At 42.0% G+C, this 250601-nt stretch overlaps 1 protein-coding gene and 1 long non-coding RNA gene across 5 annotated transcripts in view; both read right to left on the reverse strand.

Annotated features, from left to right (window-relative positions):
- LOC134758785 (uncharacterized) overlaps positions 1-4490 on the reverse strand; it is a 9649-nt gene extending 5159 nt beyond the window's left edge. The window contains exons 1-2 of the long non-coding RNA XR_010134403.1: positions 4455-4490; positions 3972-4015 (exon numbers count right to left, since the gene is read on the reverse strand). This is a non-coding gene — a long non-coding RNA (uncharacterized lncRNA). The remainder of the gene's footprint in view (positions 1-3971; positions 4016-4454) is intronic.
- A 115497-nt stretch (positions 4491-119987) lies between these two features.
- On the reverse strand, positions 119988-224445 carry CNKSR3 (CNKSR family member 3). 4 transcript variants are annotated; one of them, XM_019029777.4, is made up of 13 exons: positions 223856-224445; positions 164398-164561; positions 156389-156591; positions 155589-155676; positions 147878-147919; positions 144864-144983; positions 142490-142549; positions 137271-137339; positions 136862-137008; positions 128964-129088; positions 125623-125831; positions 125032-125121; positions 119988-121342 (listed from the first exon to the last, which is right to left on the reverse strand). In XM_019029777.4, exons 1-13 carry the CDS (start codon positions 223905-223907, stop codon positions 121044-121046), a joined length of 1668 nt encoding a protein of 555 aa, XP_018885322.2. In that variant the 5' UTR covers positions 223908-224445; the 3' UTR covers positions 119988-121043. The 4 variants fall into 4 exon arrangements, with proteins under 4 accessions (XP_018885322.2, XP_030868050.2, XP_055247052.1 ...); XM_031012190.3 differs by lacking the exon at positions 223856-224445 and adding an exon at positions 223662-223845; XM_055391077.2 differs by lacking the exon at positions 223856-224445 and adding an exon at positions 192177-192830.
- Between the last annotated feature and the right edge of the window lie 26156 nt (positions 224446-250601).

Raw genomic sequence — 250601 nt, forward strand, 5'->3', positions numbered from 1 at the left:
TTGGGAGGCCGAGGCGGGTAGATCACAAGGTCAGGAGATCATGACCATCCTGGCTGACATGGTGAAACCCCATCTCTACAAAAAAAAATACAAAAAATTAGCCAGGTGCGGTGGTGGGCCCCTGTAGTCCCAGCTACTCAAGAGGCTGAGGCAGGAGAATGGTGTGAACCTGGGAGGTGGAGCTTGCAGTGAGCCGAGATAGCGCCACTGCACTCCAGCCTGGGTGACAGAGTGAGACTCCATCTCAAAAAAAATTAAAATAAAATAAATTTTTAAAAAGATGTACACTTGAATATGTCTTGTGAAATTTCAGAATTTCAAAGTATACAGAGAATTCTAAAAGTTTCTCTAAAGAAACAAGAACATTGTTAGATTTCTCATGCAAATTGAGCTGCTGAAGGACATGGGGGCAATATCTTTGAAGTTCTGAGTGAAAATAAATTTGTACATAAAGTTCTGTATCCAACCAAACATACAATCAAGTGTAAGCGCAAAATAAACACATTTTAGACATGTTTGTTTATTCCTTATGTGCCCTACGTGAAAACATTGCTTGGTAAAATAATAAACTGACAAAGACATTTAAAAAGAAAAACATGAGATAGAAGAAGGAAAAGAACATGAGATTAAGATTCAGGGAAAGACGAGCATATAATTAAAAAAAGATGTACACATAAAATACAATCTACTGAAACTGTGCAAGTATAGTTTCCTATTTCTAGCTTGATATCCCTTGAATTGATTTTGCAATCAATCCTCACACATTTGCAGTTACATTTAATTTCAAGTAATGATTTTGTTGGGGAAAAAAGAAAGTACCATTAATATAATTCCTTCTTCATAATCCTTTTTCACTTATTCTCTCCTAAAGTCAGAAAGTAAAAAATGTGAAGTTAATTTTAAAATATTAAAATAACTCAATTACCTGGTAGAACAGAAGGAATTGTAAGTGTGACTGATTTAGAAAGGAAGGGTGTTGTATAGAGATACTGGATGTGATAACTTTGCAGCACATACCATCAGACAAGAAATTGTTAGTGTGCTCTATGTCTAGTTCTCCTCTTCTCCCTCGGCCCCCAGGAAGACCTCCCAGGCCCATGCAGTTAGGAGAGGCCGTGTGAGTTTTTCTGACCAATGGGGACTGGGCAGAGGTGATGTCATCACTTTGTGTCTGGAGAAGAGTATGAGTGCCCCACACCCTCGTTCTGTGTCATGACCAACTCTGAAGCCACCTATTGACACGGTGGTGTTGCAGGATGGTGGAGCTTTCATTAGCCTGAATCCCTGAGTGACTTTGTGGAGTAGAGGATCTCTCCCCTCCTGATGACCAGCACTGAACATACAGTGTGGGTAAGAAATCAGAGTTACAGCCAGGCACAGTGGCTCACATCTATAATTCCAGCACTTTAGGAGGCTGAGGCGGGTGGACCACAAGGTCAGGAGATCGAGACCATCCTGGCCAACATGGTGAAACCCCGTCTCTACTAAAAATATAAAAATTAGCCAGGTTTGGTGGTGTGCACCTGTAGTCCCAGCTACTCGGGAGACTGAGGCAAAATAATCTCTTGAACCCAGGAGGCAGAGGTTGCAGTGAGCCGAGATCACGCCACTGCACTCCAGCCTGGGTGATAGAGTGAGACTCTGACTCAAAAAAAAAGAAATCAGAGAATCAGAGTTACTCGAGAGTTAATTTCAGCATAACACCGTCTAGTCTAATAAGAGCTCCTGTGCCTCATTAAGTATTAACAAAAGTCTTTTCTATATTTCTTCAAGCTCTATTTAAGTTTTTTCTGTGTAAACTAACATATACCCAAGATAGGTAGTTGCCTTTTTTAACAATTTGGCTGGAAGGTAATTTTATTAGGAAAGACATTGATATCTCTACTGAGGATAATAAACTCAGGGAAAATGAAAATGGCAACAGGAAACCTTTCACTTGCTGAGAAAACTTGTTCTTTTCTTTTCCCTTTTCCTCACTGTCTACATATAATAAATGCAGAAAATTTTCTGAGGAAATGCCCTATTAATTGTGGAAATAATCTCGAAAGATTTAGAGATTTTCAGTTAGTACCTCATCATTCTTGAAATTGGATTCTATTTTTTAGAAAGCTATACCCATATTTTTGAGCTAAAATTTAAAAAAAGCAAAAATATTATTAACCAGGAAAACAATAGCTCAAATGTTAACCTGCCCTCTCAATAATCTGAAAAACAGATTCTGTTTTCAAGGAATAATCCCCATATAAGTATTCTTTCAGCCAGTTCCTTTTTTGTAATCTAGTTGTCCACATTCTTGTTCACATTGTTATATTTTGCACACATATGCACAAAAATTATGAGCCTTCAAGAAGAAAATATATGTGGTCATCTATTTCTTCACTGCCAGCACACAAGTTTTTAACACAGAGTTTATTTTAAAATAAGGCAAGAAACCCTTGGAGTCTGAGTTGTTTCTTTATTAGAGGTGTGAGACCTGGCCCCACACATTTCTGTTCTGGAAAAAGTCCATTGACACCTTGAATCACTTGGTAACATAAATCAAAATTAAGCAGTTCTTAGAACATAAGTTTCATAGGCCATAGCAAGTAAAAAATAGTAAGAAAAATATAACCTGATGTTCAAATGCATTCACATAAAACTTCACAATATTTACTGCCCAGCAGGAATATGTCAAAATAATTAGACAAGCATTCTGTGCTTAAGAAATCTATGGAGAGCTCAAAATAATTATGGGGCCAAAAATGTAGGCACATGTGAATGAAAACTAAATATGAACTGTTTGCTCCCACTACACACCCTTGAACTAAGAACTATGTCTGTCACACACCACGGCCTGTCTGGGGGTGGGGGGTGGCAAGGGGAGAGAGAGCATTAGGACAAATACCTAATGCATGTGGGGCTTAAAACCTAGATGACGGGTTGATAGATGCAGCAAACCACCATGGAACATGTATACCTATGTAACAAACCTGCACGTTCTGCACACGTATCCCAGAACTTAAAGTAAAATAAAAACTTTTTAAAAAGAACTATGTCTATAACATATTAGAGTGACTAGATAAACAAGATTCCTTTAGTATTGCTTAATGACAGGAGTAAAAGACGAAAATTGTTAACATGCTTTTGCATCAAGATGGAGGCAACATAATGAGACCCCATCTTTACAAAAAATTTTAAAAATTAGCTGGGCATGGTGGCATACTTGGGAGGCTGAGGTGAGAGAATCACCTGAGCCTGGGAGGTCAAGGCTGCAGTGAGCCACGATCATGCCACTACACTCCAGTCTGGGGGACAAAGTGAGACACTGTCTCAACAACAAACAAACAAGAGTTAAACCAAATAAAAGATGTATACCTCAGTGAGGAGCTAAGACATATAATTCTTTTAAAATCATTTTATAATAGAAAATCAGAGTAATAATGAGAAGAATTACACAGGTATTCAACTCTAGTCTTTCCTAGATCATTAGGAATAAACTTATAAACTTTAGAGGTGGGGACATCTTCAGATTGTTTTACTCTTCTACTATAATTATTAAATATAAATATTTAATTGTTATTATTAGTAAATTTAAATCAGTAAGTACTCCATTTCTAGAGCATTCAGTTTATACTTGGGCATCTAAACACGCAATTGCTTGTAAAATAGACTCTTCACATAATTAGAGTTATAAAGTACTTTGATAGTCATGGTATATTCCTTACTCTTAGAGAGTCAAAAAAAAAAAATCAACCCATAAATAAATAAATAAATAAATTACTTAATTCTCCCACTGAAAAATAATCTTCGGAGGAACAAAGATAGTAATGATATCAACTTCCCTCTGCATAAATCCTAGACTAGGGATAAACATACCTAGGCTAAACTAATTTGATTCACAAACTAGAATAACAAAGTGAAACTCAGGCCTTTCAAGTCATAAATATCACTAAAGAGAAAGAATTCGTTGCAAAGAATTTTCAATTACATACCAAAAAGTTATGAATTTTCTTGGTCCAGTTCTGTTGCCTTTGACCTTTATGGAAAAAAATAAAAAGGGAGAGAGAGGAAAAAAAAGTGAGTCATGAGATTTCTGCCTGGACTCAATCACGTGGGTTAAAATCAGAATCCCACCACATCAACCCCAAGAATAAGCAACGGAACAGTAAGTTGGTCATCGTGATAATGTTAGGGTAGACAGCTAGGCAAACACAAACAGTTCAGGAAAGTCCCACCACCACCACCACCCAGGAATGTCAGGCAATGTTAAACCACCAGGTGATGGTCAGGTAGTTGTTAAACTGGCTCTCTAAAATAATAATTGGTGGCAGCTGGTGCCAGGGACAGGCAGTCTCCCATTAGATAGGAAACACTTGAAGCTGGTGATCAGCAGCTTCCTGATAAGATCTCAGGAGATGGCGAATGGGCCCAAGTGTGTGTACTAAAGGGCAAAATGGCAGAGTTTAGCATATGACCTCCCTCTGGGAACACTCGACTGGTAAGGGAAAAATGCCTCAAGCGAGCATGCATGCAACTTCAGCAAACACACTGAGCATGCTCCCCTCCCAACGGCTGGCAGGCCATTGCGCATGCGGAAAGCCCGCCCCAAGGGAAGAATCAGGGTAGGAGAGACAGAAACCCCTGTACCATGCCGATGTATAAAACCCCAAGTCAAAGATCAAACAGGGTACTTGGATCTCTCAAGTTGTCCGCTTGGCACTTTTCCAAGTGTACTTTACTTCCTTTTGTTCTTGCTCTAAAACTTTTTAATAAGCTCTCACTCCTCAAAAACTTGCCTCAGTCTCTCACTCTAAGTCATGCCCCTCAATGGAATTCTTTCCTTCGAGGAGGCAAGAATCAAGTTGGTGCAGACCTGCACAGATTCACCTCTGCTAACAATAACTTCCCACTGTCTCTCTCAAAATACGAAAACAAAAGTTTTCTCTCATAGAAAAGAACATCTGGGTAGCAAATTATCAAAAAATCACTAAACTGAGATCCTCAACATTGAATTTTTTCTAAAGAGGACAGTAAAAATAATGTTCTATCCTTTTGAACACACCCCATGATACATTTTTACTTCACTTTTAAATACCACGAAAGATGTGCACATAGATTGAGAACTTCTATCTATTTTCCTGGAATTTTTCCAGTGGGAATATATTGCTTTTTTTTTTTTTTTTTTTTTTTTTTTGAGACAGAGTCTCACTCTGTGGCCCAGGCTGGAATGCAGTGGCACACAATCTCAGCTCACTGCAACCTCCGCCTCCCAGGTTCAAGTGATTCTCCTGCCCCAGCCTCCTGAGTAGCTGGGATTACAGGCACCCGCCACCACGCCTGGCTAATTTTTGTATTTTTAGTAGAGACAGGGTTTCGCCATGTTGGTCAGGCTGGTCTTGAACTCCTGACCTCGTGATCCACCCGTCTCGGCCTCCCAAAGTGCTGGGATTACAGGCATGAGCCACCGCACCCAGCCCAGTGGGAATATATTTCAAATTAGTAACAATAATTCTATTCATTGCCTAAAAGCATACATTTATAAAAACACAGATTTTTCTTTTTTAAAATCTATATATTTGCATCTCACAGAAAAATAAAATTGTAGGAAAACATGTTCTGCAAAGGACATATTTCAAGATCTGTATTTTAATAACTCAATCTACTTGAGTACTTGGACTTTTTTCTTTTTAAATTTTTTTTCCAAAATTTTATTTTGAAAATGTTTAAAACTATAGAAAGCTTGTAGGAATAGGTAGCAATGAACACCTAGATGGCCTTCACCTTGATTCCCAAATTATGACACTTTTCCACATTTGCTTTATCTCTCTGCATATCTAAATATTTTGCTGAACCATTTGAGTCACTTGTAGACATAAAGATGGTTCACCCCTATATACTTCAGCATGTACCTCCTAAGAGCAATGATCCCACTATAGTTATTAATAATGATCACACTCAGGAAAGGTTTTTTTTTTTTTTTTGAGATGGAGTCTCGCACTCTCGTCCAGGCTGGAGGGCAGTGCACAATCTCGGCTCACTGCAAGCTCCGCCTCGTGGGTTCACGCCATTCTCCTGCCTCAGCCTCCCGAGTAGCTGGGACTACAGGTGCCCACCACCACGCCTGGCTAATTTTTGTGTTTTTAGTAGAGATGGGGTTTCACCGTGTTAGCCAGGGTGGTCTGGATCTCCTGACCTCGTGATCCACCCGCCTCAGCCTCCCAAAGTGCTGGGATTACAGGCTTGAGCCATCGCGCCCGGCCACACTCAGGAAATTTTAAATTGACAAAATGCAATCACTATACAGTCCAAATGTTCCAATTGTATCACTGATGTCTGTTTCAGTGTGGAAGATTTGTTATATTTTATTTTAAATCCTGGATTTAATCAGGGATCACCAAGGCATGTCTACAGTCTCCTTTTACCTTTCAGGACATGTTTTTGTAGAGTCCAGGCCAGTTGCTTTGCCTAACACCCCTCAATTTGGATTTGACTGATTGTTCCTTCACAACTAAGTTAAACATTTTTGGCAGAGGTACTCACAGGTTGGAATGCTTTCCTTCTTTGTATACATTAGGAAAACCACATAACAGGTTGGATTAATATTTTCTTTCAATCACTTAGTAACACTTAGTGATTGCCTCCTATAAAGTAAATTTAGTGTCACAGTTTGCAATTTACAAAATGCTTTGATATGGATTAATTTATGAAATTTGCACTACAATCGCCTGAGGTAGGTTTTTTATTTTGGTCATCTTTCCTCTTTCGAATAGAATTTTATCCAAGTTCATACAACCAGCAAGTCTAGCTCAGTGGCCAAAATTTAAGTATAGAATTACCGTAAAAATCACCGTAGAGTAAGAAACTCTATTTTCAGGTCAAATAAATCTAGATCCCTTTTTCTCTTTTGTAACCTGTACTCCCTGCTGTCCAAACTCTTTGCCTTACAGTTCTTATTTTGTTGTGTTAAACTACAAGGTAGTGAGGTATCATGATTTACCTAAACATTTTTTCAACCATAATTATTTCAAATTATAAGAGTTCAACCAGAAACAGTGGAAAAAATGGGTATTAACTTAAAAGTGGACGATATGTTAAAATAAATGAGTATTAGCTGTATTGACTAAGCTAACACTCAAAGTGATTGGCTTTTCTTCATGTTTTTGCCTTTGCTTTGGTGCAACTAATGATATACCAGTTCTTTCTTTCTCCCCAGAACAAGATCTTATGTCACTTCCTCCTACATTCCAAAGCAATGAAAACAGTATTTCCTGAAGGAGTCATCTGTATGTTTACAAAAACTTTCCAGCATATTAAATTAGGTAGTTTTTCTTATTTACTTTTTGCCTTGGGGGACTCACAATCGCAGTGCTGTTTAGTTTAGAATGAAGTCAAGAAAAGTTTGGGAATCGGTGTATGTAACTTGAGTCACAACCTATAACATGAATCTCTAAATAGACATTCCAGCCAGAAAGAGAAACAAACAGGTTTCCCAACCTATAGGTCAAGGGTACTGAAGCCGGCAAAAGCCAGACAAGGTTTAGAGTGATACTGAAATCTAAAAAGCAATACCACCCAAGTCCAGGTCAGCACAACTGCAGATGCTTATCTGGGTGGCATCAGACTCAGATGTACCATCTCAATCACTTTCAGTACAGAAAGATCTTCAAGAAAATAGGGTGCAATCGTCCACTGACAAAAACCACTTTACTAAGCCTCAAGCTAAGATAACAGATCAAGATCCATTTACTGCTTCATCCATGCACCATTTCTCTAACACTCAGTGATCTGAATATCTCACTTCAAAGCAAAAGAGCAATTAGAGCCATTTAAAATGTCTGAATAATGAGTGTGATATTATTGTTACTGTCCAGTGTTCAATTTCATAAAGAAGCAGGAACAGACTCCTGAAAAATACCCGGAGAAAAAAATGAACTATCTTTCCCACTTCCACAGAGCTCTTCGAGCATTACATGACTTTCTTTTGAATTGGCATATTATGCACCCCCTAAAAGAAAACTCTACACTTTAATCCCAAGAAAAGCATTATTCTTATTCTTCATTTGAATTATTTTTTAGGCCAAATACAGTAAAGGAAGTTGCACTGATGATTGTGCTTAAATATATAAATTGTGGCAAGACAGGGAGCAGCAAGAAATGTTTCAACTGTGAAGTCTTTAATAGAACATGTATCATTCATTTTTCCCCACTAATCCTCAACAGACTCCTATTATCTTCAGATAATAAGACAGGCTGCCTGCCATTAATTTAATCACTGTAATTTCCTAAGAAATAAAGACTGATGTCTATTGAAAATTATTCCAATTATGTCTTTGAACATGAGTTCAAAACTGGTAAAATTACCACTTTCAATAATATATTAACCTCCTAATTGTTATTAGTTATTCTCACAATCCTCTTAAAGCAAAGAATGACATTGGGGCCCAATTCTTTTATTCAACTTTGAGACACAATTATTTTTAAAACTTTGCTCAAGTTCAACCCACTTCAGGTGTAATCTAACCCTTTAAAATACATCCTAAGAAGCAATTTATCTGCTTAAAAACAAAAACTGGGCCGAATCCTTTTTATTGTATCATGTAAAATCAAACTATGTAACCACTTGAAAATAAGTAGAAGTAGGTAAAAGTAAGGAAATCTCACAGAAACACCAATGATAAAAGTACTGGAGGCTGGATGCAATAGGTTATGCCTGTAATCCCAGCACTTTAGGAGGTCAAGGCTGGAGGATTGTTTGACCCCAATGAGACAGCCAAGTATAAAGGGGTTTCCCGAGAACCTTCGACCGGCCTGTGCACAGGGAGGTGTGTGCACTGGGGTGCAGCCATGAATTTCACACCATTTGCAGAGCGGAGGATTCTGGCTTCCCCTGTTCTGGGGTGGTAACTGGGAATTCAACCTATGAGGCAGGAAGCCTACCAGCAGAACTCTCACTTTGCTGAGAGTCCCTGTTTCTCTTTTTATTTCCTTTTTGCCCAATAAACCCTGCCCTTCTCACCCTTCAAAGTGTCTGTGAGCCTAATCTTTCATGGTTGTGTGACAAGAACCTGGCTTTTAGCTGAACTAAGGAGAAAGTCCTACACCACCAGGAGTTCAAGATCACCCTGGACAACAGAGTGAAACCCCATCTCTTTTAAAAAATAAAATATAAAAATTATTTTTTAAAAAAAGTACTTGGCCGGGCGTGGTAACTCATGCCTGTAATCCCAGCACTTTGGTAGGCCGAGGCGGGCACATCATGAGGTCAGGAGATGGAGACCAGCCTGGCTAATACATTGGCCAGGTGTGGTGGCAGATCCCTGTAGTCCCAGCTACTCAGGAAGCTGAGGCAGGAGAATGGCGTGAACCCAGGAGGCGGAGCTTGCAGTGAGCTGAGATCACGCCACTGCACTCCAGCCTGGGCAACAGAGCGAGACTCCGTCTCAAAATAAAAATTAAAAAAAGTACTAATAGCCAACATTTATTAAGCTCTGATTATTTAATTTGTACAGTCATGTGCTAGATGCTGCTCATGCATTAAATATTCATTTTCACAGCAACCCCGTGAAGGTGGTGCTGTTCTTACAAATGAAGACCACTGCCCTGGCATCTGCCGCTGTGGCTGCTGTCGACTGCTCTGTTGGCAGCTGCCACTCCATTGCTCATGGGTAGCTTCCATGCTGCCCCCAACCTCCTCTGGACACCCCCATCTCACCGCACCCCGCCACCAACACACACACACCTCTTTCTGCTCATTACTTTGACGAGGACTTTCCATAGTGGCACACACTTTGCTGTGAGCATTGGTGGCACACACTTTGCTGTGAGCATTGCTCGGGGAACAGAGGGCACAGGGGGTCTACGTCAGCGACGACTGCACAAGGATCTGCTGCCTCTTCCCACACTGCTAGACTTCTTGGCTCATCTTGGCTTTTGCCAGCAGCCCCATGGCTCTCCCTCCAGTCCAGCCTTTTGTGGATCTGAGTCCATCAGCTAAGTCTGTACATGTCTAAGCTAAAACTGCAGAGAAGTTTAGCCTCTCTTCCCCAGGGCTTTGGGACTCTTGCAATACTCCCAGTCATGCCTCTGTCCTGAACTGTCTGGAGCTCTCTGACAGCCAGGAGGTGACTGCCAGTCACATGTGCACACGCACACACACACACTCTTAGCAGTTGGCTGGCTGCCACCTAATGTAGCAGGTCATGTTAGCACACTGTCTTCCCTGACACTGTTCAAAATATTAGTCCCAAATTATTAGCTATATGAAGGAGCTGACAGCTACTACTCTCAAACTTCTCAGTGTTCTGAGTCTAAATATGCTGTGGGCTCTGTGCATACATTTCATGAGGATAAAGGAAGCACAGGGAGATAGTGAAGAAAGGAACCAAACAGGAATGAAGGGAAAGGAGCCCTTTTGGGCAAGCAGATTCCAAGGGGTGCTCTTGTTGGGCTTTGACCACCCAGAGGGCACCAAGAGGACAGGAACACCAGAGGCAGGGGAAGAGCTGCTATAAGAAGAGGATGTAAAGAAGACAAGGGAGTGTGAAACACAAAAGTCACTTCTCGGATCCACTGTTGCCTTCTCTGCTTCTCCTAGAGGCCAGCGCCACATCTTTTCACCTGTTTAGCTCACCCTCAACTCCACCGCACGCCCTAGAAACTCCCAGCCTAGAGATTCATTTTTGGCAACTACCGACACCCAGGAAAAACTCTGTCTGTATCTCTCCTTGACCAAAACGTATGTACCACCTAAAATGTTGTTAAAACGAATATCGGCCGGGTGTGGTGGCTCACGCCTGTAATCCCAGCACTTTGGGAGGCCGAGGAGGGCAGATCACGAGGTCCGGAGATCGAGACCATCCTGGCTAACACAGTGAAACCCCATCTCTACTAAAAATACAAAAAATTAGCCAGGCATGGTGGTGGGCGCCTGTAGTCCCAACTACTCGGGAGGCTGAGGCAGGAGAATGGCTGAACCCAGGAGGCAGAGCTTGCAGTGAGCGGAGATCACCCCACTGCACTCCAGCCTGGGCGACAGAGAGAGACTCCATCTCAAAAAAAAAAAAAGAAAAAAAAAGAGTATCATCCTCAACGGTTTTGGATAAAAACAGAAAAAGAACATTAAAGTGAGAAAGGCTGACAGGGCCCCAGCCACAGAGGAAGTCAGGAGGATTGGATGCAGAAGGGTTGGATGCAGATCCTAAATGTGCGATATAAGATGACGCTGCTCTCTCTGCTTCCCTACTGGTCCAAAGTCATTACATTTCTTTTTTTCTTTTCTTTTCTCTCTCTCTCTTTTTTTTAAATAGGGTCTCACTCTGTCACCCAGCCTGGCATGATCATGGCTCGCTACAGTTGCAACCTCCCCAGGCTCAGGTGATCCTCCTGCCTCAGCCTCCTGAGTAGCTGGGACTGCAGACACACACCACCACACCTAGCTAATGTTTGTATTTTTTGAAAAGACGGGGTTTCACCATGTTGCCTGGACTGGTCTTGCACTCCTGGGCTCATGCAATCCACCCACCTCAGCCTCCCAAAGTGCTGGGATTACAGATGTGAGCCACCGCGCCCAGCCCAAAGTCATTACCTTTCTAGGTGTTTGGTCCTTCTGGCTTGTAGCAGGTTCCTGACTCAGCACCCCTACCATGAGCATATTTTAAACCCCAGGTTGACGTGCAGGTCTGGCAATGCTATTGGGCAGCCTACATTCAGGGCTCATGGTCACCATGTCCTCACTCTGATTGTGGCTCTGCCAATAACTACAGCATCTATTCCACTTTTTAGAAAACTATGTTGCTTTGACATTTACAAATACATATTTGCATTGTTGTAAGCTTAAAAATGCAAAAGAAAAAGTTAATAGAGGAAAACAAAAATCACCATCATCCCCAGGTCCACAGGTACCCACTGTGAATTCACTGTGTATTTCCTGTCCACTTTCTTCTATTCATTTTGAAAATTTGTAACATAACAAGGGTCATTCTGTACATACAGTTTTGTGTCTGCAAGGCCTAGTCTTAGAGCTCTGCATGGACGGGGATGACAGCTTATATTTTGGCTGCTTGAGAAGTCACATTTAGATCTTTGCATCACAGTAGAGGCCCTGACATTCCACTAACTTTATCAGGCATGGATGAGATTTTGGACAGCACTCTAATGAGCCGCAGTGCTCTGAAGAGCATTCTTTTCTTATCTCAGCTGTTGAGCGTGAGGTCCCAGGGTGCAGAATAATGTGAAAGTCCACATGAACATTTTCAGTGTTTGAAAACCAGCATATAAAGCACAGAAGTGCTTCTAAGAACAAGGTCAGGAACACTTTTGAGGCTCAATGGGTAGGGTTATCCAAAATAGTTTATTTCATCGTTTAGCATTTCTATGTTCTTTTAAATAAAAGCTACATAAATGGCAGAATGCAAAGATTGTTTCAACTAAAAATTCACTGTTAGTTAAAAAAAAATGTCAGATTCAGGATCCTCTGGCCCAATTTCAGAGAACTATAAAAACTTTTTCTAAGAAAACATTTTGAGAACACGTTACAAAATATATTGTAATAAGCTTTCAGTTACACACCATTTTGATTTAACAATTTCCCAAGTGGTCCCCAAAATGTCTTTGCAGAGTTGGTTCCTAGAGAACCTCTTAATCATAACTTAACTAAATGTAAGTCAGCAGTTTCACTTTGACTTTGCAAACATTTCATGAGTTATTATAGTCAATTATATAATCTCGAATCAAGAGGGCATTGTTATTTGTTCATTGAAGAAACAGACTGTGCCCTGCTAATTCAACTGAAAAATGACTCAAACCCAAAGAAAGCAAAGAAAATGGAGAGCACTCTTCCTTTAAAGAGAGAAGAATGGTTAAGAGTCTCTTCTTTCAACAGAGAATGAGTAACTCTTACATAGGTTACCAACATTATGGGCTGGGCGCAGTGGCTCACGCCTGTAATCCCAGCACTTTGGGAGGCTGAGGCGGATGGATCACCTGAGGTCAGGAGTTTGAGACCAGCCTGATCAACATGGTGAAACCCCGTCTCTACTAAAATACAAAATTAGCCAGGCATGGTGGTGCATGCCTGTAATCCCAACTACTTGGGAAGCTGAGGCAGGAGAATTGCTTGAACCCAGGAGGCGGAGGTTGCAGTAAGCTGAGATAGCCCCATTGCACTCCGACCTGGGCAACAAGAGCGAAACTCCATCTCAAAAAAAAAAAAAAAAAAAAAAAGATTACCAATATTAGCATTGTGCACATGCATACACACATAATCTAAGGAAGAAGAATGCCAATGTTCCTCTTTATCCCAGGATGTAAACCCAAAGAGTTTAGGAAATACTGCTATTTCTTTCACAAATCAGTTGTGAATCATTCATGCCTTAAAATCCTGTTGTCAGTGGTTAGCATCCTAAAGCCCCTCTCGGTCCTCCCATGAGTGCTTTATTAAGCTGGGATAAAGCTACTCCATGCCCAACAATAAGCAAGGCTCTGTGCAGCTGAGAGAAGAGACCAGAGGACAATTGCTGAGAGCCTAGGGGAGGTGGGCGGGTCCACACTTAGCAGTTTCACTTGGGCTGCAGGGCATACTTTCATTCAAAGAAAGAGTCTTTCATGGAATCAACGCAAATGCCCATCAATGACAGACTGGATAAAGAAAATGTGGCACATATATATCATGGAATACTATGCAGTCATAAAAAGGAATGAGATCATGTCCTTTGCAGGGACATAGATGAAGCTGGAAACCATTATCCTTAGCAAACACTGCATGCTCTCACTTATAAGTGGGAGCTGAACGATGAGAAAACGTGGACACATGAAGGGGCACAACACACACTGACTGGGGCTTCTAGGGGAGGTGGGGGTACTGAGAACATCGGGAAAAATAGCTAATGCATGCTGGGCTTAATACCTAGGTGATGGGCTGATAGGTGCAGCAAACCACTGTGGCACACATTTACCTATGTAACAAACCTGCACATCCTGCACATGTATCCTGGAACTTAAAATGAAATAAAATAAAAAATTAAAGATGGATTGATGGATGGATAGAGGAATGGATAAAAGGACAGATAAGCAATAAAGCAAATACCACAAAATGTTTAAAAAAAGAAAAGAAAAAAGAAAGTAGTCTATGACTTAAAAAAAAAAAACTTGGAAAACTGTGAATCTATACTCTTCAATTTTGCAAAAATTTAGCAATTCTGTGCCCGAATCATGTATAACATTCATCAGTTGGCATATTACTTTAAAAATGAAACCCCGAAGTGAATGAAGACTTCACCTCACCACTCATTTTCCAAGCCCCATGCATGGAGGAAGCATTTCTCCCATGACTGCGAACGGTGTTTTGTCTTCCCTCCCAAAAGGAAAGAACAATTACTTTACAACTTCATGAAAGCTGAAATGCAGGCAGACCTCTTTGTGGGTAAAGTCCAAAGCCGATGCAATTTTAGGTTAAACATAGAGTATTATTACTTATTCTGATTCTTCAACTGAGCCTCTGAAAATATTTATTTTCTATTTGTTTAAATGTAGGTATTGAGAGACATGGCTTCCTTTTTTCTTTCCTTCTTAAACAAATGATCAGATGTGGTGGCTCATGCCTGTAATCTCAGAATTTTGGGAAGCTGAGGCAGGAGGATCGCTTCAGGCCAAGAGTTCCAGACCTGCCTGGGCAACATATGATGACCCACATCTCTACAGAAAAATGTAAAAATTAGCCGGGCATGGTAGCGTGCACTGTAGTACTTAGCTACTTGAGAGGCTGAGGTGGGAGGATCCCTTGAGTTTGGGAGTTTAAGGATACATTGAACTATGATGACAACAGCGCACTCCAGCCTGGGTGACACAGTAAGACCCTGTGTCTAAAAACAAAAAAAAAAACACTAACGATATCAATAACAGCAACAAAAAAAGAAGCAAAGTAGATTTTTCCCCCTACCCCCAAAAAAACATAAAGTCCAACACATAAACACCATATTCCCCATGGGCTTTGAAGAAGCAGACATTTTATGCCCCTTAGCAAATTACTCTTGGATGAAATTGGCAGCACTCTACTTCTTTAGGTAAGTAAATAAAGATTGTTATATTTGAAAACAATAGCTTTTATTGTTATGAACTAGGAGTGGCTTTAATGGAGAAGTTGCCCTGTTACTTGACCACTGAAAAGGAAGAGCTACAGACCAGCTATTCTAAACCCAAAGTAATTATTTTGTTAGACTTAGCTCCACATTTAAGTGGCTTATAATCAATAAATCTATAAAACAAGTTAACTCGACCACTTACTAAAACATATTTTACAGTCAATTATCTTGGCACATACACCCAAAAGTTATATTAATCACACTTAAAATATTACATATATGCTGTATTTAAATTTTAGAGTTGAAATCAACATGTAGTCACACCTGTTTAGATTTTCCAGGTTAAAATCATTGTTGTCGTAGTCTATGGTCTACATGTGTATCCCTGATCCCTCACATTATAGTTTGGACTCAGCTGAGATATGAGGAAGGAATGATGAGGGAAGGGACCAGCATTCTTACGTGGATCGTCATCTCCTGGGGCCATGCACTGGTAGGATCTAGAGGTTTGTGATGTTCCCAAACGGTCATGAAACTCTTGGGCACAAGGGTTGAGGCTATCTGATCCAGGCACCCCTTAAACCTTGAAATATTAGCATGGTGTTTTGATAAATGTGTCTGTGCGTGTACCGTTCTCCAGGCTACGAAAGCACTTGTTTAATCTGCAGCATAGAACAGGCTGCATTCCTATTTAATGCTAGGAACACTTAAATCCAACTGGCTGGTTCTCAATCCATGTCAAAGGCTCAGTTACAATAAACAGTATTTATATAATATTCTTAAAGGTACATCTATTACTCTATATCCCAGAGTTACTTATTGAGTCCTGGGACTTCGGGGGATCATGATCACTGAAATTGTGTGGATAATTTAACGTGATATGTGCATTTACAGCTTTCATCATAGTCTCAAATTGAACCAGGACATATAAAAAGTAAGAATCACTAATCTACATTTTAAGATTAAGTATCTCAAAGGAGGTAGTACTAATAAGTAAAAATAAATAATACCTTATACTCTCAAAAGGTTAAAAAAATACTAAATATTTTAAATCTAGATTCTAATTGAGGGTTTGAAGGCATTTGGAACGGAATAAACAGCATGGTGCCTGAGATTTACGATTTGTTGGTTAAGACATCTATTTGAGCGCTCATGGAGTTTTGCTGATTTGCTGATTCCTTGTTGTGTGCTGGATGTGTGAGTTTATAGATAGACAACTTCCAAATAAATGAGATTCAACTACACTTCATTTTCTGTGGAAACCATCCAGAGAGTTCTCATTGCTCACATTTGTGGATCTATATACCAATGCAAAGAAATGTTTATTCCAGTCTTTATCTGACAGCTAGCTTCTGTTATTGAGTTAAATCTCCTGAATCCAGTAACAGAAACATTTATAGACCTTGACTCCACAAACCACTAGGTTCTGCTGTCAGAAATCTCTGAGTCACCCTCACTTCGAGAGGCAGCAAAACCAAATTTTCCCACTTCCTCTTTCTTGTGTGCTTTATTTGTCTCATTTAGTTGTAACCACATGATATGGTGGGAGGAGTCTGGACACATATGGAAATCCTGCTTCTGCCTCCCACTAGCTGTAGGACTTTGGATAAACTATTATTCTCTCCAAGTCCCAGCTTTTTCTTTTCTTCTCTTTAGGGGGGGAGGGGGGTTTTGCTGTGTCTCCCAGGATGGAGTGCAGTGGCATGAGCTCAGCTCACTGTAGCCTCAACATCCCAGACTCAACTGATCCTCTCACCTCAGCCCCCCAAGTAGCTGGGACTATAGACATATGCCACCATGCCTGGCTAATGTTTATATTTTTTGTGGAGACAGGGCTTCACCATGTTGCCCAGGCTGGTCTCGAACTCCTGAGCTTGAGCGATCCCCCAGCCTCGGCCTCCCAAAGTGCTGGGATTATAGGCGTGGGCCACTGTGCCTGGCCCAAGTCTCAGATTTTTCATCTGAAAAGTGACTATAACTTAGGACCCAGGGTGCTTGTAAGGATTAAGTGACATAATTTTCATGAATTACCCAGTTGTCATCAGGCACTTAGTAGATGCTTAATAATTACTTATTTCTTATCCTTTCCCATCTTCCTTTATTTTGTGTATTGACTCTGCAACACCCAAATATACGGATCACTATTACTACTTATCATCTTTAGTGAGGCAGTGTTGACCAGCAACCCAACAGCTTTAGTAAATCTTCCTAAGTTCCCATCAGATTTTGAACGCAACTATATTATATCTATGATAGCACTTTTTTTTTTTTTTTTGACAGAGTCTCGCTCTGTCACCCAGGCTGGAGTGCAATGGCACAATCTCAGCTCACTGCAGCCTCCGCCTCCCAGATTCAAGCTATTCTCCTGCCTCAGCCTCCTGAGTAGCTGGGATTACAGGTGCATACCACCACGCCCAGGTAATCTTTGTATTTTTAGTAGAGACGGGGTTTCACCATGTTGGCCAGGCTGGTCTCAAACTCCTGACCTTGTGATCCGCCCACCTCGGCCTCCCAAAGTGCCGGGATTACAGGCATGAGCCACTGCGCCTGGCCTATGATAGCACTTTTCACTTTGTCATTTGATTACTGGTGTACATATCCATCAGCTCTCAGAACACGAGAGGGTTGTTTTCTGCAAAACCTCTCCAATTTTAACGACATAATACAGGAGGGGGAGAGACAAGAATGGCTCATTCACCCTTCTCCTTTTTATCATTTGTTTTGAAGAGAAATAACACAAAAAGAGAATGATTCTCATACATTCTTCTGTAACAACTGTTGCCCTACTCTAAAATGTACTCCTGGCTGGGCACAGTGGCTCATGCCTGTAATTCCAGCACTTTGAGAGACCAAGGCAGGAGGATTGCTTGAGTCCAGGAGTTCGAGACTAGCCTGGACAACAAAGTGAGACCTTCTCTCTGCAAAAAAATTAAAAAATTAACGAGGCATGTTGGTGCACCTGTGGCCCTAATTACATGCGAGGCTGAGTCAGGACAATTGCTTGAGCCCGGGAGGTCAAGGCTGCAGTGAGCCATGATTGTGCCACTGCACTCCAGCCTGAGCAAGAGAGCAAGACGTTGTCTCAAATAAAAAAAATAAAATGCACTCCTTAACCAGGCAAGGTGGCATGCATCTGTGGTCCCAGCACTCAGGAGGCTAAGGCAAGAGGATCTGGGCCCAGGAGTTCAAGAGCAGCCTGGTGCAACATAAGAAGATCCCACTTTTGTAAAAAAATTAAAATTTAGCCTGGTGTGGTGGGGCATACCGGTAGTCCCAGCTACTTGGAAGACTGAGGTGGAAGGATCACTTGAGCCCAGAAGTTTGAGGCTGCAGTGAGCCATGATTGTGCCACTGCACTCCAGCCTGGGTGACAGAGCAAGACCCTGTCTCAAAAAAATTTTTTTAATTAAAAAATAATAATAAATAAATAAAACATACTTTTAAAATACATCAATAAGCAGCTTCACCAGGATAGAACAAAAGTCTGCTCTTCCTTAAAGAGTACAGTATTCGTGCCAATTTTTTCAGACTTTATTCATGTTGAGAATACTTCCTGAAATCACTCTCTTTTTCAATTTTGTGTGATGCAATTTAATAGACAGATAAACTTAGCATGAATTATTACAGGAAGGGTTGGCATCTCATTCATCTGTGTTCCCAACTCATAGCCCATTACTTAGGACACTAGTAAACATTGAATAAATGAATAAAAGAAGACATCACCATTTATATATTCTGAATGAAGGTTTGCTTGTATGAGTTGATTCTGGATCTGATATGTAAGTATTTGGATTAGAAGCCAGAGATCCTGAAAAGCAAGAGGCCAATATGACCAAATCCATAGACAGTCAGTTACCTATTGAAGGCTCTCTGCTGACCTAATAACACCACGCTCAGTTCATACCTGGGAAATTTCCCACCTGTATCTCCAGTTTGGAAAAAGAAAAAAAAAATCATCATCTGCATTTCTAGACCAAGTCAACCTGATTTTTAACATAAGAAAAGGCCGGGCGTGGTGGCTCACGCCTGTAATCCCAGCACTTTGGGAGGCCGAGGTGGGCAGATCACCTGAGGTTGGGAGCTCAAGACCAGCCTGACCAACATGGAGAAACCTCATCTCTACTAAAAATACAAAAGTTAGCTGGGTGTAGTGGCGCATGCCTGTAATCCCAGCTACTCGGGAGGCTGAGGCAGGAGAATCGCTTGAGCCCAGGAGGCGGAGGTTGCAGTGGGCTGAGATTTTGCCACTGCACTTCAGCCTGGGCAACAAGAGCGAAACTCTGTCTCAAAAAAAAAAGAAAAGAAAAGAAAGAAAGAAAATATGTGAGAAGGCTGGTGCCTCCTTGCTGTTACTCAGCCCCCTCCAACTCAGAGTTTACCCAGTCAGGTGTCTGTCTTGGGACAAAAAACCAGCAGGAGGTCAATAGGCTGGTGCATGTCATCTGCTTTTAAGTGATTTGAGCTCCCTTTCTCCTTCCCCTGCTGTTCCCACCCCATCAGTAATTCTACCATGCATTCTTCTCTGTGCATTTGTCTATTTCCACAGCAATCTTTCAGGCCCTCCTATGCTCATTCTTCTGCCTGTATCTCTGTCTTCTGCCTCCTGCTGTACCTATCTATCCTACATACACAAGCATATACTGCCAGAATAATCTTTCACAAAAATCACATCTCACTGGTTTAAAAACTAAAATCACTAATAGTTCTCCATCCCGGGCTTTCCTTTTCAACCACTGAAATTACCCCCAGTGTGATGGTTAATATTGTGTGTCAACTGGATTGGATTGAAGGATGCAAAGTATTGTTCCTGGGTGTGACTGTCAGGGAGATCAACTTTGAGTCAGTGGACTGGGAGAGGCAGACCCACCTTCAATACGGATGGGCACCATCCAATCAGCTGCCAGTGGAGCTGGAATAAAGCAGGCAGAAGAAGGTGGGAGAAATGGGCTTGCTGAGGTTTCTGGCCTCCATCTTTCTCCCATGCTGGATGCTTCCAGCCCTCAAATATCAGACTCCAAGTTCTTCAGCTCTTGGACCTTTGGACTTACACCAGTGGTTTACCAAGGGCTCTTGGGCCTTTGGCCACTGTCTAAGGGCCGCACTGTCGGCTTCCCTACTTTTGAGGTTTTGGGACTTGGACTGACTTCCTTGCTCCTCAGCTTGCAGAGGGCCTATTGTGGGACTTCACCTTGTGATCATGTGAGTCAATTCTCCTTAAAAAACTCCCTTTCATATAGACATATATCTTATTAGCTCTGTCTTCTAGAGAACCCTAATACATCCAGCTTCCTTCTCCTGCCTGCCCACCCCGCCATCTAACACTGGAAGTCGCCCCACGTCACTTACATTAACCTCATCAGTGCTTGGCTTCTCATAATTTACTAACATTTCAGCAGATCTATCCAGAACCCCCTACCTTGTCTTCTCACTCAAGCTTGCTTCCTTTAATTCTTTAAAAATGTAAACTTTCAGAGACAGAATGACCTCGAGTTAGAGTCTAACAGTGCAGCACAATCCTTTCATTTCTTTTTTTTTTTTTTAGTTTGACTTGTTTGCTTTATTTTGTTTTAATTTATTTTTATTGATTTATTTTGTAGAGACAGGGTCTCTCTATGTTGCCCAGCTGGCCTCGAACTCCTGCGTTCAAGGCATCCTCCTGCCTCAGTCTCAAAGTGTTGGGATTACAGGCATGAGCCACTGTGCCCAGCCGATTAATAGTCAAGAAACTAAGACCCAGAGATGGCTCTTGACACCCTGCTGTGAGAAAGCTCTCAGGGTCAATGCACCCTTACCCTATGGGCCCCCTAGGAAAGAGCACACACAGCCAGGGCAGAGGACAGGGAGGATGGATACTGTGCAGCGCCTACCAGCAGCCAGGCTCTGTCCCAGTGCCTTCGTAGGTTTCTTGTGGTTCTCATGAGCCCAGTTGATGACTCTGAAACTCAAAAAGTTAAGGAACTTGCTCAAAGTCAGACATCTAGCCAATGCCCAGACCCAGCTCTTGGACTGAATCTCATTTTTTTTGTATATCTCACTTCCCTTAACCTGCACCTGCTATAACATTCACATTTGTATTCATGCCCCTCTGTGCAGTTTGCTGTGTGTGAGTGGTTGTATCAGTTTGCCAGGCAGCCATCACAAAATACCGCAGACTGGGTGGCTTCCACAACAGACATTCATCCGCTCACAGTTCTGAGGCCAGAGTCTGAGATCAAGGTGCCACAGGTCTGGTTTTAGGGCCCATGCTAATGACCTCATTTTAACTTAATTACTTTTCTAAAGGCCCTGCCTATCTCCAAATACAATCTGATACGGTTTGGCTCTGTGTCCCCACCCAAATCTCATCTTGTAGCTCCCATAATTCCCATGCGTTGTGGGAGGGACCCGGTGGGACATGATTGAATCATGGGGTGGGGTCTTTCCTGTGCTGTTCTCATGATAGTGAATGGGTCTCATGAGATCTGATAGTTTTTAAAATGGGGGTTTCTCTGCACAAGCTCTCTCTTTGCCTGCCGCCATCCATGTAAGGCGTGACTTGCTCCTCCTTGCCTTCCGCCATGGTTGTGAGGCTTCCCCAACCACATGCAACTGTGAGTCCTCCATTAAACCACTTTCCTTTGTAAATTGACCAGTCTCGGGTATGTTTTTATCAGTAGTGTGAAAACGGACTAATACACAGTCACATTCTGATGTACTGGGATACAGCATATGAATAGGGGTAGGAGGTGTGGAGAGACACAGTTTAAGCCTATAACCGTGGTCCAGAACTGTCTTTTACTTCTGTTTTCCTTAATCCCATACCCGCCAAGTAGTCTCTTTCACCAATTATAATAAAATCACACAAATACTAGATAATTTATTTAGATTTTGACTTTTTCACAGATCTGCATTTAATGTGAGAAGCATCTAGATGTACATTCACCATCTTTCTTGCTAACTATACCCTACTCTTTGCTTCAAACACTAATCAAAAACAGAGTGAGTAAAAATGAATGTGTGCTCACAGCACTGAGTGCCTCCTCTGTGTACTGTTAGACGACTGAGCTGCCCTTTCCAACTTGGCATCCTCACATCCGCCCACTGACAAATAGTCACAACCAGCAAGCAAACAGAAAACTTCCCAGGAGGCTCTCACCACTGAAAAGAAGAAAGGTAAGGGGTGGCTTGAACGTTGCCCCTTTAAATAAAAACAGTTCTCCAGCAGTCTCAGCAATTTTTAGGGGGAGAGGGATGTAAACAGACAGTAGTAAAGAGTGGAAAGAAACTAGAACAGGGTGAAAGGGGCCAAAAGATATGATTAATTTACTTATGTCCTTTCTGTGATCTAAGCTGGCGTGCAGTGGTGCAATCATGGCTGGCTGCAGCCTCAAGCTCCCAGGCTCAAGCGATCCTCAAACCCCAGCTTTCCAAGTAGCTGGGATTATTGGTGCGTGCCACCATGCCCTGCTAATTTTTGTATTTTTTTGTAGAGATGTTTTGTTTTTTTTCGCCATGTTGACCAGGTTAGTCTCCAACTCCTGAGCTCAGGTGATCTACCTGTCTCAGCCTCCCAAACTACTGGGATTACAGGCATGAGCCACCACACCTGGCCCTTTCTGAAATATTTTAATGAGGGCTCCACATTTAAAATTATACCATCCAATTTATCTTTTTACAAAACTTATCCAGAAGCCAACCTTCTTTCCCAAGGCAATAGAGGTTTAACAGAGAACAAAGTATTCTTTATGTTAATTTCAGACATCCTGAGAATAAACATCATTCTTTCAGCAAAGCCTATCTTTGCTGTTTAATTGAAATCAATGGTATTGACTAATAAAACTAGCCATTACTTTGTGTGGCTTTTAGGGGAGTTTAACCTGAAACTGGGGATAAAACTAATTAATTTGTGTTGAAGGACTGTAAAAGAATCACGAATACACAACCACTATTACAGTACAAAAGGAGTTAATATGCATTTGTAATTTCTAGATTCTTCATAAAATGATAATACTTTAGAATGTTCTCTTTGTTGTCAATTTTACAGGATAATACTATTTTTCAATTTAAATTAGATGTGATAAGGTGTGACATCTGCAACTCAGGAACACAAGGACCGTCTGCTAAAAATGGTTTGCAGTTCTCATTTTAAAAGCGTAAACATCTACATTTGGTTTTTTTGTTTTTTTAGAAAGGAACTTCTTGCAAATATGTTAAGTCATCTTAGATGAGGACAGTTTTGTAAAGAGACATGGAGAAGGTCAATATTTGCTAAAATAAGTTGTCTCTTTTAAATAATGTGATTTCTAAAAAAGAAGGGAAACTCACTTTTATTAAGTATCATGTACTCACTCTCTCCAGCTCTCACAGATAACTTTCCCTGAGCTGTCTGAGTCAAACTACCCATTACGTGGTCTCAGAACGCCAATAACCGCTCATTCACAGCCTTTATCAATATCACAAATTTGGATATATTTGTATGGTTAGGATGAATATCTGTCCCCCCACTCTATGGTGGCAGGGCTCACCATCTGATGCCAGCACACTACCTGAAGCACAACAGGAGCTCACAACATGTGTTTAATGACACCCAACCGATGGAAGAAACCAGCAGTTATTCTACCTTCACATCCCCAATACATCCTGCTGTCTCTTATTCAGCCATCTCACCGTTCTTCACAGAGCTGTTAGATACCATCCTTATATACCTGTTACCCTTCTCTTCCTATTGAAGACCAATCCCTTCATTATGCTGGGGAGGTGCTGTCCTCCTTGTTCTTGGAGAAGGCATATTTACTGTCTCTTCTCTGTCCTGTATTTTTTTTTCATCTGTCCTGTATCTTTAGACAATTCCTCTCTACTTTCCTCTTTGATCCACAATCTTTGTGAAATTCTACCCACCTTAAAATAAAATTCTTTCCACTAAAGCTATTTAGTCACTCTGCTTTGCTTTTCTTTTTTTTCTTTTAGATGGAGTCTTGCTCTGTCGCCCAGGCTGGGGTGCAATGGTGAGATCTTGGCTCACTGCAACCTCCGCCTCCCCGGTTCAAGCAATTCTCCTGGGTCAGCCTCCCAAGTAGCTGGGATTACAGGTGCACGCCACCACGCCTGGCTAATTTTTGTATTTTTAGTAGAGACAGGGTTTCACCATGTTGGCCAGGCTGGTCTCGAACTCCTGACCTCAAGTGATCCACCCACCTCGGCCTCCCAAAGTGCTAGGATCACAGGCGTGAGCCACCACACCTGGCCGTCGCTGTGCATTTTTAAACTTTCCCTTTAGTCAACCTTTGCAAAAGAAGTCTGTTCCTACTGCTCCAATTCTTACCACACAGTCAGCTCTCCAAGACCTAATAATACAAGTGGAGCTCAACCTCAGCTGAATCAAGATGCCCACATCAAAACTGCCAGGCATTTCTCAAAAGAGGACATATGATTGGCAAATAGATGCATGAAAAAATGCTGAACATCACTAACCATCAGGGAAATGCAAATTAAAACCACAATGATATCACCTCATACCTGTTAGAATGGCTATTTTCTTTCTATTTTTTTGAAAACTAGAGGAAGGGGAGGAGGTCTGGGATGTTGGCAAGGATGCAGAGAAAAGAGAACCCTTGCACACTGTTGGTGGGAATGTAAATTAGTACAGCCATTTTGGAAAATAGTATGGAGGTTCCACAAAAACTAAAAATAAAATTACCATATGATCTAGCAATCCGTATTCTGGGTGTATATCCAAAGAAATTGAAATTAGTATGTCAAAGAGATATCTGTACTCCCATGTTTATTTCAGCATTATTCACAATAGTTAAGATACGGAATCAAAATGTGGTATGTATATACACATGGAATACTATACAGCCCTAAAAAAGAAGGAGAGTCTGTAATTTGCAACTGGATGGAATTGAAGGACATTATGCTAAATGAAAGAAGCCAGGCATATAAATACAAATACTATATGATCTCACTTCTATGTGGAATCTAAAAAGTTAATCTCATAGAAAAAGAGAGTAGAAAGGGGATTACTAGGGGCTGGGGATGGTGGGGGAAGGGGTGGGGAAAGGGAAGATGGTGATCAAAGAGTACAGAGTTTTAGTTAGACTGGAGGAATAAGTGTTGGTGTTATATTGCACTGCATGGTGAACACAGTTAATAATAATGTATTGTATATTGCAGAATTGTTAAAAGAATTTATTTTTAAAGTCCTCACTCCAAACAAATGATGTTGGAAGGGAACAAATATGCTAATTATCTTGATTGAATCTTTCTACAATGTATACATAAATCAAAACAACACATTGTAACCCATAAATATGCACAATTATTATTTGTCAATTAAAAATAAATTAATAAAAAATAAGAAAGAGAAACTGCCAGGCATTTTGTTCTTGCTGAGTTCAAGGAGTGCTTTTCAATCTCTCTCTTACTAACCTCCCTGCAGCACAGGATCCCATCCTAATACTCTTTTTCTCTTGGCTTTCAGTACTCCACTTTCTGCCAGTCTTCTTTCATCTCTTCTCAAGCTCCTTGCAACCCCTTGCCTCTTTTAATCCCTTAAATATCAGTGTTCCTTAGGATCTTATTCATGTTCTTTTTACATTCTCTTACTACCTTTTGTTGAATTATCGCCAATGCTAATGGCAACCAAATTCATATTTCAAGCTAGACCTCTTGAGCTCCAGAGCTATACTTCCAATTGACCACTGGCCATCCCCCCTCCATGAACCACAATTTCCTAAATATGTTTTTTAAAAACAGTGCTCATTATGTTTCCTCAAACACTTATTTTTAAATAACCCAATTTTTTAAATGGGCAAAGAATCAGAATAGATAGTTCCCAAAAGAAGACATACAAATGGCCAACAAGTGTATGAAAAAAATTTTCAATATCACTAATCATTACAAAAATACAAATTAAAACCGTAGTGAGAGATCACCTCACCCCTGTTAGAATGGCTATTTTCAAAAAAAGATGAAAGTTAACAAGTGTTGGTGAAGATGCGTAGAAAAGGGAACTCTTGTGTGTAGTCAGTCAATGGGAAGGAAAACTAGTACAGCCAATATGGAAAACAGTATGGAAATTTCTCAAAAAATTAAAAATACAACTACGATATGGGCCAGCAATCTCTTTAGCTTTTGGATAAATCCTGGATATTTATCCAAAAGAAATGAAATCAGTATATTAAAGAGATGTCTGTGCCCCACGTTCATAGCAGCACTATTCACAATAGCCAAGATATGCAATCAATCTTTGTCCATCAACAGATGAACAGATAAAGAAAATGTGATCTATATGCACAATAGAATACACTTAAAAATACTTTTAAAAAGAAGGCAATCCTGTTATTTGCAATAACACAGATGAACCTGGAGGACATTTTGTTACACGAAATAAGCCAGTCACAAAAAGATAAGTACTGTATGATCTCATTTATATGTGGAACCTGAGAAAGCCAAACCTAGAGAAACAGGGAGTATAATGGTGGTTGTCAGGGGCTGGTGTAGAGGGAAGGATTGGAGAGATGTTGGTCAAAGTATCAAACCTTTTTTTTTTGAGACAAAGTCTTGCTCTGTCGCCAGGGCTGGAGTGCAGTGTCGCGATCTCGGCTCACTGTAACCTCCACCTCCTGGGTTCAAGTGATTCTTCTACCTCAGCCTCCTGAGTAACTGGGACTACAGGCACGCACCACCACACCCGGCTAATTTTTTGTATTTTTAGTAGAGATGGGGTTTCACCATGTTGGCCAGGCTGGTCTTGAACTCCTGACCTCATGATCCGCCCCCCCCCCTCCTCCCCAGCCTCCCAAAGTGCTGGGATGACAGGTGTGAGCCACCACACCTGGCCAGAATCAAAACTTTTATTTGGACAGGAGGAATAAGTTCAAGAGAGCTATTGTACAACATGGTGACCACAGTTAATAACAATGAATTGTATACTTGAAAATTTCCAAGAGAGATTTTGAGTATTCTCATGACCAAAAAAACTATGTGAGGTAACACATATGTTAATGAGCTTGATTTCGCTATGCCACAATGTACACATATTTCAAAACACCATATTGTAAACCATAAATATGTACAATTTTATTTGTCAATTTAAGATGAATAAATAAAAAATTTTTTAGAACTTTTTCTTGGACAGGGCACAGTGGCTCACACCTAACACTTTCAGAGGGTAAGGTGGGAAGATCGCTTGAGCCCAGGAAGGGAAGGTTGCAGTGAGCCGAAATCAACCCCACTGCACTGCAGGCTGTGAGGCCCTGTCTCAAAAAAAAAAAAAAAAAAAATCATGGCCGGGCACAGTGGCTCATGCCTGTAATCCCAGCATTTTGGGAGACTGTGGAGGGCAGATCACCTGAGGTCAGGAGTTTGAGACCAGCCTGGCCAACATGGTGAAACCCCATCTCTTCTAAAAATACAAAAATTAGCCAAGCGTAGTGGTGGGTGCCTGTAATCTTAGCTACTCAGGAGGCTGAGGCAGAAGAATCACTTGAACCCAGGAGGTGGAGGTTGCAGTGAGCTGAGATCACGCCACTCCACTCCATCTTGGGCAAGAGAGCAAGACTCTGTCTCAAAAAAAAAAAAAAGAAAAAAAATTAATGTCACACAGATTTCTTAGAGAGTTTAAACAATAGATAGGTGGTATTTCAATTTAACACTAAAACAAAATGTTTTAAGAGACTACAAAAGTCTATCCTACTGGATATTGGAAACGTTTTTCTTTACTACTTTTCTATACTAATGACTTTATTAAAGAAAGATGTTTTGGTTAAGCCTAATCTCTTCAACTCAATCACTGTTCTAGTTATTAAGGCTTTACTGTACAGTTATATAGGCAAGTAAACTCCAAAATGGTGTAGAATTGTATGTATGCTTTAATATAAAAGAGATGTAAAACACCAAGAAGCCAGAAATTCATCTTCTGGTTCTTTTTTTGTTTTGTTTTTTGTTTTTCTGAGACAGGGTCTCGCTCTGTCACCCAGGCTGGAGTGCAGTGGCATGATCTCAGCTCACTGCAGCCTCAAACTACAGGACTCAAGCAATCCTCCCTTCTCAGCCTCCCAAGTAGCTGAGACCACAGGTGTGTGCCACCACACCTGGCTAATTTTTTTTTTTAATTTCTTGTACAGATGGGATCCCACTGTGTTGGCCAGGCTGGTCTCAAACTCCTGGCCTCAAGCAATCTTCCCATCTTGGCCCCCCAAAATGCTGGGATTACAGGTGTGAGCCACCATACCCAGACATCTTCTGGTTCTGTTTTTGCCTCTGCCATTTACCTTGGTGCTTTCTCTGGCATCAAAAAGGGAGTTAACACAGGTCTTGGCTAATAATCATACCACTTACATTTTTGTACATTTATAATTATAGAGTGCTTTTAATCTCATTTCATTTTGATCACAAAAAAACAAGTCTTTGGAGGATTATCAGCTCATCTTAGATAAGAAACTGAGAACAGAGTCGGGGGAAATGCCCAATATAAATGCCAATAGAAGAATCAAATTGGCCACTATGGCTCTGTGCCCAGTAATTCTTGCAAAAGAAGGCCAAGCATATTGGAAAGATTAATGACATAATCATTTGTATATAAGTTTGAGCCCATAATTAAAAATAGAAAAAAAATGCAAACATACCTATGTTTATATTACCAACAAAGATACTAAGAAAAAACTAGTGAAAATCAGATCTATCTACCTAGGAAACTTTTGTTTTCTTCTTACTTTTTAAAACTTGCCCTTCCTCTTGTGTTTCTCTTTCTACCTTAGTATCCTAAGAATTCCTTTGCCTCATCTAACATGAAAAGAAAACTCAGAACAGTATTAATTACTGTTTCTAATTGAATTCTCGTATCTATTGATCATCTCCCCAATTGATCTCAAGTTTTCACATGAAAAACCAAACACTCTAAATAGCTCTTAGTTTTGTAAAAGACAAAATTGAGATAAGATAAAAACCACAAAAGAACAAGTTTTTGAAAATGTTTTTTATCCCTAAAAATCTCAGGGATAAGCACTCATAGAAAGAGGTTCCTTTCCATTCAGGGCCCCATCTACTTTGTAAAGATGCCTTCACTAGTGTGATTACTTTTTTTTTTTTTTTTTTTTAGACAGTGTCTCTGTCACCCAGGCTGGAATGCAGTGACACAATCTCAGCTCACTGCAACCTCCGCCTCCCAGGTTCAAGCGATTCTCCTGCCTTAGCCTCCCGAGTAGCTGAGATTACAGGCATGTGCTACCACGACCAGCTAACTTTTTTGTATTTTTAGTAGAGACAGGATTTCACCATGTTGGCCAGGCTAATCTCGAACTCCTGACCTCAAATGATCTGCCCGCCTTGGCTTCCAAAAGTGCTGGGATTACAGGCGTGAGCCACCATGCCTAGCCCACTAGTGTGATTACTTGATTAACATGTGTCTCTCCATTAGACTAAAAGTCCTGGGAGAACATGGACAGTGAATATTTTTGCTCACTCTTGTACCTAAGCACTTAATCATCTTGGTGCTCAGTAAATATTTGTAGGGCCAGAGCATTTCTATGAACATGACATTTCTACAGGGAAAAACAGGGTCCGTGAAGGTAAAGAGTGGGAGCCCTTAGAAACTGAACAGCTTTCTCTAATAACAGCTGTTTCATTGACATAAATAAGCTGAGTTACAAGTAGCCCAGATCCCCAGTATGGAGTTCAGTGTCAAGATCCTTATTTTGAACATAGTTATAAGGCATAAGGCAAGAACCAGAGTCAGAGGCTCTAAGTCAATTTCCTTTGTGGTAAGGATCACAGATGGGAATAGGCCAGTATCCACCATTAATGACAACTAAGTCCCGGATTTTATCTTAGTCCTGTGGATCTACACCAAGCTTGGGAGCTGATAGTCACACTAGCATCCCTGTATTTGGCCCTGAGATACCAATCCCCCATCTGTCTTCAAATAGGGAAAACAGAGTCAAATTTGAAGTTTTAAATATTGATGGGAAATTGATGAAAATCTAAGTACAGAAATCTAGAATCAAAATTAAAATGTGCAATTTTTTTGGGGGGGAGTGGACAGTCTCACTCTGTCACCCAGGCTGGAGTGCAGTGGCCTAATCTCAGCTCACTGCAATCTCAGCTCACTGCAATCTCAGCTCACTGCAATCTCCACCTCCCAGGTTCAAGTTATTCTTGTGCCTCAGCCTCCCAAGTAGCTGCGAGTACAGGAATGAACCACCAGGCCTGGCTAATTTTGGTATTTTCAGTAGAGACAGTTTCACCATGTTGGCCAGGCTAGTCTTGAACTCCTGGCCTCAAGCAATCTGCCTGCCTCAGCCTCCCAAAGTGGTGGAATTATAGGCAACAGCCACTGCTCCCAGCCAACATGTGCAAATTCTTAACCCTCACTTTAAGTAACACTCTGTAAAACTGGGTTGCCATTATTGGCCCTCTCCTTCACTCATAGGCAAGCACAGTTTTTTAGACGTATGCTATTGTACACTTAATAAACTATAGCACAGCATAACTTTGATATGCACTGGGTAACCAAAAAAATTAAGGTGACTCACTTTATTGTGATACTTACTTTATTGCTGTGGTCTGGAACCAAATCTGCAATATCTCTGAGTTATGCCTAGATACACAAGGTATACTATTCTGTATTAAAAAAAAGAAGGAAACCCTGTCATTTGCAACAACATGAATAAACCTGGAGAACATTATGTTACATGAAATAAGCCAGACACAGAAAAACCAATACCGGATACTCTCACTTACATGTGGATTCTAAAGAGGTTGAAGTCATAGATGCAAAGAATAGGATGGTGGTTAGTTACCAAGGGTTAGGGGAAGAGGAGATGTTGGTCAAACTATATAAAAGTTCAATGAGACAGGAGAAATAAACTCAAGAGAGCTATTGTACAACATGGTAAGTACAGTTAATAACGATGTATTGTATTCCTGAAAATCACTAAAAGTGTAAATTTTAAGTGTTCTCACAACAAAAAATGAGTACGTAAGATTAGCCATGTTATTTAGTTCAATTTAGCCATTCTACAATATATACGAATTTTAAAACAACATGTACCTAGTAAGTAGATACAATTTTCTCAATTAAAATTAATTAGTTAATTGGAATAATAATAATACTGCTGGAAAAACTGGATAGCCATATGAAAAAAAAATTAACTTCAATTACTACCTCATAGACCTAAACTTGACAGCTGAAACTATAAAGCTTCCAGAAGAAAATATAAAGTAATATTTTTGTGATCTTGGGGTAGGCAAAGATTTCTTACTCAGGATATGGAAAGCAATAAACATAAAGGAAAAAAATTCTAATCACAAGTGATGTTAATAAAATAAGGAAGCCACAAGCTGGGAGAAAATATTCATCAAACATATGTTTGTCAAAGAATCTGTACCTAGAATACATAAAGAATTCCTCCAACTCGATAATAAAATGACAAGTAGACCAATTAAAAATGAGCAAATGGGCCAGGCACGGTGGCTCACACTTGTAATCCCAGCACTTTGGGAGGCCGAGGTGGGTGGATCACGAGGTCAGGAGTTCGAGACCAGCCTGGCCAACACAGTGAAACCCCGTCTCTACTAAAAATACAAAAAATTAGCTGGGCATGGTGGCAGGCTCCTGTAATCCCAGCTACTCAGGAGGCTAAGGCAGAAGAATCATTTGAACCTGGGAGGCGGAGGTTGCAGTGAGCCAAGATTGCACCACTGCACTCCAACCTGGGCGACAGTGAGAGACTCCATCTCAAAAAAAAAAAAAAAAAAAAAAAAAAGCAAATGACCCAGACACTTAACAAAAAAAATGTAAAAATGGCCAAAAAATACATAAAACAGTGCTCAACATAGTGAATCATTAGGAAAATGCCATAAAACCACAATGAGATACCACTACACGCCCACTATAATGGCAAAAGTCAGAAAGATGTTGGTCTCATACAAAGATGAGAATGTAAAAAGCTACAACCGGTTTTTTTAAAATGTTTGGTGCTTTCTTATAAACATAATATGTTCTGTGACCACCAGGTCTGCCCTTTAGTACTTATTCAAGAGAAAGAAAAACATATATCCACGCAAAGATTTGTCTATGAATATTCATAGCTAGTTTGCTTATAATTCAGGTTGGAAACAACCCAACTGTCCATCAATAGGAACAGATAAACAAATTGTAATATATTCATAAGACAGAATATATAGTAATAAACATAAACAAAATACTACTGATAATTTACCCAAGAGCATAGATTAATCTCACACACATTATGCTGAACAAAAGAAGTCAGATATGTAAAAGTACAAGCCACATGATAACTTTGCTATGAAGTTCTGGAACAGGCAAGACTAACCTTTGGAGAAAGAAATCTGAACAGTGGTTGCCCTGGTGAGAGTGGGGGGTGGGGGGATTGACCTTAATGGAGCAAGACGGGAAAAATTCTGGTTTTTGGTAATAGTTTGAGTTCCATGAACATACGCATTTGTCAAAACTCATGGAGCTGCAGCACTAATGACCTGTGCCTTTCACTACATGAAGACCAAGACCCAATAAAATAATTTAGGTCACAGAAGGTAATTAGAGAATATTATTTCCAGGGAATTAAAATTTAACTTGAAAACAAATGAAGGAATAATGTAGGGTAGGATTCATTTCACTCTTGCCCTTCAGAAGGATAAGCCCCAGATTGGGACCGAGATGGAAGGCACAAATCTGCTTTCATTTCCACCTTACTAGAATCACGATGTGCTTCTGGTTTTAACAATATGTATTTTCTTGGCCGGGTATGGTGGCTCATGCCTCTAGTCTCAGCACTTTGGGAGGCCAAGGTGGGTAGATTGCTTGAGCCCAGGAGAGGCTGCAGTGAGCCGAGATTACACCACTGCGCTCCAGCCTGGCTGACAGAGTGAGACCCTGTCTCAAAAAAAAAAAAAAAAAAAAGAAGAAAACAATACATATTTTCTATACAACATGCACCCAATGTCAATAATTATTTTTTTCCCTCATTCCATCCATAAACAAAAGCTAATTTCATCATCTGGAACCTTCAGAAGATACGATCTGTTTCAGCACTGGCCACGTTAGCCAACCTATGTGTGTCTGTCTCAAACATGATGTCAACAAGGGGAACTTTCAAGGATAAATGTGAATGTTTGTAATTTTTGCTTTATGTGCTGACTTTAGAACCTAATTGAAGATAAGCTATGATTCCATAGTAATTTTGCCTATGCAGCAGGGTGATAACTAATATCTTAGATTTCAATGTATAACTAAATTCCTGTCATATTATTCTTAGTACTCTGGCTATAATTGAACATACCAATTGTGCGTGAATGAAGTATATTAAAATTCATTCTGCTCTTTTCCCTTCCCTCCCCTTACCCAAAAACATGAACTGTTTATAAAATTTTCAGTCTTTTCATTTGGTTTTACTTATCTGGACTCATAAGCCATGCGTGGTAAATTTCAGACCTATAATTTGTGGCTTCCTGCTTCCAAGATCACTCCAGAATAGTTCTCATGTGACTGTTTTTCTAGTTAAATATTTACACATATACATGGAGTACACAGGCAGTTCATATTTGACATGATTTATCAGCATCTACATCTGTTTCTCATTATAACATGGCAGAAAAATGTGCCTACTAAACATTTTTTAAATATATTTGTTCAAAACATTGTTTCTACTCCTAAGATGTTTTCCACATAAAGAAAACAGAAGATGATCCCCCGCCCCCAGGCCCTTTTTAATTCCCTTTCTGTGGTTCAGGTTTCTCTCTTGCTATCAATCATTGCTTTCCAAGCCTAACCAAAGCATGTGTCATGTCTTATTTTTATCAGTGTGTGAGAAGCACAAAATTAAATTGAGACGCGAAGGGGGGAAACATCTTATTTAAATTTAAAAAGCCTTCAAAAGCAGCAACTGGCTCCGGGTGTGATACTTCAAGATTAGCAAGATCGTGTTTGAATGCACTCCCTGCCCATATAAACAAGCCTGAAGTCTGTTCCACGCTCCCAATACACGGCTCAGGCATGGGCTTTTCTTTTGGAAAAAGAGAAAATTCTTGGCTTTCAAGAGGTCTCTTAATCATCACTGTATCCCCAAAATTTTAAATCACAACATAAATATCTGTTCTAACTCTCCGCCATCTATTTAAGGAGGCTAATCATATTTTAGACATGAGCATTTTTTCCAAAGATATAAAACATAAATTATGAAAATATTCCCTTCCGAGCACTAATTTAGAATAAATTGCTATTGTCTAACTTTTATTCTGTTGTTTTCAGTTTCAATGTGCAAAACTGTTTCCTCATTTTTATTCAAAAGTTATTATCTAAGTAATAAAAAAAGTGAAAAAGAATGAAAACAAAACCCAAAAACTCCTGAATTATAAATCCTAGAAGCTGACCATATAGTTCATAACTACCAAGGAAGCAAAAATAAAAGGAATAATCATTTTCAACTATTTCAAGACTTATTTTTCCAATTTGTATCTAATTCAAAACCTTGCCTTTTTCTTTTCTCTTTCCTGCTCATCTTTTGGCCACTTCACACCTCATTTCACTCTAGAGAAAAAGAGATTGGAGAAAATAAAAAGAGATGAGACTCAATGAGTGCAACTGGCCTCAACCGCCCTGAGGAAAAGCTTTGTTTTCAAGAAGCCTAGAAAAACTGGCTCTAATACCGATTTTAGTGCATCTGAGAATTTAAATAAACCTTAATATTCTTAATTCCTGTCACTGATTAAAAAGGGTGGTAGTCAATTTTTAGACATTTTGGTTTATGGAATAATAAGAAAAGTTGTTTAAAGCTGGCTGTCACACTATGTATCCAGAGAACCACTTCCTAGGATAGGAAGGATTGAACGTACCAATTGTGCGTGAATGAAGTATATTAAATTTCCCAAACAAAACTGTGTATACATGGCCGAGCACTGTGGTACGAGCCTGTGATTCCAGCTACTTGGGAGACTAATGTGGGAGGATCACTTGAGCCCATGGGCTCTAGATCAGCCTGGGCAACATAGCAAGATCTCACCTTTAAAAAATTGTGTATATAATTTTATCTATAGACATATAGAGAGAGACACTCACACATATACATGTGTATATATGTATATGTATATTCATGAATTCTTTTTTGTTGTTGTTGCGACAGGATCTTGCTCCGTTGCCCAGGCTGGAGCACAGTGGTACAATTATGGCTCACTAGCCTTGACCTCCTGGGCTCAAGCAATCCTCCCACCTCAGCCTCCTGACTAGCTGGGATTATAGGCGCGCACCACCACACCAGGCTAATTTTTGTATTTTTTGTAGCGACGGGGTTTCTCTGTGTTGCCCAGGCTAGTTTCGAACTTCTGGGCTCAAGCAATCCTCCCATCTCAACCTCCCAAAGTGCTGGGATTACAGGGGTTAGCCACCATGCCCAGCCTATATGTATATACATGAATAAATGTTACCTTTGAACAATATTACCTTTGAATAGTAATTCTGATGCTTCAAATATCTATGCTAATTTTAGAAGGTAAGTAATTATAATATTTGTATAAATAAAACCTACAGATGATGCAAAATAGTTTTTACTCATGAACTTATATACTAGATAAACATTTCAGGAAAGAGGGTGATACGTATATTTATAAATTTCCTTCTCAACCTTTGAAGAAGTAAAATATAAAAAGCATCCAAAAGACCCAGGTCAGGCGTGGTGGCTCACATCTGTAATCCCAGCACTTTGGGAGCCAGAGGCAGGCAGATCACCTGAGGTCAGGGGTTCAAGACTAGCCTGGCCAAAATGGTGAAACCCCGTCTTTACTAAAAATACAAAAAAGTTAGCCGGGTGTGGTGGCACGAGCCTGTAGTTCCAGCTACTTGGGAGGCTGAGGCAGGAGAATTGCTTGAACCTGGGAGGCAGACGCTGCAGTGAGCCAAGATCGCGCCATTGCATTTCAGCCTGGGTGACAGAGAGAGACTCTTTCAAAAAAAAAAAAAAAACAAGGAACCTTACAAAACCTTTTAGAAGGTAGAGGAGGAGATAATTCTCAAGTCTTTTCATGAGGACAATGGAACCCCGATACCAAAACCTAACCTGAACATTTTAAGAAAAGAAAATTGTAGACCAGGATCTCTCATGAACATGGATGCAAAAGCTGTTACCAAAATATTTGCAAATTGAACTCAACAATAAATAAAAAGGACAACGACTGTGTGGTTACCCAAGCTTAACATTTGAAATTCAATCAATATATATCATCATATTAAAATAATAAAGGGGAAAACCATATGATTACCTTAATAGATGCCGAAAGTGCATACACCAAACTTCGAAAACATTTACGATTAAAAACTAAACAAAAAACAAAAAACCTTCAGGCATGCAAGAAATAGAAGGGAACTTCATCTGATGAAAAGGCCACCTACAGGCTGGGCAAGGTGTCTCACACCTGTAATCCCAGCATTTTGGGAGGCTGAGGCAGGAGAATCACTTCAGGCCAGGAGCCGAAGACCAGCCTGGGCAAAATGGTGAGGCCCTGCCTCTACAAAAAGTTTAAAAATTTTAAACACACACACACACACACACACACACACACACACACACACACCCCTATGTTTGGGAAAAATGCAAATGATGTGCCATCACATACTTCTGCTATCATCGTACTGGCAGTATTAACCAATGTAATAAAATAAGAAAAAATAAAAGACTTAAAGACCTGGAAAAGAAGAGGTAAAACTGCCTCCTAAAGAAAATGTTGGCCAGGCGTGTTGGCTCACAGCCATAATCCCAGCACTTTGGGAGGCCAAGGGAGGCAGATCAATGAGGCCAGGAGTTCAAGACCAGCCTGGCCAACATGGTGAAACTCCCTCTCTACTAAAAATACAAAAATTAGCTGGGCATGGTGGTGCATGTCTGTAATTCCAGCTACTCAGGAGGCTGAGGCATGAGAATCACTTGAGCCGGGGAGGTGGAGGTTGCAGTGAGCCGAGATTACACCACTGCACTCTAGTCTGGACGAGAGAATGAGACTTCGTCTCAAAAAAAAAAAAAATTATCTCGAAAGAAATGAGGAACCTATACTTTAAACGCAATTTTTAAATGTAGAAATTGTAATACATGAACTATACTTGAAATCTCATTCAAACAAATACACAACAAAAACAAAACAAATATATGAAACAGTTAGAGGAATTTGAACATTATTAAATATTATTGGAGAATTTCATTAATCTTTTTTGATGTGACAAGTGCTTTTAAACAAGAGATTCCAGCAGGTGTTGTCAGCTCTGCATCCCATGCCCTTGGTTCTGAACCATTGCCTTAGATACCCTGCCCAGTTTCCAACTCCCAGCATCTGAGTCCCTTTGCCTGAGGCCGTCACTAGCCCCAGATCTCCACGTGCACGAGGGACTAGAAGTGCTGAGGAATCCACACAGCTGTCCCCTCCATTCTCGCCCCTAGCGCCCCTCAACCAATGACTGTTGGGGGTTAATAAATACATATTCCAGTTCCCTTGCTCCTTGGGGACAGGGAACATGTATTCTCTATGGCCTCCAGGAATTCTGCAGCAGGATTAAGCTAAAGTTGGTGGTGACAAGCTTTTTGATGTTCCCCCTATTGATTTGTTTCCCTTCCCTCTCTCATTCTGCCAAACATTTCTTTGGTATTTACAAATAAACGTTTATTTAGTATTTACAAATAAATATTTATTTAGTATTTAGAAATAAACATTTATTTGGTATTTACAAATAAATATTTATTTGATATTTACACATAAATATTTGCATTACTATCTTTGTCTCAGGGTCTGCTTCTGGAGTAACCCAAACTAAAACAGATACATGAAGAAATATCTCAAAATGACATGATGTCTGATTCCTTCAAAATAATATGCAGAGCCTGGGTGCAGTGGCTCACACCTGTAATCCCAACACTTTGGGAGGCCGAGGTGGGCAGATCACCTGAGGTCAGGAGTTCAAGACCAGCCTGGCCAACATGGTGAAACCCTGTCTCTACTAAAAATACAAAAATTAGCAGGGCATGGTGGCAGACGCCTGTAATCCCAACTGCTCGGGAGTCTGAGGCAAGAGAATCGTTTGAATCTGGGAGGTAGAGGTTGCAGTGAGCCAAGATCGTGCCATTGCACTCCAGCCTGGATGACAAAAGCAAAACTCCATCTTAAAAATACATATATACACAGAGGGAAGGTACAGAAGAAACAAGACTGATCACATTGAAAGTTTTGAAGCTAAGTGATGGGTACAGTGGGACCTCATTTTATTATTTTGTCTACTTTGATAAGTTTGAAATTTTTCATAACAAAGTTAATTTTTTAAAATAAATGCATAAATACACTGAAAGTCAGAATGTGAAACAGACAACATTTCAAACCAGCAGAGGCATGTGGCTTATCCAACTGGCTAGCCATCTGGAACACATCTAATAAAGCTACATTTTATCAAAATAAATTGCAAGTGAATCAAATATTTGGATATATAAAATAAAATCATGGCCAGTTACAGTGGCTCATGCCTGTAATCCTAGCACTTTGGGTGCCCAAGTTGGGAGGAACACTTGAGTTCAGGAGTTTGAGACCAGCCCGGGCAAGATGGCAAGACCCCATCTCTATTTGAAAAATAATAATAAAATAAATACATAAATAATAAAAAGAAAATCATAAAACTATTCCAGATAAATGTAGGATAATTTATTCCTTTTTGGATCTGAGAAGGCTTTTCTACACAATATACAAGACCAGGTGCAGTGGCTCACACCTGTAATCCCAATATTTTGGGAGGCCGAGGCGGGCAGATCACCTGAGGTCAGGAGTTTGAGACCAGCCTGGCCAACATGGTGAAACCCTGTCTTTACTAAAAATACAAAAATTAGCTGGTCATGGTGGCAGGCGCCTGTAATCCCAACTACTTGGGAGACTGAGGCAGGAGAACCGCTTGAACCCAGGAAGTGGAAGTTGCAGTGAGCCGAGATTGCGCTACTGTACTCCAGCCTGGGTGACAGAGAGAGATTCTGTCTCGAAACAAACAAAAAAATACACAAAACCCGAATTCCAAAAAGATTAGCAAATGTGACTACATAAAATACGTTTGAGGGTTTTTTTCAGCATGGAAAAAAAATACCATACAAAGTCAAAAGACAAATGATCAACTGGGAAAAATATTTCAACGCATATGACAATGAGTTCATGTCTTTCATGTATAAAGACCTCTTACAAATCGATTATAAAAGACCATTAAACCAATAGAAAAACAGGCACAAAGCTTAAAGAGGCAGTTCATAGAAAGGAAACACAAATGGCTTATGAACACAGGAAAGATAGTCCACCTCAATCATTTTAAAACAGTAAAATATCAATGAGATAAAATTTTTCATTTATTAGATGGAAATTCTCAAAACATATTCATAAGATGGCTATTAAGTGAAAAAAATCAAAACATAGAACAGTCTGTAAACTATGCCTCCACTAGTGTATAAAAACTATATATTAATATATATGCGTATCCATAGATACACGTAGATAAGTATATGTACATATCTGTATATATGCTTAAATATGCATAGGACATTTTAGAACTACATTGTATAAACTGGTTAGTGATTGCTTCTGGGGAAGAGAACTAAGAGTGGGAGCCCAAAGTCTTAAGTGAGAGTAAACATCACTTCCCACCATGCAATTTTTAATGTTTAAATGTATATCTGTATTGTCTTTCCAATTAAAAAATAACTGGGTAATAAAATAATCTGAATTACTTTATTCCACAAATATTTACTGACTGAGCATCTACTTTCTGCCAATCACTACTTAAGGGCTGGGAATAGAGGTGGGGGTGACCAACATGAAACTCTGTCCTCACAGCTCTAACATGCTCCTGGGAGGAGAATGATAAAAATCTTTAATCCTGGTCAGTCTAGTAATTTTGACTGCAACTTAATTAATGCTTTCTTTGAGTGTGCTTTTTTGGGGTGTGCTTTTTTACAGTGAATATATTTAGTTTTATATAAAATCACTACTCTAGAAACACATTCTTTAGAACAGAAACAATAATTGCCATCATAATTTGAACAGGCCTTGACAAGTGAGAAGAAATGAGAAGAGGTTTGTTGTTCAAGCCTCCATGCATAGCCACATTATTTAAGAATTTCATTCTTGGCTGGGCACAGTGGCTCACGCTTGTAATCCCAGCATTTTGGGAGGCCGAGGCAGGTGGATCCCTTGAGCTCTGGAGTTCAAGACCAGCCTGGACAACATGGCAAAACCCCATCTCTACAAAAAATACAAATATTAGCCAGGTATGGTGGTGTGTGCCTGTGGTCCCAGCTACTTGGGAAGCTGAGGTGGGAGGCTTGAGCCCAGGAGGCAGAGGCTGCAGTGAGCCAAGATTGCACCACTGCACTCCAGCCTGAGCAATAGAGCCAGACCTTGTCTCAAAAAAAAAAGAAAAGAAAAGAAAAGAAAAAAGCTGTTAACATTGTTTCACATAGTAAAAATACACATTTTGGCAGATGACATAATCCTCTATCTAGAAAACTCCATCACCTCAGCCCAAAACCTTCTTAATCTGATAAGCAACTTCAGCAAAGTCACAGGATACAAAATCAATGTGCAAAAATCACTAGCATTCCTATACATCAACAACAGGCAAACAGCCAAATCATGAATGAATTCCCATTCACAACTGCTGCAAAAAGAATAAAATATCTAGGAATATAGCTAAGGACGGAAGAAAAGGACCTCTTCAAGGAGGCCTAAAACCACTGCTCAAAGAAATCAGAGAGGACACAAAAAAATGGGAAAACATTCCATGCTCTTGAATCGGAAGAATTAATATCATGAGAATGGCCATATTTCTCAAAGTAACTTATGGATTCAATGCTATTCTCATTAAACTACCATTGACATTCTTCACAGAATTAGAAAAAACTATTTTAAAATTCATATGGAACCAAAAAAGAGCCCAAATAGCCAAGACAATCCTGAGCAAAAAGAACAAAGCTGGAGACATTATGTTACCCAACTTCAAACTATACTACAAGGCTACAGTAACCAAAACGGCATGGTACTGGTACAAGAACAGACACACAGACCAATGGAAGAGAAAAGAGATCTCAGAAATAAGACCACACACCTACATCCATCTGATCTTCGACAAACCTGACAAAAACAAGCAATGGAGAAAGAATTCCCTATTCAATAAATGGTGCTGAAATAACTGGCTAGCCATACGCAGAAGACTGAAACTGGACCTCTTCCTTATACCTTATACAAAAATTAACTTAATATAGATTGAAGACTTAAATGTAAAACCCAAAACCATAAAAACCCTAGAAGAAAATCTAGGCAATACCATTCAGGACGTAGTCACAGGCAAAGATTTCATGACAGAAACGCCAAAAGTAATTGCAACAAAAGCAAAACTTGACTAGTGGGATCTATTAAACTAAAGAGCTTCTGCACACCAAAAGAAACTATCATCAGAGTGAATAGAAAATCTACAGAATGAGAGAAAATTTCTGCAATCTCTCCATCTGACAAAGGTCTAATATCCAGAGTCTACAAGGAACTTAAACAAATTTACAAGAAAAAAACAAACAAGCCCATTAAAAAGTAGACAAAGAACATGAACACACACTTCTCAAAGAAGATGTACATGTGGCCAAAAAACATATGGGGAAAAAAAGCTCAATATCATAGATTATTAGAGACATGCAAATCAAAACCACAATGAGATACCATCTCACGCCAGTCAGAATGGCCATAATTAAAAAGGCAAAAAACAACAGATATTGGCAAAGTTGCTGAGAATAAGGAACACTTTTACACTGTTGGTGGGAATGTAAATTAGTTCAACCATTGTGGAAAACAGTGTAGCGATGCCTCAAAGACCTAGAGGCAGAAATACCATTTGACCCAGCAATCCCATTACTGGGTATGTACCCAAAGGAATAGAAATCATTCTATTATAAAGATACATGCACACGTATGTTCATTGCAGCACTATTCACAGTAGCAAACACATGGAATCAACCTAAATGCCCATCAATGATAGACTGGATAAAGAAAATGTGTTCCATATACACCATGGAATACTATGCACCCATAAGAAGGAAGGAGATCACGTCCTTTGTAGGGATATGGATGGAGTTGGAAGCTGTTATCCTCAGCAAACTAATGCAGAAAGAGACAACCAAATACAACATGTCCTCAGTGAGAGCTGAATGATGAGAACACATGGACACATGGGGGCTAACAACACACACTGGGGCCTGTCCGAGGAGGGTGGTTGGGGGAGGGGGAGCATCAGGAAGACTAGCTAATGGATGCTGGGCTGAATACCTATGTGATGGGTTGATCTGTGCAGTAAACCACCATGGTACACATTTACCTATGTAACAAACCTGCACATCCTATACATGTACCCCCGAACTTAAAAGTTGACAAAAATACACATTTTGGTTAAAGAACAAGTCAAGCTAAATTAGAACAAATTCTAAAGCGTGGCTGATGAACACTAGGCTTGCCCAGTGCTTTGTCAAAAAAGGGATCCTTGGCCAATCAACTGGGAAACACTGCTTATTAAATTTCTCCAAAATAAAAAATTTTCCCCACCTTGGAGATTTACAACGCTTGTTAACATATTAGCAGCCCTAAGAAGTCCTTCAATGGAGGCCAGGCATAGTGGCTCACACCTGTAATCCCAGCAGTTTGGGAGCCTAAGACAGGCAGATCACTTCAGCCCAAGAGTTCAAGACCAGCCTCGGCAACATAGCAAGACCCCAAATCTATTTTCTAAAAAGAAAATTTAAAAAAAAAAATGTTAAGGAAATCCTTCAATGGAGAACTTTTTTTTGCTTAACTTTTGAATCTTTCTCTCTCTTCTCTTTCTCTCCTCTCTCTGCCTCAAGTGTGTCCTTTGACTTCATTTGAGACTCTCTTCAGGCCTAGTGTACTCGTTTCTAAAATGTAAGAGCTCAGAGCAGATGAAGTCAATGGTTCCTATTCTACTTTATCATTCCAGGTTCCCAGTCTCACTTTAGAAAAATTAAGCAATTGAAGCATTCGATGTTATTGCTTTGAAACCCAGCCAAATAAATAATCATCAGCTATTACTGAACTTCAAAGTATTCTGTATGATTGATTAATGTCATATGAAGTGATACTCAAATCACTGGTGCATTTATGAATACCAAGAAAAAAATTTATATCTTTTTTCAAAGCAACTTAGCATAAATCTTAAAAGATGGCAGAAAAAAATAATCGCAGTCAAAAAGGTGTTAGTTCAGACTCTAATGTTTCCAGGAAACAGGAAAAAAAGTTTTTAAATTACATTTTAAAAATCTGCCACGTGCAGTGGCTCATGTCTGTCATCCCAGCCCTTTGGGAGGTCGACGGGGGAGAATCACTTGAGGCCAGGAGTTTGAAACCTGCCTGGGCAACATGGCAAGACCTTGTCTCTAAGAATTTTTTTTTAATCAGCTGAGAGTAATATTTTTAAGTAACTATTCACAAGAACAGCTATGTCAGCCAGGCACAATGGCTTACACTTGTAATATCAACATTTTGGGAGGCTGAGGCAGGAAGATCACTTGAGCTCAGGAGTTTGAGACCAGCCTGGGCAACAAAGTGAGACTCTGCCTCTACAAAAAATAAAAAAATTAGCCAGGTGTGGTGGCACATGCCTGTAGTCCCAGCTACTCAGGAGGCTGAGGTGGGAGGATCACTTGAGCCCAGGAGGCTGCAGTGAACCATGACCGCGCCACTGCCCTCCAGCCTGAGTGACAGAGCCAGACCCTGTTGCAATAAAAAGAAAAAAAAAGAAAGAAAGAGAGAGAAAGAAAGAAAGAAAGAAAGAAAGAAAGAAAGAAAGAAAGAAAGGAAGAAAGAAAGGTCTAAAAACTAAAAAAAAAACAGTTTTGTTATGAATTCCTAGATTCGTCATGCAAAAAAGAAAGTGAAATTTTTTTTTCACCAATTCTCTACTCATTTTCCTCGCAAACAGCTCAGCACTAGCTTAGTGGCAAATTCACATGCTTCCAAAAATTGAGGGAGCAAATTAGAAAAGACTGGATCACCTGACATCAGGAAATGCTCATCTGAGCTCAAATCAGGAGAGTCTTTGTTTTGAATCTTTGTTTTTCTTCAGCAAACTCCAAAGTACTTCCCAGCCCCACTCTGGCCTCCGTGCTGTCAAAACTTCTTACTAGTTTGTAGCTAACCTGAAGCTGCCATCTAAGAAAATACAGCACAACCTACCTCCATCCCAAGGAGCACTCTCTCAGTCTCATGGCAAGAAGAAAGTGAGAAGACTACGTGTGGGCTTAGAACAACTGAAATTCACTATTACCCACCAGATTGCTTCCTTATAAGGATAATCTTCTCGGATAGAGCACAGCAATGACCAACAACAACAAATGCAAAATCCAATTTAAAAAAACAACACATATGGGACAAAAGAGATCCAATTCAGTACACTCCCCCGAAAGAAAATGGGGTAGGAAACAACTTTCCTTTTAACAGAATACCAGCAGGAGCAACGGGACTTCTACAATTATAGCCTCTTTTTTTTTTTTTTTTTTTTTTTTTTTTTTTTTTTTTTTTAGACAGGATCTCTCTCTGTCACCCAGGCTGGAGTGCAGTGGCACAATCATAGGTCACTATATAGCCTCAACCTCCTGGACTCAAGCAATTCTCCCACCTCGGTCCCCCGAGTAGCTGAGAACACAGACATCCAGCTAATTTTTTTTTATGATCGGTAGAGATAAGGTCTTACTATGTTGCCCAGGCTGGTCTAACTCCTGGGATCAAGCGATCCACCCACCTCACCTCCCAAGGTTCTGGGATTACAGCCATGATCTCCATGTCTGGCCAGCCTCTCTTTCAACTAATGCTCTGCCTAAGGAAGTTGTCTTATATGCAAATTTAAAACCAATCCAAGCATTTTCTCTTACAGCACCCCTCACAAGTATGTTCAGCTGTGGAACTGGGCCTTCCTTAGTTCTGATTCTCTCTTGAATTTATCAGGACACCTGACTTCCAATCTTTCAAGAGGCAAAATAGTCTGGCTTAGTGGTTGACACAGCATTTCCTACAGCCTACTGTCAAAGGCAAAACCTTAACAAAGGAATTCTTTCCTTCCATATTTAAAAATGTTGGAGGAGGTAGCTAGGCAGACATGAGCAGGGCAGGAGAGGGCTCCTTCCTACCCCAGGGATGTCAGACAACTGTCAAGTGATAGTCAGGCAGTTGTTAGTCTCTCTAAAATAATAATTCAGGAGGCCGAGGCGGGTGGATCACTTGAGATCAGGAGTTTGAGACCGGGCTGGCCAATGTGGCGAAACCCCGTCTCTACTAAAAATACAAAAATTAACCAGGTATGGTGGCATGTGCCTGAAGTCCCAGCTACTCAGGAGGCTGAAGCAGGAGAATTCCTTGAACCCGGGAAGTGGAGGCTGCAGTAAGCTGAGGGTCACACCGCTGCACTCCAGCTGGGGAGATAGAGTGAGACTCTAAAAATAAATAAATAATTGAGAATTTGAGAGAGAAAGAAAGAAAGAAAGAAAAGAAAAGAAGAAGAAGAAGGGAGAAAGGGAGGAAGGGGAAGGAAAGAGAGAAAGAAAGAGAGAAAGAAAGAAAGAAAGAAAAGAAAGAAAGAAAAGAAAGAAGGAAAGAAAGAGAGAGAGAAAGAGAAAGAGAGAGAGAAAGAGAGAGAGAGAAAGAAAGAGAAAGAAAGAAAGGAGAAGAAAGAAAGAGGAAGGAAGAAAAGAAAGAAAGAAACTAAAAAAAAGAGCAGTTTTATGACTTCAATAAATGGAAGAAATAATAATATAATAATTTGTTGCAGTCAGTACCGAGGAAAGGCAGCATCCCAATAGATAGAAAACACCCGAAGTTGGTGATCAGCAGCTTCCCAATAAGATCCCAGGCATTGGAGAATGGGCTCAAGCATGTGCACTAAGAGGCAAAATGGCAGAGTTTAGCTGGTATATGACCTTCCTTGAGGAACACTTGACTCAACAAAAATCCTCAAATGAGCATTCATACGGCTCTACTAAACACATATGCATGCAGCCCCTCCCAAGTGCTGAAAGGCCACTGTGGGTGAGGACAGCCCACCCCAAGGAAAAAATCAAGGGAGGAGAGACACAAACTCCAGAACCATGACAGTGCAGAAGACCCCCAGTCAAAGGTCTGATAGGGCACTTGGTTTTCTCAAGCTGCTCCCTTGGCCCTCTTCCAAGTTTACATCCTTTCATTACTGCTCTGAAACTTTCTAATAAACTTTCACTCCTGTTCTAAAACTTGCCTCAGTCTCTCTCTCACTCTCCCTTATGCCCCTCAGCCAAATTCCTTCCTCTGAGGAGGCAAGAATCGGTTGCTACAGACAACCGATTTGTTGCTGCTGCTAACAAAAAGTGCAATTCTCACCAATGAAACTCCGCCATAATTTTTATTAAGTCACATGCAGGACAAATGCAACTGAAATATCAGGGATCATGATATTTTTATACTTCTCTCCTTGCACAGCATCTGACCTGTGGATAACTGTTTTTTTGTGTGTGAGTGGTTTTTTTTTTTTTTTACTGTTTTTTTAGAGATAGGGTCATGCTATGTTGCCCAGGCTGGTCTCAAAGTCTGCTAGGATTACAGGCATAAACCACTGTACCCGGCCCATGTTGATAACTTTTTATGATACAAATTCATCTTCTGGTGAAAACCAGTGAATGACAAATACTTACCTGGTAGTTTAAGTCTATATGTGAAGATGCTATGTTTCAAGAATCAAGTTTTATGTGATTTTTGTGTTTAAAAACTTTCAATTAAAAAATCTTGAAAACTGAAGAGATTCTCTCCTTCATCACATAAAACCGGGGATTCCAGCATTTTATACAGGTTCTGCTTGAATTCCTACATCTCCTATGCTAATTAAGAGTGCTCTCTCCCTGTCCCATCTGTGCAGACTTCTAAATCACTAGAGAGATCACCAGGTAGAATGTCAGCACAGCTATCCTCCAAGCCTAAGATTAGCTGTCACTTAGTGAATGAGGCTCAAGAGAGCAATAGAGACTGAGTCAGGCACTCTGTTGTAAAATAGGCACATTACAAGGTCAGAGAAAGCTGTCAGTAAAACTATGTGTGATTGGAAGGGCCTCAAAATGCCTTACAACAGCTTGATACTCATCTGAGCTTGAAGCAGGCCTGATGGAAACACTAAGGGGATCTTGGTCAGAGAGAATCGAAAAACAATTGATCTAACGGAAAACCCAGCATTTTTTACCCCCAATTTGCTCCTGCCTTCTGGAAACTTTAGAAGCTTAGGCTTGTCTCTCATCTTAGGCTCCCAAGATTAACTTCATTTCCTGATGGTCTTCAGGGTGTTACTGGAACTGAAGTCTTGAGTTGGATCTTCAAACAAGCCAATTCGTTTAGATGTTTTTTGTGATGATTAATACTGAGTGTCAACTTGATTGGATTGAAGGATGCAAAATATTGATCCTGGGTGTGTCTGTGAGGGTGTTGCCAAAGGAGATTAACATTTGAGTCAGTGAGCTGGGGAACGCAGATCCACTCTTAATCTGGGTGGGTACCATCCAATCAGCTGCCAGCAAATATAAGCAGGCAGACAAACATGAAAAGGCAAGACTGGCTTAGCCTCCCAGCCTACACCTTTCTCCTATGCTGGATGCTTCCTGCCCCTGAACATCAGATTCCAAGTTTCTTCAGTTTTGGGACTTGAACTGGCTCTCCTAGCTCCTCAGCTTCAGACAGCCTATTGTGGGACCTTGTGATTGTGGGAGTTAATAATAAACTCCCCTTTATATATACATATATATATATATATATATACACACGCACACACATATATACACATATATATGTATACAAGTATACATATATATGTGTATATGTATACAAGTATACATGTATACATATATGTGTATATGTGTGTATATGTATATATGTGTATATATAGTGCATTTGTGTATATATGTGTGTATGTATATATGTGTATGTATATATATGTGTATGTATATGTGTGTATATTTATATATGTGTATATATAGTGCATTTGTGTATATATGTGTGTATGTATATATGTGTATGTATATATATGTGTATGTATATATGTGTATATATGTATGTGCATATATGTATATATATGTGTGTGTGGAAATATATATATATATATTTACCATGACTAACACATTTCTTTAGTCACAGACTGCCCCTCCACCCTAATATCTCATACAACATACAAGGGCTTAACAGAAATGAGTATTAGGAGAGAGAAATAAATAAATAAAGTATATCCACCATCTTCATGTACAACGGATAGCACTTCATTATAGAGAAAGACACAGAAATGAGAAAAGCTGAAACAATCTTCAAAAACACATGGTGTAGTCTTCATTATTGGGCAGCTAACATTTAGAGGTCTAGATCAGGCATTTATCAGCCCACAGTTATGGGGTAGATGGGTCAGATAGTTTGGCAATCCCAGTTCACCCTTAGTTGGAAGCATCTGACTGTCTAACTCATACATCAGTGTTAGTAACTCATAACAATTTAAAGACCTTCTCTTTTCAAACATGTGCTCATTTTAACCCAGATATAACAGCATAAAGAGTCTAACAGTAAAAAGTCTAGGCTGTGAACAGTTATCACTAACAAGATGGACACATTTGGAAAACCACCGAAACTCTTTGGCTCTCAGTTCCCTATCCATAAAGTGGAAGGGTTAGAGTACATGAAGTCAAAATTTCTTCTAGCTAAAGTATGTTTGGTATCTATGACTCTATAAAGAAAGCCTTGGTATAAGGCATCAAAGGCAAGTGAGTAAGGTTCTCCCAACCCACCCAAGTGCAAGGCTAAGGATACATGCCCCATGGGATGACCCAGGCTGGGAGGCACGAAGGAGCAGAAGATCAATAGACTTGAATTCAAACTTTACCTAGATGATAAATCAACAGAGACAACTTATTGATGAAGGTCAGGCAATAGAATGCTCTAGAGTGGGGAAACCTTACATAAGAGACCTCAAGTTCAAGCATCAGCTTAGCCATTGACTAGTAGAATGGCCTTGGACAGCCCACTTAACTCTTCTGAGCCACAGTTTCCCCAATGGGTGTATTACTATCTGCTCCACATATAGACAACTCAGTATTTGTATTGTTGGAGCTCAGAAACTGATACCTCAAAATATGGTCCTTTGATATACTGAACTAAAGAAGCCTCAAGGTCTCTCTGATTTTCCCCCACCTCCCAACCTCACTGTCTCACCCAAAGCATAAGATGAAGCTAAAGTTCCTTTATCTGCCTAAGATCCAGACCCACCAAGAATAATAGTTTTTTTCTTCCCCTCCCTGTAAAACCAAGAATATAACCACACCTAAACAGACCGTGTCACAAGATAATGTCACAGTATTTTGGGAGGCCAGGATGGGAGGATCACTTTAGCCCAGGAGTTTGAGACCAGCCTGGGCAACATAGTGAGACCCTGTCTCTACAAAAATAAAATAAAATAAAAAGATAATGTCTATCTGTCAGATCATTCCAGTTCCAAAGTTAACTATTTACATATTGATCTCTCTTCCCAGATACATTTATTCTCCCTAGTAATCCCCTCAACAGAACTCCTCTTCTCTGTGCCCCATCTTGCCACATAATATGTTTTGCCAGGATGGGACATGAGCTTCTGAACCCCAATGGGGAATGGATAATCACTTTCCTTGTGTACACGTTAATAAAATCTGTATGACTTTTCTCCAGTTAATCTGCCTTTTGTGAGTTGATTTTCCAGTGAACCTTCCAAGGAGAAGTTCCCCTTGGCCCATACAGTATCAATATAAGAAAATGTGCACACAGCAAAGAAAACAATCAACAGAGGGAAGATACAACCTGTTGAAGGCCGAGCACGGTGGCTCATGCCTGTAATCCCAGCACTTTGGGAGGCCAAGGTGAGAGGATTGCTTGAGCCCAGGAGTTGAAGACGAGCCTGGGCAACATAGCAAGACCCTCATCTCAAAAAAATAAATAAGTAAAAGAAAAAGAGAAGATACAGCCTGTTGAATGGGAGAAAATATCAGCAAACTATTTATCCAAGAAGGGACTAATATTCAGATTAACAGGGAACTCACTCAAACAACTTAACAGTAACAAATCAAATAATCTCATTAAAAATGAGCAAAGGACATGAATAGACATTCTCAAAAGACATACAAATGACCAATAGATATATTAAAAAACACACAACATCACTAACTTGCATTGGGGAAATGCAAATCAAAACCACAATGAAAATGAAGGAAAAAACTGCAATGAAATATCATCTCATGCCAGTTAGAATGGCTATTATTTAAAAAACAAAAATAACAGATGCTGGTGAGGAGGTGGAGAAAAGGGAACACATATACTGTTGGTGGAAATGTAAATTAGTATAGCCACTGTGGAAAATAGTATGAAGATTTCTTTAAAAACTAGAAATAGAACTACCATATGCTCCCACATTCCCACTATTAGGTACTTATCCAAAGGAAAAGAAATCAGTATATATAAGGAATACCTGTGCTTGCATGTTTATTGTAGCACTATCCACAATAGCAAAGATATGGAATCAACCTAAGTGTCCATCAATGGACAAATGGATGAAGAAAACGTGGTGTATGTACACAATGGAATATTATTTGGCCATAAAAAAGAATGAAATCATGTCATTTGCAGCAATATGGATGGAACCGAAGGTAATTATGTTAAGTGAAATAAGCCAGGCACAGAAAGACAAATATCACATGTTCTCACTCACATGTGGAAGCTAAAAATGTTGATCTCGTGGAGATAGAGAGTAGAATGATAGATACCAGTGGCTGGGAAGGGTATGTGTGTTGGGAGAATGAAGAAAGATTGGTCAATGGATACAAACATACAAACATACAGTTAGATAGGAGGAAAAGTTCTCTTTTTTTTCTTTTTTTTGAGACCAAGGTCTCACTCTGTTACCCAGGCTGAAGTGCAGTTGCATAATCACAGCCCACTGCAGCCTCGACTTCTCAGTCTCAAGCTATCCTCCTGCCTCAGCCTCCCAGGTAACTGGGACTACAAGCATGTGCCACCATGCACAGCTAAGTGTTTAAAAATTTTTTGTTGAGACGAGGTCCCACTGTGTTGAGGCTGGTCTTGATCTCCTGGGCTCAAGTGATTCTCCCACCTCGGTCTCCCAAAGTGCTGAGACTACAGGCATGACCAATCATGCCTGGTCTAGAAAGAATGAGTCTTATATTCAATAGCAGAGTAGAGTGACTATAGTTAATAACATTGCATTATATATTTCAAAATAGCTGTAAGAGAGGACTTGAAATGTTCCCCCCACATAGAAATGATAAATACTGGAAGTGATGGACACCTTAAGTACCCTGACTTGATCCTCACACATTCTATGCATGTAACAAAACATCATATGTAATCCATAAATATGTATAAATATTGTATATCAATAAAAAAGAAAAAATGTGCACAAACATACTCAATAAATTATAAAACAGCCAGAGCTCAGAAGTTCTATGCGAATAGACATTTGTAATTTAGAAGGAGATTTCCTTCTCAAAATAGAGCAAAAGCAGAAAGAAAAAGGCTAGAAAAAGACTTTTGAGAAAACAGCTTCCTACTTTCCCATTCTTTAGATATAGACACTGAGTGTGAATTTAAGAAACTTCTCTAGTCTTTCCAAGAGAAAGAGGTACTGCCTTTCCATGGAAATGTCTGAATAATAAAAAGGTTGCTAAACCTGAATCTTTGTCACACTTACTCAAAGCCCAAGACCATGCAATGACATTCAGATAAGCAAAAGAATCTCTGAGTCTCTCTTTTATACCAGGAGACAAGACACAAGCTACAGGGTAGGCAAAGAGGCCAGGCCTCAGCAGCTGAATTAGCCACTGTATGTGAGTTATTATGAAAAAAGAGGCACAGCAACGAGGAAAGAGATTTGGCCACAGTCAAATTTCCATTATTTATGGGGTAGAAAGGGGAGCGGGGAGGAACCAGGTTGGCTAGGAAGAAAAGTGTTAAGAAACAAAGCTATTTTCACCTAACGACAAATGTATGAACTCAGTGCTACATAATGTGAGAAGAAAACTAGCTCTGAGCAGTCTAAGCTTTGTGGTGTATGCAAAAGTGATCAGGCCCAGGAAGACTCGAGTAGAGGACTTCAGTGACATATCCATACCACCCTTACCCTGGGGCACTTGTTTAAAGTCACTTTGGACCATGGTTCCTGCCTGTAATCCCAGATAGTAATACGCCCATTGGGGAAACTGTGGCTCAGAAGAGTTAAGTGGCCTGTCCAAAGCCATCCTACTAGTCAATGGCTAAGCTGAGGCTTGAACTTTAGGTCTCTTATGTAAGGTTTCCCCACTCTAGAACATTCTATTGCTTGACTTTCATCAATAAGTTGTCTCTGTTGATTTATCATCTAGGTAAAGTTTGAATTCAAGTCTACTGATCTTCTGCTCCTTCATGCCTCCCAGCCTGGGTCATCCCATGGGGCATGTATTCTTAGCCTTGCACTTGGGTGGGTTGGGAGAACCTTACTCACTTGCCTTTGATGCCTTATAGCTAGGCTTTCTTTATAGAGTCATAGATACCAAACATACTTTAGCTAGAAGAAATTTTGACCTCCTGTACTCTAACCCTGCCACTTTATGGATAGGGAACTGAGAGCCAAAGAGTTTCGGTGATTTTCCAAATGTGTCCATCTTGTTAGTGACAACTGTTCACAGCCTAGACTTTTTACTGTTAGACTCTTTATGCTGTTATATCTGGGTTAAAATGAGCATATGTTTGAAAAGAGAAGGTCTTTAAATTGTTATGAGTTACTAACACTGATGTATGAGTTAGACAGTCAGATGCTTCTAAGGGTGAATTGCGATTGCCAAACTATCTGACCCATCTACCCCATAACTGTGGGCTGATAAACGTCTGATCTAGACCTCTAAATGTTAACTGCCCAATAACGAAAATCCTAGTATTTTCAGAGGCCAAGGTAGAGAATCACTCTAGAACCCAGGAGTTTGAGACTGGCCTGGGCAACATGATGAAAACTTGTCTCCAAAAAACATCCAAAAAATTAGCCAGGCACGGTAAAGCACACCTGTGGTCCCAGCTACTCAGGAGGCTGAGACAGGAGGATTGCTTGAGCCCGGGAGGTGGAGGTTGCAGTGAGCTGAGACTTCAGTGAGCCAAGACTGCAACACTGCACTCCAGCTTGAGTGACACAGCAAGACCCTGCCTCTAAAAAAATAAGAAAAATAAAATCACTTTGTTCCTGCCTAGCTGCCTCACCCGTTATCTTCATGCACAAAAAAACAACATACAGCCCATGAATAGCTTGTTATTTCAATGTAAATTATTGGTAAACAATTTAGGAACTGCCTCTTCTCTTTTCCTTTAAAAACCCACCTGTAACTGCTGTTAATCAGGGTGTATATTCAGGGCAACTTGAATCTGTGCTCCTCGGTGGCCATTCTCAAGATTTAGGTTCAAATAAACTCTATACTTGATCATATTTTCTGAATCTCATTATTTAATTTTGACCAATATAATTACATAAAGGTGTGTTAACCCCTAAATGAGAGAGGAGAAGAGCCTAATCATTTTTTAAAAATTAAATTCAACCAAGTTCATTTGGTTCAATCAACTGTCCATGAATTCTCAAAATAGTGTAAGAACAGCAAGAGTACATTGAGTAATAATTTATTTTATTTACTTACTTTTATCTTTTTTTAATCTTTAATTTTTTTTTTTTTTTTAATTTAGAGATAGCGTCTTGCTATATTCCCCAAGCTGGTCTCAAACTCCAGGCCTCAAGCATTGCTCCCGTCCAAAGTGGTGAGTGGTGGGATTACAGGCATGAGCCATTATGCCTGGCATTTTTTGTTTGTTTGTTTGTTTGTTTTTTGAGAGGTTCTCGCTCTGTTACCCAGACAGTAGTGCAGTGGTGCAATCGCAGCTCACTGCAGTCTCAAACTCCTGGGATCAAGTGATTCTTCCACCTCAGCCTCCCCAGTAGCTGGGACTACAAGCGCACACCACCACCACATCCAGCTAATTTTAAAAAACATTTTTGTAGAGATGGGGTCTCACTATGTAACCCAGGCTCGTCTGGAACACTTGGGCTCAAGCGAGCCACCCCCCTCACCTCCCAAAGTGCTGGGATTAAAGGCATGAGCCGCCGCTCCTGGCCAAGTGATAATTTAATTTCAAGCATGTTCAAGTTGTAAATAATGTCAGTAATGGGAGTGGGGGAAACCTGCTAGCAAGAGGAAACTGAGTGGGGATCCAGAGTTAGATCAAGGCTGGAAAGATGGGTGCTCAACATATTGCAGAGTAGCAGCTGAAGATACTTGAGGCTAGGGAACTTCCCGAAAGAGTCTCTAGAGTGAACCCCGAAAATTTGAGGCGGGTCTCAGTTAATTTAGAAAGTTTATTTTGCCAAGGTTGAGGACGCGCGCCCGTGACACAGCCTTAGGAAGTCTTGACGACATGTGCCCAAGGTGGTCAGGGCACAGCTTGGTTTTATAGATTTTATTTTTTAATTTATTATTATTATTATTATTTTTGAGACGGAGTCTTGCTCTGTCGCCCAGGCTGGAGTGCAGTGGTGTGATCTCGGCTCACTGCAACCTCTGCCTCCCCGGTTCAAGCAATTCTCCTGCCCCAACCTCCCTAGTAGCTGGGATTACAGGCGTGCACCACCAATGCCCAGTTAATTTTTGTCTTTTTAGTAGAGACAGGTTTTGCCATGTTGGCCAGGCTAGTCTCAAACTCCTAAACTCAGGTGATCTGCCCGCCTCAGCCTCCCAAAGTGCTGGGATTACAGGCGTGAGCCACTGCGCCCAGCCAGTTTTATACATTTTAGAGAGACATGAGACATCAATTGAAATATGTAAGAAGGGCCAGGCGCGGTGACTCACGCCTGTAATCCCAGCACTTTGGGAGGCCGAGGTGGGCGGATTACCTGAGGTTGGGAGTCCGAGATCAGCCTGATCAACATGGAGAAACCCTGTCTCTACTAAAAACACAAAATTAGCCAGGCGTGGTGGCGCATACCTGTAATCCCAGCTACTCAAGAGGCTGAGGCAGGAGAATCGCTTGAACCCAGGAGGCAGAGGTTGCGGTGAGCAAAGATCATGCCATTGCACTCAGCCTGGGCAACAAGAGCAAAACTCCGTCTCAAAAAAAAAAAAAAAAAAACCAAATATATATATGTGTGTATATATATATGTGTGTGTGTGTGTATGTACACATATTATATTTATATACCATATATATAAAATGTATACATATGTAAGAAGTACATTGGTTAGGTCCAAAAGGCAGAACAACTTGAAGCAAAGGCAGGAAGGCTCAACGTGGAGAGGGGGCTTCCAGGTCACAGATAGGTGAGAGACAAGCTGTTGCATTCTTCTGAGTTGCTGATCAGCCTTTCCAAAGGAGGCCATCAGATATGCATTTATCACAGTGAGCAAAGGAATAACTTTGAATAGACTGGGAGACAGGTTTGCCCTAAGCAGTTTCCAGCTTGAGTTTTCCTCTTAGCTTAGTGATTTTGGGGGCTCAAGATACTTTCCTTTCACACTAGGGACAGCAACACAGGGTGCCAAGAACTAAATCAAATAAGAGTCCATAGTTAAAAGAAAAAATTCAAGAGAGATGGAGTACAAGTCGCCAGGGTGGAAGAGGCTGAAAGCCCTGGGGCTTGAAGCCTACAGAAGGGATCATTTGGGGATGGAGGTTATGATTGATATTGAAAGGAATGCTGAATCCAGAAAGATTAGCATGAGAAAGATCCTAGATTTGACCAAAATGGAGCCTTTGAGAGGGGTCTGAATAGAGTGCAGTGAACAAAACACGCAGGAAGTTTGCCAGGCTAAATCAGTTCCGGATCCTTTAATAGAGTGTGTGAATTTCCCAGGCTTCCTCCTTTTTCATCTTTCTTCCTCCTTTTGGCTTTTTTTCCTGTGTCCACTGGAAGGTTCAATGCGTAAGGAAAGATAAAACTAATTGTGAAATCTATTAAATGATTAGGGAAGAAATTACTCAAACTCTAAAGTTGGAATGAACCTTTATAGATTGTGTGGATGTGTTTTATCATTACCACCACTCATTCTGAGTTGATTATATTAAACCTTAATAATTTATAATGTCTGTATGCCTTCACCTAAAAAGAAGAGTGTAATGTGTAAGCCTTGAACTGCTGCCTGAGCTTCAGCTGCTACCCACTTGGATTGAAAACGTAAAGGAAAATTTAAGTATCTCAGGACTCCCAAATCCCTTATGTCAAAGAGGTTAAGCATAGAGGTTGAGTCATGCAACATCCTTTTCCAAATGAATAGCCGTTACTGGCATGCATTACCCAGACCCCCATAGAAAGGCAAAAGGCCTCAGGCATCTCCCAAGACTGCTCCCACAGATCATTTGAAGTAAATTCTTTGCTGGCCTCCCATAAGCATGGACATGCCAATTACACTTTAGGTCTGCAGTCTAAGTCTAGCTCCTAACCCTGAAGTCTGTTTGATTCCACACCAATAACGTCATTACAAGCTTATTTTCCCAGGTACAGAACAAAGACAAGATCAATCATACCTCCACTTACCCAAAGACCTCTGCATAATTGAGTCTTCCTTTACTCCCTTTTTTAAATTTTATTATTCACCTTGTCTTATGTAAAATGTAGATTTCTGGCCATTGACTAAAGTCTCACAAGAATGTAACCATTCCTCTTACTACCTACTCGCCCCTCTCCCTACATGCCTTCCCCCTTTTCAGGATGGAGAGCAGTGGCATGATCATAGCTCACTACAGCCTTGACTTTTGCGACTCAAGTGATCCTCCCACCTCAGCCTCCTGAGTAGCTGGGATCACAGGCACGCACCACCACACCTGGCAATTTTTTTCATTTTTTGTAGAAACAGTGGCAGGGTGAGGGGCTGAGGAGGGGGAGGCAGGCAAGGCTGGATTTTGCTGTTACTCAGGCTGGTCTCAAACTCCTGGTCTCAAGTGATCCTCCTGCCTCAGCCTCTGAAAGTACTAGGATTACGGGCATGAGCCACTGCGTCTAGTCTCCTTCCCCGTTTAAGGAAATGTGTAAATACTAAACCTCCTAAATATCTCTTCAGAAAAACAGCTGCAAGGCTGAGTATGGTGGCTCATGCCTGTAATCCCAGCACTTTGGGAGGCTGAGGCCAGTGGATCACTTGAGTCCAGGAGTTTAAGACCAGCCTGGGCATATGGCAAGACCCTGTCTCTACAGAAAATACACAAGAAAACTAGTAAGGCTTGGTCACATGCGCCTGTAGTCCCAGCTACTCAGGAGGCTGAGGCAGGAGGATCACTTGAGCCCAGGAGCTGAAGGCTGCAGTGAGCTGAGATACCACCACTGCACTCCAGCCTCGGCAAAAGAGCCAGACGCTATAAAAGAAAGAGAGAGAGAGAGAGAGAGAAAACAGCCACAGGTGTGTCTGTGGCTCGAGTTTTTCCCAGAAACGCCCTAAAGCTGGCCTAATAAGCCTCGATTCATTGAGCCCCTTCCCTCAGTCACTCATTTCGGTTATCATAATATTTTCTCAAAGCCACTGCATCTTTTTGTTGAGCATTATGTCATGTGCTTCTAGGGCTACAAAAGGGAAATAAGTGAAATAAGAAGAAAAAGAAGAAATTTCCTTTTCCTCCTATTCAATTAGTGGAAAGAAGATGTTGAAAGATTTAACATGGTGCTTTCCCTACAAAACTCAGGAAAGTGCCATTTTATTAGGTGCAATACAAATGTATGAAAACTCTCCCTATCATCAAACTTCCAAAATGCTCCATTTCCCTGGGAAAGCTTTTCCTCCCCAAGTCGCCTCACTTCCCACTATTTCTCCATGTTGATCAGAGAAGTCTCAGTGGCCTCAACTCATCAACCAGCCTTCTTTCCTCCGCCAATCTGACCCAGTTATGCACTCACTCTGTCTCTAAAATTACTCACATTGACCCAGGTGTGCTGTGACTGCTGTAGGTGTTGTTGAGAAATTATTTTAGGCAGATAGAGAGGAAAAGAGGTCCTTGGAAAGTTTTCGTCCCTTTTAAAGCAGCTCCAGAAACGTTTCTTGTCTAACAGGAAACCCCGGCTCTTAGAACTGGGCTGGCAACCTTTGATATGCAAATGAAGGCCATTAGAAACTGGGTCCACCCAACATGGAGATTCCCACATGTCCTCTTGCCCTTGCCCCGTGGTGTGCCTGGCAGCATGGCCGACCTCACATATCCCCACGTGTGTAGAACATCAAGGCGCCCTGCATTTGCATATTAAAAGGCTAAGGTGGGAGGGCCAGTTTTTGTGCAGGCTACGTGAATGACATGCCTAGTCAAACCAATCCCCTGAGCCCTATGCAAATCAGACACCTCCTCCTCTAGCCTCCTCATAAAACTGGCTGGTATCCACCACACTCCGAGTCTCCTCTCTCAGTTTTGGAGCACCTCTCCCTCTGTCTGTGTACAGGGGAGCCGCTTCTTTCTTTCTTCTCCCTTTTCTCTTGCCTATTAAATTCTCTGCTCCTTAAAACCACTCCACGTGTGTCCGTGTCGTTTTATCTAATTCACATGAGTCAAGATCCCTGGTGTTCCTCCACTCATCGGAGCCATATCATGACTACTTCACTGTCCTTTCATGTCCTGGTTTTGTGCTTTTCTTCCATCTGTATATCCAGTAAATCATTATCACCAAAGATACTTACATCCTGTTTTTCAACTGAAAAATCTCATTCACACACATTATTCACACACATTATTATTAGAGACCCCAGTGACTTTGGGGCATGTAAAGATATGAGGCTCCCCGTTTCACAAATGGAGAAACTAAGACATGAAGAAAACAACCCCATGTTCACGGGTTTAGCAACTGGCAGCATAAAGATCTTCCCTCCTGTGGTCCAGGATTCTTCCCGGTATAGGAGTGCTCAATATGCTGGAGCACGAATACCAACTACCATTACAGATGGCGCCAGGGGAGAGCTCTGAGCCTACATTTTCCTACTGACTTTCATGGTCATCCCTCTCTTCTCCCCCAACCTGAAACTTTGCCCTTTTTTTCTCAACAGAACAGAAGTTATTATTCAACTTTTTTCTCCACCATTACAGGCTCCTGGATCATGCTCTCTCTAACTTTTAGCATACTTATTCTCTACACTGTTTACCATGACAATCACATGTCACTTTGGGTCTTTTTTTGTTGTTGTTCTTTTCGGAGATAGGGTTTCACTCTGTCACCCAAGTTGGCGTGCAATGGCACAATCTCCTCTTCCTGGGTTCAAGGGATCCTCCATCCTCAGCCTCCCATGTAGCTGGGACCACAAGTGCACGCCATCACACCCAGCTAATTTTAATACATTTTGTAGAGACAGGGTTTCACCATGTTGCCCAGGCTGGTCTCAAACTCCTGACCACAGGTGATCCACCCGCCTTGGCCTCCCAAAGTGCTGGGATTACAGGCATGAGCCACCGTATCCAGTCAGTTCTTTTGTTTAATGTTTCATGTGTGTGTGTTGTTGTCACTGTAAATTAGTAAGATATTTGTAGTAACTATTATTTTCTAATATTTATTTTATATTCTTCACAATGCCTAATACAGAGAAAATTTACACAAATATTTGCTGAATAGGGATGAATGTCTCAGGGGACTGAACAGAAATTCTAGGCTTAAGACATTATCTTTCTTACAGTCAGAAAACTCAGAAATTTTGTGTGTGTGATGATATTGACAAGCTTAAAATCACATGGCGATCAGAGCCCTACTAGTCTCCAGGACCACGAAGCACCAATATAAAATCGCAAAAAAATACAAGCCAATTAAGAATAATCCACTTTCCAAAAGAGAGCTGCTGCCACCTGCTATGACACCTCCCAAACCATGCCTCAACCACTTTTTGTTCTTTCATTAACTTCTGCTTTCTTTTGTTTTACATGACTGCTCATCATTTTTTGGTTGAAAACGTGTTAGATTTGTCAATTCTTCACAGTATTTAATAATTCTGAATATCTGAGCTTTCCTATGGTCAGTTATCATAAAGAAAGAAATCTCTTCACTTATCCATTCAAAAACTTTGGCTACTGTACCCCATATGGTAAATTATTATATCTAAAATATATAATGTGTTAGGAATATGGTTTTAATATATTAAAATACACTTTTATCTCATTTTTTTGTAACACACACTTTTTTTGTGAGATGGGGTCTCACTCTGTCACCCAGATTAGAGTGTAGTGGTGCTATCTCGGCTCACTGCAAACTCCACCTCCCAGGCTCAAGCAATCTTCCCGCTTCAGCCTCCCAAGTAGCTGAAACCACAGGTATGTGCCACCGCGCCTGGCTAATTTTTTGTATACTTTTTGGTAGAGACAGGGTTTCACCATGTTTCCCAGGCTGGTGTCAAACTCCTGAGCTCATGCCCTCTGCCCACCTCAGTGTCCCAAAGTGCTAGGATTACAGGTGTGAGCCACTGCACCTGGCCTCACATGTACATTATTAAAAAGCAAAAACATTGAAGATTTTACATCAAAATGTTAACTGTAATTATCTCAAGGTTATAGGATCATGAAAAGTATTTATCTTCTCCTTGCTTATCTGTATCATTGGCAATAAAATGCACTCTATATGTACTAAGGAAAAATAATTATTTTAAAAAATTTAAGCTCCAGATATCAAGAAAGTTGATAACACATTTTCCTATGAGGTTGAATTCAAAGTGTTTGCCTAAAGAGATTATTTCTTCCCTCCTTTTTTCTAAATTGGCATATACTAATCTTTTCTTTTATTCAAGAACTTTTTCTGGTTGTATAACAATTAGAAAGAATGGATGGACTATCTGTATTAGTCCATTCTTATGCTGCTATGAAGAAATACCTGAGACTCGGTAATTTATAAAAGAAAGAGGTTTAATTGACTCACAGTTCTGCATGGCCAGGGAGGCCTCAAGAAACTTATAGTCATGGTGGAAGGGGAAGCAAACATGTCCTTCTTCACATGGCAGCATGAGAGAGAAGTGCAGAGCAAAGTGGGGTAAAGCCCCTTATAAAACCATCAGATCTTGTGAGAACTCACTCACTATCATGAGAACAACATGAGGAACCGCCCCCATGGTCTAATCACCTCCCACAAGTTCCCTCCCCCAACACGTGGGGATTACAATTTGGATTACAGTTCAACATAAGATTTGGGTGGCCAGACTGTATCCCTATCCAAGGATATCCTCTCAAAACTCTGCCTTCCTATGTTTTAATCTCTGTTTTCTTCCTCTTTTCCATCTATATTATTAGAAACAAATGCTCCATCACCCTCAACCCCAATTCTCCTCAGCTTTGATCTGGAAGTGTCTTTGGGAATGAGATTTTCCTCAAGGCTCAGGCAAATCTGGGCTGAGCACTCCTAAAATCATTATTCACCCAAACAGGCTTCCTCTGGCCTCTCTGGGGTTGGATTATACACATTCTCAGCTCCAGGAATGGAAAGGTGGACAAGCACAAAGCAACCTTATCCAAAAATAAGAAATTATGTAGCATCCTTTTCCTTATATTATAGTATATTCCCTCAGGACAGCTATATACTGGACGCTCCGGTCAAATAAGCCTAGGCTCAAATTCTGACCCCAGAGTCAAACTGTTGGGGTTGGAACCCTGACTGTACTATTTCTGGGTGACCTTGAGCCAGGTTTGAAGTTCTCTGAACCTGTGTTTTCTCATCAGAGAAAGGGAACTAGTTAATAATAACAGCACTTCCTAGAGCTATTTGATTAAAAAATTAGATAATGAATGTAAAGCCTTTAACACCGTCCCTTGCAGACAGCAAGAGGACAGCACATGTTACCTCCATGTGCCACACAGCCAGTGGGGCTGGGGAAGCCCTGCATGGCCTGTTGGAAAAGCTGCAATTATCAGGTTGGTGCAAAAGTAGTTGCAGGTTTTGCCATTAAAAACTACTTTTTCACCAGCCTATAGAAAGAAGGGGTCCTCTTGGACTCTATTTTCTGCCTTGCTCTAAGGCTCACCTCAGTGGCTCCTACTGCCCAGAAAGTTCCAGGCATTGCCTAGAATATTTCATAGGCCAGGAGCATCCATCCATGGGCAAAAGGCCACCTCCACAATGATAGGAAACGTGAGCTTGTGGGGAGTGGACAGTGGTTTGGTGCTCAATGCCTGAAGTCCATTGAGATTGACAGAGGGATCGCTTGCTAACTTGCTCCCAATGCACAGAAGACAAAGAGGATGCAATGCCCGGTGGAAATTACTACACCCCACGTCTAGGACCCTGTGACTACAGCTAATGCCAACTTGAAAGCAAAGTCACTTCAAGGCAATCAGGAGTCGCTGAGCCTTCATTGCTCAGCCCACTTACTGTGTTTTGGTGACTCGGTGTCCCTCTCCCCGTGCTGGCTTCTCAGCTCAGAATATCTGGGACTCCAGCGTTCCTCTCAAGGCAACTAATTTGTACATAACTTTGGAATGTTTGTGAGTGTTCACAAAATAAAACTGAATAGTACTCGAGTGCCTGGCTCAAACCTTGCTCCACAGTCCCTCCCTCAAGTCCCCATTACCTACGCAAAAGCTGCTCTAGTTGATTAATCAAGTTGAAAATCCAAGTGTGGAAAACTCTGGTAGCTGTGTTCCAGAGTAAAATCCAGCTCTAGCTGGAAAACTGTGAGTGTATTTGACCAAGAGAGTTCAAGTTCAGGCACTTCTCTTTGATAGACTGGCTATAACTGAGTCTAACCAAGAGGCAATACTAATAACCACGATTCCAGGGGAATTTCAAAGGTGATCTTGTCCATTTAATTGCAATGAAATACCTGGCACATTACGTGGAAAATATTAGGTACTCAATAAGTATTTGGTGAATGTTGAATATTCGTAAGTGGGTCCTTATCATATTATATGGTTAGCATTCACAACCACTAGTAAGAACAACTGCTTGACTATTTTTTGTCAGGATGGAAAAAGAGGTTGGGATGTGTGGCTTAACAAGGAACCAGAAAATAAGGTCTTTAATATCATTTGCTTCAGGCTTTTAATTGGTGGAAAGAACAAAGTTGTTACAAATGACTTGCACTCCCAGCGAATAAACAGCAACGTTCCTGCAACAACCATTTAATCTATTAGAATAGCAGAATCTTCAAACATGTTCAAGAAATGGATGAGATTATATATATTCTCATCAGTCCATAAAACTATTACAGATTTATCCAATAGTGTGCTGTAGTCTGAGCTATTCAAACAGAATAATCATAAACAAGTAGCCTAAAACGCATGGTTTTCAGGTTTATAGCCGTTTGCTTAGTTTTTCAAATAATTAAAGGTTTTCTCCTTCAAACATAACTTTGTATAAAGTACAGCTTATCTTTGGATAAACTGTGACACTTTACAAAGAATTATATTCTTTAGGAGTGAATAATGTTAAATTAAGGTTCCTGGGAAATGTTTTGAGTTGGTTTCATCTTGTTTCCTTTCTCAGAGGTTTGTATTATTTTATCTTCTTCTTCTTCTTCTTCTTCTTATTATTATTATTATTATTATTGAGACAGGGTCGCTCTCAGTCACCCTGGAATGAATGCAGTGGTGCGATCATTGCCTACTGCAACCTCAATCTCCCGGGCTCAAGTGATCCTCCTGCCTCCATCTCCTGAGTAGCTGAGACTACAGGCATGCTCTACCACACTTAACTAATTTTATTTTATTTTATTTTATTTATTTATTTTAGTACAGACGAGGTCTTGCTATACGTTGCTTGGGCTGTTCTCAAACTCCTGAGCTCAAGTGATCTTTCCACCTCAGCCTCCCAAAGTGCTGGGTCAAATTCCTGATTTCAAGTGATCCTCACACCTCAGACTCCCAAAGTGCTGGGATTATAGGCATGAGCCACTGTGCTTGGCCTATTTTCCTGTTTTAGACTCAGGTTCAGTCTCTATTAATATATGTACATTTGCCTATAAGTAGTTAAATGTTCTATTCCTCTCTGGCATTACAGATCAGTGCATAAAACTCTGAAGAATGCAGTTTCCTTCACAATAGTCAGGAAGAAAAGAACTTCTATCCTGTCCAAATTTGAAAAAATCTATCCAGTCACAGATTTCTACTGCATAGTTAGAAAAAGATTATATAAAATTAACAAGTCTAAAGAAAATTAAATATGGATCAATTAAAGGAGGAGACAAAAGATATTTTTAGTTTTACATAGATTAAATGTATTAGCTTCCTATAATGATATTTACCTGTTAAAAGAATGTTGTTCTGCTGGGGATAATCATGTAAGAGGAATTAGGGTAATTCAAATTCTGCTGAAAAGGGGATTTAAAAGATTCTTATGTCACAGGGAAACTCAAGAATATGCTTGAAATCCTGGCTATTTATGCTGTCATTAAAGTACTTATGCAGGTACCAGCCTAAATTTACGGATCAAAGTGATCAACAATTACAGATGAACCACTAAAATGATCTAACATCCATTTATTGAGAAGTTTCCACTTGCTGTACACTTAGATTGCAGCCTTAGATTTTACGTTTGGATCAAAGTTCTATCACATTGCATCATTTTCAGAATATTTGAACTTTTATTTCAATACAAACTGAGGTAAATAAATATCCCCCCCAAATAGACGCTGATGTTCCATATCTAACAAGTAACCAAATTGTCATGATAATCTGGGATCACTATCTAGACTCCATTTATGAAAGGAAATCTTTTATAGATTTCACAATAGCCTGATTTTCATTTTGTAAATGTGTCTCATTGTTGAGAGTGTCTTTATTCACTCCCATTCAGTGATGAAGTGACTCTACTGTTTGAGGCCCAATGCCACAAGTTAACTTCATAGAAATGAGTCATGTCCAATTTGGCCCCTAGAAGTGCTTGCCAGCAATACAGATGGGCTTATTACTAGCACGTAAAATTACTTTCATTCTTTACCTCCTGTATTAGCTTCCAAGAAGGGCTCCATTGGTTTATAATATTTTTGTTTTCTTCTAAGTATATACGCTTACTTTCATTTGGCCCACACATCAACGCAGTTGGTTAGTTTTTTTATTTTTTCAGAGACAGAGTCTCACTCTGCTGCCCAGGCTGTACAGCAGTGGCACAATCATAGCTCACTGCAGCTTCAAACTCCTAAGCTCAAGAGATCCTTCTGCCTCAGCCTCCTGAGTAGCTGGGATTACAGGCACACATCACCACACCTGGCCACATTTTTTTGTTTTTGTAGAGATGGGAGCTTGCTTTATTGCCCAGTCGGTCTTCAACTCCTGGCATCAAGCGATCCTCCCAACTCCGCTTCCCGAAGTGCTAGGATTACAGGCATCAACCACCCCACCTGGCCTGGTTTGGTATTTTTATCTCAGCTTTTATAGATGAGAAAACTCAAGCGTGGAGAAGTTAAATGCTTGCTTGTAGCGCAAAACTATTATATACTACAGGCAGGACACTCAAGTCTCCTAGCCTTTTGATCTGCGGTGTTCCCGCTAAAATATTGAGCCTAATAGAAGGCCCCATCAATATGGGTCCAATGATACTCAAAATGGAAATTGAATATTTTAAAATTAGATTGGGTATTGTTATGAAAGAGCAGCATGAGGGATCTTTGTGGTGATGGAACAGTCACATATCTTGACTGTGGTTGTGAACTACCCAGGAATGGTTCTGAGTTCCCCCCAGTCCCCTTTTGTTCCCTGCTGGCTGGAAGCATTTCCTACGTGGTACCACCTGACTGCCTAAGAAGACAATCATGGATGTGCAATCATGTCAAGGCACAGGCAGTTTCCTGGAAAAAAGAACAACTCCTTTCCACTATCTCTTCACTAAGGAATAGAAAAGAATTTCACTTGGGCGATTTTAAAGTAGAGAGCAAATCTGCTCTGCTCAGACTCGCCCTTGGTGTCAAATCACTATTTATATAACAAAACCTTTAACATAAATGAAAACAATGTAATGTGTAGAATGGTAGACCACAGGCTCAGAGACACAAAGGTCTGGGTTTGAATCCCTCTCCCCTGCCTATTGTGGTGGTTTGAGGCAGGGGACTTTACCTCTCTAAGCTTCAATTTCATGGAGATAACAATAGTACTATTTCCCAGAACTGTTTTAAGAAGTGGCTTAAATAGCATAAAAAGGAACAAGATCATGTCCTTTGCAGGGACATGGATGGAGCTGGAAGCCATTATCCTCAGCAAACTAATGCAGGAACAGGAAACCAAATACCGCCTGTTCTCACTTACAAGTGGAAGCTGAACAATGAGAACACATGGACATAGGGAGCGGAACAACACACACTGAGGCCTGTGAGGGCCGGGGGAGAGGGAGAGCATCAGGAAGAATAGCTAATGGATGCTGGGCTTCACACCTAGGTGATGAGTTGACCTATGCAGCAAACCACCATGGTACACATTTACCTATGTAACAAACCTGCATATCCTGCACATGCACACTGGAACTTAAAGTAAAAGTTGAAGAAAAAAAAAAAAAGACATTGTAAATGTAAATGTAACTAAATGTAAATGTAAACTAAAAGGTAAAAATAAAAGTGCAGATCACAGTGTCTAGAACCCAGCAAGTGCTCAGTAATATCATTGGTTTTTTATTCAGCACTCCACGTATGAAATATTCAGAAAATGCTATAGAATCTGTTGGGAATCCTATCTTGCTGCTGTTTCTATTTCAATGCTTAGTGCATGCTGGGTTTTTGTTTCTTCAATTAATTCTTTCATTTCTAACTTGACTTAGTTTTCCTTGACGATCTGGTCATTTTTTTATTGAGACTCCTTTTGAAAGACTCATCCACATTCTAGTAACTTTGGGCTGAGTTTAAGCTGGCTGACTTTTCACCTTTCAGCTGCTTCTATGTCAATCCCTGTGTCAGTCTGGGAGACCTGTCTTTGCTCACATTTGTTCAGCCCTTTGCCTTTTTGTCTGCCGACTATCTCTCCTTTCTAAGACAAGGATTGATTCTAAGACAAAGACAGAAGATTCTTTTCAATGCCTACAAGCCAAAATATTTTATTTTGGTTACGTCCCTGATAAGGGACTCCATGGTGACCTGCTGGCCCTGTGAGACGGCAGGGCCAAGATTCTAACAACAGCAATGATAATTCTTGAATCTACAAAATAATCTGTGACTCTACAGAAACGTTTTTATGACCTCTCCCTATGAGTACCAAGATGACAAACATATGGCAACATTCCCTAAGAAAGGTATTACAATTATACTGGGAGATTTAAATTTAACTTATAATTAATAACTGACAAATTGACTATTGCATTTTTTAGGAAATCATCAAACTCAGGTTTAGACGCAGTTATATGTCATCCAGAGAAAATAACCCATTTTCATGTCATTCTAGGAATTAATCAGACCAGCCAGCCCCAGCGGGACCATGTTTCCTTTTTCTCACTTCAGAGTTGACACATGATTCTGCACCAGCCTTACTCTCAAAGGGGATTTCCCTACAAAGACGAAATAACATAAATTTTAAGTGTCATTTCTCAGACTGCAATGAACCATGAACTTCAGCACACTATCACTAAAACATTGCTTTTGTTGTCCTGTTGGTGGAAGATTTAAGGAGGGTTAAATTGTTGCCCATTTCTTTTCTTTTCTTTTCCTTTTCCTTTTTTTTTTTTTTTTTTTTTTTGAGATGAAGTCTCCCTCATTGCCCAGGCTGGAGTGCAGCTGCGTGATCTCGGCTCACTGCGCCTCCCGGATTCAAGTGATTCTTGTGCCTCAGCCTCTTAAGTAGCTGGGATTACAGGCGCCCGCACCATGCCCAGCTAATTTTTGTATTTTTGGTAGAAACAGGGTTTCGCCATGTTGGCCAGAGTGGTTTGGAAGTCCTGACCTCAGGTGATCCACCCGCCTTGGCCTCCCAAAGTCCTGGGATTACAGGCATGAGCCACTGCACCCGGCCTATTTAGTTTCTTTCCACATTTGTTTTATTTTGAGATTATTAAAATAGTTCAGGTATGTTCCACTAATGAGAAATCTGGGAAGAAAATAGAGTACAAAGTACAAAGAAAGAAAAACCACGAGCTATAAGCCCACTACTCATATATTAACATTTTAACGCATTTCACCCAACTCTTGCTTCTCTGCAGTATTTTTACATAGTTGAAAAAGTTATGTTCCTCCTTTTCTGACTTAGCATTACATCATGAGACTATTTCCATAAATATCATTTTCTTGATGACATTTCTTTATATACCACCATGTGTTCAACCATTCTGATAACTAGGCTTATAATATTTATTTTAAATTAATGATTCTTTTAAAAACTCACTTTCACTTTACAAAATTCAGAAAATGCACAAAGCATAAAGAAGAAAAGAGAAATTAGTGATTAAGTTTTTAAGCGTGGCTCTGGCAACTTGAAAACTGATATCGATAACTGCCATTTAATGCAATCATATTTTTAACCCTCACATAACAACCCAAAAAGTCAATATGTTATAGTCACCACTTTATAGGTTCAGAGGTCATAGAGCTGGTAGGTTCAGAGATATAGATTTTGAACAGATATGTCTGACCCCCCAACTGTGTTTTCTCTTGGCTAAATTATACTGACCTTCCCATGATTACCTCCAACATTACCTCTACTACCATCACCTCCAACCACCATCTCCACCATCTGTACCATCACCTCTACCATCACTTCCTCAACCATCTCCACCATGTCTACCATCACTTCTACCATCTATCACCTCCACCGTCACCTCCAACCACCATCTCCACCACCACCTCCACCACCACCTCCACCATCTCCTCCACAACCACCTCCACCATCTCCTCCACAACCACCTCCACCATCTCCTCCACCACCACCTCCACCATCTCCTCCACCACCACCTCCACCATCTCCTCCACCACCACCTCCACCATCTCCTCCACCACCACCTCCACCATCTCCTCCACCACCACCTCCACCATCTCCTCCACCACCACCTCCACCATCTCCTCCACCACCACCTCCACCATCTCCTCCACCACCACCTCCACCATCTCCTCCACCACCACCTCCACCATCTCCTCCACAACCACCTCCACCATCTCCTCCACAACCACCTCCACCATCTCCTCCACCACCACCTCCACCAACTCCTCCACCACCACCTCCACCAACTCCTCCACCACCACCTCCACCATCTCCTCCACAACCACCTCCACCATCTCCTCCACAACCACCTCCACCATCTCCTCCACCACCACCTCCACCATCTCCTCCACAACCACCTCCACCATCTCTACTGTCACTTCCACCATCACCTCTACCATTCCAATCACCATTTCTGCCATCTCCATTACCACCTCCACCATCGCCTCCACAACCACCTCTACCATCTCCACCGTCACTTCCACCATCACCTCCCCTACAACCACCATTTCCAACACCACCCCCTTTATCTCCACCTCCACCTCCACCACCATGTATTGCCACCCCTTTCACTTTACTGACCTAGGGATTTTTCTGATCCCCGTTCTACACACCCTTTCTTTACTCCACACCTTCATATTCTCCTCTCCTCCTTCACTCTGACCTTTTCTAACATTCACTTTTTAAAGTGCCTGAGTAACAGAGATAAAGCAATGGCTTTCCTACCACATTCATTTTATGAATTATGCCAGTTATTCATTCATTCAACAAATATTTACTGAGAGCAGGCACTGTTCTGAGCACTTGGGAGCACAAGTAACTCCTCCATTTGCAGGATTCTCTTTAAGGCTAAAAAGCTTATTTTTTAGGATTTTTCTTCACACACACACACACACACACACACACACACACACACACCATTTGCCACATTAGACCTACTTGCAAATTGTTAACCTGTACTGCAATTATCAGCTCACACTGCAGAGCCTCCAAGCTGGATGGAAAGCAGAAGTGAGCTGTTCAAAAGGATGCACGAGTCAAAAGGAAAGTCTCAGGCAATAGTGATGAAGTAATTTCTTATCTCTTATTGCCACAGCAAACTACCGCAGGAAAGAACTTCCTATTTCCATACTCTGATGATGTATATTTGCTTAACACAGCTTGCCTGAAATAGTTCATACATGGACCCACTCCAGAAAAGACACTTGATTTATAAAAAGAGGAATGGAAGGAAATTAAAAGGTAAATTAACGAATGAGTTCATCAACACATACACAAACTTACACCCTTTTCTTCCTTGCTTGCATGATGTGAGCAGAAAGAAATGTGTGTTCTTTCCATTTCTGTTTCTTTTCTTTCTTTCCTTTTTTTTTTTTTTTTTTTTGAGATGAACTCTTGCTCTGTCACCCAGGCTGAAGTGCAGTGGCGCAATCTCAGCTCATTGCACCCTCCGCTTCCCGGGTTCAAGCAATTCTCCTGCCTCAGCCTCCCAGGTAGCTGGGATTACAGGTGCATGCTCCCACGCCCAGTTAATTTTTGTATTTTTAGTAGAGACGGGGTTTCATCATGTTGGCCAGGCTGGTCTCGAACTCCTGACCTCAGATGATCCAGCCGCCTTGGGCTCCCAAAGTGCTGGGATTACAAGCTTGAGCCACCGCACCCGGCATTCTATTTTCTATTTTGTTTTCTTTTTTTTTTTTCTTCCTGTAGAGATGAGGTCTCATTATTTTGCCCCCAGGCTGGTCTCAAACTCCTGACCTCAAGTGATCCTCTCGCCGTGGTCACCCAAAGTACTGGGATTACAGGTGTGAGCCATTGTGCCCTGCCCTCGGTTTCAATTTTCTACATAAAATAAATAACTGGATAGAAATTAGACTTTATCAAGGACAGCACTAGGAACACATAGGCCACTCAAGACTAATAGAGCCCACTGCTGTAGTCAAAGATGCTTCAGTGGGTTATAATTCTGACTCCTATAATTAAATACTTTCACATATACCCCAGCAAAGAAAAATCAAGTGCCCCAGACACCCTTACTAAAAGACTGAACCAACAACACCTAGCTTTCATTTTTATACCAGAGATATTTTGTCAAGCCTGAGACCTTTATCAAAGTGTAAAATGTCCCCCAGCTGCCTCCATGCAAAGGAAGCTCCCTTGCAAAGAACACACTTTCTCGAAAGAGGGCGGCCCCAGAGCGCTTCCCCAAATGAACTCCTCAGGACCCAAATACATGCTGAATTGTGCTTTTCTAAATCAAACCTGTGGTCTGCAGTCTAAACACCTATCAAGACAACACCCATTTAAGAAACATAAAAGCAGAGTGAGTACACAACTCTCTCCTCTTTCAAAGCTTTCACAGAATTAAAGAATCTTTAGCACCTGGCTTCCCAGATTACAGAGAGCTGAGTGAATATTACATCCCCAAAGTCACATTTCCTACCTCACTACTCTAAGGAGAGTGCTAGGGTATCCATTGCTTTGCCATCTTGATCTGTCAAGCAGTTACCTCTCATACATCAGCCAAGAAGTGACGTTACTTACATGCAATACAAAGAGAGTAAATCCAAGAGCGGTCTTATTCCTGGATTCAGAAGCCTCATAGTACTCTGAGGCCAAGCTTGAGGATTCTACTCAAAGCAGCCTCAGCTCTGGAAACTCAGTCAACCCAGAACTAACATTCAAAGCTGATCAGAGAGTAAAGCTCTTTCGAAAGAAGAGGAGGAAGTGTCATCTCCACTTCCTCAATCCTATCGTTCTTCCTTCTCATTGTTATGAAACCCTTCCTTGATGCCCATATCCAGGACACAGTACATGTAAGGCAAGCACACCCCATCTGCCTGAGTTCATTGATCACTAAGCACTGCCCAGTGTATTCATTTGCCGAGCACATTGGCAGAACAGTTCATGGTTCTGCTTTCCTGTTTTGGAGGCAAGGATGTTCATTTACAGGCATGGAGGGTGAGATGATCTGCAGAGTCATTCTCAGCATTTTTGGGTGAAATGCCACTTCAACCTCGTTAGGTTCAATCTTCTTTCAGATTTCCCTCTTTCCTCCTTTCCTAATCGTTCATAATGCTCTAATAAACAGAGGGTACAGATACATTTGTAAAAAGTATTTTAGGATAAAAATAAGTCTTAGCCTGCCATCTTTTGCAGTAGACATAGAAGAGTCTCTAACCACAAAACTTTTCTTTCCACATTGGAAAAGGATAATGGCAGGCTGAAAGTCAGAGATATTCCATCTCATTAGAAATTCCTGCCCTCCCAATCTCCCTTTCAACACCAGCTTCTTGTTTCTCTATACCTTCTTGGGAAACGAATACAGCTGGGCGTGGTGGCAGATGCCTGTAATCCCAACCACCCAGGAGGCTGAGGCAGGAGAATTGCTTGAACCTGGGAGGCAGAGGTTGCAGTGAGCCGAGATCGCACCACTGCACTCCAGCCTAGGTGACAGAGCAAGACTCCAACTCAAAATAAATAAATAAATAAATGTGTGTGTGTGTGTGTGTGTGTGTGTGTGTGTGTGTATAATATAGAAACCTAATCCCCAATGTGATTGTATTTAGAGGTGGACCTTTGGGGAGTGATTAGGTCATGAGGACAGTGCCCTCATGAATGGTATTAATTTTCTTATTAAAGAGAACCTGGAGATCTGCCCACCCCTCCACCATATGAGGACATGGCCAGAAGACAGTCACCTAGGAACCAGGAAGCAGGTCCTCACCAGACAATGAATCTGCTGGCGCCTTGATCTTGGATGTCCAGCCTCCAGAACTGTGAGAAATAAATGTCGTTTGTTTGTAAGCCACCCAGGCTACGGTGTTTTGATATAACAGCCTGAACGACTAAGACAAAGATAAAATGTAAACTAAATCTGTGGAGGAGTGAAAAAATGAAAGAAGATGCTGTACATTGAGCAGGAACAAAATGAAGGTTCTCTCAGCGGCTTCTTGTTTGTGTACACTTCTATTTCTGGAAGTGCTGCCTCATCTTCTCCCTATATTGAGTTGTCTTCTAGTTCCCTGCTTTACGTAGAAAAAAAAATGGTACTAGGTGATATTAAAGGAATTTAGTGGTATCAATAGCATGGCCTGGCTTCTCACCAGACATTTAGATGCCACCATTAAAGATATCCTCAAAAGACATGTTATTTACCTTTATGGGGCCAGAATAGAGCCACTTAAATTCTTTGAGCAAAGATCACCTGATTTGTAGAATTAGAATAATCCTCAAAACGGCCGGACTGTCAGTTCAAGATGACGGGCTGACCACAGATTTGCTCCCTCCCTCCCCAAAGACTCCGTTAAAATGAGAAAAGTATAAAAAGTTTATAGGGCCGGGCACGGTGGCTCACACCTGTAATCCCAACACTTTGGGAGCCCCAGGCTGGCAGATCATGAGGTCAGGAGATCGAGACCATCCTGGCTAACATGGTGAAACCTGTCTCTACTAAAAATACAAAAAATTAGCCGGGCCTGGTGGCACGAACCTGTAATCCCAGCTTCTCAGGAGGCTGAGGCAGGAGAATCGTTTGAACCTGGGAGGCGGAGGTTGCAGTGAGCTGAGATCGCGCCACTGCACTCCAGCCTGGGTGACAGAGCGAGATTCCGTCTCAAAAGAAAAAAAAAAGATATAAACCCACAATAACCCAAAAAAAGGAGGAAAAGCATCAGAACTTGGGAGAGCACAACAGATTTCTGGCAGCCTGAAAGCCGATGGAGGAGCAATAACAGATGGAGGCAGGCAGGGGAACCACAATATCTCATTAGTTAGGAGAACACGGCATTGGAGGAAATTGCCCGTGTGCGGTGCTGAATCCCTGAGAGGACCGGAACTCAAGCCAAAAGAAGCTAAGAGAGCTAAATGAGTGATAGAGTGACAGGACTGAAAACAGGAAGAGTAATTCAAAGTCTGTAAGAACTCAGCCCCTCCCATAGCCCTCTTTCAAATCTCTCTGTCCGCCCAGCCTCTGCACAGCAAACACACACAATTCCAACCCCGGGCAGCATACCGAGGATTCGTCTCTACACATAGTGAAATCATGCAGAGAATATAGGCATTGTATGTGGATATGAGCACTCCAGAGTCAGAACTCCACATTCTGGCAATAAGAGCCTCATCTAGCATGTGCTGGATGATGGATGATGTGCTTTTTTTTTTTTTTTTTTTTTTCAGACAGAGTCTTGCTCTGTCACCCAGGCTGGAGTGCAGTGGCATTAGTTATCTCGGCTCACTGCAACCTCCCCCTCCAGGGTTCAAGCGATTCTCCTGCCTCAGCCTCCTGAGGAGCCAGGATTACAGATATGTGCCACCACACCCAGCTATGTTTTGTATTTTTAGTAGAGACAGTGTTTCACCATGCCGGCCAGACTGGTCTCAAACTCCTGACCTCAGGTGATCTGTGCACCTTGGCCTCCCAAAGTGATGGGATTACAGGCATGAGTCACCACGCCTGGCCTAGATATGCTTCTAATCAGTATCCTTAGAGACAGTCCTGAAGATACTGTATCCATTAAAAAGAACAGGATGCTAAGAAAGATAAATAATCTGAAAACAAGAAAGACCCCTTGGATATTGCAAATATAATTGTTAAATAAAGATTTTGATAGGTTGGATGATAAATTCAAGTGAAATTTTCAGGAAATATTATTCAATGACATAGTCAAATAAATAACATAAAGGATCCCCCTGAAGTCCAAGAATATTTAGATTAAAAAGTCTCATTGAGTGCCTAGGATGAAGAATTTCAAGTCACTGCAAAATTTCCAAACTCCAGAAATAAAGAGAAAATCTTAAAATCTCCCAAACACAGAAAATAAGTCACTTTCACAGAAACAAGGAATTAAAGGGCTCCAGATTTCACAGAAGTAGCATTAAGGGTTAGAAGGTCAGCGAGCACAGCCTTCAAAGTTCTGAAGGATTTATATTTCACTCTAGAATTTTGTGTTCATTCATCCAGTGTATTAGTCCATTTTCATACTGCCATAAAGAACTGCCAGAGACTGGGTAATTTATAAAGGAAAGAGGTTTAATTGACTCTTATAAATTAAAGAGGTTTAATTCAGCATGGCTAGGGAGGCCTCAGGAAACTTACAATCACAGTGGAAGGTGAAGGGGAAGCAAGGTGCCTTCTTCACAAGGTGGCAGGAAAGAGAAGTGCTGAGTAATGGGGTAAGAGCCCCTTATAAAACCATCAGATCTCATGAGAACTCACTCTCACAAGAACAGCATGGGGGAAACCACCCCCATGATTCAATTTCCTCTACCTGGTGTCTCCCTTGACACGTGGAGATTATGGGGATTACAATTCAAGACGAGGTTTGGGTGGGGACACAAAGCCTAGCCATATCATTCAGCAAATATTTTTGAGCACTGGTCTAGGCAGTGAGGATGCAGCAGTGAACCAAATAAAGTCCTGCCCTCAGGGAACTTCTTTTCTCATGCTCAGATCAGGATGGTGTGCTCCCTACACAAACAAAGAAAGTAAAATATAATGTGTTAGGTAGAAGTAAGTGCTAAGGAGGAAAAATAAATCAGCAGAGGAAATATATAGAGTCTAAGGAGAGGCTAAAAATTAGATAGGGAGGCCACCGAAGGACTCACAAAGGTGACCTCTGAGTGACAGCCTGGAGGAAATGAAGGCGTGAGCTGTGTAGACAGCTAAGGGAAGAGAGATCAGGCAGACAGAGCCCCAAATGCAAACATCCTGCCACCCCCAGAGCCTCCTGGTGCCGCAGGAACAGCATGGGGGCAGGTGTGGCTGGAACAGAGCAGAGCGGGTCAGAGATGGAGAGGGAAGCCAGGGAATCCATGATTATGGTTAGGTCCTATGGGGATCGTTGTGAGAACTTGGGTTTTTGACTCTGACCAACTAAACCAGGAGCTGACAAACTATTTCTGGAACATGCCAGATAGTAAATATTTTAGATTTCGTGGGCCAGTCTCTGTTCAATTACTCAACCCTGCCATTGTGGTATCAAAGCAGCCATAGATAACATGTAAAAGAGCAGCTGTGCTCTAATAAAACTTTATTTAGGGCCACTAACATTTGAACTGCCTATAATTTTCACGCATCACAAAATCTTCTTCTTTTGATTTTTTTAAGCACCTAAAAATGTAAAAAAACTGTCATAACTTACCAGCTGTGCAAAAATAGGCAGCAAGCCAAAAGTGGCCCATGGAAAGTAGGTTGCTGATCCCTGAACGAAACCATCAATTAGGTGTGAAGGTAGAACATGCCCGTTTTCAGATATATCAGAGCTGACTCAGAAGGATGACTGCCCACAAATCCTTTCTTTTTTTTTTTAATTTTTATTTTTTGAGACAGAGTCTTGCTCTGTTGCCCAGGCTGGAGTGCAGTGGCATGATCTCACCTCACTGCAACCTTTGCCCCCCAGGTTCAGCGATTCTCCTGTCTCAGCCTCCCAAGTAGCTGAGATTACAGGCGCCTGCCATCATGCCTGGCTAATTTTTGTATTTTTAGTAGAGACAGGGTATTACCACGTTAGCCAGGCTGGTCTCGCACTCCCAACCTTTAGTGATCCCCCCATCTCGGCCTCCGAAAGTGCTGGGATTACAGGCATGAGCCACTGCGCCCAGCCTCCACATACCTTCTTAGGAAGTTACTTGATGATGGACCCCAGCAAAATAAGGGAGTAAACTAAAAAATGGAAGTGGTGGAATCCAGGAAACAGAAGACTCCACCTGGGAGCGTTGCAAAGGGAAATCCTTGGATGGGAATCAGGCAGCTGAACCACACAGCAAACATCAGCATGGAGCTCGGTAAGAGAGGAAAAGTTTCCAAAAGCAAAGTATTCAGGGGAAAATGGAATCACAGAGCGTGATACCACCCCTGAAATTATGGAGTAACCAATATGGGCAGCGCAGCCAAAGAAAGAAAAATAGAAAAACAATCAGAAAACATCAAGAAATAACAATAAAAGCAGCAAAGGAACAGAATGGAATTACTCTGTACTGTTCGGCTTGTGAAGCTAATGATAATTTTTATAGTCATAATAATGCAATACTCACAACTGATTTTCAACTTTGAGGATCAAGATCTGGAGAAAACATGTAAAACAAGAAGATACTGTAAGTGGCAGAGTGTGGTAGCTCGCACCCGTAATCCCATCTTTGGGAGGCTGAGGCAAGAGGACTGCTTTAGCGCAGGAGTTCAAGCCAAGAATGGGCAACAAAGGGAGACACTGTCTCTATGTATATTTTAAAGAAAGAAAAAGAGAAAAGATCAAGACAATATAAATGTTAAAGTATGCTGGACTCTGATGGCAGCCACTAGCTACTGAAAATTAAGCTTTAGCTAATTAGAATTAAGTAAAATAAAAATTAAGTAAAATAAAAATTAAGTAAAAAAAAATTCGGTTCCTTGGTTGCACCAGCCACAGTTCCAGTGCTCAGTAGCCACTCGTGTCCAGAAGCTCCCATCTTGCATAGCACAGACATGGAGCATTTCTCTTCATCTGGAAAGCTCCTTTGGAGAGCCCTGGGGGACATGAGAGGTGGAAAGAGAGGTTTGAGAGCCAACTTACAATTTGAGGATTGATTGAGATTCTCCACAAACAAGAAACAAGTGGGACCATATTATTTTAAAAGTTACCCAAGTAACTGACGAGCACTAACCAGGGAGTTAATTATAACACACAAGATCTGTGTGATCAGCTTGGAGTGGAGACAGCTGCAGCAGGAGAAGGCGGCTTTCCTCTTAGTTCCCCCTCCCTGGAGACCCCCGGGATCTCCAATTGTCCCTGTTTAGCAAAAGTTGGTCCATCCTTCAAGGTTTAGCCCTGATGTTACGATGTTACTTCCTCAGTGAAGCGTTCACCATCCCTCAGATTTAGCCCCTCCCTCCTTGTTTTCCCAGCATCCCATGCATGTCTCCAGTGCACACTGTCCTATGTTATTATAATGATGGTGAAGCAGGGCATGCGACATGCATTCTCAAGGTCCCTGTCCTTAGAAGGGCCCTGTGCTTAGTTTAATGCTCTGCAGTCACTCTTTTGAAATGTTGAATAATTTATGAATAAGAGGTCCCCTATTTTCATTTTGAACTGGATCCCACAAATTATGGAGCCATCCTGTTTTTAAGTTTGCCTCTCTAGCTGGACTGTCAGCTCTCTGAGAGCAAGGATGCATCATTTTTGAGATTTGTATCCTCATGATCTAGTACAGGGCCCTCAGTAAAATGACCGTTTTCCCTAACTGATACTTATCTACATTTTTCTTGTGAGGGCTGTAATTTTATACTCCAAGATCCAAGGACATAATCCATCTCTCAGAAAAGCTATGGTTTGTAGGCTATTGGGAGCCTCTCTCACACCATCCCTAAACCATCTCTGACTTTCTCTGATGCCTGAAATGCCATAATTACAGTTTTAGTCTTGCTTTTTAAAGGCATTTCCTTCTGTTGCACCGCCAGTCTCTCTGGGAGAGGTGGCCTTTAAGCTTCACTATTGAACTTTAACGAATATGAATTTGTCAGATCCCTTTAGTTTAGACAGAAACATCCCCATCCCCAAAGCAGACGAATCATTTTAAGTTCACACTTTGAACACATAACACACAGCTGTTACTGATTTGGGATGACGGTGGTAAGACATGTAGACAAATAACTCAAACAGCTTTCTGAGCCTCAGCCACTATAAATCAGCAAAGTGAAAATTTTAATGTTATACATGAAAATATATCAGTATTCAAGATTTTCTTGAAAATTTTATAGTCTCCAACACATGTAATATCATCTCAAATTTACGTCTGAAACATTTTCTCATCTTTCCCACTAATCAGGTATAAAAACCCTGCCCTGCTTTATTTACTCTTGGATGTATCTATGGAACGTGTGCTAAAATCTGGGGGCTTTGCATCTAGGAAAGGAGGAGAGTGTAGACAACCAAGCAGACTAGGAGGGGCAGTGTGTGACAAATGCTGTGTGCCTGATGCTGCGTAGAAGGATCCTGAGAGAGGCCGAGGCGGGTGGATCACGAGGTCAGGAGTTCAAGACCAGCCTGGCCAAGATGGTGAAACCCCATCTCTACTAAAAATACAAAAATTAGCCAGGCGTGTTGGCAGGCAACTGTAATCCCAGCTACTCGGGAGGCTGAGGCAGAGAATTGCTTGAACCTGGGAGGCAGAGGTTGCAGTGAGCCGAGATCGCGCCACTGTTCTCCAGCCTGGGCAAAAGAGCGAGACTCTATCTCAAAAAAAAAAAAAAAAAAAAAAAAGAAGGACCCTGAGAGGTCGGGGATGGAAGAAGAGAATCTGGCAGGCTGTCCTTCATGGAGGACACAGCATAGACCCTGATCTTGAAGCACAGACGAGATACTGACAGGGGGAGAAAGAGCAGGAGATGACAACCGCTAACCTGAATAGAGGCTCAGATCAGCTGGTTGACGATCAGCTCAGTGGTTCTTACTGAGCTGGCACAGCCTCCTAATGGGCATTTTAGAGATTTTGGTGGGATTTTGTTTGTCACAGAGATTGAGAGTTGTTCCCGGCATTTGCAGGGGGTAGGATGGGTGGGTGGTGATGGTGGTAGTGGTGAAGGGTGTTCGATTCCCCTCAAAACAAAGGGCAGTCCTTCATAACAAAGAATTATCCTATGTCCCACATAACTTCTAACATCCGGCCAGATACCTGTATTCAGCTGGCCCTTGAACAACATGGCGGTTAGAAGCACTGATCCCCTGAGTAGTTGAAAATCCACATGTAACTTTTGACTCCCCAAAAACTTAACTGCTAATAGCCTACTGTTTACCAGAAGCCTTATAGATAATGTGAACAGTCAATTAACACATATTCTGTATGTTTCATATATAATACACTGTATTCTTGCAATAAAGTAAACTAGAGAAAAGAAAACATCATTAGAAAATCATAAGACAATGTATTTACTATCCATTACATGGAAATGGATTATCATAACAGTCTTCATCTTCATCATCTTCTCATTGAATAAGCTCAAAAGGAAGAGGAGTTGGTCTTGCTGTCTCAGGGTGGCAGAGGTGGAAGTGCTGAGAAAATGAAAGGGAGACAGGAGAGGAAGGCACACTCAGTGTAACTTTCACAGAAAAAAATCTGCCTCTAACGGGAGCCATACAGTTCAAACCCATATGATTCAAGGGTCAGGTGTAATATGAATAGTATGGAGGTTTAACTGACTCTAGAAACCAAGTCTTTTTGCATCGTTTTACTATATATACATTGTTCCAGGAATGCTACTTTCATAGTTTAAAATGTATCTTGTAAATTTGTTTTGTTTGGCAATTTACAAAGAATTGTTGACCATTTCAGAAATCACATTAGCATGATAGCCCTGATTAGAGTATGAGTCTTGTAACAATCTGCATGATAGTAGTTGTCACATTTGCTGTGATTTGACATGTACATATGAATATGGTTAGTTAAATGTCACCTCAAATGCTAAATTTTTTTTTACTTTTATTTTATTTTATTTTATTTTTTTTGAGATGGAATCTCACTCAGTCTCTGTCGCCCAGGCTGGAGTGCAGTGGCGTGATCTCGGCTCACTGCAAGCTCTGCCTCCCAGGTTCATGCCATTCTCCTGCCTCAGCCTCCCGAGTAGCTGGGACTACAGGCGCCCGCCACCACGCCCAGCTAATTTTTTGTGTTTTTAGTAGAGACAGGATTTCACCGTGTTAGCCAGAATGGTCTCGGTCTCCTGACCTCATGATCCACCCACCTCAGCCTCCCAAAGTGCTGGGATTACAGGCGTGAGCCACCGCGCCTGGCCAATAATTTTTAGAAGTATCACCAATGTTTAGTTGAATATTATCTTAGCCTGAAATCAAAACTTATGCATTATAAATTAGAGTCTGACTATTTCATTTGTTTTCCTAGTGTGGTCATGCCTAAGCATTTATACATTAAAATACTGTAGATATTATTTTATTACTAAATGACTTTTATTTCTCCTATATATATAAATACACACACACACGCACACACACACACACACATATATATATATATTTCTTTTTTTTGAGGCAGAGTTTTGCTCTTGTTGCCCAGGCTGCAGTGCAATGGCGTGGTCTCAGCTCACTGCAACCTCCACCTTTGGGGTTCAAGCAATTCTCCTGCCTCAGCCTCCCAAGTAGCTGGGATTACAGGTGCCCACCACCATGCCCGGCTAATTTTTGTAAATTGGGGGATTCACCATGTTGGCCAGGCTGGTGTTGAACTCCTGACCTCAGGTAATCCATCTGCTTCGGCCTCCCAAAGCGCTGGGATTACAGGCGTGAGCCACTGTGCCCGGCCTGTCCTTGTATTTTATTTAGAGCAGTAAGAGCTAATGGATATAGAATGCATATTATGTGCCAGACACATTCTAAAAGCTGTGCATATTGCTTACCTATCTTCTCAATAACTCTATGAGGCAGGTACTATTGTTACCCCCTTTTCAGAGATGAGAAAAGTAAGGCACAGAGAGGTCACTTGCCTGAGATCCTATGGGTAGTAAATGGCAGAGGCTGGATTCAAACCTGGCCAGGCCGGCTCCAGGCCTCGTGCTTTCAGCCAAATTACTATATCTCACTATATTGTTGTTGTTGTTGTTGTTGTTGTTTGGTTTGTATTTCGGCAGATTATATGATTTATGAATTTTATTTCAAAATAGTAAAGAGGGCTTTTCAACATATATTTGATGATGGAAAGGGAAGCACTGAGAACCACTGGCTGAAAATTGACGCTAACATGAAGGAGCAGGAAGTGAGAATTAAAACGTAAGGGCAGCTGAGGGCTAGGCTGAGACTCACCCGTGTTCAGCTCAGGAGTATGAAAGTGAGTTGCGTAGGATGCCAGCCCCCTTGAAGAAAAAGCATTCTGAACATCACGTATTTTGCTAACATTCTATCATTCCTCTATGCAGAAATATTCTTTTTGTTAAAAGAAACAAGATTCTCAAAGGCAAGGACTTTCTTTTCTTTTAAACTTTAAACCTCCAGGTGCAAAGTATGTATGGCAACGTTATGGCCAAGGAATGTTGTTTGAATTCATTATATTTTCCAAAATTAAAGACTAGAGTACAAATTTTAGTCTTTCCTCCTCTGTGTTCCTCTATGTTTTGCCCCTCATACACTTATTAGGAAAAACAACAGCTCCATTCTGATATCATTGGGTTATTGTATCAGCCTAATGTATCTCTATTCCCAAGAATGCCAAAGTTTAAGAGTCACTTTCTGTTTCAGTAAATGAGATAGTAATTGGAGCAATTTTAGCATGGATTGTTGCATAACATTGACCTGTTGGCTAATAAATCCCAGAGAGTGTGCAATACTGTTGGGTAAGATCCTTGTTTTACCATTTCTGAATCAAGCCTTACTCGGAGATGATCAGAAGACCACCCCCATGTCAGGATGCAATATCCAGACTGTTTTTACCTCCCTTGGTCTTGAGGATATCACTGAGCTAAGATTCTGCTGGTGACGTAAAGACCCAACCAACACCTATGAGCCCTGAGTCAGGCTGTAATTTGTTAGTGAAGCAGCCTTTTGGCCAGCAGGGATCTCATCTGTCACTCATACAGGCTTCTCCTAGTGTATCCCTGTCCAGCAGGGATCTCATCTGTTACTCATACAGGCTTCTCCTAGTGTATCCCTTCTTACAACATGTAGTGCGGTTCTGCTAAGCACTCTCTCCCCAGCATCTACGCTTCCAGACAAGATTGTGCTTGTTGTAGACTGGCACTCCCAGGGAACCATCAGGTGAGTGTGCACATTGACGTGGCCTAAGAAGAGGATCAGCTTCCCTGCACCTTCTAGACCACGAATGCCACAAGCCAGGCACTTCAGGAACCTGCAAAGATGAATCATCCTTTAGGCACGATAAGAAGAGACTTGCACAAACTGGATGATCAAAGAATCGGAAAGAGGTAAATGAAGTAGGTGCTGAAAATATTTTCAAGTACGTATCTGGAATGGGGTTTCCAGTATAGATGATTTGTCAGATTTTCAAGATGTTACTAGCAGCTAGGGTTAGTTTAACAGGAAGTCAAAGTGTTATAGATCAAAGATTCATCAAAAAGTAAAGAGGAATTATTCACAGCTCCTTCAGTTTCTACAGTTCCAGAAATTTACTATATTGTAAATTGAGGTATTTCCATGATTATAATTCCACCTACACTGTAAACTGCTAGAAGTGAGAGTCAGTATCTTGTTCATAAGGTATCTCACAATGCATAGCACATAGTAGGCACTTCATAAATATTATTGAAACGGTAAAGATGGAAGAAGTGAAAAAGATGTAAATGGATATGTATTAATTTCCTATTGCTCTTCCAACAAATTACTGCAAACTTAGTGGCTTCAAACAGGCATCCCCAACCTCTGGGCCACGAACCGGTATTGGTCCATGGCCTGTTAGAACAGGGTGTCACAGCAGGAGGCGAGCAGCGGGTGAGCCAGCGAAGTTTCATCTGTATTTACGGCCGCTTCCCATCGCTGGCATTACCACCTCAGCTCCACCTCCTGTCAGATCAGTGGCGGCATTCGATTCTCATAAGTTCAAGAACCCTATTGTGAACTGCGCATGTGAGGGATCCAGGTTGCACGCTCCTTATGAGAATCTGATGCCTGATGATCTGTCGCTGTCTCCCATCACCCCCAGATGGGACTATCTAGTTGCACGAAAACAAGCTCGTGGCTCCCACTGATTCTACTTTATGGCAAGTTGTATAATTATCTCATTATATATTATAACGTAACAATAATAGAAATAAAGTGCACAATAAATGTAATGCGACTGACCATCCCCAAACCATCTCCTCCACCCTAGTCTGTGGAAAAATAGTCTTCCACGAAATTAGTTGCTGATGCCAAAAAGGTTGGGAACCAATGGCTTAAAACATCACAGATTTATTATTTTACCATTCTGGAAGTCAAAGTCTAAAATGGGCTGGCAAGGCTGTGCTCCTGGAGGTAGCAGGAGAGAATCCATTTCCTTGTTTTTTCCAGTTTCTAGAAGCTACCCGCATTCCATGGCCGATTGCCCCGTATCACTCCAGTCTCTGCTTCCATTGCCTGTCACATCTCCTCCTGTGACCCTGATGTTCCCACCTCCCTCTTACAGGGACCCTTGTGAGTACACTGGACCCACTGGGATAGTCCAGGATAATCTCTCCATCTGCAACATTCCTTTTGCCATGTAAAATAACATCGTCACAGGTTCTAGAATGTGGACATATTCCCAGGGTGGTAGAGGGGGGGCATTATTCGGCCTACAAGCACTCTACCAGGGCAGACTTTCTCCCCTTACCTAATTCTAATAGTTCATAATACTTACCTGCTTGGACAGTCCATGAGTAGCTGGATATCGTCAAGCCCCAGAATGTAAGACAAGATAATGTTTCCAAATCCCTAGCTCAGTTCATATCAATGGAGTCAAAGCAGAGGAGACACTAGATTTTTCCAGATCCTTTACTTTCCTCACAAATAAATCACTAAGATTTATCACCATAACTATCTAATATTTCTCAGACTCCTCTCCTTCTTCCCATCCTGCCACCTCACTTCACCTTCAGGCCTCATTTTTGGCAGAATTGGAATAGCGTTCTGGGTAGTTTCCCCACCTCCAAGTGAATTTCCCCCACCCCTCCCTCCAAGAGGCTGTGCAATCTCTTTAAAAAGCAAATCTATCACTCCCTGGGAGCCAAGCACAGCACCGTCAGAAATATTTGCTGAAACATTTATTGAACAGAATTGGTGATAATAGACACTGATTTGAAAAAAAACGGATCCTATTATCTTTGATCTACTTCAGTTCTCGTTTGTGAGGGACTATTTTGATTGGACTTCACCCACTACCTGTGGGTAGTTTTGTAAGAAAGCTCATTCCTCTGGCAAATTAATTCATGTATAATACACATGAATCATATTTATAATAATAGCTTTCTAAGATTAAAAGGCACATCACAGAGGAAATACATGAACTCCTCAGCCTGGACTAAACCGATCACTGCCACCAAGTGGCAAATGTTATCATTGGAGCCCAGAAGCACAAGGACACGACAGTTTCTTCCATTCATTTGTTCTGTTCCAGCCTCCGATGCATAAGGAACGCTATGGAATGTATCCAAGACCCACATCAGAACAGCAAGGAGCTGAGGTTTAGAGGAGTAATTAACAGGATTTTTATATCTAAGCAGGAAAAATGAAGTAAAAATACTTGTGAGCTTCACCATAGAAATTCGTTATTTTTTCCTTCTTCTTTCCATTTCAACTTTACAAACACAGTGTTGCCTTGTTTATTGACAGTCAAAGGGATATGACATTTGGGAAGGTCATTTTCAAAGTAACTCAAGATGATGTCTTTAAGAACTAAAACATATTTTAAAAATTTAACCACATATAATGGGCATGTATAGATGCCTCCCTGACACAGGAGTTTGAACAAAACGATGTGCTGTCTGTCTTGGCGCAGCCTGAAAGGCCAGTAGCTGCCAAGAAGGATAACTTATTTGGTGTCAGAGTGTAAACTCACCACAGTCCAGGGGCAGGCCCATCCTTGCAGGCACAGAAACTCTATTTTGTCTCTGCCTTGGGATTTTCTGTCCACAGGGATGCCGACTTAGCCTAATCAAGTCACACACAAAAACCAGAAAGCAATGTACATATTTGTTTAAGATAGCAAATATAGCACATCATATATTGACATTAGTTTGACTGCTGTTTTCTGTGTCTGTATCAAGGGTTGGGGTTAGGGATAGAAGTAAAGAGGAGGGGGAATCAGAGATGTCCATGTCAGAGAGAAGTAGGGAGCTGGGTTGCACAATTCATTCTGATGCCATTTCTGCTCTTGTTCTAGTTTATGTGGCTTAGCAATATGCCTCCTTTTTCTGGGTAATTAACATGAGTCTCTGTTCCTTACAAACCAGAGGATGAGCTTAAAAGATTGTTAAACACGTAATTATCTCTAATTCTGCCGAGTATAAACAAATGGCTCTTACGATGTTTCCATCTGTAAAACTGATATGCCGATTCCTGCTTAAGACTTAGAGGTCTTGTTTAAGAAACTCTACATGACTCTGATTCTCATATCCTAATTCCTACTTTACATCAGACACTTCTTCTGACATTTAAAAAGATAGGCTGGAAACTGTCATTCTTGAAGAAATAGCTGTAGAATAGCCTCTCTAAGCTACTTGGGAATACCAGAATACCAGAACAGCCGTTCTTTACAAACTGCTAATATACACCTTATAAAATACTGACCGAACTAATGGTCATAGCATCATAATGGTAACATCATTCATTTTCCCTTTTACACAGGTCCTGCCTATTATCTTTTGTGTCTTTGCTACTCTCTTGTTTGGACTTACTCAGGATTTTTAATTGTTTATAATAATATTGTGGTATATTCAAATTGTAATACTTGCTAAAAATGCAAGTTGTCAATTCCTTTTGAGACACAGCTAGTAATTCAGGAAATTTCAGGAAATTTCTGAAGCACAAAAAGTTCACCTATGACCTTTCGATGATCATGCAATTACAGCCTCAATATGTGCTAAATATGGGTTGTCAAGAAGCCAGGAAATCCAGGTAGCAGCAAAGATTGAAACGAGCTAAAATGTAGCTGCGACTTTTTTTTTTTTTTTGACATGACATCTCTTACTCAAATAAGGGGGAAGATTTTTATAAGTTAATGATAATTGAAATAAAAATTGAGAGTCAGAACCAAACTAGTCAGGTTCATGGTTCATGCAGGCTGCATCAGCCAGACAGCAGAGAAGGAGAAGGCCATACCCCGAAAGGGACTGGAACCTGGAACGCCCCACCCCCTGCACCCCCTACAAGTATGGCCAAAAAAAACACAAAAAACAAAAAACAGAAAAACCCAGGACTTAAAGTAATTTAACTCTCAGTTAACTGTCAGTAATTGCTGAACAGCTGTGGTGGCTCATGCCTGTAATCCAAACACTTTGGAAGGCCGAGGCAAGAGGATCACTTGAGGGCAGGCGTTCAAGACCAGCCTGGGCAACATAGCGAGACCTTGTCTCTACAATAATTTTAAAAATGAGCGAGTCATGGTGGTGAGCACCTGTATTCCCAGCTACTCAGGGGGCTGAGGTGGGAGTATCGCTTGAGCCCAGGAGTTCAAGGCTGCAGTGAACTATGATCATGCCACTGCACTCCAGCCTGGGCGACAGGGCGAGACCCAGTCTTCTTTAATGAAGTCTCACTTAGAAAAGTTCCTCCCACTTAAATGTAAGACCTCAAATTATAAAAATCCTAGAAGAAAACCTAGGAAATATTCTTTTCAATATCAGCCTTGCCAAAGAATTTATATAGTTAAGTCCTCAAAATCGATTACAACAAAAACAAAAATTGCGAAGTGGGACCTAATTAAAATAAAGAGCTTCCGCACAGCAAGAGAAACTATCAAAGGAGTAAACAGACAACCTACAGAATGGTAGAAAGTATTTGCAAACTATGCATCCAACAAAGATCTAACATCCAGAATCTATAAGGAACTTAAATTAACAAGCAAAAAACAAATAACTCCATTAAAAAGTGAGCAAAGAACATGGACACCTCTCAAAAGAAGACATACATGTGGTCAACATAGGAAAAAACACTCACCATCACTAATTGTCAGAGAAATACAAATCAAAACCACAATGAGGCCGGGCACAGTGGCTCATGCCTGTGATCCCAGCACTTTGGGAGGCTGAGGTGGGCGGATCACTTGAGGTCAGGAGTTCGAGACCAGCCTGGCCAACATGGTGAAACCCCATCTCTACTAAAAGTACAAAAATTTAGCCCAGCGTGGTAGCATGCACCTGCAATCCCAGCTACTGGGGAGGCTGAGGCAGGAAAATCACTTGAACCTGGGAGGCAGGGGTTGCAGTTAGCCGAGATCATGCCACTGCACTCCAGCCTGGGCGACAGAGCAAGACCCCGTCTCAAAAACAAAAACAAAACAAAACAAAAACACAATGCGATACCATATCATACCAGTCAGAAATGTCTTTGTTAAAAGCTATTTTGTTAGAAGACAAGAGATGCTGGTGAGGCTGCAGAGAAAGGGGGAAACTTACACACTGTTGGTGGGAATGTCAATTTGTCCAGCCACTGTGAAGAGCAGTTGGGAGATTTCTCAAAGAACTAAGAATTGGCGGCTCTGCCTAGGTAGTAGCCATTCTTTTATTTCTTTACTTCTCTAATAAACTTGCTTACACTTAAAAAAAAAAAAAGAGAGAGAACTAAGAATTGAACTACCGTTTGACAGAAATCCCATTACTGGCTATTTACCCAAATAAAAACAAGTCATCCTACCAAAAGGACACATGCACCCATATGTTCATCACAGCACCATTCACAATGACAAAAACGTGGAATCAACCCAGTGCCCATCAACAGTGGAATGGATTTTTAAAAACCTATGGAATACTATACAGCCTTACAAAAGAACACCATGGAATACTATACAGCCATGAAAAGAACAAAATAATGTCCTTTTGCAGCAACTTAGATGCAGCTGAAGGCCACTGTCCTAAGTGAACTAACATAGAAACAGAAAATCAAATTCTACCTATTTGCCTTTATAAATGGGAGCTAGACACATGAACATAAAGATGGGAACAATAGACACTGGAGAACACAAGAACAGGATGGGGAGAAGGGCAAGGCTGAAAAACTACCTATTGGGTTCTATGGGCTCACTAACCAAGTGACAGGTTCAATCCTACCCCAAATATCAGCATCAGGCAATATACCTTTGTAACAAACCTGTACATGCAACCCCTGATCCTAAAATAAAAGTTGAAAAGAAAAAAAAAAGAGTTCCTCCTTCCTTATCATCAACATCCTCACGATGGGTCAATATAGCCCTGTTTTTTTTGTTGTTGTTTGTTTTGTTTTGTTTTTACATATTTGACTTTTGCTCTAACTTCTGCATTTCAAAGAGAAAAAAATACCAGAGCATGTTTCTGAAGACTCCCTGCTTTCATCCTCAGATACCTCTGGGCTACTCTATTCTGAGGGAAGGAAACAAGTACATGCCTATGCTTACGAAACACACCCAAACACCACCACTGAGTAAGAGGTCAAACTTCTGTTTCCACCAAAGGGTATATGGGTTCCCCAGAGCTGTGCTGTCAACAACAGACGGCCCTCTTGCAGGGTGTAAGCCCCTCTCCTGAATGCCCCAGCATATCCTGCCCCTGGCAGGAGTTTCCAAAGAGAACTTCACAGGCACTGGGAGAAGGAAGACAAAGGCTCTGTTTGAGACACTGAGTCCAAACTAAGATTATAACTAAAAGGCCATGACTGACAGCAAAATGCATTTAGGGATAAATTAACATGAAGTTGAATGTAAATTTAAGATCATATTTGTAAGTTTCACCACCACTTTTGAAATTAAGAGTACAGGTAGGAAGATACTATTGGGATGATTTTTTACCCAGAAAAAGAAAAAGTTTGAAGAGAAATTGTGTCAGAGATTGCATATGTATGTGTGTATGTATGTATGTCTGTGTGTGTATTTATTTATTTGTTTGTTTGTTTGTTTAGAGAGACTGCGGCCTCACTATGTTGCCCAGGCTAGTCTCAAACTCCAGGCCTCAAGTGACTCTCTCACCTCAGCCCCCGCAAAGTGCTGAGAATACAAGCATGAGCCAAACCTCCGGCCACAGATTAATTAATCTAATAAAAAGTTTGTCAATAATGAGGCCAGGCGTGGTGGCTCATGCCTGTAATCCCAGCAGTTTGGATGGCCAAGGCGAGCAGATCACTTGAGGTCAGGGGTTTGAGACCAGCCTGGCCAACCTGGCAAAACCTTGTCACTACTAAAAATACAAAAAATAGCCAGGCATGGTGGTGCACACCTGTAGTCCCAGCTACTCGAGAGGCTGAGGCAGGAGAATCGCTTGAACCCAGGAGACGGAGGTTGCAGCGAGCCAAGATCACACCACTACACTCTAGCCTGAGTGACAGAGCGAGACTCTGTCTCAAAAAACAAACAAAAAAAAAGGTTATCAGTAATGATAGCTTTTTGCAAATAAATTTTAAAATTTATATTAAGAAAATATATAGATGACATTATTGTCTGATTAAGTCATACCTTATTAATTAAGTCATTATCAAAAATTAAGACATTATTGTATGAATAAGTCTTTATCAAAACTTAAGAAACAGAATCCATTTGTATCTTATAGTCATTTATTGGCAGGTCACACTCTGCATAATTCTTTTTTTTGAGATGGAGTTTCGATCTTGTCACCCAGACTGGAGTGCAATGGCGCGATCTCAGCTCACTGCAACCTCCACCTCCCGGGTTCAAGCAATTCTCCTGCCTCAGCCTCCCAAGTAGCTAGGATTATAGGCATGCACCACCACACCCAGCTAATGTTTGTATTTTTAGTAGAGACGGGGTTTCACCGTGTTGGTCAGGCTGGTCTCGAACTCCTGATCCCAGGTGATCCGCCCACCTCAGCTTCCCAACATGCTGGGATTACAGGTGTGAGCCACCACGCCCAGCCTGCATAGTTCTGATATGCATGAATTTCTGTTTCCCGTCCCCCAACACAACATGGTGCAAATTGCATTTACTAAAATATATTAACGGTAATTACATAAAGTATAAATTTGACTGCTAGCTCTTCAGTCCCTAAATCACTATGCAAATAACATGCACATCGTGATCAGTGACCAATTATGTCACTTCTTAGTCTGCTGTTGGTCACCGAACATCTGTTATTCAGTTCACACACAGACAGCGAAGTATATACAAAAATGAGTTAGTAGAAGAGGAAATAAAAATAAAATTTTAAAAAAGAGGGAATTATCTGGTAAAAAAAAATAAAAGTGCAGCAAATAAGTGAAAAGTAATCAGGCTAGCAGTGCCTTTCCAATCAAATGTAAATGGAGTTATGGAAGAAGTAGCCAAGCATGGATATGTGGACACCACTGCTATTCCAGAGACTAGATGTACAGCCCAGGAACTTGGTGAACATGAACTTGGCCACATAAGTGGGGAATGAGTTGTGACACAAAGCATAAAGATGTTCCAGAGGGAGTGACATGGGCAGATAAAAATAATCACATTAAAGAAACTCTCAGAAATATTTCTCATTCAAGCACAAAAGATAAAATGTTGGAAGTTGATTCAAATTTAGGAGTATGACAATTCTCCAAGACATAGAAAAAAACACTGCCGGCCAAGTGCAGTGGCTCACACCTGTAATCTCAGCACTTTGGGAGGCCGAGGCAGGAGGATCGCTTGAGCCCTAGGGGTTTGAGAACAGCCTGGGCCATGTGGCAAAACCCCATCTCTACAAAAAATACAAAAATTAGCCAGGAGAGGTGGCGCATGCCTGTAGTCCCAGGTACTTGGGAGGCTAAGGTGGGAGGATCGCTTGAGCCCAGGAAGTCGTGGCTGCAGTGAGGCATGATGGTGCCAAAACAGATGCTGCTTCATATCGTAAGTTGTATGATTAGAAGAAGACATCACTGTACAAACTAATCTCGATATTTTTTACAGAGAAATAAAACACTGTAATTCTCAGCGTTTCTAACATTTTAAGTTACCTGATACTAAATGAACATTTGTTTTACTATTTTTTATTTCCTGATACATTTATAGATAATAAGAGAGTTTTGACACAAAATTTTTAAAGTCACAGAAGAATCTTAATTTTTCCCATTGATTAAGATTGCTTTGCACGGTTTCGGCTTGTATGGTCATTTTTGTGGCCCTGCACTACTGTGCAAAGTGAGGATTGTTTGTACTCTATTTTATTATTTATTTATTTTATTTTATTTTATTTTAATTTTTTTGAGATGGAGTCTCACTCTGCTGCCCAGGCTGGAGTGCAGTAGCATGATCTCGGCTCACTGCAAGCTCTGCCCCCGGGTTCAAGCAATTCTCCTGCCTCAGCCTCCTGAGTAACTGGGATTACAGGCGCCTGCCACCGCATCCAGCTGGATGCGGGGTTTTAGTAGAGACGGGGTTTCACAATGTCGGCCAGGCTGGTCTCCAACTCCTGACCTCGAGTGATCCATCCGCCTAGGCCTCCCAAAGTACTGGGATTACAGGCGTGAGCCACGGCGCCCAGCTCTATTTTATTATTTATTTATTTAGAGACAGGGTCTCACTCTGCTGCCCAGGCTGGAGTGTCGTGGTACAGTCACAGCTCACTGGAGCCTTGACCTCTTTCACCTGCTGAAAATGAATGCCTCCTTTTTAGCAATCATCATCATTATTTCACATGTAAAAACAACTATTTCAGTAAGCACCCCACAATGATTATCTGCAATTTGAAGACTGATTTCTAAAACTGGGCACTGCCCAAGTAAGTACCTTTTCTCATAGCAAGCTGAATACAGCTGTAGTGTCGCTGCCATTTTCATGCAGGTTTTCAGTCTTAAAATGAGGGATTTTAGGGATTCCACCCTGCCCCTAGTCTAGTCTCACATATTGTACTTGGCTGTTTCATACTTCAGTGGCGAATAGCTCGATGCCTTGCTCTCTCAGAGCCTGGTGTATCCACTTGGTCATTTCCCCTTCCTAGAATGCCTTCCCCACTCCCATTATCTGGTTGTCTAACTCAGAGACCTTTCATGTTTATCTTTATAACTTCAGGCTCTGCCACAGCACTGTCAAACAGTATATGCCAGTAAATTGTTTTGAAGAAATGAATGAATGAATCCTCAAGTCGCACCTCCAACCACACCTGCTCTGAGACTTTCCTGCCTCCGCTAAATGGACCGAGCATTTTCTCCTCTGTAACTTGTACGCCCCTATCTTTGTTCTGATTATCTTTCAAAAACAGGTACTATCTGCCGGGCACGGTGGCTCACGACCGTAATCCCAGCACTTGGGGAGGCAGAGGCAGGCGGATCACGAGGTCAAGAGATAGAGACCATCCTGGCTAACACGGTGAAACCCCGTCTCTACTAAAAATACAAAAAATTAGCTGGGTGTGGTGGCGGGCGCCTGTAGTCCCAGCTACTTGGGAGGCTGAGACAGGAGAATGGCGTGAACCCGGGAGGCGGAGCTTGCAGTGAGCCGAGATCGCGCCATTGCACTCCAGCCTGGGCGACAGAGAGAGACTCTGTCTCAAAAAAAAAAAAAAAAAAAAAAAAGAAGGTACTATTATTGATTGCCCTGCTTTAAAAAAACATCCTCTCCTTGGTCCCCAGTCCCTCAGATAAAGTTCAAACTCCTTAATTGACATTCTTTGTTTATTCTTTCCTTCATTCAGTGAGAATTTATTAACTGTGCATGTTATGAACAAGTTGAGGGCCCTTTTCTCAAAGATTAGCCACATGCATTAGCTGAGAGACACACAAACAGATAATTGTGGTGCAATGCAGGGAATGCAGTGACAGGGATGGAGACAGCATGTTTCCACAGCAAAGCGGAGGGGCCTTATCATTATCCAGAGAGCAAGTGGAAAGGAAAAGTTTTCCCTGAGAAGACCATCACCACTCATCCTAGTCTCACGGATGAGTGAAAATTCATTCATCAAAGGAGAGTGAAATGGAAAGGAAGCAGGCATACTTTCTACAAATAGACTTGGGGCTGGGTGTGGTGGCTCACGCCTGTAATCCCAGCACTCTGGGAGGCCGAGACGGGCAGATCACCTGAGGTCAGGAGTCCAAGACCAGCCTGGCCAACATAGTGAAACCCTATCTCTACTAAAAATACAAAAATTAGCTAGGCATGGTGGTACACACCTGTAGTCCTAGCTACTCGGGAGGCTGAGGCAGGAGAATCGTTTGAACCCGGGAGGTGGAGGTTGCAGTGAGCTGAGATCGTGCCACTGCACTCTAGCTTGGGCAACAGAGGGAGACTTCAACTGAAAAAAAAAAAATATATATATATATATATACACACACACACACACACATATATATACACACACATACACACACATATATATATATATATAATGCTTGGCCAGGTGCAGTGAGTCACACCTATAATTCCAGCACTTTGGAAGGCTGAGGCAGGAGGATGGCTTGAGACCAGGAGTTTGAGACTAGCCTGGGCAACATAGGGAGACCCCCATCTCTACAAATAATTTAAAAATTAGCCGGGCGTGGTGGTGCATGCCTGTGGTCCCAGCTACTTGAGAGGCTAAGGTGGGAGGATTGCCTCAGCCTGAAAGGTCAAGGCTGCAGTGAGCCATGATAGTGTCACTGGCACTCCAACCTGGGCAACATAGTGATATCCTGTCTCAAAAAATAAATAAATAAATATATATATATATAAATTTTTATATAGTAAGTATATAAATACACTTAATAAATTGGGATATTAAATATATCAGGAAATGATACCATAGCAGTATAGCAAGATCTTCATTCCTCCTTAAACTTCTTAAAACTTCATCATGTGGATGTACTGTAGTTTGTTCAAACTGTCCCCTATTGGTGGACATTAATGATATTTCTAGTTCTATTATGTGCTATCATAAATAACACTGCCAGTCGATGGCATTGAGCATATTTGTTGCATTTTATGCTTTTGTCCTTTGCAGCTTTGGGATAAATTCCTAGAACTGCAATTGCCAGGTCAAAAGGTAAATGCAAGGATAATTATGCTAAATATTGATAAATTATTCTCCATAGGAGCTGCATCATTTTGAATTCTCATTATCAATATCTGAGACTGCAAGACAATTTATAGGAAGATTTTTTAAAAAGAAAAGGTGATGCAAAAATTATGATTTCAGAACTATACTCGTTAGTGTTCTATACTCATATAGTGTTCATGAGAAAGAAGAGAGTTAAAAGGTATAAGGCGCCAGGTGCGGCGGTTCACGCTTATAATCCCAGCACTTTGGGAGGCCGAGGAGGGCAAATCAGTTGAGGTCAGGAGTTCGAGACCAGCCTGGCCAACATGGTGAAACCCCGTCTCTACTAAAAATACAAAAATTGGCTGGGCACGGTGGCAGGGGCCTGTAAACCAGTTACTCAGGAGGCTGAGGCAGGAGAATCGCTTGAACCCAGGAGGCGGAGGTTGCAGTGAATCGAGATCACACCACTGCACGCCAGCCAGGGTGACAGAGCAAAACTCTGTCTCAAAAAAAAATTTTTTAATTAAATTTTAAAAAGATATAAGGCATAGAGGAGTTCAGGGTTGTTGAGGTAGAATCATAAAATCCGACTATTTATTTGAATGGAACTAAGTGCAAAAAAATAAACAAGGTTTCTCACTAACCTTTGTCATACAACAGAATGAAGCAAATACACAACTCCTGACAACTGTAAGGAAGTGACAGCCTGACTATCAAGCAGGGGGAGTGGAAGGAAATAAACAGTACATTTCCCATTATTACTAAATCAAGGCTTCTTTGTTCCCGAACTCTAATTTTTCTTTTAAGTAAATCTCCCAACTATAAACTTTGTATGTCTCAGCAGTTTTCAAGACCTTTACCCTCAGTTAGGGAGCCCTATCACACTGGCCCTGTTATGTTCGGGTTCCTCTCCCGACCCTGGAGTTTTATTTTTCCCCAGAAGGGAAGTAGTCAGGGTAGCAAGTAAAGAAAATCACTTTAACGCTGAGCAATTTGAACCAGGCAATTCAACTCCTACATCTGATCCCCCCTGCCCAAACTTTTAAATCTGTCTTCTGGATTCTTTGGAGAAGCTGGTAAGGGAGGCAGACTGTTGTTTTATTTATTTATTCTTCTGTAGTTGATGTAAACCAAAAAAGTTACATGTGGATGCAAAATGTATGTAAGCAATGATGCAGGTACACACGCAATCCCCCCTGCAACTTAAAAAGTAGAAGATTGGCTGGGCATGGTGGCTCACACCTGTAATCCCACCACTTTGGGAGGCCAAGGCGGGTGGATCACTTGAGGTCAGGAGTTCGAGACCAGCCTGGCCAATATGGTGAAACCCCGTCTCTACTAAAAATACAAAAATTAACTGGGTGTGATGGCATCCACCTGTAATCCCAGCTACTTGGGAGGCTGAGGCAGGAGAATCGCTTGAACTCGGGAGGCAGACGTTGCAGTGAGCCAAGACTGTATCACTGCACTGTAGCCTGGGTGACAGAGCAAGATGCTGTCTCAAAAAAAAAAAAAACCAAGAAGTAGAATATTATGCTGTCATTGAAGCTATGTATGTGTTCCTGCTTGATCCCATCCCCTTTCTTCCCTCTAAACCTCTTCCAGCAAATTTATTTGCATTTACAGAGTTAGCTGGATTTGCATCCAACAGATGTATTTGCATTTACAGAGTTAGATGACTACTCTGCAAATAGGGCCACTTTTGCCCCATTGAGTCTTATGTGTGAGTCTCTGTGTTGTCTGAGCAAGGCGCATCATCCCAGAGTTGCAGTAAGAATTTGTCCTCAGGAGCACTGGCTCTTCTGTTCATTTAGGGTGCATCTCTCTCATCTCATGGTTGTTAGTCCTGTATATTCCTAACAAACCCAGCAATGCCTTATAAAATATCTTCACAATGATTTGTCCAAGATTAAGCGGTAGCGTAGCAGGAGAGGGTTCCTCGTGGTATCTAGGAGCCCATCCTGCTCTGAGTGGAAGGCTGCGGTTTCCTAATTCTTGCCTCTGGCCTTAAGAGAGTATCTTTCCTTCTTGCTATATTCTAAGGAAAGATTACAACAAATCCTATTTCAATTCTGCTACCCTTGAAAAGGGTGGCTGGGCACAGTGGCTCATGCCTGTAATCCCAGCACTTTGGGAGGCTGAGGCGGGTGGATCACGAGGTCAGAATATCGAGACCACCTTGGCCAACACGGTGAAAACCCGCCTCTACTAAAAACACACACCCACACAAAAATAGCCAGCGTGGTGGTGTGCGCCTGTAATCCCAGCTACTTAGGAAGCTGAGGCAGGAGAATCACTTGAACCTGGGAGGTGGAGCTTGCAGTGAGCCAAGATCATGCCACTGCACTCCAGCCTGGGCAACAGAGCGAGACTCCCTCTCAAGAAAAGAAAAGGAAGGGAGGGGAAGGGAGGGCAGGGGAGGGGAGGGGAAGGGAGGGCAGAGGAGGGCAGAGGGCAGGGGAGGGCAGGGGAGGGCAGGGGAGGGGAGGGGAGGGAAGGGAAGGTTTGTTAAACCTGGGGTAGATTCAAATAATTGGTAGTGGGTACCTGAAATTCTGCCTTGCCAAACTGAGAATGTTTTTCAGGGCTCTTCTGACCCATTAGCAGTTTCTCCCACGACCAGGCCTGTGGTGAGTGGCAGCGGCAGTTGAAAGTCTGACCCTCTGCATTTTTCAGCTGACCACATATTGCTTGGCACTTTACTCTCAAGAATTGGTCCTTGGTTACCTGGATCTACCCGCAAAGCCTTAGTCATTGATAAGACTGGCTGCAGGCATTTAAAAAGCAAACATCTCTCCCCATTGAATTTCTTATCTCTTCCTTCATTCATTCCTGACCTGCGGTACCTCATGCACTGCTTACAAATCAGTCTTCCCAAATTCAATCTCTTTGAATCAGCTCTGATTTTCTAAATTCTAGCAAAAATGACGCAATGAAGAACTTTATTATCTGAATTTGTGCCTCATATCAGCTCCTATTCTGACTATTTTTGATGACTAATTCTGATTTCTAGTTAATAACCATCACCTGGCATATCAGTTATCTATTGCTGTGTAACAAATCCTCTGAAATTTAACAGAGTGAAAAAGCAACAAACATTTATTTTCATTGAAAAAGCAACAAACATTTATTTTCTCACCCAGTTTCTGTTAGTGAGAAACTGGGGAATGGCTTAGTTGAGTAACTAGGGACCTCATACAAGGTTCAGATGTCAAATGGGGCTGCAGTCAGCCAAAGACCTGACTGGATAGAGGATCCCCTGCCAGGCTGGCTCACTCTGATGGTTGGCAAGTCAGTGCTGGGTGTAGTGCTGCAGTCAGCCAAAGACCTGACTGGATAGAGGATCCCCTGCCACGCTGGCTCACTCTGATGGCTGGCAAGTCAGTGCTGGGTGTAGTGAGAAACCTCAGCTCCCCAGCACGTGGCCCTCTCTAGAGGACAGCTTGAGTATCCTTACAACATGGCGGCTGTGAGAGCAAGGCAGACACCTCAGCATCTTCTAAAACCTTCCTCGAAAGTCACAATATCCTGTCATTTCCACAGTATCCCTGTTGGTGTCACAGGTCATCTCTATTCGATGTGGGAGAATCTACAGAAGAAAATGAACACCAAGTGATGGGGATCACTGGGGTTCCCCCGAAGGCTGACCACCACTCTCAGCAAATATTTTTCATTTGAAAGGGTGCAAAGCCAAATATCCCCAAATCTGAAGCTTGATCGTTTGTAAACTACTCCAAGGCACTGAATAAAGGGCAGGAAGCAAACTTTTACATTTCCTATGCAGAAGAAGATGGATTTCACTTTTTTTTTTTTTTTTTTGGCAAGAAATCTGACAGTTTGGGGGCTGATGGCGTTTTTTGTTTTTGTTGTTTTTGTTTTTGTTTTGTTTTGTTTTTTAAACAGGCAGCCTCCTCAGCTCAGATTAGGCTCTGAGAGACTCCGTAGCATCTTTTTTGAGATTCCAAAAATGAAATTACATTTCATAACTAAAGAGTGAAGAACAACAGCGTGGATAGAAACAATGGGTGGCTGTGGCAGAAAGTTGTTATTCAAAGGCTCTGAAGTTTTCCTCTTGAGAGTCCTTGGGTTTTGTTAATTGTCACAGAATAATAAGCTCCATTCAATGAAGAGTTTTCTTGCCCTTCTACTTCTGACACTAACTGTCATCATAGAATAATGCTAAACTACATTTTGTTTTGTTTTGTTTCACTTTGCCTTCTGGAATGCCTGAAATGATGGCACCCACAGAGTTTCTGGAATTTCTTTATGATCTTCTAACGAGGTAGAGAGCCATAAGTCTAATTATAAAACAATGTTAGCCTTGTTACTGCTAGGTTAGCAACCAGAAACCTGGCAAAGTTCAACAGAGCAGTAGTTTAAAAATATTTATATAAACCTTTGTTTAGTTGCCAAACCCCTGAAGAACAAGTGGATTTTTCCACAAGGTGCATCGACACCATCTAGTAATATTTTCTAAGCCCTCTGTTCCTCATGAATAATCAAATTCAAGATGAATTTATGAGAGAATCTACCAGCAGCATGTGCCAGACATTTTCCCAGGTTTCTGGGAGGGATCAAGAAAGCAAAGATCTTGCCCTCAAGGAATCAGCAGGTCTCTGCTCAGCGTGGAAAACCTTTTAGGCTGAGCAGTGAGTTGTTATATGCATGCCCCTTATGAACTTGAAATAAGACATAAAATTGGCAGGCGCAGTGGATGATGCCTTGTAATCCCAGCACTTTGGGAGGCCGAGGAGGGCGGATCACTTGAGGTCAGGAGTTCGAGACCAGCCTGGGCAACATAGTGAAACCTGTCTCTACTAAAAACACAAAAATTAGCTGGGTATGGTAGCATGTGCCTGTAATCCCAGCTACTCGGGAGGCTGAGACAGGAGAATTGCTTGAACCTGAGAAGCAGAGGTTGCGGTGAGCTGAGATCACGCCACTACACTCCAGACTGGATGACAGAGAGAGACTCTGTCTTCAAAAATAAATAAATAAATAAATAATAAAAATAAATAAAGACATAAAATCCTGTGGAACAGGGACTCAATCACAAGGTCTCTTCCTCACTCTTTCCCTTTTTCCTCCCCTCTCCCCACCCTGGCATTACCTTCCTGGGAGCAGGAATGTTTGTCCTTTCCAATCTTGTCTGTTCAGAGAATAGTTCTAAGTTTTCTCCGAATCCAATCAGCATGCACTGTGAGTCTGCTGAGGCTTCACTCTCAGGTCTTAGACCCTTCCTTTTGCCAGTGTTCCAGTTTTGTGGTATAACAGCAACCTGGAGCAAATCTCAGCCCCTGGTGATTTGCACAGCAGGGTCCTACACTGCAGCACAGCCTGGAGAGCCAGGAGCCACTGTCCTGGTGTCAGGAGAGCCACCACCTTTCTGGGAAAGAAGAGCAGCAGAGCAACGGTTCCTTCTAAATGGGCTCTGCTTCCTACATCCTAGGGCCTTTCTTCTTTTGCTGAGGAAGAAAAGAACATCATCCTACCCCATCCAAACTAAGGACCCACTTGATCATTTTTACCCTATTTAGATGAGGCAACTCCCCAGTGTCTCCTCCCCGCCCCTCAACTCACTCATAATTCTTTGGAAAGAACAAGACACAATACATAAGCTGCTAGATTTATGAAGCAGATCACTTAGTCTATTCCCTCTTGAATGAAATGTCCAGATTTCCTGAAGGCATCTTTCTACACTACGGACTGACAGTCCTAAAACCTCCCATGTAAAAGCAATTTAAAAGCACTATGATCACGCCTGTAATCCCAGCACTTTGGGAGGCCGAGGCGGGCGGATCACGAGGTCAGGAGATCCAGACCATCCTGGCTAACACAGTGAAACCCCGTCTCTACTAAAAAATACAAAAAATTAGCCGGGCGTGGTGGCGGGCGCCTGTAGTCCCAGCTACGCGGGAGGCTGAGGCAGGAGAATGGCGTGAACCCGGGAGGCGGAGCTTGCAGTGAGCCGAGATCGCGCCACTGCACTCCAGCCTGGGCGACAGAGCGAGACTCCGTCTCAAAAAAAAAAAAAAATAAATAAATAAATAAAAGCACTATGAATCCAGGTGTGGTGGCTCACACCTGTATTCCCAACACTAGTTCAAGACCAGCCTGGGCAACATAATGAGACCCCGTCTCTACAAAAATAATAAAATAAAATAGCCAGGTGTGGTGGTGCATGCCTATAGTTCCAGCTGCTCTGAAAGCTGAGGTGGGAGGATTGCTTGAGCCCAGGAGTTTGTGGTTACAGTGAGCTATGATTGTACCACTGCATTTTAGCCTGGGCAACAGAGCAGGTCACTGTCTCAAAAACAAACAAACAAACAAACAAACAAACAAACAAAACCCCCAAAAAACAGCATTATGGATTACATAAATACAAAGATCCACAATTTCCTGGGTCTCTGTATTTCTATTTCTCCCTCCTGTGTCCCTCTTCCCTAGCACAGAGCACACATTTTCTCCACTACCCTTCATCTGTCCATCCCTGGGATCAAAATGACAGTGGACAGCCCACAAGTCCAAAGGCAAGCTTCCGCTGTAGAGCTCTTCTCTTGTAAAATGGAATTAAGTGCAGCTGGGCATGGTGGCTCACACCTGTAATCCCAGCACTTTGGGAGGCTAAGGCAGGTGAATCACGAGGTCAGGAGTTCAAGACCAGCCTGGCCAACATGGTGAAACCCCGTCTCTACTAAAAATACAAAAAATAGCTGGGTGTGATGGTGAATTCCTGTAATCCCAGCTACTGGGGAGGCTGAGGCAGGAGAATGGCTTCAACCCACGAGGCAGAGGTTGCAGTGAGCCGAGATCCTGCCACTGAACTCCAGCCTGGGTGATAGAGCAAGACTGTCTCAAAAATAAAATAAAATAAAACAAAATGGAATTAAGTTATCAAAACTTAACATTCCAAAGGAAAAAAGAAAAAGCCTCCAAATAAACAGGGCAATTATCAAAACATGAAGGGTAAATTACTTCATTCCAGTTGAAAAAGAATTATTGGCCGGGCATGGTGGCTCTCACACCTGTAACCCTAGCACTTTGGGAGGCTGAGGCAGGAGAATCCCTTGAGCCTAGGAGTTCAAGACCAGCCCAGCCCACTGTAATTGTGGCTCACACCAGTAATCCCAGCACCTTGGGAGATCATTTGAGCTCAGGAGTTTGACACCATCCTGGGCCCCTTAGCAAGACCCTGTCTCTACTAAAATTCTAAAAATTAGCTGTGTATGGTGGTGCATGCCTACATTCCTAGCTACTCAGGAGGCTGAGGCAGGAGGACTGCTTGAGCCCAGGAGTTTGAGGCTGCAGTGAGCCGTGATTGCACCACTGCACTCCAGCCTGGGCAACAGAGCAAGACCCTGTCTCTAAAAAACAAACAAACAAACAAACCCAAAGATCATGACTCCTAATGGGGATCCCCTCCCTTCTCCTATTGCTGCGTTCACACTGGGTTCCAGGGACCTCTTCCTCCCCTAACCCGTTCACTCCTCCTTGCTGGTGCTGGGATGCTTCACCAGTCCCTTGTGGAAGCTCCAAATCTATCTATACTTTTGTAAATAACCCCTTCATAACACTCAATGATGACCCTGTTTGAGGGAATCATCTGTTTCCTGCAGGGACCATGACCATACTTTGCATGACTGATTTTTTTAGCCTGCACATCAATGCATCTAGCATTTCACTCTTTTCCAAATGAAAAGGAAACTACAAAAGAAAATAATAAGCTAACCGCAGAGTGCACAATTTTACATAACTAATAAAATGTATTAGGCATTTTGCTGCAAAGAAAATGAAATAAAGATGTTTTATTATGTACATTAGTTAATGAGGCACAGGAAAGGAATGTTAAGAAAAGCAGGAATGTTTATCTAGTTCATGGTCCATGATAACCACAGATTGCTGCATTTGTAGCCACATGAGTCATTCAAAAGTGATATGAACATGCATACATAACAATTCTTCTGCTTTTAATGAAACATAAGAAACTGTCAAGCTTTGGAAATTAGAAACAAACATATTCAATGCTTTTTGAAAAATCAGGCCTTATTTAAAAAGAAAAATGTTCTATCATCAAATGTATTATGCATTTCTTTTTTATCATTTGAAATAATAGCTTATAAATAACATTGGTCCAGAACTAATAAATGAATTTTTACAAGAGCTCTCTCTCCCTCAAATAGGTTTAAATTTGCTTTTCAAAATAAACAGCAAATTTCCTGGATGTAAGGAAGAGAAAGGAGTTTCCAGAATTAAAATCCAATTGCTTTTCTGTTCTATTTTCTTTCTTTTTTTTTTTTCAGTAAGAACACAAGGTGAGATCTACTATCTTAACAAATTGTTCAGTGTACACTGCAGTATTGTTGACTATAGGTGCAATATTGTACCATAAATCTCTCGAGTTTATTCACCTGACTTCACTGAAACTTTATGCCTATTGATTAGTAACTCCCCACTCCCCTCAGCCCCTGGCCACCATCATTTCACTCTTTGGTTCTATGAAGTTGACTATTTTAAATATCCCATATAAATTGAATCCTGCCATATTAGTCTTTCTGTTAATAGTTTATTTCACTTAGCGTAATGTCCTTAAGATTTATCCATGTTGTTGAATAATTGCAGAATTTCCTTCTTTTTAAAAGCTAAATAGTATTCCATTGTATGTATATATACATTTTCTTTATTCATTTCTCTGCCGAAGGACGTTTAGATTGTTTGTGTATCTTGGATATTGTGAATAATGCGGCAATGAACCTGCAAATGCTAATACCTCTTTGGGATCCTGATTTCAATTTTTCTGGATAAATATCCAGAAATAGGGCTGCTAGGTCACATGGCAGTTCTATTTTTACATTTTTTAGGAACACCCATACTGTTTTCCTTAGTGGCTGCACCATTTTGCATTCCCATCAACAGTATGCAAGAGTTCCAATTTGTCCACTTCTTCACCAATATTTGTTGTGTTTTGGTTCTTCAATGATAGCCATCCTGACAGCTGAGAGTTGATATCTCACAGTGGTTTTGATTTGCATTGCCCTGATGATTAGTGATGATGAGCACTTTTATCCTCTGGGAGCCTCCCATTTCCTGTCTCTCATTGATGAGAATTTACCCATGAGAGGTTAATGTCCCTATACTCTCGCAATGTGTCAACTAGCTTCTTTCATTGCTGTTCAAGATGCCAGAGCCCATGCTATTCAGATCCTTGGCCCATTTTTGAAAATTGGTTTTTTTTTTTTTTGCTATTATGAATTCCTTACATATTTTAGATGTCAACCCTTATCACATACATCGCTTGCAAATACTTTCTCCCATTTCATAGGTTTTCTTTTCACTCAGTTGACTGTTGCCTTTGTTGTGCAGAAGCTTTGTGATTTGATGTAACTTTGCTTGTTTATTTTGTTTTTGTTGCCTGTGTTTTGGGGGTCATATCCATGAAATCATTGACAAGACCAATGTCAAAGAGCTTTTCCCCTATATTTTCTTCTAGGAGTTTTACGGTTTCAGATTTTATGTTTAAATCTTTAATCCATTTTGAGTTGGGTTTTGTATGTGATGCAAGATAAAAGTCCAGTTTCCCCCTTTTGCACATGGATATCTGATTTTCTCAATACCATGGGTTGAAGAGACTATCCTTTCCCCATTATGTATTCTTGGCACCATTGTTGAATATCAGTTGACTATGTACATGTGAATCTATTTCTGGACTCTCTATTCTGTTCCATTCACGTATATGTCTATCTGTTGGCCAGTAACATACTGTTTTGATTACTGTAGTTTTGTTATACATTCTGAAATCAAGAAATGTGATGCCTCTATCTTTGTTCTTCTTTCTCAAGATTGATATGGCTATTCATGGTCTTTTGTGGTTTCGTATGGACTGTAGCATTGTTTTGTCCCTGTCTTCAGATGACATCATCTAATATATGGAACACCCTAAGACTCCATTTTTTAAACATGTTAGAACTAATAAATGAATTCAATAAAGTTGCATAATACAAAATCAACATACAAAAATCAGTTGCATTTTTATACATTAACACAGAACTATCTAAAAAGGAAATTAGGGAAACAATCCCATATATAATAGCACCCAAAAGAATAAAATACTTGGGAATAAACTTAACTAAGGAGGTGAAAGACTTGTATACTGAAAACTACAAAATACTGATGAAATAAATTAAAGAAGACACAAACAAATGGAAAGACATTTCACTCCTGGGCTGCAAGACTTAATATTGCTATTCTCCTTTTATAGAAAAATAAACAAACTCAAGTATGCAGAGTTAAGTTAATAATAATCTTTGATTCATTATACATCATCATCAGTCCACACATATCCCTCTTTTATTTTATTTCATTTTGAAAATAATAAAAGGAACACCCCATGTACCCATTATCCTAACCAAGAACTAGAATATTACTCATCAGTCACACATCTCATATGCTTCCCCACATTTTCTCAGCACCACCTACGTCTTAGACCTCAGCCATTTGCCTTGCCTTAGCCCCAGCCTGTGCCTGACCAACTCACCTAGGCTACCAAGTTCCCTTCTAGGCTGATTAGAGTTGGCTATCCCCTTGACTGTCAACTCTGCAGCTGGGCCAACCATACACACCCAGAGTTCCTAGTTCCTCCTGCCCTTTATGGACTCTGACAAAAGGCCACACTGCAGTGCATAGGCTTGGCATCTTGAACAGCAACAAAAGAAGGTAACACATTGTGAAAGTACAGGGACATTAACTTCTCATGGAAAAATTCTCACCATTAGGAGACAGGAAATGGGAGGCTCCCAGAGGATAAATTTCTTCTTCCCTTCCTCTTGTCTATGGACTATACCTTACAGCTTTCCAGAGAAGTTTCACTGAGTGGGACACAATTGCCTAGTGCCCCGTTGTGTCACTGTTTGGCTCATTTTGAAGTGATAGTCAGCAAGGTTGTGCATCATTTTGTGTATTAGTTTGTTGGGGCTGCCATAACAAAGTACCACAGACTGGGTAGCTTAAACAACAGAAATGTGTCTTCTCACAGCTCTGGAGGTGGAAGTCTCATCAAGGTGTCAGCAGCACTGGTTTCTTCTGAGGCTTTTTTTTTTTTGAGATGGAGTCTCACTCTGTTGCCCAGGCTGGAGTGCAGTGGCTCCATCTTGGCTCACTGCAACCTCCACCTCCCGGGTTCAAGCGATTCTCCTGCCTCAGCCTCCCAAGTAGCTGGGATTACAGGCACATGCCACCACACCCGGCTAATTTTTATATTTTTAGTAGAGACAGGGTTTCACCATTCTGGCCAGGCTGGTCTTGAACTCCTGACCTCAAGTGATTTGCCCACCTTGGCCTCCCAAAGTGCTAGGATTACAAGCGGGAGCCATCGCGCCTGGCCTGAGGCCTCTTTCTTTAGTGTGTAGCTGGCCTTCTTCTCCCCGACTTCACATGGTCTTTCCTCCATGTGCATACATATCTGTGTCCACATGTCCTTGACTGAGCCCGCCATAATGACTGCATTTTAACTGGATCACTTTTTTTCTTTTTTTGAGACAGGGTCTCACTCTGTTGCCCAGGCTGGAGTGCAGTGGCACGATCTCGGCTCACTGCAAGCTCCACCTCCTGGGTTCACACCATTCTCCTGTCTCAACTTCCCAAGTAGCTGAGACTACAGGCGCCTGCCACCACACCTGGCTAATTTTTTGTATTTTTAGTAGAGACAGGGTTTCATCGTGTTAGCCAGGATAGTCTCGATCTCCTGACCTCATGATCCGCCTGCCTCGGCCTCCCAAAGTGCTGGGATTACAGGCGTGAGCCACCAGGCCCAGCCTGAATCACTTCTTTAAAGACCGAATCTCCAAATACAGTTACATTCTGAGGTACTGGGGTTAGGACTTCAATATGTGAATTTGGAGAGAACGTAATTTAGTCCATGCCATTTTGTGTAACTTTATGTCTTCTTTTGCTTCCCTTCTCTTTTTTCTCACCTCGCCTTGGGCTTGTATCTTCCAAATAAAACACCAATAGTTTCATCCTTGACACCAGCTCTGTAGAGATCTGGGCTAATGCAACTCTCTGTCACATACCTGTGGCTTCCTTCCTTTCCCACAATCTTGCTGCCTCGTCACAGGTAACCAACATCCTAAACTTGGTCTTTTCACATAAGTGTTGTGTCTAAATTATCTATTTTTCAGTTTTACCTGTTTCTGAATGTTTAAAAAGAATGTAGCTGGGCATGGTGGCTCATGCCTGTAATCCCAGCACTTTGGAAGGCTGAGGCAGGCGGATCATGAGGTCAAGAGACAGAGACCATCCTGGCCAACATGGTGAAACCCCGTCACTACTAAAAATACAAAAATTAGCTTGGTGTGGTGGTGCGCACCTGTAGTCCCAGCTACTCGGGCAGCGGAGGCAGGAGAATCGCTCGAACCTGGGAGGTGGAGGTTGCAGTGAGCCGAGATGGAGCCACTGCACTCCAGCCTGGGCAACAGAGTGAGACTCCATCTCAAAAAAAAAAAAGAGTGTACCATTATATGTTGTCTTCTGATGCTTTTTCCCACTCAGCATTATATTAATAAAATCCATCTCTTTGATATGAATAGCTGTAATTTATTCATTTTTACTTGCTGCGGAATATTCCATGGTAAGAATATACCACATGTAAGCCTTTTTTTGTCAACAGACATGCTGTGTTCTACAAAGGCAGATGGCCAAACAGCACACATAACAGGCGCCCTAGAGACCCTCTGCTGGGGATGCCTTGAGAAAAAGCAGTAGAAGGAGTGCAGGTCCCCTGCTGTCAATTTCATCTGGGGCACTAAACAGACGGCTAAAGGAGCCCACCCTCAGAATCGAAAAGAGGGTCCCTAAACCTTGTGGGGATTGTAAGCTCTATGATGAAGGAGGCACTAGCCTCTCTACTGCCATCATCAGAGGCTGTGTTTGCAGCTAGGCAACACTGCAAACTAGCAGCAGGATTTGCTTCATTAGCATCGATGTTTGGGGAACAAGGAGCCCTTCCCTCCCCTGACGGCAGCAGCAGAATGGGGTCTAAGCCTTGCATTTGATGAGACTTCACTGCCCTAAGTCACGGGTCATTGCCAGTTTCCATGGAGCTCCGCAAGAGCCTGACTTCTTTTCTGGGAAACCAACTTCTAGAACACCTTGACATGTTAGCATTGTCCTCTGAGGTAGTTAGTGGTTTGTTTGTTTGTTTGTTTGTTTGGAGATGGAGTCTCATTCTGTCGCCCAGGCTGGAGTACAGTGGCACAATCTCAGCTCACTGCAACCTCCACCTCCTGGGTTCAAACGATTCTCCCACCTCAGCCTCCCAAGTAGCTGGGATTACAGGTGGCCGCCACCACGCCTGGCTAATTTTTGTATTTTTAGTAGAGATGGGGTTTCACCATGTTGGCCAGTCTGGACTCAAACCCCTGACCTCAAGTGATCCACCCGCCTTGGCCTCCCAAAGTGCTGGGATTGTAGGTGTGAGCCACTGTGCCCAGCCTACTTAGTGTTTCTAATCCCCAGGATATATATCTAGGAATGAAACTGCTGAGTCATAGGGTATGTGAATACTCAATGCTAATTTAACCTCATACCCATAATATACCAGATCCCACTGATCGTTCTAGGATATCCTCCAAGTATTTTCTAATCATTTCAGTTTTGCCAGTCAGGTAGACAGCAGCATCTCCTTGTGATTTTGACTTCACTTTCCCTGCTCGCTAGTGAAAATCACTTCATGTGCATATGGACCATCTGATTCTCTTTTGCAAAATGCCTTTTCACCCGTTTTTGTGTTGATTTGTCATTCTCTTGCCAATTTGTAATAATTATATGTATATATTCTTGCTGCTAACCCTTAGGACTTTTTAATCTTCTCCCAATTTGTAACTTTTTTAAAATTTTCTTTAAGGTGTCCTATGATGAGGAAAAGTTCTAAGCTTTAGCGTAGTTGAATTTATCAGTCTTTTCTTTTGTACTCAGCCCTTTTACTGTCTTCTATAAGAAATCTTTCCCTATCCAAGGTTACAAAAACAAATTTCAAATGATTCATAGATCAAATAATAAATCATAATAGAAATTAAAAATTAGTTAGAATTAAAGAGTAATGAAAATGCCATATACCAAGCCTTGCAAAACATGGCAAAATAAATGTTTTGGGCAAATGTAGTCTTGAGTATTAATATTAGAAAAGAAGAGTTGTAAATTAATAAGCTAAATATCCAACTTAAGAAACATGTCAGAGACCACTCATCCTGACCAATATCACTCTCCCAACCTTCCTTGAAGTTGCAGTGGCTGTGATTGTCATTTCTTTTCTTTTGTGAGATGAGGGTTTTGCTTTGTCATCCAGACTGGAGTGCAGTGGTGTAAACCTGGTTTACTGTAACCTCAAACTCCTGGGCTCCAGCGATTCCCCCACCTCAGCCTCCCAAATAGCTGGGACCACAGGTGTACACCACCAAGCCTGGTTATTATATTTTTTTGAAAGATAGGGTCTCACTATGGTGCCCAGGCTGGTCTTGAACTTCTGGTCTCAAGCAATCCTCCCAGCTCAACCTCCCAAGTGTTGGGTTTCTGACTGTTAGCCACCACACGCGGCCTTATTATTGTCATTTCTAGGCCAGGTTGGTTGAGCATTCACTTTCCTGGGACCCATCTCCCAATTTACCTGGTGGATAATGCCTGGATCACCTTGAAGTTCAAAACTGGAGACACCATAACCAAGTTGGAGACACCAGGAGCAACCCAAGTCCCTGAGTCACTAGCTAGAGGACAGCCACAGAGCATTACCCAACCTGGAACATCCAAAGTGGACATTGATGAGGAAAATGTAAACTCTTAGTGTGTGAAGTCACTGAGATTTGGGGGTTGTTTGTTATAGCATGAGCCTAATACAAGAAGTAAAAAAAAAAAAAAAAAAAAAAAAGAAGAATTCCAACGGAAACAGAGGAAAATAGAAAATAAAAAGCAGAAATCAGTGAAACTGAAAACAAAGAAACAACAGAAAGGCCCAACAAAGGGACCACTGTTCTTTCCTGAACCTTAGGAAAGCCATCAGATAACTGTCCGATTCTGTTCTTAGTCCTCTTGCCAAGTCTATTTTCCTCTCCCCACGCTGTTCACAAGAAGAGCATATCGAGAACCTGCATATATAAAGCTGTGTGGGTTGGATTCTTTGTTGCTTATACCTCCAATGGCCAAATACATTTTCTTTCATCACAGGAACTAAAGGAAAGAGATGGTCTGAGCACAGAGAATGAATCTAGGAAAGAGGTGACTGGTTTGGGCTGCATCAGGAAAATGCGAAGGCTAAAGACCAGAGCAAGAGAGCAAAATGCAGGGAGTACAGGTAGAAAAGGTCAAGTGGAACAGAGGTGCCCAGAGCAGGAGAGCAGGGCTTCCTGGCAAGCTTAGGACGCGTGCTCCCCCTGCAAGGAGAGAAGGAAAAAGTAAGAGTTTTCTTATTTGCATGCATCAAGTATTTTCCATTGCCAAGAAGAGAATTCAATCCCATTTCCCATGTAATGAGTGAAGGGTAGTCTATGTTTCCAGTTAATTCTACAAGAGTGCTTTTGAAAAAAGTACTCCAAAGAATTAATTGGGAAAATGATCATACAGAGCCCTGGTAACAGTCATCATCATCATCCATTGCTGTTTACAAAGGAGTCTCTGTATTTAACCATCCAGGATCTCTTTATTTTCATTTGTTTTCTTTGTTGAACTGCATCATAATTGAGTATCTCCTGCTACTCGTTATCTTTTTGCAGTGCAGGATGTGTGGGGGAGCAGAATTTCCACTTGTTTTCTTTCATCAACAAAGTAGAACATCACAGACTCAGATGAGCCCTATGTAGCAATATGCAAAGGACATTACTTGAAAACTCAACTTTCTTGTTCTCAGACTTTTATTAATGTAGTTTGTTGTCTCCAAAAGAGCAGCAACAATATTCTCAGTGGTTCTACCACTCAACCCCTTGGGATGAAGGTTCTTAGTAATATTTCACTATTTAGTCTACAGCCTATGTATGTATGTACGTTTTGTTTGTTTGAGATGGAGTCTCACTCTGTCACCAGGCTGGAGTGCAGTGGTGCAATCTGGGCTTACTGCAGCCTCTACCTCTCAGGCTCAAGAGATCCTCCCATCTCAGCCTCCTGAGTAGCTGGGACTACAGCTGCACACCACCACACTCGGTTAATTTTGTTTGTTTGGAGGCAGGGTTTCACCATGTTGTCCAGGCTGGTCTCGAACTCCTGGGCTCAAGCAATCCACCGGCCTCAGCCTCCCAAAATGCTGAGATTACAGGCATGAGCCAACTGTGCCCAGCCAGCCTTAGTATTTATAGACCTGGTTTCCTCAGGTCCAAATCCTTCTCCTTCAATCAAATGTTATACAACTGCAACTGTCCTCCACGTCGCCTCCATTTATAGAGCATTCTATGACCTTACCTCCCCACCATTAACTTTTCCCTGGCTAATTTGAAACTGCCTGTACGAGCTTTAAATGAGTTCTTTGTGGACTTCGGAAAGTGCTTACATTCTCAGCAGTTCCTGTAATCCTGTAACCAAAGAAGCGTTGTTGATGGCCAAGGCTTATTCTTCCTATAAATATGATTGAGTTCTGACACCTGGTATAATGTTTTCTTTAAAATGAGAGCCAATGTAATAAAATTCTTTATGGAATAGTCTGCAAAATGCTTTAATATATTAATAAAATTAAAACAATATTCACAGAAAATTTTAATAATTTTTTCTAACTTCTTTTCTGATTGCACAGTTAATTTTATCATCTAGTTACTTCAATAATATTTTCTCTGCCTACAGAGCAAATATAAGGGTAAATTATACAGACCCTGCTTTAGAAAGGCTCACAATTCAAGCTGGTCTAACTAACACAATGAGTCAATGCTATGGAAAAACAGAAGAGACCAGTTAATTCTATTCAGAGTAAGATCAAGGAGGACCTCATATGGATGACCTTGGGACTTACTGGGGTAACTAGACCGAGAAGGATGAGTCCATTATCAGGATTTAAGAATCCAGAACTAAGTGCTAAGTAAGGGGTTTAAGGAAAGCATCGGCAAAAATTCACTAATTGTTTTCTTTTTTTTTTTTTTGAGATGGAGTCTCGCTCTGTCTCCCAGGCTGGAGTGCAGTGGCGCAATCTCGGCTCACTGCAAGTTGCGCCTCCTGGGTTCACGCCATTCTCCTGCCTCAATCTCCCGAGTAGCTGGGACTACAGGTGCCCGCCACCACGCCCGGCTAATTTTTTTTTTTATATTTTTAGTAGAGACGGGGTTTCACCGTGTTAGCCAGGATGATCTCGATCTCCTGACCTTGTGATCCACCTGCCTCAGCCTCCCAAAGTGCTGGGATTACAGGCGTGAGCCACCGCGCCCGGCCTCACTAATTGTTAGTTTAAATTACCACCTACATGAAGTCTTATACCCTGGCTTTGTATTTTATGTTGGCTAAAGAGAATGATTCAATAAGACTATAGGATAAAGGCACCATTAAAAGTGCTTCAGTGGCATTCTTTCATTGAGGAGAAATCTGCAGAAGGGTAGAACTTTCTAGTAAAACATAGTACTCTAAACACGGTTAGTTTACATGTTCTTCCATTTATTTAAGTGCCTTAAAAACAAAAGGAGAAGCAAAACCTTGAAAGATCTTGGTTTAATTCTTTTCTTCTCTAAAAGTAGGTTTCTGTTTTTTGGAGGGGATTTAATTGCTCATCTGATCTGAATGCCCATGACCAGCTCTTGTTTATCATTGGCATGGCCATGAACACAAACAATATAAAATGCCAATTTAACCAATCCACCATGCTTGTTTTTTCTTTTTTCCTAGGAATTAACAGTGGCAGGCCCTGGAAATAGATGGGTAAGAGCAAATCTGTGGTCATCAACTAGGTGCACAGTCCAGTGGGTGTGTGAGATGCACGCACAGGGCAGACAGTAGAGCCTGCAACTGTGAGGGAATTAACAGGGTAGGCCCTGGAAACAGATGAGTAAAAGCAAATCTGTGGCCATCACTAGGTGCACAGTGCAGTGGGGGGGTGTGAGATGCACAGGGCAGACAGTACAGCCTGCAACTGTGGCGCAGGCGCAGGACGGGATTGAATTTCGCTAAAAGACAAAGGAAGAAAAAGTATGGTCTCTGTCCTCAGGGCATTGCAACCCATTAGGCTGAATCATATGAACTGCAGATTATGCAGGTAAAATATGGCCACATATCCACACCTTCATAGGGCTCTGCCTGACACACGGAGGACACAATCACAAGAGCCAAAGCAGGGAAGGGGCAGGGAAAAAGTGGACACAACCCCACCCCAGTCCAGCGGTGCGGATCAATAAACCGAGACTTACGGCCAACCTGAAATAGCTTCTATTCATGAAAGTCCTTCCAGAAACAACATTCAGGATGATGGCATCAGTGTTAGCCAAGTGTCTGAGTGGTCTGGGTGTCACATCTGTGTGTGTGCCCAAATGGATGAAATTCACGCACAACCAATAAGCCCCACAAAAGTGATTGTTATGCTGAGCCAAACAACCATTTTTTACTTCCCTTTGTCTCTCCCATAGCTTCTCTTTCCTTTTCACTTCCTGGACCTACCAAAGCCTTGGGTGGGGAGGCATCCAGTGACTGTCCTTTTCAGCTTCAACAATGGCAACACAATCTCTTGGCTTTGTATTTGTGTAAGAGTTCCTTTTCACGATGAGAATGTCCAAAATAGATACCATTCTACATTATTCCTTTATTTAAAACCACAGGAAACATAGAAACGAGTTTGAGGAATACCACTTCAAGATGGGAATGGGAGGCAAAAATGCTTCAGCCAACTAGGAGGTGGGCAAAATGCTCCGATTGCCTTTGTTTTCATATACGATTTCATTGAAGGAAGTGGAAGGGATTTAATAGAAAAGATATGATGATGACAAATCAAGTCAATATTAAAAGAATACTCTAGGCCAGGCGCAGTGGCTCACGCCTGTAATCCCAACACTTTGGGAGGCTGAGGTGATCGGATCACCTGAGGTCGGGAGTTTGAGACCAGCCTGACCAACATGAAGAAACCCTGTCTCTACTAAAAATACAAAATTAGCTGGGTGTGGTGGCACATGCCTGTAATCCCAGCTACTTGGGAGTCTGAGGCAGGAGAATCACTTGAACCCAGTAGGCGGAAGTTGCAGTGAGCCAAGATCGTACCATTGCACTCCAGCCTGGGCAACAAGAGTGAAACTCCATCTCAAAAAAAAAAAAAAAAAAAGTGTGTCCAATCATAGACTTTTGTCATTTCTTGAGTTCTGACTCGGCTAAAACATCCGAGTGAGTTTTCTAACAGTTAAAACTGCATCTCTAGGCCACTGACCACACTGCAGCCCTCTGACAGTGTCACACTGGCATTATTTTGCTGCTTATGGACAAAAGAATGAGCAATTTCCTGTTGGCCAGCTCTGAATACCTTATTCACTAGAGGCTGAGATGGAGTCAGTACTGCTACTACAGGAACACGAGTCAACATCCCTTAAATGCTGTGTGCCAGACTATGTGAAGAAAGGGCCTTAAAAACATTATCTCATTTAATCACCATAAGCCTTCGAAGTAGACGCTATTATTATCCCCATTTCATAGATAACTGAGGAGCAGAGAGGTCAGTCACCTGCTTCAAGTCACAGATCTCGTAAGTGGCAAAGTGAGACAGCTGGATGATCCAATTTCAAAAGCTGAGCCCCCGCCTGCTTCTATCTGCTTGATGCAAATTCCCAAAAGTCAAAGGCTTCTAAATTCACGCTAATTCCTCAAATCCCTCCTCTTATCCTGGTGCAGCCTCAGTTGGAGTGACAGGAAGTTTAGATATGAATAAGAAAACAGAACCTGACACTGAACTAAAAAGACAATTTCTTCCTTCAGAGACAATCTTACTTTATATTAAACTTCATTTCTGAACCTCCCTGATTCTCTAAAATAATCAAAATGTTCAGCCCAAGATATGTTAAAATGGTGAAGAAATATCTTAAAATCCAGTTTTCATCCCTCTAACAATAAAGTTAAATCCTCCCCTTTAATGGGTCTAGTCAGTGGAAGAACATTTCTCTCATTTTAATCATTTTTCTCCTGATATTTTCTCTCCTTTTAATCATTTCTTCACAAACATCTGAATGTTTACAATGCTCCAGGCAAGAGGAGAGAAAATGATGAGAATATCCTTATCCCTGGATGTGAGGAGTAATTACTCCATTGCCCTTTTAAATACCTTTGAGGTTTATTTCTTAATTTTTTTCCTCCAACTTCAGTTTCACAACTTCTTCATGAAACGAGGAGCTTGGTAAAGGAAGCCAGCAATTAACAGGTTGGCTGTGAGCGTGACATGAATGCTCAGGCTGTAAACTGTCTTCCTCAGAGACCAGTGACTCCAATGGTCAGTGACATGCAGGAGGAAACGCAGGATTAGGACCGACTTTCCTTAGGTGTAGCCTCACGTTTTAATCCCTGAGGTATGTTGTAAATGGGCAGCGCATGAACAGGTGATCAACTCAGAAGACGAGCTTCATAAAGGTTGCCATAGAACTTTAGAATATGCTTACGGATGGCCAAGTTACAACCAGAATTGAGTCCTTAATCACTGACCCCATGTGTATTTCTATGAAGGGGAGTGCAGTATGTGACCCAAAGGTTCTGAAAAACTGTGTGTGACAGTCTCCTGGCTGTGTAGCATTTTTTGTTGCTTATAGACAAAATTTCTCTCCTCTATCCAAATCAGTAGGCCATAGGCCATTATTTAAGACAAATTTTTGAGTATAAAAAATTTGTCTTTTATATACACACATGCACACATATATAGGGTTTGGGACAGACTCCACACCCCTAAAACTAGAGGAAAAACAAGGCCCTCTAGCAGGTCTGAACATGATGTAATCACTTTTTCCTTTACTTATGTAAAAGGTACCCTTTGTCAAATTAGCACACTTCTGGCAATAATTCTGGCCCCAAATAAATAGAAACTTTAAGGTGAAACTTGGCAATTGTGAAATTTCCAAATAATTAAAAGGTAAATTTTACAGTAAAGGGATTAATTTTTTTCTAATTCCATATGCTATAGGCTATAAAATATATATTTAAATTCCCTTAGGTATTACCAAATGTGTGTTGAGGTCCTCAACTGGGGTTGAGGGACCCTAACTAGGGTTAATACATCATGCAAAATTTTCCACGTATTGGAAGAAACATCAGAAATCAGCTTTTGTGTGCTCCTTAAGCCAGTTTTAAAATAGATTTTAAAATATTCACCTTCCAGCTGATTAGCATGAAAGGTTTGAAAAAAATACAAAAGCAGAGTACTATGGATTGCATGTTTATGTCCTCCCAAAATTCATCTGTTGAAACCCTAATCTCCAAAGCAATGGCATTAGGAGGCGGAGCTAATACCATAAGTGGGCCTTTGGGAAGTGAGTAGGTCCTGAGGGTGGAGCTCTCATGAATATTAGCGCCCTCACAAGAAGGGAAAGGAGAGCTTGCTTGCTTCCTTTCTCTCTCTCTGCCATGTAAGGATGCAATGGGAAGATGATGGCTATCAGCAAACCAGGGTAAGGGTGCTCACCAGGAACTCACCTTGATCTTGGACTTCCCAGCCTCCAGAACGGTGAGAAATTTCTGTCATTTAAGCTACCCAGTGTATGGTATTTTGTTATTGCAGCCTGAGCTGATTAAGACACAGAGTAACTCACAAAATAAATAACATCAAGTATCATTGGCCAAGCCAATGAGCGGCCATACCAAAAGTAGTTTACTTTTAAGATGTCCATCTTCCACAGAATCTCCAAGGAAGTAGCTTGCAGTAGTCTCATCCCCACGGAAATGATGCAGTGATTTTATGCACAAGGGTAGGAGCAAAATGTGAACTAATGGTCTACAAAACTAATCTCATCTACAATAGGAGAAAACAAGTCAGGCCTACTTTCTCCATACCATTCATGCCTACGGTGGCAAAAGGCAGCATGAGTCTCCTGCTTTGCTGGTGACATTCAAATGTCAGACAGATTTACTTACTCGAGCTCTTTGGCGGATGAAAAGTTTTGTGTCAATACCTCAGGGTTTGCTGCAATACTAACAACCTAAAGAGGAATGTTCACCGTCTTCCAGGGAAAAATTTAAAAAAGCCCACAAAATAGATTCTGAAATTTCAGGTTTGGTGGGGAAAGAACTGAGAGAGAAGTAGAGATAGGAAATGGACAAATATATAGACTGAAATACTACTTAAGGAGGATACAGGATTTCTTTTAAAATACTTGTTCTGAAGGAGATGTTACCCTCCCCCACCTCCACCCAAGAGGCAGTTCTGGAAACGTGAGCATGTTAGGGGTGCCACTGATGGGTGGCCACTACTGAGATTTAACCTGTTGGAGCATGCGTGATACACAAGCCCTGCAGCTTACAGCCCTCACAACAAAGAGCTGACTCATCAACACAACTTTCAATTGCCCCGCCCAATATTCATATAGATGGGAACTCAGTTTACAATAACAAATCTATGATCTCATTTCATTTTATATATAAACACACAGAATTTTCAGCCCAGTTTTAATATGCTTTGGATTTTTCAAGAATGCAATGAGAGAATTCTATAAATGGAAGGAAGCCTATATACTGAGTGATTATGAGCAAGAAAGCCAGAGCCAGGCTGCTTTCATTTTAATCCCAGCTCTGCCATTATTAGCACATAACCACGATGACTAGCACATAACCTGGGTAACTCCCTCATATGTAAAACGGGACTAACAGCAGTACTCACCTCATAGATTTATTATAAAGGTATTAGAACAATGCCAGGCACACAGCAAGCACTATATGAGTGAAGCCATTACAGACTAGGTATGCCTAGAACTTTATCAAGAATTGGCCACATTTTAGAAAATCATACTGCTGACATCAACCCCTTTCCTGGTATTGAACTGCCAATGCAGCAGGTCTGAATTGATAACTACCACATTCATGGTGATTTTTCATATATTTATATTTATACACACACATACAAAGTATGTGCCCTGCTTAGTAGTTTAATTACATCTTGTAATATAACCATGCTAGAATATGTACATATGAAAATAATTATTTCATTATAAAATATCTTATCTGTTTCAGTTAGAACATCACTGATGGGTATGTTTTAGAGGCTGGTTATATTACCTGCTAGTTTCATTTCAGAATAGTAAATGGAGTGAGGTTTTTATGAGTGAAGGTAAGCTTTATCATCCATGATTTTCATTTGAAGATTGAAAAGTGATGCTATAAAATATTATAATAGGGGTAGGTGTTGAGTTGTGTCTGGGAGAGTTTTAAAAATCACTCTTGTAAAGTATCCTGTCAAGGAGTTCAAGATCAGCCTGGCCAACATGGTGAAACTCCATCTCTACTAAAAATACAAAAATTAGCCAGGTGTGGTGGCGGGCACCTGTAATCCCAGCTACTTGGGAGGCTGAGGCAGGAGAATTGCCTGAACCTGGGAGGCAGAGGCTGCAGTGAGTTCAGATTGTACCACTGCACTCTAGCCTGGGTGACAGAGTGAGAATCTGTCTCAGAAAAAAAAAAAAAAAAAATTTAAAGAAATAAAAATAAAGAATCCTGTCAAAAAGCATCATCAAGCAACTTCATATGTGAACACACGTCCACAATTAAACCTGGATTACTACTGAGGCAAGCAGTTTCCATTAATTTCTAAGAAATCTATATTAAACTATTACTTATGTATGTCCATAGTAGAGGTTTACAATGGTTTTTTTGTTTTGTTTTGTTTTGTTTTTTTTTTTTTTTTAGCAGCAATATATTTTTCAAACACAATTCAGGAGAAAACCTCAAATAAAAAGAAAGATGAAGCTGTGGAGGGTGACTGAAGGTAGAGGAGCCAGGAACTTCTCGCGCGGGTCCTGGGACTCCAGGGAACAAAGGCTGAAAAGCACCAATCTGGTTGGCCACTGCCTATAATGAAGACTGACTGCCGAATATTCACTTAAAGGATGGCTATTCAATTCACAAGTGGCATTTTCCCCGCAGAAAAAGAGCTCACCAGCCAGCTAAGGCCTCCAGAGTGACTTAACTCATTATCCAGCGGAACTACAGCTCTTAGAGTTCTCCCCACAGTCTGGGGAGTGAGAGGAGATGTTGCCGCCCACTTCCTGGGCACAAAGCCAGCTCAAGACAAGAGTAAAACAGGCAGGGCTGGCTCGCCCCTCGTACACAGCTCCCTCCTCATCACCAGTGCCCTACACGAGACCTCCCCAGCCCACACCCCACCCTCCTAGTGTGCTGAACACCCTGTGGTCACACACTGCAAGCCTCTTCTCTCCATCTGCCAAACACCCTTGGGTCTCCATGAAATACCAGATCTTTTTTTTTTTTTTTTTTAGAGACAGAGTCTCCTTCTGTCACCCAGGCTGGAGTGCAGTGGCCTGATCTTGGCTCACTACAACCTCCGCCTCCAGGGTTCAAGTGATTCTCCTGCCTCAGCCTCCCGAGTAGCTGGGACTACAGGTGCCCACCACCACGCCAAGCTGATTTTTAGTAGAGACAGGGTTTCACCATGTTGGCCAGGCTGGTCTTGAACTCCTGACCCCAGGTAATCCACCCACCTTGGCCCCCCAAAGTTCTGGAATTACAGGCATGAGCCACTGCGCCAGGCCGAAATACCAGATCTTCATGGCAGTTGTCTTAGAGGTGGAGAGGAAAACAGCCAGACTGACCCGGGCGTGGTGGCTCATGCCTGTAATCCCAGCACTTTGGGAGGCTGAGGCTGGCAGATCAGTTGAGGTCGGGAGTTTGAGACCAGCCTGGCCAACGTGGTGAAACCTCGTCTCCACTAAAAATACAAAAATTAGCCAGGCATGGTGGCGGGCACCTATAATCCCAGCTACATGGGAGGCTGAGGCAGGAGAATCGCTTGAACCTGGAAGGTGGAGGTTGCAGTGAGCTGAGATTGCGCCACTGCACTCCAGCCTGGGTGACAGATTGAGACTCCATCTCAAAAACAAACAAACAAACAAAAAAAAACCAGCCTGACTGAATTCAGTCACAGTAATTATACATGAGTGGTTGCTAGTTCCTTTAACCACACCAGAGGCATTTTAAAGGGAAGATGTTTCCTAACTCCAGTGATTTTCATGGGCTGAATTCCAGGCAGTTCAGCAAACTCAACAATTCCGGTGGTATGAGAAAGGGCATTTTGGAGTAGGGGATTTCGGCTCTGCCTAGGAAGATACCTCAGAAAATTCCCCTCGTGCAATTTCACTTTGCATATGCTTCTCCTGTTCTTCCATTTCTAATCCATAAAATCCCAAAATGCTTGGGAGGGTTTATTTTGATTTTCTTTTTAACAATACTGCCCTGCTGGCAACAGCCACGATAGTCACTTGCTCATCTGAAAATGCCTTGCACTTTCTTTTTCACTAGCTTCGTGTATGACGCAAAACAGAAATATTTCAATTACAGGTGACTGAGAGTAAGAAAAATATACAACTATATTTAAAATACTTAAATTAACAAGATAGTACTTTTCCATTCTAACAAAATATCATACATTCAGTTTAAACAAGAGTTAATATCCAGACACACGTTTTCAAAATACCTGATGCTAGTTGAAAATTAGTGACCATGAGGCTTTCCAAGATATTTCTAATTAGCAAACTGTGTACAATTTTGAAGAACTGTACACACCGTGCTGGAAGACAGACACTGAACAGGTCAAAATGCAAACTGATGTATCTTTCATCAACCTAAATCTTGTTGCTTCACTTTTCTAAATGATACTTTGGCTGTCAGCGAATCTTATAGCTTCTTTTCCCTTAAAGACAATAATATATAACAACAACACCCCACACAAATAACCATAAACTTCTTTGTGTGAAATAAGCCCTATCAAAATGTGTTCATGTATTTCTGTACCAACTGATCTATACTGAGACTGTCATGAAAAAGGTATCAAACAAGTGTAACAGGCCTACGCTTAAACCTCTGCCTCAAAGGAGAAATCAGATACTTGCCACGTTATTGCAAAGTCAAAGCTGCTACACTTAAAACATGGTAGATAGTTTAGAAAAATCAAATCAAAAATGTTTTTTCACTGGCTTTTTCAGATAAAGAAGTTGGACCACAAACCAACACATCTGTGTGAAAATAGCCACCAATTTTAGTCCCCCCAGCCCCTCAAAAAGGAACAATGCCACCAGTCCCTCACAATGACCATAACGTCTCCGGCCAGGACTGCGATTTCTAGTGCGTGTCTTCACATTCTATCTCTGGGGAAGCAAGACAAACAGGCTCTACCCATTTCCCTCCTTTTGTCTCCACAAGCCAGCACCTAAGATCCTCTGAATTTGTTCCCATCCAATCCTGCAAACTTCCAAGAAGGGCAGTAGATAACTTTTCAAAAAAAAAAAGAAATTGCGTAAGGTCCCTACATAATACTGAGGCTGAAACGAGAAGAGGCTGTCCACTGTAAAAGCAAGGCACTTGGGGCAGGAGCCAGGCAGGTGGCCTGAGCAGGGTCCCTCTCAGTGAGTCAACAGTTTGAGGCGCGTAAACCAGCTGACCAGGAGGGACGGTTCTGTGGACGAGGACTTCGTAGCTGAGGAGCCAGACTTCTTTTTGGTCCCTTCCTCCTGGAATGGAATCGTGGCGCTGCTGTGGAGATCTGAGTTGATGTAGCACCTGCTTCCTCGGATGTAGTCCGCACCCCGGACCAGATGCCGCTCGGTCGTGGGTCTGGAGAACCGGTATGGGGGAGAGGAGCTCTCTTCAATGATCGGAGGAATCCGCTCGTTACTGAAATACCGGCAAAGGGCATCCTCCCCTGTTTCCAGACAAAGTCCATTAAGTCACAATCCCAGCCGGGCGTGGTGGCTCACACCTGTAATCTCCGCACTTTGGGAGGTCGAGGTGGGTGGATCACGAGGTCAAGAGATCTAGACCATCCTGGCCAACATGGTGAAACCCCGTCTCTACTGAAAATACAAAAATTAGCTGGCGTGGTGGTGGGCGCCTGTAGTCCCAGCTACTCAGAGAAACGTTTGAACCCGAGAGGCGGAGGTTGCAGTGAGCCAAGATCGCGCCACTGCACTCCAGGCTGGTGACAGAGCGAGACTCTGTCCCCTCCAGAAAAAAAAAAAAAAATCACAATCCCCTGCACAGTGCTCTTTGGAGGGCCCTCGGCCTGCCCAGACTTCTGCCACCACCCTGAATGTGGGCACCATACCTTTACTGCTCTCCTCCCTGGATTGGCCACAAGGTCCCACCTGTGGCTGGGCCCACCAATGGGTGCTCTGGAAGCAGAAACGGGAAGGGTCCCTCATACTTTAGGCTGCTCTAGCGCCTGAGAGGTAGCACACGGGTCTCCTTTAGTGGGTGGGGACCATAGAGTGTAGTGCCCCGCGATGGCTGAACATGAACTGTTTATGCATTGTTTAACGCAGGGCATTCAAGCTGGGCATTCAGGGACATTCCCGAACAAGGAAAAGAGTGATCCTGCCCTAACTGCCAGCAGACCCCCTGGGATGGGGCTGGAATGTTAAGAAACTGAATAGAAACTTAAAATACAGGACACTTCGGTAACATGTAGCATCCTTGTGAAGCAGAATTTCTACACCCCAAAATGTGCAAAGATCTATGGACTCATGGATGCTTACTGAAACATTTATTTTTATGCTTCTTTTTATTTTTTGAGACAGGGTCTCACTGTCATTCAGGCTGAAGTGCAGTGGTGCCATCTCAGCTAGCTGCAGCCTCCATCTCCCAGGCTCAAGCGATCCTCCCACCTCAGCCTCCCAAGTAGCTGGGACTACAGGTGCACACAACCACCCCCAGCCGGTCTCGAAATCCTGAGATCAAGCAATCCACCTGCCTCAGCATCCCAAAGTGTTGGGATTATAGGCATGAGCCACCACACCTAGCCTACTGAAACCTTTTTCAAATTTTAGAATTTGAATTTTAGAATTTTCTAAATTTTCTAAATTCTAAGTTTTCTAAATTTTAGAATTTAGAAAATTTTAGCCTTTTTCAAATTTTAGAATTTGAAAAAAAAAAAAAAAACCAAAACCTAAATTTCCAACAGTGGCACGTTGAATAAATAGGCGCTAGAGCCATAAGATGGCATACTAATACGGCTATATTCTTTTCAAATATGGTGTAGATAATATTCATTTTTACATAGTATTATTGAATATTTACTTCTCCCTTTTTTTTGAGACGGAGTCTCACTCTGTTGCCCAGGCTGGAGTGCAATGGAGAGGCCTCGGCTCACTGAAACCTCCGCCTCCCAGGTTCAAGCGATTCTCCTGCCCCAGCCTCCCGAATAGCTGAGATTACAGGCGCCCACCACCACACCTGGCCAATTTTTGTATTTTTAGTAGAGATGGGGTTTCACCATGTTGGCCAGGCTGGTCTCGAACTGCTGACCTCGTGATCTGCCTGCCTTGGCCTCCCAAAGTGCTGGGATTACAGGTGTGAGCCACCGTGCCTGGCCAACTTCTCCCATTTTGCACATTTTTCTAAGTATGTAAATGTAAATACAGGAACAACTGGAAATCACATGAAACATTCACAGTGATTATTTCTTAGGTCAGAGAAACAGATTCCAGCTGAGTTTTATTTTCTCATGCCTTCCAAGTTTTTCAATGTACTTGCTTTGCTTTTGTAATGAAAGGGGAACAGTCACATCGAAAAAGTGCCCATTGTCAAAAAGCCACATGTTGCATAAGTCTATTTATATGAAATGTCCAGAACAGGCAAATCCACAAAGTAGATGAGTGCCTGTCAGGGGCTGAAGAAGGACGGAATTGGGAGTGACTGCTAAAAGGCACAAGGTTTCTTTTTGGAGTGACAAAAATGTTCTGGAATAGTGGCAACTGGTGTACAACTCTGTGAATATACTAAAACCCACCTGATTGTATATTTTAAAAAGCTGAATTTCAGGCAATGGGTTATATCTCAATAAAACTGTTATTTTTTTAAGTGGCTGTGTATAGATAGATACCTGTATTCCAAAACAATCATGCAAGAAAAATATGCAAGGAGGAGTGGAGGAAACAAGTATTTTTCCAGTTCCCAATTTCACACCCCATAACCCTGACACTTCATCTCTCCATGTATAAAATAAACAAAAGGCTCAACCCTGGCTCAGAAGAACGGCAAGGAAGATGTTAACGTGTCTAAATCTAAACAAAGGACAGCCCTGCCACCTGCTGACTGCTCCATGGATACTCACACGTTAACTAAGGGGATCCTGAATGGTAGGTACCCAGGCATCTTTCCCTTTTTCACTTTAGCATAATACAGGTGATATGGGTACTCAGGTGACAAACTTTACCAAGTCCCTAGAAAGGGTCAGGGGTCAATCAATCCCTTTGGAAGGTTAGGCCTCCAGAATTTTTTCTTCTTCCTTTTACTATCTAAAGCCTATTGTACTTTAACTTTTCAACTGCCCTTTGTTTCAACAACTGCAAAAACAATGTTATAATGTTCTGCCAATGATGACAATCAAATGCAATCTGGCAATAAAATGAGCATGTTTTAAAACATTTCACTCAAGACCAGTATAATAACCAGTGACTTTGATTACAGGGTGAATTAAACACAAATTTCTTTTCAAATAGTAATTGCCTTCTAACATAAGAAGGACTTGGAAGAAAAAAAAATCCATGTTTGTTCATCAGAAATCAAACAGACTCCAAAAATAAAAGTAACAAAATTTAGAATAAGATTGTTTAATGAAAGCTGGGCATGGTGGCACACGTCTGTAACACCAGCTATTCAGGAAGCTGAAGTGGGAGGATCACTTGAACCCAGGAGTTCAAGGCCAGCCTGGGCAACATAGTAAGACCCCATCTCAATTTTTAAAAATAAATTTTGAAAAAGATTGTTTAATGAATAATTTATTTCTATTCATTAAAAAATTAGACTATTGGCTGGGTATGGTGGCACATCCCCATAATTCCAGCATTTTGGGAGGCTGAGGCAGGAAGACCACTTACAGCTAGGAGTTTGAGACCAGCCTGGACAACATATTGAGACTCCGTCTCTACCAAAAAAAAAAAAAAAAATTAGCCAGCCGTGGTGGCGTGCACCTGTAGTCCCTGCTACTCAGGAGGCTGAGGCGGGAGGATCGCTTGAGTCCAGGAGCTCAAGGCTGTAGTGAGGTATGATCATGCCACTGCACTCCAGCCTGTGTAACAGAGCAAGACCCTGTCTCTAAAAAATAAATAAATAAAAATTAGACCATTAAAGTCTATAGCCTTTTTACAGCACTCAATGCTAATTAGGATATTTACAATCACTAACTAGGATTACACAATTTTACCATTCTAGAAATAAGTAGGATCTTAAAGATCTTCAGCAGTCCTAATTTTACAGATGAGAAAACGGGACTCAGAAAGGCCAAGTACTCAGTCTACTTATGATAACACATTTAGAAATAGAGGTGAAACCAGGGCCTGGGTCTGTTCACTCCCCATTTGCTGTTTCTTGGTTTGCTTGGATTAAACGTACCTTTCCTGCCATGACCTCGAGGTCTGGCAAAAGGGTCCACAATCCCCATCCAGTTCCCATCAGCAGGCATGGACAAAGGCCGCGGCTTGCCTTCAGAGGGACGAGAAAGAAGGTGACAAGTTTGATGAGTTCTGGAACTTTAGTGAACCCTTCCCTTTATGTATAACTTAGACCTCACAATATCACACCCACTTAGACAGAAGCAATAACAAACTTTAAAATAAAAGTATTTTAAAGCACTGTATTTCCATAGCAGGAAATAGAGTGCTACTAAGATAGAGGCACATTAAACTTGAGCCTGTGAGTCTACAGAGCAAAGCAACTCCAAAGCTAAAACCCAGGCACTGAAAGTTAAAACTGTAACATGATCTCACCCAGTTGGGCTTTGATGCCCGGCAGAGTAATGACTCAACAAGGATCCGCTTGAGAGAGATGAATAAAGGTCTCATACTTAGAATTTCATTGAGGTTTATGTTTTCCTCAGATTACTCTTAAAGTCTGCCAAATTCATCCAACAGTTCCAACTAAGGCAGGGGGCGGGGAGGAGAAGTCAAGGCCAACGGCAGAACAAAACAAACACTCGAAACTTACCATAAGATGGTGTTTTCTCTCTCATTTTTGTGGGCAGAATGTTGGTTTCCACCGAGTACCCAGGCAACTGATCCGAGTCTGCAATGGTAAATCTTCGTCTCCGGCTTTCCTGGTCCAAGAAGGAATTCGGGGACTCTGAACCCTTCGGACCAGGCAATGGTTGTTTGCACTTACTGGACCCTCCATAAACAAAACTGCCATTCTCATCCCTGGAAGATAATATGGACAGTAATTAAGTTGTTTACAAAGATGTTCTCATACTGAAGAATTCCAGCAGCGCTGCTACCTCCGGCACACAAAAGATAATTTAAATTCTCCTTTTCCACTGGAGGAAAAGCATTCCTTTTGTCAACCCCAGTTGCTGCTCAAATACATACAGATCCTATTAAATAAGCAAAATACCATGACGTGATGAAATAAGAATAAATGCAGGCCGGACACAGCGGCTCCCGCCTGTAATCCCAGCACTTTGAGAGGCCAAGGCAGGTGGATCACCTGAGGTCAGGAGTTCAAGACCAGCCTGACAAACAAGGTGAAACCCCATCTCTACTAAAAATACAAAAATTAGCCAGGTGTGGTGGCAGGAGCTACTTGGGAGGCTGAGACAGGAGAAGTGCTTGAACCCAGGAGGCAGAGGTTACAGTGAGCTGAGATCATGCCACTGCACTCCAGCCTGGGCAATGGAGCGAGACTCCATCTCAAAAAAAAAAAAAAAAAGAAGAATAAATGCAGGGGTTTTTTTAATATCCAAACAAATACACCTTTGAAAAGACAGCTCTAGTTTTCCTGTGCTTCTGTGTGTAGCTGAATATCCTATTTACTACAGCAATCACACATTAAGGTATGCTCTAGCGAACCACATTGCTCATGCCAAGAGTCGGATCTTTGCCAAAATCCAGCAAAAAAGACTTGATATATTACGAAGTTGTTAGATTTGAAAACCATGTCAAAAGATACAAAGGAACCTTTATAGCAACCAATGGAGAGTGATTGTTTTCTGAACCAAATACTACAAAAACCGGCTAAAGTTGGATCACTGATTCCATTCTAATTCCATCTACATGTCAGTTTAAAGTGTAGGATTAATTTGAGTCCAAGTTACCAGCTGCTTAGTTTTTTTGCACTTGGTAAATTCCATTAGGCAAATCAGGACAAAAACTGCTAGACAAAATACAGAATCAACTGAGTCCCAAAGCAATCTACTAATCAGCCATGTCCGTGTGTGGTATTCCCAGGTGGGATGGCATCCACCTACCCCTCCCACCCACAAATATATCTCCTTCCATACCTTTAAACCGGGCATATAACTTCCCATTCACAAAGCTTTCATGACTCATGACTTGTTTCTCAGTAAGCCATTCCCATTTTTCATTCCTCAGAAAATCCTTCATGAGTGGTGTGTGTGCACTCTCAAAAGCGTCTTCCCAAGCAGTTTAATCCAGCTCTCCTTCTAGCCCCGGGTTCCTTTATCTCTCACTATGTACACAGCACCCCTTTTCTTGCCACTACTCCAGGAACCCAGACAAGAATATTCTGGATCAAGGGAGGGCGCCTTCCTCCAGTTTCTGATAGAACAATCCACACATTAGTAGTGGAATGTCATGCTCTCTATATGCAGAAGGAAAGACTACCTGTAACTTTAAACACACTTAAGATCCTGCAAACCAGAATGCCCCGATCACCTGAGGTACATTCTCTACATGCTATAATAAGTTCTGAGTAAGCCAAGACTCAAGGAAATGGAAAACAATGTTGAATCTCTGCACCCAATGCAGAAGAAATACAATGAAGCAAATACCTCAGCTTCAAATGAAAACCAATAAACAAAAAATTCTGATAGAAAGTAAAATGTCACTGTAATAAAATCCAGCCTGAACTTTGTTTTATGAAATATTACAGCCTAATCATATATTTCTCAATATATGCTTGAATTGTTGAATAAGACCCTGGCAGTTCTGTAGGGTCAAGGACCGAGTCTGTTTTGTGTCAGAGGGTAACCCAGACCCAATACTCAGGAAAGATATGCTGAATAAATGAGCCAGATTGTCTAGTTTTATCAACATATATAAATATATGAGTTGATAAAAATAAGCCTAGATCACACCTAAATCATCCTGTACACTCTATATAACACCCTCATTATACCACACAGTATTTAAGTTAGCCATGAAGAAAGCAACTATCTTTTTAAGAATTTATGGTATACACACACACACACAAATATGAAATGTTCATACCTACACTCACAAGGTCTGGGTTTTTCTGTTTTTTGTTTTTTTGTTTTTGAGACTAGGTCTCACTCTGTTGTCCAGGCTGGAGTGCAGTGGTATGATCATGGTGGATTGTACTGCAGCCTCGACCTCCTGGGCTCCAGTGATCCTACCACCTCAGCCTCCTGAGTAGCTAGGACCACGGGTGCACACAACCACACCCAGCTAATTTTTTAAATTTTTTGTAGAGATGGGGCCTCACTATATTCCCCAGGCTGGTCTTGAACTTCTGGGCTCAAGCAATCCTCTGAACTGGCCTTCCAAAGTGCTGGAAATATTGGCGTGAGACACCATACCTGGCCACATAGGTTTTTTTTCAAGTTCTATGAAGAACACATCTTTCTCAGCAAAATCAAGCCGCAACTCTCATTAATCTCACAGAAATACTTATTATCTACCCCCTCAAGATGAATTTACCATGGAGTTAATGAAACTTAACCTGCAGGGCCCCCAACAGACCTTTCCGAGGCCCCAGGAGAGCACGTTTTCATTCATTTTTCAGAAGTAAGGTATTGCTATATCCTTTTGTTTCTTTTTTGAGACAGGGTCTCGCTCTGTCACCCAGGCTGGATTGCAGTGGCACAAACTCTGCTCACTGCAACCTCCACCTCCTAGGCTCAAGCGATTTTCCTGCCTCAACCTCCTGAGTAGCTGGGACTACAGGCATCTGCCACCAAACTCGGCTAATTTTTATATTTTTTTGTAGAGATGAGGTTTTACCATGTTGCCCAGGCTGGTCTTGAACTCCTGAGCTCAAGTGATCTGCCCGCCTCAGCCACCCAAAGTGCTGGGATTACAGGTGTGAGCCACCACACCTGGCCAATACTGTCATATTCTTTTCTCAAAAGGGCCCTCCCCACCAAACTGTATAGCTTCAAGCCCCACAGAACCCAGATATGTCCCTACACTCCTATAAAATAAGGTTGATCATACTTTTAATGGCAGTTCAAGATTCAGCCCTGTCACACTGTGGCTCAGCAACTTCCTCTCTCAAGATCCTCTTTTCACACCACCATTTACAAACGACACCAACAGGAGACAAGCATACCATGACAATGGACAGCAACATACCGGGGAGAGTAGGGAACAGCTGGTGGAGGAGGAATATAAAGATCCAGGATGGCTGACTTCTCCTTCTTCAGTGAGGTATCCATAGTGCTTTCAGGGGACTGGGTTGTCATGGGTGGAGGTGAGGTCTGAAACAGGAGGAACACAGCAATGCAAAGAGTGGAGATCAATTCAGAGATGATTCTTGGTGTTTATTCCCCCTCCCCCAAACCAACACCAACCCCGTGTCTGAACAGGGACTGAGGTCATTCATGTGTTTACAGATATTGGCAATATTTAACTTACATTCTTCTTTGAAACCTTAGAATGAGCTGAGGGATTTGAATGGCGATGTATAGTGGCAAGAAGCAGAGGCTTAGGAGCCAGGTGCCAGGGTTATGACTCTAGCTCTGAGCAAATCACTTAAACATCTGTGGCCTCCCTTTCCTCCTCTGTAAAGGAGTGATACTGATAATATCTCTTGCATAGAGCTGCAGTGAGAATTAGATGAGTTAGTTCATGAAAATTACTAGCAAGGCTGGGCACGGTGGTTCACGCCTGTTATCCCAGCACTTTGGGAGGCCAAGGTGGACAATGGATTGCTTGAGCTCAGGACTTCGAGACCAGCCTGGGCAACATGGTGAAACCCAGTCCCTACGAAAAAAATATAAAAATTAACCAGGCGTGGTGGCACACGCCTGTAGTCCCAGCTACTTGGGATGATGAGATGGGAGGATTGCTTGAGCCCAGGAGGCAGAAGTTGCAGTGAGCGAAGAGTGTACCACTGCACTCCAGCCTGGGTAACAGAGTGAGACTCTGTCTCAAAAAAAAAAAAAAAAAAAAAAAACAAGAAAGAAAAGAAAAGAAAAAGCAATCAATAGCAGTGCTACTATTGACTAGGAGTATTGCTTGGAACTCTGGATGTGATCCTGGCTAGACTTACTAGCTGCCCTTTTTTTTTTTTTTTTTTTTTTTTTTTTTTTTAAGATGGAGTCTGCCTCTGTCTCCCAGGCTGGAGCACAGTGGCGCCATCTTGGCACACTGCAACCTGTGCCTCCTGGGTTCAAGTGATTCTCCTACCTCAGCCTCCCAAGTAGCTGGGATTACAGGTGTGTGCCACCACACCCAGCTAATTTTTGTATGTTTAGTAGAGATGGCGTTTTGCCATGTTGGCCAGGCTGGTCTCAAACTCCTGACCACAGGTGATCCGCCCACCTCAGCCTCCCAAAGTGCTGGGATTACAGGTGTGAACCACCACGCACAGCCCTTATTAGCTGTTTATTGTTGAGCAAGTCACACAATGTCTCTGTGCCCCATCTATAAAATGAGAATAAATAGGGACAAGGATAGTACCAACATAGGGTGGCTGTGAGAATTAAGTAAGATAACACATGTAAACAACTTAGGACACTGCTTTCCCGTAGAAAATACACAACCTTATACCGTTTATTTTAGTACTATTTATACATATATGCATTCATATATACGAGTTAATCTTAACTTCAAATCCACATGGCTGAATTTGAACTATGATACTGGTCTCAAAGGACATGGTTTTTAATATCTCATGTGAGAACTTCAATCTTACCTTCTACAATCTAACAATGACAACAATGATTTTTCTGGTTGGTAAAGAACAGCAAGGAAATCTTGGAGTCAAGGCAGGGAAATATTTGGTGAAGGCCAGTGAGACTGTGCCAAGCCCTGGGCAGACATAAAAAGGTACCCTTAGGCCCAGCGTGTGGGCACACACCTGTAATAATCCCAGCACTTTGGGAGGCTGAGACAGGTAGATCACTTGAGCTCGAGAGTTCAAGATCAGCCTAGAGAAAATAATGAAGCCCCGTCTCTACCAAAAAAAAAAAAACAAAAACGAAAACAAAAAGCTACCCTTCAACCCTACCCAGCCTGGTTGTAATGGAAGACATCTCTGAAGTGAAACTGTGACCTGATTCTAAGGATTGAAAGGACTGACTAGCCAGTGTGATGGAGCTAGACATGGCCACCAGGAGATTCACAGAGGACAGCTCATTTTCAGGAGAGATACCAAGTCACAGGGGCAGGGACTGAGCTTTCAGTCTTCCAGAGTAGAACCCCCATATTTTAAACCGTGGCCATTAATGCATAATCTATCAATTCTACTCAATTTGTAATTGATTGACATCCCAACATGTCAATTTTGGACCATATCTGAAAACATGAGGCCAGGATCCAGATTCTCCAAATCTTAGAAGCAAAAGTAAACTAGAACATTTCCACAAAATTGATGCTCCCTGAAAACACACACATTGATAATTACTTCTATATCAGTAACTCTCATTTCCCAGGAGTGTGGCATCAAAACAGAGTGGTGAATGCCTTTTCTATGATAGGACAACAGTAATGATGTTGAACAACTTAGAGCTCTCTTCTGGGAAGGGTGGGTGCCCAGGCACAAAGAATAATGAAGAATGGAACACAGAGAAACCCCCAGGGCTGGGGACTAAGTCTGCAGAGTATTTGTCTACCAGAGTTTATATTCTGAAAATATCCTGGGCACATCGCAAGAACACCTGGTAGCTAAGCTATAAAATGGTGTCTGCATTTTGATGGTAATTATCTCCCTGTGTCACAAGCAAAATTAGGAGTCTCTGTCTCTCACCAGCACCTCTTCCCCAAACTGCAGCTAGAGGGACCTGGCAGGAAAGTAGGCAAAACCAGAGAACATCGCAGTGTCTCTTCTTAAGTGAATTTCCAGAAGTCAAGGGACCAACGCTGGCCTGAACTTAAAAATTATTTTCACTCATGTTCTGAACATAACCATGTGAGTTTTCCTCTATTGCCTCAAACTCAATTATGCTCAAAATACCTAACATCTCTTCCTTCCAAATGGCCTCTTTTCTGACTTTCCAATTTTTGTCACCACGCAGGTTCCCTGTCACATTGGACACTTGCTTCTCCCTAGCCTTGCTGGCCTTTCTCACCCTTACCCCAAAACATTTTCGAATAGTCAACACTATTAAAGAGAAGAGCATGGCTTGGAAAGATTACATACCTTGACTAAGGGTCCCACAATAGCTAGTAAGTGGCAGAGCTGGGATCTGAATTCAAGTGGTTCAACTCAGAGGCCACATTCATAACCACTAGGCTGTGCTGCTTGCTGAGCCCTTCTGATGTGCTTCCCAGTGGCCTCCAGCATTCTTAGTCTTTCTTTCACTGAATCACCCATCACCAGCCTTGCCCAGGACCACACTGCCCTGTAGCTACCCTTATACAGCAGCCTCCCTTTTGGTAGTTCTTATGTTTAGATGTTATTATGGGCTGAACTGTGTCCCCTAAAATTCCTGTGTTCAAATTCTCACCCCTAGTACCCAGAATGTGACTGTATTAAGAGACAGGGTCTCTAAAGAGGTGGTTAAGTTAAAATGGAAGTCATTAGGGTGGGCTCAATCTGACATGACTGGTGTCCCATAAGATTAAGACACAGACATATATGGAGGGAAGACCACACGAGAACAGAGGAAGAAGACCACCATTTGCACACCAAGGAGAGGGTCCTCAGAATGAAGCCAACTCCACTGACTCCTTGACTTTGAACTTCTACCACCCCGTACGGCAGCCCTAGCAGAGTAATAGAGGTATTACTGTAAAAGCAGCTGTCAACTTGTCACCTGTGGAAGAAAGCCCATGCTCCCCAGCCTGGCACTCCATACCTGCCAATATAGTCTCAGGCAACCAGTCCAACTTTATCTCCCACCCTCAGCTCCACAGAGTCTGAGCTACTCATTTCTGCTGGTAGAAGCTCTGGAGCCCATCTACAGTCTCACTACAGCCACTACCACCCCCCGCTGCTGGGAATGTCAGCTGCTAAAGCGCACAGCTGCCCCTTCTCGGAAGAATGGCCCTGAGCTGACGGAGCTGCCTCGCCCGAGCAGGGCCACCAGAACCCGGAGCTGTGTGGCTCCACCAGGATGCTTCGTCCTGCATAGTAGGTCAAGGCTTCGTTGCACCTGAGAGGCATCCTTGCTGCTTCCCCGTCATCATTCTGCCTTTCTCTCTCCCTTACCAGTTTTACTTGGAGCACATACCCTCAAAATTGTTCTCACAAGGATGTACACCTAAGACTCTGCTCTAGGAAACCTTATCTAAGACACCGCCCTTCCCTGATGGTGGTCTATCTGTTTTGTGGGCGAGTGTGTTTGAAGAATAGCATTCATCTCCTCTATGATACATGCTCCCATCCGCCAATGCAAATCCCACCTACCCTCCCAGGCTCCCACCTCACAGTCCACACCTCTCTCTCCTTCAGAATCCAACATTTATCTTATGCATCAATTAGCGGGCAGAGCAAGCATTTCACAGGCACTCCATCAATTACCTACGAGGAATTAGCGCCTCTGGAATGTTAAGCATCATATTCTGAGAAATCCAAAAAAATCTAACCAAGTTTAAATTTTACACTGACCAATGCAAACAGAAACAGCTGGAGTATAATCAATAGGCTCAGTTATGGGCAATGATTTTTTGGCTCTGACTGCAAAAGCACAGGCGACAAAAGCAAAAACAGACAAGTGGGATTACATCAAATTAAAAAGCTTCTGCATAGCAAAGGAAATAATCGACAAGGCAGAGTCAACCTAGAAAGTATCTGCAAACCATACATCAGATAAGGGGTTAATACCCAAAGTATATAAGGAACTCAAAGAATTCAACAGCAAAAAAAAAACAAAAAAACACAAAGAACCTGATTTAAAAAATGGGTAAAGGACCTGAATTGACATTACTCTCTTGCTTTTTTCTTTTTTTTCTTTTTTTGGAGACAGGGTCTCACTCTGTCACTCAGGGTGGATGCGGTGGTACAATCAAGGCTCACAGCAGCCTCCCAGACTCAAGCAATCCTCCCACCTTAGCCTCTCAAGTAGCTGGGACAACAGTTATGTGCCACCACACCCAGCTAGTTGGTTTTAAAAAATAAAAATTGTTGTAGAAACAGGATCTTGCTTTGTTGCCCAGGCTGGTCTTGAACTCTTGGGCTCAAACGATCCTCCTGCCTTGGACTCTCAAAGCACTACAATTACAGGCATGAGCCCCTGCAGCCAGCCCCGAATAGACATTTCTCAAAAGGAGATATACAAATGGCCAACAGAGATATGAAAAAATGTTCAGTGTCACTAATCATCAGGGAAACGCAAATCAAAGCCACAGTAAGATGACAGCTGGCACCTGTTGGAATGGCTACTATCAAAACACAAAAGGTAAGTGGTGATAAGGATGTGGAGATGTAGAAATCCTAGCACACGGCTGGTGGGAATGTAAATTAGTGGTGCCATTATGGAAAACACTACGGAGGTTTCCTGAAAAATTAAAAAGCAGCCTCACTACTGGATACACGTCTAAAGGAAATAAGATCAGTATGCTGAGGAGATATCTGCACCCTCATGTTCACTGCAGCATTTTTCAAAACAGCCCAGCCATCAACAGATGAATGGATAAGGAAAATGTGGTGTATATACACAAGGGAATGCTATTCACCCTTAAAAAAAGAAGGAAATGCTGGTGGGGCATGGTGGCTCACGCCTGTAATCCTAGCACTTTGGGAGGCTGAGGCGGGCGGAACACCTGAGGTCAGGAGTTTGAGAACAGACTGGCCAATATGGTGAAACTCCATCTCTACTAAAAACACAAAAATTAGCTGGGCGTAGTGGCGGGCACTTGTAATTTCAGCTACTCAGAGGAGGCTGAGACAGGAGAATCGCTTGAACCTGGGAGGTGGAGGTTGCAGTGAGCCGAGATCACGGCACTGCACTCCAGCCTGGGCAACGAGAGTGAAACTCCGTCTCAAACCAAAACAAAACAAAAAAAGAAGAAAAGGAAATCCTATCATATGTGACAAGAGGGATGAACCTGGAGGACACTGTGTTAAGTGAAATAAGCCAGGCACATATAGACAAATACCACATGATCTCACTTATATGTGGAATCTAAAAAAAAAAAAAAAAAATTGAACTCTTAGAAACAGAGAGTAGAATGGTGGCTGCCAGAGGTTAGAAGGAAGGGGATTGGGGAATCCTGGTCAAAGGGTACAAAGTTTCAGTTAGCCAGGAAGAATAAGCTCAAGAGATCTATTGTATAGCACGGTGACTATAGTTAATAAAAATGCATTGCATGCTAGAAAATTGCTAAGTTGCTATAACACTTGTAGATTTTAAGTGTTCTTGCCACAAATAAATGATAAGTATGTGAGGTAATAAACATATTAATGAGCTTGATTTAGCCATTCCAAAATGTAAACATATTTCAAAACATTGTGTTGTACAATATAAATAGATACAATTTGTATCTGTCAATTAAAAAGTGAATTTTAAAATACGTTTGGTTATTGTTTATAAACCGATTGTAATTATGTTCCCCTCTTGCCCTACCTTTATTACTGTGAGTTTTTGTTTGTTGGTTGGTTTTTGTTTTTGTTTTGAGACAGGGTCTCACTCTGTCATCCAGGCTGAAGTGTAGTGCCGCGATCTCAGCTCACTGCAACCTCTGCCTCCTGGGTTCAAGCAACTCTTCTGCCTCAGCCTCCTGAGTAGCTGGGATTACAGGCACAGGCCACCACGCTCAACTACTTTTTGTATTTTTAGTAGAGATGGGGTTTTGCCACGTTGGCCATGCTGGTCTCAAACTCCTAACCTCAAGTGATCCACCCACCTCAGCTTCCCAAGATGCTGGGATTACAGGCGTGGGCCACCACACTTGGCCTCTGAGTTATTTATTTTTAACCTCTCCTCTGTGACACCTATAATGTTTCCAGTACCTTGTCTCACAAAGTTTCAAAATTGATGGTTTAAGACTACTGTTCTTCCATAGGAAGACATACAATAACATCAAAAATAGTTACAAATAAACCATAATCTCAATCTTATAAAAGGGCATTATAAGGTTATTGCTTTTCATTCTTGGTGTATGAAATAAACACTAAGGACCAATGGCATAACAAGGAGTGTGACCAGTGAGTGTGATCCACCCAGGTGTCGGCAATAAGAGGGTATATCGTTTGAAAAGAATTTAAATAAAACTCAGTCAGTCTTCTACTATCGGCGCAGATTGGCAGTACTACATAATGTCTAAATAATGGTGTGATACTGTCCCCATGGGGTGGGCTGCACTCACCGCCCCCAACCCTCCCCTGGTAAAGCGCTGCTGATGACTCAACCTCATGTGGTCTCTCCAGGATTAGTGTTCAAACTGTATACAGTCATGTAGGTCTGTGTTTGAAATGAGAGAGGAGAAGGACTAGAAGGAACTTTCTGCAATAATGAAAACGTCCGTATCCACACTGTCCGATATGGGAGTCACCAGCCATATGTGAATATTCTGCACCTGAAATGTAGCCAGTGATCATGCAGAGATTAATTTTTAATGTCATTTCATTCTTTTTTTTTTTTTTTTTATGAGAATAGAGTCTCGCTCTGTCGTCCAGGCTGGAGTGCAATGGCACGATCTTGGCTCACTGCAAGCTCCGCCTCCCGGGTTCATGCCATTCTCCTGCCTCAGCCTCCCCAGCAGCTGGGACTGTAGGCGCACACCACCATGCCTGGCTAATTTTTTGTATTTTCAGTAGAGATGGGGTTTCACCGTGTTAGCCAGGATGGTCTCGATCTCCTGACCTCGTGATCCGCCCGCCTCAGCCTCCCAAAGTGCTGGGATTACAGGCGTGAGCCACTGTGCCTGGCCTCATTCTTTAAATAGTCATATATGGTTACTGGCTACTATATATACTGTTCCATGTAGATCTAGAATTCATATTTTCACATAGGCAGGATTATAGGATAATTACATACAAACTCCTGAAACCAATCAATCACCTTCAAATTTTAATCTCTTTTTGTTTGGAGACTAATGAGATACTCAACATTGTTGGATGGAGGTTTACAGTTAATCCCAGATACCTGTACAAGAGGTGGCTTCCACCGTAGGTTTTTCAGGGGAGCAGGAGTAAAGTTGAAAGACCCGGTGGGGCGCTTCTTAAGCAGTAACACAACTCCGGTGGGATTCTCTCTCAATTTCTTCACCAGATTTTTCAGCTGCCATCCCACCTTCAAAGAAAGCAAATGGGGAGGGAAGACTTGCTCATGAATAATGAAAAAAACCGAACCTATGAATTTATCTCAGGGCAGTCAGGGTTGTGAGCAGATACATAGAAACAAAATAGGCAGGCGTAAGTATGCTCATGTTAGCACAACCTAAAATAATGAAAAATAGGATATAAGCGGCAAATTTTAAAAATTTAAACAAAATGGTTTTAGATTTAATTAAAAGTTTTAAGGAGGAAAATTGAGCCTCAATAAACAAACTCACCACAGTTTGCTGATTAACTTGAATGACTTCGTCACCAGCATGAATCTTCTGAGATCTGTCTGCAGGAGACTGTACAGAAACAAAATAACCTGCCTTAATTCTTTTAAACCTATTTCTTTCTGCTTTTATTTCTTCTTTCTTCTGTAGACAATTAGCAACTGAAATAACATTTTCTCAGGAAAAATGAAACAATGCACTTTATTCCCCTGAGACTACACAGTCTATAGGACCTTAACACATGTATCCTGTGTTATCCATTTTATTAGTGTCTGTTATAACTGATAATTTGTCTGTTAGAACAGCCAGGCTCATCTAATCTATCGGGAAGAGACTGGACACACTGTCTTTTGTTTTGTTTTGCTTTTAAGACAGAGTCTCACTCTGTCACCCAGGCTGGAGGGCAATGGTGGATCTCAGCTCACTGCAACCTCCACTTCCTGGGTTCAAGCGGATCTCCCCCCTCAGCCTCCCGAGTAGCTGAGATTACAGGTGGCTGCCACCACGCCCAGCTAATATTTTTAGTAGAGATGAGGTTTTACCATGTTGGCCAGGCTGGTCTCGAACTCCCAACTTCAGGTGATCTGCCCACCTCGGCCTCCCAAAGTGCTGGGATTACAGGCATGAGCCACCGCGCCCGGTCTGGATATACTGTCAAAATGATTGGCTGATAAAAGCTATTGGTTCATCTAAAAAAATTCTTACACATATCCTTATCAAAATTAATCTCATAAAAGCTGACCAACTGTTCAACGTGGAAAAATCATCTTTGTAAGTCTGTCATCTCGTTTCCTTATTAAAACTAAATGTTGTTCTCATTCCATCTTCTTTTACATATTATTGCAATGCTGTTAAAATAGAAAGTTGGTGGCAACAGAAATTGCTTTAAAGAAAATGAATTTAGTTTTCTTTTCATTTTCAGATTACATTCAAAAATGAGTCTTCAGTGTCAAAACAAAATCCAGACTTTTTTTCCTTCAAATAACGCCTGGTTATTAATTTACCATCACTGCAACAACAATATATATAAAGGGATAGGCCGGGCGCGGTGCCTCATGCCTGTAATCCCAGCACTTTGGTGGGCGGATCACAAGGTCAGGAGATCGAGACCATCCTGGCTAACACGGTGAAACCACGTCTCTACTAAAAATACAAAAAATTAGCCAGGCATGGTGGCGGGCGCCTGTAGTCCCAGCTACTCAGGAGGCTGAGGCAGGAGAATGGCGTGAACCCAAAAGCGGAGCTTGCAGTGAGCCGAGATCGCGCCACTGCACTCCAGCCTAGGCGACAGAGCGAGACTCCATCTCAAAAAAAAAAAAAAAAAGAAAAAAGAAATATAAAGGGATATAATCCATTTGTCAAATATTTTGCTCATGGTGTTGTTGTTCATATCAGCCACCTAGCCTAGAACTCTTTATGTTGAAGGTATCTCATATATGACTAAGAGAAGAAGAAAAGATAAACCTTGGATTTCAAATTCTAATCAAACATTATCTAGAATAGAGGATTTAATTTTCTAACTTACATTACTGGCTAAATCTTCAAACAATTTCTAAATATCCAAAAAATAGCACCTTTGAACACAGGGAGAGGGACAGCAATGAGACCGAAGACACACTGGCTGAAGTTTCTCTAAATTGTTGTGACAGGCTCAACGGGAAATTAACAAGCAGCCCTAAACTGTAGAAATATTCCCTTTGATTTTATCTAGGTCTCATACAAGGCCCTGGTGACTGTGAGTTATTTGTGAAAACATTTAACCTGCTACCGTACCCGACAGTGCTCACCTGAGAGACCAGCCCACGTTCATCTCAAGTTTCTGTGTTGTTTTTTTGTTTTTTTGGTTTTTTTTTGAGACAGTCTCACTCACGCTCAGTCACCCAGGCTGGAATACAGTAGTGTGATCTCGGCCCACTATAACCTCTGCCTCCCAGGCTCAAGCCATTCTCCTGCCTCAACCTCCCACCTCCCGGGTAGTTGGGATTATAGGCACCCACCACCACGCCCAGCTAATTTCTGTATTTTTATAGCAGAGATGTGGTTTCACCATGTTGGCCAGGCTGATCTTGAACTCTTGACCTCAGGTGATCCGCCCACCTTGGCCTCCCAAAGTGCTGAGATTACAGGCGTGAGCCACCGCACCCGGCCCATCTCAGATTTCTTACATCACTTAAAAAATGAATTTATCTATGCTCCTTTTTGTCCCTGTGTGCCAGATGCTTAACCCACAGTTAAAGGCCTACTTTAGTAATTCTGATCCTAATCGGTCCAGTCCAGTTAATCTTCCTGGGCAAAGGATTCATTTAAGATAAGCTTCACTTTACAAAAGATAGCCCCAAGGCTAGGAAGTCCCTGTCTCTAGATGTGTAATCTTGAAAAACATGCTCTGATGTCCCGAATTGACTTCCCTTCCTAAGGATCTTTTTGCATTCATTTCTCAAATGTCCAATCAAGTGATTAAGAGTTGTGTTTGGCAGAACACTGGTAAAGAGAGAGCTTGGTACCAAAATTCTGCCCAGGGCAGTAGCTCTTGCCTATCTTCACCACGAGGAGGACTACTGAAAAATGATGCTTGTGTTGGTTTGCTGCAGAAGGGTCATGACCTAGAGAATAATGCACCCATTCTTCAGAGGCTAATCTAACTCCCACCGGATCTCAGGGGTGGAGGACAGAAGTATGGATGAGGCTGTGTCAAGACTCTTGTCAAGGTCTAAAATAACATCAAAAAAAGAAATAAAGAGAAACATCAGACACTGCTGGTCTGACTTTGGAATGATCCTGGCCTCTCAGGTAACCTTCAAAGAAATGGACTGAAGGCCTCGCTTGCTTCAGCCTCAAGCAAGCATTGCTTCAGCCTCAAGTCCAAGATTGAAGAATATGGACATAATTCACTTGTGAAAACAATGGGTGATTTCCATCCACTGCTACCCACCATACTAGGCTTCCATTAAAACATTCTGACAGTGAAGTCATAGCAACCTTAAGTGATAGCCAAAAGCTGACCTGGAGCTGGCACTTTCTACTGCCATTCAAGTGTATTAATACCCAACATTAAGAATAAAATATCCAGATTGAGCCTGGGAGAAGTGGGCTCTCACCTAACTTCCCACGCTTGTCTAGAAGACTTAGACTTACTTAGCCTAGTGTCTAGCACATTCCAGGTCCTCAATAAATGCGAATTGAATGACTAAAGGAATGAGTGACATTTTCAAGTGGATTACCAGATGGAAGAAGACAAGTTTTCTTTTTTGATCTCTAACAAGATGGTAGCCACCACTCCCTGAGACGACTTCCATACAGTCCTACATGGGAATACCAGGACAGACCCTGAGTTTGTTAGCCAGTGTTACAATTCTGGTAGGAATTCAGGGAATATATCATTAATGGCATATGACATTTCATTTAATTCAAAAGCAGCTTTGTTTAGTCTGTCATTGAACTCTTTTTTCTTTTATTTATTTATTTATTTTTTTTGAGATGGAGTCTTGCTCTGTCACCCAGGCTGGACTGTGCAGTGGCTCCATCTCGGCTCACTGCAGTCTCCCGGGTTCAAGCAATTCTCCTGCCTCAGCCTCCCGAGTAGCTGGGATTACAGATGCGTGCCACCATGCCCAGCTAATATTTTGTATTTTTAGTAGAGACGGGGTTTCACCATGTTAGCCAGGATGGTCTCGATCTCCTGACCTTGTGATCTGCCCACCTCAGCCTTCCAAAGTGCTGGGATTACAGGCGTGAGCCACCGCGCCCTGCCCGTCTTTTCTTTAAAACGGGGGGCAGTGCAAGAGGAAGGAAGTACTATGCCTTCCAGTAGTAATTCTGTAGTGCTCCAGATCCAAGAGGAAATTGCTTCAAGAAGACCCAATAGAGTTGGAAAACACACTGGTCTGGTTAAGACAGACAATGTAATCATCAAATTGCTAGATTGCAAAACTTCAACTCTAAAAACTGAAATGACATTCACCATGTTTCTCATCCATACAAACAGATACGACTGTGTTCTTATCACGGCTGAGCTGCAATGTACTGAGTCTCGATCAAGGATGAAGGAAGAATCGTGTGTTGCATCTTGTGTCTTTTCTTCTGCACCACCCCCAGCCTAAAAGCAGAGCTTCCTGTGCTGTTATTGTCTACGAGGTGACACGGTATAAAAACTCCTAGTGACTCTCAGGGCTTCCTCGCTGCAGCTCAACAGAGAATCCTGAAACACACTACCATTTCCTACCCATTTATCTGCCAGAACCATGCAATGTATTTATAATTCATTGACTGCCTTAAGCAGTATCATTTTCTCACTACAAACATCAAGTGCTTATCACACACACTCAAAGATCATGCCATTTTCCTTTATCAAAAGATCTAGCAGCTGAAGCTAAAAATTAGACACATATTTCTACCAAACAGATTAGAAAAGCAGCTACTAAAATTTCCCCTAATCTTAGCAATTATCTCCTCCTGTCTTAGCTGATTAAATAGGTTAATTCCCCCAAATACATGCTTCTTTTGCACAGACCCAGGGAAGCTATTCGAACATTTTTAGTTTCATATCAATGTCTTTCAAAAGCAAGCCATATTGTAGGCTGCAAGAAGAAAGCATTCAACCAGCTCTACTTCTCACAAATTCAAAATGTTTGAGGGGCTAAAGACAACTCTACACATAGCAGAATTTCCAGAAGGAAGTACACAGTGTACAGAAGTCTCTCACAGTAGAAACAGACCTGCTTTTCCTATTCGAGGGGTGGGGAGACAGGACTAAACTTCAATATCATGCCAAATATTATGAAACACAACTATAAAAATATGTTGTAAAAATCCTGAAATAGCTGCTTTGGAGACATAAAAATTCCATTAAATAAAAAAAATTATATTTTATACACATGGCCACCAATCCCAGTTCTTATAAGAGTGACTCTCAAAAACAAAAAGATCATTGCTTTTGTATTTACGGCTTAACACTTCCCGGGTGCAAAAGGAATAATTAACACAAGGGTAGGGGTAAAAACTGGGCAAGGTATATGAACAAGAGCAATAAAGGACAATTTAAATAATAAATTGACAACAGCTGGTGACAAGCAGTACTCTATCAACAGAAATAAACAAAGCAGGTACCCACGCTCTCACAATAATCAAACAGCATGCACACGTTTAAATTCAAAGTTTAGAGACTGTGGATCAAATCTGTTTAAACACACAACAGATTTTACACTTAATGAATATACACTTACATTTTCTGTGGTTCCAGTAATCACGTGTAACCCATCATAGGTTGATTTGATGTACATGCCCTGGAGTGAATCACAAATAGATTAACTCATTACTCCAACGTTTAGAGACATAGCCCCAAGTGAGACTTAAACTTATAAAATATTAACAACAGTCCCTTCAGAACAATACTCATTTTTCAGCCTCCTGAAACATCGAGAAACAAGATCCAAAGGGTGGTGAAGGGGAGCTAAGCAAACTGAAATACTGGTGAAAGAAATAAAACATGTGATCTCTTTGATACTATAATCTGTGTACCAGGCACACAGAATTATGCCACAACTCCGAGGATGTGGGAGTGTTCTTACACCTACAGGACGAGTGAATGAGTGAGGCACTTCAAACAACAACTGTTCTATTATGTTGATAATGAGACACGGTCTTGCTAAGTTGCCTAGACTGGAGTGTAGCGATGCAAACACAGCTCACTGTAACCTTGAACTCCTGGGCAAGTGATCCTCTCACCTCAGCCTCCCCAAGTATCCAGGACTATAGGTGTGTGCTACCACACCCAGCTGATTATTTTTTTTTTTAACAGAGAAAGGATCTCGCTATGTTACCCGGGCTGGTTTCAAACTCCTGGGCTCAAGTGATCCTCCCATCTCGGCCTCCCAAAGTGCTGGGATTATAGGTGTAAGCCACCACACCCAGCCAAAGAACAGTTCTTTCTTGACCATTGCTCTGTCTAGGGACACAATATATTCATTTAAATTTGGTAACAGAAATAACCTCAGAGTGACTATTAAAGCTACTAATAATCCAGACAAAGATATATGAACAAAGATTGTTAAATAATAAAGCATAGGTAGCAAATTAGTAACAGACACCCCTCCTTTTAAGGGAAATTTAAAGATGAATGAATATTCTCTCTCCTCGGAGGCCTGAGAGGCAAACTCAGAGGCCAATGCCTCACTGAGTGATACACCAAATGTATCATTGAGGAATTATTTCTGCAGTTGGACTCACCACGTGTACATTTTTTAAAATTAAACTGTTACAAGATGGGGAAAGAGAGCAAAAAGTAGACCAGGCAAAAAGTAGTTGCCAAAAAGTAGACCAGGCAAAAAGTAGTTGCTCATCCTGGTATCTATGCTGTAATAATGTGGACCCTCCTCAGAAATTATGCCGCACCCAGCCTGCTCATCAACCTACGCTAATCTATGATGAGAGTCCCATCAAACACCAGCGCCTTCAGGTTCTCCTGATTCCTCTCCTATCCTGTTACTTTCACTCGCAGATTATATCAGCTTCTCCTCTACACATGGTACTCCCCCTCCCAGGGCACTGCTTGTATAACTTTACCATCTGAAATGACAACTCCATTTCTGCCTACTCAGGGCATTTATCTGCTTAAATATTTGACTATAAACCTACCTCCAGGAAGTCCTCCCTGTTTAAACTTAATCTGATATAATCCATCATTTGCTTTGAAGCCAAGCAGTACCAATATGCATTTTTCTGCTCACTAAGAATGTGGGCCTGTCAACAATTGGTTGATTTTTGTTTTTTCTATCTAAGAGCACAGACTGCCTTAACAGCTCCTGACAGCTACCTATACATTAGATACTTTCCCCCTCCCCCTTCTCCTTCTCCTCCTTCTCCTCAACATCATCAATACCAGCAACTGTAGCTGCAGCCACATTAATGCACACGTACTATATGCTTGGTGCCTGGTACTTGGCATTCATAATCTAATACAATACTTTCAACAACCCTCTGAGGAAACTGACATGTAAAGAGGTTAAGTCCCTCAAGAGCCGGGATTTAAACCCAGCTCTCTCTGACTCAAAGCCTCTAAGCTAATTAATGGGCTTCACAGCTTCTTCACGAAAATTCCAGCAAATTAATCCCATAAGATGCACGCTAGGTACTAGGAGATCACTTGTATGTAGTCCCACAGCCTGTTATGATATAGCTCATATATTACTTATGAAACATTTCTAAACCCTTCTTAAGAATCACTGCCTTCAGCCAGTCCCTTCTCACATTCATCCTAAGTGCTAATACTTTCAGAGCAGATGTTATTTTTGTACCCAGAGACCATCTTTCCTTTGTGTAAGTGTTTTATATTTCCTTGCATTGCTAAGTCCTAAAAATAAAGTGTTATCTTCAAAATACGAGTATACAGTTTTTAAACTGTATTTATTTTTATACTTTGTAGATAGAAAACATATCAACAGGATTCAAGATAGCACATTCCTAACTACATAACGGAAGGCAGTCTAAATTAATTCTACTTTTCAGAATTACAGTGAAAGCAATAAGGAATTTTTTTTAAAATTTAGTAAATGATGATGTATGTTATCTGAAAATAAAACAAGTGTTATTAGAACGTACCAGGCCTTCCCCAGGTTTAATGTTTGGTAAGTGAACTTCCTCCAGACATGCACACTGGCTCATCACAGGATCTGTGGTAGATCGGATTGTTTTGTCACAGATGCCATTTAAAACCTTGACCTAGAATTGGAGAAGCAAATAGTCAGGAAAGTTCAATCATTAACCAAGTTTATCTCAAGCTGATTTTTAGAGAAATGCATTTCACCTATAATCGTTAGTTCTGGTTGGCAATCATTTTGATAATTCTGCTCAGTGAATGCATGGCATTTAGACTCCATGTTTACCATCTGTGGGAATAGTGCCACTATTTCAGCTTTGTTTAGAAAAGGCAGCTTTTATATTAGCTCCTTTATGACCACTGAAGAGCACAGGCCAGGCAGAAATCCCCTTTCAGCAATGAAGTGGAATCATCTCTCCCCGGCCACGTACCTGACTTTTCAATGATTGCTCACAGTCTCTGAATACCAAATATTGACAAGGTAAAAAAAAAAAAAAAAAATTGTTTTGAGACTAAGCCATTTTTTTAATGGACTTTACTTTTTTAAGCTGTTTCAGGTTTATAAAAAAAAAAATTGAACAAAAAGTACATTGAGTTCCCATATATCCCCTCCACCACCAGCCTCCATTCCCTGTTTCCTCTATTATTAACATCTTGTACTAGTGTGGTGCATTTGTTATAAATGACAAACTAGGCCGGGCACAGTGGCTCATGCCTGTAATCCCAGCACTTTGGGAGGCTGAGGTGGGGGGATCACCTGAAGTCAGGAGTTCAAGACCAGCCTGACCAATATGGCAAAACTCCATCTCTACTAAAAATACAAAAATTAGACGGGCTTGGTGGCGTGTGCCTGTAACCCCAGCTACTCGGGAGGCTGAGGCTGCAGAATTGCTTGAACCTCAGAGGCAGAGGTTGCAGCAAGCCGAGTCACACCACTGCACTCTAGCCTGGGTGACAGAGCGAGACTCTGTCAAAAAAAAAAAAAAAAAAGCCACCAAAAACAAATTATGAACTAATATTGAGACATTATTATCAACTAACATCTATAATTTATATCAGGGTTCACTTTTTGTGGTGTACATTCTGTGAGTTCTGACAAATGCCTAATGTCACGCATCCATCATTACAGTATCATATAGGATAGTTTCAATGTTCTAAATATCCCCTGTGTGCAACCTAATTATCCCCTGTATGCAACCTAATTATCCACCACCCCATCCCTCACCATGAACCCCTGGCAAACATAGATCTTTTTACTGTCTCTGTGGTTTTGATTTTCTAGAAAGTCAAATAGTCAGAATTATGCAGCATGTAGCCTTTTCAGACTGCCTTATTTCAATTAACAACATGCTTGTAAGTTTCCTCCATAGCTTTTCATGACTTGATAGCTTATTTCTTTTTTATTGCTGAATAATATTCTATTTTATAGATGTACAACAGTTTGTTTATCCATTCATCTATTGAAAGACATTAAGGTTGCTTCCAACTTTTTTGGCAATTTTGAGTAAATCTGCTATAAACATCCTGTGCACATTTTTTTATGTAAATTTTCAACTCCTTTGGGTAAATATGTAGGAGCACAACTGTTGGATCATATGGTAAGAATATGTTTAGTTTTGTAAGAAACTTCCAAATTGTCCTCCAAACTGCCTGCACCGTTTTGCATTTCTACCAGCAATTAACGAGCGTTCCTGTTGCTCCACAACCTCAGCAGCATTTGGTGTTGTCAGTGTTTCATATTTTAGCCTATATAATAGGTATATAGCGGTATCTCGTTGTTTTAATTTACAATTCCCTAATACAAATGACATTGAATATCTCTTCATAGGCTTATTTGCCATTTGTATGTATTCTTTGGTGAAGTACCTGTTCAGATCTTTTGCCTCCTTTTTAATTGGGTTGTTTGTCTTCTTATTCTTGTTTTTTGTATATTTTGTTCTTGTTCTTTGTATATTTTGGATACAAATCCTTTATCTGATAGGTGTTTTGAAAATACATATCCTCCCAGTCTGTGGCTTGTCTTCTCATTCTCTTAACAGTGCATTTCACATAGCAGTTTTTAATTTTAATGAAGTCTACCTTATCAATTTTTCTTTCATGAATTACGCTTTTGGTGTTCTATCTGAAAACTCATTGCAAAACTGACAGTCACCCAAATTTTCCCCTATGTTATCTTTTAGATGGTTTATAGTTTTGCATTTTACATTTAGGTCTATCATCTTTTTAGTGATCACTCACATTCTTTGAATGCCAAACACTGACAAGGTAAAACTAAAGAGACAATGAAAGGATCCCTATTAAGTGGTCTCCTTATAGAAGTCACAGTGGCTACGTGTGGTATTTCCCCAATCAGACTCATCTAACCTTTCAAAATTAAACAACCAAAGAAATCAGGAAATTCCAAAGAGTGATTTTTCTTTCCAAGGGGGAGAATCCAAGAAGTGATACTTTTTACATTCCTCCAATTTGTTTGGCCTCCCTATTTATGGAAAATATATTTATAGCAGTTTCATTGCTAAATTCCTTAACATCAGTAGGAGGAAGGCCTTATCAAAAGAGCACAGGCTGGCGTATGTCAAAAGGAGGAAGTGATGATGAATAGTTACAAAATGCTTCTTAAACAGTTACAGCATATCCCCCCTCCATCATAAGGTTTTTGCCAAGAATTTTTTTCTTAAATCAAAATGGTCCTAAAGTGAAATTTGCACATCAGTTCAATCCTGACTAGCAGGCTAGCTAGCAATATATATATAACTGTATCCTGATAAAATGTTCAGAAAAAAAAAATAAAACAGAGACTCAATGTAGTTAATTTAAGCACAGGAATTTTCACAGTAGTTGGTCTTGTTAAATAACTTTTATGCTTTCCCTTCCACCTAAATTTAAAAACTCATGTCCCAAAAGCCAATATTTCAAAGTATCTCCTGAAGTAATTAGCCACAGGGCATTTATTTAATGTGATTCCCACTGCCTTTGGAAAATGAATTTTACAATAACTTTTAGAATGTATACTTACCACAGTTAAAACTTTATCCTCCATTTCCGCTACAAAGCAATCCTAAAGAAGGGATGGAGAAAATGAATACTAAGTACAAGAGTTAAAAACATTCAGAACTGTTGGCCTAGCTTTCTAGATATTTTCTGCAGCTCAAGACGGTCCCTGACACACCCGTCAGCCTGCACAGTCCTGCAGGACTGGGATGGGAATGAGAGGGCAGAGTGGGAACAGAGCTGACGTTTGCACCTTCCGAAGGTCCTGCTCTCCCCTGACCTAAGGAGTTCTTATCCAAGGAACCCATTTGGCCAATTACTTAATTTGAAAACTTACAAAAATAACTGAACTGAAATCCACCTACTCTCCAGACTGTCCAGAGAGTAGTAAGTCAGAAGTCCAAGTCAAGAAACCTGACGACGGCTCCCAATGTGTCCCCAGGAACAGATAGCAGTGGGCCAACAAGCTGGCAGTCTTTAGCTCTGGGCCTGCCTATAAGAATAGCTTTCAAATAAGGGCTTGAGTAAACTCAGCCACAAAAGTTTATTTTAAGCACCACTGAGATTAAATCAGATATTTCAGTCCTTGATAGATGAAAAGGGTTCAACAAAACATTCATTAACACACTGCCAAAAAAGTGGTCTTGAGGTATGCTATTGATGACATGAAATAAAGGGCTGGAATGCAAAGCATTATTTATTCAGCTTAAGAACAAAAGGCTTGGAACACTGTATGAACTGGGTTAGCTGATTATAGGAATCACCATTGTCCTGTCTAAAAGCTGCCAAAGTGAAACTGCCAATGTGAAACTTTCACAGTTAACCTTCTAGAACTCATCTGTAGCAAAGGATTTCAACCTATACTGCAGAATGCATGCAGAAAAAAAAAATCAATACAACTAGATTCTATAGAGTTTATTCAGCCCTATTAACTATAATCCCAAGTTAGGACAATCTTAAAGATAATGCTAATTCTTTTATGTACATGACAAAATGTTAATCAACTGTGTTGGAATTGTCAGGTGAAGATTTTTCACGTCAATCAAAAAGTCATTTTTAGGTCACTTTTTACTACTTCTGAAGGAGGAAGATGCCTACCAGTTTCTACTCTATATGATTTAATAATCAGACTTTTATTGTCTTCTTACATTTGTTTAAAATTTTTTCTACTAGATAAAAATGTAGGAAACAATAATAATGACTGCTCCTAAAATTTATACTGAGTCTCAGGAAAAGAGCAGCCTAGACAGAAAAGACTTAAAAAAAATAAATTTAGAAATGTATTTTTACATGTGTGAATTTGATATTATCTTAAACTACAAGAGCGGCTTCTGTAAATAGGAATAATTATAGCTCCAAATGTGCTTTTCCAATTCTATCTTGTAGATAAAACTAAACTGTCAACTACCATTATGGCTCATCCCCTATTAATACTGTCTGGCAGACTTGTTAAACACATTTCAACCTTAGAAACACAGTATACATATGTGATCGTGTGCTAGAAATAAAACTAATACTTTATCTTTGTGTCTATAATCTTTCACTACAAATTCCTTTTTTTTTTTTTTTTAGACAAGGTCTCACTCTCGCCCAAGTGGGAATGCAATGGTGCAATCTCAGCTCACCGGCAGCCTTGACCTCCTGGGCTCAAGTGATCCTCCCGCCTCAGCTTCCCAAGCAACTGGGACCACAGGTGCACGACGCCACACCTGGCTAATTTTTGTATTCTTTGTAGAGACGGGATTTCACCATGTTGCCCAGGCTGATCTTGAATTCCTAGACTCAAGCCATCCACCCGCCTCAGCCTCCCAAAATGCTAGGATTACAGGCATTGGTCACCACACCCGGCCCACAAATCTCTAAATTAATACAAGCACTGTCACTTCAGGGAGACCATCACCTAGAGGCAGAGACCAACTCTCAATACACCAGAGCCCAAGAACAAGGTAGACCTGTGACCGCAAGGTTCCTACAACTTGATTCCTTGAGGGATCCAAGAGGTCACCAAGAATATCGGTTCCCTGCAGTGGTGACTGCGGTGGTGATGGAGACAGCAGCACAAGAAGCTTCCCGCCTCCCAAATTGTTCCAGTTTGCGTGTGAAAGGACTCCCTCTCACCTCCCGCCACTGTGAACGTGGTTCCCACTCCCATTCCTGCCGAGAGGAAGCAGCTGCAGGCATGACTTCACATTGTTTTTTGGCATGAAGGCAATGGAATGGAAAAATGAGTGCAAAACCAAGTCACCGACCCTCCCAGGCTGGACAGTGAGCTGAGCTTCTCACAGCCCTAGGTCACCTGGCAGCAGAGGCCCAGCCTGGGTGGGACTCAGCAACCCCCTGCCTCTCCTCCTATTCTGCCTTCTCAGGAACTGAGCAGCCTTGTGCAGTAGGTTTAACTTCTCTGAGCCTTAGCTTCCTTCTTTCTAAAATGGGGTGATAACAAAGCCTACCTCTGAGATTTGCTGAGAATTCGGTGTGATGGCACGCGTCAAGCGTGGATGCACAATGGCATGTGTCAAGCGTGGATGCACACCTGCTGAGAATTCGGTGTGATGGCATGTGTCAAGCGTGGATATACACCTGAGACACAGTCAGCACTCAGCAGCAGTCTTTTCCTCTTCTGCTTCCATGGCTTGCTTTCTTTTCGTGTATGTGACACAGGGTCTCACTCTGTCACCCAGGCTGCAGTGCAGTGGCATGAACATGGCTCACTGCAGCCTCCGCCTCCCAAGCTCAAGCAATCCTCCCACCTCAGCCTCCCAAGCAGCTGGGACTATAGGCACACACCACCACGCTTGGCTAACTCCTTAATTTTTTTTTTTTAATATAGAGGTCTCACTATATTGCCCAGGCAGGTCTCAAGCAATCCTCCCAACTTGGCCTCCCAAAGTGCTGGGATTAAAGGCCTGAGCCATTGAGCCTGGCAGGCTTGTTTTCTTTCCATTCAGTTTTCTCGGGGACAAATATTGCTCATTTTCCTAATTCTCTTTTTTGTTGTTGTTAAGATACTATCTTGTTATGTTGCCCAGGCTGGTCTCAAACTCCTGGGCTCAAGAGATCTTCCCATCTCAGCCTCTAGTAGCTGGGCCTCCAGGTGTGCACCAACACATCTGGCGTCATTTTCCTATTTCTTTCCAGACTGAAACTCAGCACCTGCCAGTGCCATTGTGTCTCTCTTGCCGTCTCTATTTCAGTTTTCACGGCATCACGACATGAGGAGACTACATTGGAAATACAGATCTCAATCCCTTCCCACCTTGGGGTCCTTCATCTCAAATTACAGCCTCAACACTGAATGGGAAGATCTATCCTTGTACTTGGTGTAGGACTACAGCTGAAAAAATGTTAAGAAATGAAGAGATTTCTTAAAAGAAATGTACAGTTTCCTTGCAGGAGAAAAGAAGCAGCAATATGTATCCTTCAAATTAGAGGACTCATAAATTATTATTGGAAGGAAGGATGCAGAGATGGATGGAAGGAAGGATGTCACCGCAAGAAGAAGAAGGGGGGACGGCAAGATGTAGAAGAGAGATGGGACAAGCAAATGTCTCTTCACAGACAGGGACACCAAGAATAAAGGCTCAGGCAGAACATGTTCTTTGTCACTGGAAAGAGATACAACTTTTATTCCTCCAATTCCCCAGTTAAAAGGAATAAATGGTAAAGACAGATGTCTTCCCAAAGAGTCAACAGATCTTCTGTCAAGCAGCTGCAAGAGAATGTGAAGTCCCCTGGCACGTTCAGTCTCATTGCTACCATCACAACGCAGATGGGGTAAGCCACACAACTCATTCATCAAGTTTGTAATTTCTAATTTGTGTGTATCTGAGCGCACAGATGCACAAACATCACCATTTGCCAAAGCACCTATGTTCTTTTTTTTTTTTTTTTGAGATGGAGTTTCAGTCTTTCACCCAGGCTGAAGTGAAGTGGCGCAATCTTGGCTGACTGCAACCTCCGCCTCCCAGGTTCAAGTGATTCTCCTGCCTTAGCCTCCCAAGTAGCTGGGATATATAGGTGTCCGCCACCATGCCCTGGGTGATTTTTGTATTTTTAGTACAGATGGGGTTTCGCCATGTTTGCCAGACTAGTCTCGAACTCCTGACCTCAGGTGATCTACCCGCCCTGGCCTCCCAAAGTTCAGGGATTATAGGCGTGAGTCACCACTCCCAGCTATGTTCTTCAATTACTACAGAACATGTGCTTGTCAAGAGCGCTTGTCAAGAAACATATTTTTCAATCTAAGTTCAGAAAATGATATCCTGATATATATTTACATATCAGTCTTACTCCTTCAAAACTGTTCAAATTTAAAACAAAAAAAATCAGAGAATAAGGGCAGTATATTTGTCCAGTTCTTCTCTTTAAACTATCAAATTTGATTCCAGAAAACAAGTACAAGGCAAGATTTTTGTATTTCCTGCCACAGTCTACTCCTTCTGAAGCAGGCACTGTGCTTTTCACGTGTTGTATCTCGATCTCCTGACCTCGTGATCCACCCGCCTCGGCCTCCCAAAGTTCTGGGATTACAGGCATGAGCCACCGCACCCGGCCCACATCTTATATCTCATTTAATCTTCATAACAATCTTTTGGAGTAGGTATTATTTTTCAAGTATTTTATATTATTTATCCGTATCTAATTTTACATAAATGTGGTCATATACATGATTTTTATAAATAAAATTTTTTGTTCTCTTTTTTTGCCTTGGCTCCTACATTCCCTCCCTCTCTCTCCCCCTGCCAGAGTAAACACAACTTTTTTTCCAAATTATCCACTGTATTTACATATTACTTTGTATACAAGTTTGTATAGGATGCGTGTTTTATATATACACACACAAACACACACACACGCGTGCATTTTAGGTATTTATGGTAACCATTTATCCTCACACCACACTTTTTTTTGGCCTTTTTTCTTTTTTAACTCAACATTAACTTGTAGAAATCCCACCAAATTATCTGGTAAGGTAAATATTTGTATTCCCATTCTGTAAATGAGAAAATTGAGGTTCAAAAATTATAAGTGACTTGTCCAAGGCCCCAGGGCTAATGAATGGTAGAGGTAGGATTTGAACCTATAGGTGTCTCTCTGTGAAGAATACGCTCTTAACCACTAGACTAACCTCCCTCAGTGAGCACCACAGGAAAAAGAGAAACAGAAAATGAACGCGGAAACAAACAAAACTAATACCTCTTGTGTCCCTTGAGTTCTGATAAAAGTCAAATTCTCAGCAGCCTATCTGTCCAAAGCATTATTTCATTCATATAACACACATTTAAAAAGCACCATTCATCATGTCCCAGGCATTCTTAGGCCCCAATAAGCTGGGCAGGCGCAATGAAGATGCTCACAGCTACCTTTCTGATGTGACCAGGACATGTACCTCCTATGGGAAGATTTTTTTATTTAATCATCAGTTCATAATGAACGACCCCTCTCTACAATTACCAGGAAAAGTAGCACTTGAGATGATGCATAAGCCCATCCCATCAGACAAGCACAGACTTCTCCTGGCTGAATTACTCAAGTGTCACCTTCTCAAGCAGGCGACTCTAGGCACGTATCTCAAACTGTACTCCCTTCACTCCTTCCTGTGCGCCTTCCCTCCCTAGCATTGCTCTACCTTTATATAACCATATATATTCATATATAAAAGTCTGCTTATCTATCCATTTTCTCTCTCCCAGAGACTGTACGCTCCAGAAGGTCAGGGACTTTTTATCTGTTTATTCACTCTGGTATCCCAGGGCAGCAGACACAGAATAAGTGCTAAATAAAAATGTATTGAAAGAAGTGTCCAAATACCTCGGAAGCCAACATCAACTTGCTCAGGCAGAAGTTCACCCTGTGAAACAAACATGACCCCCTCTGCCTTCACTTTCATCCCTTTCTCTCCTCTCCCTACATTGCAGTGGGGACAGCCTGAATCAGCCACACAGTTGAGGACCCTTCACAATAAAACACAAATGTACCAACAAGCAAAACTTTCCCATTTGCTAATCACAATATTTAACTTTTTCGTTTAATTGATCGCTAGTAAACTCTGTTAAAAATCAAAACAGGGCCAGGTGCAGTGGCTTTTGCCTGTAATCTCAGTGCTTTGGGAGGTAGAGGCAGGGGAATTACTCGAGGCCAGGAGTTTGAGACCAGCCTGGGTAACATAGCAAGACTCTGTCTCTACAAAAAAATTAAAAATTAGCTGGGCATGGTAGCATGCACCTGCAGTCCCAGCTATCCAGGAGGCTAAAGTGGAAGGATTGCTTGAGCAAGGAGGTCGAGGCTGCAGTGAGCCATGATTACACCCCTGCACTTCAACCTAAGCAACAGAGTGAGACCCTGTCTCTCAAAAATAAAACAAAATAAAAATATGAGGAAAATATTACGGGAAGAGGGAAGCAAGAGAGAAAATGGACACTCAAGGTAGGTATCAGGGAAATGCCTTCAACCACAAATGCCATGCCTTCATGGCTGTATGACTAATGCATCACAACTGGTATCAGACTCTTTTTTGTCAAAATTACTTTATGCACCAGAAAAAAGAGCAAAAACTCAGAAGCTACTTTACTTGCTCTGAGTACCTTTCTAAGATCACGACCTCAAAAATCCATGTGCCTTGAGAACAATGGCTGCTCAGGACTAGAGCAAACAACTGCCACGTGCAGAGACAAAGTTCACAATTCACATTCCAGAAACAACCAGAAAACGCACGGCTTTTCAGAATTGCATCTCTGTTATGGCATGGTCAGGACAGAAGGGAGGATGTTCTTTATGTTTTGCCAAATCAGCAGTAGAAACAAATGTGGAAACAGAATTTTAGAACCAAGTGGGACGTGAAAAAACAACAAGCTCTTCCTTACATTTCATAGCCTCAATTCAATTCAAAAATATTTTACAAGCATCTGCTGCATGCCAAGTAACAGGACAGAAGGTAGTCCTAAGAGCTGATGGTCCAAGAAGAAATTTTTTTTTAAATTAAGATCACAGAAGCTCAATCAGTTACAGACTGGCTAATATAAAACTTCCTGAGCCTTTACTAAGATACCTAGGTCTAGGCAATGAGCCATGAGTGAAATTGACATGTGTCACTTGCAGTCCAGAACATCAGTCAGTGTGAGGACCTTCATGGTTTTTATCTTTCTGCCTTGGGGACAGGCAACATGACATACTAGTGATTCTGTCAACCTATGTCCTGTATACATCTTGAAATGAGGAGTCAGAGGTGATTGCCCTCTACCCCTGACCCATTTGGATGTAAATAATCAAGGAATAAACTGCTAAGGTTTGAGGTTTGGGGGTTGTTTGTTACTGTACCACAACCTAGCCCATCCTGACTGGTAAATCCAACAAGAGGCCAAAATGAAAAGAAAATTAAGAAGCAGATATAGTAAAGTACTCAGAACAAAGACTATCATGCAACTTAGTTACTCCAGAATTTTCATTAAAAAAAAAAAATTAAGTGCTCTAACATTTTAGGGGAAGTACAGGAACTATTAGTTTGACTATTTTAAAACACACAAAAAAAGGTAATCTTTAATTCAAAGGCCACTGGTCAGTTTTCAGAGAAACCATCTTTACAATGATCTAATTTAAAGCCTTTCATCTCTTCCCAGTTCTGATGGGAAAAAAACTGAGGTGGGGAGAGGAGAGTAGTACTTCATACTGCATAAAAATCCTTTCAAGAAGAGGAAAAGCAAAAAAAAAATAGAAAGTGAAAATGACATACTACTGACCTTCTGGACTGTAGTGGTCAGGTCCAAGCAAAGCTGGATAATTTTGTTCTTCGTGACTGAGAAATCAGTGATCCCTGTAAACGGAGCCCTAGAAGGTAACAACAATCCTCTTAAAAAGGGGTAGGGAGAATCCACTGGGATCCCACTGTATGTTGGTAAGCATAGCTACCCCATGGGCTACTCTAAATTCCTTTTTGTTTTGTTTTGTTTGAGACTGTGTCTCACTCTGTCGCCCAGGCTGGAGTGCAGTGGGATGATCTTGGCTCACTGCAATCTACGCCTCCCAGGTTCAAGCAACTCTCCTGCTTCAGCCTCCCGAGTAGCTGGGATTACAACAGGCATGTGCCACCAAGCCCAGCTAAATTTTGTATTAAATTAGTTTTTATTTAACTGTTTTCTCTCAAGTGACACATAAAATAGGAATCTGAATAGAAAGAGAGAAGGAATAGATTAAAAAAAAAAACAAAAATAAAAATGACAGTTAACATCCCTTCTGAAGTCAACTAACAGCTTTCATACCAATCAAATCCTCAACCATTAACGTTTAATCTCAGTAAAACACAACCTTTAGCACAGTTGCACTCTTCTCTAAGCTGAGGTTAATTTGTTCCTGCTATTAACCTTTTAAGTTAACTGGCAAAGGAATCCTAAAATCTACCACTGATTGAGGACTCCTTAAGAGCCGGTAAAAATGATATGAAAAGAACAATGGTTCCTTTTCCTAAGACAAAGTACAGCTTCCATGCAGCTTGGACTCTATCTACTCTTGCAGGGCAGTAAAAGGCACATCTCCAACTTACCGGTCCAGCCACGCCAGCAGGGCCTTGGCAGCGCCGATGAGCTCCACCACAGAGGTCAGGAACTCATTGGGGGCCTTGCGGGAGGTGTTGCCATCGTAAGCGGGACTTTTCCGTCGGCTACTTATGTAATTCTGTAAATTGTGGGAAGATGCTCTCAGTTTCAGAACCAAGTTCTTCATATTATCAGTTTCGAGGCCATAATTCTGTCGAAAATAAAATCAAAGAGAAAAATTCAAAACAATGCACAATATTCGACAGGGCGCGGTGGCTCACGCCTGTAATCCTAGCACTTTGGGAGGCCGAAGTGGGCGGATCACGAGGTCAGGAGATCGAGGCCATCCTGGCTAACACGGTGAAACCCCGTCTCTACTAAAAACACAAAAAATTAGCCGGGCGTGGTGGCGGGCGCCTGTAGTCCCAGCTACTCGGGAGGCTGAGGCAGGAGAATGGCGTGAACCCGGGAGGCGGAGCTTGCAGTGAGCCGAGATGGCGCCACGGCTCTCCAGCCTGGGCAACAGAGGGAGACTCTGTTTCAAAATAAAAACAAAACAATAAACAAACACCAATATTCAAACTCTCTGATAACTCAAAAGCCCAGTTAGTCACTTGAAAAAACCTTACAACAACCACAAAACCCTATGTGATCTATCCCCAGCCCACTTCACTCATCCCACCCATATCAGCCTTCTCTCTGCTCCTTCCACAGCCACCCGGGCCTCAGGGACTTTGTTCTTGATAGTTCCTCTTCCCCAACTGCGCCTCCTACAAATATTGTCGTAGACAGCTCATTATTTATTTATTTATTTTATTTTATTTTTTGAGACGGAGTCTCACTGTGTCACCCAGGCTGGAGTACAGTGGTGCCATCTCAGCTCACTGCAACCTCTTCTTCCTAGGTTCACAGGTTCAAGCGATTCTCCTGCCTCAGCCTCCTGAATAGCTGGGATTACAGGCGCGCGCCACCATGCCGGGCTAATTTTTGTATTTTTAGTAGAGACTGGGTTTCACCGTGTTGCCCAGGCTGGTCTCGAACTTGTGAGCTCAGGCACAATGCCCCCCTCGGCCTCTCAAAGTACTGGGATTACAGGCGTGAGCCACCGCGCCTGGCCGACGGCTCATTCTTATCACTCAGGTGCTGGCCCAAATGTCCCCTCCCCTGCAAGGCTTCCCTGACCACTTAATCTAGAACAAGGTTTCTCAACTTCAGCGCTACTGACATTTGGGGCCAGATAACGCTTGTGGGGTGGGGGTCCCTGTGTCTTACAGGATGTTTATCAGCATCCCTGCTCTCTACCCATCAGATGGCAGTAGTACCTCCTCCCCCGGTGTGACAACCAAAAATCGCCCTGTGTCCCCTGGTGGCAGAATCGCCCCTTCGATTCACTCTCTAGCCCATCACCCACTTCTGCCCCATCTGAAGCACCGTGTTTGCGGCCTTCTTCCTCCACTGGGATGTGAGGGCTGCAGAAGCAGGGCTCTGTGAGTATGCCCACTACGGTATTTCCAGCACAGTGGACAATCATATAGTCATGGAATACATGGATTTCCACCAGGCGAGACACTCACACACAAAAAAACACAGCAGCACTAACTAAACACCAATTCACTAAGCGTGATCTCCTGAGCTTGAAGATATGGCTCCTGTTTGTACTCCAAGCTACTCAAGAGGCTGAGGTAGGAGGATCGCTTGAGCCCAGGAGGTCGAGGCTGCAGTGAGCTATGATCGTGCCACTGTACTCCAGCCTGAGTGACAGAGAGAGACCCTGTCTCAATCAATCAATAAAATTAATTTCTTGCTCTTGTGCTTCTAACCTGTGTTCTTTTTGAACAATGTTCAGCTTATGTGGGTGCTTCAAAAAAATCAATTTCATGAGATAATACTGTCCTAGACTCCTTTTCAGAGAAAAGAGCCAATCCCAGGAAACAACATGTAAATCTGCAACATTAGAGGTGGGGGTATACATTTCTGTATTCAGTTGCCTCTGTATGTCCTAAATTGTTTTATCATTTTTAAAAAAACATGACGATATTTCCTGAGATACATTATGCCGTCTCAATAGCATCCCAAGGCAAGAATCTGGTACCATTTAAAAACTGAAACTAACAGAATACTTAACATTATTGAACACTTTATGCCAGGAACTGGACTCAGTGTTTGACATGTATTAATCTCAGGAAAACAGCCCGTGAAGGTAGAAATGTTTTTATCTCTAATTTACCAGTAAGGAAACTGGCATGAAAACAGTAAATAAATTCTCCAAAGTTACAAAGCTCATCAGCGGTAGTGCTGAGCTTTTGACCAAGGCAATCTGCATCTAGGGCACAAGCTTTTGATTTCTCTGCTGTGTATGTCCCCTTCCATACAACCTGCCCAAAAAAGGGCCACGTGATAAGACAGATGACAAGATGGACATTAGACAAGAATAAGGAAAACTGTCCAGTGATCCTGGATCCAGCACAAGCTGAATAGCTATTCAGCTTCTCAAAATTCTACACATCCCCTCTGAAGTGGAGAAACTTTTTTTTTTTTTTTTTTGAAACGGAGTTTCACTCTGTCACCAGGCTGGAGTGCAGTGGCGTGATCTCGGCTCACTGCAACCTCTGACTCCCTGGTTCAAGCAATTCTCCTGCCTCAGCCTCCCAAGTAGCTGCGATTACAGGCAAGTGCCACCATGCTCAGTTAATTTTTGAATTTTTTAGTAGAGACAGGGTTTCACCATGTTGGCCAGGGTGGTCTCAATCTCCTGACCTCATGATCCGCCCACCTTGGCCTCCCAAAGTGCTCGGATTACAGGCATGAACCACTGCACCCGGCTGTGGAGAAACTTCTTTCAGCTGGCTTTGGCATGTGGGCCAGAGAGAGGCAAGTCACGTGTCAAAATCAAGATACATAAAGCATAAATATACTCGGAAGTAGGTAAGAAACTTTTTTTTTTTTTTTGCAAGATGAACAATGGTAAGTTAAAAACAACAACAAAAGGCTTTGACTTTAACAAAACAATTCTAATTTTAAATAGATTTTACTTGAAGTTTAAATTTATGTTACCTCCTAGTAAAACAAAAAATAATATTTAAAAAATTAGAAATTTTGAAAGAAGCAAAAATTAGCTGAAAATGTTCTCTTCCAAGCTTTTGAAAAAAACTGAATTTCAAAATATAAGTGAATATTCTATATTAGCAGTATTTTTCTATCTAAATGTGATATTCATTTTTTGTTATTTTCTAGAGACTAAAATATAATAATATTGTCCTTCAATAGAGAGACAAAAATAAGATGGATTTGCATCATAGCTTTTTAAATTCAAAGAATCAAAGACTCACAATTGAATGGATAAAGAGGCCACAAGACAGAGCTTGTTTTGAAGGACTTGTAACTATGATTAAAGGGAAAGGCCCCCTCATTCAGTCAGTTACTCAGCCTGCCAACTTACATGAAGAGTTTTGAACTAAAAGCAGGAAAGTCAGCTTTCAATAATCAATGTCACCATAAATTACTTGGAACTTTTATTACCATATACATAACGTTTACTTATTGAACTCAAAGAGGATTAAGAGCATTTTATTGTTGCAAGAAACTTTAAACCTCAATCTTCTAAAAACATACCACTTTTAATACTGAAATAAAGGGGTAGAGTGGCTTCTTATAACTGGTTCTCTTCATTTTCCACTCAGTTTGCTCTTTTTTTTCCCCAAAACAAATAATGGACCTAGAAAGATGAATAAATATAGCTAGAATAGAATTTTTAAAAGAAGGAAGGAGGAGAAGAAGAAAGGAAAGTTCCTTCCCTTCGACCCCATTCCACATTAAAGAGAGAACAAGAAACTGATTATAGTAGCTCTAAAGAACCTCTACTGTAGAAGCATAATCAGGAAAGGATTATTGACTTAAGTGCCCCATAAAGACCGAAAATAAATAATTTCTCAGACCAGATTAATTATTTTCACCAGTCTTTTCCCCAAAACTTGTCTCCTTCAGAAACTGCTTTGAGATAAGGCATCAAAAAGATACAAATTAAGTAACACAATGAGTTTCTGAAAATCTGTTCACCTACTAAAACCCTTCCACTGAGATCTCACTTCCTAGGGTTCACCATCCGGGATCCTTTCCTGATCTGGCTAGAGAAACCATACACTAAATGGGAGAAAAGGAAAGCAAAAAGTCTTAAAATTATACACATTTAGCTAAGGACAAACCTTACACAACTTCTTCTCTACCATCTTCTCCATTCCTACTAGCTCTGTTCGTGATCTAACGTGTGATTAAGGTGTGCCAGAGACACAAAATCAAAGCCATCTTATTGACTTGGGTCAATTAAGAGACAACCTAAGAAATATAGTTCACAGTTTTCCTAAGGCATTTTTAAATAAGCTCATAAGCAAGATCAAGTTAAATACAACTTGCCAGCAAAAATTCCTGTTCCTGCATTTCTTCTCGTAAAAAAGATAACATGTTTAAATGATTTGCCTTGGGTGAATAATAAACAACAAATAATCTCAGAGGTATACCAGTGCACATAAGCACTCTAGGCCCATAGATTCATGACAGGTACTTCATTTAACCCCAAGTCTAGGTAGCATCATTTAACACATGTATCAATTCCAACTCTGTTCACTTCTCAACCTCCTTCAGCCTTCAAAACACAGCTGCCCATGCCTTGGTGTTCAGTAAGCTAGGGCCTCACTGACTTGGCAAAGAACACAGGTTACAGTCATACTTATCTTTTTTTTTTTTTTTTTTGAGATGGTGTCTCGCTCTGTCGCCCAGGCTGGAGCGCAGTGGCATGATCTCGGCTCACTGCAAGCTCCACCTCCTGGGTTCATGCCATTCTCCTGCCTCAGCCTCCCAAGTAGCTGGGACTACAGGCACCCGCTACCACACCCAGCTAATTTTTTGTATTTTTAGTAAAGACGGTGTTTCACCATGTTAGCCAGGATGGTCTCGATATCCTGACCTCGTGATCCGCCTGCCTCGGCCTCCCAAAGTGCTGAGATTACAGGCGTGATGGGATTACAGGTGTAAGCCATTGCACCCGGCCACAGTCATACTTATCCTTATTGGTTATTCTTACTGGTTATTCTCAATCACACCCTCTCGACCAGTACTGGCCAACAGAACTCTATGCATAGATGAAAATGTTCTTTATCTGTGCTGTCCAATATCGTAGCCACTAGCCACATGGAGCTTCTGAGCACTTGAAGTGTTGCTAGTACAACCGAGGAACTGAATTTTATTTTATTTTAGTTGATTTTCATTTAGACAGTCACATTGGGTAACAGCTATCCTACTGAAAAGAGCAGCTCTATAATCGGTCTCAGGTACCCTCTACCCAGAGAGAGGAAGAAAAATTGGGTACAGATTCTAATTCAATCTTGGAAAGTCGTCCTGGTCTCATCATATAATACAAATCACTCTCCTAAGCCACGACTGCCAGCCAAAGTCAATGTTCACAAAGGATGGTTTCTCTCATTGCTCTCTAACCATGACCAGCTAATTTGTGAGCCACTGCTCACCAGTTTTGGAATCTTCATTAATAGCTGTTTCCTATATTAGGTTCCTGTCCATCTATCTGCCCCTCTCTTTACATTGATACTTTCCAGTGGTTTTGTTTCTCCCCTCCCCTTTCCTTACTTTTAATTATATTCATTTCCTGTCTATCATAAAATCAACATCCACTAAACTAAGTTTACATAGAAACCTCTTTTATAACACCAAGGCCAACTGCATTTACACATTAACTGCCCTGGAGATGGTCTGTTCCAAGCATCACCAATTTATATATCCAAAGATCTATATGCTATAAATGGATTAAAAAGACAGTATAATTAATATATGAATTATAATGAGAATATTCAAAAAGGAAATTATATCAAGACTAAAGACATTTTGGTAAAACTCACTAAAATAATCCACACTCTTTTGTGAACCCCTAAGTGACCCCCCCTGTCCAATGTAGTCACTGGCACAGAGCAGATCCAGAATGAGTCTGAGGTCAAAGCTTGGTCTACAAAGGAAATTAGAAGGAAATTGTAGGAGATAAAACACAGCTTTAGGTTCTGGCATTTGTCCAGCTTTGTTCATTTTAGCCTAATGCTGTAAGAGGTAGAGAAGAGGAAAAAGCAAAGAGAATGCCCAGAGGCAGCTGTTAACGTTTATCATCCCACTTGATGCACGTGATGCGTCTCTAGCTGACCGTTCCTGCCTCTCTTATTTTGGATTTCCAAGTAAATTTACCTGTCCTCAAAGTATTACTGCAAAGTGAAAGAGACAATTTGCAAAACATCAAGCAGAAAAGACGGAAAAGCCATGTTCCCAGAAAGTATAATAAAAGTAAACTCAAACACGTTTGCACAAAAAAAAAAAAAAGAAAATACAGTTTCGGTAATAAACAGGATGCTTAGATGTCTGGGCAGTGCAAAACACACAATAGTACACAGCCACATCTAAGGTGAGCATTACTGTACAGATGGGAAAAACAGACACCACCGTTTCCCCGGAGGTCACAGAGGGAGTAGCATGTAGCAGAGCCAGGATTAGAATGCAAATTCCTGCTTCCCAGACCCGTGCTCAGACTACTTGGCCATAGCGTCTCCCAGGCGGCAGCTCATTTATCAACTACAAATAATTTCCCCATTACTTTCCTAAACAAGAGCAGCACATCTCAGAGCAGAAGACAAGGCTCTGTCCATTTTAAGAAGAAGAATACACACAATGCAGCAAGTGTTATATAATCAACAGTATGCAGACCAGCGACGGCAAAATCATCAGCAGCACATTCTTTCCCACCATTCTCAGTGATGTAATTGTATATACCCCTGGCTGGGGTTCAGGGCATTACTAACCCAGCCTGAATGCTGTCGAGTTTGTCCAAATCCTGACAGTTAAGTAAACTGCATCTTTAGCCTGGCACCGGGACAGGCAGACTTGAATCCCACCCACACTAACTAATTTATAAACAAAATGTCCTTACAGGTGTTTTTGGCCCACACCTAACGAAGCTACCCATGTGATTCTAGTGTCAGGACCCAGCAGGATTTTACTCATTCATGTTAAAGCCAAAACCCATCATCTACAAAATGTAATGAAGGCCACATTTTTTTCCCATTTTATAGGTCATGTCAAGTGCAAATATCAGTTATTTAAATATCACAAATATCTGTGAAACTCAACCGCTTTTTATAGTAACAAAACCAGACATGAAAATCAGAACCTATTTCTCACTTCAATTTAGAAGATGACATTTTCTCTTCTTTTTTGAGACAGGTTCTCACTCTGTCACCCAGGCTAGAGTGCAGTGGTGCGATCTCTGCTCACTGCAGCCTCCACCTCCCAGGCTCAGGTGATTCTCTGACCTCAGCCTCCTGAATATCTGCGACTATAGGTGCGTGCTAGCCACACCTGGCTAACTTTTGGTATTTCTAATAGAGACAGGGTTTTGCTGCGTTGCCCAGGCTGGTCTCAAACTCCTGGACTCAAGCAATCCACCCGCCTTGGCCTCCCAGAGTGCTGGGATTACAGGCATGAGCCACTGCGCCTGGCCAGAAGGTGACATTTTCATTCAGGAGTATTTCCATCATTTTTTCCTTATAAAAGAAAATTAGACTAATACAGAGATTTTCTGAAAAAGACAAACTCTTTCTGTAAAGGACAAGTTAATAAATATTTTAGGCTTTGGGGGAACCATGTGGTCCCGTTCCAACCACTCAATTCTGTCACTGTCGCAAGAAAGCAGTCACAAACACGTAAGTGAATGGACATGGTTGTGTTCCTATAAAACTTTATTTACAAAAATAGATAGTGGGCCAGATTTAACTTGCAGGCCATAGTTTGCCAACCCTTAATGTAGAAAATAACTTCTTTTTTCCCCTTCCTATAGTATCTTCAGCTCATGTTTTATTTTGATGGAGCATTAAGGAAACAGTGATATGCTAAATCACAAACAACGACGGCTTAAGAGAACAAGGCTCTAAAGAACGTCATCACGGTACAGACCGTCTTTTCCTGAACTAACCAGTGCACAGAGAAGGTCCACAGCCTCCAACACAAGCTCCTGGTGTCCGATCCGTGTGACCCCCAGCTCCTCCAGGTCCTGATGGGAAATCTGCAGCAGCTGCTCGCCGTTGATCTTCTCTCGTTCAAACTTGTGGACATATTGTTGCAGGCAGTCATCCAACCCTGCCAAAAACAATCAGAAGTCCCATTATTGCCATTTTGTTCCTTTACCCCCCTCCCCCCCGCAAACTGCCCACATGTCAAATCAATCTCAGCAATCAACAATTATGATGCCACTATCTGGTTATCTATGTGAGGCCTATTGCACCTGATGGGCACTTTTGCATGACACGTCAAACAGGTTTTCAAGGGCAGCTTAACATTCTCAAGTGATCCAACAGAATTTTATGATAGTTACCTTCTCATTCCCTGTAAACTAAAGGAATAAACACCAAACCCCTGTTGACTTAAAACGCTAATTATCTAGACCAGACATGTTCTCTGTTTGCTAAGCAACCCTTCTTTTGGGACATCATCCCTCCCATCCCACGTAATCCCAGGGAGCTTGCCAGTCAAGATGCCTTGCCACAGTGGGTGGCACATGGCCAGGTCTCCCGTAGTGCTCTATACACCAGCCAGTCATAGGTTTAGGGATGGACATGTGACTCAAGCAGAACCAATCAGAATCTTCCTTGATATTTGATATATGGACACAAGAACTGAGAAGCTCTTTCTTACTTTCCAACCAGAAGTCACAAGATAAACCTTGGCAATGCTGGCAGTCATTTTTCTCATCAGTTTTCTGAGAATAAATCCATTTGAGAAAGAGAGAGAGAAAATGCCCCCAATAATATCCTATATGCCCCGGATCTAACCTTGCTTAATAAAGATACTTCTAGCCCTAGAATATTTCACTTAAGTTTAAATAAGTTTTCTTTTTAGATTAAGCTTGTTTGTGTCGAATCTCTGTCCCTTGCAACTGAAAAAGTTCTGATAAATACAGACTCTAAAGGAGACAGGTATCAGCAGTGGTACCACATAGAAAGGCATGGTAAATGGGTTCGCTTACGGGAATTTTTCCAGGTCAAACACTATGGCCAAAAGTGCCGTATTTTAATGCTTGTATATAATGACTAAAACGAGTAAGCCAAATAGAACTTGAGAATTCTTATTCCTGTACAGAGAACTTGTTTTAATAATTTTACTGGAATAACATTTTACCCTGAATCAATTGATCTATTGAAGCCTAATAATAAAAGTCACCTTAGTGTTTTAAAAGACTTAGTGATTTAAAAGTGTTTTAAAAGTTATATAAACTCAATCCTAACACAAAGAGTGAACACTCAATTTAACGGGAAAAGTATGTAGAAAGCATGCTGCTGCCCCTCCCCACCAAACACACACGCACACACACGCACACATGCACACACACGTGCACACTCGTGCACACACACAATTTATTTCATTTAATCCTCACAAAACCTGTGTCAGTGGGTATTTCTCTGAGCTAGAAAAGGCCCTGCACTTACTTTTTGTAATACTAAAGTCTACGGATATTACAATCTGATGTGTGAGGCTAAACTACATCTCTGCCCTACAAATGTTCACCATTTGCCTCCTAATAAGATACAGGAAGAAGAGTAGTTTTCTGATAACCATTTGGGGCTATTAAATATAGGAAGAGGAAGTAATAAAAAAAACTGTGGTAACCATTTGGAACCCAACTCATCCTCCCTGAAAAGACATCTGTCTAGCCCAGGGGCTAGACACTATGCAGCAAGTGAGGCTAGGGATATTGATATAAACCCAGCTCTGCTCTGACAGCCTTGAGCTACAGGTGGCCTTCGTGGCACACGAGTCAGGCAGGCAGTGGAGGCCAGGCAAGTCGACAGGTGTTGAGACCAACACCCTACCTGGGCTGCAAATGCAACCTCAGCACCAGGACACTCAGAGTCAATCGTCTGCGGGGGAGGCAGTATCTATCTGTAGCAGGCAACCATGACAAGGGACAAGATTGAAGGACAGCCTCCTAACTATTTTGTTGATGAAAGAATTAAGGCTCACGGAGGATACATAACCTGTCCACAGTCATACAGCTGGTCAGATGCCAAGAGAAGGGCTGATGCACACATCATCAAGGGTCTGTTGGACACAGCCTCGCTCTTCTGCATTTTCTCACAAACACGAGATTATAACCCAGGATTACAAAAATTCTTCTCCAACAACTTCTTAAATCAGCAGTAAGGTCTAACAACAAGACAGTTATTAAAATAGAATTACAGAATCTTAGAGACACTTAAAAGGCATTTCAGATCTCACTGAGTACAAAAAATTGAGAAAGCACAGACAAAACAGAAATTACTGTGAAGTTTACCCAGAATCACTTAGCCAGTTCTAAGCCTGATCATGATTTTCTCTTCTCTCTTGGGACGCTGTCTTCCCTAGCCTTTTTTAAGCTTTAAAAAGAATTTTTTGTTTTAATTCGTCATACAAGTTTAGGACAACTATGTTATACATTTAAAGCCTGTTGTGGCTAAACTGTGTCCCCACAAAATTCGTATGTTACAGTCCCTGGAATGTACTTGGAGAGAGAATCCCTAAAGAAGGAATTAAGTTCAAATGACATCGTTAAGGTGGGCTCAATCCATATGACTCGTGTCCTTATTAGAAGAGGAGATTACGACACAGACACACACAGAAGAAAGATACGTGAAGACATGGAAAAGACGGTCATTGTAAACCAAGGAGAGAGGCCTCAGAAGAAACCTACCCTGCTGACACCTCGATCTCAGACTTCTAGCCTCCAAAATGGTGATGAGGTAAATTTCTGTTGTTCCGGCCTCCCAGTCTACGGAACTTTGTTATGGCAGCCGAAGCAACATAATACAAATATAATAACATTTCCTTTCATATTAATCCACACGTGATGGACTCTCTTAAACAAGGCCCAGTCAGGTGATGTTTACTGTGCTGAACAAGCTCACTGCTCATAATACAAAGCATTAACACTGAGAGATTCACATTTGTTTTCATGTACAGCATAAATCAGTCCATTAAAACTAAAGTGAAAAAGTATATTGGATGTTCCTTAAGCTTCATTCCTGAATGCTAAGGAGAAATAAAGATGAGGCCAGATCATTTCTCTTTTAATGAACCGAAAAATTCACAGAAGGAGTAGGATTTCAGAAGTAGCTTTAGAACAGTAAGGAAATGTTTGGAGCACTGAAAAGGTTGAGATGGGAGGAATGGTGAGGGTTCTAGACAGCATGCAGGCGACAAATGATTAGAGATTGAGAATTGAAGAATACAGAGCATTTCTCTGAGAAACTAACCAGAATCTCCTTGAGGATTATGAGAGAATAGAAGCATTGTAACCTCAAATAATCACAAGTTCCCTGAGATGTAGAATTATCAAGCAGAAAAATCACATTACTGCCCACATAAGAATAGAATGTATTGTAGCCTGAAGACTTTGTCCTCAAGGCACACATATATTGAATATGCTAGGTTTTAAATAGTGTCGCCCCCCAGAGTTTTATTATTCCAATACATTATGACCTATTGTTTGGCAGTCCTATTGTTTAGAATACAATTAAACATTTATAAACAGCTAAATTAAACTATTACGCAGTCCCACAAAGGAGGGAAAAGCCTCAATTTCTAGTAAACTGATCTAATAGTCTTAGAATTTGCAATAAACCATATTCTTTTACTTATTTGTCAGATGGATCTATCTGCCAGTTTCTTGCTTCAAGCAATTTACAGAAAGTCTAGCAGGACCAAGAGAAACACATAATTCAGTAAAATTAGATTAAACACATTCCATTTATACAAATTAAACACGTAATTAAATGTGAAGGAAAAAGAGAAGAAACTCTCACAGAAAGGGAGCCACAGGGCCCAGACCTACTCTATTGTCACGAAATCTGGCCGCATATAATCCTAAACCTTCAAGGAAATCCCAAATGCAAGATGAAAACACACACACACACACACACACACACACACACACACACACACACACACACACACACAGATAAGAGCCCGCAATCCAATACCAGTCTCCCTTCTTACTGATCGGGTAACCTGGGGCAAGTTACTCAGCTGTCTCATTTGTAAAATGAGAATACTAATACTACCCACTACATAGAACTGTAATGAAAATTTAATGTTAATGTTTATAAAGAACTTAAAACACCATGGAACACATAGTAAATACTCTGTACATTTAGTTAAATTTTAAAATGTGATTTATTCAGGTCCTCAATTTTCTAAATGTTCAGAATAAAAGTTGCTGGCTGGGCATGCTGGCTTACTCCTATAATTCTAGCACTTTGGGAGGCCAAGGCAAAAGGACTGCTTGAGGCCAGAAGTTTGAGACCAGCCTGGACAACATAGCAAGACCCCATCTCTATTAACAGAAAAAATGTGTTGTTTGTTTGTTTGAGACAGGGTCTCACTGCAGTACAGCAGCACGATCATAGCTCACTGCAGCCTTGAACACCTGGGCTCAAGTGATGATCCTGCCTTAGCCTCCCAAGTAGCTGGGACTACAGGTGTGTGCCACCACACCCAACTAACTTTTTGTTTTTTCGTAGAAACGAGGTCTCCCTATGTTGCCCAGGCTGGTCTTGAACTCCTGGGCTCAAGCTATTCTCCTGCCTTAGCCTCCCAAAGTGCTAGGATTACAAGTGTGAGCCACTATACCTGGCAGAAAAAAAATAATAATAATAATAATAAAATTTTTGAAAGAGAATAAAAGTTGCTAAAGAGACACAGAAACTCCCAAATGCTTAGGTGGCTATGTTATTACCTTTCCCAGAAAGTGTTCCCAAATGTGAGAGCCTGCAATCATCATTGGTTTCACCTAAAAAATTTTTATGATTTATATCAGAACGTAAGTATCACAAAAGCAGTGACTTTGGCCGGGCACAGTGGCTCACATCTGTAATCCCAGCACTTTGGGAGGCCAAGGAGGGTGGATCACTTGAGGTCAGGAGTTCGAGACGAGCCTGGCCAACATGGTGAAACCCCATCTCTACTAAAAATACAAAAAAAAAAAAATTAGCCAGGCATGGTGGCAGGCACCTGTAATCCCAGCTACTCGGGATGCTGAGGCAGGAGAATCAGTTGAACCTGGGAGGCAGAGGTTGCAGTGAGCCGAGATCATGCCATTGCACTCCAGCCTCCATTTCAAAAAACCAAAAAAAAAAAAATAGTGATTTTGTTTTGTTCACTACTTCCTCCACTGGTGTGGAGAACATTGCTGGTGGTTCAATAAATATTTGTAAAATAAACACATGAGGCAAGAAGAAAGACAAAGAGCTCCAAATAAATATTAATATCACACCAATGCACAGAAGTCATCTGCTTTTATTTTCTTTCCTTTTTTTTTTTCAGACAGGGTTTCTTTCACTCTTGTCAATTCTCCTGCCTCAGCCTCCCAAGTAGCTGGGATTATAGGCACCCGCCAACACGTCCAGCTAATTTTTGTATTTTTAGTAGAGACAGGGTTTCACCATGTTGGCCAGGCTGGTCTCGAACTCCTGACCTCAAGCAATCCACCTGCCTCGACCTCCCAAAGTGCCAGGATTATAGGCATGAGCCACCATGCCTGGCCTGCTTTTATTTTCTTATACAAATAAGCAACTAAACTAGTGATTGTTATATCAGTTACAGATATTTGCTGCACATTTCAACATTTCAAGATTAAAGGAGGTCATTTCTACACAAAGAGAAATATCATAAACAAAATAAAACTCCAAGCCTCTCAGTATCAGTCTTTGACAAGATACCTGCCTTGTACTAAGAATTTTTATTAATTAATTAATCTCCCCTAAGTGTAGAAAGGATTATATACATGAAGACTAAGAAGTTAGAGTAAATGCCCCAATGCAAAAAAAAACAAACAAAAAACAAAAACAACAACAACAAAAAAAAACTATGGCTATTCTCATTTTCTGTAAAAGAGTAAAATCAGATGATGAACTAGGTCCCAGAAAGCAAATGGTCATCATGACCACTTTAGTGGAAAGTGTCCCACAGACCACACCTTCTGTGGCTTTGCTTCCAGCTTAGCAAGCTCAAGTTGGCAGAAGCTACAATTCTTCAAATACAGGAGCCCAGAGTGGTTCTTCCAACATTTTGCATTGAGTACTTTCACCTGAGTTGGGTTTTGTGCTTTCAGATTGTTTTTTGTTTTCTGGGTTTTTGTTTTGTTTTGTTTTGTTTTTTAATGATTAAATTCAGAAATCAGTTTAGCTAAAGCTTGTAGACTCTCATCTCACTGAAGACTTTTAAGAATCACAAGTGACATGTGCCAGGCGCGGTGGCTCACGTCTGTGATCCCAGCACTTTGAAAGGCCAAGGAGGGTGGATCACTTGAGGTCAGGAGTTCGAGACGAGCCTGGCCAACATGGTGAAACACCATCTCTACTAAAAATACAAAAAAAAAAAAAAAAAAAAATAGCTGGGCTTGGTGGTGGGCCCCTGTATTCTCAGCTACTCGGGATGCTGAGGCAGGAGAATCAGTTGAACCTGGGAGATGGAGGTTGCAGTGAGCTGAGATCATGCCATTGCACTCCAGCCTAGGTGACAAGAATGAAACTCTGTCTCAAAAAAAAAAAAAAAAAAAAAAAAAGTGACATGTGATGCAAAAATTTGCTCCAACAGGATTTTGGTAGACTATGCTCTTCCACGAGGAGAATCATCACAGACTCACACAAATTCAATTTAATTCAACAAACTTTAGGAAGCAACTACTACATGTAAGATACTCTCTACTGGAAATCGACCTCCATTACAAAGGAGACGGGGTTCAGGGGTAGGTCAGCTTATTATTATCTGAACCAGAGGGAAGGAAACAGGATTTGGGGGGTACATTTACACCTGACCACAATATTCTCAGAATTCCCAATACTTTGAAAAACATTAAATGGTAAAGACCTGACATCAAAGCTCCTTAGCCTTCCCGACTTACTGACACCACTGGCCAGTATATTATAACTTCCCCCAAACATGACATGTTGCTAAGAACAAAAAGACAGCTTTCAAACAGAAGCGTGACATGTTTTGGCTTCTATGTGAGCATAGTATGATTAATGGAGGGAGCAAGGCTGATGTCAGGGCATGCCAAAAGCCAGAAAGGTGGTCTACTGGTAGGCCTCCGAGTGCCCTTTCGTGAGATGAGTCACCCAGTTACATCACTTGGAAATGCCTTTCTTCTGTCGCTCGTTTTGTTGATGTCTGTAGGCCTTAATTTTCAGGACTAGTTGATAAAGAGTTGATTTAAATATAGCAATTTGAGGTTGTTCAATAATACTATGTTTGAAACCCAGGAGTGGGCCAGATGCAGTGGCTCACACCTGTAATTCCAGCACTTTGGGAGGCCAAGGTGGGTGGATCACCTGAGGTCAGGAGTTCGAGAACAGCCTGGCCAACATAGTGAAACCCTGTCTCTACTAAAAATGCAAACAGCCGGGTGTGGTGGCCTGTAATCCCAGCTACAAGCGTTCTCTGCATCCTGTTCTGTCATTTGTCTCTGCAGAGTATCCCTTCACCATGTCCCCTTCTGCTCGTGGTCACTGTCACAGCTGAACTTATGTCTTGCCCGGATTTCTGCAATAACCTAGAAAGTGGCGGCCATGCTCACTCCCTTCTTCCTCTTAATTCATCCTCTATCATTCCATCTGAGCAAAACCATCCTGTCCTTTACAGATCCCAGTCCATTAGCTCAACACAGCATCTCAAGTCCTTTGGGACCCGTCCTCTTCCAAACCTCCCTGCAGTCCCATCATCCTGTAACTCACCCTACTGGTGAGGACACAGTAAGCACCTGTTCTGCTGAGTTTCTCCAAAAGTAACAAAAATGTCACGCACAGGTTGGCAAAAACAGCACCCAGGCCAAATCCTGCCAGCTGCCTGTTTCTGCAAACAAAGTCTGAATGGAACACAGCCATGACTCCTTGGTTTACAGATTGCTTCTGGCTGCTTTTGTACTACAATGGCAGAGTTGAATAGCTGTGATAGAGACCGTATGGCTCTCCCATAGAGCCTAAAATATTTAGTACCTGGCCCAGGTTTACAGGCCCCTGGTATAACTGACAGCAGCGATGAGTACAGAGTGATGATGACCTCTGCCGACCAGAAAAATAGACTCCACCAGTCTAGTCTGGAATTAAGGGAATGTGAGTTTTTCTTTTTTTGTTGTATTTTTTAAGGAATCATTTCATACAGTTACACTGAATTTAAAAGCATAGAAAATGTTACCCCCCCCCTCCCCTAATGAAAGACCTGAATGTTTTAGGAGGTTCCTTACAACTTTTAAGCCACTTTATTATTTTCTTTTTGTCAGTTCTCTTGAGGCATAATTTATAGACATTAAAAGTCACCAATTTCCAGGGTACAACTCAGTGAGCTTTGACAAATAGGCAGTCATTCAACCACACTACAATCATGATAGAAACATTCCTATCACCCCCCAAAAAAGTTCCCTCGGGACCCTTTGCTGCCTACTCCCTCCCTACAGCCCCATCCCCAGCTGCCACTAATCTGATTTCTACCTAAATGAGCCCAATTTCTCCTCCTGGCTGTACTCCCTGTCCTGCCCCAGTAACACTGGCTAACTCACTTAGTTCTGGTTCTCAGGCTTCCCATCAGTGGATTAGCAGGCTTCCATTAGAACTGACACCCACGCACACTACTAATTGCAGCTCTGATTTTACCAGTCATCCTTCGAGGTTTGTGGTTAAATTTAATTTGAAGAACGGGGACCATGATGAAACATAATGTCTGAAAACTGGATTGGAAAGCTGCCGTGCTTCTTTCAGGTCTAAAGATCCATAGTTCCAACATATGTCTGAGCTACTCAGAAGTTACCTTTACTTACAAGAGCAGAGAATGAAAAAGGAAATAAGCTGCCCAGAAACTTAAGTCCTAAATATCCTCAAAGCTACAAAAGAAAGAAAAAGAAAGAAAGAAGAAAAAAAGAAAGAGAAAGAAGAAAAAGAAAGAGAGAGAGAAAGAAAGAGAAGAAAGAGAGAAAGAAAGAAAGGAAAGAAAGAAAGACTAGCAAATGAATGAACTTGGTCTTGAGAAAAACCATATAAAGACGATGCATGTAACTCGGGTTTTGACCCTGATCAGAGCTGTGAGCTGGGACTGCTGCTCCCTTGGAAGCAGGGGCCATGTGAAATCCAAACACATAATAAAGATCCAGCCACCAAGAACCCTGGGAAGCCCAACTTACAACCAGCAAAGTTCTTTCACTTTGTTTCTGAAATGGAATGACTGATTTTGAGGATAAGGGACACCCCACTGGCCATTTTTTGGGGTACCAAGCTGAAAGAACAGTAATGCAGAAGAGAAAATAAAAGTTGAGGCTCTTACCCATTTGGGAAAAGCTGATCTACACATTGCTGAAGAGCTACCAAATACGTAGTAATGAGCCCACAGCTTCAATTTCTTACAAAAGGCAAAAACAGGTGGAATGGAAGGACAGTCAACCCTAAAGCGCTTTCTTGTTCCCAAAGCAAACTCAACTTTCTTGTTAGTAACCAATGTTCTCTAAGACTTAGGTCACCCTGAAGACATCGGAAGACGTAACCAAGGAATAAACACACTTTGAGTTTCACGACATAAGTAGAAGACATATTATTTAAACAAAATTTGGAACTAGCAAACACATCCATGCCAGGATAATTTAAGAAAGTAGTAAAAATAGAAGGAATACCTTAGCTCAAGGATTCAAGTTAACCAGAAAACAACAGTCAGACGGGCTGCCCTCATTTGAGGTTTCTGAATGGGTAAGTAATGTGTCCCAGCTGAAAACATTAACCAGGAACCCCTGGCTCTCAAGTTGTAGGGCTCCCAAGCCTACGCTGCCTCAACCCCAACCCCAACAGATTCTGTACAACTTCTGACCACTGTGAAATGGACCCAGCCTGCCCCCACCCCCTCCTGGGACCCTGAGCTGCTGAAAAAGTCTAGCCATGGAGGGAGAAGCACCCAGAGCAGGGACAGGCGAAAGAACAGAAGTTGGTATTATCTGAAAGCATTTTTGGAGGGAGAAGTTTATGCTGATCTAAATCACAAACAAAACCGACATGCAAATCTTAAGTCAATTGAAGAGATCATCAGAATTTAGAATATAATGGCAGCCCTCAATATTCTCCTTTGAGTCCTCCTTCCTTGCTCCTTCCTCAAAAAACAATGTATGAGGAGCTTGAAAGATAATACTGAGGGCAGGGAAGAAACACAACATTGACTTATATGTTTGAAGGTGTGTGTGCGTGCATGTGTGTGTACAAGCATATACCTATATCTCACAGCAGACATTAAAAATGCAAAATGAGAGATTCTAAAGACAAAAACACAACTGTGGGGATGAACACAAAACCTACGCAATACTCTGGTAAACATGTACTTTCCAAGGTTGTTTGTTGTAATTCAGTAACCAAACCATTGTATCCAATTTTGTAACAGACCTTGGACCAAACAAGGGGAGGGGAGGGGAAGAGAGAAGCCACATATGAAACAGAAGAAAGGAATGCATTTTACCCAGGAAGCTGTACTTTTTGCCTCCTCTAGTGCAGCCTACTTTGCCAAAACCGTAAATTCAATTTGGTCTAAAAACCAAACACCGGCAAAACTATCCTCAGTTCATGCTTACGCTGAATGAAGGGTAGAATTAACTAGCTCCCCTGCCACACAGCAAGTTTATGTTTTTAGCACGGGGGAGAACCAACTCCGCACAGAGACATGCAGTGGCCGCGACAGCTGCACCCATTGCTTGAGTGTCAAGTTGGGCAAGTTCTACCGTATGGAGGTGAGCACATCCATCACTTCTGCTCTACCTGAGCTGTCAGGATTTCCATGGAAAAACCATTCAGCCAACCCTCTCCCAACACTGCCATCATCATTTCAAAGTGCGTGGTCCAAACAGCCAGGTCTTGTATTAAATTAAAACCCTGCATGAATAGGGGGCGGCTTGATTTACAAAGTTCCCACCCACACAGTGGCTCATGGATCCCTGCAGTGACCCCACGGAGGGTGCTGGCCGGGTTATCATCATCTCCAGTTTATTGGTAAGGAAAGCAAATACCAGAGACTATCAGGAAAAAGGCAAAGCTAAGACAGAACCCGGACCTCAACTGGGCACCTAGATCCTTGTGGGGTCTGAGGCGGTCAATGAAGAAATAAGTGGAGGGGAAGACAATTAAGTACGTTAATGTGCAGAGTCCATTACTGAGTACTTACTATGTTTTTAGCACCACGGGATGCATTGTGGAAATGGCATAATTTATAGTTGCTGTTCAAGTAGCTGAAGATTAAACAATTGTAAAATAAGCAAGAAGAAGCTCTGCACCAACTATACAGGCCAGGAGAAACAGTATGGCCTGTGGAGCCAGAAGGCCTGGATTCAGCTCTACCACTTCCCAGCTGTGTGACCTTGTGCAAATTACTTAACCTCTCTGTGCCTCACTTTCCTCATCTACAAAATGGACAGGACAGCAGTCCCTATAACTCATGGGATTAACTGGATGATTAAATGTGTTAAAATGTGTAAATGAGTTAATATTCTTAAAGCACTTACAAAAATTACCAGGTATATAGTAAGCGCTATTATTTAAAAAATAAAAGAAACTGGGGCTCAGCTTATAAGTAACTGGCCTAAAGTCACACAACCAATAACAGGCAGAGTCAGGATTTAAAGCCATTTCCCAGAATTGTGAAAGGAGAGCATGAACCCAGCATGGGCTTGTGAGATTTGGATGTTTGATGGCAGGAATCTGATATTATCCGCAACCGATGCCTTTTACTTCCTGAAGTGGCAGGAGGTGGAGGCAGGAGAGGGTGCTCCGACACAAGGAGGCTGGAAAAGGGCCGAAACAGCTGGGGACAGCCGCCTGGGACAATGGAGCAGGTTTGCCAGGCAGCATTAAAGTCTTTCTAAAATGTTTTAATAGCAGCTTTATTGAGACATAATACATATACCATACAATTCGCCTATTTAAAGTAAACAATTCAGCGGGTTTTAGAATATCCACAGAGCTGTGCAACCCTAACCACAATCAATTTTAGAATTGTTAACACCCCCTCACCAAAGAAAATTCTGTACCCATTAGAAGTCCCTCCCCCCGAAATTATACAATAACGTTTTATAAGTTCCCCCCACCCTGTCAGTGTTCTTTCGGGTGAACCTGTCTGACCCTCAACCCTAAGCAACTACTAATCTACTTTCTGTCTCTATGGATTTGCCTGGATGTTTCACATAATGGATCCTGCACATTTCACATAAACAGAATCATACAGTATGTGGTTTTTGTGTGATTGGCTTCTTTGGCTTCTTTCACTTAGTATCATGTTTTTGAGGTTCCTTAAAGCCTTCTTAATGCACAACTTCAATGCTCTTCCCTTGCTCCAAGCCCTGCTGGCTTCCCACTGCACTGGGGATAAAATCTACAGCCAAAAAGGTCCAGTGTGATCTTCCTGAAGGCATCTCCATCTCCGGCCACATTCTCCCCTAACCACTATGCTGGATGCTGGCCAAGCACCTCGGGCTCCTATCTCGAGGCCTTTCCCTGTGAGGTCCCATCTACCTAGAATGGCTTAGTCTCAGCTCCCTTCACATCTGCAGGGAGGCTTCAGCTGGCCACGGTATATGAAAGAGCCCAGCATTCTGTTATTCGCTGTGCCCTCCACAAGCCTTTCCAAACCTGTGACTGTTTATGTGTTCATTATGCTGCAGTGAGCCCCCTGCCTCCCCGCCACAGAGGGCCAGGACCATGCATGGCCGCATTATTTACCATTTCGCCACCTGCACTGCCCAGCACAGAGGAAGCACTTTGGGATTGGTTGAATGAAAGAGAAAAAAAGGAAGGAAAAGTCCAGCTGAGGTTGAAGACTGCAGTTTGGAGATGCATAAATCAATAAAGTTGTATAATTTCCCCCCACCCTGTCAGTATTCTTTCCGGTGAACCTGTCTGACCCTCATCTTCTCACCTTTTTCTTCTTTTTTTTTTTTTTTTTTTGAGACGGAGTCTCGCTCTGTCGCCCAGGTTGGAGTGCAGTGGCACAATCTTGGCCTCAGCCTCCTGAGTAGCTGGGACTACAGGCGCCCGCCACCACGCCCGGCTAATTTTTTGTATTTTTAGTAGAAACGGGGTTTCACCGTGTTAGCCAGGATGGTCTTGAGATATCTCCTGACCTTGTGATCGGCCCGCCTCGGCCTCCCAAAGTGCTGGGATTACAGGCGTGAGCCACCGCGCCCGGCTTCACCTTTCTTTCATATACACATCACCAAATATTTATTATGCAACCCACTGGCACATGGGCTGGGGGTATTCACCGTGGGAAATGAGAAAAAGAAGATCCCAACCCTGCAGCCTGCAGTACGGCAGGGGAAGAATCCTTCGAGTTCTTCAACACAAAATTCCCACAAGTTTGCTATGCTCGCGGCTTCACGGGATGCCAGCCCTGGTTACCAGAATGACTTAACTGAAGCTTTCTCTTGTTCTCCAGAAAATCCAGTTTTCACTACACTCTAGGGGCCAAGACAACATTCCCCAGATCCTATGCTGCTTGATATGAATCTCTAGGGTCCTCTCATCTTACAGAGTCACCTTTTTGCTGTGCTGAGGGAAGAGTATCTAGGCCTCTGGCTCTGGCTCTCATGAGCTAAGCGACCTCAATCAGATCACTTGGCTTCTTCACTGCAGTGTAAAATGCAGGAGCTGGGAAGGTGACCCTGTGGTTCCCACTGGCCCTGCGTTGCTATGATTCTGTACTTCTTAAGGTGCTGTGTTTTTTCCCATCATCAAACTAATCAGGCACCATCTTCAAGCCAAACCCCCCGTAGCAGAAAGTCCTCTAATAGCAAAGCCAGCTCCCATCAACAGGGCAGGAATTGGCACTATTTGTGTACAGTTAACTGACATGTGCAAAAGTAGTGTTTCTGAGGTTAATACATGATAAGATCATACGAGGCCAGAATTAAGAGAAGAACTGTAAAGCACTGTTATACTTCTTCGTTTTGTTTCATGCTTAATAAAACAGTTGTGTGCATCGTGCATCTGATATACAGAAAACCAGATCCTGGGTTGGCTCAGCTGGGACTGACTGTTAGGGTGGAGGGTGAAAGCCTCCCTGTGATCACTGCACATTGTCACAGCAGGGACAGCAGTGCCCCCTCTGCTGTCCTTCCCACAGAGGGCAAGAGCAGGCAATGCCACTGAGGTTCTCAAAAGGAAAAAAAATTCTACTCTCGGAAACATTCACACTAACATACAATTCACATCGTGGATTTAGGAAGCACGCTAAAGAAAGTCAAAGGCCTGGGCGGGGTGCAGTGACTCACACCTGTAATCCCAGCCCTTTGGGAGGCCGAGGCCTGCGGATCATGAGGTCAGGAGATTGAGACCATCCTGGCCAACATGGTGAAACCCCATCTCTACTAAAATACAAAAAATTAGCCATGCGTTGTGGTGCTCACCTGTAATCCCAGCTACTCGGGAGGCTGAGGCAAGGGAATCGCTTGAACCCGAGAGGTGGAGGTTGCAGTGAGCCGAGATTGCACCACTGCACTCCAGCCTGGCGACAGAGCAAGACTCTGTCTCAGAAAAAAAAAAGGAAAAAGAAAAAAGAAAAAAAGAAAGTCAAAGGCCTTAGTGAGCCATAAAGCCCAGGCCACCAGTGCGCTCTCAAGAGGGACGTCATGGCATAGGAGGGAGAGAGCAGGGGAAAACTTCAAAGTGGTCTGTGGGCCCAGCACCGTGGCTCACACCTGTAATCCCAGCACTTTGGGAAGCCAAGGCGGGTGGATCAAGAGGTCAGGAGTTCGAGACCAGCCTGGCCAACATGGTGAAACCCTGTCTCTACTAAAGATACAAAAAATTAGCCGAGTATGGTGGCAGGCACCTGTAATCCCAGCTACTTGGGAGGCTGAGGCAGAAGAATTGCTTGAACCTGGGAGGCGGAGGTTGCAGTGAGCTGCGATCGTGCCATTGCACTCCAGCCTGGGCGACTGGGCAAGATTCTGTCAAAAAAAAAAAAAGTGGTCTGTGTTTGGTGAATGAATACAAGAGTTTCCATCTTCAGATCTGCAAAATTGACAGCTTAAATAAAATTCTAAAGTCTTTAATGCAAAATACAATAGGGTCGATCTATCTTACCAAATATTATGGTTAAGAAGAACTCAAATTTCCTCTAATATTCAAAAGAATCTACTAAAATTTGGGAAAATGCACATATAAAATTACACGTATAATTACAGAAAACAGGTAAATGTCACTTTCTGCATGGCAGGTACTTTCTAAGACTTAATATATATATGTATATAAAACCCCTTAAGTCTCCTAGCATCCCCTCATATGTGTACTATAACTGTCCCACCTGGAGCTGAGGAACTGAGGCACCCAGAGGGAGGTGACTTGCTCACAGCCTCGCCGAGCCTGGCTCACACCAGGGGACTCACATTCTCACTGCCAGATGCTACCCCCATCCTCCAACACAGAAACGTTCACAGATGTCTCTTTAGCTGATCTCTGGAAAGTACAGTTTTATATAACAGGAAATTATACACATCATTTAAGCTAACTTAGCTTACTGTCTGTGACTGCCATCAGAAATGTTCATGGCCATGTAGATATAAATGGCTCTCCCACCTGGATGGGTCAGACGAGAAAATACTTTTAACTTAAAGACATTATCAGAAGCCAGTATGTGATGAGTTGGGTAGCCCAAGTTTCTAAATAACACTCAAAAATACAGATGAGGGGGATTCTGTATATTCTTTCTAGGAAATCTGGATGGAATTCTTTTCTAGTGCTTTCATGTTTGAATGTATCTCTAGAAACTGGTCCTCCAGGCCGGTAGTGACCTAAGCAGCCATATGCAATTGACTGCCTCCAAAGGATGAAACACTTGTGGAATTCACAAACTCTCTACCTATATGTTCCAAATTTATTTTGAAAAAACTTTAGAAAATGGCAAGTTATCCCTTGCTGGGACCAAATAACAATATGGTACTTTAGGCTGTGTACTTCAAGTTTTCTGTGTGCCATTCACATTTCAGAAATAGACAAAAGCAGGGAGAGAGAAACAGTACTACAGAAAGAGAAAATGTCAAGTAGTTGTCAGCACAGGTCACCATGTACCTGTATATCCTAAGGGCTCCAGAAACAAAATACCTGTCTAGTGGCTTGTAAGTAGAGAAGGGCCAGTTCCCTTGGCTCATGTACGGACTTGTGTTTCACCACAAAAACAAAAACAAAGGAAGCGCCTGCCCCACAGAAACACGCACAAGCATGAGCAGCAATACTGGCAAAATTTTGGAAATATTGTAAACCCTGACTGAGGGTTCACACTCCCAGAGTCCAGGACCCAGCCTTGGCCCTTATGGAAACAACTAGGTGATCCCTTAAAGAAAACATGTTGGGGATGGGGGGATGTGGGGAGGGGAAGGATGAGTGAAAAAAGACCTCTTGAGCTATTGTCCTCCAATTGCTTTTTTGGTTTTTGCTTTGTTTTTGAGACAGGGTCTAGCTCTGTCGCTCAGGCTAGAGTGCAGTGGCGCAATCATGGCTCACTGCAGCCTCCACCTCCCAGGCTCAAATGATCCTCCTGCCTCATCCTCCCGAGTAGCTGGGACTACAGGTGCACACCATCAAGCCCAGCTAATTTTTTTGTTTTTTTTTTATAGAGACAGGGTCTCGATATGTTGTCCAGGCTTGCTCAAACTCCTGGGCTCAAGTGATCCACCCACCTCAGCCTCCCAAAGTGCTGGGATTACAGGAGTGAGCCCGGCCCACCTGTATTTTTTTATGGAAGAGAAGAAAATGTGGGAGTACCACTCCAAGGAAGAGAGCTAAGCAAAGAGAAAACAAACACGGCAGGCAGGCAGGAGGCAGCAAAGAGGGAGGCAAAACTTTGGGGAAGAGGAAAAGCAGATTAGATGGCCACTGTTTCCAGTTAGAGCCCTCAAATGGCCTCCACAGCCATTCCCAAGAGCAGTCTTTAAGTAAAACAACAGCTACTGAAACCTTTCCCATGGAACCACCGACCGCGTCCTCCCCAGATACCCGCCGGGAGTAGAGATACTTTAATCACCTCCATCCCTCATGGCCTGTTTCTTGTTTTGGAGAGGCACGGCGCTGCCAACAATATAAAAGCTTTCTGCTTGGGAGTCCTAAAAGAATGACACTTTCCCCAAAACAAAGAATTTATTCCATCTAAACCAACTTATATTTATTTAGCCAGGACATACATCAACTAGATGCTACTACTATGTAACACTCCCCGATGGAGGGCTTACAGATGCCTTCAGGGGTTCTCACGATACACACTGTCAACAGGTGGTCCTGAAGAGCACCAACAACTGGAGACGCCATCTTCTGCTTACGATCGCCACAGCTGTTTAGTGACTTAAGCAAGAAGCATAGGTCATATTCCTAAGAGGTAACTCCTTGAAGTGATTTTGCACAAGGCTTACGCCTTGATGGGAAAATCACACGTTAGAATGACAGTCTTCTATTGAAAAATAAGTATTTAATTTCAAGTTTATTTTCATAACATTTTACTTATATACATATACCATATAAGTATGTAAAGTACGTGGTTAGACCCATTATAAATATATATATATATATATCATTTTTGTTTGTCTGTTTTGAGATGGAGTCTCGCTCTTGTCGCCCAGGCTGGAGTACAATGGCGCAATCTCGGCTCACTGCAACCTCCGCCTCCTGGGTTCAAGTGATTCTCCTGCCTCAGCCTCCTGAGTAGCTGGGATTACAGGCGCCCACTACCACGCCCGGCTAAATTTTGTACTTTTAGTAGAGACAGAGTTTTGCCATTTTGACCAGGCTGGTCTCAAACTCCTGACCTCAGGTGATTTGCCTGTCTCAGCCTCCCAAAGTGCTGGGATTACAGGCATGAGCCACCACGCCTAGGCTTTTTTTTTTCTTTTTTTTCTTTTTTTTTTTTTTTTGAGACAGGGTCTTACTCTGTCGCCCAGGCTGGAGTACAGTGGTTCGATCTTGGCTCACTGCAGCCTCCACCTCTTGGGTTCAAGCGACTCTCCTGCCTCAGCCTCCTCCCAAGCAGCCAGGATTATAAGCAGGCACCATCACACCCAGCTAATTTTTGTACTTTTAGTAGAAATGAGGTTTCATCATGTTGGCCAGGCTGGTCTTGAACTCTTGGCCTCAAGCAGTCCACCCTCCTTGATCTCCCAAAGGGCTGGGATTACAGGCATGAGCCACTGCACCCAGCCCATATATATTTTATACACACACATACACACACACACACACACCCCATGACCATCTAACCTAAAAAAGTCCACCTTTGTATCGCAGTCACTTCTATCATACTGCCTTTTAAATTTTTTCCTTCTGAAGACAACACTTTTTGAAATTACCGACTCTATTAGGATAATGGCTTCCTGTCTGTCACCTCCTCTAAAACATCTGCACTGTAGCATTAGGGATCTCATCTGTCTTATTACCTGCAGTATCTCCACCTCCTAGAACAGATTCTAGGAGGCACTTAGTAAATAACTACTGAATGAATGAAGAACGAACGCCTCCCCACACACCAAAGCAACAGGAAGCCATTATGGAAAAATTCAAATAGAGCGGACACAGAGTCAGACAACTTGGGCTTAAGAACCAGCTTGACTTCCTAATTTCCTCTATGTGTAGAGAAGTTGCTTAATCCCTAGACCTCAGTTTCCTCAGCTTTAAACTAAGATAGGGTGGGCATAAAGGCTCATGCCTGTAATCCCAACACTTTGGGAGGCTAAAGTGGGAGGATCGCTTGAGCCCAGGACTTAGAGGCTGCAGTGAGCTAAGATTGTGCCACTGCACTCCAGCCTGGCCAACAGAGCAAGGCCTCATCTCTAAATAAAGAAAGAAAGAAAATACGAAGTACTGTGTTTGACAGTTCTTTGCAAATTAAAGAGTACTTTATTATTGCTGTTAATGACATCTTGAGTCAATATTTATACTGGCATCAAAGAAAAAATTCATTAGCATAAATCCTTAAATAAGCAAGTTAATCTGGCAAGACTGAACTTTCTCATCTTCAACCCCATTTTGCAACTGATTGGCTACCTCTCAAGTGTGTGACAGTTTGTTTACAAATAATAGAAAGAAAGTATAAAGACCAGGGTTCAGGTCCCTACTCTACCACCCAACTTTAAGCCCTCCTCCCTCATCATCATCACATATGAATAATAAATATATGAATAATCCAGAGACCTCAGAGTGCTACTGTGAAGATAAAAACCTAATATTACACTTTGTCCAGCCAGTTGGAGCTTGCTCACGTCAGCCTACAATAGGATTTTGGCACCAAAGGCTACGTGGGCACCATTAGGAAAAGCACCATCCTATTAAACAGTGGGACGATGACACCAGTCCCATTCCATTGGCAACGCTAGACAACACCTCCACAAAAAGCCTTCTATCACCAGTCATGTGTTCTTTTGCTACCAGATCTTTCTTACTAAGATGTAATTCACGTACCACAAAATTTGCTCTTTTAAAGTGTACAATTCAGTGGATTTTAGTATTTTCACAAGGTTATGCAACAATCACCACTATCTACAGCTGACCCTTGAACTACCTTGGGGTTAGGCGTGCCAACCCCCTCATAGTAAAAAATCCATGTGTAACATTTGACTTTCCCAAAGCTTAACTGCTAATAGCCTACTGTTGACCAGAAGTTTTACAGATAACATAAAGTCTATTAACACACAGATTTATATCTACATATATTTTATGCATTCATGACATACCTTTTTCTTAATTTTTTTGATATTTTGAGACTACAGAGTTTTTTCAAATTGTTGCAAATCTCCAAAAAATTTTCCAATACGTTTACTGAAAAAAAAATCTACTTATAAGTGGACCTGTGAAGTTCAAACCTACGTTGTTCAAGGGTCAACTGTAAGTTGAGAACATTTCCATCACCCCAAAAAGAAACCCTACCCACCAGCCATCATTCTTTATTTCCTATTCTCCCAACCCCTGTAATCAAGAACCTACTTTCTTTCCTTTTTTTTTTTTTTTTTTTTTTTTTTGGGACAGAGTCTCACTCCATTGCCCAGGCTGGAGTGCAGTGGTGCAATCTCAGCTGACTGCAACCTCTGCCTCCCAGGTTCAAGCAATCCTCCCACCTTCAGCCTCCCAAGTAGCTGGGACTACAGACGCAAGCCACCATGCCCAGCTAATTTTGTATTTGTAGAGACAGGGTTTCACCATGTTGTCCAGGCTGGTCTCAAATTCCTAAGTTCAGGAACTCCACCTGCCTTGGCCTCCCAAAGTGCTGAGAACGAATGTACTTTCTATCTGTATGATTTGCCTGTTCTGAATATTTCATATAAATCATTTCATACAATATGCAACCTTTTATCTTTGTCTTATTTCATATATCATCAGGTGATCAAGGTTTATCTATGTTGCAGCCTGCACCAGTACTTCAGTCCTCTTCATGGCTGACTAATATTCCATTGTATAGCTATACCACATTTTTATCCATTCATCAGTTGATGGACACTTGGGTTTGTTTCCTCTTTTTGGCTATTATAAATAATGTTGCTATGAACATTCACGTATAGGTTTTTAGGTGAATGTACGTTCTCAGTTCTCTTGGGGATATACCTAGGAGTGGAACTGTTGAGTCATGTGGTAACTCTTGAACATTTTGAGGAACTGCCAAACTGTTTCCCAGAGGAGCTGCACCATGTTACATTCCTGCCAGCAATTTATGAAGATTCCAATTTCTTCACATCTTCACCAACACTAGTTATCATCCATCGTTTTTAGTATAGCCATAATAGTGGGTAAGAAGTAGTGTATTATTGTGTTATCAGATTTTAACATCCAAATTTTAAGTAGGTCCTCAGAAACAGAAACTAAATACCAGACAGTGGAAGAAAAAAAATCCATATTACGCCAAGACAGTATTCCCAAACTTCAGTCATTCAGTCATTCAAGTACTACCCTCATGATTTTACCAAATCTGAGTGTCATTTCTACTATTATTTACTTGTTTAACAAATCAATTCATTTTTAATTTCATTTTTATAAGAACCTTTAAGTCACTGCTATAAATATGTGTCGCTTGCCATAAATAGAAATATCATGAATGCACACTTTGGGAGGCTGAGGCAGGCAGATCACTTGAGGTCAAGAGTTCGAGACCAGCCTGGCCAACATGGTGAAACCCCATCTCTACTAAAAATATAAAAAGTAGCCAGGCATGGTGGCACAGAGGCATGCAATCCCAGCTACTCGGGAGTCTGAGGCAGGAGAATTGCTTGAATCCAGGAGGCGGAGGTTGCAGTGAGCCAAGATCGCATCATTGCACTCCAGCCAGGGCAACAAAGCAAGACTCCCTCTCAATACATAAATAACATGAATATAAATATGAAAGCAAAGCAAACTTAGCTAGATGGAACTGTCTCCCAGGGCCTGCTTATTCATGCTAAAAGAAAAATTTGCAAATAAAAGGTGCTGGAAAAATGACAGCTACAGAGAGAATCTTTCCTTGACCTCATCAAACAGACTGGACAGCAAGGTGCTGGAACCATCAGTGACACAGTAGTTCCCTGTCACGTTTGTGTCTCTTATAATGTAATCTCTTTACTATCCCAGGCACCTCACTTTGAGAGACCCTGCCATAACGCTTCAGGAAATGCCAGTCCTGAAATAGAAGTCCAGTTCCATAGTGGCCATAATACTGTGGGTTTTGATGGACAATTCTCTACATAGCCCATTACACTTGGCTGAGGGTGTCCCTACTTCATGGTAACAAACCTTGTTCAGCAAATTTCCAATAAGTCTGCCCATTCTCTAGCTGCAAGCACCTGGCTTTTCAAGTTTCAACAAAAACAACTTTCAGAGCAAATATACGTAATACAAATTAAAATAAAGAGCACCTGCCCTGGGCAGGCAAGCCCAGACAGCGCTATCCATAATGTGACAAAGTGCCTGGATGGGCTTTACTGACAGAACTGGCCCCAAGTATAATTAAAAAAAAACACACACACACAATGCACTGGTTGTGCTTAAATACAATTCAGCCTCCCTCACCCAGCCCAACACACGTACTATTTATAGTGAGATAAAAGCAGCCAGTGACAGCATATTTGGATGCCTCCAGATTTTAAGAATAATTATCATCTGTCATCATCCAAGCTTAATAAAATACTAAATAGTATATTACATTAAAAGAAAAGGAGTGATGATTAAATCTGAAGTATTCCACTGCCTCTGTACCTGGGTACTCCTCCTGGGCCCTCAGATCTCTGCTCACACGTCCTTTTCACTGGGAACACTTCCCTGGCCCTCAACTCTAAATCCCCCTTATTTCGTATCTCGGGATACCTTTCATTTCCCTTCCTAGCACATCTCGCTATGTAGTTTACTCTATGGATGGCTGGTGTCTGTCTCCCAACAACAAACCCCATGAAAACAAAAACCACGACTGTTTTGGTCCACATCATGCCGCCAACAGCTACAACAGTTCTTGGGACAGAGGAGATATTCAAGAATTATTTGCTGAATGGATGAGTTCAGAGGATGTCAAAATTGTATAAATTTTTTTTTATTTTATAAGGTCTGGCCATATTTAGAACTACCACTAAGAGTACATCTTTTAAAGGAAAAAAAAAAAAGCAAAACAACAACAAAAAAAAAACGTACAGGGCAGGACTCTACAACTTTCTAGAGTTCCCTGCTAACTGACTACAACCCAGGCTATCCCATACAATAGGAACCTCCCTTTCTTCTAAACTAAGTGAGGTATCGAGTCTATCAATGAGCTTTTATGGAGGGCCTGCTGGTCAGTGGAGGGAAGTTGGTGATGAAGGAAGGAAGAAGGCAAAGAAACTAAAATGGACTGAGTGCTTACCATGATACACACATTCCTCCTTCAGTCCCCAAAGAACCCTCCGTGATCACCATGGTACATCTTAGGCTTGTAAAATGTAGTAACTTGCTCAAAGTCACACAGCTAATCTATGGTCAAACAGGAACAAGTATCTAGTTCATTATGAGCTGAAGACGTTAGACAAGTGCCAGAGAGCACACACACGTTGAAAGGGGCCAGAAAATAATGGACAAAGATGATAGAGCTAGTGGGGCTATTGTTAGTTTATCATTTTCTATGCGTTAGGCATAGGACTAAAGCATTGACTTGCAAAATTTGATGTGTTCATCACACAAGCTCCAGGAGGTGGGCACAATGATTATCGCCATTTTTTTAGGGTGAAACTGTAGCTTAAAAGAGTGACCTGGAAAGTGGTTGAAATCTGAAGCCCAAGCTGTCTGAGTTCACATTCAGAGCAATGACCCCTGCCTCCACCTCCTGCCACGATGCTGGGGGAGAATGGCATAAACGAGGCACAGAAGAGGAATAAGGACGTTGTACAGCAAGCGCATGCATTTAGGGAGTGTCTGCTCTACAGGGTAACGAGTAGAGGTGAACGACAGAGCCCGGCTCTTACAGAGCGTTTAGAAGACAGTGAAGTCAGAGTGGGTCTGACGTATAGGGTCTGGAGTCAGGTCGCCTGGATTCAAACACTGACTAGCTGTGCAACTTAGACAATCACTTAATTTTCCCATGCTCAGTTCTCTCCACTATTTTTTTTTTTTCTTTTTGAAACAGAGTTTTGGTCTGTCACCAGGCTGGAGTGCAGTGGCATGATCTCAGCTCACTGCAACCTCCGACTACCTGGTTCAAGCGATTCTCCTGCCTCAGCCTCCCAAGTAGCTGGGATTACAGGCACGTGCCACCACACCCAACTAATTTTTGTATTTTTAGTAGAGACGGGGTTTCACCATGTTGGCCAGGATGGTCTCGATCTCCTGACCTTGTGATCCGTCCACCTCGGCCTCCCAAAGTACTGGGATTACAGGCGTGAGTCACTGTGAATGGCAATAGTTATCACACCTACCTCATGGGGCTATAAAAAAAAAAAAAAATGGGCCGGCTGGGAGCAGTGGCTCACACCTGCAATCCCAGCACTTTGGGAGGCTGAGGTGAGCAGATCATAAGGTCAGGAGATCAACACCATCCTGGCTAACATGGTGAAACCCCATCTCTACTAAAAAACATAAAAAATTAGCTAGGCATGGTGGCATATGCCTGTAGTCCCAGCTACTCGGGAGGCTGAGGTAGAGGAATCGCTTGAACCCGGGAGGCAGAGGTTGCAGTGAGCTGAGATCGCACCACTGCACTCCAGCCCGGGTGACAAAGCAAGACTCCATCTCAAAAAAAAAAAAAGGGGAGGGGGCAATATAAAGTCCTTCAACATACCCAGCACACATCAATATTAGCTATTATCGTTCTTGGAACTAATGGAAAACAAAAACAAGGTTAGATGGGAAAGATATGGCCAAAGTAAAGGACCGTGGAAGGATTGAGTTCAGCAGGGTCTGAAAAATGTGCAAGATAGACGGGGCTTGCTAAAGTCAGAGATGCCCTTGGGAAGGCAGCTGGGCCATCCGGATGTGGGGTGGTGTGCCCCTGGCACAGCCGTAGACTATAGTGTCATGGGAGAAAGAAATGGACAGGATGAGATGATGGACTATGACATCACATGAAAGGCAAAAACTAGCCAAAGAGGGTGCCAAGGGTTTGGACCAGGTTCAAACTCTACACTAGACAGAAAATGTGGCACAAAAGAGAGAGAAGTGTGGGAAGAAGATGAGGTCATGCCTTTCCTCCTGTGCCTGCTGACTTGACAGTGGCTGTGAGTGAGTCAGAAAGTTGGGCAGAGACTGTGGGCCTCAGGAGGCTCCAGACCAGGGCCCTGTGGAAGAGCTGGCCCAAGGAAACTACCATTTACTGAGCATATACTATGTTTACATTGTTCATGGTTAAATCTAAGTCTTGTTTTTTCCTTCTGAAAAGTCTGCAAGATCACTCCTGATCTCCCTTGTACACGAGGAAGCTGATGGACAGGGACTGGGGACATTGCTGAAGATGACACAGCTAAAAAGTGGTAGAACTGGTCTTGAGGTCCAGGCCCATCCAACACCAGAACCCATTGTCTTCCCACTGGGAGGCCCAGCCAGAGAAGCCAGGAGGTAGAACAAGTTCTGCTAAGAAGCCAGCACCTCAGAGTTACAACACACACCTGGCCCTTCTCCACCTCGTCCCTCCTGGCCACCATCTCTCCCCCTGGGCGCCCTTCCCTCCCCTTCTCCAATCCAGCACTGTGCTCATTAGGCAGGACCCAGCAATAATCCACCCTCATCCATGAAGTTTTCACGCCCCCTCCCCGGTGGAAATGGTCACCTCCTCCATCTGCTGCAGCCCTTGCTATCCTCCCTACCCACTGGCATGTATAGACAAGCTTCAACTCAGGTGTGGTGTTCTGGCCACCTTATGCCACCTGCTGACAGATGGGGCTGATTCTGCTATTGGGCATTTCCCAGGGCCTCTTGCTCCCTCTCAGCTCCATCCAAGTCCCCCTGAAAGCTGCACTCTCAGTCAAATGTCAGTCTTCTGGGGACAGGATGACTCCCCAGCCCTAGGCCTTCCTGGGGCGGAGCCACCCTGCTGCACCTCTGACAAATTCCAAGTACTGTGGCTAGCTCTGCTCCACTACGTCCTCCTCCAAACTAGAATGTAAGTTTCTAGAAAGAAGTCATTTCCCTGTGCTGTTTGTAGTGCCTTACACGTGGTCGACGACCAATAAATAACCACCATTGTCAAAGATGATAAAAAAACCTTAAGTACAGTAACACCTCACCTCACACACCTTGGAACCAAAAGGCAAGCCAGGGGACCTCTAGGCAAACAGTGTAAGAAGGCTTGGGGGTGTTGTTTTTACCCTGCAAACCCAGCAGTGATGCCAGTAGAAGTAATAATATCATTTTTTTTTTTTTTTCGGATATGGATGGTTCAGTGTTAGAAAGACTTGAAAAAACAAAATGAGTCCTCCTTCTTTGAAATGTTAAAGATATGATAAAACCTATGCCATCAAGTACATTCGCTTGACTTAAGGCCTTCTAAGACAGACCTTTGGGCCGGGCGCAGTGGCTCACACCTGTAATTCCAGCACTTTGGGAGGCCAAAGTGGATGGATCACCCGAGGTCAGGAGTTCAAGACCAGCCTGGCCAACATGGCGAGACCCTGTCTCTACTAAAAACACAAAAATTAGCTGGGTGTGCTGGCAGGCGCCTGTAACCCCAGCTACTTGGGAGGCTGAGGCAGGAGAATCACTTGAACCCACGAGGCGGAGGTTGCGGTGAGCCGAGATCGTGCCATTGCACTCCAGCCTGGGCAACAAGAGCGAAACTACATCTCAAAAAAAAAAAAAAAAAAAAGACAGACCTTCACCCAAGGCCTGTTTGTTCTCATTTTAGAAAGCAGAAAAGTTCTTCTGTTTCCCAGCCCTCAAGAGAGACAAGTTTAGTAAATCCAAAAGAGGAGCCAGTGTGTGTTACTTGGAGCATCGGTTACCTAAAAGCCAAGGACAGTAACTTAGAAAACATGGCATTCTGGGGTCACTCGGCAAAATAGTCATACGAGTATCGGTAGGCCCTATCATTACAGTAACCACACACTTCAGTGATTCTGAATAATTCATTCTTTCATAAGCAAGGAATGAAGAAATCATTAACTCATGTTGAATGCACTCTGTAAGCCCAAAAAGTTAAAAATTTATTTTAGAAAGGTTTCCATCCAAAACTACAGGGAAAAATTAAAAATATCCAGGTCTTAAAAATATCCAGGTTTAAAGACCTTAAACCAGGTCTTAAGGTTCAGTTATCAGGAAAATCCCTATATATGAAACAGTTCATTCCCTCATGGGCCCAGCAAACAGAATGAGACATCGTATCAATTCTCTCAGAAGAACTGCAGAATGTCTACTTTCTTATCTTCTTTTAACTTTGCAAATAGCCCAACTATGAAATGCACATGGCTGTGAGGTCAGGCTGTCCTGAAGCCAATTTAAGAACCTAAAAAAACCTATTTTTACATAAAGAACCCATTTTATTTCAAAGCATTTCAAAAAAAGACAATTCCTTCAGATTTTTCAATCACTGAACTATCAAAAATGATTGTAACATTATAACATCATGGCTTTGATTGGAATACCTGGGCAGCTATCAGCTTTGCAGAGTGAAAAAAAAAAAATTCTGAGCTTCTTTGTAATTTTTATTTTTATTATTTATTTATTTATTTTTGAGCAGAGTCACCCAGGCTGAAGAGCAGTGGTACCATCTCGACTCTCTGCAACCTCTGCCTCCCACGTTCAAGCAATTCTCCTGTCTCAGCCTCCTGAGTAGCTAGGACTATAGGAGCACACCACCAAGCCCAGCAATTTTTTTTTTTTTTTGTATTTTTAGTAGAGATGGGGGTTTCACCATATTGGTCAGGCTGGTCTCGAACTCCTGACCTCAGGTGATCCACCTGCCTCAGCCTCCCAAAGTGCTGGGATTACAGAAGTGAGCCACGGTGTCTGGCTGCTTCTCTGTAATTTCTAGTAGTTTCAAAATGTCACTGATGGAATGACATTGATACTTGCTATTGGTAATTAACTAGGCCAGCAAAGCTTGGGCCCACCCAAGGTAGCCTGAAGAGTAGGACTGCTAATGGACTCCCTTCCAATCAATGTGCATGGAGGCTCTCCCTAAATACTTGTCATCAGCTCTCCTGCCACCCACACTGCTCTTCAAACACCCAAATGCACTCATGTGACTCCCCTGAATTAGACCTTCAGTGATCCTCCCATCATTCACTACAAAGATGAGTCCAAGTCCCCTAACATCACTCACCGCCAGGCACCAGGGGAGCCATCACAGAAGAACGTCCTGCTCTGCTGGGGCTTCCGTCCTTACGACCAAAGACAGGCAACGAACACACAAACCCAGAACAGAGCAGGCGGTAAGTGCTTGGAAGAAGGCTAAGGCAGGCACCGGGGCTGCAGAATGGCACTTATCCAAGAAGGCCTCTCAAGAAAGGTGAGTACAGCCTGAATGACATGACCATATGACAAGCAAAGGCCTCCCAAAGCTGGCCCGAGGCCTGCTGGCCAAGCTCCTCCTCCGCCCGTCCTCCTCTTGCAACCTGCACTCCAGCCTCGGGAGCTGGGATTCCTTCTCCTAACACACCTCGCTGCTTCCACACTCCATGCATTCGCATTTGCTCTTCTGCCTACAGCATCACCCACACACCTATCTGGTCTGGCCAACTCCTCCTGATCCTCCAAGGCTCCCCAGAAGCTTCTCCTTTTTGAGGCCTTCTCTGGACACCAACCACGCACCAGCTTCCTCACCAGCAAGATCCATCACTTCTCCCTTCTGCCCCTCTGGACCGCACCGTGTTTATTCATGTGTCTGACGCCTGAGCAAAGTGGAGTTCCTTAAGGTCCCGGAGCTGTGACACTCATCTCCATAGCTGCAGCCCCAGGTCCTTCAAGACAGCCGTGCCTCGAGGGCCTCCGTTAATAAAGGAATGAAATGCATATCCTCTTTTTACAATGCCATCTTTGAAAAGGTCTGCCCATGAAGAAAGCACAAACAAATGCCTTTTTATTTAAAACTCCCTTTGTAAAAATCACTCTCCTTTTTTCCTGAAACCTGCATGTTTTAAAAGTCCTTTTGGGTTCTTCCCCCTGTAAAACTATCTTGACATCTAGCCATGTATCACGGCACGTGAAGCAGCTATAACACTGCAGTTGGAAAAACATTATGCTGTGAAGGAAGAAACTCTATCTGCCAAGACACCTAAAGGCTTGCTACAGATATCATGAGAATGTCATGCTGGCCACAATGAAAGCAGCTTGGACACTCCTTTACAGCCTGTGATCATTTTCACAAACATTTCCTAAATTCTACATAGTAAAACTTTCTTTCCAAGGAGGACAAATTGTTTAAAAAGGGGGAGGAACATACTCTTTTCTGGTTTTGTTTTTCTGTAGTTAAACTCTGAGCTTTAAAAACACAGCCTATACCCCCCCCCCCCCCCGATCCTTAGGACACCCAAACAGAAAGTCATTTGGAAGAAAAAAGGAAAACAGTGGCCAGGACTCAAGACAAATGGCTCCCAATAAAGGAGATGGATTCAGAGAAAAAAAAAATTATTCTTTCAGTGCAGATTCCACTACTGTTACTTGAGTTTCCATTCTGTTTTCAATGTGGGGCAAATAAAATTGTAGAAGTGAGAGCCTCCCATGTCGGTGGAAGGGAGTTGGATTCAGAATCAGGTTCTAACTGCAGAAATACAGGCCAGATCTCATAAAGACCAGCTCAAGCCACGCTGACAGCTGGCCCTCCTCAAGCCTAAACTAGAGCTCCAAAACTGAAGACCCCCTAAAAATAACAAAGAAAGAGAATTCAGCTGCTCCATCCAAACTCAAGCACAAAAGAAAGGGGGGGTAAAAATCGTTTCCATATTTCACATAAACACAGATCTCACTGCGACAGCTAGGAATGCATGAGTCAACCAAGGACTGACAATAATTACTGCACACATCGAGCCCCCCACTACAATTCAAGACGAGAATGTGCAACACAGAACGAAAATTATGGACGTCTCTATTGGGAAATGTTTGTGCTTGCATATTTCAAGATGGCTCTTTTAAAAAAAATAAAGTGTCCTTTTACGTGAGCTTTTAACTTTTTTGTTGTTGTTGTTCCAGAGAAAGCACCTGGAAGAGACTTTAAAATTTAAAACTTGTCCCAAAGTCATGTGAGATTTTATTCTTGCAACTTACTGTAACTGTACACTGTGAGTTTCTCCCAGCCCCCAGACTCCCTCACACGGTGGTTAAGATTAGTTCTGCCCCTGAACAGACTGGGGGTTTAACTGCACTGCAGTGGCCATTGTGGGGCAGGAACAGAGGCAAATAAATCACAGAATGGCTGTAATTCCAGAAGAACAATTTTGGGGGAAGTAAACTTTCTCGTTGTTGGCTGTCAGGAACGGAAAGTTATCTATGGTGTACGGTGTTGAGAACCAGGCACCAGATGTCTGGTGCTGGGGCCGTCTCATTTCATGAAAAGGAATGTTTTCTTTTAAATGTCTAAATAACAAGTACCATTTCCTGAGCCTTTCTGTATTCCACAACATGAGCTGGGCACTCTCTCCTGCTGTTTCATTAATGCTCATAACAGCCATGTGATGTATTATTATGCCCATTTTGCAGATGTGAAAGCAAGCTCCGAAGGGCTAAATGCTCAAGGTCATACTACCATTGAGTGCTAGAGTGAGGATTCAACACGGGTTATTTTACTTTGCCCCAGACTGGCTCTGCTTTCCCCCTACAGCAGGTGGGGCACCTGTTCTGGTGTGTGTGACTTCCGCAGGCAGGTAAAGCCTTTGAGAGCGGCGGAGTCTCATGAGCAGGATGGATACAGGAAAACAAAGCTGTCTCCCTGGCTCATTCTCCATGCGATTAAATTAGTCAATGCTTACTACATGGATGAATGCAGAATTTAAATCTAGTGTCTGAAGAGCCTTTATTAACCATCATGTGAGCGTGTCCCTGGTTGCCCACTATCAAAGAAGTGACACTACTGAACTATAAACATCAATTTTACATCCAACAGAAGATATACCACGTTCTTGACCTCCTTATAATCCCGTAAGGCCCAGTTTCCTTGAAAGCCAGATTAAAACAGTTCACTGAGCATGTACCACCATATCTCGCAATTACTATTTCTAAAGCCAGGCATGATCCCATCTTTAAGAAATTTATTTGATAGCAGTCTTATGCTTATTTATTTGATAGCAGTCTTATGCTTATTTGATAGCAGTCACTTCTAATTTATTTGATAGCAGTCTTACGCATATTTGATATTTATTTTGCTTATTTATTTATGCTTATTTGATATTTGATAGCAGTCTTATGCTTATTTGATATTTATTTTGCTTATGTATTTATTTGCTTATTTATTTGTGCTTGTTTGATATTTATCTATTTTATTTATAGCAGTCTTATGCTTATTTGATAGCAGTCAGTTCTAATACAGTTTCTAAGTCACTGAGCATGAAAGTCCATCCCTCCTCGAGAAGTTCCCTCTTTTAGGTAGCAACTGGCAGTGTGAAATAGAAGAGACCTGATGCCTCCGAGAGTAGATGAGGAACACAGGCACATGCTGCCCTGTCTCCCTGAGAATGACATCATCCTTTTATGCTGTATGATTTTATGCATGTCTGTGTTTTGTTCTTTTTAAAGGAGACCTGATGACCAGGTTCTGGTCACCTTCAGAACACTGAAAAAAATGAGTGACAGCAGGTGGCTGTCACATTATCAGGCCAAGAAGGCATCTTCCTCTTTTTCTAAATAACGTGAGCCAAGGTAATAATGACAGCATTCCAAGAACATCTTCTACTCCCGGGACAACTGCCACTGCACTTCAGGGAGTAACCAAAACACCAAGTCCCATCAGTGGGTTTGCTGGGGTGGCAAGCTCTAATGCACAGTACGGTTCTACCAATCTGTCATCAAGTGCTTTCCGATGACATCATCAGCCCATGAATGTAACAGAACAATTATCTGCCCCGTGACCCCTTCCAAAGAGTTCCCCCTTATTAATTCTGTGTCCTACTTCTCGGCACTAAAATTCAAAGAAGTTACCTTGCCCTTTGGGTCAACCTTACCAACTTCTCTCAAATAGGCTTTGTAAAATTATGAAACAAACTTCGGAGAAAGACACAAGTCCCACATTCTCCCTATGCCTAAGAGATCTCAAAGATTGTTTATCAGGCCACGTCGCACTTTAATATAAGCCTGGCCTTAAAAGAAGACTAAATGTTTGTTTTAAGCAGAACTGGTGCCACAGTAATAAACTTTCAGGGCAGGAGATCAGTTCTCCCTTGTTAGACTGACCCAAGATATTTTGCCAGGTGCAAGCCAGCCTGCCACAAAACATCCTAAATCCACCAGCCAGTCCCAAAGTGGGTGGGCCATGACACCTTTCTGTTCCTAAGAGGCACTTAGATTTTTAGATTAATTTTTAGATTAATAAAGTTAATTAAGTTTGATTGCATAAGCCCTACTTCTAAAAATTTGAGGTTTATCTAAAAATAGTGATGCAGAGAAATCGTTAAGACAGTATTCAATGTAAAAAGAAACAGATTCAAACTGTGCAGAAATCCATTTACAAAAAGACAATGATTATGTGCAAATAAGAATAAACATGTATGCAAATGTCTAGGAAGGGTTCCAGAAGGTGCTGACCCCCAACTCTGGGAAAGGAGAAGGGTATAGCATAAAGGGGACTATCTTTCCCAACCTATCTAGAGTTCTGTTGTTTAAATATTCTTTTACAAGAAAGTATTTCTGTATTATTTGATAAATAAAAATGAAATCTACAGGCAACAGAAAGATAATGGGGGGAAGGGTGAATATATGGAAGTAAATCACATTCCATAGCTCTTGAATGTTTAATCGGAGCTGATTTTCCACTAATATTCCTGTGATGACCGATTTGCTCCATGAGGATGCATTCCTGCCACGTTAGAAGCAGCTGTTTCCTAGCATTCATTATCTGTTTCCTCCAAGGCCATGAAAACCGAAAGGCAGTTCTGTCTGGTTCCAGAAGCTAAACATGCAAAGCTGCATCCACACCTTTACCCCAGTGGCATCTTGGACGAAGGACAGGAAGTCTCCAAACAGAGCCTGCCGTCTTTCTATTTCTGAGTCTAACCAAAGCATTCTCCCTAACCCTTCCTCCTGATCACACCTAGGCCACTGAGCCTCTAGGTATCCAATAATCCACACTAGTCACGGCCTGTTCATCATCACGCCAGCCATCATATGCAGACATTTAACGTTCTTTAACCTGTAAGAAAACAGAAGATCACTGATGCACTCTCGGCAGCCTCTTTCCATTCTGAATCAGGCTGGAGAAGAGGAACAGTGCGAGTACACCTAGTGATTGCTGCAACTTGACAGTATGCCACGCACAACCAACTTCACTGCCCAGCACTACCAATGGGCAGAATCCTCTTAGTTTTCTAAATCACTTCACCTAGAAGTCCCCTACCCTCACCCCTCATCTGGCTGGCACTTATCCTCGAAAACCATCCTCAAGCAACTGTCTTAAAAAAAAAACGAAACAAAACAAAAAACACTTTACTGCTTTTTGTGGAGCATGGCCAACCCCTAGGCAGGACACAGAGTCAGCCTTATTATTTTTTATTTTTAAGATACTTTACTGCTCCTTGTGGAGCACCAACAACTCTCTAACTCACTCAATCTCTCTCTCTCTCTCTCTCTCATTCATTTGTGCTCCTCTGAACAGTTCCTAGACCTGTAAGTACATCTGAATGCATCAGATCTTGTTGTGTAATAAATAGTGCTGACATTTCTCCTGCTAGACTGAATGCTCCTCACCAGTGGATCCTCCAAACCCAACACTGAGTCTAGTCCCTCACACAGAAGGTTAATAAGGCTTCTTGATTGGGACTGTACTACAGAACAGGAAAAATGCTAGGATGTGCCACATTATTGCTGGTGGATGGGACCTACAAAGCCATAGGTTTTATGGGATTTGGGGAAAGGGGGCCAATCAGAGCAAGATGGAAAAATAGTATAATCACAAACCTTCTGAACTGGGAGTCTAGAGAATTTGGTTGTGGTCTAGGTCCTGCCACTTAAATCTCTGGGCCACAATGTCATTAACAACAAAATAACTTATTCACACAAAAGAATAAAATATTTGGACTGAATGATCGAAGGTCATTATCAACCCTCAAAATTAGACTTAACGATGGAAGAAAAAACATGGAATCCATAGTGCTGAAACCACAGTCCTAGGAAAAATGCCTGCTCTTGTTATATAACCAACAGAAGTCAAGAAACATCTTAATATACCTAATACGCAGGCTGTCATCCAGTTCACCAACGTGAACAGGATTTGCATCTGAGCACTGCCTCATACCCAGTATTTGTTCACTATAAGGATACTCCTGGCCGGGCGCAGTGGCTCACGCCTGTAATCCCAACGCTTTGGGAGGCCAAGGCGGGCAGATCACAAGGTCAGGAGTTCGAGACCAGCCTGACCAACATGGTGAAACCCCATCTCTACTAAATACAAAAATTAGCCGGGCATGGTGGTGCATGCCTGTAATCCCAGCTACTCAGGAGGCTGAGGCAGAAGAATCGCCGGAACCCAGGAGGGGAGGTTGCAGTGAGCTAAGATCGCATCATTGCACCCCAGCCTGGGCAACAGAGCGAGACTCAAAAAAAAAAAAAAAAAAAAAAGATACTCCTTGTCTCTATCATCTCAAACCTAAATATGATTATCCCCTCCCCCCTCCCCCAAAGAAAATGAATAAATACTTGAAAATAAAAATCAATTGTTACCATCTGGATGGAGGCAAAGCTTCTTTGAGAGTTTAACCAGCACGGGAACACTGATGGCCCACGCTGGGTCTTAAGGCTTGAAAGCTTGAATAGCCACACAGGTCTGGTAGCTGCTACTGACCTCCCTGTCTCAGGCCTTTGGAGAGGTGGTTTTTAGCTTCATTCATCATCACTGCTTTCTCAGACAGCAAGACTGCCAATTCCACTGAAGGCAGAGCTGCCAATTAGCTCGGATTTTAACTTCTCTTTATGGGAATTTTTGGTGGATTTTTTCAACTTTTAAGTTCAAAGTACAAGTTTGAAAACTGACAGCATCTAAAATATGATGTACATGAATCATTAATTATGAATCACATCTCCCTACACAGAGTTCCAAACCTATAATGTTTGGGAGGAGGAGGATTGGTCTAGGTATCTTACAAATATCTTTTGAAAAGTACTACTCAACACACAAAAATTAGACAAATATTAACTTGGAAACTGATCTAGAAGAAATTATATGTGTTTCTAAAGGGTTGGAAAGGGGCTTCTTTGGCGCATACAGAATTTTCCAGTTTTAAAAGAACTTTTCTACATTAATCACTTACTAAAGCTCTGTTTGGAAACAGGCACACACTGAATAAAATATAGAAACAGTTTTTTCCCCTGGCTCAAAGATGCCTTACAAAAAGTCTCCTTCATCTATAAAAGGCAAATCAGGTCAACTTTTAAGTTTTTTATTTAACACCTGCATTTCCCAAAACGCATCAGGTATGAGTCCTGCTCACCATAAGCCCAAATCTGTTCTTAACACGAACAGCGTGATTCACGTCACTCCAGGTTACTCCCTGCAAGGCGCCTCTTTGACACGGTGGGCATCATTCTTTCTCCTCGTTGCACAGGCAATCTAAAAGTCCCTTGAGAAGTTTGAGACTTTCTGTGATTTGGAAACTGAAGAAGCAACTCTGGTGACTAAGGAACAGGGGTAATCACCCTTCTGGTGGTTGCTTCTGTAAGATCTGCTTCTATAAGTTACTCCCAACAGTGCTTATAGGAGCAGATCTTTCCAAATAACTTCTTGGCTCCCAAGAAGAACCCGGCTGGTTTCCTTAATTGGGCTTGGCGCGACGGGACACCTTCCATCTGGGGCTGTTCTGCCAGGACAATAACTCACTGGCATACCCACTACACCGTGGACACACCCATGTATTACTGCCACACCCACCAGTTATCAAAAGCAGCAGTAAAGCAGGAAATGTAGTAAGTGTTGGGCATTAACTGTCATAAAACAAGAGATATGGCCTTCAAGGGTGTGCCTTTGTGGATGCTTCCCCTCGGCCGTGTAATGCCTACTCTACACGTCAATATCGCCAGCCCTCAGGTCTCTTTATGCTAGTGGAAGAACTGAGGAAAGACATTTAAGAACTCACTTACCATCACCCCTCCACAGCATGACATTTAAAAAGGTACAACTGTCTTCTCTTTTCTCTCTCTCTCTCTTTTTTTTTAGACGGAGTCTCACTCTGTCTCCCAGGCCGGAGTGCAGTCATGCGATCTCGGCTCATGGCAGCCTCCGCCTCCTGGCTTCCAGTGATTTCTCCTGCCTCAGCCTCCTGGGTAGCTGGGATTACAGGCACGGGCCACCACGCCCAGCTAATTTTTATTTTATTTTATTTTATTTTTTGAGATGGAGTCTTGCACTGTCACCTAGGCTGGAGTGCAATGGCACGATCTTGGCTCACTACAACCTCCCCCTCCTGGGTTCCAGCGATTCTCCCGCCTCAGCCTCCCAAGTAGCTGGGATTACAGGTGCACACCACCACACCCAGCTAATCTTTTGTATTTTTAATAGAGATGGGGTTTCACTATGTTGGCCAGACTGGTCTCGAACTCCTGACCTCAGGTGATCCGCTTGCCTCGGCCTCCCAAAGTGCTAAGATTACAGGCGTGAGCCACTACACCTGGCTATCTTTTCTTTTTTTAAAATATTTTTTAATTAAAAATTTTTACTTTTTTAAGTTAAAATAGAGACACGGATCCCACTTTGTTGCCCAGGCTGGTCTCGAACTCATGGGCTCAAGCAGTCCTCCCGCCTCAGCCTCCCAAAGTGTTGGGATTACAGGCATGAGCCACCGTGCCCAGCCTTCTCCTCTTTTTTTGCGGGGGCAGGTGGTGAGGGGGTTCAAGCGATTCTCCTGCCTCAGCCTCCTGAGTAGCTGGGACTAAGGCATGTGCCACCACACCCAGCTAATTTTTGTATTTTTAGTTTCAACACCATTTCATATTAACACACTGCATAAAGGATGTGGGATCCAGTTTTCTCTTTACCATTCTTCTCACCAATGGGCAGTTTACTATTTATAAAAGGCAGAGTATCCTTGTTTGATTTGAGATTGAAACTACCCCGTTGGAAGATGTGAATTTTTTTTCCAGGATATGCCTGAGTTCTATGCAACAAAAGTAGCACCTAGGCTTTATTAAGCACTTAAAATATGGCTGATATTATGATAAATGCTTCACTCACATTATCTCATTTAGCCCTGAAAACAAATCCTGAAAGTTTAGTAACAGCATGATTCCAAGTTTAAAGATGAGCTAGTTGACTAAACAATGTACATAAATTGGCCAACGTCAGGCAACCATGAGAGGAGTAAAGGATCCAAACTTGGGCAGCTCCTGAACAGCCCTGGTTCTCCAGTACTGTGTCACCCTGCAGCAGCCACAATGTTTCAGAATGAGGAACGGCCCACCCACAAACACACTGATTTATCCGGCCCCAACAGAGACAGGAAGAGACTGTGAATGAATGGATACATGAATACATTTTCTCTCCAGGCAAAATCCCTAAAAGTAAAACAATTATTCTCTACTGCAGGCAATTAACTACAGGCATGTGCTCCCACCTTTACCCAAAACAGACGCGCTGAAGCCAGAGCCATGGTTTTTATAGGCTGATTCCAACTTTGTTGGACAAAGAGACTTTAGGGTTTTACCTTCTTCCCTGTCAAATATTTACCAAAGACCTTTATTGCCAGGGCCCTAATTTGAACAAACAGATGCCATCCTTGCCCATCTCAAGGACAAATGTTAACACTACTATCACTTGACTTTGAGATGAAAATAATTATTTTTAAAAGAGAAAAAAGAATGTTAACTACATGAAACAAAAAACAAACCAAACAACTCTAATCTTTACATCTTATCAACAGTATGTCACTCTCACTATAACTTTAGATCTGTAAAGCGCAAACAAAACTAGCAATAACAACAATAAGATCTAAACTATGCAATCTGCTTTTATAAGAAAAGTAAGGTAGTCTTATAATGTTTTTATAATGTTATAGTTACATAATTACCACCAAAGATGATAATTACCAACCTTAACCCACAAAATTGGTGTGAGATCTTTTGATGACAATTAAGTCATTATAACAGATTGATTTCACATCATTTACCACTCCCAGGAAGTCTACCACAGTTTCATTTAACAAGGCAGATTCTTCTTAGATTTCTTCCTGAATTCCTAAGGTTGCTTATGGACATTTGTACTTTTTTATTTCTTTGTTATTAGTTACTACTCTTAGGAAATGTTCCTTTTCTCCTTAATTCATGAGATCATGACTTTAGGAGATGGAATTTCTACAGCATGACTGGAACATTACATATCAAGTTAAAAGTTCATCTTAAAATCTGAAAATACGAAAAAGATACTAATACACATGCTATCTTAAGGAAATATTTTTTCAATATTCATTCTAGGGATGGATCTTTTTAAAAGATAAAAGAAAAGAAATAAGAACACCCTCAGGATATGAAAACAAGACAATTGATACCAAAAAAAGTTACAAAACAGAATTTCAAATTGCTAAAATATACAAATGAGGATGCTAAATTCAAAGTTAAAATAACAGCTATCCATGTCCTCCAAGAGACCATATACTCAGAAATCATGACTGGGGTCGGGGGTGACAGGAGCAGAAAAATTGGGACTTCTTTAAAAAGGTAACTATTAAAAACTTAAAATGTACCTTGTTAAATTACTTTCAAATCACATTCCACTGAATTCTAACTTTGGACTGTTGAAAATGGAAGCTTTCCCAGAACCGAGTGTACGTTTAACCCCGGGAATGATGCGACAACCTCAACCACATGAACAATCTGGAAAACGACACAAAGGGGAGGGCAAGCGGCCACACCCTTCAGAGGTGGGGTTTTGTGGGTTTTGGGTTTTTTTCATTCTGCCTAATCAATTCCCATTCATTTCAAGTATAACCTGTGTGTTCTTACAGGGTTCAGGAACTCAGAAATAAATACCCACATGGCTGCTTCTGGATCTGGTACAACAAATGTATGATTCCCCTGGGCCTGTGTCTGAGATGCTCACTGTATGTGTTTTCAAGATTTCGGTGTAAAGTCACCCTATTGCTGCTGGGCACGATGACTCACGCCTGTAATTCCAGCACTTTGGGAGGCCAAGGTGGGCAGATCACTTGAGGTCAGGAGTTCAAGACTAGTCTTGGTAACACGGTGAAACCACATCTCGACTAAAAATACAAAAATTAGCCTGGTGTTGTAGCGCACGCCTGTAGTCCCAGCTACTTGGGAGGCTGAGGCACAAGAATCGCTTGAACCCGGGAGGTGGAGGTTGCAGTAAGCCGAGATCCCACCACCGCACTCCAGCCTGGGTGACCAAGTGAGAGTCCATCTCAAAACAAACAAACAAACAAACAAAGTCACTCTATTGTATATTAGCATATGGGTATAAATACTAATAAATACTAGGTACACTGAAATCGGGGGATGAGGAGTATTGTGTTGGAAATACTGGATTATATTGTTTATCTTACATGTACCCTTCTTTGGGGGCGTGGGGTTAGGAAATCCTAACCCTCAGATGATTGATATTTCTAACCACTTCCAGAAAAAAAATTCCAACCAATGCTATGCTTTGGCTTATCCCACCAGAGTGAAGTCTCTGAACATATAAAGACTAAATTACATACTGAGCTAGAAACAATTCCTAATCGTTCATCAGCAAGGGGCAGCAGATCACAGGTGATAACACAGAAAACACCCACAGCTCAAGGTGTGACCTCCGGGGAACACTCCCCTCCAAACTTCCGCCATCTGGGCTCCTCCGCCTTCCCCCACCCCAGTCTCCCTCCTCTCCATTCATCACGGCTCCCCTTTCCTCTCGCACTCCCTGTCAGCCCAAACTCCCATCTCTTTTTTTAGCTCAGGTCAATGTGTTAGTAGTTTCTTCTTTCTTTAATGAAGAGTTTTTAATGTTTTCTTATGCTTAAAGTCAGCTCAGTTTTACATTTCACAGATCAAAGGAAATAAATACCCAGTAAGTCAAGTTCCTTTTTGCACAGAGCCTTTCAGTGACATTTCCCCTGGAGATCCAGGAGCTTCCCCTACAGTAGGGTGACTGGGCCACTGCAGGTCTAAAACCTAGTTAGTGCTACATCCCATTAAAGAGAGGACAGTGCCTGCCTGATAGAATTCTGAATCAAATAATGAGCCCTAAAAAATAAATACACATGTATGCATATTTATATGTATGTATCTAAGTATATATATCATATGTATTATGCATGTATATATGATATATAATATGCATATGTATATGTGTATTGTGTGTGTATATACGTATACAATATATCTAATATGTATAATGTATCTATTATATGTGTGCACACACAATACATATATACAAATACACACACAGTTCCTCCACAAAGGAAGGCCACGAAAAGATCTTCATTCTTTCCTTGGATCCCACCTGCTTGGAGACTTACAGAGGGGCTTGGTGATCTAACACCCCACTCCCGACTCTCCAGCCTCATCTATTTCCATTCACCTCACAACAGATCCACCACATTGGCTTCTTTCAGTGGCTGACAAATGTCAAAATGCCAATGCTGTCTCTTGCCTCCCAGTTTTCTGCCAAGAACATTCTCCTGCCCTAGACCGAGCTACCTCCTGCTCATCCTACAGGTCTCTATTTATTTTATTTTAATTTTTTTTTTTTTTGAGATGGAGTTTTGCTCTTGTTGCCCAGGCTGGAGTGCAATGGCATGATCTTGGCTCACTGCAACCCTCTGCCTCCCGGGTTCAAGTGATTCTCCTGACTCAGCTTCCCGAGTAGCTGGGATTACAAGCGCCCGCCACCATGCCCGGCTAATTTTGTATTTTTAGTAGAGATGAGGTTTCTCCATGTTGGTCAGGCTGGTCTTGAACTCCTGACATCAGGTGACCCGCCCACCTCGGCCTCCCAAAGTGCTGGGATTACAGGCGTGAGCCACCGCGCCCAGCCCAGGTCTCAATTTAAATGTCTCTTCCTCCAGGAAGCCTTCTCTTGCGGCGCCCATTCATGACTGCATGAGATACTCCTCCCTCTGCACTTCTATGATGCCCTGTAGCCTAAATGCCTGTTGATTTGTCTGTATTCCACTTAATTGAAGTCACCAAACAAAGACGGCCCCTGTCTTATTCACTGCACCTAGAAAAGAACTTGACAAACGGTAGGTACTCAATAAACAGCTGGTGAATTCTATTTCAAGTTGATTGGTTTCTCTCCAGTTGCACCAGTTTTCCTGCTAACAAATGCCTTCCACCTAGGGTCTGTACCAGACATGACATACATGTGATTTCATGGCATTCTGAATGTTTCAGATAAATCTTAAAAGATATAAAGGTAAATCCTTAGTAACAAGGAATTCTTCCAAGGTTTTGGATCTGTCCATTACAAATCTTTTCTACTTACATGGGTAAGTTATAGAATAACACCAAACTCAGAGAGAGAGCTATTTACTCATTTCCAAAACAATGTGAAAAAAAAAATGAAGAGATAATTTCTGCTGAATAACTCTTCTCTGTAGAAGCCACCAGTACATAGACATTCATTAAATGAATGGCATTGTTAGTATTAAAATAAGGGATTGTATAATCTACAGTGTCCTGTTACCCAGTTCAGGGAGGGCATAACATGTCCCCATTTATCAGATATCTAGTTACCAAACAGCTGATTACAGATTTTAAAGGAATTAAAATAAAACGCATTCAGCATCCTGAGAATACAAAGAGCTGTGTGCATTGAGGGAGGTGCTTCACGAGCACGTGGTTTCTTAGGACATCGATTCCTCTCCTCCTGTTTGTTCTTGAATTTACTCATCAGCTATGTGTCCCACCAACCCACCAAAACCACCCTGTCAAGTTCACCAACCTGCACACAGCTAACTAGATACAACAGTCAATTCTCAGTCATCCTCTCACTGACCTCACAGCAGTATTTGCCCCAGTTGATCACTACCTCGTTCTGGGAACACCTCCTTCGCTTGCCTCTGGCCATCACCCTCTCCTATTCCTCTTCCTACATACTGGCAGCAACTTCACTGCAATCCTTGCTGGTTGCTCAGCTCCCAGATTTCTAAAGGCTGCGATGCCCTAGATTCCTTTCCTTGTCTCCCTACTCTCACTCACTTGGTGAGGTCATCTAGTCTCAAAGATTTAATACCATCTGCACCCCAATGGCCAGCAAATTTGTCTCCAGTATCAACCTTTCTGATTAATCCCAACACATATATCCCACCATCTCCCTCACTTGGTGGGCAAATGGGCACTGCAAAATTAAAAGCCAGATCTTCCCAGCACTTTGCAAGGCTGAGATGGGCGGATCACTTGATGAGGTCAGGAGTTTGGGACCAGCCTGGCCAACATGGTGAAACCCCATCTCTCCTAAAAATACAAAAATTAGCCTGGCGTGATGATGCATGCCTGTAATCCCAGCTACTGGGGTGGCTGAGGCAGGAGAATCTCTTGAACCCAGGAGATGGAGACTGCAGTGAGCAGAGATTGTGCCACTGCACTCCAGCCTGGGTGACAGACTGGGACTCTGTCTCAAAAAAAAAAAAAAAAAAAAAAAAACACAAATCTTTCCTTAACCTGCTTCTCCCACCTCTCAGGAGATGACAATTCTATCCTTCCAATTCCTTGGACCAAACACTTCAAGGGTATCCTCTCACACTCAAATTCAATCTCTCAGTAAATCCTACTGGCCTTTCAGAATACCCGGAACCTGGCCACCTCTCAATCTCTTTCATGTGACTATTGCCATGGCATCCGAACTAGTTCCCTGATCCCACCCTTGCACAGCCACCATTATCATTTTTAAATGTAAATCTGATAATACTTCTTAGCTCAAAGTCCCCCAGTAGCTCCCCAAAACACTGACTGTAAGCCAAAGTACTGATCAGGTCTCTAGGGCTCCACACCCTCAGCTTCCCCTCGGTCACGATGCCTCAGGAACACTGACCGTCTCAGGACACATGCACTCGCTGTTCCCTTTGTCAAGAACATTCTTCCCCCATTAGCCACATTGCTCTGTGAAATCGTTCCCTGGTCATCCTAGTTAAAATTGCATCCCCACTCCTCCAAATCCACCTGTGGCCCTTCCCAATGACCTCTATCACATTCACATGCTATGAATTTTACAATCATCTTTCTACCCTACCAGAATATCAGCTCCGAGAAGATAGGAACTGCTGTCTCTTTCATTCATTGCCACATCCTCAGCTCTCAGAACAGTGCATGGCACACAGCAGGCACTCAATAGATGTGTTTAATGAATGCACAGTGAATAGCAACCTTCTCCAGCCTTAGTGGAAGTGCCAATTAACTGGGCACTTTAGTTAACAGGCAATGGGTGAGGGGAGTTAGAGTTAGCCTGTATTCATCCATTCTCACATTGTTATAAAAAACTACCTGAGACTGGGTAATTTATAGAGAAAAGTTTAGTTGACTCATAGTTCTGCAGGCTGTACAGGAGGCATGGCTGGGAGGCCTCAGGAAACTGACAATCATGTCGGAAGGCGAAGGGGAGGCAGGCACACATGGCAGCAGCGGGGAGAGAGCACCAAGAGGAAAGTGATACACTGTCAAATCAATCAGATCTCGTGAGAACTCACTCACTATCACGAGAACACCTGGGGGACATCTGCCCCCATGATGCAGTCACCTCCCACCAGGTCCCTCCTCCAACATTAAGGATCACAGCTCGAGATGAGATTTGAGTGGGGACACAGAGCCAAACCATATCACAGCCCCTAATGTGTTCCAGTGACACTGAACTCCACTGAAAGCTTCACTTCCAGAGCTAGCTAGGATTAATAAGAAAGATAAGTGGCATCATTTCAGAATACCAGGTAAATTAATATATCAGTCCGTTCTCACACTGCTATGACAACATACCTGAGACTGGGTAATTTATAAAGGAAAGAGGTTTAATTGATTCACAGTTCCACATGGCTGGGGAGGCCTCAGGAAACTTACAATCATGGTGGAAGAGGAAGCAAACACGTCCTTCTTCACATTACGTCAAGAAGAAGAATAAGAGGCAAGTGAAGGCGGACGCCCCTATAAAACCATCAGATCTCATGAGAACTCACTCACTATCACGAGAATAGCATAGGGGAAACTGTCCCCATGATTCAATAACCTCTCACCAGGGCCCTCCCATGACACGTGGGGATTATGGGAACTACAACTCAAGATGAGATTTGGTTGGGGACACAGCCAAACTATATCAATGGGGTTTGTTTTAATTTTAAAATCAGACATGAGAAATTAGCAAGTTTTAACAGAACTGTCAAGGAAACAGAACACGGAGAAAGATAAATATAAGAAAAATAATTTATAAGAAAAACAATCTATCATTTTATAGCTAATCCTATTAAGTAAAGGATTTATTAACCTAACCTGAGAGAAGGCATAGAAGAGATCACCTCTACTTCTAAGGGCTTGTTGGGCCAATGATGAATAAGAAAACAGGCCACCCTTCCACCCTCTGCCACCCTCTTCCTTCAGCACCAAACCTTGAAGAGCCCTACACACCCCCGTTCCTCCCCTGTCAGTATTCTATTCACCCTCTTGCCTTGGCAACCCTAAGGAGGCACAAGTCCCAGGGAAGTGGTTCACCCACCCAAACACCAACTGCAGCCAGTTATGTTAGCCAGAACTGCTTATCTCTCCAAGCACTGGCCAAGACTTCAGGGATTATGCCAAGATGCATTTTGCATTGATCAGCACTGATTTTAGATCTCCATTGACATGCTGTCCTGTAGGTCTCTAATCCTCTGATTTTATTTTGTAGTCGATGACTTAGGCTGCACTGTACAGAAATAATTCTGGGTGTCATATTCATGTACATTGCATCATTTCACACTCAAGCTTGAGGACCTGAATTTCAACTAACACTGCCCTATTCTAACACATTTCGCGTGCCAGGCTGCATGATATTTGCACCTCATTACAACATGACACAATTAGAATGCCGTAATAAGAGAGGGCACTGCATTTTCTTAAATGTTTGAATCATGGAAGTATCTTTGTTGGTATCAAGGAAGATGTATCATCTACAAACTAGAACAGCTTTTGAGATTGGTATCTGTAAATTGTGCTCACTGTTAAACCCACATAGCAGCTCCTTCCCAGAATTCAACACTTTTTTTTTTTTTTTAAGGAGAGAGACAGCTTTTGGGCTTTTCTGTCACCCAAACTGTAGTGCAGTGGTGTGATGATAGCTCACTGTAGCCTCGAACTCCTAGGCTCAAACAATCCTCCTGCCTCAACCTCTCAAGTAACTGGGACTATAGGTGTGCACAACCACACCCACTCATTTTAAATTTTTTTTTTTTTTTTGTAGAGACAGGCTCTCACTATGTTGTCCAGGCTGGTTTTAAACTCCTGGCCTCAAGCCATCCTCCTGCCTCAGCCTCTCAAAGTGCTGGGATTACAGACATGAGCCACTGTGCCCGGCCTCAACACATTTCTAATGATATGGCCACACTAAGTCACTGAGGCACAAAACCTGGACTTAAAGTTCTCCCTCTCACCACTCCCACGTGTATTCAGACCCTGCCAGGGCGCAGAGTACTCCTGTGTGGCGCCTCTTGCTGCATCCTTCCACCACCTTTCGGTTCCGAGGCCTCTGCTTGAGTTCAGGCCCCTTCAACTCTCACCAGGAGACAGGCCCAACAGCCACCTCCTCAACCCTCCCCATTGCCACGGCTCTGTCATCAAGACACCAGCTTTCAAAGCTCTGTATTATATCTCTATTATCTAGTGAATTCAGAACAAACTCCCTAAAAGTCACTGTCTCCCAAAGTGTGATTCACAGACCACCCCAAAAGACTTACCTGGCCACCTGTTAGACATGCGGCCGTCACTATACATGATGTTACCAGAATTTCTGGGAGTTAAAGCCAAGAACTCTTTCATCCTGACTAGTGACTCTGATGTCCACTAACAGCTAAGTACCCACACCCTAAATCTTGCATTCAAAAGACAAGGCTAGACACATCTGGCTATGATGGACTAACATCTATCAAGCCAACCCCGACAAAACTAAAAAAGAAATAAAGACGAGCTGGCTGTTTGAAGGTAATAGAGAACAGCAAAGGCAACCAGGACTTGAGGGGTCACAACCCTGGAAAGACATGAAAGTGAATCCAACCTTCTCTCCCACATTTCCGTTTAAGGCTTTTCTGGTTCCACAGCAGCCCGCAGGAGAGGCCAGGCAGGAAGCAGCCAGGGCTCTGAGTACAGGAGAAGCACCATCTGATTGCTTTAATAAGAGCAAACAGGAGAATAAAGCCATCTTTCATTCTATCCTCTATAGATAACCAACGTGGGCATTTTGATGTATTTCCTTCTAGTCTTTTTTAAATATACAGCCATATAATCTCAGAATTTTAATGTATGAGAGCATTAGAACCTGAAAACATGAAGGGACTACCCAAAGGTCAAATAGTCCCCATTAAATATATTTTAAAATCCACCTTGTCCCATTTACAAGAGCCCAATCATATATTAAAAAGAGAAAAGAAGTAGATACACTATTCTCTAGAATTTTGAGTGGTAAGATTACAAGTTAAAATTAAGTAGATCAATGTGATTCATAATGCTAATGATGTAAATGTTTTTCCCTCATCCTCAAAACCTTTTATCAGGCCAAACTTACCTACCTAAGCGCCTCTAGGGGAGACGTCAGGCTCTAATGCCTCTTGATTCAAACCCTATTTGCTATCTACGCAAGCTCAGACACATCAGGGTTTGGTTTCCTTAACTCTAAGATGAAGATGATAAAAGCACCCGATATCAAATAAGCATTGTGAAGGCGAAATGAGATAATGCATGGGAAGCCTTAGCAAGAGCCTGGCCCTTAAAGAATCGTGATAAAGGCCGGCCGCAGTGGCTCACTCCTGCAATCCCGGCACTTTGGGAGGCTGAGGCAGGAGGATCGTTTTGAGCTCAGGAATTTGAAACCAGCCTGGGAAACGGAAACATAATGAGACCTCGTTTCTACTAAAGTTCAAAAAAAAAAAAATTAGCCGGGTGTGGTGATGCATGCCTGTGGTTCCTGCTACTTAGGAGGCTGAGGCAGGAGGATCTCTTGAGCTCCGGAGGTCAAAGCTGCAGTGAGCCCTGAATACGCCACTGCACTCCAGCCTGGGTGACAGAGGAAGACCCTGTCTCAAAAACGAGAGAAAGAGAGAGAGAGAAAGAAATGCTATACATGTCAGCTGCTCACTGCTGCCTCCCTACTAAATTGCCAGCTTCCGGACACGGATTTCATTTACACCTAACTCACCTGGCTGTCCCTAGCATAAAGCGGAGTAATTGGTACAAAAAAGGAAATTTGTACTTTTTTGGTTTTAGCTTTTAGAAAGGGAGCTAATGGTTGAAATAAAAATCTAATGAAGGTTTATCAAAATGTCATTCACAATAAATATGTACGGTATGTTTATCTGTATATGTGTGTATATACACTTATGTATCTCTATAGCCTGTATACTTACAACGCAAACTGAAAGACTACAATATTCTCCTGTGTTTAAGAAGTTTTGTAAATTGTGTTTTGGGGTGAGTGCCATTCTGGATTAAGAACTGAAGCTGGTGTGTTTCTTGTTTGCTTCACTTCCCGATGCAGAGCACCTTGAAGATGGAAAAAACCTTGAGTCAACAGATAACTTACTAATTTATGCGGGACCCCACTAACCAGCACAGAGATCGGGGGCACACTCCCTATTTTAGGTGATACGTGAAAACTTTCTGTGCAAACACAAACAGCTCCCATCAGAGGCCAATATTATATAGCCACTATGGGGAGGTAAACTCAACCAAGAGAAGCCAAATTCCTGTTTTTACCCTGAAGAGTAACTATTCAGTGGTTTGCTGAATACATCAGGACATGAGTGTTTCTGGCTAAATAATACCTGCATGGAATTACATGTTGCAATTTTAGGAATAACGGAATTAGGTAAATAGGAAAAACAAATTATACATTAAAAAAGTTTACTGAATAGCTGATTAATTACCATGCAGCCAATTTTATTCACATCTTACAGGTGCGTTTCTCACTGGACAATTAACACCTGACCATGGCTGTCCACAGACGAAATTGCAAACTGGTCCATAGGTATGTTTTGTTTGGTCTACGTCAAAAAAAAAGCTATAGACAATTTTGTGAACACTGGGAAATGTCACGTAGAAACCCAGATTTACAGCTTCATTTGACAAGAACAAAAAAAATGACAAAAATCAGAAGCTCTGGAAACTTCACATCCACAATCAGCAGAAACCAGACAACACATGGCTTTGGGTTTGCCACAGTCTCCACCACTCCCTACTGTCACACGCCCCCACACTGCAACTTCTGACCTTGCCTCCTGGCCCCTATAGGCAACCGTGTTTGCAATTCCTGTTACAAGTCTCAGGGCCATTCCTGGTCTTTGGTGTTCACTTCTGCAGTGTCTTTTTTATTCTGGACTCTCATGGGTTTTGCCAAAAGTACAGGTTCAAATTCCATCTACACTGATTCAACGTTCACAATGCCCACCTACTAAGACAAAAGAGTTTTTTGCTTTGAAATGCAACATGTTTGTGACTCAGTACTGCTCTTTTCTGATTTTTCTTTCCCTCACTTCTCATCTCCATGCTTTGTTCAAAGCCAAAACCTGAGTGTTAAGTGAGGAAGCTCAACTATTTTCTCGCAATGGAGGGGAGGGGGTTACATTCTGCTCCCCTATTCGAGTCAGGTCTGGAAATTCCACATGAAAGCTAAACAGGTCCTTTCGGACCCATGAAACATGCCCCTTCTGTGTGTTCCTGGGCTGAGCACTCACAGGGACACAACGGAAGGATGCCCTGGGCCTGGGGTTTAACAGGTGGCTAAGAGCCCGAGGGGATACCAGCTTTAACTCTTCCCTGCCTATTCTGCAGAAAGGACACTTACAAGCCAAGGTTCATTACTCATCTACTTAAATATGTCACCACTGTCCTTACTGGAAACATTGTCTTTCTTAATCAGTCATTATGTATTAGCAAAAAACTGTGGACAGGCATTATGAGGAAGAGTCTGGCTTATGTCACCTATTTCCATAGAGTCCACATGAGTGGTGTAGACCCCTGATTCTCCCGTTTTAGCCTGTACCAGAATTCCCTGGGGAGTCTGTTAGCTTCCTGGATCCCAGCCCCAGAGTTTCTGATTCAGCAGGCCTGGGGTGAGGCCCAGGAATTTACATGTCTATGTTCCCAGGTGAGGCTGGTGTTGAAGAAGTGAGTTCAAGAACAATGGTGACAGGATGTTGAGACGCCCCGCATGTATGTGCCTGGGAAACGGTCTCTTGAAAAGCTTGGTTTAAACACTCATTAAGTTTCTCTATTCCACGGTGCCAATCTCTACCGGGTTTTTTTTATGTGAGGGGTTCTTTTGGTAGACACGGGGTCTCACTATGTTGCCCAAGTTGATCTCGAACTCCTGGGCTCAAGCCATCCTCCTGCCTCAGCCTCCCGAAGTGCTGGGATCATAGGCGTGAGCCACTATGCCCGGCCTGTCCATCTCTGATTTGATCCAAGTAAGAATGAAGAATTTCTCCAGCTCCAGGAAGGGTTTTTCTTTAATCAGCTTTATGTAAAATTCTTCAAATTGGCCTAGGGGTGCTTAGAATCAAACCACTTCAAACCATGTGTCTCCAGGCATCTTAATAGCAAAGAGTATTTATGTTTTTTTTAAATACTTATTAGTAACAATTTAAGGCTTTAGTGTACAGAGTCGTTTCCTAAATGCCACCCACAGTTGTGTCATCTGCTCATGGTTAGTTTAAGACTCCAGTTGGAATCTCTGTTAAGATGGTGCTGACAACTTTAACAGGTGTTACATGAAGTCTGATCCACCCTACATATTAAGCTAGTTTTCCTCTATTTCAAAGATCATATTCCAACTAGTATTTTGACTTGATTCTCCTGAAGACAATGTAATATAAAATTACTGTGAGAACATGCAAAATTGTTCAACTAATGCATATGTAAGTAAAATTAGAAACACACACACACACACACACATCCACTCCCAAACCCAAAGCACTGAATTTCCCCTCTCCGCAAATCTCTGAAAATAGGAAATAGAATGCTTCCTTTCACTAAAAGGTTATCCTCAGGAAAGCATGATTCAGATTATCATAATCGCCGCCTTTTCTGATAGAAAGCACGTAGGGGTTTTCCTCTGATGGAGCTGACAGACTGTCTCCTTTTGGGGGACTCACAGCTGGGTGTGAGCAAGGGGTTAAGGCTTCCAGGTTATTCTATTATCAGCCTCCCTCCTTAAGTTCCCTCTCCCACTCCCTCCCCTCTATGGAGAAGTGATATATTATGTGTTTAAAACTGCCCAGCTCTTGTTGAAAATTTCTCAAAATGCCATCTATTCCACCAAAAGTATGGGAACTATAGTTTCTAAAGCAAACATTAGGATAGTCTTTCAGTAGGGCAAAATATTTTAAGTCAGATACACCAGTTTCTTTACTCAAATACTTTAAAAGTTTTCACATAGAAAGCTTTCTAATTTCTACATCTTATTGATTCGCATTCTAAGGAACTGCTTTGCTTTAATAAACACAACCGTATTTGCCCTTCTGATCCCAGGTTTAAAAATGTTCAATCAGCCATTTGATGTCAAAGAAAACAAAGTAGGCTAAGTCCAATTTCACAAAAACCCTATTCATAGATGAATAAACAGCTTCAGAAACTAGCCGCAGCAAAAAGTGCCAGAAAATAACAATGATGTGAACAAGGCAGAAAGACAGAGGGCGCTCTCTATTCTAAATGACCATCATACTTGGCCAGAGAGGAGCCAGGGGCAGAGGAGAGCATCTACCTTAGCCCTGGCAGGAGGGGAAAGAATGAGCAGACATCCCAACTTTAAATATAATGTTTACATTAGTGAGATTGGAAGCTGTCAATGACCCAATTGTAACTAGAACTTGGCTTCACAAAGGTTGAAACTGCCAACACCTGAATCCAAGACACCATCGCCTCCAGAATACTGCAATGCCTTCCAGCTGGATTTCCTGAATTCATTTCTGCTCAAAAACCCTGACTGATCTTTCAACACACAGATCAAATACTGTCACTCTCTGCTTTCCACCATAACTATTAAAAAATAAAAATAAAAAATCGCACCTCCCTGACCACGACTTGTAAGACCCTACATGATCTGGCCTCTGTGTGTCTCTCTCACCTGCTCTTCACCCACCACCCCCACCCTCGCTCCCATGACCCCACCACAACTTCCTTTTCTCAAACTCTCCAAGCCGGTTCGCACCTCAGGGCCTTTGCATGAGTTATTCCCTCTCCTACAATGCCCTTCTCCCTAATTTTCTGATGGCTGGTTCCTTCCTACCATTCATGCCTAAATGTCACCTCTGAAAGGCTTCTCTGATGACGTCATCCAAAGGAGTCCCCCACCCAGTCCCTCTCCTTCACCTCTCTGCTTTATTTTCTGATTTATGCTTATCAGTAGAAATTTTCTTATCATCTGTTTTGTGGTTGGTGGTGGCATTTGTCACCCACACATCTACCACACTAAAGCCGGGACTATGGATTCCCAGCACTTAGAACAATACCTAAAACCGAGAAGGTTCCCCTAAGAACAGGGCGAAAGCGTCCAAGGAAACAATGAGAAGACCGAAGACGGACTTGATTTAACTTACCTCCTGTATAACAACAAAAGGGCGAATGGAATTGTCATAAATTATTAATAAGCACATGAAGGGTGACAATCAGCCACAACAATATTAAACATTTAATAAAAATATCCCAATTACACCACCAGTTAACTTGAGTTATTATTGATCATGAATAATAAGTGGGTAAACACATACGCCATACGTTATGCAAGGGGCTTTCCCTGTATTTCCTCTTTTAATTCCACACACATGCCATAAGTTATGCAAAGGGCTTTCCCTATATTTCTTCTTTTTTTTTTTTTTTTTTTTTGAGATGGAGTTTTGCTCTTGTCGCCCAGGTTGGAGTGCAGTGGCACGATCTCAGCTCACTGCAACCTCTGCCTCCCGGGTTCAAGAGATTCTCCTGCCTCAGTCTCCTGAGTAGCTGGGATTACAGGTGCCCGCCACCATGCCCGGCTAATTTTTTTTTTTTTTTTAGTAGAGACGGGGTTTCACCATGTTGGCCAGGCTGGTCTCAAACTCCTGACCTCAGGTGATCCACCCACCTCGGCCTCCCAAAATGCTGGGATTACAGGCGTGAGCCACCACACCCAGCCTCCCACACTTGTTGGTTAGGAAGGAACTAGAAGGCACCACCTGGATAGAGGAGAAACCAGGGACGGGACAGGACCACAGAACAGAAGCCTGTGAAGCCTGGTCCCAGCTCCTCACCTCTGGACCTTGGATAATTCATTTCACTTCCAAAAGCCTCCTCCATGCTGCTCATCTGCAGTGGAAACTGCCTTCCTGTGCATCTCCAGGCTTCAGAAGAGTCAAATGAGAACAAATGCAGAAGTGCCCTCAGAGCTCACAAAAATAACATCTGATTTTTTCACTTAAAGCCTACATAATGGGTAAGCCAGTGATGACACGCCAGAAATAGCATAAATGAGACGAAAGAGAGAAAGCAAGGCAAGAACGCTCAGGTCCGGGAGCTAGAAGACAACACGCTGGGTGAAAAGAGAGGCAGTGACACAGGCATGGGGACACGGACGGGAGGGCCCCCTCGCTTCCTCACAATAAGGGGAATGCACAAAGGAGCCGAAGCAGGAGTTGTCACTTGCCAATCTCCATGGATAAAGGATGGAGCTACCCCAGTCTCAGCGCAACTCATATATTTGTGCCAAGTTTTTAGAACTGCCATGGTTATTTATTCCTGAAATGACATTTGGTGTCATTTCCCATCAACAATAAAATCTCCACCAAAAGTCAGTTAAGTGTGGTAAACCCCGTGTGGTCACCAACTATAGGATGGTGTGACTAGCCAAAAGCCCATCTATCTCATCCTCCTAGGTCCTACTGAGGATCCTGAGAACAAACTTCAACCACAGTGACCACTGACCACCCCACAACTCCCTTCTTACTACTGGTGTTAAAGATTTTTTTTTAAGGGGGGCAGGGGTTGGTCTGAGCATGGTGGCTCCCATCTGTAATTCCAACACTTTGGGAGACCGAGCCGGGAGGATCACTGCAGACCAGGAGTTCCAGACCAGCCTGGGCAATACCACAAGACCCATCTCCACAAAGATTTTTTTTTTAATTAGCCAGGTGTAGTGGCATGTGCCTGTGGTCCCAGCTACTTGGGAGGATGACACAGGATGATCACTCAAGCCTCAAGCCCTGGAGTTTGAGGCTAAAATGAGCTATGATCGTACCACTGCTTTCTAGCCTGGGAAACAGAGCAAGACCCTGCCTCTTATTTAAAAAAAAAAAAAGGCTGTTATAAGAACTCTTCAAGGAATAAGGAAGAAATCTCAAGGGAAATGTCTCATTTATTTTGCTAAGAATTGCCTGATGCTATTGCTAGGTGGTGCTTATAAATATAAGCACACACCGTAAGACTGGTTTTTTACTTTAATTAGTGGCAAAGACAAGCCTTCTCAAATTAAGTGTCATCATTCCAGAATGTAAATAAAACAGCTGGAGTATATACCAGACCAGACAGCCCAATACTACAATAGCAGGACTCTAGCAAAGTTTGAAAACACATTTGCAGCTACGTGCTAGAACAGTGCTTCTCTAATTGTGATGGGTGCACGAATCGCCAGGGGATCTTATTAAAATGCAGATTCTGATTTGGCAGGCCCAAGCTTCTGCATCTCTAACAAGCTCCCAGGTGATGCTGAAGTTGCTGGTCACAGACCAGGTACCAGACAGGGGCCAACAGTTGACAGCAAAAACCATCCTATGCCATGCTCACTGCAAGCCCAGGTACTATTTTTTAAAAGTGAGGAAATATGGCTCAAACTAATTTACCCAAGGAAAGCTCACGAAATTTGCAAGAGGCATTTATCACTCCGCTAATCAAGAACCTTCCTGATCAGCTGCAAGTTCTGCCCCGGATCCTCTGACCAGCTGGTAAACGGCAGAGAAATCTCTTTGACACTGACAGGTGCCCCTGGATGATAAGAATACACCTTATGAAAGACTTCACTGCTCAGAGAGAACAGTCTGTGTCCTGGAGCTATAGGAAAAAGGAAGAGAGAACGCAATAAAAACAAGGAGTAGAAATGTATGGAGAGCTTACATAAGATCACACAGTCAAAAGCAGAACTGGGATACAAACTGAGTCCGGCTCCAGAACCCATGCTCTGAACCACTCAGCTCCACCCCCTGGTACAAGTAATCAAAGTGACAAAGTGATGGAGTACAGGAGAGCCCCAAGGAGACCACAACTAATAATTAGGGGACCCTGAGCAAATTCTCTCTCTCTGCTTCAGTTTCTTTAATATGGGCTGGAAATTATTCATACACCTCACTGGGTTTTCTAAGGATGAAATCTAAGAGGCTGGACAGGTGCAATGTCTCACATTTGTAATCCCAGCACTCTGGGAGGCCGAGGTGGGAGGATCACTTGAGCTCAGGACAAGATCAGCCTGGGCAACAGAGTGAGACCCCATCTCTGTATTAAAAAATAATAAGTAAAGAATTTTTATAATGAGAGAGCCTAAATAAACACTTAGAACAGCGTCTGCCAAGATAATAAGTGCATCAATCAATGTTTTTCTGTTATTAAGAGAATTTTATCACTGGAGTGCAGGAGAGAGAATGGAATCAAGGAGAGGGTGGAATGAAGAGCTTTTCTGAACTATAGCCAAATGGTAGACCTACGGCTGCTAAAAGAAAAAGGCCTCCCTTTCCCAGGGACCACAGAGACTAAAAGAAAAGGTATAACCTAAACTGGAATCAAGGTAACAGAAAGAACTGCCTCTGTCTGGACGGTGGCAGGAAGGGCCTAACAGTGCAAGCAGTTGACCGGTGATGTATCAGATCTCTATAGTTAACTTGGAAATTCCAGACTTTCCATGACCAAATAGTCAAGCACCTTAAGACTGCTATGTGTCATAAACAAATAGACACGACAGGGAAACAGCAGGGCCCGTGGCTTAGACCTTGAGCAAGAAAGCCCCCTTTTCTCTTGGTTGGTGATGGGGACTGCTACCAACACTAGCAGCACCAGAAGCTGGCCAGAGAGACTTCTGTCCTGGGACCAAAGGTGGGTTTTAGAGATGTGCTGACTCAACTACACAATTTTATTATTATTATTATTATTATTTTTTTTTGAGACAGAGTCTCGCTCTGTCGCCTAGGCTGGAGTGCAGTGGCACGATCTCGGCTCACCGCAACCTCCGCCTCCCGGGTTCATGCCATTCTCCTGCCTCAGCCTCCCGAGTAGCTGGGACTACAGGCGCCCACCACCACACCCGGCTAATTTTTTTTGTATTTTTTAGTAGAGATGGGGTTTCACCATGTTAGTCAGGATGGTCTCGATCTCCTGACCTCGTGATCCGCCCACCTCGGCCTCCCAAAGTGCTGGGATTACAGGCGTGAGCCACCGCGCCTGGCCAACTACACAATTGTTGAGAGCCTACCCACTCGAGGCTGATCAACAGCCAAGGCTAGGACAGTTCTGCTGGGACAACCAGTCCCACTTCTTCCTCGTCGAAGGCGCTCCCCAGTGGCCTTAAAGCAGAAAAACGACTTGTGGTAGCTGCATTTGACAATGAAATTTCTCATATTTAAATCAAGCTTAGAGAAAAGGACCTCATATAAATTCAGATTTTGACCTAAGAAGGTTGAACAGGAATGAAGATATAATGCTATTTCCAAAACAGGGCTGGATATAAGTAGGGAATGTAGCACATGTCTACTCTGAGAACTGAGCTATGAAAATCAGTGCATGTAAATCCCTGTTGCCTGCCTACCAATATCTATTCTCCCCTTTTTCCTTTCTGACCAAACTCCAAGTTTTTTTCAGGACCACAATGTACCAAACTTAAAAAAAAAGAAAGGAAGGGAAAAAGCAAAAAAGGAAGAAGAAATGAAAAGGAAAAGAAAGGAAAAGAGAGGAAAGGGGAGGAAGGGAGGGAGGGAGGGAGGGAGGAAAGAGAAAGAAGAAAAGAAACAAAAGAAGGAAAAAGAAAGAAATTACAGCAACCAGCCTTCCCTGCTGCATGAGGTGGCCATGTGACATTTCTGGCACCTGAGATGTAAACCAGGTCACTTGACAGTTTTTCAAAGAACTCTTTAAAGGGGAAGACTTGGCTGCTACCTGTCTTCTGTCTTCCATGAGACTCCCTTCTGCCTGGAATAGGAAGACAATCATGCAGGAGCCGCCACCTTGCACTGAAGCATTAAGTATGAAAATGAACACCATGTGCCAGGCCATAACCTACGCCATGTGCTACGAATGGCTGAACAAGATGGCAGCGCCATGGAACCCCGATTTGGTTAACCCACTGGGTTTTCTGTTATGTGCGGCTAACCCTACATGTTGTAAAAGATCATTTGCTTTGCAAAGGCCTTTACTGAACTGACTGGCAAGGCGCCATGAACTAGGAATTAATTTGACTTACAAATAACTTTCTGACATGAACTAAAGATAGAGAATAACACAGACATATACTGGATGAGACTCCTCCGCTACCATATGCTATTCAGACCAAATCCTGAAGTTCTATTCATAAATGTAAAGATTCTCGGTGTGGTCTAGATGTGGCCTTGGGAAGAAACTCCTGAGAAAATGGAGTGGAGTGAAGCCAAACCACCTGCTCTGCTGGGTGACATCAGTCAATCTGTGTGTGACTCGGTTTCCTCAACTGCAAAATGGAAATAACTGTTCCTACCTCAAAGGTGGTGGTGCCTATTAAATGAGCTGATATTTGTACAATGCTTAGACATGTGCCTGACACACTGCTTAATAATTATTGAGGATCCACTAACATTACGGTAAAATTGGTGACAGTGTAGCTAAACATTAATAATAAAAGCCAGACAGGTTAATTCATTCTGTAGACAAGAACTTCTTTCCTAAGGCACACATCTGTCAAATAACAAGGAGGTGAGATCCAGCTGTCGACCGTGGCCAGGTTTAGACAGTTTTAAATCAAAGGCCTTCTATGGTTCTCATAATCGCCCTACCCGGATTCATGCAATACCAAGAGTAGCAAAGTCTACACGAAGAGCTGCTTATCAGTAGCATGTATTTATAAAATAAAGGTTGGGTAAAGAGATTAGCAAAGAGCACTAAAAATAGTCCTATCAGCAAACAAGCTTTTGTAAGGCGATAGTTCATTAAGAAGTCAATACTTGAGCATCATTATTATGAGAAATATTCAAGTAATGGGTCATGCAACTTGGAAGGTTGCAGCCTCTTATCATCTTAGCCATCTTTTTTAGATTCGAACACAGAAAGTATCCAGGTCTTTCTACTAGGCTGTATTTCAGGGTCCAAAAGGGCACAGGCATTTTGTATAACGTAGTCAAGTGCCAACCACAGGTATGTAACCTAGTAAGTATCGTAGGTATTGAGCCAGCCATAGATGTTCTTTCAGGTCAGGAGAAAACTTTTCCTAGATGAAAGTAACTCAACTAACTGATAACGTCAAGGCAACTGGCTAACAAAAACGTTTTAATCTACTTTCCCTTTTAAATACTCAACAAACATAACAGGATGTGATTTTACACTTCTCCTTTTCCAATCCTAAGAGGGACAAAAACAACAACAACAACAAAAACAGACACAAATCTTGAGGGTGTGAAGATCTCACTCCATAATCTTCCTGTGCGCCTGTTACCATTTTTCTGATTGTACATTATCAACTAAGCTGGCAGAGGCTCAGAAAAGCCAGGGTGATAAGATGTAACCCTTTCTTTCTGCTACACCAGGACTGTCCAATAGAAATATAATGGAAGCCACAAATGTGAGCCCTGTGTTATTTTAGATTTTCTAGGAGACATACGTAAGAAGGGAAAAATAAACAGGTGAAGTTTATTTTAGTAATATATTTTATTTAACCTAACATATCAAAATACTATCATTTCCACATCTAATAAAAAGTATTAAGATATTTCATGTTCTTTTTTTCATACCAAGTCTTCAAATGCCATGTGTATTTTAGACTTACAGCACATTGCAATTCTAACCAGCCACATTTCAAGGGCTGCAGAGCCACAAGAGGTACTGGTTACTAAGTTGGACAGAGCGGCTCTAGAAGTCAACAGTAGCTGAAATTTGCAGCGTCTCAAGGTGGCTCTATGAGGGACATACAGATAAAATAGATATCAACTCAGTTTCAGGAAGTTGCCAGCCTAGGGAATTTGGTAGCATCTTGAATGGAAGAACACACCTCAATTCAAGCTAGCGTGGGCATGGATGGCTTTTAAGCTCATGCTTCCTACCAAGTACTGGCAATGCCACTTACTCTTTACCAAGGGAAACCTAGTCACCAAGGCAAAAAAGCATGTGTTGTTTTTAGCTTCATTTTATATAGGAGTCCAGGAAATTCTGCTCACTTGACAAACCCGTTCTCAAGGAGTTCTCCCAGAGGAGCAGGAAATGGTCAGACATACCCACTGACACACCCCACACACCTCGGACATCCTATTCCACGTGGTCTATGTGTACGTCACAGGCGTGAGAAATGAGATGTAGCGGTGATCAGTTTTCATTATGCTGCAGCCATGGGTGGGACGGTTTGAAAGACGACCTGGTCTTACCAGTATTACCTACCTCACAGGCTTACTGTGATGACCAAGGACAATAACAGAGAGAGCTCTTAGCAAACTGTAAAGCGCTATACAATTCTAGTTATTACTGAGAAAGAACACCATTCCTCACCTGGAAGAGCAGATAGAAAAACAAATAGTAACTTGAAACAGAGATGTCGTTGGGGGTGGGGGGAAACCATGAAAATACAGATTGTTCTTGGTGGACTTTGTTCTCTTTAAAGTACAGAAAAGGGTTGAGTAAACTCTAGTACCTTTCCCTCGAAATCGTAGGAGACACTGAAAAGTAAGCGAGCCAGCTAGGAGGACAAGCTTCTACCTCTGCTCATTCCCCCCACCACCCCCCCCCCCACCGCCCCAGCCCCACTGCCTTCCTCATCCCAAATATTGTATGAATCAAGACAGTGGTTCCAAACAATTATATTTCTCCTTCCCAGTGCTTACATGTGGCCTGAAAATGCAGCGCCACCGGGGATACTGGCGCCTCCCGGAGCAAAAGTCACTGCCTCCCGGGGAGTCCTGGCTCGAGGTTTCTCCCTGGCGCAAATGCTATGGTGTTGGCTTTTGCGCGGCCCTCTCGCCTTCTCTAACAAAAACCGACAGGCTCGGCGACCCGCCGGAGTCTCTCTCTACCTGTCCGACTGCCCTGTCACGCCTGCGGACGGCTCTGGGCAGGCGGCATGGACGAGGTCCGGCGGGAGTCACCCACACAAAGGCGCCTTGTCCCTCTGCACTCGGGCCCCCGGGCACCGCACCGGGGCCAGGCAGGGAGAGCGCCCCCCGGCCCGAGTGCCGAGTCCCGAGATCGGCATCCCCAGCCCTCAACCGCCACAGAAAGGCCACCCCTACTCCCTGGTTTAAAGATAGGGCTCCCCTCGGCTTGCCACAATCCGCACCCCGGAAAGGAAGAGCTCGGAGCAGGTACGAGAGATAGGAGCGCACAGGCCACTCGGCAGAAGTTTGCATTGTCACCGGGCTGTGCCCTCACCGCTTCCCGCCGGGAGGAAGGGCCAAGTACCCTCTTCCCCAGCTCCTCGTCCGCCCCATCCCCGAGGCTGGAGGACTCCGGACCCCCCCAAGGCCCGCGCACCTCTAGTCCAGTCCACCACTTGTTTGGGGCTCCACTTGGTCACGGGTTCCATGGTAAACCGCTTCGCCTCTCGCTGGGCTGGAGAGTCGGAGACAAAGTGCTGCTGCCTGCGCTCCGGTGCCCCTTCCCGGGAGGGCGCGCCCGCGGCTGCTCCCCTGCGCCCGAGCGACTCCGTCAAGACTGCATGGCCGCGGTCAGCCGGTCGTCCCAGCGCGGCTCCGCCAGGGGAGCCCGGCCCTCTCCCTCCAGCTGCCACAGTCCAGCTGCAGCTCCTCCTTCCCCCGCCGCCGCCGGGATCCCGGGCACAGCTGCTGCTCCCGAGCGACGGCAGCTGCAGGCACGCCGGGCTGCGACCCCAGACCCCTGGCCTCGGCTCGGCACGGGAGCCTCACGGCCCGCGACCACTTCCTCGGATCTCTCGAGGCGCGATCGGCTCTCCCTCGCCCGTCTTCTCGCCTGCTGGCTCTCCGGGGTCCCCGCTCCGCGTGCGCTGGCGTCCCGGAGCCTTCCCGGCGCAGGTCCCACCTCCTGCGCCGCCCTCCCGTGCCGCCCTGGCAGGGCCGAGCGCAGAGCGTGCGCGCTGGGGTTGCAAAGTTTCAGCTCCGGTTGCTGCAAACCGAATAAAAGAGAGGGCGGGGCCGAGGGTCCAGGGAAACTCGTGGGAGGGGGCGGGTCCGCCCGAAGCGGCGGACTCGGGTTACTTTCCCTCTCTAAGCCGGTCCGGCTCACACCCGCAGCGTCCCGGGCCCCGCTTTCCTTTTCAAGGGGCGGGTTGTAGATCGCGCGCGCACCCTGGAGAGCCCGCTGGTTTGTGTGAGGCCCTGGCCCTGTGGGTAGCAGAACACTCTGTCTCGCTGTGAGCAACAATACACTAAAAAAAAAAAGAAAAGGAAAAAAAAAAGTAAGATCTGCGTGTTCTGTTCATTTTAAATGCTTTATATCGTAATACTACTCTGCCATTCAGCCGTCATTTTAGGTTTCTTAAAGTAGAACAATTTTTTTTTTTTAGATGGAGCCTCGCTCTGTCGCCCAGGCTGGAGTGCAGTGGCGCGATCTCAGCTCACTGCAGCCTCTGCCTCCCAGGTTCCAGCGATTCTCCCGCCTCAGCCTCCGGAGTAGCTGGGATTACAGGCGTCTGCCACCACACCCGGCTAATTTTTGTATTTTTAGTAGAGACAGGGTTTCACCATGTTGGCCAGACTGGTCTCGAAATCCTGAACTCAGGTGATCCGCCAGCCTCGGCCTCCCGAAGTGCTAGGATTACAGGCCTGAGCCACCGCGCCAGGCCAGAACAATTTTATTTCATTTATATGTTGACTGAAATCGTAACAATGTAACTCTTTTAATGCTATTGCTATGAAATTTCAACTTTGCGACTAAAATTAGATTGATGGCTTTTAGCGTTATATTTTGCTATATCATAATTTCATATTTGCAGAGTGAGCTAATGCTCCTTGGGATTAGTCATTAACCGTGAGAGGAAAGTTGTTAGCCAAGAAAAAAAAAATAGCTCGTGCACAATTTCAGCGCCTGGCAGGGGAGGGCCCTTCCACATTCATGGACTGCAACTGGGGCCAGAGTTAATGCTAAACTGGGGGAAAAATCTAATTTGAATGCCTGCCTCTCCTTCAAGTTCTCCCTGCATCCTAACCGCCCCCCCCAACCCCTGCCACCCTCGCCACCCTCGCCACCACCCCTCCCCTCACCCCCCAACTCCCCACCCCAACCCGCCACCCCCGCCCCGCCCCGCCCCGCCCCGCCCCGCCCCGCCCCGCCCCGCCCCGCCCCGCCCCGCCCCGCCCAGCAACCTCTTCCTCCCACTCTTTTTGGCACTGAATGATTCTTACTTTCAATTACGGTTATTTATTTACATCTTCCTCTTGGAGACTATTAACCCCTTGAGGGCAGAACCTACTTGATCTCATATAGAGTTTTCTCTCCTGCCTTTCTTCCTACCACCTAACTTGTAGCACCCAGCACGGGACCAAAGGCAAGGTTGGTATTTATTCATTCAGTAAATATCCGGGAATGCTTCCTATGTGCCAGCCACTGTATTCATTCAGTATTTGTTGAATTCGTGTGATATGTGCTACTTACACAGGTCTGTTTGGACGCACATGTGGAAAAATGGCTAGCAGCCAGCCTAGCATCTGATGAGCAGGAGCATCCAAGCAAAAGAAACATTTTTAAAAAGCAAAACATCAGACCCACCTCCCATTCAACTCTCCTAGAGGACTGGGCAACGCAGAGACACACAACTATCAAATATAGTGATTCTTTTTTTTCATCTAGCGAAAGTGACTGGCAGACCACACAAGTTGGCAAAGGCAATGACAAAATTCCTGAATAGTAGTTGTCCTTAAAAAAAAAAAAAGACCTTTAAACTTAATGACATCCAGCATTAACCATCTTTACAGCAGTCAGCAGGGAGAAGGACCTTGACACTGGTTCACTGGAAAGGGTAACCAACCTGATGCACACCTTTTGTTTCAGCAATCACTGCCTGTTGTGTGATTTCTGATTATGATTAGGGTGACCACATAACTTACCTCCAAATCAAAATATTCTTGAGCATGAAAGAAGCGACTATCAAGAATTACATTGGAATAACATGAATAAACTGGGCCATACGGTCCCCACAATTACAAAGACAAGTCAAATATTAATGACTTTGCCATGGAATTTTACTTGATGTTTTCACGTCTTCAGATTCATTGGCAGTAGTCTTTACCAGAAGAGCTAAAACATTAAAATTCTGCGAGTCAAGCAAGAGTTTGCAAAACATCCCACGGCGCCAACACACTGTCTATACTTGGTACATAAATACAGCATAGCTAAAGAGGAAGGCCACGCTAAGATCTCTAACCCGGAAGGCCAATTAACTATCTAAATGAATTAGCATTCTGTTTACACTTCAACTCCTGGAGGCTAATTACTATTTAAATAAAGCCTTCTACCTTAATTACAGCTGTTAGCACGTGAAAGTTTTAGGGAGGCCTGCCTTCCTAGCTGAAATGCAAACTTGAGGACATACAAAGCTATTAATGGCATACAAAGCTAATAAAGGCAGAATCTTAAGTAAATGGCTTTAAAAATTAAGTATATATAAAAGGATAATTTGTAAATTTGCTAACTTTTCTTCTCTGCTAGCTAAAATCTGTAGCTATTACACCATATGTTCACACACATTACCAAACTGCAGCTATGCCATCTTCCAGATCAGAACTCTTCATTTGTGTCTTAATGTTTACTACAATTCGTCGCACATACAAGGAGTTCAATAAGCCTTTTTAAAATTGAATTAATATGTAGAACTGATACTAGAACCCCGATCTTCTAGATTTCTTTCCAGCTCTTTCGTTTTTCTGACTTTGACCCTTCTTGCATGTTTAAGTCATTTATTCAGTTGATGAAATATGTATTAGGTACTCACTAAACTAAGCACTAGGAGGATTCAGAAATGATGAGTAGCCTTTTAGATCAAAAACACCCTGTGACTTTCTAAAGGTGGATTTCTTCTGTAGTCTTTCATCCAAGGAAAGTGACCTGGTAAATAAACACAAACAAGGGAGTTCGAGGACCAATGTGATATTAACGTTTTAAGCTTGTTCAAAATTTATTACTTCTTTATGTGAGAACAAGGGATGGAGTATTTTGGATTAGTGGTTATACCTATAATTTGATAAACACAGAGGAGCAAACTAAGCAAACTTTTAAGCAAATTATTAATCTGTAAAAAGCCAGTCTCCTTCCCCAGTTAAAAACAATGTAATGTTTTCCAGAATAAAAGAAAGCAAGCAAGCAAGTTGCTCTAAATATTCAACTTTATTTTGCAATCTGAGGTTCTTCTCTTATCATTTTCTTTCCCTCACATTTCTTTTTAACTATTTTCAGAAAATTCAAAATTATTTAATTTTTTCACATATAATTGTCTTGTATATGTTCTTAAGTTATCTTTTATCTTGAGAGATACCAAAAACGTCTGCAGTTTTCTGCCTGGAAAATATCCTACAGTTAGAGCTAAGCATTCTTATCTATGACATTACATCACTGCAGAGTCATCACTGGTTAACTAAATCATCCAGACTGCTCATGTTCTTGTCTTTCATTTAATTCCATTTGGTCTGAATTCTTCACACCATGGTAATGTAGTTATCTCCCTAAACATGCCAGGTTCCCTATCAGATAATTCAGGTAGTAAAGACTTCAAACTTTATTATATTTTATTTCTCAAGTGCTGCCTCACTTATTCAAATTCTTCTGATCATTCAGGAATGTTAAGTCATTCTACAGTTGGAAAGCTGGTATTTGGCTTTCTTTTACTGAGCCCTATCTCTAACTCAAAGATCAATGTTAATTAGATAAATATTCAAAAACCTCACCTACTTTAAATCATACTTGGAAAAGTTGATTAATCTTTTCTAATAAAAAGAGAAACATTGATGTTGCTAAATTCTATTTTCAAGGCCTTATCGTTGTACCTTGGAAGAGTTGACAGATGAGGCAGTACCCACAAAAGAACTGGATGTCCTTGCCCTGAAGTGCAGAAACTACTAACGAAGGAGGGTGCCACAGACAAAAAGGGAACAATCAAGCCTACATTTTTTCCTGTGGATTTTTATTACTTTTTGTACCCCCTATCAAGTTGCAGAGTATCCAAAAAGAACAGAATGCCATTTACACCAGCTGTTCTTACAGTTCCAATTTAACTTTATGGGACTCATAATCTCAGAACAAGTCAATATAATACCAAGAGTTTCAGACTCGGTGATTTTTGCTTCAGTCATAAATTCTATGCTGATAAGGACAAAGTCTCAGGGTGAAAAAAGATTAATGAACATCATTCTAAACCTAAAAATAAAACAATAATTAAGTTAGGCAATGTAAAAATATAACATTTGGAAATAAAACGCAGATTTGGCCGGGGGTGGTGGCTCATGCTTGTAATCCTAGCACTTTGGGAAGCCGAGGCGGGTGGATCACTTGAGGCCGGGTGTTTGAGACCAGCCTGACCAACATGGTGAAACCCCATCTCTTATTAAAAATACAAAAATTAGCTGGGTGTGGTGGCGGGTGCCTATAGTCCCAGCTACCCAGGAAGCTGAGGCAGGAGAATCCCTTGAACTCGGGAGGCAGGAGAATCCCTTGAACTCGGGAGGCAGAAGTTGCAATGAGTCAAGATCATGCCACTGCACTCCAGCCTGGGTGACAAGAGTGAAACTGTCTCAAAAAAAAAAAAAGAAAGAAAGAGAAAGGAAGAAAAGAAAGGAAGAAAAGAAAGAAGAGAGAGAGAGAGAAAGAAAGAGAGAAAGAAAGAAAGAGAGAAAGAGCAGATTTGAGTATCCTAAACGCACTAAGCTAAAATTTTTTAAAATCTCTACAATGTTAACAAGAACATAAAAATAATTGTTTATATATTGTTTTATGTATTCAAGACACTTCTAGTAAAAATAAATAAATAATAACAATTTAAAAATATGTATTGTTTTATATTTTTCTAACTTCAGTTTGGCATAACAAATATTTAATAATCCTGTTTCAAATAAAATAGAAATATATACCCAAATGCCCCAGACTATAACTAAGGAGCTTTAATTAACTTTGAGCTCAGTCTAAAAGTTGTCTGCTCTTCCATTACTTAGCTACCATTTCATACAGAGGAGGAGACTTTCTTCTAGTTTCAACCTACCAAAGGTATTTAAATTCTGCAGCCATTGCTAATCAACACATCCAGATTTTTACTAAAGGCACATATATGTTTCCCCTTTGGGATCCTTAGACATTTGAGCCTGTAACAGGAGACTATTCCTTAATTTTCCACAACTAGCTCCTTGCATTTGGAAATACTATAACCATTTGGGATGGGAGAACGGTGGAAAGAAAAAGAACATAGAAAAGCAGGAAGTGTTTCAGTCTACTTCAACATCAAAAGGGAAAGGATGAAAATTAATACCAATCAGGGTTTCCTGTAGGCAGTCAGATGATTTCATAGGATTTTGAGAACACTCCCAAAGGTCTCATAGAACAGGAAAACTCACACTTACTGCCAAAAAGTCAGCAAAGTGATTGTTGAAATCCACAACCAGCTCACAAATGATAGCGACAGTCATTGTTTTACAGTAATTGTTTTAATACTTGCGCATTCCATTCTGGGAAAACTCCCAGATCAAATCTCTTTTTCCGTTCGAGTTCCGTGTAACTTTTGCTTTTGGTTACAAAGGAATGGGCTTCTATCCGTTTCTTTTCCACTTTTTTTCCCCTTCTCCTGGGCCTAGTCCCAGAGAAACAGCTGGAGTAACCGGCAGGTGGCAAGAGGGATTTCAGGAGCTGGAGGAGCCTCAGTTTAGGGAACCACAGAAAGCCTTTGGGTGGTTAAACCAGTGTTACCTGAGTCCAAGGAAATCTCTGCTGCTAGTGGAGAGAACCCAAGGGAGAACCTGAATAACACTGGGAAGTTAAGGCCACAGCCTTCACTTCTGTCCTGCTCCAAGTTACATCCCCTGGGTGTGCCGCTCAGTGGCCAGCCAGATGGAGTATGGGGTTTCTATCTATTTAACATTTCTCCTAGCACGAAAGGACAAGAGACATAGGGCCACTTCATAAAGCACCTTCTTAAGGTTTAAGAAGGACAGGAATACAAATGCAATGCTGGTCTCACCTGGGAGGACCACGCAGTGCCATCGAAGGGGCCAAGTGTGCCAACTGTGTCACTCCTTTTCCAGAGTCACATCCTCCGCCTTTGCGTCCATGTCTTCTTGTGAGATAACTTCATTTCCACTAAAGTGCTGGCCTAAGATTTCCCTTTTCTTGGAAAATTCATGTTTCCAAGAGGAACACTTCGCGATCCCAACTAACTTTATTATCCCAATCTCTTACCCAGTTTATAACTGGCCCTGTAACCTTGAGCAAGTCAGCTTCTTTGGGTGGAAAGGAACATTAAGGATCCTTCTAGCGGTAACATTCTCTTTTCTAATATTGAGATATCAGTTATTGAGGGCAGCTAAGGAAGGGGATTTTATTTATTTATTTATTTGTTTGTTTGTTTGTTTATTTTGAGAGGGCTCTGTCACCCAGGCTGGAGTGCAGTGGCATGATCATGGCTTACTGCAGCCTCAAACTCCTGGGCTCAAGCAATCCTCCAACCTCAGCCTCCTGAGTAGCTGGGATTTTAGGCACGTGCTACCATGCCTGGCTAAGATTTTTTGTTTTGTTTTGTTTTTGTAGAGACAGAGTCTTACTGTGTTGCCCAGGCTGGTCTCAAACTCCTAAACTCAAGCAATACTCCTGCCTCGGCCTCCCAAAGTGCCGGGAGGTGTGAGCCACACTGCCTGACCAAGAAGGCATTTTTGAATGAGAGAACAAATGAATTCCTTCCTGTCTGCCGTGAGTTCACATGGCTTACTGTGGTTGTGTAAACTCACTTGCTGAATTGGTTTTGGAGACATTAGGTTTGACAATTGGAAATGGCCAGGCACAGTGGCTCATGCTTGTAATCCTAGCAATTTGGGAGGCTGAGGTGGGTGGATCACTTGAGCCCAGGAGTTCGAGACCAGCTGGGGCAACAGGGTGAAACCCCGTCTCTACAAAATAAATAAAGAAATAAATATAATGAGCCAGATGTGGTGGTGCGTACCTGTGGTCCCAGCTACTCAGGAGGCTGAGGCAGGAGGCTCACTTGAGCCCAGGAGGTCGAGGCTGTGGTGAGCCATGATTGTGTCACTGCACTCCAGCCTAGGTGACAGAGTGAGACCTTGTCTCCAAAAAGAAAGAGAAAAGAAAAGAAGAGGGAGGGAGGGAGGGAGGGAGGTAAAAAGAGAGAAAGAAAGGAAGGAAGGGGAGGGGAGAGGAGAGGACGGGAGGGAGAGAGGCAGGCCGGGCATGGTGGCTCATGCCCATAATCCCAGCACTTTGGAAGGCCAAAGCGGGCGGATCACAAGGTCAGGAGTTCGAGACCAGCCTGGCCAACATAGTGAAACCCCGTCTCTACTAAGAAATAATAAAAAAAAAAAAATTAGCTGGACATGGTGGTAAGTGCCTGTAGTCCCAGCTATTTGGGAGACTGAGACAAGAGAATCACTTGAACCCGGGAGGCGGAGGTTGCAGTGAGCTGAGATTGCGCCACAGCCTGGGTGACAGAGTGAGACTCCAAAAAAAGAGAGAGAGAGAGAGAGGAAGGAGGGAAGGGAGGGAGGGAGGGAGGGCCTGGTGACAATGGGATAGAAAGGAGATTCAGGGTTCTGTATATTGTTTATATATTTTAATATAGAATGAAGATACACAATTTATCAGAAGCTATCAATAATGCAATGATAGCAAATCATACTTTGCATGTCAAACAGGCATTTCTGTCAGTATTAAAATAAAGATATTACATCCACAGAGAAATACTTGTTGCCATTATTGGTCATCAGATGCCAACTCAGGCTCCCCTTGAGGGTCAGGCTCCCCAAGAAAGAGACACCATCTGGTGCGATGGTTAATTTTAGGTATCAGTTTGACTGGGCTAAGGGATGCCCAGAGAGCTGGTAACACGTTATTGTTATTTCTGGGTGTGTCTGTGAGAGTGTTTCTGGATGAAATTAGCATTTGAATCAGTAGGCTGAGTAAAGATCACCCGTACTACTGTGGGCGACCATCATCCAACCACTGAGGGCCCAAATAAAACCGAAGGCGGAGAAAGTGTGGATTTTGTCTCTGTCTCCTTGAGCCAGAGCACCTGTCATCTGTTGTCCTCAGACATCAGTGCTCCTGGTTCTCTGGCATTCAGACTCCAGTACTTATACTAGTAGCCCGTGCCCCCATCCCCCACCACCCCCGCCCCCCCACCCCACACACATACACAGGTTCTCAGGCCTTCGGACTGAATTACACCATTGGTCTTCCTGCTTTTCCAACTTGCAGAGAACAGATGGTGGGACGTCTCACCCTTCATAATCGCGTGAGCCAATTCCCATAACAAATTAAAAAATGAAGTATACTAATATATACTTATATATGTCTGTGTGTGTACGTGTATGTATATGTGTGTATATGTATGTATATGTGTATATATATATGTATGTATATGTAGGTATATGTGTGTATATGTACGGGGGAGTTAGCATCTTGGATATTTGAGACATCTCTAGTTTTACAGTGACACGGACTGAAGATGTTGGAAGCTCTTTGTCTCAGAAACACCTAATACTTTACAAAGTGTTTATATATATATATACACACACATATATATACACACACACACACATATATATACACACACACATATATATACACACACATACATATATACACACATGCACGCACACACACATATATATATGTTGGGTTTTTTTTTCTGAAGAACCCTAATACACCTGGTGTAAACAGGGGCTCCAATTTCACTTAGGACCAAAACACTATCTGCCTTCCAGCCCCCTTTGCTCTGTCTTCCCCACAAACCTTACAGGCAAATATTGTTTGAGCTTTCATTTCTCTGGATTTTTACAGTTTGTATTCTGTTTAGTTCTGTGGTTCTCATTTCTTTTTTCCTCATATGAAAACACAACTATAAAATGACCTCTAATTAAGTTGTTATTTTACAAAGACTGAAAATCCAAAACAAGTGGAGTTTTTTTTGTTTGTTTGCTTTTTTCCAGAATAGTGTACTGGAAGTTTCTAGTAGCCCTCCCACATCTCTTCATCAAGTAATGATCCACCAAATCATTTCATCTGTGATTAAATCATCTACAATGTCTTCCTCAGCCCTGTCATCATAAATTCAACCATTGCAATGCTGCTTAACATCAACATAAATACATCTTAGGTATGCATCCTCTCACTCAAAAGAATTCTCAAATGTAAGTATTGCTTTAATCAGCACTTGGCTTTTGTTTATTTAGGGCTCTTTGTGTAAAATATTAGATGTTTCTGAGACAAAGAGCTTCCATCCTCTTCGATCTATGTCACTATAAAACTAGGGTGCTAACTCCCTCACCAATGCTTTCCCTACTCCTCCTTCTCTCTTTAACATCTGGCTCCATCAGCAGCTTCTTCTACTGAATGTGGGATCTAGTACGAATTAAATCTCTACATAACTGACAAGGTCTGAAACTTGACTGATTATCTTTTATGTGGTTTTTAAAATTTCTTCTGATAGCATTTTTTTCTGCTGTTTTATTTGTTGGAAAAGTGGCAACAATTCAAGGAATGGTGTTTTCTTCAGTTACTAATTAATCCACTAAGAAACTTAAAAGCATTCCCTTCTGGGAAAAGGGAGCCTTATATAGTTCACAAAAGTCCTTTATCCTAAAAGGTCCAAAGGCTAAATCATTGTCAATCTCCAGTAGAGCTGCCATACTTTTAAAGACTCCCTGAAGGCGTCTCATGGAAGACTGCTCAAAGAAGAAGTCCAGTCATGGAGAAAAGTCGAGCTTGATGAATTCCACATTCAGCATTTCAGTCACTTAGAGATAAGCCTTGTAACTGTCATCACATATGGGCCACAAAAGGAGAGCCTCTTATCTGTTCCAGTTAAGTATGTAAATATTACAGCCAAGTAGCCAAAAAATTACTCCTTCACTCACATTTCTTTAGATGTTATTGATATCCTCAGAACAATCATGCACAATCTCCCACCAGGTTTTTGGGCTAAAATGTAGCTGACCAAAAATGGAAAGTTTCATTTCATCTTACAGTATTTATGTACCAACAATCCTGAGTGGTCTCCACATAGGAGCTGGACTTCTGTAGACAATATATGCACCACAAAATTAACTTATTTGGGAACTGGAGGGGATTTTTTTCAAATTGACAAATGAAAGTTGTAAATATTTGTGGTGTACAAGATGATATTTTGATATACACACACAGTGTGGAATGGCTAAATCAAACTAAGAGGGGATTTTATTTTACCCTGGACCATGTAATTCCAGTATAGCTGTCATTTAGGCAAATAATCTTCGATACAAATGTAAAGTAATAACAAGTGATCTTAAATTCATCCACAATTTCAGAAATGAAAAATCTCAAATGTTTTTATTAAGGGAAATTTAAATGATGGTGGCAGCTTAGAAGTGACTAAAGTAGTTAGAAGAATGAAGCTCAAGAAATCAAAATTGTCAATAATTCTTTGTCCAACAATAATATTAATCGATAATAAGCAACAGATGTAAAACAAGGCATAACAAGGTATTATATGCTAACAAACAATATGAATAAAACAAGTCATGGCTAATTTAAAGGTCTCTGAAGCACACTATTTGTTTTTTAATGCATCAGGGTAATTATGGTAACTTTTGAATATGTCCACAAATTCTTTGTTATTTCCCTTTTCAGAGGTAAAGCCTAATTCCCCTCCCCATGAAGATGTGACTTGCTTCTAACAGAATATGGCAGAAGTAAAGATATGTGACTTTGAGACTATGTCATGAAGGACATTGTGGCTTCTGCCTATCTTTCTTCTGGATCACACCGCAGGGGAGAAAGCCAACCTCCATGTTGTGAGGACACTCAAGCAGCCCTTTGTGGAGGTCCGCGTGGTCAGGAATTGAGGCCTCCTGCTGATGGCTCATGCTAACTTGCTAGCCGTGGGAGTCAGCTACCTTGGAAGCAATCCTTCATCCCCAGTCAAGCACTCAGATGACTGCAGCCCTGGCCAACATCTTGACTGCAACCTGTGAACGACCCTGAGCAGAACCGTCCAGTTAAGCCACTCCTGGCTCACAGGAATGGGGGAGATGATAAACATTTATCGTTTCAGGCTGTTAAGTTTGGGGGTATGTTATGCAGCAAGAGATAACTAATATAGAATATTTCACTCATTTCTACATGAAGATTTCTTTTCTTTTTTTTTTTTGAGACAGAGTCTCTCTCTGTCACCCAGGTTGGAGTGCAGTGGCGCGATCTCAGCTCACTGCAACCTCCACCTCCCGGGTTCATGCCATTCTCCTGCCTCAGCCTCCCGAGTAGCTGGGACTACAGGCGCCCACCACCACGCCTGGCTAATTTTTTTGCATTTTTTTAGTAGAGACAGGGTTTCACCATGTTAGCCAGGATGGTCTCGATCTCCTGACCTCATGATGCGCCCACCTCGGCCTCCCAAAGTGCTGGGATTACACGTGTGAGCCGCTGCGTCCGGCCCTACATGACGATTTCTATCACATAAATATACAATACTATATTTATCAAGCACTATATGTTAATAGATTCATTATCAATCCTATCCCGTTAGAATGTAAGCTGCATGAAAGAAGAAAGTTTGTTTTGTTCATTGCCATAGACTTACAGTGTTGATAAATAAATATTTCTTGAATGTGTGAATCACTTGATGAGTTTATCATAATTTGTATCAGATTAAAAAGTGGAGAATAAAAAACTTTTTAGACTAGTGTTTCATCAGTGGTAAGCTAAATAAACTTCAGCAAAGGGGTTAAAAGGTCATCATATATATAGTTGAAAGCTGGAATAACCTTTCTACTGTTAATTTTGTTATTTAGATACAGTACCTGTGAAATCTATTTGTTGACAAAAGGAAAAGATTCAACTGTAGATAAAATTCTATAATTTCTACACAGTGTTTAACAAGTATGAGAAGAGAAAGTATTATAGAAAAACAATTACCAAACACACACATATAACACACACACACACGAACACCCCAGAGTCTGGTGTGGAAGTGTACTAAAAGGTCTCTACATGATGAACTCTATCAACAACTTCAAAATATTAAGGGACTGTAACATGAGTACAATGTGGTAAGTCTTCTACGAGCCAAAATAAATAGCGCAGTGTTCATTTTCAACACTCACAAAGCTGTTGCTTTCCTATGTGTGCCACGGAGCAGACAGGTCAGTACGTTTTCTTTCTTTCAGCAGCATTCCTATTTGCATCTAAAGACCCATCTAATCAATCTAATTATTTTCCACCATGTCCAGTTGAATCCTTCTCTACTAAATTGCTTCTTTATTCAAGCTGTACAATTTCCTCTGTGTTCTTCCACGGTCATCATTGTATCTTCTACTTTCTTTGCCTTCACTGGACATTAAAGAAGTGCCTAGTAAATGGCTATTCTGTATTTTACCATTCAGGTCTAAAACAGCCTTAAAAATCCTGTAGTTATCTCCTGATCAATCCAACAAGGAGTTGAGTGTCTACCACTAGCTCCTACTGTTCTAGGTGATGTAAATGAGATAACATTTTTGAAAATTAGATCATCTTTTCCAAAAGAAAATACAATTCACCACAAAAAGATGGCACCGTAGTGAACAAGATTATCACACTAGTCTTATATTAGGCAATTGGTAAAAGTATGTATGAGTTCAGCTTCCTGGCTGAATTGTGTCCCAGAGATGGAAACTATGGAAGTTCAGTGAAATCAGAAATAGGTAAACATTTCAGAAGCAAAGTTAGTACCAGGTCTGTAGGGTGGCTTGAGCTAAAAGCAGATTGGTTTCCATGTCCTAAAGAAAGCAATCCCAGAAATTAAAAAGAGAAAAAGAGAATGAACAGAGAAAATAATCACACATGAATAAATCAGGGACATAAAAACTGACTTAACAATGGGATTCCACCTTTAATAGAAAAAATGACAATTGAATGTTTTATGAATTACTGATACCTGGGACAATGAAAATAAGAATTGTCTGACACTCTTCTGTTTAAGAGGCAACAGCAGGCAGGAGCTTATGAGATGTGTTGTCACTGGCCTAGGTCTAGTCAGGTGACATCCACTTTTCTCCCTTGTCCAGTGGTTTTAAAAAATAAATGCAGAGAAACATGGCGTGCCAGGTATAGACAGCTTACAAAGAATATTGGGAGAAAGGAAAATCATGGTAAGAACAAAATAAGATGACGAAGTGGAGCATCATAAGTAATCTCGACTCTTCCACCTGTGTTAGTTCATTTTGCATTGCTATAAAGGAATAGTCAAGACTGTGTAATTTATAAAGGATAACAAGTTTATTTGTCTCACAGATCTGCAGGTTGTACAAGCATTTCACCAGCATCGGCTCAGCTTCTGGTGAAGCCTCAGGAAGCTTTTAGTTATGGCAGGATGGCCAGGAAGCCAGCGTGTGACATGGGGAGAGAGGAAGCAAGAGGACAGAGAGGAGGAGGAGGTGCCAGGCTTTTTTAAACAACCAGCACTCAGTTGAACTAACCGAGTGAGAATTCACTCGTGACCATGGGGATGGCACCAAGCCATTCATGAGGGACCTGTCCCCATGACCAAAACACCTCCCACCAAGTTCCACCTCCAACATTGGGGATCACATTTCAACATGAGATTTGGAGGGGAGAAATAGCCAAACCATAGCACCACCTCATCCCCCTTCCCACCCCATGGGTGCTGCAGTTCCCTGCTCTGTTACTGTTAACTTCTTCAATAGGCATCACTCATGCACACATGCGCCAGGCCCCGTGTTGGCTGGGGGACACAGTGGTGCACCAAACAGGCAAGAATTGCTTTCCTCATGGATATCCCCCCTCTTCATGTGTTGCATTTATTGTCTGCCTCTACCACCTTAAAAAGCAAGGTCCAGGAGTTGTTTTATATATATACATATGTGTCTGTATATATGTATATATACATATATGTGTGTATATGTGCATATACATATATGTGTGTATATACATATATGTATATACACATGTATATATACACATACATGTGAATATATACATGTGCATATATACATATGTGTGTATGTGTATATATACACATGTGTGTATGTATATATACACATATGTGTGTTTATACACATACACACGGATATATGCGTGTATATACACATACACACGGATATATGCGTGTATATACACATACACAGATATATGCGTGTATATACACATACACACAGATATATGCGTGTATATACACATACACACAGATATATGCGTGTATATACACATACACACAGATATATGCGTGTATATACACATACACACAGAGATATGCGTGTATATACACATACACACAGAGATATGCGTGTATATACACATACACACAGAGATATGCGTGTATATACACATACACAGAGATATGCGTGTATATACACATACACATAGATATGCGTGTATATACACATACACATAGATATATGTGTATATATACACATATGTGTATATATAGATATATGTGTATATATACACATATGTGTATATAAACATATATGTGTATATATACATATGGATACATGTGTATATATACCCATACATATGGATACATGTGTATATATACACTTACATATGGATACATGTGTATATATACACTTACATATGGATACATGTGTATATATACACTTACATATGGATACATGTGTATATATACACTTACATATGGATACATGTGTATATATACACTTACATATGGATACATGTGTATATATACACTTACATATGGATACATGTCTATATATACACATACATATGGATACATGTCTATATATACACATACATATGGATACATGTGTATATATACACTTACATATGGATACATGTGTATATATACACATACATATGGATACATGTGTATATATACACATACATATGGATACATGTGTATATATACACATACATATGGATATATGTGTATATATACACACATAAAATTAATATTGAGTTTATACATATAACAACTCATTAATTTTTCTCACATTAAACAAATATCTTCTAATGAAATTTTAAAATGACAGGGGAAAGCCTTTGATACTGGTCCACATGTTTGCCTTTCCTCAGAATAATCCTTCTCAAGGAGTGAGGAAGCTGGGGTATTTATACATCAATTCCCTGCAGTCATTGATTGAGAGTTGCTTCCAAGGAATTGTTAATTTCCTGAATTAGAGCAACTGTTTTGGCCAGAAAAAGCCCTCAGGCAAGGAGTTGTAGCCGTTAGCAGTAGGTCATAGAGCCAGCTTGCTCTGAAATGGTGAAGGCTGACAGGAAAGGATGGGGCAGAGTTTGCTACAGTTTATAATTATAGATGCTACATTACAGAATGCCTTATTCACAGGCACACTAGTTGAGGGTGCCCATAGGCTTCCTCTGCCATGGCCCTCCCTACAGGGGAGCTAAGAGGACATGACCACCTGGATCCCATGCAACCCCTTCTAGACCATGCTTCAAGGAGCTGGAATCCCAAAATTCCTTCCTGTTAAGGGCTGAATTTTGTCCCCCAGCAGAAAATACACTGGAGTCCAACCCCTAGTAGCTCAGAATATGACCTCATTTGGAAATAGGGTCTTTACAGACATAATCAAGTTAAAATGAGACTGGGCATGGTGGCTCATGCCTGCAATCCTAATACTTTGGGAGGCCAAGGCAGAAGGATCACTTGAGCCCAGGAGTTCAAGACCAACTTGGGCAATATAGCAAGACTCCATCTCTACAAAAAATAAAAAATAAATTAGCTGGGCATGGTGGTGCTCACCTGTGGTTCCAGCTACTCAGGAGGCTGAGGCGGGAGGCTAACTTGAGCCCAGGGAGTTAGAGACTGCAGTGAGCTGTGATCATACCACTGCACTCCAGCCTGGGTGAGAAAGCAAGACCTTGTCTCAAAAAAAAAAAAAAAAAAAAAAAAATTAAGGTGGGGCACTGTGACTCATGCCTGTAATCCCAGCACTTTGGGAGGCCAAGGTAGGTGGATCACTTGAGCCTAGGAGTTCGAGACCAGCCTGGATGACATTGCAAAACTCTGTCTCTGCAAAAAAATGCAAAAAATATTAGCCAGGCGTGGTGATGCACGCCTGTGGTGAGGCTGAGGCAGGAGGCTCACTTGAGCCCAGGAGGTCAAGGCTGCAGTGAGCTGTGATTGAACCACTGCACTCCAACCTGGGTGAGAGAGTGAGATCCTGTCTCAAAAAAAAAAAAAGAAAAGAAAAGAAAAGAAAGTTAAAATGAGCTCATTAGGGTGGGCCCTAATCCAATATGACCACAGTGTCCTCATAAAAAGGAGAAACTGGACATGGAGACAGGTGTGGGAAGATTGTGTGAAGAGACATGAGAGAAGATGGCCATCTACAAGCCAAGGAGGAAGTCCTCACAGCACTCAGAAGGAACCAACCCTGCTGGTATCTTGGTTTGGACTTCCACCTCCAGAACGGTGCAACAGTAAACTTCCATGGTTTAAGCAGCCCAGCTTGTGGTACTTTGTCATGGCAGCCCCAGGAAACCTCAGAGGCAGGTAAGAGCCCTTTGGAAATCTGTAAGTGTGTATTGGTTTCCTATCAGCAGCAATATCTGGTTTTCACTCTTTTTTTTTTTATGGTAGCAGCTACTGGTGCTCAATGCCTAGATTTATCAATTAATTAGGTTTGCATACTAGTAATGTTCTAATTCTACTACTTTGCTTTTATTTATGCAATGGAGTAATTTTATAAGATGATTCTTCCTCTCATCTATTTGGTTACCAGTGCTGTGGTTCACACGGGAAAAGCAGGACAAGTGCTTGATGTTCCCCCTTATAAAGTTTTCATCATAATAAGTTGGGTCTTTAAGGTTTCTTACTTTTTATTTTTATTGTATCCATTTTCAAAGTCATGGTTTTAAACATATTTGATAGGTTTCAATCCATTGAAATTCTTACTTATAGAAGTTCAAATTTTCCCATCTTTGGCCAGTGAGAGCTTCAGACTGGCTTGCCGAGTCCTTTTGACATTGTGTCTATGCCATTTAGTCCTCAAAGCAATTATTTGATGCAGGTATTTTTATCTCTATTTTACAGGTGGGTTTACTGCAGTTAAGTGCTTTGCCCACAGCTACACAGTAAATTATGGAAATGGAATTAAAGTCTAGGCAATCTTTTTACAAAGCTTGACCTCTTCAACACTACGATAACTCACTATTGACAAGAATATGTCCAACTTTAGCTTTACAAGTCTTAACTGGGTCAGATAATATTACATATGTACTTGTATTGGTCTGGGTTCTGCAGAGAAACAGAATGAATAGGAGATAATATTTTTAAATCTGTATAAAATTTGTATGTGTGTGTGTGTCTGTGTGTATATGTGTGTAGAGAGAGAGAGAGAAATTTACTATAAGGATTAACTTGTATGATGAAGGCTTGTATTAGTCCATTCTCACTCTGCTAATAAAGACATACCCGAGACAGAGTAATTTATAAAGGAGAGAGGTTTAATTGACTCACAGTTCATCATGGCTGGGGAGGCCTCAGGAAACTTACAATCATGGCAGAAGGGAAAGCAAACAGGTCCTTCTTCACATGGTGGCAGGAAGGAGAAGTACCAACCAAAAGGGAGAAGCCCCTTATAAAACCATCAGATCTCGTGAGAACTCATGCACTATCACAAGAACAGCAATGAGGTAATTGCCCCCATGATGCAACTGCCTTCCGCCAGGGCCCTCCTATGACACATGGGGATTATGGCAACCACAATTCAAGATGATATTTGGGTGGGGACACATCCAAACTGTATCAAAGCTGAATAGTCTAATCTCTGCAGCTGGCAAGCTGGACACCCAAGAAAGCCAGTGGTATAGTTCCAGTCTGAGTCCAAAGGCCTGACAACCAGGAACACTGATGGTGTAAGTTCCAATCTGAGAGGGGGAAAAGACCAATGTTCTAACCCAGGCAGTCAGGCAGTGAGAGCACGTTCTTCCTTACCCTGCCTTTTATACTATTCAGGCCTTCAACCAATTGGATGAGGCTCATCCACACTGCAGGGTGGGGGTTGGAGGGCAATCTGCTTTACTCAGTCTGCAGATTCAAACACCAATTTCATCCAGAAATACTCTCACAGACACACCCAGAAACAATGTTTAACCAATATCTAGGACCTTGTTACTCAGTCAAATTGACACATAAAATTAACCATTGCAATATTCTTCTGTAATTAATGTTTAAGTGAACGTATTGCAGACTGTAATGCAGTCAGGCAACGAGCATAGATTTTGCCACTGGCCAGAATCACTGTCAGAAGAAGTTTTATGGATGGTCATGGTTTGGTGTTGGCCATATACAGAGGCAAAGCAATGTGGCATACGCAGTGTTAAAGTGTAGGTGACAGTTCAACAAAGTCAGTCTCCAGACATTCCCCCAGCACCATTAGATTTGAGCTGTTCATTTCACAGGAACCTAAATACTAAACTAGATTTAAACTATCATTCTGTTCTCCACATTGAAGATGGTCTATAACTTAAGAACAATGAGCAAAGACAGAAAATCATAATAGCAATATTCAAACAGTCAAAGGCTGAATGACGCCTGGCGAGGTGGCTCACGCCTGTAATCCTAGCACTTTGGGAGGCCAAGGCAGGCGAATCACGAGGTCAGGAGATCGAGACCATCCTGGCTAACACGGTGAAACCCCATCTCTACTAAAGATACAAAAACATTAGCCGGGCGCGGTGGTGGGCGCCTGTAGTCCCAGCACTTTGGGCGGCCGAGGCAGGCGGATCATGAGGTCATGAGATCGAGACCATCCTGGTTAACATGGTGAAACCCCGTCTCTACTAAAAATACAAAAAACTGGCCAAGCATGGTGGCGGGCACCTGTAGTCCCAGCTACTCGGGAAGCTGAGGCAGGAGAATGGCATGAACCCGGGATGTGGAGCTTGCAATGAGCTGAGATTGAACCATTGCACTCCAGGCTGGCGACAGAGCGAGAATCCATCTCAAAAAAAAAAAGGGGGGGGCTGAATGAGAGCTGTTATGGGTTGAATTGTGTCCCCCCAAAAGATACGTCGAAGTCCTAAACCCCAGTATCTGTGAATGTGACCTTATTTGGGAACAGATTTGCAGATGTAATCGAACTAAAATGAGATAAGTAGGGTGGATCCTAATCCAATATGACTGGCATCCTTAGACAAGGAGACAGACACACGCGGGGAAGATGGCCACGCGATATTGGAAGCAGCAATTGGAGTGACTCATCGGCAACTAAGGAACTCCAAGGATTGCTGGAACTCCAAGGAACACCTGGAGCCGGAAGAGGCCAGGAACAATTCTCCCCTGCAGGCTTCAGAGAGAGCGTGACCCTGCAGACACTTTGATTTCAAACTTCCAGCCTCCAGAACTGTGAGACAGTACACTCCTGTCTTAAGCCACCCAGTACTTTGGTACTTTGTCACAGCAGCCCCAGGAAACTAAGACGGTACCTTTCATGGGTCATCATTTTTCCTATGAGAGGATCAAGAGCCAGTGAAGCTGGCCGGTGGCTCACGCCTGTAATCCCAGCACTTTAGGAGGCCAAAGCAGGAGGACAGGTTGAGCCTAGTAGTTTGAGACCAATCTGGGCAATATAGTGAGACCCCACCTTTATAAAAATTTCTAAAAAATTAGCTGGGCGTGGTGATGCAGGCCTGTAGTCCAAGCTACTCAGGAGGCTGAGGTGGGAGGATCACTTGAGCCCAGGAGATCAAGGCTGCAGTGAGCCATGACTGCACCACTGCACTCCAGCCTGGGTGACAGAGCAAGACCCTGTCTCAAACACAAAAACAAACAAAAAGAGCCAGTGAAGTAAAAAGATTTGCCAAAGTCCTCACAGTACAGCCAACACTTGAATCTAGACCTGATTCAAGTGTTTTCCGTAACAATAACATATTGATTGCCTCTTGATCCAAGCATAAAAATTAATTCTTTTACTCTCTTTACAAATATCCATTAAACACCCACCAGTTGGCAGCCACTAATATAGACAAAGAGATACACTGGTCTGGAAAAAGTTTTTTTCCTTCGTGGGACTTAGAATCTACTGAGGAATGGCCAGGCACAGTGGCTCACACCTGTAATCCCAGCACTTTGGGAGGCCGAGGCGAACGGATCACCTGAGGTCAGGAGTTTGAGACCAGCCTGGCCAAAACGGCGAACGCTAGTCTCTACAAAACATACAAAAATTAGCCAGGTGTGGTGGCAGGTGCCTGTAATCCCAACTATTCGAGAGGCTGAGGCAGAAGAATTGCTTGAACCCGGGAGGCGGAGGTTGCAGTGAGCTGAGATCACACCACTACACTCCATCCTGGGTGACAGAGTAAGACTCTGTCTCAAAAAAAAAAAAAAAAAAGAAAGAAAGTCTACTGGGAACAATGAATAATGATTAACATTAACAATTAATAGCAATAAAACAACTACACAAGAATATATAGCAAATATGATAAGTTTATATTCTGGTAAAGGTGAAAAAATGAAAGAATGAAAACAAGTTACAGTAATAAAGTATTTTCATAAAAATGAAAAAATTAAATAAAATTAAGTGCAATGTCCTTATAGCCATTTCACAAATAAATCAAAAGTTAGGCTACACTGTAATAAATGTGTAAAGATTAGACCAGTAGTTCTTAATAGGGGGGATTTACCCCCAAGAAAACATCTGGCAAAGTCTGGAGACATTTGTCATTGTCAAAGCTAAGGGAGCGCTATTGGTATCTAGCAGATAGAGGCCAGAGATGCTGCTAAACTATCCTACAATAAACAAGACAAACTCTCAGCAACGTAGAATTAGCCATTCAAAATGTCCATAGTGCCCAGGTTAAACTGAACTAGACTAAAATAGAGGCTATTTTTTAAACTGTACTCCTTAGATTTATCATCAGTGCCTTATTGAAAAGGACTTGAAGGTTATATCTGAACCACTGTAAACCCACTAGAATGTGTTTACTGCAGGTCTATAGAAAAGTACACTTATTTCTCACTCCATACTCAACAAATCCTTTCTTCTTCTGAATAATGTCATAGCCATTATTTTACACTGATATCTGTACTAGGAGAACTCATGACAATTGCTATCAAGATCCTGGAAAAATCTAATTAACAGCACCTTTATATAACGCTGCCTTAACCAGACCCATTTCTGCTAGAGTACACTATGCATTTCACATATATCAGAGACTGATGTTTCTATGTTCTCCATTGTTCATCGATGGCTTTCTTTCTTTTTCTTTTTTTTTCTGAGACAGAGTCTCACTCTGTCGCCCAGGCTGGAGTGCAGTGGTGCGATCTCGGCTTATGGCATACTCCACCTCTGGGGTTCAAGTGATTCTCCTGCTTCAGCCTCCCATGTAGCTGGGATTACAGATGCCTGCCACCACACCCGGCTAATTTTTGTATTTTTAGTAGAGACAGGGTTTCACCATGTTGGCCAGGCTAGTCTTAAAACTGACCTCAGGTGATCTTCCCACTTTGGCTACCTAAAGTGCTGGGATTACAGGCTTGAGCCACCGCACCCAGCCATCAGTGGCTTCTTATATAAACCTATACATTATTGACATAAGAGTTTTTAGATTTGTTAGGCACCAAGAATAAACAGTGGAAGCTGAGACGAATGCCTCTGAGATGACCACAAGGATCAAACCTGAACAATGGGACGGAAAGCAGGGAGCAAATAATCATGTGGATATTAGGTTAAAGAGGAAGTGAGTGATGCATTCAGTACAAGAATATATACAAAATCAAAACCAGGGGGATCGGAACTTACACCATTATCCCAGCTGAGCAGAAGAATCAAGAGATAAGAAGTTTCGTAAAAACAGATGATTCCAAATCCAGTATAGGAATGACAGGGCAGATGGATCAAGCACAAAAAGATAGGGCACATGGCCAATTCAAACTGGCTGACCTTGAGCTAGGGATCCTGTCTCAATGGCAAAGGAACCACAGATTTAGGAGCCATAGCCGATGTTAAGGTTGACTGTGGACAGGTACAAGGTGGAGAAGTGTGATTATGGAAGTCTAGCACAAACAACATTAGGCAGAAAAATAAGAAGACATAGTCAGACACATAGACCAATGGAACAGAATAGAGATCTCGGAAATAAGACCACATGTCTACAACCATCTGATCTTCGACAAACCTGACAAAAAAAAGCAATGGGGAAAGGATCCCTTATTTAATAAATGGTACTGGGAAACTGACTAGCCATATGCAGAAAATTGAAACTGGACCCTTTCCTTACACCTTACACAAAAATTAACTCAAGATGGATTAAAGACTTAAATGTAAAACTCAAAACTGTAAAAACCCTAGAAAAAAATCTAGTCAGTACCATTCAGGACATAGGCACAGGCAAAGATTTCATGACAAAAACATCAAAAGCAATTGCAAAAACTATCATCAGAGTGAACAGAAAATGCAGTCAAAAACTGGTAGAGTAGTCTAGACTTTTTGAATGACCTTCAACAAGCAGATCATGACTGTAATTGAATATTCTAATGAACATTCATAATCACCCACTAAAAGGAAAATTTAAAAATTATTATTGACTTTCAAAATAAGCCTTCGATTTATAAAGTAATGATAATTATAATTAGCAATAACAATAAGTAAAACATGTGCTTCTGTGGGCCAGGAACAATATATTATTCTATTTTCTCAGTTGAAGCTGAGACAAATACCTCTGAGATGACCACAAGGATCAAACCTGAACAATGGGACGGAAAGCAGGCAGCAAATAATCATACGGATATTAGGTTAAGGAGGAAGTGAATGATGCACTCAGTATAAGAATACACACAAAATCAAAACGTGATTTAATACTGACACTATTTCATACTGATACTAATTTTGTGAGGTAGGTACTATCAATAATTTCATCTTATAGGTGAAAAACCCAGGGATGAAAGAGGTCAAGTAATTAGACAAAGATTGTGTAGCTAGTAAGTGGCAGGCTAAGGTTCTCACCTAAATCTTTCTGATTCTTATGGCTTTATTCTTTTTTCTTGTTATTAATTTACTATGTATTTTAATTGAGAAACAAAATACATGCACCTCATTAAAAAATAATGAACTATAAATGAATGATAACCATTCTTTCCCACCCCACCCCCACCCCAGATTTTTTTTTTTTTTTTTTGACACAGGGTCTTACTTTGTCACCCAGGCTGGAGTGTAGTGGCACAGTCTTGACTTCCTGGGCCCAACCGATCCTCCCGCCTCAGCCTTCTGAGTAGCTGGGACTACAGGCACGTGCCACTATGCCTGGCTAATTTTTGTATTTTTAGTAGAGACGGGGTTTCACCATGTTGCCCAGGCTGGTCTCGAACACCTGGATTCAAGTGATCTGCCCACCTCGGCCTCCCAAAGTGCTGGAATTACACATGTGAGCCACCACACCTGGCAAACCACTCCAGATTTTCTGTTCCTCAGTCTTTACTCCAAAAGGAATCACTATTATCAGTTTTTTATACATTCTTCTAAAAAGTCTATAAATCATCTCTTGCTTATTTTATTTTTTAAGAGACAAGATCTCACTCTGTTAGCCTAGGCTGGAGTGCAGTGGTGCGGCCGTGGTTCACTGCAGCCTTAACCTCCTGAGCTCAAATGATCCTGCCACCTCAGTCTCCCAAGTAGATAGGACTACAGGCGTGCACCACCACACCCAGCTAATTTTTTCTATTTTTTGTAGAGATAGGGTCTCACTATGTTGCCCAGGCTTGTCTCAAACTCCTAGTCTCAAGTCACCCTCCGGCCTCAGCCTCCCAAAGCACTGAGGTTACAGGCCAGAGCCATTGTGCCCAGCCAATCTTTCTATTTTTAATCCAGATGATAGCACAGAGCAGACCATACTCTGCACCTTGTAAATTCGTTCTTCTTAATCACTGCACTATAGTTCTTCCTTCCAAATGTTAAGCTCTTCTGATAATATATTATCATTGAACTTATAAAGGCCAGACCAGTGCTTTTCAATAGGGGATGATTTTGCCTCCTAGAATACATTTGGCAAGGTCTGAAGACATTTGTGATTGTCACAACTAAGGAAGTGCTACTGGCACTCTCTGGGGGAAAAAAAATCACAAAAAAAACCTCAGTGGCACAGTCACAAAAAGACTATATATTGTACAAAAAGTACAAGACAATCTACCACAGATAACCAACATTTTGCAGTGGGTTAAGTGTGATCCTGCCTGTTAGAGTGTTCTCTTCAGTAACCTGTTAAAGTGATCTCCAGGTTCCTTTGAGCCTTATCATGATTTAATGTAGCAATTATCAAAGGGTATATAGTTTTGAGGCTCATCATGGTCCCTGAGACCTTCTCAGGAGCTCTACAAGGTCAAAATTTATTTTCATAATAATACTAAGACGGTATTTGTCTTTTTTGCAGTGGTGGAGTTTTCCAGACGCTTTATGACGTGTGATGTTGCAGCAGACTGAATGCAAAACAGATATGAGAATTCAGCTGTTTCCATTAAGCCAGACAGAAGACATTTGCAAACGTGCAAAACAATGCCATTCTTCTCATACTTTTTTTTGTTTGGTATAGTAACTTTTATTTTTAAAAATATGTTATTTCAGTTGACATTATTACTGCTATTGGAAATGAATTATAAATAAATATTTCACAACTCTCTCAGTTTTAATTTCTATTATGGGTAAATATTGGTAGATATAACCCACATAAACCCACATAAGGGCTCTTTGGAGTTCTTGATAATTTTCAAGAGTGTAATGAGATTCTAAGACTAAGAAGTTTGAGGACCACTGATGTAGTGACTTAGAGGCCTAGTTAATACATTATAAATAGCATAATCTTGGCCCTACTTATAGAAGAATGATCTGAACATGGCAGTCACAAGGCAAAAGCAAGAAGCAAGAAAAGAGTCCCAAAGAAGAACAACTGTTCTGTAACTGCTAAGAGTAGGGCAAGAATCTTTTATTAGCTGAAAACAATAGATTTTTTATCCTATTTAAAAATGAACTTTTTTTATTTTAAAATTAAAAAAGAGCAAGATTAGCAGAAAAGCAGTCCAATATTTAATAATTTATGGCAGAATATTTTATAGATGATGTTAATATAAAAACAACAGAACTCAGCTATTCCAAGAGAGAGTCTTCCAAGATTTCCCAGAGACGCAACATTGGATGCCAGATGTTCGTGCAGTTGAAGGATTTGCATGGTCCCTTCAAATTCATTTATAAACAGAAATTGATGATCATATCATCAAATTTCTAGAATGAAAACCAAAGGAAACGGTTTCCAAAAATAGGATACATTTTTTTCTCAGGTTTTAAAATTCACAGCTAGTAATTCTTGCTAAGATGAAAAAGTAGTCACTCAAAGAGCCCACATTACCTTGGTGCATAGCTTTTCACCGACTGCACAGAGACGGTTAGATAAACCGTCTAACGCAACAAAATGAAGAAGGACGCAAGTTTGTCTTGGGGGTTTCCTGTCTTCCTTTTCCCTTTTCCTCACATTCAGCAGCTCCTCCTTCCCCCACCCACCCTGTTTCTATCCCTGAGTTCACCGCCTTCCCAACCCCCAGCAGTCTCTGCTTTCTTGACTTGAGTCGGGTTCTGACTTAACCACTGGCTGTCGGCAGGACCTAAGTAAGCCATGCCACATCTCCTCTGAGCCTCAATTTACTCATTTATAAGATGGGAATGATAATCTGCCTGCCACCCCGGGTTATTAGGATTAAATGAAAACACTTTTTGTAAATTATATAGCTCCAGACAAAACTGTCAAATTATTAACCCCCTAATATTTATATCCATGTAGAGTATTTATGTGAGGCAGACCCCACACTAGGAGAGGGTGTCAGAAATGCCCCTGGCATCCTGGATGTCCTGAAAGGGAACCAGTTCAGAAGCCCAGTGGCATTGTGTGGGTGGGTGGAAAAGCCAGGCCAGAGGGTTATTCTGGGCTTTGTCAGGCTCTCTCCTTTCTTCCTCACTTGTTTCCTTCAACATACCTGATCACCACTCAAGGATTCGGGGAGCCAGCCCTTTATCTCCATAGATCCTCTTATTCCTGTAGGACCGTCCCTGAACTTTGACTTCCCTTCCCTTTTTCACCATTGAATTGTTATCCTCTTACC

Source organism: Gorilla gorilla, chromosome 5 (genome assembly GCF_029281585.2).
Source record: "Gorilla gorilla gorilla isolate KB3781 chromosome 5, NHGRI_mGorGor1-v2.1_pri, whole genome shotgun sequence".
NCBI classification, from domain to species: Eukaryota; Metazoa; Chordata; class Mammalia; order Primates; family Hominidae; genus Gorilla; species Gorilla gorilla.

What these genes read in the sequence shown, in the direction of transcription:
- CNKSR3 (XM_031012190.3), bottom strand. Translation starts at nt 223,731, where the DNA reads ATGCAAACTTCTGCCGAGTGGCCTGTGCGCTCCTATCTCTCGTACCTG. An exon ending in TTAAACCTGGGGAAGGCCTG is followed by an intron (nt 142,550 to 144,863) that starts GTACGTTCTAAT and finishes GATTCACTCCAG; the next exon opens with GGCATGTACATCAAATCAAC. An exon ending in AAGTTAATCAGCAAACTGTG is followed by an intron (nt 137,009 to 137,270) that starts GTGAGTTTGTTT and finishes CTTTCTTTGAAG; the next exon opens with GTGGGATGGCAGCTGAAAAA.